This window comes from Mustela nigripes, chromosome 3 (assembly GCF_022355385.1).
Source record: "Mustela nigripes isolate SB6536 chromosome 3, MUSNIG.SB6536, whole genome shotgun sequence".
NCBI classification, from domain to species: Eukaryota; Metazoa; Chordata; class Mammalia; order Carnivora; family Mustelidae; genus Mustela; species Mustela nigripes.
Genome location: NC_081559.1, coordinates 178657148 through 178945505, shown reverse-complemented (window position 1 = coordinate 178945505; position 288358 = coordinate 178657148). Strand labels below are relative to the sequence as shown.

The 288358-nt window shown below is 43.7% G+C and overlaps 2 protein-coding genes across 3 annotated transcripts; one reads left to right on the top strand and one right to left on the bottom strand.

Moving 5' to 3' along the window:
• Nucleotides 1–48314: 48314 nt before the first annotated feature.
• On the top strand, nucleotides 48315–276334 carry SNTB1 (syntrophin beta 1). 2 transcript variants are annotated; one of them, XM_059395094.1, is made up of 7 exons: nucleotides 48315–49040; nucleotides 147794–148013; nucleotides 188997–189204; nucleotides 246627–246766; nucleotides 264004–264200; nucleotides 269809–269999; nucleotides 273104–276334. In XM_059395094.1, the coding sequence occupies exons 1-7, from the start codon at nucleotides 48488–48490 to the stop codon at nucleotides 273194–273196; spliced, it is 1602 nt and encodes a 533-aa protein (XP_059251077.1). In that variant the 5' UTR covers nucleotides 48315–48487; the 3' UTR covers nucleotides 273197–276334. The 2 variants fall into 2 exon arrangements, with proteins under 2 accessions (XP_059251077.1, XP_059251078.1); XM_059395095.1 differs by lacking the exon at nucleotides 269809–269999.
• LOC132014266 (bolA-like protein 2) lies at nucleotides 86908–87283 on the bottom strand. Its single transcript, XM_059395096.1, has one exon. The coding sequence runs from the start codon at nucleotides 87205–87207 to the stop codon at nucleotides 86947–86949; it is 261 nt and encodes an 86-aa protein (XP_059251079.1). The 5' UTR covers nucleotides 87208–87283; the 3' UTR covers nucleotides 86908–86946.
• Nucleotides 276335–288358: the final 12024 nt, after the last annotated feature.

Here is a 288358-nt window from a genome sequence, read left to right as displayed (position 1 = left end):
AATGATATGGACATGCCTTTTAAAAAATAATAAAAGGATTGAAAATGTGGGTGCACATTAAGGAATTATGAGGGTATCAAGTAAAGAATCTGGATGAATAAATGTAGGCACTGGGAATTGTCAACAGATGTAAATAAGACACCTTATAAGGTGGAAAAACAGATCAAGGGAGAAAGAAAAGAAAATTGTGCATTTGAGTAAAGAAAATTGAGTAAAGAAAAGATCAAGAGATGGACCCAGTAGTAGGTGTTAAAAGCTGAAAACACACAACCTCAGCCATCGATGTCTAGACTGAATTAACATTGGGCTTCTGAGTCCACAAACTGAGGAGGCTCCCACCCAATCTAAAGCTAAGGAGACAGCATGACCTCAACTGATCATATCCTTCAACTGGATACAATACTCCCTCTGCTCACACAGTGATGTAAAGTTAAGTTTGAACCAAATCTGATTTAAGCTGACATGAAATGCAAAGACCGGGTCCAAAGTTACCAATGAAGGTACCAGAATGGGTGGGATCAAGACCTGGCAGGTCCTTCAGGCTTTCTTCAGTAACTCAAGCTTTAGTTGATTCTTCACTCATTTATTCAGCAAACGTACACTGGTGCCTGGTATGTTCCAGGCATTGCTGGCAAAAGATGGAGATCCCTAAATACTGTCAAAGCATGATTTTCAAAAAGCTAAAATATGACTCACATGATCAGGGTATTTAGCCAATTTAATATAGATCAATTTCTTAATACATAGAATGATTAGATTATTTGACTAATTTAAGGGGAAATGAGCAAAAGCATGAACCATTATCAAAGAGCATATGAAGAGCTGAGAATTTGCAGAGATTAAAGAAAGAATATTCAAGCAAAATTGCTAGGTTAGATAAAAAATGAATAAGCTGTCCTCTGCAGTTAAATTTTCTACTAGACAGAAATATGCATCGCTATTTGACAGAAATCTTCAAGTTAAAATGTAACATCACAGAGTCAGGGCCCTGATCCCTACAAAGAAATAGAATTATCAAACTACAGGCATTTTCTCCTTATTATCGAATAGTCCCTGGGTAGGTCCAGAATGACACTGAAAGGACAGTGAAAGGACATGCAGTCCTCTTTGCCTTGTTTCTAAGTATCTAATTTTGAAAACAAAAAGCAGATTCTTAGAGCTGGTCTTACAACGATACTTCCCAACTTCAGGAAAGGAAAAAAGTGGGACAAAAAAAGAATGAAGTTCTCAGTATAAATATACATCTGGAACTTGCATAGGAAACTTCATTTCACTCAGCTGAACAAAGTGATTATTATTAAGCAAACTTTAAAAATGAAAAAATGGAGACTGAAAGCATTGAGGTCACATAATAAGAGAAGCCACTAGTCTCAAATCCATACATGTCTGTTGAAACAGCCAAGTTCTGTCCAACAGGCCACAAGGCCACTCATGAAATTCACCAGTTTGTGGAGCCAGTCACTCATTGGTTAATCAGACAGAATTTATTGACCTTCTCCCACACGCTATATTCGTTCAGTCTGTCTTACACAGCTTACATTCTAAGGGGCCCCCTATCTTCATTTTAGCCAACTGTCCCCTCAAGAATTAACCACTAACATGTTTATAAAAAACTAGGGGGACAGTAGTATAAAGTGCTTCCTTTTTCTTTTTAGAAGCATGTTCCTCTTTCTGGCCTCATAGCACATAGACGCCTGCCCTTTTTATCCACCAGCCTCTGCCTCTTGCTTCCTCCACTTCCCCTTCCCAGGCCATTTCATTCTTGAGCTCAGAGCTGCAGAGCTGTCCTTCTAAGTCAGACACCTCACACACTCGATTCAAAGGTGTCAGATGCCTAAATGACTAGCAGCTGCCCTGGGGAAACCTGAGCCAGGAGCACTTTCAAGCAGCCGCTCCACCAATGTCCCTTTCCTCCGGTGACGGGTGCACGCTGGGCCAGGGCCGAGCAGAAAGTAGGCCCACACTAGAGCTTGGCTTTCCCTTAGGACACATGTCTCGGGAAGCTGTCACAAATGTCACAGCTACGTGTCCAATGTGAGCATAACTCAGGCGGCTCTCTGGTGGTCACCCCCCTCCCCGGTACAACAGAGCCCAAAGGCCGGCTCCACAATGGTCCAGGTATGGAAGGGATCCCCTTGGCGTTTAGCGAGAGTGCAAAACAGCATGAGTGTGTACCTTTATAGCTCATGCAGACTTTCCTTACTTCTTAGAAACTAGTAAAATGCATTTCCTGCCTCTGAGCTACAGTGAGGTAATTTCTCAATGCTTAAGCAATAGGCCATGAAACTTTGGACCTGTAAGGGTGATAGATAGATGAAGAAACAAAGAAAGAAAGAAAAAGAGGGAAAGGAAGGGAAAGAAGGAAGAATGGTAACTACAGAGGCGATGGGTGTATTAATTAGCTTGATTGTATTGATTATTTCATCATGTACACCTTAAATATTTACAATTGTTGTTTGTCAGTTATACCTCCCACCTTCACCCTCAATGAGCCATTCCAAGGTTTAAGGACATCCACTGCAAAACTGCTTTTCTCCTGGGGCATAATTGAAATCTCTAAAACCACAGCTTCAGAGTTCCTCCATCCTCTTGTTCTGTGTTTGTGGAGATGGCATGAGACTGGTCAGTGTCCACCGAAGTATAACTCACCGCAAACCTTTAAGCACAGACTTCTCTTCTGTAAATATCCTCAATCCCCAAGTGTCTAGAATTACATGGCTGTTCTAAGCAAGCCATGAAGTTGGACAAGAATCTGTCTCAGTGTGTTTGTTCCCTGTGTGTCTAAACAGGAAGCTCTATCTATGGGAAAAGACCTGACAGGGCCAGGTCCACCATATATATATATATATATATACACACACACACACACATACATGTATATGTATATGTATAATATATACAGATTACAAAATGTAGAAATATATATTTTATACAAAATATGTATTTATATAAATATATGACATTTATATATGTATATTTATATAAATATATATTTATATATTTTAAGCTTTTATTCATTTTTTGACAGAGAGAGAATGAGCACAAGCAGGAAAAGTGGCAGGCAGAGGGAAAGGGAGAAACAGGCTCGCCTTGGAGCAGAGAACCCCAGTGTGGGACTCAACCCCAGGACCCTGGGATCATGACCTGAACCGAAGGCAGACACTTAACTGACTGAGCCACCCAGGCGCCACTCAACATATTTTTTTTTAATAAAAGTTTTTTTTAAAAGATTTTATTTATTTATTTGAGATCACAAGTAGGTGGAGAGGCAGGCAGAGAGAGAGATGAGGAATCAGGCTCCCTACTGAGTAGAGAGCCCGATTCGGGGCTTCATCCCAGGACCCTGAGATCATGACCTGAGCTGAAGGCAGAGGCTTTAACCCACTGAGCCACACAGGCACCCCTCAACATGTTTTAAAGTACAAAACAAGCTAACTTTGCTCTTTCTTCTTTCTTTGAAAAGTATACCTTTGTAATGCCAAAATTGAAAAATATTTTTAATGCTCTCTATTTTAAAATGACTGGAAGTCAGTATTACATCAGAAGTAAATGAATTTAATTCAGGTGGGGGTATTCTGTTGCTGAACTGCCAGTGTTAGAAGGAGTACTAAAGCAAAGCCATAGTTTGTAAATTATTATTTTTTTCCTAAAAATATTTTCTTGCCTTATTTCAGCACATCACTAATTGCATTGCTAAGGATTTTTCACATAATTTGGATTCTACTGACAGCAAAGCCACGTTAGACATACTTTCTTGAGTAGCATTGTAGTTCTTAGATTTTTTTTTTTTCATTAACTTCAGGTTACAGAAATTTTTCTCTTCTGGGGCAATAGCAATTGGAATTGTCAACGAATTCTTTCAGCAATAGCTAGATTCAGAAATTATAATTTTATATACTATGTTAAGACATTTTAATGTGGTAACATATAATAAATTATCATTACAAAAATGTAAAATACCTTAATTTTATCACATAAGGTACAATTACGTTGTAATTTTATCATCTATTTATGCAATAGTCAAATTCATAAGATCTGTGCTTCATATAGCTATTCTAGTGAATCTCATGTATTATCTAAATTTAATTTAGTTGCTTTAACAGTGTTTAGTCATTATTCTCAGCAGCCCATGTCTGAAAGTAGTTATGACATTAGTCCTGATATGTGTTTCATCAAGATGTCTCTCCTTTGACTTGATCCAGAAAACATTGCATATAATCTTGGAATTGTTCCCAGTGTCATTACTATAAGCATTGTAGAGATCATTCTCCTAGTAATAAATTCCAATTATGTACCTTACAAGGCACAAAAAATGTTTCTGTGTTTTGGCCAACATTCTACTTTGCACACTTTTTCCCTTACCCACCAAGTTTGTGCCATTATCCTACACCTTTCCTTGGTGATCTTTTAATTACTTAAATTAGCCAAATATGGTTTTTCTTTGTTAAGTTGTATTAAATATTTTTAGAAAAATAAAACTCCAGTACCAATCTAATTGCCAGTGTAAACAAGCCATATCATGATCCATGTTTGCTAAATCTAGGCCAGGGCTATCCACCAGAATTTTCTGCCATGTTGGAGATGTCTCAGCTCCAGTACCAATCTAATTGCCAATGTAAACAATCCATATCATGATCCATGTTTGCTAAATCTAGATCAGGGCTATCCACCAGAATTTTCTGCCATGTTGGAGATGTTCTTATTCGAGCTATTCAATATGAACGACTGTGCTGTACGTGTGGCTAAGGAGCGCTTGAAATATGGTGAGCGCAACCAGCAACCTACACTTTTGATTGTGTTTAATTTCAGCTTATTTGAATGTAAATAGTCACATGAGACTACCAAATTGGATAGCATAGATCTTGCCTCTTTGTCCCTACTTTGTCCTTCTTTTATTATGCGAAATCTATTGACTTCTGCTACTGGAGAGGAAGGCTTTATTAATTAATTTATCTTTCTCTTACTTAAGAGATCTGCCACTCAAATTATTCCCATGCTATGATATAGTACCCATCTCTTCTATATTGCCCAACCCAGGACAGAAATGTGGAGTATTGTTTTGCTGGGGCCTGAACTGGTTTTCTACACATGAGACCTTCTAAAATGAAGGCCTTGGTCAAGGGCTCCTCTTCCCCAAATCTAGGGTTAGGGTTGATATAAAGGAGGATCCTGAGGGGAAAAGAAGATGAGGAGAAGATGAAGGACAGGAGGGCACAGAGACTGGCTTATCTTGTCCCCACCCCTTACTTTCTCAACTGTGGATTCCCAGTCATGGAAATAAATAGTAGCTGGCAGCTTCCTGACCACAGCTTTCTTTCCATGAAAATGTTCTCTGTTCTGAAGAAGGAGGCTAGGAGTTTGCATAAGCAATACTCAATAAGGAATAATTGATTAGATGAATGAACAAAGCCTACATCCATGCCACCACCCTCCACACTAGAGGGTTTTGCAATCAGCCACTCTTTGCAGTCCAACAACTGGACACATTTAGCTGTGGTCCTGAAACTCTTGGGATTCAAAGACCATGCTCCCTCTGGAAGCACTGAGGAAAGATCTCTTCCAGGCCTCTCTCCTGGCTTTTGGAAGTTCCTTGGCTTGTGGCAACATAGCTCCAGTCTTCATGTAGCATTCTCCCTATGTATGTGTATGTCTTTGTCCAAATTTCCCCTTTTTATGGGGATACCGGTTATGCTGAGTTATGGAGCCCACTCTACTCCACTATGAATTTATCTTAACTAATTACAACTGCAGTAACTCTATTTCCAAATAAAGTCGTGCTCTGAATGTGAATATGAATCTGGGAGGGACACAATTCAACCCACAACATACACTCCAGATTCATCTATTTTTAAACATATTGCTATGTTACGTTCACCTAGTACCTTCTCCTTTTCCAAAAAATTCATATATTTTGCGGATAGATCATGTGTCATTTTCATTTTATAGATAGGAGGTAAGAAGAGTATAAAATAGGAAAGTGACACTCCTAAATTCACACAGTTGTTTCCAACACTAGTTTCCAAGTGTCCTGATTTCCAGGCCAGTGATTTAATGCTAAGATTAGATTATATTGCCTCTTCTCCATACATAATTTATTTTTTTTAAGCCACCATTATTGCTATTGCTGTAGTTCCCAACCACACTGAATGTTCAAAACACTTTCAGCCTGGCCTGTCTTCTGTCCCCATAAAAATTTCAATGTCATCTTTTGTTTCCCTGTTTGGTCTGAAGAACAAGATAAAAATTTTCAGAGATTGACTCTAGGTCCTGAGTCTTCATGGAGGCAAATCAGGTGGTTTGTGACACTAAACCATAAGGCAAGCCTTGGTTTCTCAGAGTCACTGGAGTATCCCTGGGAATCTGGCTGATGGAATCTCTGCATTTCCCTAGGGGCAGATCACATAGAAGGTAGAAAAGTCCAAAATTTGAAGTGAGGCAGGACCTGGCTAAAGTTTACCATGGCCATGTAGTAGCTCTAACTACTTACTCAGACTTATTATAATTTCAGTGATGTAATGGAACCCATCAAAATCCATATAGGAGCATTTTATAAATCATAAAGCACTATACAAATGTTAGCTTTTCATGTAATAGTAAGTATATTCCACTCTTCTTCCACTGAGCATTTGAGCTAATTGTTCTGCCCTAACACCACCTCAACCATCTAGGTGCTCAGAACACTCCCCTGTGTTTCGGAGCATCCTGCCCCTGGAAAGTGTGTTGTCTACTTGGGGTGGGTCGGGATAGGACTAAGTAAATCTGAGGCGCAGTTGGATACCATTTCTGCTGATGGCCAGCACATGATGAGGCTGTGGATGGGGACACCTGTTTAGAGTAGATGGTCTGGGAAAAGGATTGAACCACATGCTGCTTCCTGGCTCTAGTTCCAGATGTTCCATACTCGGGACTGGCTTTGGAACTCTGTCTTATCCGCAGAGTCCTTCCCTTCTCTCTTCCCTCCATACCAGGCAGTCTTCACCTAGTCTGAAGTAGGGAACGTTTCAGTATGAGCGGGGGAAGTTTGAGGGGATCAAATATCCTTCCAGTTCTTTTCGAAATTTTCAAAGCAGGAAATCAAGGGTTTGACTGCTCTCTAATTCTCTCTATTGACCTTCTTCATGCTAACAGATAATATATATTTAGATACCTGGTGATAGGAAGGGCTTCAGGCCTTAGAAGGAAAGAAAGACTATGTGAGGGCTCCTGGGTGGCTCAGTGGGTTAAAGCCGCTGCCTTCGTCTCAGGTCATGGTCTCAGAGTCCTGGGATGGAGTCCCACATCGGGCTTTCTGCTCAGCAGGGAGCCTGCTTCCCTCTCTCTCTCTGCCTGCCTCTCCATCTACTTGTGATCTCTCTCTGTCAAATAAATAAATAAAATCTTAAAAAAAAAAAAAAGAAAGACTATGTGAAACATATATATACATATCAACTCTAAACATATATTATTATTAAAAACTGGTCAATACATAATTCATAGTGGAGACTCCTCTGCCCCATTAGAAGACAGACCAACTCACAGTGAGATTCACTCCATGAAGGTCATTTAATGTAAATCTAGTCAAAGAGGCTTCCACCGGGGACAGGAACCCAGATACCATCTTTCTTTGCTAATGTTAGCTATGAGATCTGGGGCTGGTCCCTGAATGCCTGCAGGTCAACTGATAATAGTTCCTAAAGACACTGGGTCCCAATCTTGTGAACCTATAGATGTTACCTCATACGGTAAAAGGATCATTGCAAGTGTGATCAAGCTAAAGATCTCAAGATGAAGAGGTTATCCTGGATTATCTGGGTGGGCCCTAAATTGGATCACAACTGTCTTTATAAGAGATATGCAGAGGAAGATTTCAGATACACTGAAGGGAGAAAGTGACAGAACAGACAGAGATTTGAAGATGCTACACTGCTGGGCTTGGAGATGGAAGAAGGCCTCGTCATTAGCCCATGAATGGAAGGAGTGCCCACAGACACCAGAAACTGGAGAAAAGCAAGGAGAATAATTCTCCCCTAGAGCCTCCAGAGGGAGCACATTTCTGCCAGCACCTTGATTTTGACTCAGTGATACTGATTTCAGACTTCTGGCCTCTAGAACTCCAAGAGAAGAAATTCCTACTGTTTTAAACCATGAAATTTGTGGCATTTTGTTACAGCAGCCATAGGAAACTGATACAATAGATCTGAGTCCAAGTTTCTCCTGTGTTGAATGGGTTTGGCATGCAAAATAGGTCAGGGGTTCTCAACTCTGGCTAGATAGCAGATCAGCAGGAGAGCTTTTAAGTGATTCTAATGTGGCCTTAGCTCCAGAGATACTGTTTAATGGTTTGGGGTGAGACCTTGGTATCAGTACTTCTAAAAGCCCTGGGTTGGGGACACCTGTGTGGCTCAGTTGGTTAAGCATTGGACTCTTGATTTTGGTTCAGGTCATGATCTCAGGGTTATGAGATCAAGCCCCAAATCAGGCTCTGCACTGAGCATGCTTAAGATTCTGTATCTCCCTTTCCCTTTGCCCTTCCCCACCCAACTCTCTCTCTCTTAAAAAAACAAAAACAAACAAAAAAACACAGTTGTTGTAAGGTACAAGGTATGGAAGGTATGGAGCCACTATGCTAGATGGCTCTTCGCAAAATTAACATGCTTTGGTTCTGTCTTTGGACATTAACACGATGAACTACAGTATTTGCACGTGGAATAAGAAATCCCTAGGGAAGACCAGGGGAAAGAAAGCCTTCAGGAGAAACCAGGACAAGAACTGATTGGTATGAAAGAGTCAGAGGGGCATCACAGCAAATTCTAGCATGTCCCTTTAATGTTCAACAGCCTTGCTCTTTTGAGAAGGGTGAATGAAATCCCCACTAACAGTGAAGACACACTGGTGAAGTAGGTGACTTTCAGAAAAGCTACATCAAATGGGAAGCCAGTTTACTTTTGTGCTCCATCAGAATAAAAATCAAAGGACCAGCAGGAATTCAAAGGACTCCCTTTCTTAATGATTCATTCATCCGTTTATGAAATATTTATTGGAGTGCTTTCTTGTGTGCCATTCAACATTCAGTCATTCAACAAATACTACAGGGAGCATAGTGTGTATCAAGGACTGTTCTAGGAATTTGAAATCCAGATAAAATCCATAAAGATCCTATTCTTGATGAGGTACTGGGTGGGGCAGGAGGGGGAGCGGGGAGGGACATGCTGTGATGAAAAATAAATCAGGGATGAGGAACAGGAAATGGGGTGGGAAGTAGTCCTCATGTTGAACAGAGAAAGGCTCACAGAAGATGTATATGAGGAAAGCCCTGAAGTGGGTGAACTTCCCCAGCAAAGGGAGTGACAAGAACTGACAACCATTGTTTTCAATAAATCTAGAAAATTGTCTCTCCTCGGAGCTTGATTACTTGATTTAAAAATCAGTGTATTCTCTTCTGCTTTGCCGTATTTCACAATTATTTGGAAATGGAAAATATGAGACTCTATTTAACTCTAAGGAAAGCTCAAGGTTGGGGGTCCTACGTTGGTGAAGAATTGGTTCTGCCAGTAAGTCCCTTCTCTACCCTTCTTAGCAATAAAGAAGGCAAAGGGAAGCTTTTCAGGCAAATATCCCAAAAGCAAAAGTCGAGCCACTGTGGGTCTTCAGTCTCCAAAGGGCAAATTCTCTTGACAAGAAGCCCAAGGGAAGGAAGAACAGTAACCAGGGTGGCAGAAGCTTCTAAGCCCCATGCTGATTTTCGGCAGCGCTGTGATGTGATTTCCCTTTTATCATTTTTGGACCAGTCCCCCTTTCCAATTAGGGATCACAGCTGCTAAGAATAAAGTGGTGTCTGTTTAACTGGCAGAAGGCACAATGGTCCACTCAAGCCATCAATGAGAGTCATTGTTCAGGAAATATCACCACTGAGATTTTTTAAAATGCTAATGTAATTAATTTCTCTTTCAGTGCTGATTGTCACCCGTTCTTTTCTTTTTTCTTTCTTTCTTTCTTTTTTTTTTTTTAAAGCATGCAGGCTTGTGTCTTTTTTAATTGTAGTGGATCGAAAACATTTCTTCTGAAACTGCAGATTCGGAATTTTTAAACTTCCAGGAATCTTTGCTATTAAGTGTTTAACCAACTTATTTATAGAGAACGCAGCACAGAAAGGCTGAGGAACGTGGTGAAAGCAACTTTGCTACTTAATGAGTCTTGGAACTAGGACTGAGGAAGCAGCCTCTTCACTCTTTACCCCCCAAACTGCACAGACAGAAATAATTTTGTTGGAATGATCTCCAGTGCGCCATTAAATTTTCTTTGCCAGAAATAAGTGCTGAGTATCTTCTCCCAGCAGTCTTTTCTTAGGGCTCAAACGTGCAGTCCAGTCAAATTTCACATGGTCTTCTTGTTGGATCGGTGCTACCTTTTTCACTGGGGAAAGAATGTCCTTGTGCACCAGACGGCCTCAGGGAATCGAAGGAATGTGTTGCTCTTTCAGATTCAGGCATGTTTCCTAACAGCATGTTCTGTGGCTTATGTGGACTTTGGATATCAAGGGTTTGTTGCCTTTGAGAGATCGATTAGTGTTTCTTGTGGGTAAGTCATTCTTTCCAGATAGGGGAGGATGCTTCGGTCCTCCAAATGCTGAAGACTTTGCACTCAATGAGCCTCATTTGAGAAGGGAATCCCTCAGCGGGTAAGTGGCCAACTCCTGACTTTGGCTCAGGTCATGATCTCATGGTCCCGGGATTGAGCTCTGCACTCTTCATGGAGTTTGCTTGAGGCTTCTCTCTCCTTCTCCCTCTGGCCCTTCCTGCTCTCTCTCTCTTTCTCTGGAATAAATAAATCAATCTTTAAAAAAGAGGAGAGGGGAATCTCTCTAATATTCTGGGAAATGCAAGTGTAATTCGCTTTACATTAACACTAAGAAAGCTTTATGTTATCTGCTTATCCATAATTCTGCTGTCTCTGGCAAAAAAAGGCCCCTGATTTAGACATGCAGGTGTAGAACAATAAAAACAGCAATGAACTTAGAGTTCAGAGAACGTTTGCTTCAGGTACTTCATTCCATCATTTGTTCAGCGAAAATGTTATTATTAAGACCTATGGAGAGCCAAGCTCTATACTGGCTATTAAAGAAAAAAAATATTCATGACACTTGTTAAAGATGGAAGGCAGATTTCATTCAAACAGAGGCTGTGGAGACAGATCTGGGGACAACTGTAAGGAGATCTAGCAGTGGGAGAGAGAGACTGGACTCAATTCGGAATACAGCCTAGGAAAGTGGGACGTAACAGCCAAGGAGCAGTGTAGGAAGTCAGTGGATAGAAAATTACTAAATGGGGGAGACAGGCACCTGGGTGGCTCAGTCAGTTAAATATCTGACTTCAGCTCAGGTCATGATCTCAGGGGTCTGGGGTGGAGTTCCTTGTTGGGCTCCCTGCTTGGTGGGGAGCCTGCTTCTCCCTCTCCCTCTGCCTGACACCTCCCTGTTTGTGTTCTCTCTTCCTCTCTCTCTCTCTCTGTCAGATAAGTAAATAGAATCTTTAAAATAAAAAAAAAAAAAGAAAGGAAGGAAGGAAGGAAAGGACTAAGAGGAGACATCAGGAGTTGGGGAAGAGGAAGGATTCTTGCTAAACCAACCTAACATGAAGGCAGGGCAGGATGATCAGATATCATCTGATGGAAGATGAGGAACCACATTACATACCGAGGGTGATCAGGTATTGAGGATGGGAGATTCTGACTAAACGCACCTGGCAGGATACTTGCTAAAATCAGACAGTACAGAAACAGACATGGAAATCCAGAAGTTGAGGCCTAGTTGGAAAAGAATTCAGGAGTACCTGAGTAGAGTTTGCTTAAGAAGAGAATCTTTGTTAGAGGCAATGAAGGATATTGTTGATCTTAGACAGGTTTCCTGCTCTACCATGATTTGCACTGTGACCTTTGAAAACTCCATGTTATGTCTCTCAGCCTGGGTTTTCTCATCTTTAAAACAGGACATTTTAATACTTGCCTTGAGATCTTCATGAACACAGAACATCAATAACATATAAACTGTGAATCATGTTTCACATGCACTGAAGATTTTAAATAAAGCTCTTTGGGGGATGCTAGTTGATAATAGTAATATGCCAGGCACAGTATTTTTAGGGTAATTTAACCATTTCAACGTCCTGCCAGGTAGGTAACATTACTTCCTTAACAACCAGAGTAACTGAGACTCAGTGAGGTAAAGTGTTTGTCCAAGTTCCCAAGACCAGGGAAGAGAGCATCTGGGATTCAAACACTCTGATATGGAAGGCTCTGCAGTGAAGGCCATGCATATGTGACTTGTACAAAACACACCTGCCTTCAACTGAGCAAGAAAAAAAAAAACATAAATGGCTGTAAAACCCGTAGAGTAAACTAACCAAACCGGTTTGTAAAATTTCATGCACTTACGATGATGTACATCCCCTGTCCCCAGCAATAGAAATTGCCTCCTAGAGCCAAACATCTTATCTTTTGATACAAATTCCAGAACCATCAAAAACTGTAATTGAAATCATATCTCCAGGTCAATCAGTCTACAAATTTGACAGCTTAATCAAGAGATGTGTGGTCTCCACTGTCAAAAAAAGTGTGTGTGTGTGTGTGTGTGTGTGTGTGTGTGTAGCTCCAAGCAATTTCAATATGATAAACTCAGATGAATAAAGTTTACCTTGCCTCCTACAGAGATTTTCAGGAACTGGCTGGCCTTTGCAGGCTGAGACACTTTTTTTTTTTTTTTTTTTTAAATCACAAGTGAAAAGTCAAAACCAAAACAGAACAAAAAAACCCAGAAAACTGCTAACAAAAATTTCTACCTCAATAGCTCTTCTTTAGACTGTTAAACACCCAAGAAGAATGATCAGGAAACAAAGCCGTCCATGAGTTTGCCCTCATCTTTCCTTAAGGTGTCACCAGTGGTGCTACTTGTGAAAGCAGACAAATAAACCTACAGGTAGCCTTGACTAAAGTCAGGGAGACATTTACTCCCATCGTTGTGGGGCAAATTTGCAGCCAGGAGAGTAAACCAAATCCTAGCCCTTGGCAACCTTGAAGTGTTCGTTCCAGGATGTCTTAGGTAGAAGAGGTCATCAGAGAAATCATGTCATCAAATGTGATTATTGGGCAACTTCCGCTTCCTCGGGGAGCCTGAAATACATCCATCAGGGTGGGAACACACCAAATGCAAAGAAAAAACAGCCATAAAGACCAAAGTTGTGAGTCAAGGCCAAAGAGCAAGAGTTGGACTCAGTTCCAAATACCATCCAGAACCAATGTTAACATCACTATCTCTCAACTCTGAAGAGGACTTTTATTTAATTCATTAAAATAATTCAATTTTTTAAAAAATCCTATTTTTTAGCTGTTTTTTCCCCTGTGCTTTGTGTAGTCCATCAGCCAGACCACAGAGAGTGTTCACTTTGGCACAAATCCTCACTTAGTCCGTTTACATGCCACATGTGTGTTCTATTTATCATGCCAAATAGTTGGAGAGAAATGTGTTCATTGCTGTGTTCTGAAATGTCTAAAGGCATCTGTATTGCTTTTCACTCGTTGCAAACCCCATACATTTTCTCTCTTTCTGTTTAGCCTATAAAAATTTCTGTAAAGTAACTGAAAAGGCTACCATCACTCCCATTTTACAGATGAGAACACGACGACTCCAAGTGGCTAAGTGACATGCCTTGTAAGGACTAAGAGATTCAATGTCCTGCTGTAGGAAGAACATAGACTCTGGAGCTGAGAAGACCCATCACTGCCCTTACACCTGCTTTTCTTTCCTCTCTTCCTTTATCCATCCCTCCCTTCTCTCCTTTCTCCACCTAGCCCATAGCTATTGAACTCCCTAAAGAGAATTTGCTACAGGTGTTGATTGGTTGCTGGGACTCTCTCACGGCCGAGCGCCGCAACCTGCTCTCCCTGGGCCACAACAACATCGTGCGCTGCATCCTGCATTCGCCCACCAACCCCGGCTTCATGACGTGCAGCGACGACTTCCGAGCACCGTTTTGGTACCGGAGATCCACCACGGACTAACCCGCCTCCAGGATCTAGGGTTCTTGTGTCGAGGACTGTGCCCCTTCTGCCCCCGCGCCCCATCAGCAGCTCCGGTCGTAAGTCACTGCACCACCTGGCAGGTGTGCCGCCATCTCTCCATCCTTCTTGGATTTGTACAAAAGAATCTTTTTTTACCTTGATGTAGAATCATGGTGGGGAAAGTTGGAAACGCAGATCTGTGCAGTGGTTCTGCATTCACTGATTATTACAGTGTGATTTTCATCGGTTTTGTAAATACAGGACTTGCCATTTCTCTTGAGTCTCTTGATCATTTGAAGAAGGATAGAGTATTAAAGTGCTTTCTAGATCTCAAAAAAAAAAAAAAGAATGAAAAAAAATGAATCAGTAATCTGGTAATCCAAAAGCAATAATGAATCCAAAAGCAATAATGCCAAACTTGATCTGTGCCAACCTTGAAGTTTTAGCTCCATCACATCTTCCAAAAGTTGACCTCACCTTACACATCTTAGCTGTTATAGCTATTTTAACTGGCTAATATGGATAAATGTGGACACTGTTCGATGCACATAATTTCACCACAACTATTTGTGATTACAGAAGTATTCTTTTGTCTCCAAGTATCCTTGAGAACAGTGATTCAAGACTACAAAGTTTGAAGTAATAAACTGAGCAGACTTCCGTGTTGGAGAACGACTCATTGGAGACTTAAAGAATGAAATGAAGGTTTCACTCTCATCTCCAGCAACCCCCCCCCATTCTTTAAACACCCTCATGATGTATCTATGTTTTGTGTTTAGCAGTAATGCAGTCATTACCATTGTTCTTTATCACATGACCTTGGGCAAGCTTCTGACCCCTCTGTCTTTCATTCCTGCAGGAAAGATACTTATCAATGACTTCATTGTATAGTCTGAAAGAGCCTGTTGGGAGGCAATCAGCATTTTTTTGATTAATATCAATAGCAAGGAGAAGATGGAGACAGAAAGAAGAGAAGGGAAATGAGAAACATTAGCATGGGAAGCTACAAAATTCCACTTGTAAGTCCATTAATGGATTTCCACATTTAGTTCCTCCTTGGAGGGAGAAAACTTTAGTCTTTCCCAGAGTATGTGTAAAGGCATGATACTGAGCAGGCTTTACCACAAAGAAAGGGGAGGAGGGGAAGAGGGTGGGAAGTCTTAGAGTCAATAACTGGGCTAAATAACAGTTGAAGTTTTCTATATTTATAAACTTTAATATGTAAATGAGAATTGTAAGACAAATTGAGTACAGAATATGTCAGAGTTACCAAACTGATGTGATTGCGGAAACATTTTCTCACAGTCTATGTCACAGAATTTCTGTGAAACACACTTTGCTCAGTTATAACTATAAGAAAAAAGAACTAAAAAAAGAGAGATAAGAACTTCAGATAACATATAGTTGAATTACTCATATTTGCACAGTAATTTAGTTTATCAATACCTAACTGACATAATCTCAGTGTATGATATTTGATCTCACTGCCCTCTCCAATTTCTTCTAATGCTATATGACCCAATGAAATCAGCTCATGACCCCCATGAGTGATAGCAGAGTTCTTCCTCTGTCTCCCTCCAATTTCTCCCATTCTTTTTACCCCTATGTTCTCTCCTTTTTCTCCGAATACTGAGTACAGGGCCAAGGGGAAAGAGACCTCCTTCCTGGATCCCAAGTTTAGTACTTTCTTTTCTGTAAAATCCTAAAGAGATGGGGAGTTCCAGGAGTCCAGCTAGTTAATAGCCCAACTCATATTAGTTGGTGATGTTGGAGAGGCACCATGCTCCAGACACCTGGAAATATGGGGGGGGGGGGGGGGATAACCACAAAACATGACTGTCTATGCAGAAAGGTAAACTCAGATGAGATTCAAATTCCAGCTTCATTGCTGCTATTGGACAAGAAAAGGAGAGGAAGGAAGAGTTGTTCTCTGGCCCTTTACATTCTAGACATTGCTGGTCTTTGGACAGAGAAGGTAAAAATAATTATCTGGTAACCTCTGCATCATTTTTACTGGCATGGCATCTATCTATAAGAGACAGTTGGTATCTTTGTGTGTGTGTCTCTCACAACATCTCTTTCTTTTGGAGAATCGTGCCTTCTCCCTACTTGGGGCCCATACGGTGTAGAAAGGAGAATTCCTTCCCTCTGATCCAATAGAGAGAATGCCTGCCGAACAACTCCTTTCTGTGGTCAAAGGGATGGATTGAGGGATGGGCATATGATGTCAGCAGGTCAATTAGTGTTAACCCTCAGGACTTTTGCAGAAACTCTCAGGAAAGAGGAGTTCTTTGTTCTCTAGATCCCTAGCTATGAGGATGATGTAAGCCTAGAAATTCTGGTGACTTTGTTAACCACCACATTAGAGTAGTTTCATACGAATGACTCCAAAACTGAAGAAAGCAGGGTCAAAACACAGAAAGAACAAGGCAATTTACTGATGGCTTTATTTTAACCATTGGATCAGCCCTCCTGAAGCTAGAAACACTTGTGAAGTTGTAGTTTTATGAGCCAATAAATCCTTTTATCTAGAGAAGTTAGATATGAAATTGCAACTTAATGGATTTTGATTAATGCACTTTAGAATTCTAAACCTCTGTAAATTGAAGAATATATCATTTTAGCATTTTGCCAAAGATGACTGGAAGGAGAAAACAAAATGTTTGCCTTCTATAGTTTAATATATAGTGATATTTTAATGATTTTACTATATTTTATTTTATTTTAAAAATGTTAATGGGGGGCACCTGGGTGGCTCAGTGGATTAAGCCTCTGCCTTCGGCTCAGGTTATGATCTCAGGGTCCTGGGATGGAGTCCTGCATCAGACTCTCTGCTCAGCAGGGAGCCTGCTTCCCTCTCTCTGCCTTCCTCTCTGCCTGCTTGTGATCTCTCTCTCTGTCAAATAAATAAATAAAATCTTTAAAAAAAATGTTAATGAAATCACTAACATGGGAAAATAATTTCACTGTCATTATAGAAATTGTCCCCTTCCTCTAATTTTTAAGAAAGTATTGGCATAAAAATTTTCATTATAATTTATTTTTAAAAACTCTGTCATGTATACTTATTCCCAATTCCCTTGATCCCAGTTATGCATATTTATGTATTTGTGTATTCTCTCTCTCTCTCTCTCTCTCTTTTAATCAGTTGGTTCCTAGGTTTGTCTTTGTTATTATTCTTTACACTGAGTCCATTTGGGGCTTATTGATCCTCTCTATTTTTTGTTTTGTTTTCTTTTCTACTTCATTTATTTCTTCTTTTAAATTTATTATTTCTTTCCCTCTACTTGTTTGTGTTTAAATTGCTGGAATTTTTCCCCCTAATATTTCCTTGTAGTACTATTTTAGATTCTTGATATGTAAGAAGTTTATTAATTCATTTTAAATATTTTCTGAAATCCATACATATGACTGCTTTTTAATCAGTGGTAATGTGGAAATTTTTTTTTTAATTTGTTTTGCTTTCCAGTCACATCTGGTAATTTTTTTAATTTTTTAAAAATATTTTATTTACTTATTTGAGAAAGAGTAAGAAAGAAAGAGCAAGCACAGGAGCATGAGTTGGGGGAGGGACAGAGGGAGAAGGCGAATCAGGCTCCAGGCTGAGCCGAGAGCCCAGCTCAGACTCAATCTCAGGACTCTAGTTTCATAATCTGAGTGGAAGGCAGATGCTTAATGTACTGAGCCCCCCAAGCACTCCTAGTAATTTTTTAGTTTTGTTTTTGCTTTCTAATTATACTGTGGTTACAGGAAGGAATTAGTATATTACTAGTGAAACTCTGGTTTTTCACCTAGATGTGCTTTGGAGGTAAATACATGGCTGGTTTTGGCAGATAAATCAATATATTTTTGCAAAAAAATGTGTATTTGCTAATTGCTAAATACAGAGTTTGATGTAAGTTCATTAGGTTAACCTTATTAGCTGTGTGTTTTTAATTATTCCGTATTTCTCCCCACTTTTATTTTGCCTTGATTATTCATTCATGGATTCATTTACTCAACAAATGTTTATTTAATTTTACTGCTCTCTTGGGTAATGCCACGCACTACATTAGAATCTTAAGATATAGTGAAAACATCAATAAAAAATCAAAGTTCCTGACATCATGAAGTTTCATTTCCAATGGGGGGGAAGTAAGATATTTAACATCTTGATATTTTAGGGGGAAGGGAGGGTAAGAATGAAGTATATAGAATTTAGATATTGATAAGAATCATGGGAAAAAAATAAAGAACAAGGATAAGAATGGGTGGGATAAGGAAGGAGGCTGGATATTAAGTAGGATTGACAAGAAGGGGCTTACTGAAAGAAGCACACTTGAATAAAGACTTAGGAAAGTGAGGATGTGAGCTATGCAGATATCTGAAGTAAGAAAAATTAGCAAGTACAGAGGTCCTAAAATGGGAGATTCTTGGTATGATCAATGAGCACTTGGGAGCCAGTGAAGCTACAGTGGAATACGTAAGGGAGAAAATAAGGGATGATGAGTTCAGCAGGAAAGGCACACTAGGTTGGACGTGGGAGGGAGATTATGTGATGACTTTGAATTATTTTCAGGTCTTTGGCTTTTATGCTAAGTGAGATAGAAAGTGAGATAGGAAGTATTTTGTTTTATTTTTGAGATGGAAAATTATTGGAGAGATGCAGAGTGATAAATATTATCATAACCAGGTCACTTGGATGCCTTTCTTATTTTTTGGAGATAAGGAGGGCGGGTATAGAGAGAGCAAAGAACAGAACCAGGGACAATAGCTGGAAGGTAATTGAAATGTACATGCAAAAACTTACTGTTGCCATGGTCAGGAAGGTAACAGTGGAGGTCGTAAGATGAAGTATTTTGAGTATGGCTTGAAGACATAGCTAGCAAGACTTGCTAACAGATTAGACTTGGAGTATGAAAGGAAGAAAAAATGATTCTTAGGGAAGTTAATCTTTTCCCTCCCTGCGTCACACCAAAGAGACTTTGAAAATTTTCACTTTGCCATGCCTTTTCTTTTTATATGTTTATTTTCCAAGATTTTACTTCTTTCTTGCTATATACCCTCCAAGTGAATCATTATCTTTATTGTTTTGTATATAGCCACTGCCATTTAGATTTGACTACAGTATTATCTGTTGGGTTTTTGGCTCATCTACTTCTTGTATTACACTCCTTCCTTCTGTCCTTCTATGCTACTTCCTTTTATCTGAAGTTTATTGTCAGCTATCAATTTATTGCTTATCAGATCCAACTTCTCCCCTCAATATTTGCTTTGTGATAATGGAAGAAACTCCTTTAAGCATTTCTTTACAGTTGAATGTGATTTTAACCTTTTCTGTAGAAGGCAAGGAGGGATATTACAGTAGGAATGATTTCTACTGTTTCTGATGCACCATCAATCAGTGACATGACTATGAGGACATTTAGTGGTGTCCTCATAATTCTTTACCCAGAATATGTGGACCCTTGGCAATCTTGTAGCTGCAACCTGGTCTGTGATGACTTTTCATGGTCCTCTCAATAGGGACCCTGAATTCTGCCTACACTGGCATCCCAGCTCCCTCTGTATAACCTCCCCCACCCACAGGTGTGTCCCTTATGACACTGTGGCCTCTGCACCAGGCTCCACTCATTCTGGCTTCCTGAAGCCTTCTGCTTTCTCCTGCTCTGGAAGGCTCTTCTCTTGAAATCTTCTCAATATTAACGGCCCTCTCTACAAGAATGCTTCAGACCTCTTGTCTACACCAGCATCACTGTCTGCCCTGCAAATCTGCATGCCTGACCACCCCCTGGAGCATGCAGTGGTTTGTCTCTGCACTCTGGAGTGTTTAGAGGGTACTTGGTCATTTTCACTCTAGCTACTTCTAAGAGAATCTCTTTGTCTATGGTGTTCTTCAGTTTAACAGAGATGTCTCTAACACCTTTCCACCCTATCAGGTTCTTGAACTTCCAGAAACAAGAATCAATTAATCTAATCTAGAATATTTTCACCCATTTTCTCTTTAAACATTACTTCTTCCTAATTATCCCTACCTTTTTCTACTGTACTCTTATTAAACATATGTTAGGTCTCTTCATTCTAACTTGCATCTCTTTAACTTCTCTTTCCTAGTACCTATTTACTCCTCCATGTTGGTAATTTCCTTAGATATACTTTCTACTTTCCCTAATTCTCTCTTCCAATGTATCTAATCTGGAATTTAATCCACCCATTGAGTTCCTAAATACATAACTGTAGTTTACATTTCCAGAACTTCTATTTGATTCATTTTCAATTTTTCCTGTTCTTTTTTCATAGTTTCTTATTCTTTTATCTTTTATTAAAGTCCTTTCATAGTTCTGTGATCATTTTAAATGCACATATGTTGCAGTTTCTATACATCAATTCTATCACTTAAATTTCCCGCTATTTGTTGTGTCTGCTAATTCTCATGGTGAATTTTTTCCTCAATTGCTTTATAATTTTTCATTGTCTATTTTTCTTCAAAAAGGATTTCTCTGTAAAAATCCTGTGTCATAGTTGAGAGTACATTCTTCAGAAGAAAAATTTGACTTTCTGAAAAATGTCAGAATCATTTTTATGTTAATTTTTCAGCACGGAATTTTCAAGCCATGCAGACAGTAACAAGTACAATCTCTTATCCAAGTGAGAAAATGTCCATGGTTAAATTTATCCAAAGAAACTGTTCCCACTCAAATTCCAAGCTGACCAACAAGGTTCCTTGTTATCTCATTGTGCCAATGGGTCATTTTTGTCTAGTCTACCCTTTCTCTAGAATGATAGCCCTTGAAGAGTTAGGCCTAATATAGCAGCCTCACTTACAATCCTTTGTCTCATGAGGGCTCACTTTCTTTTGTCCTAGTGTACACACCTAATACCCTAGGTTACTAAAACTGACAACCTCTCACTTAGGATGTCCACAGTCCAAAGTTATCAACTCACTTTCTAATAGTTCTCTTGGTATCCTGTGTCTTCTCTTACTTTAATCTAAGCCATTTATACCTTCAAAAGAATGTTGTCTGTATCTAAACTGGTATTTTGAGGTGTTTTTATTAGAAGAGTTTCAGGTTATCAATTCTACCATGCTTCCTGATATAAAGGTACAACTGTTATTTTAAAATATGTTTCCCATAGTAAAATGTAGGTTGTCCTCATTCTGACACAAGCAGTTGTAAAAAAAAAAAAAAAAAAGCTCTAATACAGCCAGAATTACAACTGGCAAAAGAGAAATGTAATTTTCCTATTGATCATTCTTTGTTTCCCAAAGTGCTAAAAGTTTAAGGATAGAGAACATGTTTTTGTTGGAGTCTTCTGAGTCATATTAATTAGTCAATGTTTTCAAAGTGCTTTTTGAGATGAAACCATTATTCATGAGCAAACCCAAGATTTTTGTTATCATAATGATGGCTCCTTTTAAAGATGCTAATTGGCCCACCTGCCATGAAAGAACAATTTCACCTTTGCATTAATGACTGAACACAACATACCTAGGTATCCTACTTATGAATTCATAAGTGAAGACTTCATAGGCAAAATATGTATGATTATACTGTTACCAGAGCAATGAAAATTCACTGCAATGAAAATGAACATTTTGGCAATGCTGTACACCTCCTGAAAATAGAATGTTGCTTGTATGAGAGCCGCAAGAGAAAACCATTATTCCCATTGTTTCCATATCATTGTTTATATATATATATATATATATATATTTCCATATTTGTAAGCAGACTATACCTTATTGAAGTAGTCCATTCTCAACACCTGTTTTATGAATATTGTTTAATGCTATTTCTATTCTATTTCAATAGAGGAGCTAGAACTATTAAATAGTATTTTCAGCATTTAAATAAAAATAACAGTAACGAATTACTAAATAGTAACATGAAGAAGCTTTCTCTCAAATTCTTTTCTAACATGCAAAGAGAGAATGTTATGCTCTATATAATGTTATCCAAATATTCTTTAGCATTTTTTTTCAAAATTATATTTTTAGCCACACTGTGTTTCATTGGCTGTCAAATGTTTGATATGGCATTTGAACTGACTTAATTTTTTCCCAAGGGCTAAAATGATTTTTTTAAACCTTCTCTACAGAAACAAAACTATTTGGAAGGCAACATTAATAGCCCTCTCATCTGAGAAAAGTGAGAGGGCTATAAAAATCTAGCATACAGAGCCAAGTACACTGCAGCTCTTGTAAACCTTAAATCTAAAAATAAACTTTTTCATGACACTTGTTTGAAAAAAGAGTTGTTCTAAGAGAATATTCTAGAAATAAATTTAATCCAAATGTCTCATTTAAAAAAATTAGTTTTGAAGCCTTTGTTCCATAATAAAAAATAAACAGCCTGGTATATGAGCAATTCACCAGTTGTCAAGTAGGCATTTGGGGATCGTAAGTTAACTCTTTCTTGGACCCAGGTGCCCTGGAATGGAATGATGTACTCATTTACTAAAATGGCACCCCAAGTTCAGAAGAGTTAAGGGAACACCTAAATCACTGCCAACAACCAGATTCCATCTCGAGATAATATATCTAGTTCATATATAAAGTAAATCCAACTGAAATTTTTGAAAATCTGATGATATATAATGTTGAGAATCTAGCTCTTAAACAGAAATCTTTTTTCTTAATTTCAAAAATTGATCAGACTGGCTTATGAGTTTCCATCCTACAGAAGCTACACTGGTTAAATAAGGAGTTTTAAATAGCTGGGCAAAGAAATTCTCAACCATCAAAGAAGTTAATTAGATACATTTTGGGGAGCTGCAAATATGTCTGTAATTGAAGATTTGGATGTGTTTCGTGTTGGGTGTTGGGTACATAGGGGGTGAATATACATAGCTTCTGCAGTCAATAATCCCAAGCCAAGAGAGAAAGCAGATATCCACTTCTGCCCGTTATAAATAATGTAGAATGACAAAACATGCTCCAAAGTGCCTTCATGGCAGAAAGGGGTGATCACTGCTACTTGGGAAGCTCAGAGAGGTCTTCCACAGGAGGCATTTGTACTAAGACTGAAAGCTAAGGAGGAATTTTGCAGGTAGGCAAGGGGGACAAGAGGCATCCCAGCAGAATTTTGAAATACGATGGTTGATTTGGAGAATTATTAATTTCAGTATGATTGGCACATTAAATAAACCCAGGAAAACAGTAGGAATTAAGGTTCCAAAGACACACACCTACGTATATTTATACTTTAGTATTTCAGCCATTTTTAAGAAAGTGCCCAAGGATCAGATTATGTTAAGGAGGATATACTGGCAATAAATTACTACAAATTTAGTGGCTAAAACAACACCCATTTATTATCTCATAGTTTGCCTGGGTCAGGAGTCTAGGCATGGCTTAGCGGGGTCTTCTGCTCAAGGTCTACAAGGATACAGTCAAGATGTCTATTAGCTATATTCTCACCTGGGGCTTATGTGAGGAAAAATTCACTTCCAAGCTCTTTCAGAGTGTTGGAAGAAATCATTTCCCTGTGGTTGTAAGAGAGCCTTCTCTTTGCTGGCATAGCTAGAAGTCACCCTCACATCCTAGAGACTGCCCACAGTATGCAGCTTTCTCCTTCGGTGGTGTATAATATGGTAGTGTGCTTTTTTCAAGGTCAGTAAGAGAGTGTCTCTCTCCAGCCTGCTGAAACAAAGTCTTGCATAATGTAGTCTAATCAAGGGAGTGATAACCCATCACCACTCCCATGTTCTTGGTTGCATGGAACCCATTAGCTCTTCCTGCAATCAAGGGGAGGGGATGAATTCTAGAAGAGTGACTAATTGAGGGGTGTATCTGACTCAGGGGGCTTGAAAGAATCTTTCAGTGGAATCGAATAGAAACTGGGTATGCAATTATTATTGATTATTATTTTCAATTCCTAATTTTGCAATGACTTATATTATAAAATTGGAGGTAAATTCCTTTGGGAAATTACTGGCCCTAAAATATAACATGACACATAGAAACATAGCAGATATTCTCAAATCAAAATAAAGATTTGATGAACTAACAGTGCTCAAAATAGTTCAGAAAAATTCACACACTAGAAATAGTATCAATTCTGTGTTTGACATAAGAAATGTCTAAAGGAAATATTTAAAGTAAAGCAAAAAGGGGATAATGTCACATTAGATTCTATTATCACAACCCCTCCCATGGTCCGCAGTAGAAAATCCAGCAGTTTGTAGAAATTATTTGGCTTCTGGAAATGATCAGGAGTAGTTGAGGTATGAAATAAAGCAAGAGAGGTAGCAATTCCAAAAGCAACAAGTGATTATGTAAGGTGACTTTACTGAAACTAGAGAGAAGAAAAACGTAAAAATTCCATTTATTCACTCAGCAAATATTGACACTTCTAACATGCCAGGCACTGTGGAAGGCACTGAGGACATGATGCCAATCAGGGCAGACTTAGTCCATGTCTTCAAGAAGTTCATGACCTTGTAAAGTTACAAGTATAAAGTGAGCCCTTCTAGCCTTGCTCTGTTCTTATGGTAGCCACTGGCCACATGTGGTTATCGAGTACTTAAAATGTGGCTAGTCAGAATTGAGAGATAGTATAAGATATTCACTAGAATTCACAAATTTGCTACCAAAAATATATAGACTATTGTGTCAGTAATTCGTATGTTGAATAGATTAGAATAATATTTTTTTAAAGATTTTATTTATTCACCTGACACACAGAGAGAGATCACAAGTAGGCAGAGAGGCAAGCAGAGAGAGAGAGGGAGAATTAGGCTCCCTGCTGAGCAGAGACCCCAATGGGGGACTCTATCCCAGGATTCTGAGATCACAACCTGAGCCAAAGGCAGAGGCTCAACCCACTGAGCCACCCAGGCACCCCTAGAATAATATTTTTTGATGCGTTGAGTTAAATAAATATATAGATATAGAATATATTCAAATTAATTTTATCTGTTTCTTTTCATGTGGCTCACATTTGTGACTTGCATTATATTTTTTATGTCTTTTTATTGGACAGTCCTCTAGACTATGTGCTTCTTATTTCTATACCCTTTTATTCATACCCCTCAAGAAGGAAGCAGAAAGGAAACAGACCACTTGGAACTCTATAGGAACTCTATAATACAGTAAAGGATAGTTGTCAAACTATTTCTCTCTAAACGCTGGCTTTCTTAGAACTAGACAGTGGTAACCCACCAGATAAAATACAATAATGGCTTCTTCTCAGTTTTTGGGATTGGAGGAAGTCAAATGAAATAATTTTCTTTTTTGCTCATCCATTTTTCCAAAACCTTTGTTACTAGTTATTGCTTTTGTGCTGTAAAATAAATAAATAAGAAGTTAGTATGATCAATGGAAAAACTGGAAACAGCCCCCATCTACCAAATACTGAGAGCTTCCCTAGAAAACAGTTTTCCTGGTCCCTCTGTGACTTACTTCCAGACTTTTTTCCATTTCAGTCCAGTTTGTGCTTTGTTTCTGACCTTTAATCTCGTGTCTTGTTTTGGATCCTCTTCTGCCCTTCGGACAGAAGTCAATATTTGGTTTTGCTAGCTTTAATGTTTGATGCTATAGATGTTGGTTCTGTTTTCCTCTTCTGGCCTTGGGCAGCGGGAATCATATCCCAGTTTTGGCCTCTTAGCCTTCCCAGATAATTCTAAATTATACTCACAGAAACATAAGGTGTTGGAATAAGGAGACATTATTGCTTTTAGCTCTTTGCCTTAGGCAGTATGAATCATTCCTAAGCATCTAAGAAAAGAGCGTCTTCTCCCATAATTCACTTGATACCACAGATGACATTGTCATACTCCCTACAAGGAGAGAGAAAATTTTCTCCCCAGAAATCCTTGGTGGTTAAGAGCTTTGGGAAGTTACTGAGAATCTAACAAGTTACCTTTTCTTCAGATTACTTGTCAGGAGAGTGGGATGCTGAGAGATAACATTTACGTGATACAGAATGCATAAATTGAGACCTATAAGAAATAGAACTTCTCTTGTTTTCTTTAATTCAACTTAATTCTGATTCTCCTCCTCATCCTACCAGGCTGGCAGAATATCTCATCTCAGGCATTATTGGGGTCCCCTCTCTGTCCCAGGTTTGCACCAGAATATGGGATATATAAGTAATATCTAAAATACACACACACGTAGAGGGAGAGACAGAGACAGAGGGAGAAGTGGAGGGAGAGAGAGAGAGAGAGAAGAGGTATTTTAATCTCCACTCTATATGAGGACCACTGATATCTCAGAGTCCAAGCCCATAGTAGCTCCCTGGCCTCTGATGGCTGTTGACTTCTGTGTCCCTAATGGGGTCTGAAAACTCATAAAGCTGAAAACTTTCCCAATATAGGTCCCACCCTCCTTAGGCATTCATCATAGTTTTAACTTCTAAATTCGTGTCTCCTTTTCAGGGGCCGTCACAGAGCAGTATACAGTATACAGATCCTATTGGTCTGGGGACACAAAAATCCCTCCCCCTTTCCCCCTTCAGGAGAATCTCCATTTCCTTGACTTCAAAAGCCTTCACCCTCTCATCTCTTCCTCTGGGATATGATCTTTTTAAAATACCTACAGGATTTATATAAGAGACAGAGAGTTACTGACTTCAAATTGCTTTTACCAAGGCGCTCTGGCTCCTACCTGACATTGTGAAACCACAGTTTTAGACAATGGCTTCTTTGTTTTTTCATATGTCTCTAGTAACTGGTGTAGTACTTGGTTCAATAAGCATGGATTATATAAGAGAATGAATGAAAGAATGCATGAAGAGTATTCAGTAAGATTTTTTTTGAAAGATTTCATTTATTTGACAGAGAGAGAAAGAAAGCATAAGCAGGGGAAGCAGCAGGGAAAGGAAGAGGGAGAAGCAGACTCCCCGATGAGCAAGGAGCCCAATGTGGGACTTGATCCCAGGACGCTGGGATCATGACCTGAGCTGAAGGTAGCCACTTAACCAACTGAGCCACCCAGGTGTCCCTGTGGACCTATTTTCATTTCACTTCTTACAAGGAGCTTTGATGGCAAGATTGCCAAGTCCCCATATAGGAAGAGCCTACACATTACTTCTAGATCAACAGTCCTTGCAACGTCAGCTTTGACTTAAAGACCAATAAGTACAAGGATGGAACAAAGCATAGGGGAGACTCTAGGACTCTATTATCTTCAGGTTCCCAGAGTTGTTTTTTTTTTTTTGCACTTCACCCACTAAAAGATGAACTTTATCCATTATCATCCTTTTCTCCTTTGATCTTCCTCAGTATGAGAAATGTTTCCTCTCTTTTTGAAAACAAGTGCCTCCAACTAGGCTTGGGATGGGTAGCATGTGACTGCCTAATAGGCACCATTGGTTTACACATGGCAAGGATGACAGAGTTCTAGAGCAATTGAAGACAGTGAGATAGCATAGAGCACCATCACATGTGAGACATCCATTTGGCTCTTACATCAGAGTAGCCACTTGAGAAGGGGCAACATTATTTATACTACTCCCTGTTTCCACAGATAGGAAGCTGCACTAGAGTCATGCTCCTGGCTTCCTTCCCCACCCTCTTACTCCTCTCCATGTGAGAAGTGAGGTCTCTAACTGAGGAGTCTGGGGGAAGAGAGGAGACAACCCCATTCCATCACAGCTATCGGGACAGCTCTGCTTTTGTGAGGGGTAAGAGGGTGTCTTGCACCCACTGACCCTGTGAATGAGTAGGAGGTAGATCTGCCTTATCTTTGCACTCAATGTTAGGAAGTAACATCCACCAACCCAACTGTGGGGTCCCACAAAACTCCCAACACTGCTATGTTCTGTTTACTGTGATAGCCATTATGAATATACCAATAAGTCATGGTCCCTTTACTCAAAAAACTCATGGATCATAGTGGGCAGAGGCACATACAAAGTGTCAGTTAGCTGAAAGTAAGGAAGCTTGTGCAGGTGCCTGTTGGAAACCATTATAGTCTGTCTGCCCTGCTCTGGCTCTGAGGTATTTGGCAGAACTTTGCTTCTTATTCTTTCAGCCCATTTTGGTTTTTCCTCACTATTCTCTGGTACATTCCTCTGAGTTGAGAAGTTCATTTCTTTTTTTTTTTAATTTTATTTTATTTATTTATTGGATGGACAGAGATCACAAGTAGGCGGAGAGGCAGGCAGGGGGTAGGGGGAAGCAGGCTCCCTGCTGAGTGGAGAGTCCGATGCGGGGCTCCATCCCAGGACCCTGGGATCATGACCTGAGCTGAAGGCAGAGGCTTTAACCCACTGAGCCGCCCAGGCACCCCGAGAACTTCATTTCTTTATAAGTCCAGATGGGGAGGCAGATAATAAGCAGAGTGGCAACTTCAAAAAAATGACCTGTCAGTTTTTACTACAAGGAGATGTTGGGAGAACATCCCTTCTGTTTTCCAAAGATGGGGGATTAAAGGCTCTCATACACCACAATATGGAAGCCTTCTTGTAGGAAAGGTCCAAGTGATGTAAAATTGTCAAAGTTGAAGTCTGATTCTTAAAAATTAGGAAGAGATAGAACTTACTTTCTGAACACTTCCATCCTTTCTTAGAGTTGTTTTGCCCGCTCAGTATTTGCTTACCTACCTGCACCCTGAGGTGCCCAGGACCCTCAGAATGTCCCTTGGTCAGCTACTCAGATCAGTCATAAGTAGAATGGCTTTTAGTGTTTTGAAACTGTTGGATGAGAACTCTTCCAGACACCCAAGAATGGATCATTTTGGCACAACTGCTACTTGCCTCCCTAATATCCATTGTCCTTTTCTTCCTTAGTAATGGAACCCCGGATCGTTACCCAGATAAATGACTGTCAAGAAATAAAGATTAATTTTCATAGCTTCTTTATAGCCAGCTATGAGCAAATGGCTGTATTCTGAACAACAGTATTTACAGGAAATTGACCTTCAGCAGCTTTCATGAAGCACACATAGGTCTCTGGTATGAACCACTGCTGTCTCTTTTTTTAATCCCTTTGTCCTTGAAATAAGGATGCTATGGCTGAAGCTCCAATAGCCACTTTGAGCAGGGGCTTGAAGGCCACATATAAGGAAGGGTGGGTGAAGAGCTGAAAGAAGGGTTCCTGGCCCCCAGTTTCCTACAGCCCCCAAAGCAGTCCTGGATGACCACTGGATTTTTGTATATGGGGGGGAAATAAATTTATTTTATTTAAATAATCACTTTATTGGATTCCTATCATTCGTAGGAACTGTAACTCTTCTGATAACTGAGGAGTTTGGGGGAAGAGAGGAGACAACCCCATTCCATCACAGCTATTGACAGCTCTGCTTTTGTGAGGGGTAACTCTAACTCTAACTGATACAATAATCAAGCTAGCCAAACTCCTGTGGGTAGCAGTATTGTCTCTCTGGCTTTTTGAGGCAGTCCAACTCATCTATCGACATGAACCAAGTGGCTGGGAAAGGTGATCGGGGGCACCTCCACCACTGTTATGGCAATTTCCTGGCTCCTACTTGTCCGTTTCAGATCAGCCCTCAGCTCAGCTTTGAACTTGGATGTCTTCCATTTTACCTAGAGACACAGGGTAGGAGAGAGGCCAAGAGCAGAAACTCAAGACTTCTCTTGCCCATACCTGCCCAACCACTTATCCCCTGCTTGTCCTGGAGTAAGTTAACCTCTTTATGCCTCAGTTCCTCATCACTAAAATGGTGGCATGAGTAGAAACTACTTCATAGGATTATCATACTGCTGAAGTGAGATAGTGGATGTGATGTGCTGAAGACAGTGTCTGGCACGAAGGAGTGCTAAGTCTGCGTTTGTTTCTATTATTATTATCACTAGGGTGTTTGATGCTTTTTGGACTTTGAAGACACTTTGTCTTCCTGGTATAGAGTTATTGCTTTTCATTTTATTTATAACTTCATTTAAAAATGGGTCCAAATTTGCCCATCTCATCCCTTCTCCCATCTACTTAGAATAAGGGCATTTGGAGCCAAGACACTGAGGCCCAGATGCCAACTGAATGGCTGGTGTCAGAAATCACAGGTGTCCCTGCGTGAAGTGGCTCAGGCACAGAAAGCCAGAGTCCTTGAAGAAAAGGCAAGATTCAAATACTAAAAGAACATAAACAAAAGATATCCTATTTTTATTTTTTTAAAGATTTTATTTTTATTTATTTGACAGACAGAGATCACAAGTAGGCAGAGAGGCAGGCAGAGAGAGAGGAGGAAGCAGGCTCCCCGCTGAGCAGAGAGCCCGATGCAGGGCTCCATCCCAGGACCCTGAGATTATGACCTGAGCCAAAGGCAGAGGCTTTAACCCACTGAGCCACCCAGGCGCCCCAAGATATCCTATTTTTAAAAGAAAACAAATAAAACATATGATAAATTTCTAAAAAGCTTCTCAGCCTCACTTGCAATATAAATTAAGATAATAAAGAATTATTTCTCATCTGTCAGGTTGATAAAGATTTAAGAAGTTTGATAATGCCCAATCTTAATGACGGTGTAGGAACATTGTGAATTCAGGTTCTGTCTCCCCATGTGATCTTTAAGCACACAGAGACATGCGTAGGGAGAAGGAGAGATGTATACAGATACACAGATCCTTTCGTTGTTTTATTTGAAAAATTAAAAAAAAGCTCATCCTGTATCTCCTATTTTATTATTTGTTGTTTTTAAATATGATTAAGTTATGATATCCTTGACATACATTTTATTAGTTTTAGGTGTATAGCATAATGACTTGATATTTGTATATATTGTGAAAGGGTCACCACACTAAGTTTAGTTAACATCTGTTACCTCACCCGGATGCAGTTTTTCTTCATGTGTTGAGAACTTTCAAGATCTACTCTCTCAGCAACTTTCAAATATCCAATGCAATATTAACTGTAATGTCCCTGTGGTGTACGTTACATCCCCAGGTCTTATTTATCTTATAGCTGGAAGTCTGTACCTTTTGATTAGATATTATTTTGACCTCTTTACAAATATTTGTCTAGCATTCCCAATTCACGGACACCTCAAATGTTTCCGGTTTTGTCCAACTGTAAAAAATGCTGCCCAGGGGCACCTGGGTGGCTCAGTAGTTTAAAGCCTCTGACTTCGGCTCAGGTCATGATCTCAGGGTCCTGGGATGGAGCCCCGCATCGGGCTCTCTGCTTGGCGGGGAGCCTGCTTCCCCCTTTCTCTCTCTCTGCCTGCCCCCCTGCCTACTTATGATCTCTGTCAAATAAATAAATAAAATCTTTAAAAGTGCTGCCGTGAACGTCCTTGCATGGTAACTTTGTGCACTGGTGTGAGGATAGATGTCAGAAAAATTCCCAGAAACAGAACTGTTGAGTCAAAGTGTACGTGCATCATAGTGCCGGGAAGCTCCCCAAAGTGTATTTTATTGCCATTTCTTCAAGGACTCTGGCTTTCTGTGCTTGAGCCACCTCACATAGGGACCCCTGCTGTAATTCAGTCTTCTTCTGAGTTCTGACACCAGCCACTCAGTTGGCCTTCAGGCATGAGTGTACTGGCTTCAAATGCTCTTGTTCTAAGTGAATGGGGAGGGGGTCCAATGCGTAGATTGGGACACTCATTCAGGAGAGTTAGGCGACAGAATGAAAAACTGTAGCTCTACTTTTTCTAAGTCGTGACTCCTCCATGAGGAAGAGGGAACAGGTTATATAAGTCCTAGGCATCTCCAACCTGGTGTGAGTCTCCACCCAGCTCCAAAGTCCCCAACAGCACAGTGTGGCCTCATGAGAAACCATTACTCTGTAGTGAGGACTATTCAGAAAGACGGACAAGTTCTCCCATCCTGCTATCATCCTATGCCAGAATTTCCAGAATTGAATCCCTACGGGAATGCTGAGAGGAACAGGGTTCTCCAGGCAGTAAGGATTCCCCAGCCTGGGGCCATTTAGAGCCCATGAAGTTAACCCTGGCCAATACATTTCCCAGAGCTCTTGGCATTCCCTCACAGCAGAGGAAATATTAGAGAAAGTAGAGTTCAGAAAACTGTGTTCCAACTTTTCAAATAATGCCTATCAAGTAAAATACATTTGTGGTACAAACTTTGAAGCCCTTTTTCAAGAACTTGTGCAGAGCCCTGTGTTGGGAAATAGGTGTATGTATGTAACAGCCTTCAGAGGCCTCTTAAACTCCTTCACCATCCCCTGAGAAAAGGCATGGTTCAATCCATCCTTTCTTACTTAAGGGAGCCTCTCTTCTCCCACGGATGTTGCAAAATCTTGCTTTTGATCCACTCCAGGGAGTACCTGAACTCAGGAAGCGAGGGCACTTGGCAAAAGCAGCAAATTCCCCTTCAGAACAAAGAGGCGCAGTGATAAACGCGGCTCTAAGAACACACTGTGCTAACCTACAGCTCTCTCGCCAGGTAAGCCACCTGAGCTCTGAGAGGGACTGCATCACACGGCTTAACCAGTCACCCAGCCATGATTCCTGCTTCTCCAATCAACCTGTGCCCTCCGCACCACCACCGGGTCTGCGCCCGCCCATACCCACCTTGTCTTTTAAGTTCTAACTCAACGCTCACTTCTCTGGCCCTGCCCTTCTCTGAGGATGCCCACCTTCCACATTCTCCTGGGCACTGATGTGTTTAATCCCCACCACAGTGGGTTCCTGTGTGTCTTCAGAGAGTCAGAATGACCCAGTGGAACTTTCCAGGACTTTGACATCTGGCAGACGTGTGCTTGAATTCCAGCTCTGGCAGTAGCCAGCTATGACCTTGGGCAAGTTGCTTAATAGTTTCCTTCACTGTCAGATGGATAATCACAGTTGCCTTGGAGAGTTGTTTCAAGGATTAAATCAGATAATACATGTAAAGTACTTAGCTCTGTTCTTGACTCACGCTGTCAGACCTATTATTCTTCGTGTTACCTCTACTCCCATTTCTAATGTCACATAATGACTTTTTAAAAATTCAGATTGTCCATCCCTTGAAACAGAAACCCAAGTCCTGTGCTTTTTAATCCAATAAAAGCATCTAACACAGGCTATTTATGGATTCATCGATAATTGTTTCTGAAATTATTGGAGTATTTAGATAATTTTGAGGTCAAAGGTGAGAGGGGCATATGACTCAGGTTTAAAAGTTGATGGCCTCAAAAAAATAAATTAAAAATTTAAAAAGGGAGATGATGGCCTCCACAGAGTTATCACAGTATTGTATAGAGACTGAAGAAAAATGGTCAAGCTTAATTGAGAAAACCTGAGTTGTAGTAACCTTTGTCAGGTCTCACAACAGCGCTCAGCTTTTCTGTCCTTGGCAGAAACAATGCTTAACAGTAGGTGACCCATGGGGCACCTGGGTGGCTCAGTGGGTTAAGCCTCTCCCCTCGGCTCAGGTCATGATCTCAGTGTCCCAGAATCAAACCCCACATCAGGCTCTCTGCTTAGCAGGGGGTCTGCTCCCCCCTCCCTCTCTGCCTGCCTCTCTGCCTACTTGTGATCTCTCTCTCTGTCAAATAAATAAGTAAAAATATTAAAAATAAAAAACGCAATATGTGACCTGTTCACCTCTCCAGGCATTTTGAGGATCTGTTGCCATGATGTTTATGAAAACATTGTCAAACAGTAATGTAATATAAAAATGAAAGACCTGAGAATGGTTAAGTAAATTAGACTTATTACGATTACCTAGGAAAGGAAGAAAGAGGGAGACTGTTTCTCCTGGAAACTGCCAGACCACTGAGCATTGTTACAGTCTGTAGCCTTGAAATGTGTGTCTCCCCGGATGACGAGAGGTCAGGCTGTGCTTCCCAAGGCTGCTGAGGACCGGATCAGCTTGCTCCTTCCTTAAACTCTGCCCCTGCACCTGCATTAAGCCTCTGACATGGCTAAAGCTAATTTCTAAAATATTAGGGGCATTTAATGGGATTAAAGTCCAGAAATGTTCTCTGGGTTGACTACATTTACCAAGAATAGAAATTGCACAGAATTCTGGAACTTGTACAGGTTCAAATAAACCCAAACTTCACCTCTACACAAGTCCCATTTTAATACCCCTTGGTTCATGTTGTTTGGGTTTCCCTTCATTTGCTTTGACTGCAAGTGTTTTCAAGTGTTTGCTTCTTGACAACTGAGAGTTTGAAAAGAGGTGAAAGATTACTATCAGACAGCTCTTCAGTGCCTTTTGTTGTTGTTGTTGTTGTTGTAAGAACCTAATATAAAATCAGCTGGTCTGGTATTGAACCACAGAGTAGAAAAAACATCTGCCACCTTATTTCTGCCAATAGTTTGGGCAAGGGTATAGGTCGAAGGAGCAGAACATGAAGCAGAAGGAATATAAGAATAATACCAACACTAAGAATAATAGGCAGCTTGCTCGCTGCCAAAAAACCTACCTTGGGAGCTTTACATATAGTGTATGAGTGGGGATTGGTAGACCTTGGAGTGCAGAGATTTGATTCTGTGAGAATGGGAGATTGTATCAGAGTACTGAGGATAGAATTGTCGTATGCAAACTTCCCAGAGACAGATAGAGGAGTCCAGACCCTCATTTCAGTTCCTTTCATAGGGAGATACAAAGGCATGATCTAAAGATCAAACCTGGACTGTGTATGTCTTTGGTTTGCTTGTCTTTTTCTCATTTGTGGGGCCAAATTACATGCAACACAATTGTAGCCAAATTTTTTCCAGCTTAATGGAGATAAAATTGTCATACAACATTGTGTACATTGTTGTACACAATGTAAAACATTGTGTTGTATATTGTGTATATATACACAATATACACAATATATATGTATACTGTGAAATGATTAAGTGACTTTAAGGTTACTTAACATACCCATCACTTACATAGTTACCTTTTTTTACTTTGTGGTGAGAAATTTTAAGACCTACTGCCTTAGCAACTTTCAGGTACATGGTAGCAGATTGGTAACTGTAGTTGCCATGCTGTACAGTACATCACCAGAACTTGTAACTGGAAGTTTGTACCCTTTCAAAGGCTGTACCCTTTTACATTTTTTTTGACCACTTTCACCCATTTTCCTCACTGCCCCCCTACACCAGGGTACTCTCTGTTCCTATGAGTTCATTCTTTAGATCTCACATATAGGAGAGATCATATGGTACATGTCTCTCTCTGTCTGGCATATTTTACTTATCATAATGCTGTCAGGTTTCATCTGTGTTGTCACAAATGACATGACTTCCTTTTTGATGGCCGAATAATATTCCACTGCATTTACCTATACCCCCACATTCTTTATCCTTTCATCCCCTGGCATTTAGGTCGTTTACATTTGGCTATTGGAAATAATCCTACAATGAACATGGGAGCACAGTTTCTCTTTTCATGATAGTGATCTTATTTTCCTCCAGATACACACCCAGAGGCGGGATTGCTGGGTCCCATGTTATTCTATTGTTAATTTTTTGAAGAGCCTCCAGGCTGTATTCCATACTGGCTGTACCAACTTACATTCCCACCAACAGGGCACAGGGGTTTCCTTTTCTCCATATCCTCACCAGCCTTTGTTAGCTCCTGTCTTCTCAATAGCAGCCATTCTAATTGGTTGAGCCAAATTTTAAGAAACAATTAAAAGTAGATTTCTTGATTGTCTTGGGAACTCAGAAGACCTGGAGCCTCTGCTTTCCTGGATGGCAGCAATCCCCAGCTTTTGCTGAGTAGTGGTGCCCTTTCCAAGAAGTGGGGGCCCTCTAGGTTTGTCCATCTCTTATCCCTGATTATTACCCAACAGTGGGACCATTTATCACAGCACTTGCATGGTTTTTCTTGCAGTACAGAAATATCTCTTCTATACTTCTGTCTCTATCAAAATTTGGAAAACGGTATAGAAATTTAGAAGGCGGAGTATTTCAAAACAATTGAAAGGGGCCATACTTCCTTTTGCAGGTGAAGAAGAACATAAACAAGAATAAACAATAATGTAACATAGTTATGTAATATATATAATATGTGTAAAATAATGCGTGTATTATTTATACTGTCACAAACCTCTCCATCCCTAACGTAAAATTGCAATGCCTGGTGGTGGGTATTAAGGAAGGCACGTATTGCATGGAGCACTGGGTGTGGTGCATAAATAGTGAGTGCTGGAGCAGTGAAAAAATAAATAAAATCAAATAAAGTAAAAAGAAAAAAAAATGCAATAACTTTGGCCTTGAAAGAATTTTAGATCTCATTGGTTACACTGGAGTTTTTGTGATAGAATCTAAGCTCACTCTAAGTAGATTCTATTGGGAAAAACAAGAGGACACCCTTGATCTAATTGTAATCCAAAGCTGCTTTCATTTTTCACTTGGGGCAGTGATGTTGTTGACACCAAAAGGAACAACCAGTTTTTTAACCTTTCGGAAAGCCTGTGGGACAGAGTTGAAAATATAGCAATATTAAGGATGCCAAAAGACACTCTCTGGAAGAGAGTTTGATCCTCTCGAGGGCTTCCCTTTAGAAAGATTTAAAGGCCTTCACTCAGAGGACCACAGGTATAAAATCAGAGCTTCAGTCAACAGAAGCCCAAAACGTGGCGAAGAGGGCATGGTAACCCAGCAGAAAGGGGACACGATGCGGAGTTTGTCGAACTTTAGTCTGAATTCCTATCCTTCCACCCCAAACCAATAGAACCTTGCGTGGGTTTCTACAGAGTTGATGTGAATAGTACATAAGAAAACATCAACTGCCTTTTGTAAGCGCGTTCAAATGCTGGTTCTGATTCTCTTCTGTGTCTCCTAGATATAGGATAATGGCAGCTCTCCCGGACTGTTTCCCAGACCAGTGTCCCTTCATCGGAGTTCCAGCTTTCCTTGCTGTTAACGTGGCTTCAGAACTTTTCTCAGCATTTTAATGCACTAGAGCAGGGGGCATTCCCTTTCTGTAAAGGGCCAGCTTAGAAATATCTTTATATTTGTGACTATCTCTACTGTCAAAGGGCTCAAGGGTCAGAGGGCTCTACATTTTCTGTCACTATTACTCAACTCTGCCTGCCTCTGAGGGTGAAAGCAGCCAGAGACAGTATGTGCACAGACGGGCATGGCTGTGTTCCAGCGAAACTTAACTTACAAAAACAAGCAGCTGGACCAGACGCCATAGTTTGCCAACCCTTGTCCTTGACTGTGCATCTTTGCATCCCTACACAATTCTTGCTGTCCGAATGCATAGTTTGAAATTTTCAGTGTGTTTTAGGAATGAGGGAGGGAGGCAAAGTGGAAGGGACAGAAGAAATAGCAAGAGACCTCAAAGTGAATTTCTATATACCTAAAAAATGGGTTATCCATCTATATCTGTTGGGTTCTTGGGAAGACTACAACAGTGGAAGTATGTGAAAGTGCCTGGGTCAGAATCAGGGAGCATTAAACCAGCTCCTTTTTCTTTACCTAGCATTCAAGATTATCCGTGATTACTAAATATTTATTGAGTACCCGCTATTTATTCAAGTTTGACTGCTCTAGAACCACCGAATCCTAGAAGGGAGATTTGGTTTTGGCTTTGCCTCCAAGGATGTGTGTGACCTTATGGAGTCTTTGGCTTTAGATTTCCACATCTGTAAAATGACATATATCTCCTCAGCCTTTCTAAGAATGCTACCATATTTGCATGAGAAATCCTTTGGGAAAAAATGTGTATTTCCAGACCCTACATAAGATATCAGAATCCTTTGGGATGAGGCTTAGGTTTCTGCATTGTTATCCCCAACTCTATTTTGGAAAGGAAAAAAAAAGGCAAAACAAAACAGTATTAAAACCTACAAAAAAGTTGAAAGAATCATACAATGAACCCCCACTTACCTCTTACTAGATACTTATTGTTGTTTTTGCCATATTTGCTTCATAGATCTTTCCTTTGCTCTTGTTCCCTTTTTCTGTCTCTGTATTTGGAAGTCAGTTGATAGTTTGCCACATTTTCTTGGTAATTCCTCTCTTTTCCCATTTGAAAGTGTGTTACAGACATCACTTGACACCTAAACACATCAATGCATATCTTCTAAGAATGAAAACTTTCTGTAACGATAATGGATAATGCCCTTATCACATTCAAGGAATTTAATTAACATTGATGCAATTATATTATCAAATAGTCTATATTTAAATGTCTTTGATTGCCACCAAAAAAAAAATAAGTCTCTATATTTTTTCTTTGATGATATAGTCCAAGGTCCTTCATTTTATTTTGTTTTCATGTCTCTTTAGCTTCCTTTCATTTAGAAAATTCCCTCGTGTTTTTGTTTTCCATAACTTGACATTTTAAGAAATCCAGGCCACTCATTTTGTACAATGCAGCCCCCACCCACCTTTCTGGTTCTGCCTGTTTTCCCCTATCTAGATATTTACATGATAAATTGGATCAAGCCTCTATGTGGTACTTTGTATAACTTTAGCGGAATATATTCTAAACACAAAATGAATTGCAAAGAAATTTTGAACTTACTAGGTAGGTTTGTTGTTGGTATTGGAATAGTGATAGTAACTCTGAAAATTTCTTTCTGTATTGCAGGACACAGCAAGATGAATGAGTACATTGACAGTGCTGGAAACCAGATTCTCATGTATCAGAAGACAAAAATATGGAATAAGAATAAGTAAGGAAGTACTTTATGGTCTTGGATTCGAACTGGGGATAAGTACAAACTCAATCTACCTGCCACCATAGTAGAGATAGGCACCTCTAGTCTCCAGATCTTGGTTTTTAAATTATATTTCATACTGAAGGGAACCAGAGCTCCTTAAGGAATGGCTGATCCCAGGGCTAGGCAGATAAAATACAAGTTGATAGTTTGTTATGCCAGAAAACAAAAAGGAAAAAAAAAATGTATGCCTAAAGACAATGGGACAATATCAAAAGTTCATAGGAGGCAGCTTGACGAGGCTTGTGCTGGCCAAATTTGGCATATCTAAGCAGAAAACAGAATAATAACAGTAATGGAATATAGCACATTAGATAAGAATCCATCAGAGTGAAATTAAAAAGCAATAGCAATAAAAAAGACTGTATATAGGGCGCCTGGGTGGCTCCGTGGGTTAAGCCGCTGCCTTCGGCTCAGGTCATGATCTCAGGGTCCTGGGATCGAGTCCCGCATCGGGCTCTCTGCTCAGCGGGGAGCCTGCTTCCTCTATCTCTCTTTCTCTCTGCCTGCCTCTCTGCCTACTTGTGATCTCTCTCTGTCAAATAAATAAATAAAATCTTAAAAAAAAAAAAAAAGACTGTATATAGAAGAAAGATCCTCATTTCAGACCAATGTCTGCTAGTAAATGAAGAAGGAATTATTGTATTCAATATCTGCTTTTTTAACATGCTCCCCAGGTGGTTCTTATTCCCTCCCAAGTTTGGGAACAACTGCTAGATGTTTCCTTGAAGCTCTTTAATTCTACAACAGCTTTAAAATTTTAAGCATAGCTCCTGCCTTGGAAAAACTAGTATTTAAGAGAAATGTAGGAAAAATAGAAATTCTAGTCAGCCTGTCGACAGTTTGTTTCCTGTAAAATACTCCTGAAAGTATTTTTCCCCACTCTTTTTTTTTTTTTTGGATTTTATTTATTTATTTGACAGACAGAGATCACAAGTAGGCAGAGAGGCAGGTGGAGAGAGAGAGGAAGGGAAGCAGGCTCCCTGCTGAGCAGAGAGCCCGATGCAGGGCTCGATCCCAGGACCCGGAGACCATGACCTGAGCCGAAGGCAGAGGCTTAACCCACTGAGCCACCCAGGCACCCCTTTCCCCACTCTTTAATATGCCAATCGTCCAGGCTACTCCTGACTCCTGCCATTCTATTCTAACATGGTCCCCTGCAGTACAAAATACTGACCCCATGGAAACGGGAAAGGAGGCATCTGCCTGGGATTGTCTCCAGACTCTGCCTTTTGCTTGTTCTAGTTTTCTTTGTCCCTTCACCAGTGAGACAAGAGCTTGCAGGCATCAAGGCATCCTTGGACTTTAGTCCAATGGACCCTCAATGTAAATTCAGTATCTTGTGATGCCTCAGAGGGCTTTAATTTCCATTCCAGAAGTAGGGCACTAACCCTTTGATTTTGAATGTGTCTTCTGCATCTGGGCTTCCAAATTTTGTAATTAATTGGAGCGATTTATTTTATAGTTCTAGTATAATCAGGCAGAGAAGCAATTCAAAAGTGAGCATATAGTTATGAATTTCTCTGCCCATAATCAATCTTTTCCTTGGCTCCCCACATCCAAATCAATGGCCAGACCCTAGTAATGCTGCTTTCAACATTTTTTAAGCATCATCCTTTGACCTTCCTTTTCTTGCTTTCATTACCAAAGAGCCACTGTTGTTTTCTCCTTAAAGTTTCTCCTTTGATCACATTAGACTCTAGCCTAAGCAAATGACACCAAAATACACTTATCCAGGCCTTTGACTTGAGCGCCTTTAGGACGCTACGTGTTGCTTGCTCTACCTTTCCCCCAAACTCAACACATCTGACAGGAATCCATACCACCTCTTTTTTTTTTTTTTTTTTAAGATTTTATTTATTTGTCAGAGAGAGCGAGAGAGAGCGAGCACAGGCAGACAGAGTGGAAGGCAGAGTCAGACGGAGAAGCAGGCTCCCTGCAGAGCAAGGAGCCCGATATGGGACTCGATCCCAGGACGCCGGGATCATGACCTGAGCCGAAGGCAGCTGCTTAACCAACTGAGCCACCCAGGCGACCCCTCCATACCACCTCTTGACCTGCTCTGCCACCCCCTTCCTGGCTACCTAAGCTAATACTTAGTATATTATAACAATTCAAGTGTGAGTTTGGAATCAGAACAATTAGAACGAGGCTTAAATCCCAACTTGTAAGCAGGGTGACCTTTTTGAGCTCAACATTCTCTTCTGTAATATGGGGATAACATGACATATGTCCAGCGGTTTGTGTCTACAATCAATGACATGTTTTGTGTGTACAGGGCCTGACATGGTGTAAAGATTTAACAAAAAGTAATTATTTCATTGGCTTCTCCTCCTCTTTCTAGTTCTCTATATGGTAATTTATCACAGTCTGTTCAGTATTTCTTTAAACTATCTCTTTCACTTCCACACAAATCCAGCTCGTTATCTCTGCTTAGGTTACTGAACAATCTTCCCAGGTTGTTCTCCTGTCTTCAGTAGCCACGGAGACTTGTGTTCCTTATGTGCACAAGGAATCTTGTTAAGGCACTTCAGTCTCTCCAACTAACCCATTCCTCACTCTGTCAACAGATTAATCTTCCCCAGGATCTATTTTTATTGCAACTCTCCCTTGATTAGGAAGAATCAGTGGCTTCCCAGGACCTTTGATAAATTCCACATGTGGGGTAAACAGGCTCCAACTTCTCTGTAGTAGAAAATTATAATTTGGTCTGGCCCGGTCCTCTTTCTTGCCTTATTCTAGTAAATATATGCCTTTATTTTGGTGAATTGCTTATCATCCCCATTCCAGCCATGGGGCTACCTTGGGAGCCATCAATCATGGTACCTATCTTCAGCTACCAGACTAGATATGTGATCCGAGCTGAACCCATCTTTGTCCCTTTGGATACTTTTCTATTTGAGATGAGGGGAAGAGACCTTTCCTACTTGGAAGCTGAGCTGGGTACGCTAAACCTTGGCACTCCCATTGGCCATGGTTTGGCCTTGTGCAATCTGAAAGAATGAAGTACGTTGGTATCAGTTCCAGCTGTACTCAAGGCTAGCCTTTCTCTTGCCCTTAGCAAATTGGCTATGTGAGCTCATGCATTTCCCATTTGGTGTTTAGTGTCGGTTGAGATTCTATCACTTGGAGCCAAGCATTCTGACTAATAATACTATCTTTTCACCAGATCTCTGTTTCCCCTCTTTCTCAAACCCATTCTAAGCTGATCAGCCCACTGCTCAGTGAAGATAATCTTGTTCATGCTTTTCTTCCTGCCTTTCATCAAGCTGTTCCCCCCTGTTAGGAATACTTGTTTGCTCTTATCTCATTCTCCAAGGTCTATGCTTCTCTAAGATTCAACTCAAAACCTTTGCCTTTCCTGGAGCTCAGCTTGTCATTCTTGAGCGCTAGGGAGTGTTTCCTTAGCTTAACATCTAAGCTTCAGATTCCAAACCCTAGAAGTCATCTGGTATTTAGTTACCAATTGGGTCATTCATCCTTGTTATTTCCTACCTTTCTACCAAATTAGAATAAAAATTCCAACTTCAACTGAGGTCTAGAAGTGAAGGAACTTGTTCCAAATCACAAACCCTATTTGAGGCAGAATATATTGAAGTTTCCTTAAAAATACTCATGTCTGGGGGCACCTGGGTGGTTCAGTGGGTTAAGCCTCTGCCTTCTGCTCAGGTCATGATCCCAGGGTCCTGGGATGGAGCCCACATCAGGCTCTCTCCTCCACAGGGAGCCTGCTTCCTCCCCTCTCTCTCTGCCTGCCTCTCTGCCTACTTGTGATCTCTGTCTGTCAAATAAATAAGTAAAATCTTAAAAAAAAAAAAAAAAGTACTCATGACTGACTGATGATATTGGAGGAATGAATTCTAAAAGGAAAAACAGGAACCAGGAGCTTAAGTTATCAAAAAATGTCTAGATTGCTAGGGGATTGAGGGGAAAGACAACATAACATAAAGAAAGTGCTAGAGTTTATTAAAGGATGGGAAACGGAAGCCCATAAACATTCTGTGATCTGGAGGTATTACTAGGTATCAAAAATGTCGGTGTAAAGTTTGCGAGCCTTCCAGAGCAGTCAGTGAAGGTGAGGGTCTTGATAGAGAAGACAGTGGGTGGGAGATACAGTATTGGGGAAGTAGCCCAAGTTTCAGTTATGGCTGCAGCTAGAACAGAAGGAATGGGTGAGAAATCAGTCCGGGATCAAGGAGGATCTGTGCATAGCCATGCTGACGACTCCGAGTTCAGAGCAATGAGTTAGGGAGACGATCGAGGAGAACACTGCTGTAGAAGCAGGGAATGAATTGGGTGATGAGCAAAAAAGGGCTGTCAGCTTGTGAGGTAGAGCATGAGAGAAGTTTCTCATGAGGTCAAGGGCAAATACAGAAGGATGACTCCATAAAGGGAGTGGAGACATCATGGGGAAAAGTGAGTTTCCCTCATTGATAGACTTCTGATTCCAACAGTTCTGAAAGTAATTTAATAACCAGCCTCTTTTGGAGTCTAAGGAGCAGTTTAGCAAGATCTGAAATAGTTATTTGAACTTTCCGGTCTATTTCATTTCCTACTATTTGAAAAATGTGTATGGAAGAAACTTTGATTTCTTATTCCTCTTGACCCTTGGAACAGGACATGATTTATGCCTACTTGGGCCAACTTGTGGCCTAATTAGGATGTGGAGGGTTCTCTTGCCTACCGGGATTTCAGAGAGCCATTTTGTTCAACGTGTCTTTAATATAAGATCTGACTTACTGCTCACAGTTTTAAAAAGGATCAAATGTATGACCCCTTAGGAAAAATAGCTTAAATTTATATCCTAGGTCTTGAAAGACTGGGGTAAGGTCTGTTTCCCCGGTGGGTTGTTTCGGAAGGGCAGCGAAGGGAGTGGAACTCAGGAGGAGAAGCTGGAAGATAAACATCGAAGTACTTTGAGCGCTGCCCGGGGCTAGCCCTGCTCCTCCTTGAAATGTCCCAGGTGCAGCACTGACCTCCGTGTGAGCAATCCCAGGACTCTCGCCCGATCCCCGGCCAGCTGACATCCTGGGTGGCGGTCTATCTAGTTTACCGGGGACCCACCCAGAAAAGCCGGGCACACACAGTAGAGGGTATTCACCAACCTTCTTCAAGTTGATGATAGACCTGTTGGCCAACTGGGGCGTACCAGAGAAGAAGGAACCTGCTCGGTCTTCTTTCTGTTCGGTGCCATCCCCGAGCCTCTGGGCTTCACCTCGGAAGTGAGGCTCTCTAAGCCAGCGTTTTGATACAGCTGCTTCCACTGATTTCACCCCCAGCTCTGCGGCCGGCTCCTTCTCCCCGTGTACTCCGTGTTCATGACTGTCTTCCTGTCTGAATTGTCTCTGCATCCCCGAGTGGGCCTCTGGCTGCCTCCTTGTACTCCACAAGCCTTTCGCCAATAGTACTGGCATCTCTAGGCCTTCCCTTAGGAGTTTCTGCGTTTCAAGCATCCCTCTTGCAAACTCACCCCGTCTCTCTTTTTCACTCTTTCTCTCTCACTCTAGTTCCCCTCTCTTATCTCCCCCCTCCCCTGCCAGATATGAAGAAGCCCTCTGTCTCCTCTTCTTTACTGTTCACCTTGGGTACACTGTCCATCCTGCATATTGGACAAATCTCCCTAAAGATGTGCTACCTGCTTCTTAGGAAACATGGCCAAAAACACAGTGATGATATTTTCCAAACCCAAATGTTGGGTCATGTGTTCAACCCCATAGAAGTTTACTCAGGAGGTAACAGTAAGCAACATTTGAAATCAAGACTGACACTGACAATCCAAAGTGTTTCGCGGCTGAAGCTCAAAGAGGACAAGGAGGAAAGTCGGTTTTGCAATACTCCAAGGCCCTACCTTGTGATCTGGTCCACCTCCCTCTCTGAACTTGCCCCTACCTCTCTCTTCCTCCCACAGACTGCCCCAGCCACCCTGAGCTCCTTCCCGTCCCATGAACCAGACAAGCTGGGTTCTGTCTCAGGTGCATTGTACTGGCACAGCCTTCTTCCTGGGATCTTTTCCCCCGGATCTTTGCAAGACTGCCCTCTTCTTGCCATCCACGTCTCTCTCCAAAGTCACCCCCTCCCAAAGGCTTTCCATAACAGCGCCACTCCAAGTCTCCCCATGGTCTCTTGCCGTGATTACTCTTGACTCTTAACACACTGCTCTATTTTCTCTCCAGCGTTTACTTCTGCAAGAAAAATATCTTAAAAGTTTGTAGTCTTTCTCTACGTCCACTCTACCACCCACTACGATGTAAGCTCCATAGGGCGCACCTTTGCCAGTTTCCCTGCTCCCAGATGACAACATGTAGAGCACAGCCTGGGATTTGGTAGGTTCACAGCCAAACTCTGTGGGACGAATGGATGCACATACACTGTTCCTTGTCCCTAGGCCCTTGGTGCTGGGGGGCTGAGGATCCCGTGATGTGCCCTGCAAATCTACGTTCACACACACCCTGGAGCAAAATGCACATCCCACTGGGAAAGGGGCCCACAGAGGAGCCTCCCAGTTCTGGCTGGTGGGAAATGAAAATCAAAAGTTTAGGCCAGAAGGCGGAAACAGAGCAGGAGACAGAGCTAAGCAAAAGAAATCTGGTTTAAGGAAAAGGGGGTCAGGGAGCTTTAGGTATAATTTCGGGAATACGGAGTTGGACTAGCAGTCACGAGAGCCCAGTGGCTGCCTTGCCCCAAACCCACTCTGTGGCCTTGATTCTGTCTTTGCTACACTCTGAGGTTCAGATGCCTTATAAAAGGAGGAAGGTGGAAACCTTTTCAGTACTTTCCAGTGATTGTTCTTAAAAAAAAAAAAAAAAAAAGGAGTTGTAGGAAGGTATCATCTGTCTCACAGCAAATATTAAGGAGATTTTCTGGGCCCTAGTCTCAAGTTCTGCGAAGAACTAAGAAGTTGAGGAAAAGGTTTAACCCAGAGAATCCGAGTTGCCTATCAGAGGCCAGAGATGCAAAGGTATTTGAGGAATGAGATAGGACTTCTAGGCCTGTAAGACCACAACAGTTACCAGCTTCAATTTATGAACATGTCTATGGTAAAATTTTTAAGAAAGGATCAATGAGGGAAAGGCAGAGTGGTGGCTAACCTTGGAAAGAGGGAGAGGCTGGAGGCAGGGGCAGGTGCTACCTTTCTACAGTCAGGACAGCTAGGTGCTCCCTCCCAGAGAGGCAAGCCCAGCCTCCTTGCAGGATACACCCGCAACTAACACGCCTGGAGTTTTCAGGAGATGGTAGGACCATGGTTCAGGGGCCAGACGCTTCATATCTGGCTTCAGATCCTGATTGCCACTGACCAGCGATAGGCCCCGGCCAGTTATTAAACCTGTATCTCTACTTGTTCACCCATAAAATGGGAATGATGATAGGGATAAGGACCCCCCAAGAATCCCTGGGAGGAATAAATTCGTATGTGCAAAGTATGCAGAATAGGTGCTGTTTGGATAATTCCACTGACAAAGCCACTTCCAGGTACCATGTGCACCTCAGGCCTAATGATATTCAAGGTTTGTCTCTCCTTTTGATACCACTTTCAACAAGCTGCCTCCTCCTTCCCATGCAGGTTAGCTTACACAGGAAAAAATGTGTTGATCACAGAGATTCTGAGAAAGTACCATTCCAGAGCCTGTGGTATCTTACGGCAAATCAGTAAGTCACTTCGAGTTGTGTCTGGGCTTCCCACATTGCTTGAGCAGAGGTAAGACCATGATGGAAATGGAGGGTATCAGTTTGGGTTTCTCAATCATCACAGTGGGGTTCTGGTGCCTGGCTCCTCCTTAATGTTTTGGGTTATTGCATAGACACTCAGGCTCTGATTTCCCTAAAGAGTGATAGGAGTGAATCCTCGGCCTCTAAAGCAGAGGGCAATCCCAACGGGTTTTCCCACCCCACAGTGGTATACCCTATAGGCTCCCTGTCTGATCCTATGGTTGCTGGCCCTGCAGCTGTGGGTACTTTTACAGGAAAGAACACAGATCTTGTAGAAGACTGGTGGATTAAAACTGTAGGAAAGGAGGGGGCTGCAAACAGAAGCATTAGTCCAACGGTCTCCACTCATCTGCCTTCAGTGACTTCTTAAGAGAAGTTCAAATGTTTTCATGTCATCTGGGGACCCTGCCTGGGACTCCAGCTACCTTTTAGGGATTCTTCTGACTTTTAAAGAATTGTCAGTTACAAGTGTGGGTTGGGGGCGCCTGGGCAGCTCAGTGGGTTAAAGCCTCTGCTTTTGGCTTAGGTCATGATCCCAAGGTCCTGGGATCAAGCCCGGATCAGGCTCTCTGCTCAGCAGGGAGCCTGCTTCCTCCTCTCTCTCTGCCTGTCCCTCTGCCTTCTTATGATCTCTGTCTGTCAAATAAATAAAATCTTTAAAAAAATGTTTGGGTCATTCTGGAAGGGTTAGAGAATGCTGGGTAATGTCGGTGGTGATACATGTCAGTGGGAATGTGTTGGGGAAGATTTCTTTCCTCTGGACACCTTGCTGGGTGGGGTTTGCTTTAGAAATGAGCAGATTTGAGAGTTTTGTTTTGATTTTGGACAGAAGAGAGAAAGGTGTAAAGAAATGGGGGATTCAAGAGAGACTTAAAACTCTTGTTTTTAGGGAGTGGGTAAGGCCATGACACCTAACTATGGTGGGGGAGAACCTAAGACTTTGAAGAACCAGGAGGACTCTGGGAGGTTCAGCTGTGCCACGGGTTATGTTGGCATTTCCGGATTGGCTTAGTCAGGTAACCAACAATTATCATCTTGTTCTTCTGGGAAAAAAAATGCAGCCTGAGCTCCAAATAAGTAGCCAGTGAAGGAACTTTTCGGTTATAATCCACTGGCACTGAGTTCTTAAATGGTGAACTTCCTATATTGGATCTTGGGGAAAAAAAAGAGAAAGTCCCAGGAAACGTTTGGTATGGCACTGGTGGGGGAAAAGATAGGACAGAACCACTGAGCATATTCGGTGTTAAAGCTGGGAAGGCAGTTCCTGGGGCCTGGGACAGACAGTGACCTGCTGAAAAGCCCGACCAGCACGGACCTGTCCAGAGATGCGGCAGAAAGATGTCCTGCGTTTAAAGAGAGGAAGTTTCCGGTGGGCACTCGGGTTATGCTGACGTTAAACGCTGGGTTCTCAGGACAACCCGGGGCCTCGGTCTGAGTCTACCTGGCAGTTCTCCCGCGAGGGACAGACAGGTAAGAACTCAGCAGGAGAAGCCAAGCCTCGGGTGGGGGAAGTCAGCGTGAGGAGAGGGATACAGACAGAGCTGGGGGGTTAGGTCTGAGGGACAATCCAGCGGGGTTGGGGGAGAGTGAAAGGGAAGGGGTAGGGGCGTCGAGGGAGGGGACCCAGGCAGGAGGAGCGGTCCCAGCAAGGGAGCGGTGTGGGCGCCGGCGGAGAAGGAAGGCTCGAGAGGAGAGGGCCGTGCTGGGGAGGGCAGCGGGCGCGAGGAAGCCGTCTCTGCCGCGCCGTGGGCTCCCGGGAGCGCGGCGGCGGGGGTCTGAGCCGGCGAGCGGCGAGGCAGCGGGAGCGCCGGGGCTGCGGCGGCTGGAACAGGTGAGCGGCCGCCGGGCCGCGGGCCCCGCCCCGCCCCGCCCCGCCCCGCCCCGCGGGCGCGCCTCCTCCTCCCCGCCCTCCCCGCGCCGAGCTGCGGCGCGGCTCCCCTCGGTTTGGGCTTTTGCAACTGGCGCCGGGCTTGCTTTTTTTTTTTTTTTTTTCCCTCTCCCCTCCCCTGAGTCTGTCTGTCCTTCTTTTAGGTCGCTCCACCCCTCAGGCGAGGGGGAACGGGCCGGGCTGCGTCGGCCAACTCGCGCCGAGCGCGCGTGCGAACTCCCGGAGCTGCGTCCCGCGCCCGGCCTCCTCCCTGCGGGGCGCGCGCTCCCCGCTCCCCGGGCCCGCGGCCTCCCCCGCAGCCCTTCCCCACTTTTCCCCCCTTTGGCAATCACATGGCATTTTAAGAATGCCGGAAAGATGGCGGTAGCGGCGGCGGCGGCGGCGGCGGCGGGGCCGAGCGGCGGGGGAGGCGGCCGGGCGCAGCGGAGCGGGCTGCTGGAAGTTTTGGTGCGGGATCGCTGGCACAAAGTTCTGGTGAACTTGAGCGAGGACGCCCTGGTTCTGAGCTGCGAGGAGGGCGCCGCGGCGTACAACGGCATCGGCACCGCCACCAATGGCTCGTTCTGCAGGGGCGCCGGCGGCGCGCAGCCCCCGGACTCGCCCGCCGGGGTCCGCACCGCCTTCACCGACCTGCCGGAGCAGGTGCCCGAGTCCATCTCCAACCAGAAGCGCGGCGTGAAGGTGCTGAAGCAGGAGCTGGGCGGGCTGGGCATCAGCATCAAGGGAGGCAAGGAGAACAAGATGCCCATCCTCATCAGCAAGATCTTCAAGGGGCTGGCGGCGGACCAGACCCAAGCCCTGTACGTGGGCGACGCCATCCTGTCCGTGAACGGGGCCGACCTGCGGGACGCCACCCACGACGAGGCGGTGCAGGCGCTCAAGCGCGCGGGCAAGGAGGTGCTGCTGGAAGGTAAGGGGTTAACGCCGCGCGGGCCGCGCACACACCCCCTCACCCTCCCACCGCACCCTCACGCTTACCCAGGTGCCGGCACCACCCCGGGGCCCTGCGTGGGGGGCGGTGGCGGGGAGTTGGGACAACTTTAACCCACCTGGGGGGCCACTTGTCCCTACCCTAGAGTCGCTGCGGGCTTGGACCCAGCACGGGTGTGTGCAGAGGCTCGGCGAGCTGGGTTTCTTGAGCTACGTGGCAGGCGCAGGGTCAGATGCTTAGGGCACCGTGCGTCATTTTTACCCGCGGATAATCCGAGGGTAGCGTACGGACCGGAACGTGGCACTGGTGAGGAACGGCAGCCGTCCGCGCTGCGGTGAAGGCTCCCTGAAAAACCGCAACTCTCTTAGTTTTCCGCTTGGGCACCATGTTCTCAGAAGCCTGGGCAATCCATTTAAGAAGGTTCAGTCCTAAAGAAGTCAGAAGTGGCCCTGTTTGAACGCTAAAAGCCCATTATCCTTCTGGACTTTCCTCCTCTCGGATTGGAACCCGGGGTTATGCTGGCGAGTTGTGCCCTGAGCTGGGAAGTATTTTGCAGCTTTACGCAGAAGTTCCCTTTCGGTGCCAGGTGTTTGGCCGGTCAGTCTGGATTCCAGGCTGCTCTGGGTGGAGGGTTGCTGAGGCAGTTTTTCTGCCTGCCTTTTCCCGGGATTTTTCCCTAGTGGGGTGGAAACAGTTTCGCATTTGTAAACAGTTTACCCTGAGTGTGAGGCTTCTAAGAATGGACTTTGAGATCCTGTGTGCATACCCTCCTAATTTTTCAAGTGGAGAGAACAAGTAACCCTGGTTTTGTATCCTTTTGCGGTTATGTGCAGAAAGGCAGTAAGGTATTAAGTGGATAATCACTCTTCGTTTCCCACCTCATCTGTATTTCTTACTTGATATCTGCCTCCCTGGCCCATAACTTAATTTGTACAAACCTCAGTCAGTACAAATATCATGTAATTATTTTTGTCTATTTATTCAGCTTCCCCTCACTGTAGGTGGAGATGTCTGGGGTCTTTTATTTAGTTAGAGTTCATTTCCCCTGAGTTGATTTGCGTCCTGAGTGAACAAATCAATGAACCCATAGCCATGGAAACAAGAGTGTTTCAACTCAGATCTTGTAAACTGGTAGTTGATTTAAATCCTAAATTAAGGACTTAGGTCAATTTCCTGCTTACCAGATGTGGTGCTGGTGTGTGAAACTGAGAAAGTTCAAAGTTGGGAAACCAGCTTTGTTACATGTGACAGCTGATGCAACACATGGTGTCTGCCTCCTGCTGAGAATACAGAGGGCACCCCCCCCCAACACACACACACCTTTATTTACCTAGAGGATTTGTGATGTCTTCATATTTAATTGCTACCCTGGATCCAGAAACTGGAAGGCCATTTGCTTTGGCTTGATGATTAACATAAGTAAACAGAAAAAAAGTTTTCATGACTTAAGTGTGTGTTGGTTTGTGTGACAGGGGCAGGTGGGATCTGGGGCAAGTGTAGTTTGGAGTGTAAACCGCTGGGCCACCTGCTTAGCTTGCAGTGTTTACTATAAACTATCAGGGGACCAGGAGACAAAAAACAGGTCAGTTCTGTTTCAAGGCACTGCCCTTCATTATGTCTTTTCTTTTCCTTGGTTTCAATTTAATGAATAATGACTTAGCAAAGAGATAAAAAATACCTCTCAAAAAGAGGAAGGTAAGGTGATTCCCTGCAGTTGAAAATAAAGAAAAAGAATCAGTTATGTGACTTTAGAGATGCAGCAACTGAAGAGTGAGTGTTGTAAAAGCCTCTAATGTGACATTCTTGCAACAGGTCGTGCTGTGTTGCAGACAGGACCTCTGGGGGAAGCCCTTTGAGTCTCCTAGACGTGAACCACCTGGGCTTGGGGCAGCAGTCTTAGCCCTTACCCCAGCCTGTGTTTTCAGAGATCAACTGCAATCTAGAGAAGCAAACAGAGGCCCTCCTTGAAACAGTGTCTCTTGTTCTGAGTTCCAGTGTTGGTTCTAAATGCAGTAGGAGAGATCATAGACCATGAAAGCCAGTATCACACATCTCTTTTGTAGCTTAATACATGGATTCCCAACTGAAGGGGCATATCAGAACCACCGGAAGGGCTTTTTAAAATCACATACCTTCTTGCCTGTATTCTGAAGTGCAATCTCAATGGCTGAATTTCTACATAGGAGTGGCTTTGCAGATGTAATCAGCTGGGACAGGAGGCTTAGGGAGATGTTTTAAAGATATGTTTATATGGAAAATGCAGTTTTTTAACTTAGACTGGTCTTGTTTTGTTTTTTGTTTTGTTGTTGTTGTTTTTGTTCTGGAGCGGATTTGGTGGGTTTTTTGGTTTTGTTTTTTTTGTTGTTGTTTTTTTTTTTTTTTGGGCCAGCGGGCAGCCAACACACCCCATTCCATGACATGCGCCCTCTAGTGGAGAATCAGCACCACTGCTCATGGAACACCCTGAAATGAAAAGCTGAAGAGCAAGTTTCAAAGCCTGCCTTCTAGTTCCAGTCTCTCACAGAGTTATCTGAACCGCGTTGAGCCTTAGTGTCTCCTGAAAAATGGCAGTAAGAAAACTCGGCTGGACATTCCTGCTTTTCAGGGCCGCTCTATGGAAGAGAATCTGAGAGTAAAAGAAAAAAAAACATGCATCAAATGGCTGCTATGATTAGTTATAATTACATGAAACGAAGCTGAAATTGTCCCTCCCAAGGGATAGTCCATTCCTCATACTGTGCTAGGGTTTATAGTTCTTATTTTTAGTATACTTTTTATTATTATTATTATTATTATTACGTAACTGTAATGTTAGGAGACCATTCCTCTGTGGGAAGGGAATCATGGCAACAGCTAACATTTCTTGAGCGTTTCTATGTGCCGGGCTTTACTTGCATTTGTTCCTTACACTTTTTGTAACATCCTTTTACGGATGAGGAAACAAGATTATAGACAGTGGGTTATTTGCTTAAAGTAACACAGGGAGGAGGCTTCCAGGTCTATCAGACTTCAAAGCTCATCCTTGTAACTTCTGGGTGAAACTGACACTCGGAGCTTCTCCTTCAACTATGTACTTAACGCAGTTGAAGATTCTTCAGCTCTTGCGCTCAGGATGTTCTTCCCCATTTCTCAAATATGCTGAAATGCTCGAGACAGCCTTGAGCAGGAGAAGCAATTGTGTGGGCTGCGCAAAAGGGAGGAACAGGGAAGAGGATTGAGTCTAAAAACCTTAAGGCACCGAGTGCCTGGCTCCCTAAAAAAGGGAGCTGCTGCCACCTTGGGGGCTGTTTTGCAAAGAGGCAGGGTCTCTGTCATTTGAACACCTGGCCTGCAAGGAGATTACATTGTAATTCAAGCTGAAAATAAAGTGTGAATATACTGTGCTAGTGAAGTCAGTGTTTCACCAGATAGTCATCAGAGTTAAGACCAGATGTCTTCACGTTATGAACTCACTTCCCGTTTGCGGGAGTAGGGCCAGGGATCCTGCATTCAGCCATGGAGATATGGAAGCCCATACCAGCAGGGGACACGGTGTACACAGACACGGAGTGAATGGCCCCCTGTGAAGTGGAGCTGGGCACAGCTGCAGAAATGTCCTGGTAGTTCTGAGTTAGGGGTGGGATGCGGGTTTTTTTGCCCTTAGATTGATAGCGAAATAGTAATTTGGAATCTTTCAACATTTTAGTAACTGAAACTACAATAAGGTTAGTTTCTCCATAACTTTGTCCAGATTGGAAAGTGCAGAATGTTCTGGAAGACTCATAGTGGGATAGGGAAGGTGGGAGTGGGTGGTGAAAAGAATCTTATCTGGGTCCAGAAGGTATCCTAGGGAGCTGGACCAGAAGAAGTAGAAATTCAATGGAGAAGGTCAGAGACTCTTGTTGACAGGAACCCTGTCCATCAAAGCTCCTCCCCCAGCACTGCTCCCAGGAATGCCTGGCTGCTGAGATCATCTAAAATGTCACTTGCACAGTCAGTTCCTTAGTAGTAGAAGTAGGGACGGCAGGGCAGGGAGATGTGGCGCACGGCAGAGGCAGTGGTTTGGTTGGCATGAAATCTCAGGACTGGACAAGAACTTGCATTTTAGAGAATCTTAGTTTACTTAAGATACAGGATCTTTTTTTAAAAGATTTACTTATTTTTTGAGAGAGAGAGCATGAGCTGGAGCCACCCTGGCGCCCCTGGGATGTACGGATTATTAAAGAATATCCAAGAACTGTGGAATTTAGAGTCTTGAAACTCGGGTGCTTACATTTTAACTAGCGGTTACTCTTTTCACAAGATGCTTTTTCTTGTTGGGCCTTGATTTTCTTCATTGGGAAGCTAGGAAGCTAAGTTAAGCCATTGCTAAACCTTATTTCACTTTATATCCTATAAATTCAGACCCAACACCCTTTTGTTTTCCCCCCAAAGATTTTATTTATTTGGCAGTGAGAAAGAGAGGGAGAGAGAGAGCACAAGCAGAGGGAGTGGCAGGCAGAGGGAGAAGGAGAAGCAGGCTCCCCCCTCAGACGTGGGGCTTGATCCCAGGACTCTGGGATCATGACCTGAGCCGAAGGCAGAGGCTTTGACCCATGGAGGCACCCAGGCGCCCCGACCCTCCACTCTCCTGATGAGCCAGTATTCTATAAGAACGCTGATTCTGGGGGCACCTGGGTGGTACAGTCAGTTAAGCCTTCACCTCTTGGTTTTCAGCTCGGTTGTGATCTCAGGGTCATGACCTTGAGCCCTGTGTCAGGCTTTGTGCTCCGCAAGGAGCCTGCTTCAGATTCTCTCTCCCTCTCCCTCTGCCCTACCCGCTCTTGCACGCATGCGTGCTCTCTTTCTCTCTCTCAAATAAATAAATAGATCTTTAAGAAAAGGAACGCTGATTTGGCTTTGCCCCTCTATATAGTAGTCCTCGTTATATGGGGTTTTGCTCTTCCACAGTTTCAGTTTCCCGAGGTTCACCACAGCCTGGAAAGCAGACAATCCCCACTCTGAGAAATTCTCAGAAGGTCACCGTAGCCTAATGCTCTGTCACAGTGCCTGCGTCACTCCCCCGGCTTCACCTCCTCACCTAGGCCTCTTAGCATCTGCCCTCATCATGGGAAGGGCCAGTACAGGACAGTAAGATATTTTGAGAGACAGGCCACAGTCACAGAACTTTTATGACAATATATTGTTGTAATTGTGCTATTTTATTGGTTATTGTCGGTGCTAACTAACTTATTATTACTGCCTGTTTCATAAATTAAACCTTACCATAGTTATGTTTGCATAGGAAAAAACCGTAGTATATATAGGGGTCAGTAGTACTGTCTGTGGTTTTAGGCAGGCATCCCCTGGGGGTATCGGACCATATCCTCTGCAGGACCCTGTGGTGCCTACCGTTTTCCAGACTCTTTACATATGTAATAAAAGCTAACATTTATATATTCCTTGCATCACAGGAGATGCTTTTCTAAATGCTTTACGTGGACTAAATCATTGGATTCTCACAGTCACCAAAACTATTTCCAGATGAGAAGACTGAGGCACAGATCACCAAAGTCACTTGCCAAAAAAACACAGAGAATAAGTTCCAATGCTGAAATTCAAACACAGATTTATCGCTTTGAAGCCTCACGAACAGCCTTATGTGAGAAGCAGGTTAGGGACGCATATCCCTGGTTTGTTGATTAGAGTGAAGCTCCAAGAGGTCCCATGATTTGTCCAATTCAGGTCTTCTTGCTTTCTTGTCTACTGTATTTGTTTTCTATTGCTGCTCTAACAAATTACCCAAAACCTTAGTAAATTAAAACACAAATTTATTATTTTACAGTTTTTTAGAGTCAAAAGTGTGATGCAGATCTCACTGAGCTAACTTCGAGGTGTTTATAGTGCTGTATTCCTTTCTGGAGCCCCTAAGAGAGAATCTGTCACCTTGCTTTTTCCACAAGCTTCTAGAGACCACTCAGGTGCTTTGGCTCCTGACTTCCTTACATTTTTAGCCTGTGGTGGCAGCTTGAGTCTTTCCCACATCAAAATACTCTAGCCAGCATGCCTGGGTGGCTCAGTTGGTTAAACATCTGCCTTCAGCTCAGGTCACAATCTCCAGGTCCTGGGATCGAGTCCCACATTGGGGCTTCCTGCCCAGCAAGGAGTCTGCTTCTCTCTCTCTCTCTCCACCCCCTGCCCCTCCCCACCACTCGTTCTCTCTCTCTCTCTCTCTCAAATATATAAATAAAATCTTAAAAAAAGATACCACTTCAAACTTTATTCTGCCTCCTTGCATTGTTAAGGACTTGTTTGTGATGACTTCAGTCATACATAGATAGTCCAGGATAATTTCCCTTCTTAAAATCTATTTTAGGGTGTCTGGGTGGCTCAGTGGGTTAAGCCTCTGCCTTCAGCTCAGGTCATGATCTCAGGGTCCTGGGATCGAGCCCCGCATCGGGCTCTCTGCTCAACGGGGAACCTGCTTCTTCCTCTCTCTCTGCCTGCCTCTCTGCCTACTTGTGATTGCTCTCTGTCAAATAAATAAATAAAATCTTAAAAAATATATATATTTTAAACTATAACTTACCTGATTAGCAACCTGAATTCACTTTGCAGCCCTCCTTCCTCTTTGCCAGGCAAGGTAACCTATGGTTGGGATCTGGAGACTAGGAGGTGTGCATGTTGGGGGTGGCGGAAGGGGGCATGTTTCTGCATATTGCATCTGGTTTGCTGAAATGGTAATGGTACAGAGTTCCCAGGTAGCTCTTCAGGAATGTCCTCCACCATGGTAAACAGTCCTGTCCTGTCACGTGGCAGAGGAGTTCCTCATTCATTCATTCATTCATTCATTTGCCTAACAGGTAACTTACTGAGTGTCCTCTGTGTGCCATATACCACTAGAGCTTGTGCATGACGGACAATATCACAGTGACCAACGCAGATAAGTCCCATACAGGCAGCTGCAGGATGCAGGGGAAAGTGCTACATCACAGGCGTTATGGGATGCAGTGGGAGCCTCGGAAGGGCATCCGGCCCATTCTTGGACAGGACTGTGGAAGGCAAAGGTCTCAGGGCAGCCCGACAGAGAGCTTGGCTCTCAGCTGTAGCTCCGTGTGGGTAGAGGTGGGGGGAGTGTGGCCTTCTGGCCTTGCTAAAGGGTGAGAATGGAAAAAAAAGACCGGAGAACTGAGCAGGAACTGCGGCTTCTAGGCCTTGCTTGTTACAGAGTTAGATTTCCTTCTCTGGGTGAAGTGTGCGAGGCAGGGAAATGTCATGCTGAGTTTCACATTTCAAGAAGTGCAAGGTAGGCGAGGCTCTCTTGAGGTGACCCAGCCTCACGGGCCCACAGCAGCCCGGGGTTCAGACGCTCGACCCTGACTTGTGCTTAGGAAGGAGCCCCCTCCGCCACGGGGCTTAGGTTTGTAAAAGTGGCTTCCAGCACATTGTGATTTTGTCACCAGGTCAACCCTCTGTGGGTGATTGGGCTGGGGGAATGAGCCCCCCTTTTTGTAGAGGAGGAAAATGGAAGTCAGAGATGAGGGGACTGGTCCAAGGTTACCTTGTGAATGGGGGAGCTGGACATCGGATTCTCTCCCACCCGCCAGGCTCTAACTACTGCACGAGACATCGTGTCAAGACGTTGTACAGTGGACGAAAGGAAGTCTGACAGGTGTAAGGCATGGCCTCTTGATTTTGGGGAGTTGACAGTTACTGAGGAGGTGGGGCATTTGAGGCTGACGGTGAATTTCTTGAGATTCATCATAGAAAGGGTGTGATTTTTTTTTTTTTTACCCCAGCCTGTGTGGCATAGTACGCGGCAATGTATTAGGCTGATGGGAAAATGTCTTGGGAAGGAAAAGAATAGAAGGACAGAAGGGAGGAAGAAGGGGAAGAGAGTGAGTGGGGGCTAAGGGAGGGAGAAGAGGAAGGAATGACAGCAAGCTCCTGTTCTTGGGCCGGCTCTTGGTTCTTTTCCTGGCAGTTTCCTTCTCACGGCAGTATAATGCTGTGGCTTAGAGGATGGGCCTTGGATTTGCTCAAAGAGGGAAGAGGGAAAGTACTTTGGGGACCTGCTGACCTTTTCTGATGACGCCCATCCTCCAGCCCTCGAGCCGTTGGACTGTGGTAAGGATCCACTTTTAGCGTCGATAATGAAAACTCGATCCGGGGCTGTAGCGAAGAATACAGAAGCCACTTTATAGCCAGGGACGCGCTTACTTAACATAGACCGGTCTTGAAAGGCAAAAGAGGAGCCAGACATGATTTTTAAAAGTTATTGGAAAATGTAATTATCCTTTTAATGTTGTATTTATAACCACCTTTCCTCTGCCCCCCTGTGGCTCAGGGACCTACAAGTCTGAATATGTAAGAACACTTTCCACCTAGGGAGATAAAAACTGTCTGCTTAGATATTTTAATTCTTTCTTTCTTTCTTTTTTTTTTTAAAGCTGATGTATCAGCCTGAAAATTCAGACCATATTCCTTATGTGAAGTGGATCAGGACTGGTCCTTCAGTTTCATGTTTCTGCTGTGGAGGGAAATGCTTTTCACGTTCCGTGGTGCGTTGTAGCACTCACCCCTTGGAGTGTGTTTTAAAAATAACTCACTGAAAAAAAAAAAGAATAATAAAAAAAAAAAAAAATAAAAATAACTCACTGCACACAGCTCCACATTTGTGAAAGACATCTAGCCGAAGCTACCAGTGGTCTGTTTGGTGAAGGGAAATTATTCTCCGGCAGCTAGTGGCCTACTAGGAATTCTATTGCAAATGATGCATTTCAAAGCAGTCCATGTTAAAGAAAGGCCAGAATTTCCCCTGCATTTATACCAAATGTTTTATATACCAGACCTCATTACCCACTTCACTGGCTTTGATCTATAATAATCGCTTGCCTTCAGCTCCGGCCTGCAGAGTGCGACTCCAGAGAAAATATGTAACACCACGAAGTAGTGTCCTAACAGACCCATGCAGATGAGGCCCGCTCCCAAAGTGGGACAGACAAGATGGGAAAGTTCACGCTCAGTAGAGATTATGACGGAAATTAAGATGATGACCCATCCCGTGGCTCAGTGCTTTTTAAAACTACTTCCCCTGCCTGTGATTGGAAGCGTCGTTTGTAGCTCATTGATAAATGTGGGAAGCTCCATCTCAGATTTGAGGACCGGTTGCTGAGTGTTACCATAGTTGGTAGATCCTGTTCTTGGACCGGCTCTTGGTTCTTTTCCTTGCAGTTTCCTTCTCACGGCAGTATAATGCTGTGGTTTAGAGGATGGGCCTTGGATTTGCTCAAACTGGGCTTACGTTCTCGTCCTGCTTCTTGCCTAGCTGTGTGAGCTGGAGCGAGTGACCTACTTACAAGCCTCAATTTCTTAATCAGTAGGTTCATTGTTAGGAGGAGAACAATTGTGGATGGAAAGTGGTTAGCTCATTGCCTGGAACATAGTAAGCACTAAATATTTACTAATTAAAATATGTCATGTCGCACGCTTAGCTAAGTACAGTTTGCAGATAGAGGATCCAAGCATAGACGGGAAATGAGGGGGTCAAGCATATGTGATAGAACGTCTTTTAGGGGACACAAAGGAGAGTTTGGGATTTGCCATGTTTGGGAACCAAAGGATGCAACTGATGGCCCCGGGAGAGTTAGTTTGCCTTGTAAAGGTGAATTAGGATCCCGCAAGGGTCTGTTTCATTGATGACGTTTAGCAGCATCAGATGTTTTCCATCAGCCAAATCACAGTGTAGGCTGCTGTGGTTTCTGGTGGGCAAATGCGAACTTTGTCTTAAAATGCTGATCTGCAGGAACGTGCAGAAAAGTGTTTTGTAAAGGGAAAGTGGGCAAGTACAGATTTAACCTACACAGCAAAATTCAGAATTCTTTGAAAAATTGTCTAGGACTTATAGGAATGTGGAGATCTTATTAGCCCAAAAAAAACCCAATATTTCCTTTGTTAAAATGTGAAAAGTGAAATATTTTTTCGCATTTTTTATATTTTGTTAAAATGTGAAATATTTACATAACTGTTACTAAGCCAGCATTATACTTTGGTTTTTTATTTTTTTATTTAATACTGTATTTCATGGAATCCAAGAGACAACCCAGTGGAAGACAGATCATTGTTCATGTGCCCTTGAAAAAGAAAAGATAATGTTTAAGATGGGCGTGTCTTAATAGGATATCTGCTTAGAATTAACGGTGTCGGGGCTATCCCTTCAATACAGGGATAAGTGAAAAGTAAATCCATCCCCCAGAAAGGGACAACAAAGGAACTCGCACATCTCAGATTGGGTTTTGGTAGAAGGAAGGAAAAATATTGTCTACTGAGGTTTTGAATTGCAAGTTGGTTCTAATAAATATTGAGGTCTGAATGTACAGTGTCAGTGTAAGTTAAAAAAAAAAGACGTAGGCAGATGATGTAAAGTGGTTTCAGACGCGGAGGGCCCCTAATGAATGATTGGAGTAGTTGTAAATTCTGTCTACAAGAACTCAGCTTCCATCTGGGCCTCCAGCAGTGTTAAGGCACATTCCTCAAATCAGAAATGATAAAATCTGAAAAAAAGAAAGGACAGTTGGATTGATGACATATGGTGTATAATAATTACACAACTAGTTATTAAAATAATTTTTCTTGTAGTGTTTGAAAGGTGGCACCTTGTCAGTAGATTGAAGTAAAAATCTGCAGGGGGATGAGATGAAATTCCTCTTCTGAAATCGAACGTTCCAGAGGGAGACAGGTGTGGAGTAATAAATCAACATTTATATAAATTACAACTATTTCTATAATTATAAGTTATAGAATACTTATATACTTAAATACTGTAGCGGAATTTAGGGAGTATCAGAAGCTACTAAGGATACCTGGTGTGCAAAGGAATGGCTTACAGAAGAGGTGACTTGTACAGTGGGGTTACATAAGCAAAGTGAAGCTTAAAATATAGGTAATTACTTGGCTATTTGGGACCCTGCATTTCAGATGCTTTCATCTGAAAGCTTTTTATCTGCAGTAAAAATCAAGCTTAATGATTTTTCTTTTTTGCTTGCAGTATCCACAAACTATCCTCTGTTCTTTACTTCATGTTTAGAATTTGTCTAAATCAAGATAATGTAATGCTATATAATATATAATATAAATATAATATAGCATTCCTTTGCCCACCCTTGCCCAATACCTTTTTCATTGTCCCCCAGAATGTTAGAATACAGGTTTTACTTAATAATTTAGTAATTATTATTAGAATATATTAGCACGGTAGGCACATAATATTTGGAATATTTGAATATATTTCTAATTCTAATATACATATATAAAGTATATTCTAATATTCCAAATATAATATGCCTATGTTCTGCTTCTTCATTTCTCAGGGTCAGCCATTATTGACTAAATCATTCTGTTTTTATAAAATTGTCATCATGTCAACATTGTTTCATTTTCCGGCCACAGGATAGTTTTGATCAAGTTTCTTGCAGTTTCTAACAGTTTCTCTTTTTTTTCCCGTTTGCTTCATTTTCATATACCTAATTTTTTTTTCCCCAAAAGAAGTACTAGACTTATCAAATTTCTAAGAATAACTTCAGACTTTATCAAACTTTATCAAATTTCTAAGAATAACTTCAGACACTCTTACATGGCAAATCACACCCCCATTCTGTTGATTTTCCTGCTCTGTCAACGGACGACTTCTCCCTTGGTCTGGTGCGTGGCCATCTTCCTCAGGCTGTCCTGAGCTTTCTCCTCTGTTTCCATGGAGCCTCTGTCCCCTTCACTTGTGGTTTACTCCCTAGTTTTGGCTGGAGCACATTCACCAGTCGCTTCCTGAGAAAGAATGTGTGGGAGGTAAATAGGTGAAAATATCTTTAATCGGTTCTCTCACTGGACTTACACTCTGGGTGTGAAAAGTCTGAATGAACATTTTCCCTCAGCAGTTTTCAGAGTTTCTGTGAGAAGTCTTTCTGCAGTGAAATGTCTCATTCTCTTTCTTTTACGTGTGGCCTCCTTTTTCTTGCTGGAAATTTTAAATTCTTCTTATCACTGATATTCTGAGTTGCATCTAGTGATTGGCCTTGGTGTGGGGTTTTCATTCATCAATTTTCTAAGCCCTGGATGGACACAGATGAGCTAAAACTATGGCTCCCAAACCGTGTGCCAATATGCCATAGGGTGCCCCAGTGAACTCACCAGGGGGCCATGGAATATTTTGAAATTTGGGGGAAAACAGCAACATCTTTTGGACACTGGGAAAATCATTAACTGGCGACTCAATAGGAGATTGCTACATTCCTTTTATGATGTCAGTATCTTTGCAAAACTGGTTTTTTGCTGTTGCCGTGATTTCAAAACAAACAAAAGCAAGTGCCACACAAAATAAAAAGTAGTGTGGAATAGGAAATGAGGGTGGCAGCATCCGGTAGGAGTCCAGCTTTTGGGGAGTTGTATAATGTCCAGCAGGTGCTACATTTTTAGGACACAAAGATGTAGTACATTGTTTGGATTTAACTACTTAAAAACACTGAGTTGGAAAGTATCTCCTCGGGCCCCAGGGTGTCATCAAAAAGGTAACTGTGACATTAAAGGTGCCATTTAATGAGTCGACTGGGACCTGTGGTCTGAACACTCTTGCACTTCATTTCTGGAACATTTTCTTGTTTTATTTCTTTGACGGTTCTCCTCCTCCCTCTTCTTTGCTCTCTGTGCATGGAAATTCTTTTGGTTGGTGTCGGACCCTCTGTATTGATACTGTGCAGAAAAATAAACTGATTTTTGTTGCTGTCTTCTTGCTGTTTCTCCAATTGTCCCTTTCTGTTTATTTTTGTTCTTTTTCGTGGAGAATCACTAGATTTTTATCTGCAACTCTTAAATTGATCTTTTTTTTTTTTCAACATTTCATCTGTCATATCACTGAGTTCCAGGAACATTTTCTTATTCTCATTGCTCATTTTTTTAACAGCACCCTCTTGTTTTGTGGATGCCACGTCTTTGCTGATCTCTCTGAACGTATTAATAGTTTTTTGAAGATTTTTTTCCCACTAGTATTGACTCGGATGTCTCCAAGTTCCTTTCCCTCTGCTTTGCTTTTCAGTGTGTTACGTCTGCATAATCTAATAGTTTCATCTATTTCAAACTATTTTAATAGTTTCAATCTATTCTGAGATTTGCTCCATTTTTGTATTCCCCTCGAGGCAGGAACTGACTTGAGGATCTCAGGGTAAGATGTTTACTTGGGATATGATCCCAGGAAGTGCTGGTGGTAGAGTGGGGACAGGAGATAGTAAAGGGAATGAGCCCATCAAGGCCATCATGGCCCCACAGTGGGCCACTTGGTCACTCTGGAGCTTAGCATATTTCCCCCTGAGGTGGGACGAAACAGGTAAAACTTACCCACTCTCCACTCATCCTTTTGTTAAGGGCTATTGCTGGGGGCATACCTCTCCGGTGCTTCTGTTGGGCATCCCCCTGAGGTCACGAGTACTCCCCTGCCCAAAAGATGCCCCCAGGCCGAGAACTGCAGGCACTCCCTGCCAGCAGCCTCCCTGGTGTGGACCAGACTGCAGAGGAGATACATGCCAGCGGGCTCCAGCGGGACCATGTGGCCTAATTTAAAAGTGTTCAGAGGAAACCTGGTGGAAGATGGACTGCACTCAGATCCGGACAGACTTCCATCCCAAATCTCTCATAAAGGCTGGTCTGGGCACGATCAAGATGCCATATACTGCCCTGGGAAACTTTACGAAGCAGAGCTCTGGCTACCTGTGCCTATCTTTTAATTTCTTTTAATGTGAGGTCAATAGGGAGTTTTGCCTTCCCTGTTAGTTGATCGCAGTTCCTGTAAGTTGATGATGCACAAGTTAGATTAATTGAGTCGAAGGGGAGTGTAGTGTTTCTCAGCTTCTGTCCTGTTGACCTTTTTAGATAAGGACTGGCCGTGAGCAAAGTGGACCAACTAGCTGTGTGACCTTGGCAATAGCCTTACCTGCCTAGAACTCCATTTTCTCATGGAGGACAATAGTACTTTCTTTATAGGACTGATGTGGGAACACAGAACTCAGTACATAAAGAGTTCAAAGTGTGTTGACTGTCTTTGAAGTATGTTTGTTTGTCTTTCCCCACTAGACGGTGTTTCTAAGAGAAGGGATCAATCAGGTCTTTTCTGTCTTAGAACCTCGGAGAACCGAAGAGAATTGGCCCACTTATGGCGATTATGTTGGTCATTAGTGGTGGCCCTAACATGGCAGGATTTGGGGAAAAGCAAGAAACAGCTTTGGCTGGTGAAACTTGCTGACTATAAAATAACATACATGGTATTGGGTCCACAGCTGCTCAAGAGGGTCTTCAGGCCATAGGCCTTTATTATTTTAATTCTCAGTTGAAAGAGGGCCTAAGGTAACAAAGGTGATCCTTCCCCTTAAAACTTGGAAAATAGAATTTTGTAATGGATTTACTAATTTTCAAATATTTTAAAAACTTAAAAATTTTTTATTTTATATGGGCACATTTTATTTTGAGCTATAACTCATATCAGAATCATTATTTCTTATTTTGCCAGAAAATGTACTCTCTACCTCAGTAATAATGAAGTAACAGGAGACCTTGTGTTCCTGGTATGGTATGTGTATCAATCTATATCTATCAGGGAAAAATAATCAATATAATTTTATAACTGCTCCAAGAACTCACTTAAGTTGTGTATTCTTTGAAAAGACCCCGGGGTGCCTGGGTTGCTCAGTGGGTTAAAGCCTCTGCCTTTGGCTCTGGTCATGATCTCAGGGTCCTGGGATCGAGCCCCGCATCGGGCTCTCTGCTCAGCGGGGAATCTGCTTCCCCCTCTCTCTCTGCCTGTCTCTCTGCCTACTTGTGATCTCTGCCTGTCAAATTAATAAATAAAATCTTTTAAAAAAATTAAAAAAAAAAAAAAAAGAAAAAGCCCATAAAGCCTGGAAGAATGATCTGAAAAAAGAAACCTTTTTTTTTTTTTTTTTTAAAGATGTTATTTATTTATGAAGGAGCAAGCAAGCTCATGAGCCTGGGAGCGGCAGGCAGAAGGGGAGGGAGAAGCAGACTTCTCTGCAGAGCAGGGAGCCTGACACTTGATCCCAAGACCTGGAGATCATGACCTGGACGAAGGCATATGCTTCACCCACTGAGCTACCAAGGCACCCCAAGAAGAAACTATTTAAAGAAGGAATATCAGACACTGATTTGTAAAATTCCATTCTCAGCTAGTTTATTTTTTTAGATGTGTTCATATATGTCTATTTGTGTGCATCTAATGTCAAACATGCACGCAAAATACACTTTGGGACAATCAGAAGGTTCCCTGATACAGTTGTAGTGACAGAATGTCCAGCAGGAAACACATAGAACAGTTTTGCCAGGGGTGTGTTACAGACAGTCAGTGTCACCGTAGAGTGAGGGAGGGGTCCTGAAAGTGGGGACGGTGGGGAATGATTGTGCAGAACCAGGGCAGGGCCTGATCTGGACCCGGAAGAAGTCATTCTTGTCTAGCACTGCCTGCTTCCAGGCTGTGTGGAGACAGGATCCTTGCCATGCCAGCAGCTTTCCTCTGTCCACTTACCAGCCCCTTCCCGCCGGCGTGTGATGGACAGATTCTTGTGGCAGGACTCGGGCTCTGGGAGCCTCCCACTTCCCACACCCTGCCTGTTCGTTTTCGTGTACAGATGTGTTTGGTTGGGTTTTGGCTTCCCTCTCCAGTCTTTCTGACACTTTTGCAGATTTACCCCCTTCATAGGTTGCCTGTGTTCCTTCCAGATTCATACACTAAAGTGCATCCCCCTCATACCTCAGAATGTGGCATCTGGAAATGGGGTCAGTGCAGATATGGTTGGTCAAGATGGAGTCACCCTGGAACAGGGTGAGCCCCCAGAAGACTCCTGCCCTTAGAAAGAGGGAAGCTTGGACACAGACATCACACACAGATAATACCATAGGAACCTGAAGGCAGAGACTGAAGTCAGACATCTAAAGCCAAGAAACTCTAAAGATTGCCAGAAAACCATCAGAAGTTGGAGGCTGCCTGGAACAGACTCGCCGCCACAGGAGGAACCAACCCTGCCAACACTTTGACTTCAGAGCTGGGAGAGATTGCTTCTGTGCTATAGGCCGCCCAGTTGGTGGCACTTCGTTAAAGGGGGAAAAAAATTGCACCTCCCATAGGAGGCTTTGGAATACAGTTCATAAAAATTCGGCAGGGAGTTTAGGGAGTGAGCAAATAGTAATTGAGACCTAGCACAGTTTTTTCTCTTTGTCAAATGTCTAATGAGACCATCTGTCGTTTACTAAGTGTTCAGAGATTTCTCTGTGAGTCAGTGCTGAGAGGGCTAGGTACTGGCAAAGGTTGTTCGAGGTTGCTGCAAGACATACATATGGCACCACTGAATTTTGCTCTCATGCATGTTAGCTTTGCCATGTTACTGTTACTTTGGAGCAGTTTCTCTATTTTTTGTGTGAGCCAGAACTCGAGATCCATGCTTCTGAGATCATTAATCTAGTTCCCAAAGTCTTCATATGCAGGGTTCCTGGGTGAAACACAGTTATTGGATACAGAGCATTTTTCCAAATATAAATATGTCCCGAATATCGCACGGGACATACATAGGCTCAAAAACATTTGTTGCTTACCTGCAGGTCCCATTTAACCGGGCATCCTATGTTTCTACATGCTAGAACTGGCTCCTTATTTACATGGCTTTCAAAATCGTGGACTTGCTGCCAGCCAGTGACAAAACCGGGAGTCAGCAGAGAGAGACTGATCGGCGGGTGGATCATTGAAAATGGTTTTGTAAAGATGAAAGTAAACCAAGGAGCTGCTCAGAAGGTGTGGCTGTGGCCTTTCTCAGGCCCTTCTCAGAAGAAAAGAGCAGCAGAATGAGGGTGTGGTTCCTTCTCCAAAGACTGTGCCTCATCCCCAATTTTAGAAGGACCAGAGTTAGAAGCAGCCCCTAAGAAATGAGGCCAAAGGGCAAGCAATAAGATGGCCATAAATCCAGAATCAGCATGGACTGAATTACTCATAAAAACTAATATTATTACTAACATGATGTGAAGTAGAAGAATTCTGAGAATTGAAGAGTAGGTATCTTGATGTTGTAGCTACAAAACTAACTGTTAAAAAAAAACTGCTAATAAAAACTAATTCTTATTAACAACCACCCCTTTTATTTTTACCCCGCTTTCTTTCTGGCACCTCGAAGTACATGTTTATATACGTATCTATATGTGTGTGTGTGTGTGTATGTATATATATATATGCACACACATATGCTATACTCTATATTGCTTATTGGTTTCTTATTTGTCTCCCCTGTTCACAGCTATATTCCCAGTGCTCAGAGCATTGCATGGAACTCACTGCCACACTCAGTAAATACCAGTTGAATGGATGAACCAACCAATAGCTTTCTTTAACCCACGGCTTTGCAGAGGACCTCCAGTTGGTTTAAAAAGGGGGCTTTACCCTTTGAGCTTTGCCTGAGAAGTTTCTTCCACTGTGAATTAACTTGGGCTGCGGGGGGGTCTGAGAGCCATGGGGAGAGTTTAGACAGAGCAAGATCCCCTTGTCCAAAATTTCCAGCATTCCATTGGAAGTCAGTGAGTTGTATCCGGCTTTGGGACATTGTATGGTCTAAGGGACTTCTGCAGTCTCTCCAGCTTCTTACTGATTGGTGGAGAAGTTGCCCTTCTCGAATACTAAATCCACCAGCTGTTTGCACTTTTCTTCTAGTTTGATCCACGAAGGGGAAAGGAGACACATGGGAAGAAGATTTCATTTCCTGGATCTTATTGTCACAACTCAACCCAGCTGCAGGATTTTTTTCTTTCTACATCTTAAAAAGTTGTTTGTTTGTTTTTTAATCGTGCTTGACCTGTATTAAAAATAAGTTGAGGGATGTATTTATCACCGAGAAAGACACTGTAAACTAGTCACAGTTACAAAGTTCTTTGAGGGGCGCCTTGGTGGTTCATTCGGTTAAGGGTCTGCCTTCAGGTCAGGTCTTCATCTCAGGGTCCTGGGATCGAGTCCCCCCTCCTTCCCTGCTCAGCGGGGAGCCTGCTTCTCCTTCACCTTCTGCCCCTCCCCCTACTCCTGCTCTTTCCCTCCCTTTCTCTCAAATACATGAAATCTTTTTTAAAACAAAAAAGTCCTTTCATGTGCTTCCGATCCCATGTATGTATGAAGATGGCAAAACAACTCCAGTTTTTTTCGTTGTTCTTCTTTGGCAGTAGCATTACAATTCAGATTAAATCTTTGATTGTTAAGGTGTTCTAGAATCTTGTAAACAGGATTTTTTTAAATCACCTTAGAAAAATCGGTATTTTGGGGCACCTGGGTGGTTCAGTGGTTTAAAGCCTCTGCCTTTGGCTCAGGTCATGATCCCAGGTTCCTGGGATCAAGCCCCATTCTGGGCTCTCTGCTCAGCGGGGAGCCTGCTTCCTCCTCTCTCTCTCTCTGCCTGCTTCTCTGCCTACTTGTGATCTCTGTCTGTCAAATAAATAAATAAAATCTTTAAAAAAAAAAAAAAGAAAAATCAGTATTTTGTTACCTAAACCAGTGTAGAGTTTGAAGTTAAATAGCTGGTTTACACAAAAACTTGGACCCTGATTGCCCAAATCTTTGTAACTCTAGTTGTCAGAGACCTAGGACTGGTGGGGGGCAAAAATTTTTAAAAAGGAAGTTTGTGACTCGGATAGATTGTGTGCTGATAGATGACATTTGGGGACAGCGTTTCTTCACGGACAGCCTGTGTCCTCCCTTTCAGACCTCAGCCTGCCTTATCTTTTTAGCAGCATGATTAGAAGTGGTTGCTGCAATTGCTGTGGAAAAATCCACCAGGAGGTTATCATATTTAATGTTTCAGAAAACTTCCTTTGGAAGGCGATAACAGTATTTCTTAATCACGGTGCCGCTGGGCAAGCACAGGTGTGTTGCATACCGTTAAATCACTCTGTCCTTAGGACAGACATAGTGTTGTTCTTTGAAAGTATTTGGCTCTCCTTCCCCCTTTTTCCTCCAACCCCCTCTTTATGCCAAAGAAAGCGCATTTCCCAGACTTACTCTCCACACCCAGCAAGGTATTCATTCAGAAACCCTGAGTGATTTTTTTTTTTAACACATCCCCCCCCCCCCCCCCCCGCCCCGTTGCATCTCCAAGCTCAAATGATGCATGTTTCTTACTGGGTTTGGGTCCGCACATGTTGACTGAGAATCTCCAGTGTTCCAAGCATTAGAGCAGATTACAGAGAGAGAAGCTTATTAACAAAGCACCCCCCTGCCCCCCAGGTGCTTCCGATCCCTGGGCCAGGAGCGCCCTAGAGAGGCCATGTTCTTCTCTCTGCTTCCATTGGAGTTTGCCTTGCACTGAATCGGGAGAACCACGGTATGAGAGATAGTTCAGATCTAGTAATGAAAAAGGTGGGTTGGAATTGTATTTCAGTCCATTTTGGTTCCGTTCAAGGTATGAGTCATAAAAGGCAAGTGATGGGAAAGCAGAGGGCTTCTCTTTACGAACCAGTTCAGAAACATTTTGTAATACCAGCTTCTATTTCATTGTAACTGCAACATAAAACCCAAGTCTTTGGTCTGCCATCTGAACCAATTACAGGTTTAGCCTCAGCCTACTTTTCTAACTTTCCAGGTAAAGGCAATGCTTTAACTAAATTCTTCTGCCTCCTACCTCTTGAAAACCCTGTGCCATATAGGACCTTCGTACTTGGCTAGCCATGGGCAATTAGTAAGTGCTCGGAGGATGAATGAATGAATACGGATGTAGGTGTCTCCTGGGCCATGCGGTTTTTTCCACATCATTTCACATTTTGAGCGGAGAGTATTGCAATTCCAAATTCCTCACAGAGAGGGACTCTGTTTGGTGTGACCTGGGTCAGGGAGCTCTCCTTTGCCCAGAGAGCCGTGTCCAGGAAAGGGCACGTGGCCAGGAGCTCACTTAGTGGGGGTTCTAAGCACATTCCCCGGAAAGGGTATCATGAGTATGACTGGCCACGCCTCCGAAGAGCTCACTGGGGCAGAGTTCACTGAGAGATCTTAGGGGTTCGAGTATTGAGAAGGGACAATAGGGAACGAGGAGTTTGCTGGTTTTTCTTCTTTGCCTTTGAAGGTGGACAGAAGTCAAAGAAATGGTACAGAACTGGAAAGAGTTACAAAGGAAGTGGTATTTTCAAGGGAACGCCAGGCTTCTGTCAGGGCAAGTAGAAGGAGGAGGAGGAAGTATCTGAAAAAAGATTTAAGATAAGGAGAAAAAAAATTTTTTTTTAAGATTTTATTTATTTATTTGACAGAGAGATCACAAGGAGGCAGAGAGGCAGGCAGAGAAAGAGTGGGAATCAGGCTCCCCACTGAGCACAGAGCCCGATGTGGGGCTTGATCCCAGGACCCTGAGATCATGACCTGAACCAAAGGCAGAGGCTTAACCCACTGAGCCACCCCAGGTGCCCAAGGAGAAAGAATTTTTTATGACAAAACATAATTCATTTTATTTTATGCTTTCATTACACGTATTGACATATTTTTTGCTCATTATCTCATTTTTGATTACATAGGTGTTTAGTGAGTATTCAGGGCCAAGTCTAATATATAATATTGCTTTTAATTTAAACAGTGCCTTCCAATTTTAAACAATAATATTACAAATTTGAGGAAAGTGACCCACTTTTGGCTAAGATTTGTCAATAATTGTTGAGTGACTCAGTGAAAAGTGAGTGAATGAATGAATGAGTTAGCAAAAACAAACGAAGAGTGAAGAGTAGGTGTATTTGGAAAATTATCAGTTTTATAATTTACTTTAATGAGAAATATTTCCTACTCTCTCTGAGTTTTCTGCCAGCATTTGTTTTCAAAATTAACCTGAAGAGTTCTCCCAAGTTAGATAGGTTTGCAAATGCCCTTTAAGCTAATAAACAGTTGCTTATTTTAGGAGAACTATTGATTAGACATACTGAATAAAAGGAAAATTTTCCCCTTTTAAGTTTTCTGTGATGTGCCCTTGCTGCAAAGACCTGTAGTTAGAAGATTTGACTAGGAATCAAAAGGAAACCTGTTGTCTTTGTTTTTCTTTCTGGGTGAAAAGCAAAAGGTAAATATCATGGTCAAATGAAAAAGTAAATTGGATTTTAAATTTTTATGTGTGTCTCCCCAGGTTAAGGCTCTCTGACTTCATTCCGCTCTATGGTTATAATTGACAAGACCCCCTAAAATGTGACATATCCACCTGAGGGTTGACAGAACTAAGGTAGTTATAGGATGAATGCTTTTACATTGTTGGGCAATGACTTCACTGGATAACAGCTGTTACATTTATAACATTCCATGTGTGTGGATAAACATATGCATATTTATTCATAATTTAAATTATTATTACTTCCTTTGATCCCAAAGCATCCTAGAGTATACAGTCACTTAGAGGCCATAATATTATGGTTAGCATTCTCTCTTTTATTTAGTGGAGGTTCAAACCTAGATAATGTAAAATGAATTTCTAACCAGTAAATTTTGTTATCCACTTGGGTTTAACTTTTAATGGGCTATATTCCTAGAAGAAAAAAATCTTTAGAAAACTCTGTAAATGTTTGGGGAAAAGCTTCAAGGATTTGGTTTTCTCCTAGTGTTATGGGTTGAGTTATGTCCCCTCCTCCCCACCAATCATATCTTGAAGTCCTAACCCTCCCCCTTCCCTGTGCTCAAAAGAGGAACTTATTTGAAAACTGAAATTGTTGCAGATGTAATTAGTTAAGAGGTCATACTGGAGTAGGGTGAGCCCATAATAATTACAAAATTCTTTTTTTTTTTTCTTTTAAAGATTTTATTTATTAATTTGACAGAGAGAAATCACAAGTAGACAGAGAGTCAGCCAGAGAGAGAGAGAGGGAAGCAGGCTCTCTGCCGAGCAGAGAGCCCGATGCGGGACTCGATCCCAGGACTCTGAGATCATGACCTGAGCCGAAGGCAGCGGCTTAACCCACTGAGCCACCCAGGCGCCCCTACAAAATTCTTATAAGAAGGGAAATTTGGACAGGCAGCCAGCCACAGAAAGAAGACCCTGTGAAGGGTCACAGGGAGAAGTTAGGTGGCTCCCAGCCATTGGGAGAGCCTTAGAACACAGCCCTCAAAGGGAGCCACTTCCGACACCTTGATTTTGGACTTCTGGCCTCAAGGACTGGAAGATGATAAATTTCTGTTGCTTCAGCCACCCAGTTTGTGATACTTCAATAGAACAGCTGTAGCAGGGGCGCCTGGGTGGCTCAGTGGGTTAAGCTGCTGCCTTCGGCTCAGGTCATGATCTCGGGGTCCTGGGATCCGGCCCTACATCGGGCTCTCTGCTCAGTGGGGAGCCTGCTTCCCTCTCTCTCTCTCTCTGCCTGCCTCTCTGCCTACTTGTGATCTCTACCTGTCAAATAAATAAATAAATAAAATCTTAAAAAAAAAAAACAGCTGTAGCAGATTGGTAGACTTTGGCTGCTTAGAGGCGATCATACTGGGTGTCAGTGCTCCTCCTTCCCCCATATGCTGACTTCTTGGAAATCAATTCCATATTCCTGCCTCTGGTACTTTCCTTCTTCTCAATATTATTTTATTTATTTATTTAAGAGTTTATTTATTTATTTGAGCAAGAGAGAGCATGAGTAGGGGGAGAGAGATGGGAGAGGGAGAAGCTGACTCCCCACTGAGCAGAATGCAGGGCTCAATTCCAGGACATTGAGATCATGACCTGAGCCAAAGGCAGATGCTTAACCACCTGAGCCACCCAGGCGCCCCTTCTCTGTAACATTTATGATGTCTAATAAGGCTGAACTGTGATAGAATAATTGTCCAGGAGGACCTGTAGTGTAGCCTAAAAACTTCCCGAATAAGAATAAATCTATTTCCTGTTTCGGGAAATTCATCCAAAGGGGGCAGCTTGGAAATCTGTGGATAAAATACAGACCTACTAGAGTGGCTGGATTCTTGCTTTGGCTGTACTGTTTGTGGCCTTAGGTAGTGTATTTAACTTACCTGGATCTCAGTCTTTCTATTAAAGACTGTTTATTAAAATAAAAGAAAATCTCTATCTTTCCGCTTTGTGGTTACAAGTCCAAAAATCTATATCACGCAGGATGAAGTAAGCGTACATGCAGTAGTAACATTTCAGTGCTTTTTCTCGCTTTCGTACTATCCAAATAAAAATGTCACTGGTTAAAAAAATTGCAAAGTACAAAATGTCTTATAATGAAAAGCACAGCCTCCTGCCCCAACTTCCCCCCCACCACCAACAAGCCCACTTCCCAGAGGAAACCACTTTTAACAGTTTCCATATTTAGCTCTTTTACTGGTTACCACCCTAACTTTAATGATATGCTTATGCTACATTTCCTTGATGATCAGCTCTAGACATTATCTCTTCACTCCCCCAGCACTTACTAGTTTTAAAAGTGAAGAATCACTGATTCAGCAGACATTCCTGATAGCCTGCAGGTCATCGGGCCTCTTTAGGGCTCTTATTCTCTATGGATCTAATTTGAGAAAAGAGCTTTAGCGTCAGTCAAAGGAAACCCAGGGATGAGATGATCTCCACCGGGCATAACACAAGATGACAAGAGTTTGGTTTAATTACTCAAGCTCAAACTGGGCCTGACTTGTTATGTTTTTGCTCTTTTATATTTTTCTGTCTGCATATATTTATTTTAAATAAAATAAGGCACAAACTGAACTTGGAACATCCTATATTACTTTTATAAAAGGAAAAATATCTATCCTAAAGCTTGGAACAATAGATATTTAACAGAGATAAGATGCTCTTTTTTCAGACTTAAGAGCTGACCAGACTGCTGTGAAATTGTCAGCTGATGTTTTTGGGGGCACTAGCCTGATTTGGTTTGTACCTTACCCCTTCCAGAAAACTGCAGTCGGCTATCCAAAGACAGGGAGCCGAAGAAACCATGACAGTTTCTTGGAAACACAGCATTTCTGTAGTTCAGATTTTTCTGGAAATGCTGTTAAGCAAATGACTTTGACTTATAATTTAGAAAATGCCTTGGTCATCCATGAGGACAAGTCAGATACACTTTAACAGGGTTTTCTCCTGTTCACCACTTGGGGTTCCTTTGAGCCCAGTCAGATTTCTAGCCCTTGATCACATTGGGTGTCTCACCAGCACTGGTGTTCATGGGGTCTTGGTCTCAACTATTACAATCACTGTAGCCACAGATCAGTATTCAGGCATGGCTGGAAAAGATGTTAAAGGATGTGTCTGAAAAAGGGACAAACAAATTTTGTGGGGACTTTTCGTGGGGACTATTTTTTCAGGACTGCCTCTGTCCTGAACTTCACGAAGGCCCACTGGACATTCTTGGGGTGGTTAAAGGAGTAGACAGGCGTGTGTTTCGGTGCTGATTGCTACTTACAGCCCTCTTTCTGGAATCTCTCTCTTGCCTTGTTAACTTCACACTAGCAGCCTTTCCCAGTTCTCCTGTTCTGCCGCTTATCTCTTTTCCCAAGGTCGTCATCCTCCGTAGGTCTCTAATGGGCTTTGGTAAGATTCTGTCTGTTTCTGCTTCTTTTCTACTCAGTGTTTCACCTGTCCTTCTCTGCACACAACATTCAAATCCCTTTTTCTAGCAACTGCCTCTGTCCTGAGCTTCACGAAGGCCCACTGGACATTCTAGCGTGAGTGACCCAGAAGTTTCTCAAACATGGTATGCCCCCAGCTCGTCTTTCACTTTCCTGCTCAAACTTACCTCCTCCAAGGCCCGTCAAGTGAGTAACAGACTCACACTTTTCCCACTGATCCAAATCAGGAAACTGAGGCTCGGGCGCTCTCTACCTGCCCATCTCTCGGAGCTCTGTTCATTGCCCCCAGGCAGTGTGCAGATCCTTACCCTTGCCTCTGTGCCCACGGCTCTTGCCCTGGTCGGGTCCTACCATCCTGTTTCTCCACTGTGGCAGTCAGTGTCTTCATGTCTGGGCTATCACTCACCGGCCTTTCTAATCCTTCATTTTCATATTTTGGTTTTGGCCAGAACTATTTTACTCGACAGAAGTTGTGATCATGTCATTGGCAGCTCAGAAATCCTTGGCTGGATCCCTAGTGACATCAGGATATAAATGAAACTGTATAGCCTGACATCCGCCACGTTTTCATCTGTCCCCACTGGGCTTCATTCAGTATAACATGTCCAGGGCTCCATGTGGAGCCTGGGACACAGTAGAGGCCTAGGGAACGCATGAATAATGCATGAAGGCATGATTGGATGAATATATGAATGAATGACTCAGCAGGTGATAGGTATTGAGCTTGGCAAACGTGCGTGGCTCATGCTGCCAGGAAAGCTACTTCCCTCCTTTTCAGATGAGTGAGATTCTGTTCAGTGTGTCATTTTTGTGAAGTTCTTCCTTACTGTCTAGTCTCAGCGTCCTCCCAGTGTGCAATTTGGGGACATTTTACTTACGCCACAGTCATAGCAGTTAAGAGATGTCATGGTGATTTATTATTTTTTAATTTATTTTTTAAATATTTTATTTATTTTATTTATTTATTTGTCAGGGAGAGAGAGCGAGCACGAGCAGGGGGAGCAGCAGGCAGAGGGAGAAGCAGGCTCCCTGCTGAGCAAGGCAGCGATGCGGGACTCGATCCCAGGACCCTGGGATCATAACTGAGGGCAAAGACAGACGTTTAACCAGCTGAGCCACCCTGGTGTCCCTGTCCTGGTGATGTATGTGTGTCCTGGCTGCTCATAGAGCCTGGACCCTTCTATGGCAACAAAGACTCAGCCCCTAGCACAAAACCCGACACACACCGGAAATCGTCCACCTTTGAATTCCCACCATGACCACTTTCTTTCAGAGTCTCACTGCATTTCTTCCGAGGTTCTGTAATAGCTTCTTGAGAGTTTTCCCCACCTCCATTCTCTCATCCTGAAATCTACTCTTCACGGCCCTGCTAGGTTCTTTTTTTTTTTTTTTTTTTTTGTCCAGAAAATGGAAAGGTTTGCAGAAATGCTAGAAAAGCTACTTCCCTCCTTTTCAGATGAGTGAGATTCTGTTCAGTGTGTCATTTTGTGAAGTTTTTCCTGATGATAATAGGAGTTGGGACTCTTGATTTGGAGGTTGTTGCCTTCCCAAAAGCAACTGGCATTTTCCCTTTTTCGGGTGACTCTGATCATTCTAGAGTTTCAGGCATGCTCTGTAGCAAGATAAATAGAGTATCATTTTGCAGGGTACAGAAGATCCTTCAGTAAATTTTAGCTGCTTAACCATTTCACAGGATTTGTGCTTGGAGAGTAAATAGAGTTAGTTAGGAGGCAATGTTCCAGGAAGGAGACATATTTAAGCCTAAAATGAACTTAATAACTCTGTATTTTCCCTGCTAATGGGAGTCTTGGAAACCACCTGAGTTATATCAAATAAGTACAGTTATTGCAGTCTGACTAGATTATGTCCGTGTGCGCATAAAGTCTGGATGTGGCCAAAGCAAACGAGTGCACCGTGTTCACAGAGCTGTAGTTTGCACAACAGCTAAATAAGTTTCCGACTTGAGAAGGGACAGAGTTCAGGGAAACATCAGTCTCACCAAAGTGTTTCTGCTGCTGCTGCAAAATGCCACTGTTAATTGGAATTGCTTATTACTTCGGTTACTTTCAATAGTGCTTTGGGGAATACTGTTGCCTTCATATTGGGTAAATCTGTCCCTGCCACCAGTGACTGGGCAACCTATGGCATTTTTACAGGCGGCCTGTTACCCAAGACCAGACATCCAGTTTCCCGTATCTGAAGGACACATTTCTCTTGGGATTTTTACCTTCTGATCAAAGCCTGAACCATTTGGGGAGGAAAAAATGTGGTCCTAATAATATTTGCCAGTCACCTGTGGCTTGCGGAGTACTAAATGCTTATTAACTCATTAATCCTCTCCATGAACCCTGGGAGGAAGGTACATGTCAAGTCATGTTTGCTTCCTTCAAGGCCTATGAATTTGAAGCACAGATTTGCATGGGCAGTTTGGGCCACCCATGGGCAATCCCAAGAACTGACCCTCCCATTTTGAGGTGTCCGAAATCAACATTGGGCAGCTGATTCTCACCTTTTTTTTTTTTTTTTTTTAAACCTATCTCTCCAAGATGGCTCTCCACTCCATAGCCACCAACTGGGAAAATCTAGCAGGAGACATTGGCTGAAAAATAAAACTTTGAGAGCAATTGCAACTGTTTGTCTGGGTGGGGACTAGATACTTATAACATCAAAACAATAAGCATGGTCTTGGAGTTCTTCTGAATCCAACATTTTTGTCGGTCTTTGGCTGTCCTATTTATCCATGGGGTAAAGTTTTGCTTCAACATAGGTTTCTTCCTAATCCCCTCAAAAACATTTATGAACAAAACTCTGGCATGTGCTTTCTTGGGGACCTAGTCTCTGGCTTCTGGAGAGTTCTGTCCTTCCTCATTGTATAAATGGTAGAAATATATCCCAGTTGAAGATTGGTATTGGAGGCTTACAGTGAAGACGGGGATATTGTTTCTACTTCATAGTTAAGAGTCTTAATATATGCCCCCTTAGATCTATAGATTAAAGGGGATTTCTGAGGATCTACCCAGTTACAGGGCCGGACTATAATCAGCATGCTTTTCAGAGAACCATATTGTCACCTTACCATTTTCCTAATGAAGTATGCAGACCCCTAGGACATGCAGACTATTGATTCATCCATGTGTGCATTTTTCATTTAGCAAGTACTTCTTTATTATCCACGTAATTTTAAGTACTTCTTTATGAACCACATGATAGCGATGTGCTCAGCTCCTGGCGGTACGGAAATGACCCGATTTATGAAAGAAGAGCAGGTGGCCCATTTTGCCTTAGGCCTCAGATTCATAAAAGGACTCAAATTGGGACTTCTGATACTGTTCCCAAATGAAGTTTTATTTTGGTTGTAAATAAGAGTCATTTGTGAAATACAAGCATTTGCGGATATGCGAGAATTTTGTTGGTCCCGTTTTGGCTTTTTTTTTTTTTTTTAAGATTTTATTTATTTATCAGAGAGAGAGAGAGGGAGAGCGAACGAGCACAGGCAGACAGAGAGGCAGGCAGAGGCAGAGGGAGAAGCAGGCTCCCCGCCGAGCAAGGAGCCCAATGCGGGACTCGATCCCAGGACGCTGGGATCATGACCTGAGCCGAAGGCAGCTGCTTAACCAACTGAGCCACCCAGGCGTCCCCGTTTTGGCGTTTCTTAATTTCATAGCATATTGGGAGTTTCAGAAGTGGAAGTGAGCTGGGCCCCTGACAGCCTCTGAGAGTTTTCCGAACCTGTGTCTCATTACCCCTAGGAGAGATCAGGCATCCTTCCCTGCCAGAGAGAAAGAAGGTGGCACGCCAGGAGAAAGAGCATCTCCTGGGAGCATCGTGAAACAGGGATGTGGGATGGCTGGAAAGGACTGGAAACAGTTTCTATAGCCTGCAAAGGTGCAGGGCGTCCTAACGCCCCACGGGCAGTTTATGGCAAAATGAGGCTAGAAGGAAGGTTTCCTGATCCAATGTGCTCTGCTCTTTCCGCCACAGAAGTGGATCTCAACAGAAGATACTTCTTGCTTCTGCATCACTCCCTGGGAATGACATTAGTTCCTTTATTTCTTCTCTTTCCTTCCTTCCTTCCTTCTCTTCTCCCTTTCTGTCTCTGTCTCTTTTATCGAGTACACTCTATTTTATACTTATAGCTAGGGTCCTCTTGCTACACTACTGCATTGTTCCTACCAACAATAGAGGCTAGCTTACATCAAAAGCAGAAAGTTTGGTTTTAATCAGCACAATATTTATGTTGTGAGCTTTGATCTTGGCTCTCCTGCCCGAGGCCAGAGCAGGACTTCACCACAACAGTGAACTTGGGGCCACGTGTTCTCTCCGGAGCTGGGATCATCAGGGTGCGGTTAGCCTGTTGCGGAATGAATATCCCTTGGACCAAAAGCCTGCAACTGGTTTTTCTCAGTAGATCCCAACTATATGAGGAAGAGCCGGAGGAAAGAACACACCCTCCCCAACCCCCCACCCCCCGCCCCCGCACACAAGCCACCCCATCCTCCCAGCAAAACACGCAGGAAACTAACCAGGCGCAAGGGACCATTTACCTGCCCCGTCCTGTTTGTATTAACTCCTTTTCTTTGGGTCTTAGACACATGCAGTATGACAAAAGTTTAACTCCATGACTTTTATCAAGTCTTCCCTGGAATTTTGTAATTATCTTTGGGCTGCCTCATGGGAGCCCCACTTGATGTGCCAAAGGCTTTTCAAACTCAGCACGCCAGGACGGCGCGTACCACTTTCCCCTAGAAACCTCTGCCTCCCGAGTTTTTGTAATCTGCCACCAGGCTCTCGAGCTAGAAACTTCGGATTCATCCTACACTCCTTTCTCTCACGCACTGCGTTCTGTCAATTTAACCCCCAAATGTCTGCAAATCCAATTACTGCATTCTAGCCACTCTGAACCCCACATGGCTGCCAGGGAGATGTGTCTAAAATGCAAATCTGATTGTGCTTTTCGTCCTCTGTAAAAAGGTCTGAGAATCCCCCAGGCTCCGAGAATCACGTCCATCATCCATACCCTTGAAAATGGGCTAACTGGGTGGTCCTCCACACCCGGGCTCAGCTACTAAGGCTACTGTGTTGTAAACCCCTCTGCAGCTACCCTGAATGTCTCCCTGTGCCCTCATCAGGTGTGCTTATGAGTCCTGTGTCTTTGCTCCCATCAGTCGCACCACCTGGAATATTCTTCTAAAACCAGTCGCATCGGGCACCTGGGTGGCTCAGTGGGTTAAGCCTCTGCCTTCCGCTCAGGTCATGATCTCAGGGTCCTGGGATCGAGTCCCACATTGGGCTGTCTGCTAGGCAGGGAGCCTGCTTCCTCCTCTCTCTCTCTCTCTCTCTATGCCTGCCTCTCTGCCTACTTGTGATCTCTCTTTCTCTCTCTGTCAAATAAATAAATAAACTCTTAAAAAAAGAGAGAGAGAAAATGCGGCCTCAAATTCAGAACATGTGGCTTTAACCCCTCCCCACTGATATCGGTGACCTTGAACAATTACATTTGCTTGAGCAAATAACTCACCTTTGAGTGCCTTCATCTGGATGGTCACAGTACCTGTGATGTAGGGTATTTGGAAATATTAAATGGGATCCGTGTAAAGTCACCATGTTTGTCAGGCAGCAATCATATAGTGGATGTTGGATGCAATCATTTTTTCCTGTGTTTGCCATACTGGATTGTGATTATTTCTTTACGTGGTTCTTTCCCTGTTAACTTGAGGATTCCGGAGGGGACCAGACCGTATCTTATTTATGCTTGTATCCTCAACTACTACCAGGAAGATTTTGGAATAAGCATTCAGAAGTTGTTTCTTCGAGTGGATAAAGCCAGGAGCATCTCATCTGAAGTTTTTCCCATCCCTTTCTTTTCTTCTCTGTCCATTCCCTCCAGGGACCCCTCCAGCCCTGAATGAATGCTAGAGCACTTCCATTCTTGCTCTGGACCCCAGAATCCACCAGTTTAGGGCCTCTTCTCTCCTCTTTCCTTTCTGTGGCAGGTGCACAGCAATTTGGGTGTCCCCCAGCCTTCTCATTTCAGTTTAGTTGACTCTAGTGGTATTGGATGCAGGGAGATGTTTATCTGCCTCCTTGGTTATAATACATATTTTAAGAAAGTGTGTCCCTCACCTCATATCTACGCAGTCTAGAGAGTTCTTGACAGCACAAATAGAGGAAAGAGATAAAACGTGTAAATTGTTACCCAGCAGAATTCCCGAGAGTAGCATATTTTGGGAGACCTCTGTTAGTAGGGCAAAATTCTGATATAAAGATGCTTAGAGAACTTGATTACAGCTCTATTTGGTGTTAAGTGTCAAAGAAAAGGGCACAGTTTTGTTTTAAGCATGTTTTCCATTGTTTTCAAGTCAGACCCTTGAGCTGAAAATGAGTCTTGACTGGGAAGAAGGCTGAAAACAATAAAAGTCTTCTCCTGTCCAAACCGATTGACTAAGAAAAAACATGTAAGCATTTACATAATCTTAGTTGTATTCACTTCTTACCAAAGAAATGTAATCACTTGTGGTCTAAGGGAACAGAAATTACTTATACATTTTCCCCTAAATCCTTTTCTTTATAATTGTATGGCAACAAATTTTCCACGTGCTTTTTCCTGAAAAACAATTGTTTCTCTCCTCTTCAGAAAACAGAAATAATAGAGGCTAGAAGAGAATACCTCCCAGGGTTTCTATAAATTTTAATTCCATAAATTCTGATCTTCTTTTCTCTCACTCTCTGGATTCTGAGATTCTAATTTTTGACCGGGTCTCGACCTTTCTCTTTTCCCAAAACTTTGTTCACGTCCCTCTGGGACAGAGCAATTTCCTTTCCTGGGGATATGGGGCTGCTGGCTCCATTCTCTTCCAGCCACAAATCCGGGGTCACTGTCGCTGTTAGATCTGCCCAGCCTCCCCCCAGGATAACTTCTTTCAGCCTTCCATTGAGGGAGCAGTCTGGAGAGAGATAGTGTACCGTGCCTCTTCCTGCTAGAATTCCACCGTGCCTCCATACTTCTCTCTTTCCCATTCCCCAGCCCAATGAAAACAGAGGCAAAGATTGGTACCAGAAATACACTGCTTGAGAAAATTAAGCATGGTCCATTTAGACTAAATGATTCCATTGTTAAGAGACTGTATTTTAAGAGGAACTTCATACACGCAAATTTTATATGTTCCTATTTAATATTGAAGGCTGAGTTGTTTTAAGGTCTAATGTTTTTCGGTAAGCACTTGACATCAGGCAAAGAATGCCCAGTTCTTAGGCATAGCTCATATCATGAAGGCAGAGATGGGTATAGGGAATGAGGTGAGGAAAGTTTAAGGAAAAGATCCACACAGACCTGCCTTTTTGGCAGAATGAACGGCCCTTGTTTTTCTTCTCTTTGTGTCTGTCCCTCTATGAGGATCAGTGTTTGCTGGGAAGAGAAAACCACCTGGCCGTGTGGGACTAACAGGAGAGAGCCTCGCAAGAGTGGTTATTGTCATGGCAGCAACTGCTCACGGATTAGCGAGAACAGCCACTTGGAGGAGAGAGTGAGCCTTGGGCCAGGGGTGCGTGACTGTTGATGTTCTAGGCCCTGCGCAACAGCAAATTCGCTTTGTGAGTTTGGGTAGGTCACACAATACTAAGAACATCACATGTTAGGACCACCTTGAACGTTTGGTAGGTGTTTTTATGTGTGCTGGTGGTTTGTTGTTTTATTATTGGTTGAGCTCACAGTGTGGTGGGCTCAGGCAGACAGACTCCTGAGGCAGCTGCTGGGATCCCCTAGAGCGAGCGTTCCAAGGGACAGGAGGGGGTGGCTGCCAGTCTCTTCAGTCTGGACCCAGAAACTGGCACAGCGGGTCATTTCAGCCGTGCACCGAGTAAGTGAAAGCAGCCCCAGTGTCCATCCACATGAAGGAGGAAGAGAAGTCAACCCCACCTCTCCACAGGAGAGTCCAAGAAGGCTGCGGGCTGTGTCAGCCGCTCCTGGCTCTAGGGTACCGACACATGGCCAGGGGCCTCACGACTGGTGGGGTGTGAACGTGTGCCAGAGGGGTAGCCTCCATCCCAGGTGAGCCGTTGCTGGCTTTGCTGCTCTTTTCTTCGGTGAGTTTCATACACAGGAACCACTGGCTGTCTTCCCAGCAGAGGCCCCGAATCATCAGAATGATTGTGTGGCTCTTGGGAAGCTCAGCAAACCCACTGAGTGCGGCTGCCGTGAAATGATCCAGGCCCCAGCAAGATCCCGCTGCTGGGCTGGGCTGTGACCCCCTTCGCTCTGAGGGATTGCAGCGGGACTCTTGCAGGGGGACAGAGGGTAGCGTTTCTCCTTCCGTTCCTCAAGTCCTCATTGCCAAGGTCCCAGGAGTGAGACAGGTGAGTGTCAGAAAGGACAGAAAGGTAAACTGCAGTTACGCGTGGTAAGAATCAGGCCATGGTGCTCAAGAAGCAACAGAGCTTGCTGAACGTCGGGGAACAGACAAGACTTTTAGGGAGGTGTCTTGGAAGGACTCTCTGTGTTTTATCCCACTGAAGGCCCAGAACGACCCTCTGAGGAGCTATGATCCCCGTTTCAGGCTGAGGTACAGAGATGCTAGTGAATTCCCCAAGGTCACACAGTAATAAGCATCAGAGCCCAGGTCTAAACCAAAATAGTCTAGCTCTAGGGCCTGTTAACAGCTGCACTGCTAGAACCTTCTAGTGCCTTTTTTGTTTGTGACTGTTAGCATTTGCAAGGTCTAAAGAGTATATAAGCAAGCCAGGTGCTCCACTGCAACAGGAAGCTGATTGTATTGTTGAGCTACATAAGCCTGGGGTGCGTCTGAACACTTAATACACATCGCGGACAGCTATGAAGTACCTTGGGGCAGGAGGGGATTTTAGAAGCAGTTGATTCCAGCTTCCCACCCACTGCAGGGGTCCCCAGAGGATCCTTGTTCAGCTTTGTTTGAACTTTAAGGTCAGGCGAATAAAAATACTGATGGTCAGCATAAGAACTGATGCTAATAATTGCTGTAACTATGGAAACAAGCTAGATACAAAGGACGAAAAAGGTTTTTGAAAGCGAGTGAACACCATGTGTGCATGTGCATACACACACACGCACACACACACACACACACACACACACGAGTGCACACGCACAAGGTAATGACTAGTTTTGGGAACCCAGATTAACTAATTACGGCTGGATAATGGAGGGGAGTGCACTTCTGGTATCCTGTAAAACACGGCCTAACACTTTCTTGTTACTTGTTTTGATTAGATAAATATGATTTTTTTGGTGTGTATTTGTGGAAAAAATCTCTGTGATAACCATTCTTATAACTGAAAATAGGATACTTGTCTTTAAGTGGATTTAGGATAAAAAAACATAGGTTATACAGGAAAAAAATAGCAGAAAAGAAAAAAGCCAGGAAACAAACGAACACTAACAATAAACCCCAAAGTGTATACATTATGGTAAATACATAGGTTTACATTTTTCTCTTAAAACATAGAATATTGCAGAGTGGATTAAAAAGACAGTAATCTGCATTCATTGCCAATTGAATAAAATTTGTCTAGTCCGTTACTCCACTGTACAGTGTTCTATCAGTTAATACCGTCTTCAGTTACCTTGAAGATGGACTTTATTCACTTTGGTATTGCCAGTAGATAGCTGGTATATGGTTGGTACTCAAATATGTGTGAAATGATTTAATAATAAAATAGACGGTAAGTGGATAACAATGAGAAAAATAGCATTGAATCAAAAAGTACTCTGTACAATGATTTCACATTGATAAATGGCACAATCAATAGTGAAGATATAATAGATTCAAAACTTTATGTGCCAAGGAGCATTGCTGTAAAATATATGGAGCAAAAACTGTTAGGAACACAGAGATGAATGGGCGGGAAGAGGCTAGGCTTTGTAATCAGTCACATCTGGGTTTGAATCCCTGCTCCGCTGCCTATGCTTGAGTCAATGATCTCTCTTTTCTGAACCTCATTTTCATCAGTTACAAAAATAGAAGTAACCTCATTGTTGTGAAGATTAAGTAAGGGAAAGTGGATAAAATACTGGCCCAGAGTAGTCAGCCTTTCTTCCCCATCAGGGCCTTTACTTTTTTTTTTTTTTACTTTTTTTTTTTTTTTTTGACAGAGATCACAAGTAGGCAGAGAGGCAGGCAGAGAGAGAGAGAGAGAGAGAGAGAGGGAGGGAGAAGCAGGCTCCCCGCCGAGCAGACCCTGAGATTATGACCTGAGCCGAAGGCAGCGCCTAAGGCAGTGCCTTAATCCACTGAGCCACCCAGGTGCCCCAGGTCCTTTACTTTTTGAAAGAGGAAGGAAGGGAGGGAGGGGGGAGGGAGGGAGAGAAGGAGAAGGACCGACATCCTGGACATCGTCACATCTTTGCATTTTGATATCAGCCCATTACGTTACATTATCAAACTTTTTGATCTTTGCTGGTCTGATCAGTGAAAAAGGAACAGCATGGTAGGTGTGATCTGCATTTCACTTTGAGTGAGGTTGAGTATCACGTTGTAGATTTAAGAGACTTAAATATATTTTCCTGTTTATATTCTTTGCCCATTTTTTTTTTCCTTTTTGTTTTTGTTGTTAGGCTGATTAACTCTTGTAGGGGTTCTTTATCGTTTAAGGAAATCAGCCTCTCCTTATTTGCAAGTAAGTTTCCCATTTGTTTTGGGACTTTGTTTTTAGTGTTTTTTTTTCATTCAGTAATTAAAAAATTTTTATATAGTCAAGCCACTAATCTTTTTAAATGGCATTCTGGTTTTATGTCATATGTGCAAAGGGCTACCTCAGCTTAAGATAATTTTAGAAGGTCATTTTTCTCCTAGTATCTGTATGGTTCCTATATTTAAGTTTATATCTTGATCCGTCTGTGATTTATTTTGTTAGAGGTATGTTATTTTAAAATGCCCTATAAATTGTATGTGCTAAAAATAAGTTGTGCTCTTTATTAATATCATGCCATTTGGTATCTTAAAAAGGGTGGGACTTTGTAGAAAAATGTTAAGTAGAGACACCTGGGTGGCTCAGTCGATTAAGTGTCTGCCTTCCATTCAGGTCATGATCTCAGGGTCCTGGGATCCAGTCCTGTGTAAGGCTGCCTGCTCAGTGGGGCATCTGCTTATCCCTCTTCCTCTGCACGCCCCCTTTCTCTCTCCTTCTCTGTCTCTCTAGCTCAAATAAATAAATAAAATCTTTTAAAAAATAATGAAATAAAATAAATGTAGGGAGACCAGGCAATAAGCTACAGATGGCCACCAGGTTGGTTGTGGAAAGGGGGTATGTCAGTTCCCTTAAGACAAAGGCCCTTGAGGGGCACCTGGGTGGCTCAGTGGGTTAAAGCCTCTAACTTCGGCTCAGGTCATGATCCCAGGATCCTGGGATCGAGCCCCACGCCGTCGGGCTCTCTGCTCTGCAGGGAACCTGCTTTCTCCCCTCTCTCTCTCTGCCTGCCTCTCTGCCTACTTGTGATTTCTCTTTCTCTGTCAAATAAATAAAATCTTTAAAAAAAAAAAAAAAAAAGACAAAGGCCCTTTAAACTGTGAGCTAGCTACAGGGAGGCAGAGTTCAGCTCCTCCAGGAAGAAAGAATATTTTAACAATTACAGAGCCCAACAATAGAATCGGCTTCTTTCATCGATGGTGGAGTAAGTGAAACGGTTTTCTGAGTATTCCGGGAAGCCTGCATTTCTTACTACTATAGTCCTCTCTCTGATTTTTCATAAAGAGCTTTGCATTTTACAATGGGCGTCATTAGCAAGCAGTTCTTGGGAAATAAGTGTGTGTAGGAATGAGAGGTGTAGGGCTTCTCATGTCTAAATATCAAAAGTAATTTCATGGGAATCATGTACGTGCTGGAGGTAGAAGTTTCTAAAATCATTCAGTGTTGTGCTGACAGACCGGTCTTCACTCCCAGCTCTGTGCCTGGCTCTGTCCCTCCATTTCTCAGTAGGCCCATCTGAAAAATAGGGATGTTAATCCTACTTGCTAGCAGGGATTGTAGTCACGCACTCTTGGAAGGTTAAATGCTCAATACCTATTAGCTATTTTTATGTTTATCCTATTTAGGCAAAATTCCATTGCCTGGTTTTTCTGTTTTTGTTTTTCTTTTTCTTCCAGCAAGCATTTATTGAGTACCCACTGTGTACTAAACAATGTGGAGGGGCATATCTGGTTGGCTCAGTGGGTCAAGCAGCTGCCTTCAGCTCAGGTCATGATCTCAGGGTCCTGGGATTGAGCCCCACGTTGGGGCTCCCTGCTCAGCAGGAGACTGCTTCTCCCTCTGCCCCTCCCCCCTACTCATGCTCACTCTCTATCTCAAATAAATAAATAAAATCTTTAAAAACAACAAATAAACCCAACACTGTATTGGATTCCGGGGCATGAACGAATAAGATTAAACAAGGAAACTGTCCCCAAAGACCACAGCCTTAGCTTGTACAGAGGTAGGGACAAAATGTTAATAAAATCCACTCTTAGATCAACAAGGCCAAAAGTGCTGTACAGTCCAATCTAAACCGAGAAGGAATGGTGCCTATGGTAGAGTCACTTACGTTGGCAGCGAGCCCAGGGCTGACTAGCAACTGGATTGGAAATTCACCCCACCCTCCAAACCCAAACAATCCCCCTTCTTTCATGCAGGTAACACGAGATGACAGCACAGGGATCAGACCCTAATGCACAGCCTTTCATGAACCCCGTCCCTCTTTTCATCCTGATCAGGGGATAAAGGAAGTGGGTTTCCTGGCTGGTCTCATCCTGGTCAGCATTTTGCCTGCTTTGCAGAACCACTATCCTAGTTAAGTGCAATCTGTTGGACCTGCATTGGGTTGAAAACAGCAGGGTCTTTGTCAGTGAAAATAGCTGTGGCGACAGGGAGGACATTTGTAAAAATGCTGGCCTGGCTCACGTTCCCTGCCAGCTGGTGCCACGCTCTTTGATGTGACTCTTGAAATTCCCGAGACTCAGCCCTTAAGGTTTAGCCAGGACCTAATGAGTATTGAGATTCAGTTCTCTGGGATCATGGTACCGGTGGCTTCTAAACATGGGTATTGTCCCACTGAAGCTGGCCAAGACTTCTGAGAAGTTGAGAAAAATAGGTTGTTCTTGAAGAGGTATCGAGATATTTTTGTAAAGAATTTTTTGGGTTCTTTTCCAGTGGTTTTATTTTTATTGGGTACCAGCGGTCCAGGAGTTGAAGGTCATGTGTCTTAGTCCATTCCAGCTACTGTAACAAAATACCATAGACTAGGTTTCTTATAAAGAACAAAAATTTATTTATTTATTTATTTATTTATTTATTTATTTATTTTTTGGCCCTGATTCATTATTTAATGGCTGTGCAGACCTTGGTCTCTTATTTCTGCTGCTTGCGGGCCCACTGCTCTGGGGTCAGGGTTTTCTGCTCAAAGGCATGAATGTGCAGAAGCTCTTCTGCTAGGCACGTGTTCACCAGCCGGTGTCTCTGAAGCAGTGGCTTCCCCTCGAACTTGGCCGACACCACCAGGACTCGGAAGCTGGACGCGCAACGGTGGGGAGTCGTGTCCTCGACTTCCACATGCTCCGCCTCCAGGTCCCGCTGCAGCTTCTCCCGGAGGTATTCGGCGCTGAGTTCCATCGCGGCGGCCCAGAAGGGGCGACAGCCAGGCCGGGAGGGAACCCCAGCTCCGAACCCCCAGAAATTTATTTCTTACAGCTCTGGAGGTTGGAACTCTTAAGATCAGGGTGCCAGCCGATCAGATGAGGGCCCTCTTTTGGGATGCAAACTTCTCATTGGATTCTTAACACAGTGGAGGGAAGGGTGAATGTTCCTTCTGGGGTCTCTTGTTAAGGCCCCCTCATGACCTTAGCACCTCCCAAAGGCCTCTCTCCTGGGGCCATCACCTGTGACATTAAGATCTCAATATGTGAAGTTTCGGGGGTGGGGGGTGGCCACAGTCAGACTATGGCAACATGGATAGCTGGAACCCAGCCTTCATGTGAGACCTGTGTCACAGTCCAGGTTATGCTTTTGATAAAAAGAAACCCTCCCACTAAAAGTGTCTGGTCGCTCCACAGAATGTCCTCTACCTATTCCAAATTACAAGTATAAAGATTGTACAGCAGTATGGAAAACGTCTGTGAAGTGATGCTTTGAAAAGCCTATTCCAGCTGCCTCTACCTTATGATCACTACTATCTGTATGGAGAAGGTCTAGGAGAGATCTCTTCAGTTAAAAATGTACGGTATGTCTAGGTAATGGAACGTGTTCAGAGATTTCTCTTTGCCTTTTAAAATTTTATGTGCTGTAAAAAATAAGGAAAAAATGACTTAAAACAGAAGGACTGTGTTTGGGTAAGTCTGTAGGCCCCTCTTCATTCTCCCTTATGAGCATGGACTAGGCCAGTGTTTGCATGTGGGCCTGAGCGTCCTATTTGCTTCTATAGAGAGTGGCAGGGAATGCCTGGCTTTCCCAGTCCATTGCATAGGGGTGGGAGAACTGTGGCCAATTCTGGCCTACCACCTGGGTTTTTTGTTCACCTGCCTGGGAGCTGAGCCGGGTTTACTGATTGCCATAGGAGCTCTCCATGTCAGAAGCTAACTTTCCTCCGATGTCCTTGTTTTGATCTTCCCTGTTGTCTTGGGCTTCCCTAGAGACTCCTTCGTAAGTAGGATCTGAGCCTTGCATTTCTTTTCAGTTATCCCGTTATTACACAGGAGCCCTGTTGACGGATGGGGCGGGGGAAGCACTCTGTTATCTCGTGATAACAGATAACTCTCAGTGAGTTTTTTGTCATTGCAGATTCAAGAGCCTTTTCATTTCTTTTCCTGTTTAGATGTTTTGCTCATTTTTTCCTGTTGTGTTGATTACCTTTTGTAGGCGTTCTTTATAGTTTCAGGAAATTAGCCTCCCCTTAGTTGCAAATATGTTTCCCATTTGTCTTTTGGTTTTGTTTATGAACTTTTTATTTTCCATGCGGAGAGTTAAAAAAAATTAATAAATTTGACTGCATAAAATTCTTCACAAGTGCTTCTCATGAGTTTTTTTTTCACACCATGGGCGAGACAGGAAGCCAAAAGGGGCTCAAGTTGGGTATTTCCCTTCTCTCACGTCAGTTAGGCTCTGATAAAACCCCTGTTAGTGGTTTAGGCTCTGGTAAAATAGTTTCCATTGAGGGCAGGTCTTGTTAAGGAGAACAGAACAGTCTGGGTGTATTTCAGAATGGCATCTTCCCCTTCCCTCTGCTTGAAGCCTGAGGAGAATTTCTACCAGTTACAGTGAGAAACTTTATGAGGTTCCTTGAGACAAAACCCAGGCAGTTGTGGGAGCCCCTCAAGGCTTGGCTTCAGAAGTTTTTAATCTCTCAGTATCCATTAATTAATAATTAAAGGATAGTCAGCCAGTTACCTATTAAATGTTCTTACCCAGTGCTGGTTCCAGCAAAGTCCTTGTTCAGGTAAGATGTGATTCTCTGTAACTACCCATCTCTCTAGGTTTGAGGGTATTGATTTGCTCTATGATCTCAGTTCTCTAAGGGACTTGAGAAGAGTTGTTGATTTCCAGTTTTTCAGCTTTGTTCTTGCCATGAGTATGGGAGTGATGACATCTGAGCTCTTCCCATGTCAAATCAGAAACTGAAATTCACCATCTTTTTTTTTTTTTGTACAGCTGTACTGTGAATGGTTTCTATATCATTAAATGGCTTATAAAAGGAAAAAATATTTTATGACATGTAAAAATTATATCACATTCGGTTTGGTAAATTTCAATTCAAATTTCAATTATATCAAATTCACATTTCGTATCCAGAGGTAAAATTCTACTGAGGCATAGGCACTCTCGTTCATCTGTGCATTGTCTGTGGTAGAATTGAGTAGTTGTGACTGAGACTCTACGGCCAGCAAAGCCCAAAGTATTTACTATCTGACCCTTTCCAGGAAAAGTTTGCTGAGCCCTAGGTTACCCCAGTCTGGTCACAAGTCCTGGGTAAGTTCAAATTCTTTGGTGCTGCGCTTGAGTTGAAAATGAACAGTTACTGAGCCCCTGTGAAGTGCTGGAGAGGATTGTTACATTCAGAGATGAATGAAGACTTAGGCCTGCCCCCAAGGAGCTTACAGGCTTGTGGGGTATACTGGAGAGCCAACCAAAGCAGCATTTAGTGGCCTGGTTCAGAACGAAAACCACTGGCGTTAGTCTCGGACAAGAGAGAGTCAGTAGAGCCCAGCCGATCTGATAAAATGGGAAGTACCAGAGGATGGGCTAAGGGCTGCCTCTTGTAGGAGAAGGTCTCTGTTGCCGTTTCTGACAAGCAGTGACTGTTAACAGTTATGCACACCCAGTGTTGGCTGTGGGCCCCTCAGTATTGTAAGGCCACTTCTGAATATGCACAACTATGTTCAGTGTGATTTTTAATTCTTAAAGTTAACCAGGAAGTAACTCCCATTTGGGAAGGAATTGGGCTCATTTCTGAAAAAAAAAGAGTTCAAAGTGGACCGCCAGTCGAATCTCAGATAATCGCCAATGATCAGGGAGAATCTCCTAAGCATTTATAAGGAGGTAGACATGCGTGAATATTTTTAGGTTGGTCTTGACTCTTGTCGGTAGTGTTTCCACTCGCTCTGTCCTCTGAAGGGGTCATGTAGGAGAGAAGCTCGGCCTCAAACTGTTGAGCACGGGTATGTCCTCTAACACAGGGTGGCTCTGTTGTGATCTCCATAGAGAACAGGAACCTAGTTTCTCTAGAACCAAGCTCTAGCATCTGGAGATGCTAGAACTTTCAAACTCTTGGCCACAACCTGCTGTAAACTCCTTATTGTAAACAGCCCTTATTGTTATGAGCAACAGCTGTAAGACATCAGAAACACTTTCTCCTCTTGAGTGGGTTGTCGCTGACGAGGAGGGTCTGTGTGGGCCCAGAAGAGTAAGATAGATGTAGGCAGCAAGCAGATACACAATCTCAATGGCCTTATTCGCTAAAGACAACTTCCCTGAGGAGAGTAAGATGGCCGCACTAGCGTCTTGAGCTCTCTTTGGAGACCATAGCATTAAGGTTCATGATCAGTTAGTAGCTTTAAGTCTTTCTGGCTATGTCCTGAGACTGAAACCCTGGCACCCTGGGCCCTGGTTTGGCAAGGAAACAAAGGTAAATTCTCTCTCTCTCTTTTTTAATCACAGTGATTGTGAAATCTCCCCAGGAGGTCTTATAAGGAGGCCATCGCCAGATGCTATCAGACATTAATGGGGCTGGAGATAATGAAGCCAGTGACCCATGCAGAAGGGACAGAGGCACAAATGAAGAGCATGTTCTTGACCATCTCGCAGCTCTCCTTGAATTTAGACTTAAGAGGACCTCCAAATTAGTATGCTAAGATCTCCTTAATGAGAGTCGTGTCTTACGCCTTCCTTAATTATGTCCAGAGGTGGGGAGCTCGTGCCCTTACCTCAACCCGCACTGGGGTTCGCTAATGACTGGGCTAGGGTTCTTATGGTTGCAAGTGACAGAATCCAACTCACACTGGTTTGAAAGAAAAAAAAAATCAGCATTTTTCTTTTTTTTTTTTTTTTAAATCTCTTGACAAAACGTGGAAGGGTAGGTTTCAGGGGTGAGTAGAATCTGGGCTTGACTACTACGAATCAGTCAATTTCAATTTCTCCGTCCCTCTCCCTGCCTCCCTAACACTCCTCCTTTCCTCTTTCAGTCTGGAATTTTCTCTGCTCATCTTCATTCTGTGAGATTGGTGTTCTCCACTTCGCAGAACACACAAGTAACTTCCCAAGCTCACATACACATCCAGCTCCCAATAAAGGCTTAGGTATTTGTTCTTTCTGTTTCCCTTGTTCCCTGGGCGGGGGGTGGGGGGTGGGGAGATCTGGCTAACTTCACCTCCCTCTAGTGTCTATGTCTTTGCGGTCCCAGTGGCCAGGAAGGAAGGACACCCCCAGGTGATGGTCGGCATACAGGAAAGTTTTTCACAGACGAAGGGAAAGAGTGCTAGGCCAAGGAGACTAGAAATGGACATTAGAAACATCTTGGGTGATTGGGATTGCTTTCACCAATGCTGTACTTCCTCATTTGGCCTTCTCTTGAAACACAGAATGAATGAGTTCTTTCTTCGGCGTGACCTTTCCATTGCTTGAACACGGCTGCCACATCTGGCCACTTGGCCTTTTATGGCAAGCTCCTGGCCCAGGTGTCCTGTGTCTGCATTCCTGTGCACTCTTCCTTTCCGCTCCAGCAGGACCCTCGTGGGCTCCTCCCTCTCCTTCAGCCTCCTCGATCACCCTGCCCTTGCTCCTCACCCTGCTCCTGTCCCCAGAATTCCCCTTAATCATTGCTCACTCGCCTTTGACAGCTGAGGACCCATTACCCAGTATCATGTAGGAATGCAGTCCTTTCAGTAGAAAACAGGTTTGGGAAACCTGATAGATCTGTCTGGATTCCATCTTCCCCACTGAGTAAAAGTGGGACCTTGAGAAATTGAAAGTTAGCATTTTGCAATGTTGTAATAGGATTGTGGAGCAATTAAGATCTACCACCTTGTCCCCAGCCCAAAGCCGGACGTATGAGCAAGCACCAATAAACTGTGGCCCTGGTTACTGTCAATTCTGACATCTCCTAGGAAAGGGACATGTAGTTAGAGACCTTATATTCCATCCTGTGCCTTGGAGAAAAAGATGGGATTCCTCCTAGCCTGGGAAGGACAGCTTTGAAGATGAGACCTGACTATATAGGCAGGCAAAAATTGGACCTTTGGACTTAAATTTCTTTCTCCTGGAGGCCTTAGACACCTGGTCCACAGGGAGTGTAGCTGTTGATTGAGTTTCTCTTCTTTTCTATCTCGGATCCTGAGCTAATTGTCTTGATGAAAGTTAAAGCCCCATTAGCCCAAGCTAGGGAATCGGACAGAACATGATGCCATCTAGGTCAGCTACTACGGACCCTAAAGGTATAGATGGTTCCTTCCCAGGCCTTGCTGCAAGGGCTCACTCAGCCTGTTCAGTTCAACAGAAGAAAGATGGTTGTCATGTTCCTGCTTCTGCCAAGTATCTTGGCATTTGAGGCTCTCCATATGTTGTCTCTAGCCTACTTCTCCAACTTTAACTCCCTATACCCCCTTATACTCGCCTTCTACCCATTCAGATCATGTTCCCAGACCCTGCCTTTTGAATACAAGCCCCCCTCTGAAATTTTCCCACATCATTACCCACGTGGGTTTCCTGCCACAAAATAAATTCTTGCACCGTATGCCCCCATCCCTCCATGAACAGCCATCCACTGAATGAACCCATGTTTGTTCTGTCGTATTACTCTTGTTCTGTTCCAGTATTAGAGATGTGGGTATGAATGACCTCGAGTTCCCGACCTCATGGCGTTTACATTCTAGTGAAAGAAACAGAACACACACACAAATAGATACTTTATGCCAGGTGTGTTAAGTATTGTGTTGAAAACGAAAGCAAAGTAAGAAAATAGAAGATGCCGTTGGGGTTGGGGAGAGGGGAGGGAATGACAATTTCAGATAGTCTCATCATGGATTTTAGAGTCTTAAGGATTTGGAGGATTGGGAAGTGGAAGGGCATCTAGTCCAGAATACCTCCTAATTTCAGGATCTCTTTGACAGCATCTCTGAAATACTATGAACCATAGAGGTAATACACTGTTGCTATTAAGAGCACAGGTCTGGGAGTTAGATTAACCTGAGTCTGAATTCTAGCTCAATTGCTTGTTACAACTTCCATCTCAGAGATGCGACTTTTAAATAATATATGTATCATTTTATATATATATATATATATATCACTTATATAAACATATAGATAATATATAAATCAACATAAACATTGAAATTTAAAATACTTAAAATCATTTAAAATGATGTATTTAAAATATGTAAAATTATATGCATATATGATATTAATTATATATTTAATATTTATTTAAACTTACTTATAATGCATGTATACATATGTGTTTGTTTTGCTTATTGCTAACCCTAGTGTTTCTGGGAGGTTTAACTTAACCAGGTGGTCTGGCCTAAGATCAAATTGGATTTTTCATTACCTTTTTGGCTAATGAACCAAGTAAACCTGCCTTCTGCTAGGCTTGGTTTTTGTTAATTATCTCTTCAAACTTGATGTTCTTTTTTTTTTTTTTCTTTTCTTATTTTGCATGTTGTTTTTAATGAGACAGTGTTTTGGGGAGGTTTTATAGGCAAGAGAAAAAGGAGCCTGTCACCAACAACAGGTAGCGGGCTATAATGCTGACCTTCCCTAAAACATTTTAGGGGACATGGCGAGCCGTGTGCTGAGTTGCACCGTTTGTGGCTAACTGCTCTCAGCTAGAACAAGATGAATAAATGCGAATAAGTGGGCAAAGCTACGTGAACATGATGGCTGACGTTTCTTGGGCGCCCATAGTGGGCAGACACTGTACTCAACTAACTCTCATACTCTTAGTATCCACATGTTACAGAAAAAGGGATGGAACAGAACCAAGTTAGTAGCTCAGGATGATCTAACTAAGAGCTGAAAGAACTGCTGGGATGAGAACTTGTTTTTATTTGTAATAAAATATCCCATTGGCATACAAGGGAATAAAGCTGTAATCATGAGCCAAATGCATGAGGGAGAAGGAAAAATGGGGCCAGCTGTGAGACCAGACATTTTCTTCCAGGGCCAATAGTAACAGTGCCAGCTCTGCGGGTAGAGACACAGTCGTGGGGACAGACCTCTTGCATGCAAAACCTAGCTTTTTTTTCTTTTTTTTTTATAAATTTATTTATTTTCAGAAAAACAGTATTCATTATTTTTTCACCACACCCAGTGCTCCATGCAATCCGTGCCCTCCATAATACCCACCACCCAGTACCCCAACCTCCCCACCCCCCCGCCACTTCAAACCCCTCAGATTGTTTTTCGGAGTCCATAGTCTTTCATGGTTCACCTCCCCTTCCAATTTACCCCAACTCCCTTCTCCTCTCTATCTCCCCATGTCCTCCATGCTATTTGTTATGCTCCACAAATAAGTGAAACCATATGATAACTGACTCTCTCTGCTTGACTTATTTCACTCAGCATAATCTCTTCCAGTCCTGTCCATGTTGCTACAAAAGTTGGGTATTCGTCCTTTCTGATGGAGGCATAATACTCCATAGTGTCAGAAAGGATGAATACCCAAAACCTAGCTTTTAAGACATACGTTGTATGGCTATCTGAAAAGGTTGAATGAAAAAGAAGCAGAAATAAACATATATTTGGAGTCATTTGAGGGGCTTCATCCAACCCTCCTGTCCCAAATTACCTCCTCTGCCAGGGTGTCATGTCTGAAATGCTTTTAGTTAGAGATAATATCCTCGCATAGTTTTTCCAGGTGTCCTGTTCCTGAGGGCCGTACATTTCGTCTTTTCACATCGACTCCCCACTGTTCCCTACCCTGAGATAACTTCAGGTCCTTCCTTGACCTTTTGCTCACACGCTCTCACTGCTTTGTCCTCTCCAGGAGAACATCTCCATTCCTGACTCTCTGTCCCTCCCTCTTTTGTTCCGTGAAGCTGCAGTGGGCCCTCATGGGTTTGTCGTTAGATGGAACCCCTTAGCCGTCGGTTATGATTCCTCTCCTTAGAAAATAGCATTGTAATGTTGAGGGAGCTGGCTGATTCTGTGTGCTTGCAGTTTGAACTGTAGTTTACTGGGTTGGAGGGATGGATGAAGGGCGGCGGGCAAGGTTCTTATAAATTCACCAGACGCCTTTCCCAGTCTTCAATCCCGGCTCCCTCTGCTTATGCATCAAGCTGGTTCTGCTTGTAAAATAGAAACCAGCCCTTCGTTTTCCACCTGACACCTCATGACAGATGGCAATGTCCCTTCTGCTTCTCATCCTTATCTCTCAGCATCCTTCTTCTGTGAACAAATGAGCATCCGTGACCCTTCGTGAGTCCATTCCGTTGAAACAGAAGGCCAGATACACCCTGGTGTATTCAATTATTTTATAATCAATTCTCTCCTCTGCAGCATCTTTCTTCTGAGGGTCAGAGAGCGCTTTACAAACTGTATTGACAACAGAATGGGCTCAGAAGGCAGAGCCCAGTGACTGGCATCTGAGGACCATGATTTAGGAGAGAGGGAACATGAAAAGATGGATTTGACTTTGGTCAAGGAACGATAAGCCCTCTGTGCGTTACCTGCAGAAAGTGACACCAGGAGAAACCAGATCAGCAAATAAATCACGAACGAAAGCATTTCCGGCAAGCCAGTTGGTGTTGGGGGCAGTTGAGAGCCCAGCAAGTGATCTCTTGCTGGGGACACTTAGCAGATCTCTATGGCTTGATTAACGTTTTGAATGCATTAATTCTCACTATTTGTTCAGTGCCTGCGATGAGCCAGACACAGGGTCTGTGCAGCCCTTAGCATAGGGAGGCTTAGGCTGCTGCTGGCGATAGAGTTGTGAACGGATATCCCACACTGCTTGCCTTCAGGAGGCTTATGAGAAGACCCAGGAAAACGTGATAAAGAGGATTAGCAGAGATGAACAGAGGAAGCCGAGTGAAGACTGAATGTCAAGAGCAGAGGTTATAAACTGGTATATGCATAATGGCCCACGCGGTCTAAAAAGGAAATGTCCTTTTAAGTCAAAGTTGAAAAATAATGGAGTGATTGCACAACTGCACCCTGCCACGTGCATGCCTCCACATGCTGCCACACGCACTAACACATACGTGCTGTCACACACACAAACACATACGTGCCCTCTGATCTCGAGCTGGTTTGGAAGAGCTCAGATCTGCTAACTTTAGCCCCGGTTCCCATGGTAAAGACTAGTTAAAGCAGAGTAACGTTTTAGACGGGGCTGCAGCTTCCCCACCCCCACCCAGTGCATAATTCGAACACATTCATTGCTGCGCAAAGTGACCGTCTTTTGCAAATATGCCTCCTGGGCAGTCTAGCATTTAAGCCCAAAGTCGGCGGCCCGGAGGGGCAGGAGGGAATGAGGGAAGAAGGTGTCAGTCCTATTCTGAGAGGTGTCGGAGAGGAAGTGACTGTCTGTCGGATGTTGTTAAAAGCTGAAATGTTAATTAGGTGGAGAAGGTGGACGGACTTCCCCAAACGGGATTCGGAAAGGAAAGGCGAGCAAGTGCGTGGGAGCTGTGAGCTTTTGCCTGAAGCGTAGTGTTGGGGAAAGGATGCCAGAGAGAAAGAAAGGTCAGACCACTGGGGGCTTTGCTGGACAAGCTAAGGAATTGGGGCCCATTTGCAGCGTTTCTCTCTCTGCAACCCTCCCTCCCCAAAGACACTAATGCAGTGAACTAAAATTCTAAAAATGAGTTCAAGATAAAGCCACTTAGTTACTAAGGCCAGAATCGTGAGGCTTTACTTGATTCTTCTGTTCCTGCCCCTTCATGAATGTATTTCTCGAGCTCTGCCATTTCCACCTTCTGAATATCCCTCAGTGTCCGCCCCTTGCCATCTCATTCTGCCCCGTCGGCCGCGTTCCTGCCAAGGCTCTGTGCATTCTCAGATGTGCTACTTCTCACCTCAGGGCTTCCTGCTTGCTGTGTCCCTGCCTCCGTCTTAATTTCACTTTGACAAGCTCGTACCCACCCTTTCGCTTCCAGCTTAATTGTCACTAAGTCAGGGTACCTTGCTCTGACCCGTGCCCATTCTCTACTTTTTTCTTCACAAGACTGGGTCTCCCTCTGTATGTTCTCAAAACATCCTTACGCTTCTCCACCCAGGAACATATAACAATGAAATGGTACTGCTTGCATAATTATCTGCTCAGTGGTTCTCACCATCTTTCAAGTGTTAGCTCCGAGGGAACAAGGGTTAAGTTGTATCCGGCCTGCCCATTGCATCACCTGCCCCAACCCCAAGCAGGGGTCAGTGGCATTGTCCCTGGGAAGTTATAGTTACAAAATAATTATCAAAAACAATGCTATATAGTATACTATACCAAATACTGTGGTATAGTAATGCTTACTGCATTACAGAGGAGTAATGGCAGTGTGGCTATATGAGCAAAGGGACCTTCCTCCTTTCTCTCTCTCTCTCTCTCTTTTTAAGATTTTATTTATTTATTTGACAGAGATCACAAGTAGGCAGAGAGGCAGGCAGAGAGGGGGGAGGAAGCAGGCTCCCTGCTGAGCAGAGAGCCCAATGCGGGGCTCCATCCCAGGACCCTGGGATCACGACCTGAGCCGAAGGCAGAGGCTCTAACCCACTGAGCCACCCAGGCGTCCCTCTTATTTATTTCTTCATTCAAACAGTATATAATGAGGCTCATTATGTGCCTGGATTTGTTTTAGGAGATAGGGATAGAGGACTCTGTGACTCTGTAGGGTGCATTTTGATGAATACGTGAATGAAAGAGGCAGAAAAGGATGGATGGTTGGATGGATGGAAGGGGGAACGGAGAAGGGGAGGGAGAGAAGGAAGGAAGGCGGGCGTATTCCCCTCAGTAATGGAATAATTTGTCTCTGGTAGAGAAGGTTGGCCTTGAAAATTCACATGAGATTTCTTAATACTTATTAACAATGAAAATCATCATGTATATGATGACTTATTTGAAAAACCAGAAGTAGAAATTTCTGTTCACATCCTGTGTTTGCTAGAGATTTATAAAGTAAAAACTTAAAAACTTGGAAAGGACCATTTAAGGGCTTTGGTACAAAGACTTGGACAATCTGTTCATCCAAGGAGGAAACAGAACCTAGACAAATGAGGAGTTAGGTGAGTCACAAGTAAACACTCAGCAGACAGGGATCTAAAGGCCAGTGCAGACCTTGCCCTACTGTTTCAGTCTGACATGAGGGTTGCTGCTGCTGCTTTCAGTGGAAATAGAAAGACAGGAAGTTACTCGGTTCCTAACTTCCCCTAAGTCTGTTTCAGTTTTCTTCTTTGCAAACGTTTATCAACATATTTTCATAAGACTTTCAGAATAACCAAACACTCTGCCATCAGCCCCAAGAGAGAGCCTCTTCACAGCACACAGACAACCACAAGATACCACCAGAGAAGGAGAATGAAATGTACTTGGCAGAAACATAGAGGGACTGTATAGTAGTTTTTGTAGAGTATATTGATCCAACTCTTGACATGGAAAGATCAATACATTTTAAGTAGTCTTAAAAAAAAAAAAGATTTGGCTTTTCAGTTAGTAGTCTGGTCAACTAATAGCGTACGACGAAAGGAATAATTTAAGACTTGGCCTCCGTTGCAGCTAGACTCTGCAACCCTGCATAAAAGAAGGAGCATGCTTATCCTTTCTCTTTTACTTCCTCCCTCTATCATGGGGCTGTTGAAGGTTTGCCATAGCAGTTAATTTATAAAGTTGGGGAAAACAGGTCATTGAAAGAACGAGCTAGAAATAGGCTTTGACCGAGACCTTCTTGACTAATTCCTGGAAGGCTGTTCTCTGAATTTTTTTCAGGCATTTCCCTGATTCAGAGTTTAAAAAAACAGGCAAGCTAGAAGATGATATTATATAACCGGCGTTAGAAATAGCTGTATTTTTTGGGTGCCTGGGTGGCTCAGTTGGTTGGACAACTGCTTTCGGCTTGGGTCATGATCCTGGAGTCCCAGATCGAATCCCACATCAGGCTCCAAGCTCCATGGGGAGTCTGCTTCTCCCTCTGACCTTCTCCCCTCTCATGCTCTCTCTTACTCTCTCTGTCTCAAATAAGTAAATAAAATCTTAAAAACACACACACACACACACACCATATTTTTATCACTTATATTTCTTTTATTAGTAAAGTAGCTAAACTTTACTGTTTTCCTTTTGGGTGTCAGATAGGATGCTGCCCACTACGTATATAATTACTGACAATTACAAAATCCATACAAGCGTGGGAGCAGTATGTCTGTTATTTTCAGGAAAAGAAACTGAGGCCCAGAGAGATGGATGCCAATACCTCACTCAGCGTCCTGCAGCTGCAAAGTGACATGGCCGGGGACCTAAGTGCCCGAGACTGCGTGGCTCTCAACCTGGACTGTGGTCACCACAGCAGGCTCACTGAAACCAGAACGCTTGCCTTACGCAGTGACACAAACATAGGTCATCAGTGCCATTCTAGTCTGTAGTTGGGCCCAGAAGTAGTAACCATGTGGCCCTTAGAAGAAATTCTTGTAGTTTAGTTTTCTGTGGAATTCTCTGCCTCAAAGTGACGTAGCAAATTCAGGAAACTTCCCATGTCTCCCCTTCTCTGGGCAGTTCCAGAGCAGTCCTGTAGCCTCCTGTTGCAGAAATTGGGCTTTTCCCAGACAGCAGATCATTTCACCAATCCCCCTCCCCCTCTCGTCTCCAAGCTCCCCGCATGTGCCAGATGCTTCAGAAAACAAATCCTTTGTGTTGGATTTCCAGACCACAATTCCCAGACCACGGAAGGATGAGGACCAAGTTTTTTTTGTTGTTGTTTTTTTGGTTTTTTTTTATTCCGTCATCTTTATTTTTGTGCATATATTTTTAGAACAAGTTAAAAAAGGAGGGGGGAGAAAAACCCACTCCCAAACAAACAACTCCCTGCTGCAAATACAGAGAATTACAGGAGTCCTTACGTTCAGGAGAGTGGAGCAGGATGTCAGCTGTTGCTACAACAGAGCTTATTTGAGTGGACTCAGGGTAACCTACCTAAGAGAATGCCCAGTTGCCCAGGACAAAGGGGAGTGCAAGGTTTGGGTGACTTAGAGAAGCCAACAGACATTCTTTCCCAAGAGTTGAATAGTTAAAACTGACAGACAAGTCACTTCAGCATCTCATTCAACAGAAAATGCCTAGTAATGTGTGAAATGTATTTCTTTTTTTTTTTTTTAAGATTTTATTTATTTATTTGACAGAGAGAAATCACAAGTAGACGGAGAGGCAGGCAGAGAGAGAGGAAGGGAAGCAGGCTCCCTGCTGAGCAGAGAGCCCGACGCGGGACTCGATTCCAGGACCCCGAGATCATGACCTGAGCCGAAGGCAGCGGCTTAACCCACTGAGCCACCCAGGCGCCTGTGAAATGTATTTCTTGTGGGGAAAAAAAAAAATAGAAGAAAAAGGAAAAAATAATCATTTTTTATCTCTCCACCCAGTGGCAACTATGTTTTCAAAATTGGTGTGTTCTAGATCATTTTGTTTGTATAGGTACATAGGGAGCATGGATATGCTTATATATTTTTAAAACAAAAATAGGGCTGTACTATATATTCTGTATTTTCACCTGCTTATTTTTAGTTTAAAATACACCATGGACATCTTTATTGGGTTAAAAAAAAGGGGGGAAGAAGAAGTCGGGGGTGGGGAGCAGGGCAGTGGAGAGGGAGAGAAAAGAAAAGAAAAAAGGAAAAAAGTACTTAATTATTCTTCATTGCTTTAGAGTATTACTGGAATGAATATCCAGTAGTTGTTGGCTATAGACATTGCTTTCTGCTTACCTATTACTAAGTATCCACATTGATATACTAAATCTTTATGCAGTACTTACTAATTTTCTTAGGGCAAATTAATAAAAGTGACATTAATGGGCTAAAAGCTCTGCACATATTCAAGGTTAAACTGCCCTTAGTCCCTTGTTTTGGTTTCCGGAGACTGAAATATGTCCCAGATTAATCTATGTGTAGCATCCATTCAGAGTTTCTTTTTTCCAGGAAAAACTCTACCAACGTCTAAAAAATAAGTAGTAAGATATTGAAATAAAAGGAAAAAGTTATGCCTATTGAGTCCTCTGCAATTACAGTGATGCATTCTATTTGCTGGTAAACCATGGAATTAATGCCATATCAAACATACGAAGAGTTACTGGAAAGTTTTGTTTTGTATCTGAGTGAATGAGATGATCCTTCTTCTCCAGACGAGTCAGCCTGAAGGCTGGGTAAAAGGATGAAGACAAGTGATAATTCATAATCATCATCTTGTGTAGCCCCAGGAACCCATATGTCTTCCTAGTTCAGGGAATTGCATTAACATTGATCTTGGCTTAAATGGATCTGTCTGCTTTTAGAGGAAATGAGAAGTACTAGTTAATTCTTCGTGTGAGAGAAGTAAAATGCCCTTCTTCCAAGGCTGATTGAATCCGCTTCTCTTCCTAATAATACTAGAAATAAATGCAGGCAAAGACATGAATTTCCTTAGCACATTAGCTTTTTGTGGGAGGGATTTCCTGATCCAGAATAAAGAAAAAGCCCTATGTTTCTTTCATCGGACACTATGGTATAACAGTATAACAGTACTTTCAAGCCCGGGGCTCCGTGCTCTAGTATGAGACACACACGTTAAGGAGAAGATTTTAGCTATTTCTTTGCCACCTGCCAACATAGTAATGATGACACCCACGAAACCCAGGAAATCCTGCCCCCCCTCAGTGTGCCTCAGTCCCTAACTGCTTGCTGTTCCTTTAATGTTGCATTCAGAGACTACAGGAGGGTCTTGGTCTATCAGGAGATGGAGAATCACTCCTTCTACCCCTGCTGCAAATCAGGCTCCGTTAGATTTTGACTTCCTTCACTGATGCTCAGGCCCGTCACCATAGAACCGTGTATGACCCTTCACCCAGGATTTCGTTCCTGTGGTCTGGTCACTCTGCCTGCATTTACAGCCATCCGTTAACTAGAGTGATGCTGGCCAGGTAGCAGGAACATTGATCAAGAAGCCAAGGAAAGGGTGTCAAATGTGCTTCCGTAATTACCTCTGTGTTATTTGCAATCTCCAGACTCTGAGTGATAATGAAACACAGTCAGGGGCTCGGTGTCGTTTTAAGATCTGTGTCCTTTGAAGATGAAGCTTCATTGGGATTGCCCTCACATACTCTGTTCCTACAAATCAGAGGTTTCCTTATGCAACTGAATGGAAAGGTCCAGAAAGAAGAATTTCTGATTCCATAGTGCAAGTCACTGTTCCAGAACCCAAAGGTGCCAGGCAAAGCTGCCAACTCCACACCTTCCCTAACACTCATGAGAGAAAAGCAAGTCTGTGAATTGGCATTTTGGGTTATGCTAATGGAATGACCAGAAACCCAGCAGGCAAGTAAGATCACTTTAGACTGTACCTGTCTTCCCCGCACAGCTTGAGTTTTGATAGTTGTCTTAAAGGAAGAATCTTGGCTCTATTGTCTGGACACCTGCTTGTAGAACTTTTTGACCTTTTCTTTAGGAGTTCTGTTGTTCTAAGGACTTGAGTGTGCACAAGAATGATGTTAGATTTGCACGCAGAGTGCCACGGAGAGAACACTGAGAAATTTCTCCTCCTTCAGGTCTTTGTCTTGAATTTGGGAACCAGATGCCAGCCCCCACCATTGGCATGTGGTGAGCTTTCATTCTCATTCAACACAGAGATTCTGTCCTGGGTTATGCCTGCTCCTAAAGGTCCCCAGTATCCTAATCAGTAACTATGGATTGTTCCCTCGGTCTGTTCAGGCTGCTGTAATAAAAACCTATAAATGGGGTGGCTTGTAAACAATAAATATTTACTTACCACAGTACCTGGGGAACCTGAGATCGAAATGCTGGCTCATTCTAATGTCTGGTGAGAGCCCACATCCGGTTTCATACACAGCGGTGTTTTCACTGTGTCCTCACACGGAAGAAGGGACAAAGGAGGTTTTCTGGGCCTTTTAAAATTTTACTGTTTATTTTTTATTTTCTATTTTGTTAATCCTAAAACATTTTCATTCCAGTATAGTTAACACACAGTGTTATATTAATTTCAGGTGTACGATATAGTGATTTTAACAATCCTATATCTCGGGCCCCTTTTACTAGAGCACTGATGTCACTGACGAAGAAGGGGCACCCCCCAGGGGCCCCGCCTCCTACCATCATCACCCCGCGGATGAAGAGTTCGACATCGGCATTGAGGGGGACACCAACAGTCCGTCCGCAGCGACTGTAAAAGCAGATAGACAAAAGGCTTTTTAGTCCTTTGGTTTTAAACAACTTTAGTTATGGTATTTTTCCGATCATAACACAGAATAGGTATAATGTCGATGGGGGCAGAAAGAACAAAACAGACTATTTGTGATGCAGAATTTTTTGCCGACCTTAGATGCTGTCTTTAGGATACAGTGTCCTTGCTTCCTCCATGTTTTTCTCCGACTACAAGGGTGGTTTGGCATCCTTTTTCTGTAGGTATCCTCTTTCCCTAAACGCACTGTTCTGTTCACCTTCAGGGAAGGGGCAGCCTCTCCAGTGACCCTCTGGGGCCCCAGAGAGCTTCCTGAAGATTACATCACCTCACTTTATATTTCTCTGGAATGTCTTATTTTTGCACACTTGGAAATCTTTATACTTTCTCTCCTTCCAGTCATTATTAAAAATCTGAATTGAGGGGTGCCTGGGTGGCTCTGTCGGTGAAGCATCTGCCTTCTGCTCAGGTCATGATCCCAGGGTTCTAGGATCGAGCCCCACATCGGGCTCTCTGCTCAGTGTGGAGCCTGCTTCTCCCCCTACTGCTCCTTCTGCTTGCACTCTCACTCTCTCTCTGTCAAATGAATAAATAAATAAGTTCTTTTAAAGAAGTCTTAATTGAGACTTGGCGTAGGTCTGATCTCTGGGGTCACTATTGGTTTTACTTGTCCCCATACCCCCTACCAGACTTGAGTTGACCTGTCTTCCTCCCTCTCTTTTGCAAGAGCCACAGGAGAGCCCTTGCTTCATTTTGAGACATTCGTGCTGTGTTTGGGGCCTTCAGTCTATATATTATAGACCTATCAGTCTAATAATTTCCAGAAAGAGGAAGGAAAACCCATGATTCTAGTCTGTCTGTGATCATTTAAAGCTCATGAATGGAACAGCCTATTGAAATGCCACCCATATGGTTGAAAGAGTTAACAAATGTCCAAAAAGGGGAGAACGTCTACCCTAACTATAGGCAGAAGCTCCTACAGCTGGAGCAGGTACTTAGGGGCTGTCTCACCAGTGAATCCCTCTGCCTTCCATAGGAAAATAAATGGCCTCTGACAAATGTGATCCTTTCAGTTGAAAAACATCCTCTGGGACAGGTGAGCCTGTTAACCTCTTTCAGTAATTCTTCTCTTACTCAATAATCCTGCATCGGTGCACTTTTCCTTATAGCTCATGAAAATCCTTTTTATTGCTTTTTTCTTTTCTTTAAGATTTTATTTATTTCTTGGCGAGAGAGACAGAAATAGCAAGAGACAGCATAAGCAGGGAGGAGAGGGGGAAGCAGGCTCCCCGCTGAGCAGGGAGCCCCAGGTGGGGCTCGATCCCAGGACCCTGAGATGATGACCTCCGCGGAAGGCAGCCCCTTAACTGACTGAGCCATCCAGGTGCCCCCTAGAAAATGTTTTTAAAGGCACAGTTTTCTATCTCAAAATGTTTTCCTGAAGCCATTGGCCATAAATTGTCAGGCAGTGTTTCGCTTGAGTGGCAAAGGGCTTGCTTTTCTTCTTTTTTCCTTTCGTTTTTAAAAATTTGAACTTAGATTTTATCCTCTTGTTTGCACAGACTTGTCATTTCCTTTTGTTGTTTTTTTTCCACTTTTATTTTATTTCTTTTCAGTGTTCCAGCATACCTTGTTTATGCACCACACCCAGTAGTCTGTGCCTTCATAATAGCCACCACCAGGCTCACCCAACCTTCCACCGCCCTCCCCTCCAAAACCCTCAGTTTGTTTCTCAGAGCCCACAGTCTCTCATGGTCTGTCTCCCCCGATCCAGGCCATTCATTTGCATAATCTACCCTCCCAGCCCTTGTGGATATTTGGGTTTGTGATTCTTGATTTAAACTCCTACTTTTTCAACAACTTTTTTTTTTTTTTTTTTTTTTTTTTTTTAAGTAAAAGGCAGTCTTTGTATGTATCTCCTATACATACCCAACTTTAATCCTGACCCTGGGATGGTTTTGGAGAATGAGGAGTTACTATGATGTATTTTTCTCCCATATGGTTAGGTAAAATGTGCCAGTGTTTGCCGATTCCCATGCCGTAAATACTCCCACCGTGGCTGATGCCAGGTACCAGGACAAAGGCATCGAGTGCTGACTTGGGCAGACGTGCATGTGATCCATTATGCTCCACTATCCCACTAAATACTGCCACATCAGACCTACCATCTCTCTTTGATTGATTTACTCAGATAGGGGCTCATCAGATAAAGAAGATATTTGTTTATGGCAGTGGCCAGAACAACAAAATGCCTAGGGACAAAGGAACATACCTTTCTCCAGCAAACTCTAGAAATTATATAAAATATGAGATTGGCAGTTTTCTTCTATACAGGGCCAAAGAGTAAATATCACAGGCTTTGGAGGTCACATACGCTCTTTAATACACACTCTTCTTTCTTCCTCCTCCCCTTTTTTCTTCCTTTCCCTCCTCCTTCTATTTTACAACTTCAAAAACATTAAAAACAAAACAAAACAAAAATACTTTTCTCATATTCTCAGCAAGCAGACCTTACAAATGCAAGCCAAGAGCCAAACTGGCCCATGGGCTTTGGCTTGCAGCCCCCTTGATATAGAAAAGTAAAAATGGGCAAGATGCTCAGATTCATATTTTTAAAAACCATGATAGGGTAAAATACCATATTATATGGTTACAGTTTTAACCATGTGTATCTGAGTATGAGTGTAGAGGACGTGAATCAAAGTTACCTAGAAATTTTTAATTCAAAGAAATAAAATCACTGAACGGTTGCTATTAAGACTTAGGAAACTTGGACACACCTTGGGAATAGCATCATGTAAAGATAATGTCTCATTTAAAAGGAAAAGAGCTATAAGAAGTGGACGTGGGTGCACAGAACACCAAGAAATACGTCCTTGTGTGCAGACTTATGGCCTCACCTAAGGGTGGGGGCAGAAGGCTGAGAGACTATAACTGGGCCTAACGGATTGAGAGCTTGAGCTGTGGATCGAAGTCCTTGCTCTGCCGCTGGAACCAGTCTTACAGATCACCTGGGCTTGGGTAGGGCTTCCTAATTCTGAAATTTTTGCCTTCCACACAGAGAGGGGAATATTGCTATTCCTCCTCTACTTTATTGGCGAGGAAGTGAGGGAGAGGGTCATAAATGCCAAGCAACTTATTCAAAATGGCAAAGTTAATGGAAGAGCTGGCGTGAGTGAAAATGGCGCAGGGCCTCCATTTCCACATCTGTACAATGGGAGTAATCATTGTAACCGTCTCGTCATGTTGTGGTGAAGATGGAGTCAACAGATTTAATGTGCTGAGAATGTGTCTAGCACGTATAAATGCTCTTGTAACTCTTAGTTATTATTATCGTTTGACGGCAAAATCCAGTAAAGGAAATGGATGATGCCTCCTTGAGGGGATCACTCTATAGAAGAAAGAGGTGCAGGTGATGGAGAACTTGGATGAACTTGGATGCTTTATTGTGCAAAGTACAGAAGCTAGCACGTGTCCCATTCTCACATGACGGTTTCATGGCTTGGCACATAGTGAGCATGATCACGGCCATGTTCGCTGTGGACTCCGCCTTGTCTTCGGCCATATCTGTAGGTGGTACATCACTCCCCTTCCCTTCCAGCTCTTCTCATGTCACTAAAATTAAAGAATTTTTTAAAATAGGTGGTGTGTGTTGGGGGGAGGGGTGGGGTAAGAATCCAGTATCTCGCCTGTGGCAAACACAGATCATAGAAATTTTTTTTCTTTATAGAAAGGAAGCAGGCAACTGCTTTCCTGTTGAATTTCTTTTAGGCCCATTAGCACATTTCTCCTGGTTCTGGATTGGTTCCTCTGGGAAGATGGGTTCATGCCTGACTGCATCATTTTCCCTCACACCAGCCCCAACTTCCATTAACTGCCATTTTGAATAAGTCACTTGGCATTTATGACCCCCTTCCCCCATTTCTTCACCAACAACAGAGGAGTAATAGCAACACTTCCCTCTCTGTGAGGAAGGCAAAAATTTGAAGAAGAATTGGTTAGCGCTATCCAAGCCCAAGTGATTTGTAAATATTTAATACCTAGTAGCTGAGGTAAATGTCAGGAGAGTGTGGAACTCAGCATTAATCTTTTTGTTCCAGAAGCCCTTGAGGTGTGTTTAATTCCCCAATCCAAACACTGGGGACCCCAAACTCCTCTGACCATTTCTTCTTTTCCTTTTTCCACGACGCCCAAATAATTTCCTATCCAACATCAAATTAACAGTTCATTCTAATTCCTCTGCAAAAGGTAATTTTAGTTCATTAGGAGCCCCGGTGTCCTGTTCTCTAAATGCTTGCACAGATACACTAAGGCTTCCTTGGGAAATTCCCTTTTTTGACAGGAGCTCGCCTTTGTGTTTGAACCCAGACTGAATGCCGTTGCCCCAGAACCACAGCCACTGTTGGAATTCCTCCGTTCTTAGCTAGCTTACTTCCTTGGATCGGCTGGGACAGTTTCCCCTCAACTTCACAACCCCGCTGGGTCCTGATACCGAATGAGACCCTCCATCTGCTCCCGCCAGCAAGGTTCCCTGATTGAGGCTACAAAGGGTGTAGGTAAATTGGGGAGGGAAAGGGATCATTTTAACAATAATTTCAATAATGCCTGGAGCTCTCTCCAGATTAACTCTGTTCTTTCTCTTGAAATTACAAGAGCTTTTCAATAAACACGGCTCTGTTCACAGTTTCATGGGGAAGACTTGCCCCAGTCTGAGGATGGCTTTTGCTTCTGTTGTTCTCTGCTGTGCCCATATCACACCCACCTCAGCTGCCCGACAGAGGAACAATTCTTATGAACAATGATTTGCTTTGCAATTTTAGCTTATTCCTAAATTGCAGAAATGGTTGACAAGTGAAGTCTTCTGATTACTTTTGATTGGAACAGAATGGAGCCCAGATGTAGGAATTCTTGGAGCTGCCCTGTTTGGTGAAGGAGAACAACCCCCAAGCAACAATAAAAACGTTGTCATTTTTGTTGAAAAAAAAAACAAAAATGAAAAACTGATGCTGAGGTATGCATTCTGTGAAGCTAGATAGCTTATGTTTGCATAGCATTTTGCAATTTACATAGGGCTTTTAGGTACCTGATGTGTTTTTGAGGCTTTTGGTTGATGATTCAGTGACAGCTTTTGAGGACAGAGCTAGGATGAATGGGGAATTGTAGGGGGGAAAGTTTCTGTTACATTTCAGAAGGAAGGAAGAGGTGTATTAAGGGAGGGCAGGAAGGATGAAATCACTTAGCCTCTCCAAGACTTGCTTTCCTTATTAGAAAAACAAAATATTTTTTAAAATTTTATTTATTTTTTTAATTTTTTTAATGAGATAGAGAGAGACAGCTTGAATAGGCAGGGAGGGACAGAGGAAGAGGGAGAGAGAGAATCCCAAGCAGGCTCCATGCCCACTGCAGAGCCTGATGCAGGGCTTGATCTCCAGACCCTGATCATGGCCTGAGCCAAAGTCAGGAGTCAGACGTTTAACCAACTGGGCCACCTAGGCACCCTGAAAATTATAATTTTTATCCTATTTTTTGCATAAGATTTTGGATCATCTGCCATAGACTCTGTATGAAAGTGCTACTTCATCCAAAACATCCTTTGCAAGTTTGGGTGAATGTTACAGCCTATATCGGGATGATTCATGACAAGTAGGCCTACCTAAAATTCTTCATTCACTGGCCTACCACACGGTCAGGTTCCCACTTTGGGGGGCAACACAGTAACTGCTTAGCACTCATCAACACTTCAACCAGATTGGTTTAGCCACTTATGTGTTGTCTTCTAGGGGGAGCTACTAGAGATGAAAAATGGGATTATACTTATTACAGATGACAGAGGTTTGAGAAAATGTCTGAACTGGAGAATCACAAGGAACCAGTGAGGACTGCATTACAAGAGTAGGTGGAGAGCTTGCTGAAGCCACATTCATGAAGATAGACCTTGGCATGGTTGGCCCTGGATTTGCCCGCAGCCATAAAAGTATCAGCAACTCCCTGTTCTCCTAATCGACATCAGAACTCCAGTGTCCTCCAGTCTCTCCGGAGACTGTGCTAGCAGTTAGGTTTTTCTGAGCTTGTTTTCGTTTTGGCTTTCATTTCTTTATCAAAAACTGCTAGTTTAAAAAAAAACTGGTAATTTATAGGAGATGATGTTAGGTTTGGATATAAATTGCTTTTCCTCCTCCCCTTAGAAAGCACCAGTAGGAACATCCACTATACAAATCATGAGATTTGTTTAAACTGAGAACAAATTGATAGCTAACTAACATTTCTTTAGTGCCCCGTAGTCGACAAAGTATTTTTCTCATGTTGTATAATTTATTTAGAGCATTAACTCTGTGCAATAGGTACCCTGAATATTTTTGGAAAAATGAAGGTCATAATACACACTTGTCTCATGAAATTGAGAAGATTAAATGAAACAACATTTGGAAAGAACTTTCCATAGCCCCGTGGTATATGGAAAACACTTACTACTAATGCTTCTATTTTATGGGTGAAGAAACAAATTCAGGGAGATCATGTGATATGTTCAAGGTCACAGAACAAGTTGAAGGTGGACCCATCACTTAGGTGGCCACTCTTCCATGCTAGTGTGTCAGTGGACAAGCAAACCATTTGACATTTAAGTTTGGATTCCATGTTACAAACTGTTGAGAGAGAGAGAGGAGAAAGCAGAAAGAGAGAGAGATGTGGACAGATCGATAGAAGAAGCAGAGAGAGGATGCTGTGGTCTGAATGTTTGTGTGCCCCCAGATTCTTATGTTGAAGTCCTGATGCCTGACAGGAGAGTTTTAGGAGGTGGGGCCTTCGGGAAGTGCTTAGCTCTTGAGGATGGATTCCTCACCGATGGGGTTAGCACTTACGACAGAGACGTCCCACGGCTCCCTAAGCCCCTTCCACCATCTGAGCTGCAGTGAAAACCCTGGGGCCCGGAAGGGAGGCCTCACGGGACCCTGCTGGGGCCCTCACCTCAGACTTCCGCTTCCAGAGCCGGGGGAAATGATTTCCTGTTGCTTACAAGCCACCCAGGTCTGTGGATTTTGTTATAGCAGCCCAAACAGACTAAGACAGAGAGAATTGAAAATGTTAACGCGTCACGACACAGGTGAGAGCTAATGAGTACTTCACCCAGGTGTGATTGAGGAGAAACGCCCAGGCGCACCTGCGCCTTCCGTATGGTAATGCAATCAGAGGGCTTATGGGAATGAAGTGGGTTTAATTTTCCTGCAGCTTCTGGCTTGCAAGACTTCCATGCCTTCGCCCAGCCACGTCAGCCCTTGCAGGTTAATCGGTGGTTGGTTGGCATGGCAAGCCCTGGGGGGCGCAGGCTGAGGGAGAAGCGCCCTCTTCAAATCCAGCCTGGTTCACGTGAAGGTGTTCATGAGGCCTTTTGGCATATACTTGGCTTCTTGACCTCCCCACGCACATCATGGAAATGTAATTTCCCGCCACAGAAGTTTTGGTCTCAAATGAAAGTCGCCCTTGATAGACTTCTGAGGTAAGCAGATTCATGTTCCTTGGCTGTCAGCTTTCCTTTTCTTTTTTCTTTCCTCTTCTCTTCTCTCCTTTCCTCCCCTCCCTTCTGTCCTCTCCTTTTCTTTCCTTTTTAAGATTCACTTATTTACTTGAGAGAGAGCGCTCTCGAGCAGGAGGGCCAGAGGGAGAGGGGGAAGGAGAGAAGCAGGCTCCGTGCCGAGTGTGGAGCCCTACGTGGGTCTGGACCTCACAACCCCGAAACCATGATCTGAGCCAAAACTCGAGGCAGAAGCTTAACCGAATGAACCACTCAACGCGCCCCTCACAGTTTTTCTTTCTGTCTCCCCTGGACCACCACCATGCTTTGAGCTGACGTCTGCCTGCTGCAAAGCCTTATACTTGCCAAAGGTCTCTTCAGAATATCCTGAGTCTTAGCTATTCTGTCTCTCACTCCCCACGATCCATTAGTCTAAGGGGTACCTTCCAAAGGGCAAGGTTCACAACAAAAATGCTTGGGAGAATCGTTGAGAACTGACTTTGACTCTGCTTCTCCTTCCTCCTCCCGGGCTCTTCTTCCTTCCTGCGAGAATCCCTGCCTGACGCATGTCTCCCCCGTGTGTGGAGGTGCTAGGGGCTGCCCTAACAATTTGCCACAGACTGGTAAAGCCTCCCGGGAACCCGAGAGTTGCCATCTGCTCGTTTGGTAACTAAAGGAGTATTATGTCCCAAAGATCGCAACATCTTCATCTATAAAGTGGTCTTAACATTGCTGTCAAGCATAGATAGAGGAGGTAGCGGAGAGCCCGGCCCGTGGTAAGCCCTCAGTAAATATTAGCTTTCAGGACTGCTGTGCAAATAAAATTGAGCGCTGGTCTTGAACTTCTCAAGTTATAATCTGCCTGCTTCCTCTCTGTGTGTCTCTGTTATTTTTATTCAACAAAGTATTTATCGAGTATCTGATATGTTCTAAACACTGTGCTAAGGTCTTTACATCCATCGCTGGTATTTAATTCGTGATGAGCCTCCAGGTTGATATTATTACTAACAGAACTTTATAATCCCGGGGTGATAGCCTTGAACTAGACAGATACTATACCCTCCTGCAGTACAGTGGGCAAGTCTGGCGTTAACTAGTTTAAACTAGCAATTGCAACAAAGTGATCATGGCAGCTACTCCTCCTTGAAGCATTGCCTACTTCTCCAGAGTGATTACTGGATCCTGAAGTTTGAATAGAGTTTGCCGGACTATTGCTAAGTGCTGGGAGTTGTGAAATTTATCACCAGTTGTGTCCCTTAGGGAGCTTATCAATGAAAGCGTAGAGATGGCAGGGGATCGAAAAGATGGGGTCGTTTGTACGTGGAGCTTAGAGGTAATTATTCCTCATTACCTAGTAAGCAAGAGACACAGATCCACACTCCGTTCCTTCTTCCCACAGGGCCCAAAGAGCTTGGAATTCTGAGCCAGCATCCCTAGGGAAGGCAGGTGAAGACAGAGAAAGGTTACTTGGTTGGCTAAGTGGGAGTTTAAGACAGACTCAGTGTCACTGAGACTGGGCCCTGCAACTCCACGAGCAATGTATTGACCATAGATTTTTTAAGAAAAAAATGAAACCAACACCTATGCCTATACCACCAGTGGCCGGCCCTGGGTTTTCTTCCTACCCCTCAATTTAAAGCCACAACCAGATTTTTAACACGGATAGAGTCTGACTTATGCAGAGCAGTCCTTAGGTATGATGATTCATTTCAGGAAAAGGAAGGGAACAGGCCACCAAATGATTCTGGAATCAGTTATCATGTGTGTGTTTTTAACCACTTTGTAAGTACCTCTTAGAGACGATATTTGGCCAACTCATACTTTGCGTACATATAATTTTACTCCCAATCAGGGTCTATTAGGTAAAATTAGTTTTTTCTGTCACTTCCCTCTGATTGATGTCCGTCCCCTGGACCAGCATTCCTGATAATTGCTAACAGCTATGGTTTGAATTGCCCCTTGAAAGCAATGTGTTTTATCCCAATGTACAAACTCCCCAAGTGAAAGCAGATACAGTTGACTTAATGCCCATTATGGAAGCAGTCATGCCCTTTCAATCTGACGGCCTGCAGGTGTCTCAAAGCAGCGTTGTATGCCTTCCCTATTCATAGATTATTTCTTTGTTTCAAAAAGAAAATGATCAGCTCTGAACTGAAGTAAATGATTTGAAATGATTTGGTATAATGATTTGAAAGCAAAAGAAAAACTGGCACGTTCAAGACCCCAGAACCCCCATCCTCAGAGTCTCTAGAAAAGTCTCCTTTAAATGTGAGCTCTGCTGGAGATGGCAAACATCATTTTGGATGTTTTTGCCTTTTTTTTTTTTTAATCATAAACTGTAATGTTGTCTTTCCCTCAGTGGCTCAAGGTTGCAGAAATGAGTAAACACACAAATTGTTGGAAGCTATTTGATAACCAGAGGGGACTTCAAAAAGTAATCAATTTACCCACAAGTCATATGAGCCCTTGGAAGAAGAGAACACAGCCGCCATATCCTACTGAAAGTGTCAGTAGTAAAGCTCTTTACAGAGGTTTTTGAGCTTTCCAACTTTTAATTTTCATCCCCTCGTGGAGAGATAAGCATCTTGAAAAGAGCCAAATTGCTTCATGCGGCTGTGGGAGGAAACTCCAGTTTTGAATCACTGCTTGCTACTTCTACACCCCCCCCCCCCATTTTCATGAAATAAAATCATCGTACTAGTTGCCTTTGCAGAGATAATACGACATTTGGGAATGCTGAGTGTTTTCAGTTGAAGTTCGTTTCAGGGGGAAGTTAAAAATTTAACAAGTCATGATAATTTCGCAGAATTAAACCCATGGTATCTTGTAACAGCTGAGGTGCGGAACGACAGAGGGAAAGGTTCTGCTGCAGGCATCTTGCAGTTTTGGCTTCTGTTTCTGGGTTTGGCACTTGCTCTCTGAGTGACTTAGGGCAAGTGTCCCCCTCTGTGGGCCCCAGGTTCCTCCCTGGTGACCGGAGCCTGATGTCTGAGTGCTCACTCGGGTCCTTTTCTGCAGTGACACCCTGTGACTCCTGGAAAGGCCAAGTTGCCAGGCTTTTCTGATGCAACACTAAATAGTCAAGAAGTGTCAGAAGTCAGCTCTCGCAAACCTGGCCCATGAGGGTTTCCAAAACCAGCCAACCGAGTCGATGTTTGCTCTGTTGATCCATTCCCGTTCTCCTGCCGTTGACCATTTTTCATTCTTTCTGGATCTGGAAGAAAGCAGCTGCTGCCTCATTTTATGGAACTGTGTGGTTCTTCTTCTTCTTTTAAGATTTTATTTACTTTTTTGGCAGAGAAACACAGCAAGAGAGGGAACACGAGCAGGGGGAGTAGGAGAGAGAGAAGCAGGCTTCCTGCAGAGCAGGGAACCCGATGCAGGGCTTGATCCCAGGATCCTGGGATCATGACCTGAGCCGAAGGCAGATGCTTAACAACTGAGCCACCCAGCACCCCTGGAATTGTGTGGTTCTTAATAATCATGGTCATGTATTTTCTTTACTTTAACTGGTAGGAAAAAAAAAAAAAAGTTGAGAGAATGAAGCATCCTTTCTCCCACTCTTAAGCAAACTAAAATATACAAGGTATAATTTGACTTAGATTTATAAAACTGCAATTTATTCATTTAAATGAAAGTACCTATACTTTTTCTTCATAGCTAGATTTATTAAGCCACCCTGTGGCAGGCTAAGCTAAGCCAAGCTCTCTTCAGATATACACTATTTAAAATCTTTAAGTCGCCATGAAAGATAGATGCCACTATACCCACTTTATAGAAGACGAAACTGAAGGGGAAAGATATTAAGTAACTTGCTCCATTTGTAGTGGAACTGAGATTCCAACTCAACCCAGTGACCTTAACTGCAGGACACTGTACCCAATGATTATGCGTGTGTACATAAAACATACTGAAGAGGCGTGAGTGACGGTAACACTACTGTTCGCAAAACAGTTTGTGGCAGAATGAAACTCATTTTGAGGTTCAGTTTGAGGTGAAGGTCTAGAATTCATTAGAACAGCCCCTGGTGTCTATGGCAGGTTCTCAGCTCAATTGAGCAGATACTGGGATTTACAACAATGGAATTTGTGGTTGGGTCGTCACACTGGGGTTGGTGATAGACTTGCCAGTGCATCCTTGTATGTTGAGATGATCGTTTTTACAATTTCTGTGTTTGCAACTTGACTTGATGCAACAGTCATTGGCACAGTGGCCATGGGACAGTAGCCATTGTATTCAGGGTTCTGGGACATTACTCCTCACTCTCTGCTTAAAAATATGTGGGTGGAGGGGCATCTGGGTGGCTCAGTGATTAAGCATCTGCCTTCATCTTGGGTCATGATCTCAGGGTCCTGGGATTGAGCCCCGCATCGGGCTCCATGTTCAGTGAGGCATCTGTTCCTCCCTCTCCCTACAGCCCTTCCCCCTGCACATGCTCTCTCTCTCTCTCTCTCTCAAATAAAAAAGAAGTATGTGGGTAGAAATACTGGATCCAACAAATGGAATGTCACATCAGGCATGATTTCCAGTGGCACTGTCATTTTGTGAGGTTAATGCTAAGTTAGGTAGGGCTCCTGCCCTCCTTCAGCTGGCTCCAAAAGTGACAGGACTCTCATTGTGGGCATCTTTGATAAGCATAAGAACATATGGGTAGAATATGGAGTTATTAACAATAACCTAATAATAATTATAGCTCCATAGGGGAACATTTAAAAAATAATCTAACAATTTAATACTAATTAATAATTAAATAATTAAATTAATAATAATAAATAATAATCTAATAATAATTATAGCTCCATAGGGAAACACTTAAAAAATAATTCTAAGTATTGAACGCATGCTCGAGTACATAATTCAACAAGAATCAAAAGTTTCACCTCCCATTCTCTCTCTCATTTACCCCTCCCAGAAGCAACCACAATTACCAGTCTCTTCCAGAATATTCCAGAACTATTTAAGACATATTCAGAACATTCTGTATGTATGTATTCTTTTTCCACAAAGTAAAACACATTTTACACAGTTCTGTACCTTGGTTAGGAAATAGGATTTTCTTTAAAAAAAAAAAAAAGAAAAGAAAAGAAAGAAAAAAGCTTCCAGCATATAGGGGTTCATTAATAAATATTTTGTTCAACTAATTAATTCACAAAGGTTACAGGCAAGAGAGAGGGAATGGAGAAATGATATTTGCATGGTAACACCATCCCACAGTAAGGCTCAAGAAAGATTTGCCCAGGAAGCTGGCTTCTAAGCTATGAGATATAAGGTAGGAGGTGTAGCTAGAAGACCAGAGGGCTTGGAATCACACTCACACAGAATTCGTTAGGCGTTATTCACTCAGTGATCTGAGAATTCTCATAGGAAACCACCCAGCCCAGTGTTAGGCACATGGTGGGTTTTACACAGGAATGATAGAAACTTCCGTTGTGTCATGAATCTTCTCTACAGCATTTTGTCTGTACTTCAGCGTGAGTCTTGTCATAATATTCTACATATTGTGAGAAGAAAATCTGGCCTTAGATTTCCTTGTCTCTGAAAGCAGCGGCCATGAGTATTACTCACAGGTGGCATGGGAAGCACTTTGCCTACTGATCGTGTTGAAGGCTCACAGCAACTCTACGAGGTCGTTACGGTTATTACCATTATTTTTCAGACCAGAAACTGAGCAGAAAAATATTTTTCTCCCAGTGACCCCTCAAGTAAACAGCAGCTAAGGAACTCGGACCCTGATCTGCACGCTTCTAATGCCACTTGCCTGCCCCTTCTCTGGATTAGATGGTTACACTCCCTGTATACAGCCCTTGGACACCAAAGAGGAGAAGTGAACTTTCTACCTCAGCCTAGGTCCCAGCAGACATCCCTGAAGTTCCAGGAAGATTTCTGGAGCTTTTAAGTTATTGCAAATGCAAATAACAAGATGAGACTCACTTTGCCCCCATGTGTCAGAGATCCCGTACTGTTTCTTCCCATGTTGGTCAGCAGGGGAGGGCATGTACTGAGATGCATTTTCTGATCTCTCCTACTCCCACCTTTCAGCCCCCCTGTTCAGGAGAACCCCGGTGCCTCTTCATCTCTTGATCACAGCAGGATCCATACAATTCCCGAGGCTCAACACAAGAAGAGAGAAAGACAGTGTTGACTGAGAATCCTGGCAAACATTATTTAAGCTGAAGAGGGGCACTGCAGATGGACTGCTAGACTATTAGTGCTAGTAATGCCAGGCTGCTTTCTTGTCAGCGTTCCAGTTTCAGATGTTTATGACTGTTTAATTGCCTCCACCATTGCACAGTGCCAGGATGTGCCTCTTGGAAACACCACTGGAAGTTCATTGTCAATTACAGCCCGCTACCCGCACTCTTTGCATTTTGGGTTTGAATAGCTTTTTTCATTCCGAGGACTGTCACCAATAGTCCAGATAACGGCTCTAATTTTCCCTTTTAGAACTCAGATTTTTTTTTCCCCAATTTGTACCATGAGAAGGAAAAAAAAAAAAATCTGGTGGAACTGTTTTCTTTCTGCTGAAGGTGGGATTTTTCCCTTTAATGATATTTAAATAGGAGTCTTTTTCAAAATGTCTACCCTCATTCTTATATGCTATCTGAAATTTACTCGTAAATTTGTTTAGCCATTTGAATATTTCTGGGAATTGCGTATTTGACATCAAGGTTGAAAGAGAAATTTAATCCACAGAGGGTGATTTTATCAAGAAAATAGCTTTGCTATGAAAATATATGGTTCTTTTCTTTTACAGAGCAACAAAATGAATTCATATCCAATAAAATTTATAATTTTTATCAATGTCTCTGAGAACATCCAAGAAGCTGGAGAAGAGAGAGCCTAAGAGCTAAAATAATATTCAGGTTGTTAAGGGATACCTAATAATTTTTTTTCATGCAAGTGTTAAAAAATAGATTTTCGAAACTCAATGAGCACAGAGCTTTTAAATCATTTTGCTTATACAGCACCAGTGAGCAGGGAAAAACTTTAGCTTTGGTCCAATACATGACAAAAGCAGACGCCCTTACTGAGGTGGGAAAGGAGGTTGTAATTCAGGATAATGAGCCCTGAACTCACACCCTGACCTTCCACGTGGCCATCAGTCAGCTTGATTGGATTGGTTTATAGCAAGCTACGAACAGTATCTTTTTTTAGGCTTTTGGTACTCGTGGTCTAATTCATTTCAGTGATCATGATAACCCTTAACTTCATAGAGTTTATGAATGATGTTGAGGAATTTTCCCACAGCAACTTTTAAGAAAGGCTCTGCCGTCTAGCATGATGAAGTAGCTGCCTTAAGGTAAGAAGACAGACATAGGTAGTGTCTTCAGATCGCTTTCAGCCCAATGTCACCGTGATGAATACTGGGTGTTGTAGGACCTACGTGGACATAATATGTGCTCTTTCTCTCTCGTGGCTGCTGCCACCAACAGCTTCCTTCCTTCCATCCTCTTTTAGTTTGGGGTCCCCTGAAAGAGAGTCTGAGATGAGGACTGAGGGGCAGCTCGTTTCCGTGGGAGGCGACCTCCAGAAACTGGAGTAAGGGCAGAGAGATGGATGGGGGCAAGAATGGGAAGTCCTTGGCGAGTGCAATATTGAGATACTGAGCTGGTTACCGCTTTGGGCAGGGAGGGCTCAGTCTCACTGGCGACCCTGTGAGGAAGTGCTCCGAGTGCACCTAGAGTGGCTCCCCCCACCCCGCCCCCACCACCATGGGTTGGAAGGCTGGAGCGTGACCCACCAACTCCTCCCCCTACCCTTGTTCTGTCCCCCGCCTCCCGCTTCCCTGCCTCACGTTAAATCCTCCACACTTGGCTGAGTGGGTTCTGCAGCTTTGGAGAAAGTTCGGAAGCTTCAAGATGGGAGGCTCTCAGGAAACTGATGGCAGCCAGAGGGGAGAGGGGTGGGGAGTGGGCAGAATGGGTGAAGGGGAGTGGTTTCCAGTTAATGAATAAGTCGCAGGAATGAGAGCCGTGGCATAAGGAATATAATATAGTCAATGGTACTGTGATGACGTCCTGTGGTGACAGATGGTGGCTGCACCCCTGACGAGCATAGCGTAACGTGTAAACTTGTGTAGTCGCTGTTATACACTCGAAACTAATGTAACATCGTGTGTCAAGGATCCTTAATAAAAGGACGGGGTCGGGGTGGGGGGCAGGGGGATGTTCTCAGGGTCTGAGGGAATGGCCCGCCACAGCCCGACCTGAAACCCGATGTGGCTCACGTCAGAAGTGGCTGGAGGGCTATCGCATGAAACCCCAGCAGCAGCTGCCGTGATATGCTGACTCCTGTCCCTCGCCGCCTGCTCCCCCCGCCGCCCCGCCTGCTTCCCCCCTAGTCAGGCTCCACCTGGTACATTTCCTCCCACCACCCTCGGTGCTCCCAGCCCACCTCTCCCTGCTTCGCCCCGCTGTGCTTTTCTGCCACCCCTGCCTCTCTCCCTGTCTAGCTGATGTCATCCCTGTTTGGGGGCCCCTTTTCTCTTATCTGCTTTCTATTTCGTCAAAACAATGAAAGACCGCACCCCCCCCCCCAAAAGTGGTTTTCAAAGCTCCAATCTCACATTGGGTTAGAGATCGTACGAGATACCGTGAGCTAGTTTGCAGCCCTGTGTTTAAAATCCAGTGCTTCCTTGCCATCAAATTATTCAAAACTCTCCTGTATTCCATGTTCCTTAGAAGGGACTCACTCCTGAAAATAGCTGTCAGAGTCAGAAAGCTGGAATAGGGTGTGGGTTGAGGAGTTCAGCTTGTTGGGGAGAGAACTTTATTCTGAGAGTTGCAGGAGACACACACCCCTGCGTAGCAGGTGACACACGACGATGGGACTCTGTGTTCCATAGCAGCAGCAAAGAACGTACGCCAACTAGAACTAGTGAAAGTAGGCAGGGCTGGGCCCGCAGCTGTCATTCCGCACCCACAGCTTGCCAGGGCGTCCAAGAGCTTTGACAGTCGTATTACCCAGGCACGTGTTGTTCACTGTCCCCTGAAACAGGGCACCTTTGCTGGGAACCTAAGCTGAAGGACTGACAGACAGCCGAGGGCCTTCTGCTCTTTGCTGTTTCTCCTGGCGTTCTAGCTTCGGGGGGCCTAAAAGAGTTGGCAGAGCCAGAAGTAATCTCTTTCCTTCATGGTGAATGAGCGAGAAGTTCAGCTGCCTCTCCCATTGGACTGAAAGCACCTTGCAGCAGGAGACACATCCTAGGACCTTCACTATGAGCTAGGCATAGTACTCAGGCTATAAATGTATCTCGTCTTTTTTTTTTTTTTAATATACAGTGTCCTCCTAGGTAGGTATTCCTATCTTCATTTTGTAGTTGAGGAAATTTGAGTGTGAGAATGGTCAAGCGTGAATGGGAATATACAGCTTTTCAGGACAGAATTAGAACTTGGACCCAGTTGTCTCTACGTCTAAGCCAGCACACAGGCCACTGCTCTGTATGTCCTCACTGCGTCTGTCCATGTGTCTCTTCGCCAAGCAGCCAACTGGGAGAGAACGAAGGAATAGAGAGAGTACTTAGCAAACCCCGGGCTGATCTCACACATCTATTTGCTTGCTGCATTTGGAAGTACGTGCCAATCACACCTATCTTTCTACATTGAGAAATGTCATGTTTCTTTGCTTTGCTTTATTCTAAAAATAATTCTAATTGGCTTTTTGTATAACATATAACATTGACATACACCCTTTAAGACTTTTCTGAGTATATATAATATGTAGCGTACATGCGTGTATCTATGTGCATATATTTATATATAAAATATGCTGTATAGGACTCATTGGAGCCCTCTTTGCTCATTTAACAACACCACATCACCATGAATATACTTCCATATTAAAATTTCATGTCTCTGTTACGGTTGGAACAAATGGTGAGATAACAAAATCAGACCAGAAAGGACTATTTGAAGTTATTACCCACCTTTATCTAAACCAATGGTCTCAAACTAATTTTTAACCATGACTTATTTCTTTTCCAACTAAGTAGCAGGAATAAAAATTCCCCCAAAGACAGAGCATTAATAAAAATGGTGGTAGGGTTGTGTTTGTAGGAATTTATTCTGTAAGTGCAGCTTATGAAGCCAATTAGAGTAATAAGGCTGTTCCAATTAGCCACTCTTTGTAATTGGAAGTTGGGGATGCCAGCTGCAGTTTTCTGTGTGTCTCAGCACCTTATGTTGATTGTGTACTGATGGGAAGACCACAGCCACGCAGGTAAGTATTAGGAAGTGGTCCTCATTATGTAACAGAGTCCACAGCAATTAGCCAAAGATGTGCTGCAGAAGAAGCTCGATGTCAGAGCTTCTGCAGAAGTGAATTAGCCGCGTTAAGAGCAGTCTTGACCTTGTGTGCTCCGATGTGTCAGAGTTCCGGGTAAGAAACATTAGAATACACGAGCACTCCTTTTTACTACCGCTTTGCAAATAGTCAAAAGTAAATTCTTATTAAAAAGTGAAATCTTAACCAAATATCCTTGTAACCCCTTAAAGCACGTTTTGTAGAAATGAGGGATTCCATGACACCTTAGAGGTTTCTGGAACTTAGCTAAGAAACCACTGATTTAGCTACCCCCGGAAGTCCCAACAAAGGTATCAAAGCGGGGAAAACAGGGAGACTAGCCAAGAGCGCCCCAGGAACACACCCAAGTATTTAAATCCTGTCATTAGGCTCAGAAAATCGTTCCTCATGCCTGACTCGAGTCTTTTCACCTCCTGCCCAAGCTTACTGTACAGAAGCTCTTAGAAGATACTTGACGTCCAGTAGACTGAGGTGTCTTGGAGGAGTTTGGTCATGGATCACCCTCCTTCACATCAGGTAACTCTGAGATGTTCTCCTGCTTCCGCCGGGCACTGATTACCCGAGATTAGGCAGCCGTATTTTCTGATCAGCCCAACGTCCTGCCCGAGCAGTAACGACATCCGTAAGTCACCTCTATATGGACGACACTTGATTCACTCAGTGTCTTTTCAGAGGTTGGGTTTGTCAAAGATCCTGGCTGAAGCCCTCACAGCACTCGCGTGTGTCCCTCTGACTCGCCTTGTTGTAACTCACGCTGGGCTAGCGGTCCTCACCGTGGGTCAGGTGGAGAGGGGAAAGCCAGTAATGTGATCCGGCCACTTGAGTCAACTAGTTGCTTGGGAGGTTGGATGCACTCAGCAGGGCAGGGCAGGAGGCCCTAGGCAGATCTGATGAATAAAGAAAGACCCCCCAGTTGTCAGAACGGGGTCACAGGGTCAGAGAGTCCAAGGGACTTGACATCTGACTGTGTGTTGTCAGGAGGGTAGGGAATCTGTCCTTTCTGGCTCATGTTGGGCCTGTGTGCTGGAGCCTCAGGCGGGGGCAGAGTGGGGAGGAGGGGGAGAGGAGACTTGAGAGCGTGGGTGGAGGCAAGGTCTAATATGGCTCAGCCTTGGGCGTATGGAGGTTTCCCCCCGCAGCGTATGGTACAGCTCGGGCTGTTGTGGACATGGCACGCCAGGAGGTGATCTAAATTATGTCGTGAGCTCTTGCTTCTCTTGCTGCCAGTCCCTTTACCCTCGCCCGTGCGGTTACTGTAGGACCCATCACCAGAAGGTGTGGTGGTAGCCCAGACGTCAAAGAGACTTTGCAGCTGTGGTCTAGTCTTGGCAGTGAGTATACAATTTTTATTAAGATATGGATAATTCGAAATCGTTTTCCACACATGAGGATGAGAGCTTTTAGCTCTCTGAGCATTTGCCATGACTCACATAATTGGATTCCTGCATAAAAGAGGAGGGAAAAAAAGGTCAGGCACCTCCCAGCATAGCAAAGGTGAAAGCTCAGAGTAGCCCCTGGCCTGCCATATTGCCTTGTCTCCCTTCCCTGTCTCTCTCTCTCCACATCCTCACTTGAGTTTCTTGATATCACCTCCTAAATACGCCACCTGCCCCCAAGTCCTTGTTTCAGGCTCTGCTTTTGGGGGCAGAACTCCAGACTCCGGTGAGTTCGGCACTGAGACCATCTTCTCACACCAGAACATTGCATAGAGCAAAGGCGAGGCAGTGACATCAGCCCATGGGCCCTCTCAGCCCGAGCGAGCCAGAGAGGGGCCTGGCCCACCAGTCATCTGTGTGTCCACAAAGTAGGGGTGTGCCTGGGGTGCGAATTTGTGCGGGGTGCCGTGAGCGAGAGGCACTTGGGGGATGGTCCCTTGGAACCAGCTATGGAAAACTCGGATTATTGTATGGGGGATGGTCACTTGGAACCAGCTGTGGAAAACTCGGATTATTGTATGTTGCTTTTCTGTTGACTCTCTCCAGTGTGACACAGGGCTTTTTGTCACCCCGCTACTTGTCGAGGCAGAAGAGCATATTCTTCCTTATACAGAATCGACACCTTTCTGCCTGAACGCTCGTAACATCTGGAGTTAGAAATGCAGGGGGCGAAGGTGCTCTATTTTGATTTCTTCTGGCAATTTTCATTTTCCTTAACTTCCCCGTGGGTTCGAGGCGCTCTGTAGTACCTCCCACCTGCCCTCTAACCCTCACGCCCCAACTTCCGAATAACGCTTACTCTTTCTTTCCCTCCCAGAAGTGGGCAGGTGGGGGTGGGGCAGGACGAGCATTAGGACCAGACCCTAGTATCTTCAAAGCTCTGGGCGTGAGTACAAACGGAGGTTCACGTACTATTTCAGCACTATCAGTCAAACTCCTAAACATGAGAGGAAATCTGTCTGGCCAACCTGCAGGGCTGGCTATCTTGAAACCTCAGATCCCTTGGAGTTCTACTCGTGGAAGTAGTGGAGGGGAAAGCTGGTGGGGGCCTAGGGGAGCAGTGGGCCCGGCCTGAAGCTTGCCACAGAGCTCTTGGGCCACATGTATGGACCCCCCCCCCCCCCCGTCCACACAGACTCTGTCCACACCTTGCCCCTGCAAGCTAGTGTCCCTTTTGCTCCTCTTGAGCCTGGACGGTGGCATAGGATGGTTCAGTGGGCCTCCAGACAGACGGGGAGGAGAGATGCCTACCTGCCCTCAGCCAGCTTGGAAGCATTTGGACAGGAAATTTCAGGGTCCTGAAGGAGGGACACAGGCTCCAAGTGTGTGCATCCCCTTGGCCTGGAGGACTCCTTAGCCCTTGGGGAGGAGTGTGGCCAGAGAAGGACCAGAGCAGAGCCCTCTGGGAGTAGAGCTCAGGGGCGTGGCCTCTCTTGCCTGGTTCAGAGGGCGAGACTGCACCAGGCTGGTGGATAGACACATCAGAACCTCTTGCCTTCTACCTGGAGCCTGTCCTCAGGCACCACGGATGTTCTTCTTTGAAGCACTTGAAGACAGAAGGTTCTGTTTCCCATTTCATTTTTGTTTTCTCTAGAATGCACTGAGGAGCTCTCTAAAAGCGTGGGGATTGAATAAGGAGTTTCTGACCTTGGCCCCGTTTCTGTTTTGAGCAAAACAGTGGACCGTCTGCCTTGACCCTCCTCAGCTTTCTTCCACCCTGCACGTCATCCTTGGTCCTGGACCTTCTGGGTCAGAGGAAGGACCCGTCTGAGGCTGAACCCAACCGTGGAGACCCCTGTCCAGCCTCTACAGCAAAGCTGGGAACTTCCTCGTGTTGGAGAAGGCAAACCTGAGTGCGCTGGAGGCTTAGCGTTATCGGCTAGCCGAGAATCTCCGTTAGTAAAACCGAAATCAGAGGGAACTTGTGCTGGCAAAGCTGGAACCAGAAAAAAAAAAAAATGTAGCTGATGAGCAGGGAGTTTTAGTCACATACCCTGGGCCGTTGGAGTCGTCCAAGCAATTCTTTGACTTGGGCTGCCTTTCTGCGAGGGCCCAGTGTCTCAGCTCCCCACTCGCGTGGTTGGGAGAGCAGCCCTAATGGAGAGCGGGCCCATTTGAGTGGGGTTCAGTGGGTGGCATCTCAGGCTCCAAGATACCAGGTGATATTTCCTATCGTCTAGGCAGAACTGAGAGGAACATTAAACTGCATCTCCATTATCAGTGAGGTCCTTAGTGGCCTGAGGACCAGAATCAGAACATTCTAATCAGTCTGCCTCCTACTGGCCCAAGATTAGTTTGCAAGGAAGGCGGAACCCCCTTCCCCAGGGGAAACAGTGCTGGACAGGAAAGTGTAGAGTGTTGACCCAGGGAAAGATTCAATGACATCTTGGAGGGCCTTGTACTGTGAACCAAAGGGTCCCTTCTGGGGCTACCGGAGGATTTCTGCGGGGAGGACTGGCTCCCTTGGCTAGAACAGGGAAGTTCACGAAGGTTCCCGAGAGGAGATCAGGAAGATGTTGCTGTTCAGAGAAGCCCAGCCTGGAGTCCTCTTTGTCTTTCCCTTTATCCCGTCCCCGAAACTACTTCACAGTACTAGCAAAAACTTCATTTGCAGTGCCAAATGGTGAAATGTTAGGATTTCGGGTTGAAGAGAAGGTCAAGGGCATCTCAACTGAAATGGGATCTTGGGTTCCTCTCCACGGTGCTGCCCGCCCACCTCCAGCCTCATCCAGAAACCTCCAGCGAGAGGGAGCTCTCTCTGCGTGTAGCTGTGGGCATTTCTCCTGGTTAAATCTCTTCTTATCACGTGTTAAGATCCTGAACATCACCTGTCCAGAACCGGGGATCTGTATCTTAACGTTTAGCATCCTCCGCAAGGGAGGAGGGACATCTGTAATTTGCAAAGCATTGACTCTCACAGGATAGGATAGTTTGCCTAGAATGTTGGCTAAGACATCATTTCTTTCTTGTATGAATGTGTGAAGAAAACAACAGTATTGTTAGGTGAACAGCTTAAACAGGGATGCAAATTTAAAGTTACTAGTATCTGCAAACACTTTGAAGTGTATTTTGAGTGAAAATAATCAATAATAAGAGAATTCTGCACAGAGTGTATTCTCTATCCCCAGGCAGTCAGTCTATGGCAGACGTGCCTGGGGTGGAAAAATTCATTCCCTGTATTCTCTCGTTCATTTATTCACACATTCATCAAACATTTATTGGGCACCGACGATGAGGTCAGCCCTAAAACAACAGGGATGGAAGACCTGAGTTTTCTCCCCTGCAAAGGAGCCCAGAATCCAGCGGGAGGGATGATTTAAACCATCCCTTGTAACTCCCCAAGAAGAAGATTCCCGGGGTTCTAAGAGGACCAAGGGATTGTGTCTAGATTAAATCAGAAGGAATCTCCCAACATAAAATAGGACCAGCACAGGCTGTTATTAGCTGGTTCTCTTCATCACTTTCTCTAGAAAGCCTAGTTCCTTGATGAGTTTGAGACTAGGCTTTTTGATTAGTCCAGACTCTTGATTAGTTTCTTAAAATATTTCCTGCCACTGCTGTGCTAGCAGGACCCAGGGGTGCTTCCAAGATAGGAGATGGTTGAAGAGGAGAAGACAATGGAGAAGCAGTGCCCCCTCCCTTCCTTGTCATTTCAGCCTCCAGTAATGGGACCCTTGGGTCCTGCCAAGTAACTTTCTCAGTGCTTGACATCACATGAAATCTTGCATAGAAATGTAATCAAGTTCCTACCCACATTCTTTGTTTTTCTATATGTTCTAGGCATCTTTTGTTTATTACTCTTTTAAAGGGGACATCCTTAAATCATAAAACCCAAGTCTGTTGTTTTTTTCTTTCTTTCTTAACCACTTTTCTTCCCCAGATCCACAACTCCTATGATACAAACTCATTTGCTGATGTTTTCTGGCTCTGTTGAGTAACTGCCAGCCACACATTTTGATGAGAATTGAGACACTGGAGCAGTGGATAAAAATAAAATGTAAACCCCCACTTAACTATAAGCAATTTATCCTTCATTAACAGGATAATGAACCAAACTCTCTGTTTCTCCCAGAGGGACATTGTGAGCTTAATGGGAACCAAACACATGCTTCTACTTTTCCTGCATTTAATCTAAACCTGTTTTGGAGAAGTGAATGGGTTAAGTCATGACTGAATGACCTTGGAGGTAACTTATTAAAGGGGACGGAGCTATGCGTGTATAGGAAAATGAAGAGAACATTCTAAGATAAAGGCTGGATGTCTTCTACAACTTCAGTAGAGTAGTGTATTGAAAGAATTCAGTGGTGATGAGGATTTATGTCTTTGGGGTACATGGAATTTCTCCATTTTGTGCTATTATGTAGCTCATCTTTTCACTGCTGACAGATCAAGAGGTTTAACATTTCAGTTGCTTTCAGCATTCAGCCAATGCAATAAATATCAGGGGTGGTTTGTGCTGAGTGTAAGAACAGATGTTCCTGCAAGAAGCAGGGTAGAAACTTACACCCACAGGCTTACACCTTCTCTCTTGCGGGAGATCTCTCCTACACCTTGCTCTAATTGTGACTTGATATTTTGATAAACTTTGTATACTTTCATGTTTCCCTGCAGGGGGTCCTTCTTGCCTGAGTTACCACCTGAACAAGGGGTCGTATCCAAAACTTATCTGGCTTCTGAACTTTTTGCTTGAGAGTTTGTGATTGGACTTGGAATATTTCTACCTCACCTTCTGCTAAGGGTAGTTTGGGGGAAAATTCCGTTTGGGAATGATACCTGCTTCTCCTTTACAGCATGCTTTTAGTGAAGAATGCCTCTGCCAGAAAGGACTTAAGATATGCATCTCAGTGATTCTGTTTCCTTCTAGAGCGTGGATTTATTTATTGTGGCCAAATCGCCTTCTGTGAAATGCAGTATTGGTTTCATGCTTGTGAGGGCAGGTTCCTGCTCCCTTGTGAACACTGAATGATATAGCTGGGCAGAAGTGACAGCATAAACTTCGCTTCCTGCTGCAGGCTAGTGTTAATGCGTGGCTTTGCTTATGCTGGTCTCTCAAATGTAATCTTCTGACGTAGGTGGACCTCCATCTCTGAGGTGGGCAGAACTGGGAAAGTATGTTATCAGAGTTGTCTCTGCTTGGCAGAAAATTAATTTCTGGTCTGGTAGGCTAAATTCAATCCGCTTTCACCCAAAACGTCAAATATAAGTGTTTCGGCCATCGGTGCCCTTAAATATATAAAGAGTGTGACATGAGAGCCACTAATAATGAACGCCTTTCTCCAAATGTGTTTCAGCCTGTGACAGAGTTAGATATTCCTCCCCTTCTGTTCCTGGGTTTCCTCTTTTGAATAATAACTATTTTGGGGGGAAAGCCTTTAATTGGTAATAATATACATTATCTCTTATAATGCTTATATCCTGGTGTTATTATTGGGAATGGACAGTTAATAACACACTACAGCGTGGGTGAATGTCAAAGACATTATGCGCAGTGGAAGAAGCCAGAGAGCTGCAAACAATTACATACAGTACAATTCCGTTATAGAAAATTCTAGAGTAAGCAAATCAGGTTGCCTTTCTGTGGGATGGCTTGAGGGACAGTTGACTGAAGATGAACATGAGGGAAATTTCTAGACCGACAGAAATGTTCTGTATCTTAATATGCTTTCATCTGAACTCACTGAATGATACACTTAAGACCTGAGCACTTTGCCGTATATAAAGTATGCCTAAATTTTAAAAATTACCATTTCTATTGGTATATATAGACGAAGAGGCTGAGCTTTAGGAAGATGGAATGTGTTGTCCATCGTCATGCGGTTGAAGGAGAGAGCTGTGCCTCCAGCCAGGGATCCTAACTCTCAAGTCCAAGGTTTTCCAGTCTAGCTCAGTGTCCAAGAGTAATGATACTTATATTACTCCAGTCTTCGGTCAGTGCATTTTCAGATGCTTTTCATCCTGGGAGTAGAGATAGGTTTCTGAAAGCACATGCTGGATGCTAGAAAGAGCCAAGAGAAGACTGGCATCTAAGGTGTGCAGCACATGTAATGATTAATGGCTAGACCTACATTGATAAAGTGGGTTCAGATTCCCACTCTGCAGCTTACCTGTGTGTGTAATGATTCACCAGCAAGCCTGTCTGGGCGTCAGCCTCTCCCTGTGTGCCGTACTTTGTCGTGAAGGCATAAGTGTGGTTATTCATAGATAGTTCATAAGTGTCTGTGAATTACCAATGAATGTTTCCTATTATTCAGTTTTGGTTAAAGGAGAAATAAATGATCCTGTGGCATTAATGGGTTTATCATTATTCTGTGTCTTAACAGTGTGAAACCTTTGTGCTGTACCTTTCCAAGTAGCCACATAATTAATTTTTCATCATATTAGAGAAATGCGTATATAGCTAAGATTTAGTAATTCCAGTGCTTCTCTCCCTACATCTTTGTTTTGGCAGTGGACATTACTGAATAATTTAGAATTGGATGTACTTCATTCACTGTATAAATAATACCATGTATTTCTAAATTCTGGTAGAAAATTCATTCCAAGTATAATGCATTTATAAACCTACGATTCCATGAACTCTGGGTATGATTCACTGAAATATGTCTTAATGTTTGTAAATGATTGTTGAACTAGAAAGAACTATTTCTGGGAAGTAATTAGTATAGTATATAGTTTAAGGTGGGTGGGCTTTCTTAAAGCAGAATATCCATTTAAGAAGTATTTGGGGTGGGGGGGTGCCTGGGTGGCTCAGAGGGTTAAGCCTCTGCCTTTGGCTCAGGTCCTGATCTCAGGATCCTGGGATCAAGCCCTGCCCTGCTGAGCAGAGAGCCTGCTTCTCCCTCTCTCTCTGCCTGCCTCTCTGCCTACTTGTGTTCTCTATCAAATAAATAAATAAATAAAATCTAAAAAAAAAAAAAAGTATTTGAGGGCATTACTCAAGAATAGAAGACAAAGGAAGTCTTTTTTTGAACATATATATTTGACCAACAGAATATACTGCTGTAATAGCGTAAGTTCTGCATCTGTCATTTTAAGCATGTAGGACTAGAAGTATTTGATTATTTTATATCAGAACCCTCTTGGACCTTCTCTGGTCACAAATCCTGTATGACTTGTCAGCTTATCCTAAAAGGTAATATATTTTAGATAAGCATTATCTGTTGAACAGAAAAGAAGGAGTGAAAAGTTTAGAGCCTAATAGACAGTAAAGGGCTTATATTTTTCCAGCAGAAATACTTTGGACTCTCTGGTTCAGGCTCTTTGGATCTATCTGCAGCTCTCTCCACGGCAAGTTTGCATGGAGGGAAACCCGGATGGCCAGGTCAATGAACAGTGAGAGCGTTCAGTCTGTAATTCATAGCCAGGATTTCCCATTTCACAATACTAATCTCCTGGGGTTACTGTGTGTATTAAACCAGGTAATATATTTATAGCTTCTTACAAAAAAAAAAAAATTGTACCATAAATGGTATCTCCCTTTCTCATTTCCAACCAAGGCAGACCTTCCAACAACAGACAGAGAGCAAGGACAAAGGGAACTGGCAGGTACCGAACACCCTAGGATCACTGTAGAGATGGCAGCCTTAGTGATATTTTCCTGTTTGAATTAATCTGTATCTCCACCATCTTTCCCTTCTCCCACCTTCTTTGCAGACAGCCAAGGGCCAAGCAAAGGGCAGAGTGAGGCTCAGAGCTCAAAAGGGAAGTAGCCGTTGAACTGGACAGATGACTTAAAAGCCTTCCTCCTGTTCTAAAACACTGTCTCTGCTCTGAGATCTAATCTAGGAGCAGAAAAGATGAGGGAGGAGGTTGTGGGTGTTGTGAACAGAAAGCTCAAACTGAACAGGAAGCTTATTGGGTTATTCAAGAACCAGTATCGTTTAGCTACAGGATTACAGGCTTCCAATCAGACCAGTATGGCTCATGTTCTGACGCCTCCGCAAATGGCTACATGGAACATTTCCTGACCTCCCCAAGCCTCAGTATCTGCATCTGTTAAATGGGGCTAGTGACCCATAACTCGTATATTTGCTATAAATATTCAACTGGATAGTATTTAGCACACATTCAGAAATGTTCCAAAAGGCAGCTTTACCTGAGTACCAATATGAACCTCAAAATAATCACCAGAAAATGTTTTAAGGCATATCTGTCAGCCCTTAGAAAAGGATCTAAACCAGAAATCTTATTGTCTTGTGCAACAGACAAACCATCGTTTGTGGTAGAATACTGGAAACCATAGATATTCATTGATAGAGGCCAACACCAGAGTTTTAACAAGTCTGGGGCCGGCAACCTGAAAAATATCTCAGATCAATTTTTTTGATTCATGATTTGGCTTTTATAGACAAGTACTGATATGGTGGTAAGGTTTGCTTATTCTAGGTATTAAATTCAATGGTATATTATAGGCCGAAAGAGTACTTGAAATATATAAAAGTATATAACACCTTTAATATTGCATAATTTGAAAAAATAATGAAAAATGTATATTTACTTTAAATTTCATTGCACTAAGGCAAAGTCTGTCAAAAATGCCTCCGAGGCAAGGTCTCCCAGATCCCCCAGGCCAAAGCTGTGCTGTCTTCTGGATATATTGATGGATTTGGTTTGCTAATATTTTGTTTAGAATTTTGGACTTCTATTTATGAATGAAGTGAGTTCCTTTCTGGAAAGGAAAGCAAGTGTCCTTTCTGAAATTTTCTTTGTCTAGTTATTAACATTATACTAGTTTCACAGTTTGAAATAGTTTGAGTAAGATTTGAATGATTTGTGTTTGAAAATTTAGTAGAATTCTCTGATAACATCTTGTTCTGGTGTTTTATTTGTGGGAAAAATATTAACCAGGGTTTCCATTCCAAGTGTTACAGGACTAGCCACACTTCTTATTTCTACTTAGGTCAGTTTTAGTAAGTTTTCAAATTTATTAACATAAATCTGTCAAAAGTGTTATCTTGTTATTTTTTTATTTTAATTACTTTAATTTGTTTTATTTTTTCAGTGTTCCATTGTAATTACTTTTTTTTAAATTTATTTTTTATTTTCAGCATAACAGTATTCATTATTTTTTGCACCACACCCAGTGCTCCATGCAATCCGTGCCCTCCTTAATACCCACCACCTGGTACCCCAACCTCCCACCCCCCCGCCCCTTCAAATCCCTCAGATTGTTTTCCAGAGTCCATAGTCTCTCATGGTTCACCTCCCCTTCCAATTTCCCCCAACTCCCTTCTCCTCTCCTGTTATCTTTTTAATCTCTTTTGTATCTGTTATTTTTCCCATAAGAATACTGGTTTTTCTGGGGCATCTGGGGGGCTCATTCAGTTAAGCATCTGAATCTTGATTTCAACTCAGGTTATGAACTCAGGGATGTGAGATCACGTCCTGTGTAGGGCTCAATGTTGGGTGTGGGGCCTGCTTTATTTATTTATTTATTTTTAAAGATTTTATTTATTTATTTGACAGAGGGAGAGAGATCACAAGTAGGCAGAGAGGCAGGCAGAGAGAGAGGAGGAAGCAGGCTCCCTGCCAGGCAGAGAGCCCGATGTGGGGCTCGATCCCAGGACCCTGGGATCATGACCTGAGCTGAAGGTAGAGGCTTAGCCCACTGAGCCACCCAGGCGCCCCTGGGGCCTGCTTTAGATTCTCCTCCCTGTCTCTCTGCTCCTCCCCCCCAAAAAAGAATACTGATTTTCTGTTACCTTTTTTATTTCATCAAATACTGCAGGGGGTTGTCTGTTTTTTTATTTGTTTGTTTTTCCTACACTACCTCTAGATTCTTCCCTTATTACAGATCTAGAATATTTTGATAATTTGAATTCTGATATGACCATTAGAGAATGTTTATTAGTTTAACCCCTGCCTATCCATAGACTTTGCCAGCTTTCCTAGCAACTCATTACTCCTTAGCTATAGTCATTTAGCCTGTATCTCCATGGCACTGGATCTCTTATATTGTTACAGCTGTGGTTATTAGATTTATTAGATGAAATACTAGATTTAGAACATGAGGGACCCAATTCCAGGGCTTCTGCTTCCCGGAAGTAAGATATTTAAACTCTCTGAAGCTCAGTTTTCCCCCACCTCTTCTATTGTTAAATTTTCCTAGGGGTCTAGTTATTATAAAAAGTCTTATTACCTCTTCTCTGGTGCTCACCAGCATCCCTTCCAGACTTCTTTAAAAACCAAAACAAACAAAAACAAGTCCTTCTATCTTGACTGGTCAGAGTCCATTGAAGTTTCTGGAAGTTCAGAGGAGAAACATGTAAGGTTTTATTCCCCTGGCTCTGACAGGCAGATCCAAGAAGCTTGCTCGTAGGTCTCTCCTCGGCCATCTTGACTGACTTCTTATAGTTCTTGGCAATTCCTCGTGCCAAAGAGTTACAAACAAGGCCAAGCTACATTTGGCCTTTAGGAGAAAATCTAGTACATCAGGTGGGTTCTGTAGGCATCGTTCTGTTGAGCAAGATGTGTTTGGGTGTGCATAATACACATGCTTGACCGAGTGTAGAATTTGGTGGGGAAGGTTGCTAGGCTCTTAGCTCCTGGTGTATAGAGGTCTCAAGCAGATATGTGCATAGGCAGCCTCTTGAAGGACTTTTTGTTCACGCGTGGCTCTGTGGAGGCTCGTAAGCAGGCAGTGAGATTGTGCACAGTAAGTGTTTTAAACTGTAACACACTTACAGTGTGTTAGTGGGTGTTCGTTCATAACATCGTCTAGTTGGGGAGACCCTGATGTTTCAAAATCCCTTCCTGCAGTCTCCCTTTCTTCCCTACTCCTGTATAATTGCTTTGGGTCCATAGCATAGCTTAGGGTAAAAAACAAACAAACAAACAAACAAAAAAACAAGAACAAAAAATTCTCAGACCTGGCCTGAGTCTGCTCTTGGTAATGACATTTTATTTACTTAATGTGGTTTCCTTTGGAAAAGCTTTATGACTCTGGGCCTCTGCCACCGAAAAGTAGCTGCAAATTTACTGAGGCTGAGTTTGAGTTGCAGGATGTTTTCACCAAGCTACACCTGGAATAATAGAGGGTTATTTTCCAGAGATGCCTGTAAAGAGGGAGTGAGAGCAGCGCTTCCTGCCTTTTGACGTAAAGTCCTATTCACATAGGATCCTCTGTATAAGAAAGAGTAAAAACAATATTAGGGCTTGAGTATCAGACATCCTTTCTACCCGTTACTCACTTCCTGTCTTCAGATGTCAGGGGATAGCTGTTAAAATAGTTACTGTATTTTCCCAAGGAGGAGAAATTACGATTATTTGCAGCGGTGAAGAGCCTGCAGCAAACTGTTGAGAGGTCAAGTCTGCAGACATAAGAATCCATGTCTTCTCAGTGCTTGCCACTCTGACGAATACACGTGAGGCTGTTTGTGTGTGTGTGCTGACTTACATTCAATAGCAATCCCCAGGTTTTTGGTTGGTGTCTTCTCTGATTGGCACGATCATAAAATTCTCAGAAGCAGTAACTTGTAAGTCTAACCAGTTATCCATCTTGCTAAGTCTAGTCCCACTGAGCACAGAGTAGGGGCTTAATTTATCTGCAGCGAATAAATAATGAAATGATACTTTCAAGCATTGATGATTTTGATAGCTTTGATAGAAAAGATATCGGTGTTCCCGCTATGCATTTTCTCATTTAAATCTCAGAAGAGCAACAACGACACAATAGTAATAGTAGTTAAATGTGAGTGTCAGGTATATCCTAAGTATGTCAAGTATGCCAGGCGCTGTCCTAAGAGCTTTGCATACCTTTTATTTATTTATTTATTTGAGAGAGAGAGAGAGAAAGTGAGAGTGTGAGTGGTGAGAGGGACAGAAGGAGTGGAAGAGGGGAAGCAGACTCCAGGCTGAGCAGGGAGCCAGATGCTGGGCTCTATCTCTTGACCAGGAGATGATGACCTGAGCTGAAAACAAGAGTCAGACGCCCAACCAGCTGAGCCACCCAGGCAGCCCTGTATACATTTAAAAAAAATTATTTAATCTTCATTAACAATTCTTTGAGATAGGTCCTGTTATTATCAGGTGAAGAAACTGAGAGACAAGGAGATTGCATACCCTGCTCAAAGAAGCCCGGCTTGGAAATAGAAGAGTTGGGGTTTAAACCGAAATCCTTTGACTCTGGAGCTCATTTATTGAAGTAATGCATTGTATGGCCTCCCTAAGGAAGGCACTGTGTTCTCTTTGTACAGGTGAGGATTCTAAGGCTCAATGAACTGTCCTCATGTCATATAACTAATATGTAGCTAATAAGCACGTAAGAGTAAAGAAATGGAGGCATGATTTTATTGGTATACAACCATGACCTGTCTCACTGTATTGGAGTCTTTTTGTAGTAGACATCTTAATCACCCACATTCCAGAAGGAACATAGAATGTGAGAACTTGAGGGGGGTTTAGAAACAATCTGTCCTTCCAAGGAGGAGACATCCTTTCTGAAACATGGAACATATCACCCTCTGGTTTCTGTTTGAATGTCACAAGCAATAGGGAACTCCCTACATCATAGTCTTTCTTACATTGAGCCCAGATTTTACCCTGATAATCTGTATTCACAAACTGTGACTCTACCCTACAGAGAAGCACAGAGTGAGCTTAGCCCAACCCACCACTTATTAGGTCCCATCATCTCTTTCTGAGGCTAACTCCTGACAATGGTATCTGACTCTTATGGTGTTTACTATGTCAAGTACCCTGTACATTTTTTAGTTTGAATTAAGTCACTCTGTCCTCACAACAATCCTCTGAGATAGGTGAAAGAATTAACATATGGGGAAACTAAGTAATTTGCTCAAGGCCACAGAGCTCAGCGATAGGAGAGCCAGGAATGGGACCCCAGCAATCAGACTCCAGACCCTTCCCTTCTGCGCTCTAGGGCCTCTCATTTAATTTATGTTCTCTTTGCTTCTTGAACCTTTCCACAACCTGGTGATTCTTCTTACCCTCATGTAAACATTATTCATCCTGGGGCACCTAGGTGATGCAGTTGGTTGGGTATCTTACTCTTCGTTTCAGCTCAGGCCTGATCCTGAAGTTGTGAGATTGAGCCCCATGTCCGACCCTGTGCTCAGTGTGGAGTCTGCTTAGGTTTCTCTCTCCCTCTACCTCTGCCCCTCCCCACCGAGCCCTCCTCCCTCCCCACGGTGTGCACTCTCTCTCTCTCTCACAAATAAAAATAAATAAATCTTAAACATTGTCCAACCTATTAGGATTTCAGCTATGGACAAATGAGGGTGATAAAGAGGGGAACCATCCTCTCCTTTTGTGATCACCATATTTCGATCATTGGAGCCTAATGTCCTATTTATTATGGGGGCCATCGTTATGGAAATCCCTGGAACTCTCCTTCACAGTAACTATAATGTAGGTTTTCCTATCCTGCATGCTACAGTGATGCTTATTTTGAATCCACAGTGACAGAATGTTCCATCTTATCCCTATTTTATATATATATATATATATATATATATATATATATATATATATATTTTTGTGGGGGGGGGGGGGCACGTGTGTGAAACTCTTAAAATCTTAGTTTTATCTTCTAAGGCTTTGGGTGCCTCTTCCAGCTTTATCTAGGAACCTGAAGTATAAAAGCAACATCTGGCTTATCTTTTTATTTATCAAGTAATCTGGCTTATCTTTTACTTTAAAGAAGGCCAAACACTTATGTATTAATAGTTTATACGACACTCAGGATGCTTTGTGTATTTCTGCAGAGTCGAGCCATGATCAGTGAACCCTCAGTATAGGAGTGAGATTTGGGTTCAATATGAGAAAAGGAATCTATGGAAGACATTTCAGACAAAATGGTGTTTGAAGAGCTTGATTCCTAAAATGTTCATGGTTGGACAAACAGGACTCAGGCAGCAGCATTTGGCTGCATGGGGAGGCAGTGTAGAGAGGGCAAGGGAAGAGCTCGTTCCCTTTCTAGTGATCAGGACTGGACGCTTTGGAGCTGGGATGCATCGGTCCAGGTCCTAGCTTGTCAGTCACTGCTCTGAGACCTTGGGCAAGTCTCTCTAGCCTCCACACCACTCGCCTTTCTTGTAAGGTAGGCATAATAATAAACCTACTTCATAGAATTTTTTTTTTAAGATTTTATTTATTTATTTGACAGACAGAGATCACAAGTAGGCAGAGAGAGAGGAGGAAGCAGGCTCCCTCCAGAGCAGAGAGCCTGATGTGGGGCTTGATCCCAGGACCCTGGGATCAGGACCTGAGCCGAAGGCAGAGGCTTTAACCCACTGAGCCACCCAGGTGCCCCCATAGAATTGTTTTTAAATAAGCTAATAGACCTCAGACATTTTAAGTGAGGCCCCATGCATAGTAAGTAGCCAATAATTGCTAGTTATTGCTACTTTTCTAAAGTTCCCAGGGTTGAATCAGGCCCACTGCCTATTTTAGTAAAGAAAATGTCATTGCCAGGCTGATTTGTTTGCATATAGTCCGTGGCTCTTTGATGCTAGAATGGGATCGTTGTGACAGAGACTCGAAGGTCCACAGGCTCCACCAAATTTTCTTTCTTGATTTTTTCCAGAAAAAGCTTGCCAACCCCCATTCTACAGGATAGAGGATATAGACTTCTGACCTTCATCTGTTGCTTCTTTGTCTTAAAACTTTGGACATGTGACAAATATCCTCTGGCCTCTTCTGCTTAGTTATAAGACTCCTCCCTAAGAACAAATCTGTGAAAAAGATCCTATTAACATTGCCATTCATTTGCTCAACAATTCCACGTTTGACAGCCGGACATTGTGTTCATTGCTTGGATATAGATGTGAATGCCACGTTTTCTTTTTCTCTAGTGAGCACTTACCATGTGCTCGACACAGTTCGGAGCCCTCTGTCATTTGATCCACCAGCAGCTCTCTGAGGCTGGCACCTCTATTTATCCCCATTTTACAGATGGACAAATGGAGGAAGGAAATGCAACCTCGCAGGTCATTGCCTGCCATAGGTGCAGAGGCACCTATGATTTGAAACTATGTACTGTGACTCCAGACTTTAGAGTTTTAACTTCTCCTGTAGAGTAGTCACTCAGCTGGGAGGGCCTCCTGCTTGCACCAGAGAGACTTGTGTATAAATAAAGAACTGTGATGTGTAAGTGCTCAAGTGTGTGTAAGATCATGACCACGGTGTGTTGCGTGGCATAAGCCCTCCCATAACATTTCTGTCCCGACGCTGCTGCTACCAGGAGAGGTCACAAGGAGCTTCAGGTTGGCGTATCTGGAGGTCTTGAGGAGGTTTTACCTGAACTGAGGCTTACAGGATGCAAGTTTTCCAGAAAGATGTTTCCCTGCAGAAGAAACCACATGTGCAAAGAGCAGAGGCAGGAGAGAGCCAGCGTGCCATGTTCAGAGAATGAAAGGTAATTTCTTCATGGCTGGTGTGTGAACTGTGGAGACCAAGAGGGAGTCAGTCAGCTGAGATGACAAGACGTGGGCAGGAGCCGGCTTGTGAGGGGCTCTGTGTGAACTGGGGACAGACCCCAGTCCTCCGGGGTGTGTGTCCTTCAGAGCAGTGCCCTATATTTATCCCCCACATGCATGGACACCTCACCATAGGCAGCTCAAGGGTGGGCACCCAGTCTGTCTTGCTGACTGTGATAATTCCAATACTCAGGGCCCTGTACGTAGCTGGAGCTCATTAAATGTTGTATTAATGGATAACCAAACCAGTCAGTGTGTTTCTGAGCCGTGTGAGGACTCATGGGATAGGATAACCCCCTGGGTCTCTGGAGGCATCTCTGGGGGCAATAATTTTGCTTCGTTGAAAAATTAGGGCAGAATACATCGAATCACTGTACTATCTAAAATAGGGTAATTTTGAGATAGATTTTTAATAGGAGGCCAACAATTACTAAGCAAATTCATAACCAGTTTATTTTACTCCTGATGCCACACATTATAACTCAGTACCATGTTGTACATAAACAATGAATCTTGGAACACTGCGTCAAAAACTAATGATGTATTTTATAGTGACTAACATAACACAATAAAAATAAATAAAAAATAAAACTCGAGGGGCACCTGGGTGGCTCAGTGGGTTAAGCCTCTGCCTTCGGCTCAGGTCATGATCTCAGGGTTCTGGGATCGAGCCCCACATTGGGCTCTCTGCTCAGCAGGGAGCCTGCTTCCTCCTCTCTCTCTGCCTGCCTGTCTGCCTACTTGTGATCTCTATCTGTCAAATAAATAAATAAAATCTTAAAAAAAATAAAATAAAATAAAACTCGATACCCTCACCCAGAATGTCCTTATGACTTCATCAGTGACTTGGGGTCATCCTTCAAATGTCCCTTAGAATCCTGCCTTGAAGGACCCCCTTCCCCAGTGGAAGGCAAGAGAAATAAATACTGGTAAGTGAGAATGAGAATAATGATCCTTCTAGACAACTCTGCAAACCAAAGGAAAAGTGACTTGAGTACATAATCTCCACATAGACTTCCTGTCACATGTGTCAGATGCCCATAGAGTTTGGTTAAAAAGTCACAGGATACATCCAACCTAAAATCCAAGAATGGGGCCCACATTTTAACAGAGCTATTTATTGGTGAAGACACAAAGAGCAAGGTGAGGTAAGAAAAAACTTAAAAATATATATATATTGTCAGAAGAGGCAGCTTCCCAAAGAATTGTAGACCGTTGGAAGGGTAGGGACTTCATTTCCCTCTCTTGACGGGTACGGAAAATGAGATCCGGGAGGGCAGTGACTGGCCCGGGGCTGGAGAGCTAGTTAGTGGCAGAGCTGAAGCTGTAACTCTGGTCCTCAACTCCCAAGGCCAAATTCTCTTGCCAGCTCAAGACTGCCTCCCCTGAGGTTCGCAATCCTGAAGATTTATTCCTTCCTTCACCATTTCTTGGCCTTTTTGGAAATATTGATGATCTCCCTTCCACTCCTTTCTTCTCTGAGATGACCTAGGCTAATGCCTTGAAGGGAACATCTTAACATTTCTGTTAGCAGATCCCCTTGTTACCAACCTGTCCCCAACCTGCAACCTTCACCCACAGTCCCAGTGCCCAGATTTCTTGCCTCCGGCTGGTCCCCTCTCAGCTTCCTTCACATTAGAAAATGCCCATTTTGTGTTCACCTCCCCCAGAGTAATGAAATATTTCTTTCCCTTCCTGTAATCTGGAAATCTGTTTTTTTGGGTTTTTTTTGTTTTTGGTTTTTGGTTTTTGGTTTTTTTTGTCTGTTGTTGTTTCTGTTGTTATTTTTAAGAAGAAGATTTGCACGTGTCGGAGGGACTCGCTGGCTGGCTCCGGAGCAACCAGCCTGGTTGGCAAGCTGATTGGATTTGCCGCAAGCATTTCCTCATTAGTAGCCTGTGTGTTGCCTCTCCTTCCAAATGTCATCTGGCCGCTTCAACAAAGATTTAATTGTGGCAACTTGGGGCCTTCGCAAACGTGGGCTCTGCGGAAGGCTCTTTGGAAAGCCTCACTGCTGCTCGTCCTTGAGATGACAAACCAGAAACATATTGAAAGTGACTTGGTGCATTATTGGTTTGAAGACCACTCCTTCTGGGCTCCGGTCCCCCTCCCGCTTTATTTTTTTGCAAGTGAAGACTGGAATGTTAATTGCTCCACCACAGTTTTTTAATTCATGATGCCCAGAAAGGGCATGGTTTATTAATTAGTTCTGATTATGAGCACCCTGAACTGGGGCCTGGCTGCTTCTTGATCGGTTTCAACAACTCTTTGCCTGAAATTACGGTCTGTAAGCACATGGAGGTGTAATTATGCAAACACTAGCTGTTAAACCCTCTATTATGCATACGTATTACAATATCTTAAAAGGCATTTATTGAAATGCCATAGTTTAATAGTTTAGGCTTACAGAATCAAGCTCTCTTATGTGACAGGCAATAGCCACTTAATTGGATGTTTTCTCCCAGTGCATAAAAATGTTGGCTTAAATACACACACATACACACACATTCAATTAATTAAAAAAAAAAAAGTGTGAGAAACAGTAGTACCTCGTCGTTAAAAGCATGAACTGTGGAGCCAGGCCGACTGGCTTTGACTCATGCTTCTGCCTTTTCTCGCCCTGTAATCTGGGGATATGACTTAACCCTTTCCTGACACTGCATCCTTGGTAAAATGAGGACTCCCATCACGGAATTGTTGTGAAGTTCTAATGAGTTAGTACACAAAAAACACTTAGTAGAGTTTCTGAAATCTAGTCATTGTGCCTTTTAATGGATCTCTCCAATGCATTTATTTGTACGGATGCGGTATAATGTCTAGTTGTGATGGGCTAACAGAATTAGGGGCATCTTTGTGTGGTAGAAACTGAGAGTCCTCCCCCTAATATCTGTTCTCTTCTTCTTCTGCAACAATAGCCTCCCTTCCCCACCAGTGCTTAGCTGGTTTGGCACCAGAGTTAAGAGTAAAATTTCTTTTCCTTCTAGACATGGCCGTGTGGCTAAATTCTGGTCTATCTAGAGTGTGTCAGCTTCTTAAGGGAGGAAGCGTCGTGTGTCCTACACTTCTTCCTCCTTCCTGCTGATGGGAATTTGGTCAAAATTCCCATTTTGGCTGGAACTCAAGCAGCCATCTTGGGTTATCAGATGCAGAGCAGGAAGGGGGCAGAGGGCTGAGCTCCTGACAGCTTTAGGGAGCAAAGCTATCCTGGCAGCTCTTTTCTTTTGCTCTAGACTTTTAGTCAAAGAAAAACAAACCTCTCTATCATTTAATACACTGTAATTTGGGATACCTGTTGCAGTCAAATCTACTCTTTGGGTAACATTTTACCCTCCCTGAATTAGACTGTCCTCTCCTTACTTTAATTGCAATGTGAGGAATTATCTCAAGAGTCTGAAGCACAAAGAAAAGAAAAGGTTTCACACATGCTTTGTTTTCTGTTAGAGGCACCGCTTTACCACACCCAGGAGTGACCGCACTGTTCTTACTCTCTGCTTGAGGGGAGAAGGGACTTAGCCTCAGGCCTCCCTTGGTGATTAGAGAGGGACAGCTCAACAGTAGAATTTTCCTCATAACTGATGACCAAGTTTGTAGCAAGAAGGGATATTCTCACAATTTTATCATCAAAAACCCACCAGAAGCTGTGGGCCCTTGGAGAAATCCAGTGGCAATGTTCTGTTGCTTTCTTTGTTGTACACAAAACCAAGTTCTCTTTTCTATACATGTCAACAAGAAGCAAGATTCCTGAACAAAGGGGCTTTATGCAGGGATGAGTTGATGTTACCTGTTCTTCCTCAAGACTGATGTGAAAATATTTTGGTGATTTCAGCCTATCTTGTTCAGGAATGGTAATGATAATCTCTTTGTTTCCTTGTTGGTTTCCCCCTCCTCTTGAAATTGAAAACTTGTTTTCTGGTGGTACCAGAGACCTCTGGACTCATTTAGGGATTTGGCTGAATCTTCCTCACAAAACTTGTGAGAGGGAAAGGTGATCGATAAAGTTCTCTGAAGAAGCATGGTTTCTAAGGAGAGGATTAGCCTACTTGAGGTTGAAAGCAGGATGACCCCTTACTTCACTTTGTCTTGACTGGGAAGAACACGGGTATTGTTTATCGAAGTTCAGTCAGGTTTCTTGAAGTCCCTCAGGAAAATCCTTAGCCTCTGGCATATTCTCTTAACTTCTGGGGCTCCAGTTAGACATATCGTAGACCTTCTCACTTAATCCTCTACATTTCTATTCAGTGTTATCCATGTTTTTATATTTTCATGCTACCTTCTATAAAATGTCTTCTGATCTACAATTCACTAATTTTTTCATTGATATGTCTACTATTGAAGTTTTAATTCTGGTTTATTTATTATAATTATATAGCAATACTTCTTATTTTGGCTACTACTACTAGATATTCTGTTTGGTTATTTTACCAATCTGTTAGGTCACTTTTTAAAAAATAGTCTCTGAAAGGGACACCTGGGTGGCTCAGTCGGTTGAGCATCTGACTCTTGATTTGGGCTCAGGCCATGATCTTGGGGTCTTGAAATCAAGCCCCATGTCCAGCTCCATGCTCAGCAGGGAGTCTGCTTGAGATTCTTACTTTCCTTCTCCCTTTCTCCCTCCTCCCTACTCTCTCTCTCTCTCGCAGATAAATAAATTAGATCTTGTAAAAAAATAGTCTCCAGAAGTTTCTCTCAAACTTTCCTTACATGGTAAACTGATTTGTTGCTTTGTAGTTTCTGTTGGGACTGTCACTGCTCTCCGTTATTTTTACTAGTTCTTGCTCATACTACCTCGTTTCTATGTGAACAACATTTTCTTAGAATTTATGCTGCTTATTGCCCTTGAAAGTGATTCACAGGGACTCTTTGAAGCCTAGGATGAAACTGTCTTCCTCTAGAAGGGATTTGCATTTGATTTTGCCAGTGTCCTAGACTTGTCTAGCTTGGGACCTCCTTAAACCAGGTATAAGATTAACTTAAGATCTCATGTCACCTACTCACTTCCCTTACCCCTTTTCTAGGCTTATATATATATATTTTTAAACAGGGACATATATTTTTGATCATCACACATGGGCAGTGTAGTCCTCAGCATATGATGAATGACTGGTGGATTTTAGATGAATGCATAAACCTTTAAATTATCATCCCTACTTTGTTAATGTATTCTGTCCTTATTTTCAGTTGGTCAGTTGAAAGGATTACTATTTTGAATATCCAAAATTACTATTTTGAATTTCCAGTCCTTTCTTCAAGGTATTGCTGCATCTTCTCTCTCTCCTTCATAAATTCCCCAAGTTCTATGCCATATAGGAAGTGGTTACCTGGTCAGTATTTGCTTCTAGGCTAGGACTTGCCATACTTCCCATGCTTCTGCCCATAGGTGGGTCAAACCATATATTTCTGGGATTCATCATGCTTTCCATGGCTATTTTGAGTATAGCTCCAGGTACCTCTGACAGTAACTCCCCATGGCTCTGTAATTAATGGGTCTACTTCTGCTGTCTTTTCTCTTTAGTACACCTGATCTTACTTTGCCAGAGTTCTCTCTATAGCGAACCTCTGATTCTGTCATCGCCTCACTCATAGACCAAGACCACTATGGATATCACCACTGCCTATGGAATAAAGTCCACACCTGTTAGCTTGTCATTTTTGCCTCCATTATCGAGGTGTGGTAGCCAGATTTCATTAAAGAATGTGACCTCTGGGGGGCACCTGGGTGGCTCAGTGGATTAAGGCCTCTGCTTTCGGCTCAGGTCATTGATTCCGGGTTCCTGGGATCGAGCCCCGCATCGGGCTCTCTGCTCAGTGGGGAGCCTGCTTCCTCCTCTCTCTCTCTGCCTGCCTCTGCCTACTTGTGATCTCTGTCTTTCAAATAAATAACTTAAAAAAATAAAAAAAAAAGAATGTGACCTCTGGGAAGTCAGACCAGCTCCACCACTTACCAGCCACATAAGTTAAACTTCTGTGCATGATTGTGCTGTGCGTAAAATAATGCTAGCCTTGGAAAGGATAATATATGTAAAGTTCCTGGTGTCCATCAGAATAAGAATAGCCTTCCATGACATTTCTTTTTAGCAGAGTCTGAAAGGAATAGCAACTTACTCTTTCATTGCTTGCGGGTATGTGGTTATTCAGAAAGTGAAAGATCCCTTACCCATTTTTTCTCTGGATCTTTGTTGTCTTATAAATATGGTGGTGCTTTGAATAGTCATTTTGAAGCTTAAATGTGGAAAGACATGTTAAGTCGCTGGTTCCATAGATTGTTAGGTATATAAGAAATGTTGGTTCTTTATTCCCCTTCAAACCGAGGCCCAACTTTCCTTTCCTTTTTTTTTTTTTTTTTTAAGATTTTATTTATTTATTTGACAGGCAGAGATCACAAGTAGTCAGAGAGGCAGGCAGAGAGAGAGAGGAGGAAGCAGGCTCCCCACTGAGCAGGGAGCTCGACATGGGGCTCGATCCCAGAACCCTGGGATCATGACCGGAGCTGAAGGCAGTGGCTTTAACCCACTGAGCCACCCAGGCGCCCCCAACTTTCCTTTTTTATGGAATGCAATATGATCTGTAAATCAGAGTACATTATATAAAAGAGGGACTGTTATTCCTATCTCTACTTTTTAAAGTCTTTTCTACCCTTTAAGGCCAAGTTCAAATGACACCTGCTTCATGAAGCATCTCTGCGTTCCCACTTAACCACACTCACGCCTCTTCCATCTGGAAGAATAATAATACAACCAAAGGAGAGCCTTCAAACTGTCTCAGCTGATACTTGAATTTCCTGTATGTAATAAGTTTCAGTCTATAATGTACAAAGCTAAGCAGTGTTCTAGCTTCTACTAAAATGTTTTTAGAGAGAAAAAAAAATTCAGTGTCTTCAAAACAGGTCTATTTACTCCAGCTTTGGACAGCTTACATCTGTCCTCTAAATTTTCTGCATTTGTTCCTAGGTATGTTTGTGTTCCTCTTTAAGCATATTGCCCAGGAATAAACAATATTCTTTAAAAATACACCTGTCCTTTGGGCGCCTGGGTGGCTCAGTGGGTTAAGCCGCTGCCTTCGGCTCAGGTCATGATCTCAGGGTCCTGGGATCGAGTCCCACATTGGGCTCTCTGCTCAGCAGGGAGCCTGCTTCCCTTCCTCTCTCTCTGCCTGCCTCTCCGTCTACTTGTGATTTCTCTCTGTCAAATAAATAAATAAAATCTTAAAAAAAAAAATAAAATAAAATAAATAAAAATAAAATAAAAATACACCTGTCCTTTCTTCTTCTCTAACAGCACCTTGTGCTAACAGGTTTGTGGTGACCTTGGAGCTGTTTTCTCCTAATTGCACTTATATTCACTTATATTAAGTGAATTATATTCACTTATATTAAGACCCTGAAATCTTCTTTTCTTTTTTAAAGATTTTTTTAATTTATTTATCAGAGAGAGTGGGAGAAAGCGAGCACAGGCAGACAGAATGGCAGGCAGAGGCAGAGGGAGAAGCAGGCTCCCTGCTGAGCAAGGAGCCCGATGTGGGACTCGATCCCAGGACGCTGGGATCATGACCTGAGCTGAAGGCAGCTGCTTAACCAACTGAGCCACCCAGGCATCCCTGAAATCTTCTTTTCAAATGTTTTGGTACTAAATGACATCTCTGTCTTGAATTAGTATGGCTATTTTTGATACCTGTGGTCGAGTTCCCTAATACTTGTCCATATAGTTTGCATCTTGGTGTGTTTGGCTTTATTAAATCACTGTGAACCTAACTGGTCACTCATATGCCTGGATTCAGTTTCTTGTGAGTTCTTCCGGCATACTTTATTCTTGTTATAACACTCAGCTCATTCTGCTTTGGGCTGTCGTTTATGGATTTGTATGAAGTCCCTGTCTTAGGTGGGGTTCCTGAGAAGCAGATCCTCTGTCTGGGGGATCAAGCAGTGACTCTGTAGCTTCCCAAACTTGATGGCTTCTGTTGGGTCAACACCTGTTTTCTGGAACAGGTGGGCAGCTAAGAGTTGTTCTCAGCCAACACAGAGCATCTAAGAAAAACGTGCTCAGGCTGGTGGAAGGGATCAGAGGGGACCCAGCAGCATCCACTAGAGTCACCCATGATTTTGGATTCTTGAGGATGGAAACTACCTATTGCTTATTTTGGTAGGCTCTATAAGCCTGGCCCCATGTCTTGCCCCATAAAGGTGTTAGTTTGTGGACTTGAATCATCAAAGATCTGGAGTAAATATCCTCCAGTGTGTACCCATTCCAGTCCACTGCCATTTGTACTAACAGATAGCAGTAAGGAACTTAGCCACACTCCCCTCTACAGAGCAGCACAGAACTGAACTGTGTGAGCGACAGGGAGAAGGGTATGGAAGTTCATGTTGCACATTCTAAGAATCTAGTTGGCCTCTCAGTACAAAAGCTATCTAAGGACCAAAGGCTTAAATTCAGAAGAGGCAAATAACTTCTTAAGCCCGAGGAAACATATCAAAGAGCAGACTTTCGGTCTGCTCCACTCAGCTCTGGAAATTTTTTTTTTTAAATTTTATTGAAGTAATAGGCGCATATTGGCCAAACATAAAAACGATATAAATGGGTTAATAAGTGAATAGTAAAGTCTATCTTTCCATCAGCTTGGCTTTTATTTCCACTCCCAAGAGCTAACTGCTGTTAACATATTCTTATGTTCCTATCCGGAAATGGTTGTATATATGCTAGCCTATGAATTTATGATTTAGGTACAAAAGATTACAGTATGTGCACTTCTCTCTACCATTTTTAAACTAATAATAGATCTTGTAGGTCTTTCTTCATCAACACATCTAAATCTATCTCATTTGTAAAAATGACTATAGATGTCTTACAATTTATTATTTTTATGATGGACATGTAGGTTGGCCCTAGTTTTCAGCTCTTACAGAAGGTATTTTTGCTCTTTCAAGTTCTTTCCATGCAAAATAAGTATCCTTTTATGTGAGGGGTTTTTTGGTTGTTGTTCATTTGTATGTTTCTTTGCATATATGTTTTCTCAGCACCCTTAACTTGAAAAGCCTGTTCTTAATTCTGAATAGGGGCGTGGTTAGAGAACATGGTGACCAGAACCCCTGCTTGTTTATGGAACAATTACGTGTCTTTAAGCCCTATGCTTTCTCCTCCACTTGTCTTTCAGCCTCTTCACCAGAATGTATCTTAAAGTCAGAAAAGATAAAAGTTGCCATCATTGAAAAAAGCTGAAATTAATTCTCAAGTTCAGGTCATTGTAATAGCAAGTTCTAAATACCACTTTGCGGGGAGCTGGGTGGCTCAGTGGGTTAAGCCTCAGCCTTCGGCTCAGGTCATGATCTCAGGGTCCTGGAATCGAGTCTCGAGTCGGGCTCTCTGCTCGGCAGGGGAGTCTGCTTCCCCCACCTCTCTCTCTCTCTCTCTCTCTCTCTGCCTACTTGTGATCCCTCTCTGTTAAATAAATGAATAAAATCTTTTAAAAATAAATAAATAAATACCACTTTGGTATAGAATTTAAATAACAGAAAAATTGTTCTGAGAGGAAAAGAACTTGTGAGTCTTGTTCAGAAATTAAGAGGTTGGGGATCAGGAGCTCGTCTAATGCAAGTTTCAGAAACACAATCAGACTTTCCAGAAATTCCCCCTGACGCGCTTTAAAAGCACCGTTGTTGTCCGTTTCCTTGCAGTGAAATACATGCGAGAAGCCACCCCCTATGTGAAGAAGGGCTCCCCGGTGTCGGAGATCGGCTGGGAAACGCCTCCGCCCGAATCCCCTCGCCTCGGGGCCGGGCCCTCCGACGCCCTGTCGGCCGCCCAGCCCTGCTCCTTCCACAGAGATCGGAAGAACATCCCCCTCAAGATGTGCTTTGTCACCCGGAGTCTGGCCTCTGCTGACCCTGAGAACAGGTAAAGAAGGCCAGGGGTCTCTGGGTCTCAGCCACGGGGCGGCCGCTGAGGGTGTGAGGGCCGTGCTCGTGTTCGCCAAACACTCAGCAGGTCCCAGAGAAAAGCCTGGAAGGGCCCCGCCGAGATCCCGTGTGTGTTGAAGCGGCGGCCGGCCTCGCTCTCTTCCTCCGTCCTCCGTCCTTCCTGTGATCCTCATGACTCACCTTGTGCTGAGCTTTGCTTCTGGGAAGAGTTAAGAATTGGAGTCAGGATCCTAAGTTGGTCTTCCCTGGTTGCTAGTGTAGGTGACTTTGGGCCAGTTCGGCAAACCAGTAACCCTGTTTTGTCATCTGTAAAATGGGAATCGTTGAAATAGATACCTCACTGAGCCAGGAATCCATGTGAAGTGCTTAGTGCAGGAAAACCTTCACGAATATAAGGTAATAATATTGATTATTAATATCGGGTAGTAGTAAGCACGTCAGCCCCCCCGGACCTCGGTGCCCTCAGCTGCGTGCTCAGAAGTTTCCATGAGAGGATCCTTAATGCCGTTTTCCGCTCTAAACCTCTCTTTTGCTCAAGAGAGAAAAAGGAGTGGCTTTGATCCAACCCTGGAGTGATGTTTCTCCAAGTCCGCACATGATTTCTCACACCAGGGGAGAGATACATCACCTAGTTTGTGGTGATTATAAAAAGTTTAGCGAGACAAGCAAATATTTGGGGGCCCTCTAGATATCTTACTTTAGCTCCTTGGAACAAGAAAACATCTATCTGAGAGGAAAAATAAGAGCTGTGTGGAGGAGAGGGAGCGGCATTGAGCCAGCAAATGGGGAATCTTGGAGCTCTTGGCATCCGCATTCAAGTGCTAAAAATAGGGACAGCTCCACTGGCCCTTATTTGTAACATGTGTGGGACAGCTGCAACCCACCCGAGCAGGATGTAGTTGGCTCTGTTCTGAGTCGCTGATGGGGAAAAGCCAAAGGGAATAGGGAGAGGAAGTTACCTCCTTGGCTCAGAGCTCAGAGCTTTTTTTTTTTGCTCTCTTCCTAATAAGCTCGTTCTAAGGAATCCGCTAGCCTTTCTGACTCCAGCGGCTGCAGGATCTAGCCTGCTCCTCTCCCATACCAGTTAGGTCTGCCCGGGGATCAGAGCTGCGGTTGCAGGAGAGAGAGGGGAGTGTCAGCCCAAGAGGAGTCAGAGCAGGCCGACTGGAAAGGATTCAGCTGAATTCTGCCATAAGCTACTCCAACCTGCTCTCTGTTTTGTCCTGCCTGGTTTCTGCTGATGTCCTGGGCCTGCAGATGGATGTTCTGTTCACTCGGGGCCTGATCTTTCCTGGTCTCCAGCCTACCCAATCAGACAAGTCCTTTCTTCCAAGAGTCTGATGTCTAAGGTGTCTAAGATCTGGTGCATTCATAATTTACCAAGTACCTATCTCGTGCTGGGCATTACGCTAATTACTTCAGCCTAGAGGCTGCCAAGTGGCCGCTGACAGGTGTACCCAGCCCACAGATATGGCCTGTCCAGTGTTTTAAAGAAATTGGAATTACTTACCACATCGAATCATTGGGAAATTCCACATGAGAAAGCCAGATTTCTGCTTTTCTAGAACCATGGAAAGATCTGGTGAGATGATTTGGCCCATTTTGCTGCAGGCGGGAGCCCAGTAGAGGTTTCTCCTTGTATAGCGGGGCAGACTCTCCTGGTCGCTCCTATTGCTGTACCCTTGGTTAGGGGGCGGGGGCGAATTCTGTTAGCTACCTGCCTGCTTCTTCACATCTCCTGTCCAGTCCTTAAATCTGTGACCCCCTTGGCCCTCTTAATGGCCCTCTGAGTTTCGCTTTGTCCCTATTCTGTAGATAAAAAAACAGAGGCTCAGCTCTTATATAAGTTCCAAACATCCTAGACCTAATATGTGGTTTTCCTGGGTTTCAAATGCAGGCCTGTGTGGGTGAGAGCGTCAGCTTGCCAATACCAGAAAAATGCAGAGACTAGAAAGTGTGGAATATTGTAGAAAAGATTCATGCCTAGGGAGAGAGTTTAAGTCAATGATTTCTAGGCTGTGGACTGTATGCTATAACGAAGGCATTGAATTGTGTTTGAGAGAATATTCTGTTTGAAAGAATATTCTGGGAGACATCAGGTCTTGGCTCAAACATTGGAGACTTCCATCTTTAAGCCAGAAGAAGGAATGTATTTTTAAAGTGGTATATCCGTGGTCTTCAAGGCCACCATTGATGGGAGGTATGGAAGGCCCTCTCCTGCCAGGGTGTGAGAACCACAGGGCAGGACTGAAAATGGGAATCCAGCTAAACCAGAGCATCCGAAGGGGACTTGTGTCCGGACAGACCCAGAACTGTAGATAATGAGACTGACCTCTGACAGTGTACATGTGTATCAAATCACCATGCTGTCCGCTTTAAAGATCTTAACATTTTGTTACTTATACCTCAGTTAAGCCGGGGGCCGGGTGAGAAAAGAGCATGGTTTTAGGTGAGTCTTGACCCTGGTTGAGGAAGAGAAGAAAGGAAAAAGGAAACAAATATTTTATGGAACTCTGGTTACATGCTGAGCCAAGTACAATGTACCAGTCAGGAAGGCAGACTCTGCAAACCCTGACTCGGGGCTGAGCCCAGGATAAACCTAGCACAAAGTGGTTTTAAAAGGCAAAAACCAAAGAGATGGGCAAAGCGTACAAGGTAAATGCAAACTAACAGCGCTGACCAATGGTACCGGTTTTGATCTGGAAACATGATAAGGTAAAATGCAGACTGAAAGCATGAAACAGGACAAAGGACAGGTTGCTGCTAAAGGCCAGGGTGCACGAGGAACGTTGACCACTTGTGAATGCGCACCAAATAACCCAGCAGTGGCCTTTGCAGCGGAAACTGTAGAAGACGCGAGACGAAATAGAAATGTACTAATAGCAGGTAATTCAACACACTCTCCGTCCAAGTGGACAGAAGGTCAGTGAGGATACAAAAGACCCAGACAACATAATTAATAAGGGAGATAGGGATACATCACACACTCTGTGCACTGATAACAAAGAATACATTTTCCTTTCAGATCCGAGATAAAACATTGATGAAATTAACTATAGATTAGCTCACCAAAAAATGCAATAAATCTCCTGAGTTGGAATACCGTACCCAGCATTCTCTGAGGATAGTGGAATCAAAGGAGAAAATTATTTGCAAAACCAAGGCACAGAAAGCCTTTCTTCTTGGATTTTTAAAAGCTCTTTGTGAAATATCTCTTGGGTCAAAGGGGAGATAGAAACTGAAATTGTAACATTTCTTAAAAGCTGAAAATAATGCATATGTTAACCATGAAAGAGAAAGAAGGAGAAAGGGAGAGTTGACTCCGCATCAGCTAGATCCACGAAGGAATCGGGGTTCTACCACTATGTGTGAATTTAAGCAACTATCTCATTCAGTCTAAGTAATGACCCTGGGTTGTAGGTACTTTAATCTCTATTTTATAGACAGCGAAATTTAGTTCAGAAATGAGAGCTGAAACAGACGGTAGGTCTAGGGTTCCAACAGGAAGCCTGGGTTCTTAGTCATGATACCCTAGTTCCCTGTGACTTCAGCACCTGGCAGAATGGCTCTCCTGAACCATAGGGACAATGGCCAGGGCTTAATGGGCTCCTGGATGCTAAAACCTGAGCGCTGATGACAAATGCCACAGCATCTTGGGGCTAATTCCCTTGGCTGGTGACACACAGCTACTTAGAGTTTGCATTAAAAACTCCAATGTTCAATTTCCCAAATAGAAACAGCCATAGAACAGCAGGCAGGATTGCTGCTCTTTCTATGGAAAAGGTTACCCAGCAGGCACCGAATCCACAAAAATATGCCACTGCTAGTGGTTGTCAATGATTACAACACTTTTTAAACAATTCTGCTTCATAAATACCTCGTTGTTCATATTGAGCTCTTTGCTCGCCTAGTCCAGGGCTATATCCCCCGTTCTGTAGACTCTTTGGACCTATTCCCTACAAGGCGCTTCCTTTCTAACTTGCCTCTTCCCCATCCTCTACCATGTCCTCTTCACTAATCTCAAAACTCCACAGTATTACATAAAAACCTTATAAGGATCTAGATCTTCCCTAAGTGTCCAGTTCTACCCATGTCATCATTTATGGCCCAGTCACCCTTAAATAATTCACTTCCCTGACATTTCCTAGGCACCTTTTAAAATTCAGCATAGGTAAGGCACTGGTCCCACTCTACCTTGTGTGTAGATCTATCGTGGCACCCTTTATAATGACTTGAGATTTTTTCTTATGTACCTACCTAGATCTTAAAGTCATTAAGACCCTTGAGGTCTGGAACACCCTTGTTACCATTTTAAAATCTCAGCTTTCTAGAGCATTGCTTGATACAAAGCAGGCTTTCAAAAATATATGTTAACGATAAATGGCAGATTCACCCGTCCATTTTCAGTATTCTTATCTTCTCAAACTTTAAAAGAAAAAAAAAAACTTCCATTAAATAACCTTGAGAATAAAAGAACAAATAAAAATGCATTTCTAGGGGTGCCTGGTTGGCTCAGTGGGCTAAAGCCTCTGCCTTTGGCTCAGGTCATGATCCCAGTGTCCTGGGATCAAGCCCCACGTCAAGCCCCTCATCGGGCTCTCTGCTCAGCAGGGAGCCTGCTTCCTCCTCTCTCTCTGCCTGCCTCTCTGCCTACTTGGGATCTCTGTCTGTCAAATAAATAAATAAAATCTTTAAAAGAAAAAAATGCATTTCTATTCTGCCAGGCTCAGCAAACTTAAATAAATCAGAAAAACCCATTAGTGAATTTTGTTCAAGTAATAAAACCAGTCTGGACTTTCAAGGCAGCCTAAGCAATGCATTCTCTCCATTCAAGAAATTAAATTGTCACCAAGGCTATCAATACAAGAGATGCTAACAGACCTTAAAAAGTGTTTTTTTAGGGCACCTGGGTGGCTCAGTTGATTAAGCGACTGCCTTCAGCTCAGGTCATGATCCTGGAGTCCCAGGATCAAGCCCCGCATCCGGTTCCTTGCTCAGCAGGGAGTCTGCTTCTCCCCCTGGCCCTCTCCCCTCTCATGCTCTCTCTCTCTCACTCTCTCAAGTAAATAAAGAAAATCTTTTTAAAAAAGCGTATTTTAGACAAGGAAGCTGGAAGCCACTCCTCCTGGGATCAGGAGAGCCTTGCCAAGGTGGCCATTATGGAAATTACTATCTTAACGAGACCCCCCCCCCCAATCTCCTTTGGGCTGTTCCTAAGGGCACTGGACTCCCTAGGTAGATGCCCCCCCTCCCCTTGTGGTCACCCGGTTTGATTCCTGATGGGGATCAGAATTTTGGATTTCATTTTTGCTCATCAAATTAAATTGCTTTCTACTCTTGACTCCCCAGCATTGCTCCCATATCACTTTATTCTGAATCTTAGATAATCCTGAGTGCTTTAGTTCACATTTGTAAAGACATGGTCTTTTGGCGACCACCAGAAAAGAGTAATCATTTTACCATTTTAGCCTTATTTCCTCCTTTTCCCAGTGTTTAGGAGTGCTGTATTGTCTCCCTCACCCAAAGCTTATGTCAAGTTTTCAACCATACTCTTTAAACTTGGAATACTATTGAAAAGGCCCCTCTGTTAGTCCATCTGGGAATGAGGAAGATTCACACAATTCTCCTCTCCATCTCCTCTCCACAGTAAATCCTTGGATGTGAAAAGGGCTTCTCTTAAGAGGCTCATGCAGTGTGTACTTTCTTGGTTCTGTTTTCTCAGATGGACAGACCATGGTGGACTCATAATGGAAAGTATTGCCAGTGTACCATGATGGCATTGCATTTTGCAAAGGGAAAATATAAAATCGATTTACAGTGGAGCTATGGTCAGTGGACACAGTTTTAGTGTCTAAAACAAAGGCCCAAATTAACCACCTGCTAATATCAGTGAATAAAATTCTGGAGTTGAGGTTAGAAGAGAGGAGTTTGAATCCCAGCTCTGTCACTTGGTCCTTTCACTTTAGATAAATTACCAAATCTTTCTGATTTCTGGCTTCCTTATGTATACAGTATGCTTGCTAAGCTGACCATGTTTAACTGTTGTGATGATTTGGTGCCAGTGTAGACATCCCCCTAATTCCAGGCAGCATAACTGTGCCATGAATGCAACTTTCTTTTTTCTTTCTTTCTTTTTTTCTTTCTTTTTTTTTTTTTTTAAAGATTTTATTCATTTAACAGAGAGAGATCACAAGTAAGCAGAGAGGCAGGCAGAGAGAGAAAGAGAGAGGAGGAAGCAGGCTCCCCGCCTCGCAGAGAGCCCCATGCAGGACTCGATCCCAGGACCCCGAGATCATGACCTGAGCTGAAGGCAGAGGCTTAACCCAATGAGCCACCCAGGCGCCCCATGAATGCAACTTTAAATCAGAATACCTCCGTCCTGGATACAAGGGGAGGAAGAAGGTTTTGTTTTGTTTTCCCCCAGAAGAAAGGAGTTTCCAGGTCACCTCCCCAAACTGTTGAGCAGAGATTATTTTGTAAGACATTCTTTCACAGAGATTTTTATCCTTTGGGGATTTCTGGTTCTGTGCAGGAAACTCGTTCCAGTTTCCCAAGTCATGGGCTCACAGACCCTTAACTGTCATGTATGTATTGAACTCCAAGTCCTCAGCACCTCCCACTACTGACCCACTACCTGCCATGACCCCACTCCACTCTACTTTCTAAGAATGCCTTACGATCAACTTGAATAATACCCACCACTGTTGTTTTGAGTGCCTTCCCATCCACCTACCCACCTACCCCCTTTTTGATTGACATCTGAGGGTTTCCTTTTCTTTTTTCGCAAGCTCGGTAGTACATTAAAGCCCAAACAAGCAAACTTTTCTTATTACATCTTACCTAGTATATCCAGGTGTTCACAGCAAAAGGATTTCTGAATTTGTGTAGGCCACCATGGACCTGGAAGCTTCCTCACATGTCTAGGTTAAACTTCTACAATCATGTATAAAACTAAAATCAAACAAACAAAAAAACCCATGAATATTATCTTTTGAATGATCTACCACTTTTATTAGATAGTGCTGACTTCTCTCCACCACCAAGAGCACAGTTTTGGTCATGCTTATTCATCTGTCTGTCTCTGTCTCTTACCTCTGTCCCTCTCTCTGTCTGACTGTCTGTCACCTCTATCTACTACAGCCTTTATTACATATCTATCATCTATCTCTTCTTGCTTCTTACCTAGACAACCACTGAAATAAAATGAAATCTTTTTATTCCTCTAGAAGGGTACACATAAAAAGAGAGATGATCTTTGTGTTTGATGCAACCATGCTCACATTCTGCTTTTGAGAAATTCATGAAGTGAAATACATAGTAATAAGTTCAACAGTTTGCTTAAAGGTGGTTGGGAAGGGGAAGTTCAGAGAGGTAGGGGTGAATTAGTAAAACATCTGAAAAAGGAAATGTCCTAAATAGTTGTGTTCTCTTTTAAGTATCCATAGTTAGGCAAAGTAAGGGGACATGGCTTTAGCATTCACAATAGTCCTAAGAAAATAGAAAAGATACTCCTTTTCAAAAGTTACTTTATTTTATTTTTAAAGATTTTATTTGTTTATTTGTCAGAGAGAGAGAGAAAGCACAAGTAGGGGGAGCAGCAGGCAGAGGGAGAAGCAGGGTCCCCAATGAGCAAGGAGCCCGATGCAGGACTGGATCCCAAGACCCTGAGATCATGCCCTGAGACAAAGGCAGACACTTAACTGACTGAGTCACCCAGGCGCCCTCAAAAGTTATTTTAAATTACAGTTGAAATGTTATTAAAACAATAAAGACAGTTTAAAAAATCAAATCGGTCTAAAAGATTTATTATTAAAAAATAACGGGTGTTTATCATTCTTTTTGAAACCTGTTTGTAAACTAATCACGAGACACATATCTGAGGTCTCAGAGATTTTTTTCATATTATGTATTTGCTCGGTTTTCTTTTTCCTGCGTCCCCTGTTGCAAAGATGACCTCCTGGATTGATTTTCTAAGTCTGTTTCTTTCTCTCTTACCTCTGTCACTTTTTTTTTTTTTTTTTAAACTATATTTTTGGGACCTTTCTCATGAACACAGTGTGTTTAAATTTCAGCTATTATGTTTTAGCTTATTATTCTCTGGGTGTTCCTTTTTAAAGGAATTTTGTTCTTAGGGATACTGTATTTTCCTCTTACGTGTTGAAGACGGTTCGTTAGCTTTGTTTTCTTTGTGCTCGTTGTCTCTCCTGTTGTTAGTATTTTTTTTTTTTTTTTTGTCTCTGTTTGGATCTTCATCGGACCTGCTGGAGTTTTCCTCAGGTGTTTGGTGATCCTTTGCTATCTGCTCTTTTTTTACACTGAGGGATGAAGAAACCTATTGGAACCTTTGTGGGGCGGAGGGGGAGGAATCATCTGTTGGTGGAAATTCTTATACAGTTACTGTTTGGGAAGTCAGCTTTACCAAGAGACCTCTTCCAATTCTGCAGATGTTGGTGTTTGGAACTTTGGTCTGGGTCCATTGAATTACTTTCGAGAATTATCCAGTCTTTGGGTGGGTACAACCAGGAGAACACCTGGTTGAAAGCTTTCTGAGAGCCCCATCACTCAGCTTGCAGACCTCACATGGGACCTTGTTTCTAGACCTGCATCACCCTTAACTCTCTCTTTCTCTCAGAAGGTTCCAAACCTCTGCAGGTGTCCAGAGCCAGGAACTCACACTTCTCTAGAATTCTACAGAGAATACAAGCCCTTTAGATTGTAATGTTCTTGGCTCCTTTTTCACTCTGCAATTGATCACTGGGCTGTCTGTCCTCAGACACTGTCTGATCCATTGCTATCTGCCCTCTAGACACGTGGTGAGCACTCATTCTCTTGGGCTTAGATATATTTTACTGGGGTCTTTTAAGGGAGTGGCGATGAACACGAATGGCCAAGTCACTGTGTTTCCCTCCCAAAAGAACCCTTGCATGATTTGCATCTTTGTATACAACAGAGTGCACAAAAGGTTCATTTTAATGAGCTTGAAAAACATTTTCCTAGCCTTGTTATTTTTAAGAAAATCTGTTCCCTCCATAGATAAACTTGAGTATTCATCCTAATTATCATATATTTTTAATCAGTGGGAGATAAATTAGTAAGGTTTCCCTGGCAATGGTAAGCTAGTAAAAAGGGGCATTTAACTATTTTTGGGTAGCCTTGAGAAAAGGAGTTGAGGAGAATGCTTACCAACCATGGTTCCGTGATTTCATCAATACCCAATAAGATGAGTTCATTTTAGTTCTTTCCCGTGCCTCAAAGTACCATTCCAGGAAAATCTCAGTTTCCCCTCTTCTAAGAGCATTTCAGGAGGTTGAAGTTGACCATCTGGGAGCTGAGAGACTTTTGCTAATGTTGACTCTCAATATTTAGGTCTTGATCCTTTGCTCTGGATACATTAATTGAACTCCATTTGGTTTACAAAAAGCTGCCCCAGGATTTTCCAGCTGAGATAATGAAGCCTCTGAAAATAGCCCAGTGCTCTAATGCAGGCATCTTCCATTCATCAGGTATCACCTGCCATGGGATGGGTACAAGAGGGTGAGAGGGGGATCCACAGAGCAAGCCCTCCCCTCCTTCCTCAGCTCGCACATGTAATTTTACTTGCCTCAGCATGGATGGTTTGGGGGCACAGAGAAGCATAGATACAATTAGACAATACCTACTTAGGCATACATTTCCTGTGTCTGTTGACAGGTGCCTTCTTTGCTCCTAAACAATACTAGGATAGGAATTTTCACATTGCTGCAACATCCAGCCTGGTTGAGATTTCTTTCATTTTCTTAAATTTCAACATTTTGATGGACAGTCTTGACCCTTCGGGGTTTTGGCTAGGTCCTGAGCTGCCGCAGTGGCAGAGTGCTTGCCCTGACTCACCTTACTGTTGGGGGAGGGGGTGGAATGTGTGCAGACAAGCGGACAGTTACAGAACAGACCCTAAAAGGCGAGGCAGAAGGAAGGAGGTTCTGGAAGCTCCTTCACGGGCACACTACCTAATCCAAAGTTCTGTTTCTGGAGGGGGGTGGCGGGTGCGATTGTCAGAGGAAGTGATGTCTGGTGCTGAGAGTAAATAATAAAATAGAAGTTAGCCAGATCCAAGGTTGGGGATGGCAGACAGAGAGGGTATTCTTGGCAACAGAGATAGTAATAAGTCTAGGCACCGAGGCAAGAAAATGCATAGCGCTGTTTAAGAACTGGAAGTTCCATCTCTTTGGAGCATTCCATGGGAAGAATGTGTCTAGTGTCTGTGGACATGATCAGAGACATGTCTGTGGACATGATCAGAGCTAAGCCATTCTATGTTAGACGGGAGACTGAGGCTGGGGGAGCAGTCAGAGGGCTACTGCAGAAATGGAGGTGAGACATCATCCTGCCCGGTACTAGAGCAGAGCAGGAGCACTACAGAGAAGTTGGATGAATTAGAGAGATTTTAAGGACCAAAATCTGCAGGAGTTCCTGATAAAATGGAATGCAAGTTGGTGCAGCCTCTTTGGAGAACAGTGTGGAGATCCCTCAAAAAATTAAAAATAGAACTTCCCTATGACCCTGCCATTGCATTACTGGGTATTTACCCCAAAGATACAGATGTAGTGAAAAGAAGGGCCATCTGTACCCCAATGTTTATGGCAGCAATGGCCATGGTGGCCAAACTGTGGAAAGAACCAAGATGCCTTTCAACGGACGAATGGAAAAGGAAGATGTGGTCCATATACACTATGGAGTATTATGCCTCCATCAGAAAGGACGAATACCCAACTTTTGTAGCAACATGTACGGGACTGGAAGAGATTATGCTGAGTGAAATAAGTCAAGCAGAGTGAGTCAATTATCCTATGGTTTCACTTATTTGTGGAGCATAACAAATAGCATGGAGGACATGGGGAGATAGAGAGGAGAAGGGAGTTGGGGGAAATTGGAAGGGGAGGTGAACCATGAGAGACTATGGACTCTGAAAAACAATCTGAGGTGTTTGAAGGGGCAGGGGTGGGGTGGGAGGTCAGGGTACCAGGTGGTGGGTATTAGAGAGGGCACGGATTGCATGGAGCACTGGGTGTGGTGCAAAAATAATGAATACTGTTACGCTGAAAATAAAAAATAAATTAAAAAAAAATGGGCTTCAAGGCATGAGGCAAAAGAAGTCCAGAAGTAGTTTTGCTCTGTCACCTGTAGACATAGAGCTATGGTCAGTCATCCCTGAGTCCTACTGCTAGGTGCTTACACTGGCGTTCAGTGGAGGGACCAAGGACAGGTGTGTTGTGGTGGAGGGTGGGAGTCGCTAGAAGCACAGGACAAGTTTCAGCCTTTGGAGATACTGCCTTGATTCAGAGTCAGAGTCTGACTGTCTTTTGATAGTCTTATGTCCCTGCCTGGATTCTCCAGCAAGGTGAGAGGAGCAGCGTGTCCTGCATTTCTTCTGTACTTGCCCCCGTTCTTAGAACAGTATGGAGGAGTCCCTCAGTAAATACAGAATGGCAATTGCAGTGATGCTAGGCAGGGTGGCTGGTGTCACTCCTGAAAGGTTAACTGAAGAGTGTTTGGTGAAGGGACCATTTCCAGAAGGGCAGGTTGCTATTAGCGGAACCAGGGACACATGGAGACACACCCAGGGCTCAGCCACCACGGGACTCTGCTTCTGCCCTGGGGCCAGAGCAGAGAGAGAAATTCCTGCCACCTGGTGAGGCCTGGAACCCTGAGAGGTACACCGAGGCCCAGGGAGGGTTCGGGGCATGGCCATATCCCTAACCTAACCCCCTCCTGCCCTAGCATCTCCTCTTGGTGCTTCTGATTGGCTACGTACAACTGGACACCAGAGTAGACATGTGTAGACATGTGTCTGCCCAGACACATGCTGGGTGGAGCTGTACTTACAGCACTGAGCAAGGCAAAGAAGAGCAGAGAACAAATCTGGAGGAGGCAAAAAACAGAAAAACTAAAATCACAAGAAGCATTTTTACTCGGCGAATGGGTCTAATGTATATGCAACAAATGATACCTAGTTCTGAGAAAAAGGTAGTTTAATCAAACACTTCACTTCCTAACCTTGTTGGATAAAAACATCTCGGACAGCCTCAAATCCATATTTACAAGGTGCTGCTACATAAAAGGTGCTATGCTTCTTCTAAGTTTTGATTAAGATTTTCTTTTTTAAGATTTTATTTATTTGAGAGAGAGAGAGAAAGAGAAAGAGCACAGCAGCAAGGGGGCAGTGGGAGAGGGAGAAGCAGGCTCTCTGCTGAGCAGGGAGCCCAACCAGGAGATTCCATCCCTGGATCTTAGGATCATGACCTGAGCCAAAGGCAGACGCTTAACCGACTGAGCCACCCACCGCCCGGATCGAGATTTCTTTTAGGCCAGTGATGCTCAGGAAAAAAGCCTGTTAACTTCATTCCAGGCGGGAGCTGAGGATGGGCCCGGCGGCAAGACGTGGTCAGGGCGCCTTAGCCGAGAAATGAATGGCTTTCCTGATGCATTGTCGTCCTCTCCTCGGAAAGCAGACGTGCAGCGGGAGTGTCCTCTTCCTTTAGGACAAAGCTGGGGAATGGGGGTAGGAGTGCTGCAGTCCCTGCACCAAGCCGGCTTTAACAGTGACACTGCCATAGACACACGGAGATGTGAGGAACTGTTGTTTGTGCCGTAACTGTTGATCAGTGGCGTGAAGACTGCAAAATCCTTTTCATGTTAATTTTCTCTCATCTAAAATGCCAGATCATTTACCCTGAAGAGACACACTTGCGGTTGGAATGTGGTGCCTTTCTTCCCCTTAGAATAAAACCCTCTCCTCCACCTCTGTTATGAAACACACAGGAAAGGCCAAATAGTGCAATTTGTTTTTGTTTCCTGTACTGTTAAATATTCAGGCAATCAGAAGATGTTTCCTCATGTTACCTGGAAACAAAACACTAGATCCGGCCGTTAGAATTCTGAGAGCTGGTTTTCTCTGGCAATATTTTTTGTGGGATGTGTTATGCAATCTGGAGATGATTGACATTCAGGCCAGGCCAGTCTGAGTTTCCTTGCTAGCTCTTCTATAAATTATCTGCATGACTTTGGTCAATTTACGTACCTTCTTTGAATTTTTTAAATATATAAAATTAGGGAGATAGTGTTTCTATGTATGTACCGTTTTAAGGATTAAATAAGGTACGTACCTAATGTCTTAGTCTGAAGTAGGCACTTAGCAAATGGCAGCCTCTTTCCGTTTACCTCTTTTATTCTAGAAATCTCCATTTCTCAAAAGATCACCAAAGGATTCTTTCAGTGGCAGGAAGATGCGTTAAGCATTTTTTTTTTTAGATAGTTTTATTAAGTGCCGGGAAAACCCTGGGTAGAATACTGAGTTGAAAAGTATACGACAGCTGTTGGGACAGATGAACACCACACTGTGACTTTATACGTTTCTCTGTCTGATGCCGCAGCCGTAGGAGCTGGCAGCTTGAAGAAGTGGGTCAGTTTGCAAATAGTATCTTTAATTTCTCCAGGAAAGACGGAGACAGGGTTTGAATCACTAAGCAGGGGTGGAATTTTACCACGGCCACACAGTTTTTTAGAAATACTCCAGTAAGCCTTGATGGCAGAATTCACCAGCCTGCAGCCAGATACACAGAGAAGGAGAGGGACAGATAGAACAGCGTGCGTGTGCACGAGCCAGCGAAGGAATTGGAAGCAACATTTCTCTTGATGCCGTAGTCCTCTCAGAATCCTGTTGACTTCAGTTGCTACGAGGCTTCCAGGCTTCACGAGTCTATTACCATGAGGTATAGTGCCCAGAGTTAGAATAATACTGTCCGTGGGTGACCAGCAATGGAGAACATGGGTTTCAGTCATTTTTTTTGTTCCAGTTCTACGATCTTTTCTGCTGTGTTCCATCCATGTTTTCTTTTTAATCCTTCTTAAAATGGGAAGTACACCATTTTGAGACAGATGCTTATAGCTTTTGAGGTCTTGGAAAAGAGAGAAGAGCTAACTAGTAATACCAGTCCTGAGCTAAGTGAACTAACCAAACCATTTATAAACCAGTGTTTGGAGTGGCTGAAAACTAATGAACTGTAGCTCTCTTAGAAGTCTGCGTGTTGCAGTGGAAAGAGCTCATGGCTTTGAAAACTGAAAGACACTAGGTTTAAATCCTGGCTGTTTGTGATCTTGGACACCTAATTTTAACCCTATAAGCCCCAGTGAATCCATCTGTAAATAATAAAATAATGAAAGCATAGTAAGGGCCACTTTTTAGGATTTTTACACAGATTAGATGTGCTCAAGATGAGGGGTAGGGGTGCCTGAGTGGCTCAGTCATTAAGCGTCTGCCTTCAGCTCAGGTCATGATCCCAGGGTCCTGGGATCGAGCCCCACATCTGGCTCCCTGCTCAGCAGGAAGCCTGCTTTTCCCTCTCCCATTCCCTTAGCTTGTGTTCCCTCTCTCACTGTCTCTGTCAAATAAATAAATACAAAGTATTTTTTAAAAAGATGAGGGGTGTATACCGTCTTGGATAAGGTTGGTTAAATCAGGGAATATATAAAGCCACTGAATGGAAAGGTGTACTTCCTGGAACATGAATTACCCTGTGAATTTTGGGAGAACAGAATTTATTACAGAGTTCATTCCCATGCATTGTAAAGCTATAATGTGAGATTTAAAACAAATTTATGCCTGCAGTTATTTGCGCTCAAACCTAGATTCCCTAAAAGTACAGGTTTACTCGTTTCAACATTTAAGAGTTCTCAGAAAGTTGCTGGAGGAGCTCGCAATTTTTATTATATATATAATAATATGTGGTAAATGGGGTCGCCTGGGTGGCTAAGTGAGTTAGGCCTCTGCCTTTGGCTCAGGTCATGATCTCAGGGTCCTGGGATTGAGTCCCATATCAGGCTCTCTGCTCACCAGGGAGCCTGCTCCCCACCCCCGCCCGCCTCTTTGCCTACTTGTGATCTCTCTCTCTGTGTCAAGTAAATAAAATCTTTAAAAAAAAAAAAAAAATGTGGTAAATGTCATCCGTCAGGTTGCCATGAAAGAAACAAGAGACTGTTCTAGGTGACTTAAGCAGAAATGTATTTAAGGAATTAGTTGCTTGCAAAAAATGGGAAGACCTTAGACTAGGTCTCCATTAATGACCCTCAAGAGTCTCTAAAACTGATACAATCAGGAAAATAGAGAACTAGGAGGTTGCCATTGGAACCCTCAAAATGATGCAGGACCAGGGGAGTGATCCAGGAATCAGGGAACTGGGATGAGGGAATTGGCATTTTGGGATTATCTCGTGACACCCAGGCTGCTGAGTGAATGGATGCTGGCAGTTCCGGCTAGCTGCCCTTGCTCCTTGCCTTTGACCCTGACATCCTTGCTCACCACCAGTGGCAGTCTGAACTTCCACCTTCCCAGTCTCCTGCGAGTACATAAAAGATATATTGGGCAGAACCTATTATATTTACAAAACCTTCCCTATAAGGGAATGTGGGAACATGGGTTATTTATTTATTTGTTTACTTACTTTAGAATTCTACATTCTAGAGAGGGTGCGATGAGGTTGAGTTAGCCAACTCACAGTACCCGTTACACAGCCTCGGTTACATGGTAGGAGCTCAAGAAAGGCTAATTCTCTTCCTTTCCCCGCCAAGACTCAAAATAAGAGCTTAAAGGAGACTTGGCACCTTGATATGGTTGGAGGAATTGTGGCAAAGATAGTACCTCTCCTACTGCATCGGTTTTGTTGAGTTTGGGAAATAGGTCGCTGTGGCAGAGAATAGTCCTTTTGTTCCCACAGAGTTTCCCAGTCTTCCTGTAGCTGTGTTGGGCCTTGTGACGAATTCTGGCTAATGAAACATGAGCAGAAATGATGTGTGTGCTTTTGAGGTGAGGCCCTGATGGGCACATGTGCTCTTGGAGCTGCAGCTTTGAAATGGCGGCGTTTCTTTACGCCGGGCGTCCTGAGTGACCTGCTGGAGCAGATCCCCACCCCACTCACGTCAGGGGATGAACATGTTATTTTCATAAACGTTGGTTATGTTAGATGACTGAGATTTCAGCCAGTCTGACACCACAGTGTAAACCTCTTGTGACCAATATGGTCATCATGGAAATGTCCAGACAACTCAGTCAAGCTGATATTTACTGGGAGATAACAGTAATTCTCATGCAGCTGGGTGTCGTTAGTAAATGAAAAATTTCCCCCTCTCTTTCTCACTTTGTATCGTTTTTTCCCCCACATTAAATAGTTTTTAATGTAGAGTCTTAAAGCAATCCATATGGCTTCTTTGTTAGTTGACATTATCCAGGTGAGTGAGCATGACCTAGAGGTACCTGATAAAGGACAACTCGGCCTTTTCACACTAAGAACATGTGAAAAGCATGCTGTGTTCTGCGGTTAGAGGTGTTGCTTTGGGAACTGTTATTATCTGTGGATAATGCTCTTTCCCTGTGAGTTTAGAGAATACCTTTGTCCAAAAGGAAGTCTCGCCTCTGTTGGTTTCAGCAAAAGTAGATGCCACTAGAGTATAGCCAGATTCTGTCCCAGCTGAAATGCTAGGATTTGTGTGTTTGTTTCTGGCCTTTCTTCTGCCTTTCTAGATTATAACGGCTTACATTTGAAGTATTGGCCAAGACCACCGATTTTTGATAAATGAAGAAAAGACTTGAAAATGCTCTCTTCTCTTATTTACCCTCACCTCTACCAGTCTCTTATTTTCAGGCAGATGAGCTTCCCCTGCAATAATTCTCAACCTTTTTTATTTTTTTAAACTCTTTTTTTTTTTTTTTAAGATTTTATTTATTTGAGAGAGAGAGAGAAAGAGAGCACAAGTTGGGGGAGGGCAGGCTGAAGGAGAAGGAAGCCACTGAGCAGGGAGCTCGGTGCAGGACTGGATCCCAGAACCCTGGCATCCTGACCTGAGCTGACGGCAGACGCTTAACTGACTGAGCCACCCAGGCACCCGCAACCTTCTTTTTAAATTCTTGTCATTGCAGCATGGGTATGAAAATAAAATGGTATATGTTGAATTATTTCATAAGGTATGAAGCTGAAGAGTGTAAGAGAAAAATATGCCTCACTAAAGAAGGCTGTACTTCATCACCCCTTCACTGGGACCCAGGAGAAACCCAGGGCTTCCTCAACTTGAGTCCCCCTGTGTCACCCTTTATACCTCTTGCCATGTGGTGGTTTTGACATTTATTTGTATCTTGATTTGACTGACCTCTTACTGTCACTAACTCCATGAGTACAGTGATCTGGTTTGCCCCTGCTTGACATGCTTTCCCAGCCCAGTCAGTGACTGGTTCAGGACAGGCACTGAATGCATAGTCCCTGGACAGAGGTGTGTGCCAAGGAACGGACCGATGAGCGGGTGAGGGAAGGAGAACTCAAGGAAGACCCAGGAGATAGGGCAGAGCTTCTCAGCTTCCCCACTCTGCATTCCTACGGTCTGCCTGTTACCACTGATGGGGCCAAACAGATGTTTAGAATTTCTTCCGCTGTGATCTCTGTGGGGCCTTGGAAGTTCCTCAAGATACTCTTGGTCCCCAGATGGAAAAATCCTTTACCATGATTGCCTCAGTCACTATATTGGGTTGCAAAAGCCCTAGCACACCATTTCTGAGAGAAAAACGACCCTACGTAGAGCGGCATGGGCCTTGACCTCTGTGAGCTTATTTGTAAGAGTTGGGTGGCATTCCTACTGTGATGAGCTCCAGAGAGCTTCCCGACTTCTGTGTGACCAGTGTTCTGATTGCAGGGGCAGACCTGAAGCCTAGAAATGCTTGTGGAGGGGTGCTTGGGTGGCTCAGTCGGTAAAGCGACTGCCTTTGGCTCAGGTCATGGTCCCAGGGTCCAGGGATCGAGCCCCACATCGGGCTCCCTGCTCAGCTGGGAGCCTGCTTCTTCCTCTCCCTCTGTCTGCTGCTCCCCCTGCTTGTGCTCACTCTCTCTCTCTCTCTCTGTCAAATAAATAAATAAAATCTTAAAGAAAGAAAGAAAACAAATAAAGGGAAATGCTTGTGAACTCAAGCCCAGAGGGGCTGGTGGGGAGAAGGGGGTGGCCTTGGGGGCGGCTTGGGGAAGGTCAGCGTCTGTCCCCTGGGTTTCAGGTGCAGGCCCTGGAGCCAAGCACTCTTAGTGGGTCTAGAGGGCCCCAGCTGCAGGCACTTCTGGGACTCTGGCAGATCTGTGCTGTTCCAGACTGTCCAGCTGTCCCCGTGTTGACCTGTGTAGCCCAAGCAGAGAGGATGGCTCACAGCCAGAGGAAATCCACATCCAGCCGGCAGAAGCATTTCCGTCGGCATCCAACCAGGAAAACAGAGTACTCTGGGCATTTTATTTTATTTTTATTTTTATTTGGCTTTTTTTTTGGGGGGGAGGGGGTGCATTTTAAACAGCAAATGGAATGTAGTGAATTGGTTTTAATGGTCAAAGATGAGCTGAGAAGCCAGCTTGAGTTTTCCCTCCCTCTTGCCCTCTGGTCTCCCCCTTTGCTGCAGGCAGAAGCCATGTGACACAGAAGCCTCAAGTATGGATCCCCTCGTGATACTAAGCAAAGTCAGGGAAAGTGCAAGGAATGGATTTGAGGGCCGATAGGCCCAGGACAGGCCCAGGAAGGCACCTGATGCATCTCGATATTTCTAGTGGTTAGCACACAGGAAGTGCCCAAGAAATATTACACTGACCAGAATGAATGATCCCGTGGCTCTCATACTCATGAGGTTACATGTGTGTTACCTGACTTAGGTCAGTTTATCTCTTGGAGTGTGTTCTTGTACATAAAAGAGTGGCAGTTGGGTCCCCCATTTTCATCCTAACAAATACATGATTCTGATCTTCCGTGTCTTGCCAGAATTCTGTGTCACCTTCAAGAGCTTCTGTTCTCATTGTACAAGCGTTGTCACCCTGACCCCCAAGACAGACTCTGGAAGTCACTCTTGAGTAAGCCCTTCATGTCAAATGGCTTTAAAAGGATTTCTTCCTTTGATGGAGAGCCACTTCATGGCTCTGGTCCCAAGTGTGTTGCTTGAGGGCATCACTTTAAAATTGTTAATAATTTATTTATTTGTTCTTTTATTTTTTCAATAGTTAATACATACATCCAGTTTACTATGCACAAAAGGACATTCAGAGAAAAATAACCTTTAATTCCTCTGTCCGTGCCACTTGGTTCTCCTCCCAAGAAGCAACCACTGTTACCAGAATTTCATGTCAGAATGTTAATTTAATACAATTACCCCGAGGCAAATATATTTGTTTCCTAGGCCTGTAATAAGAAATTACTAAAAACGGAAAGTCTTAAAACAACAGAAGTTTACTGTCTCAGAGTTCTGGAGAGATTTAATCTGCTCTTCCCAAAGGATCTAGGAGCTGGTGGGGAGGAGGGGGTGGCCTTGGGGGCGGCTTGCTTCTCACATTTCTAGTGGCTCCCAGCAATCCTTGGCATTCCTCGACTTATAGCTGGTCACAACACTCCAAACTCTGTATGTCTTTTCTAACCTTGCCTTTGTGTGTGTGTATCTCTGTATCGTCTTTTTTTTTCTTTTATTTTTAGAGAGAGAGAGAGAGAGAGAACATGCAGGCATGAATGGGGAGGGAGGGGCAGAGGGGGAGAGAGAATCTTAAGCAGGCTCCGCACCCAGCGTGGAGCCTGACACGGGGCTCGATCTCATAACCCCTGAGATCATGACATGAGCCAAAATCAATAGTCAGATGCTTAACTGACTGAGCCATCCAGGCACCCTGTATCCTTTTCATATAAGAATACTAGTCATTGGGTTTAGGGCTACCCTAATCCTTGATGACCTCGTTTTAACTAATTACATCTGTAAGGACCCAATTTCAAGTAAGGGGTCGCCTTGAGGTTCTAGTAGATAAGAATTTTGGGGGGGGGGGGCATTTTTCAACGAGGTCTCAGTATCTTCCAGCTCCTTGTGACTCAAGCATGCGACAGAGACAACCAGCAGCAAAGCATCACATAAGGACTTGTGAGAAACACTGACTCTCAGGCCCCACTCCAGGCCTGTTGAACCACGATCTGCATTTTAATGATAATCCATCTCATTACCGTTGGAGAGGCACTTTCATTTTGACTCGATCACTGGGCTCTCCCAAAACTAATCTCTCCTCCTTTGGTCAAATGTCCTTTTTTCTGGTTTGTTTTCCAGAGCTGAAATTTAATTTCCTAGTGAATCCACAGGTGTGAGGAATTTATTAAGGAGGGGACGGTGATGGGAAAATTAAATGCACTCAGTGCCTTGGAAATAAAGCTTTAACAAATGATCAGGAAAAGTTCCTTCAGTGCAGATGGGATAACTGATTTCTGGTTTAGAATAGCACCCACCCTGGCTGAGATCCAGGCAAAATGTCAGTTGCTCCAACTCCTGAAAGGTCAACATATTGCTTCGAATGACTTTTATGAAATGCTCATCTCAAAATTGGAAGCACCGTGGAGATGGCTCTATGTAATCCAGCTCCTCGATGTCCTCAACCTTGTACCTTACCCCAGCCTGTTTTGTTCCCTCAGATCCTCGGGGGTGGGGGGAGCATTTACTGCTTTATCTCCTCCTGTCTGAAGTAGAGCCAGCTTTCTGTCCTGGTTACGGGAGCAGAACAGTAGCGTGAACTAGAGAAGTCGACAGCTCATCAGCATAAAGCCTTTCCCTCTAGAGTTTCAACTGCTGCCCCTAAGTTTAAGCCTAAGGGCTGCTTAAAATTAGCAAAATCCTGTGACTCGAGTTTCTTATTCCCTCCAGCTGTCTTTTATGCATAATTAGCGATGGTGTTAGCAGGTGCCATTCAGAAAGAGGGACTGCTAAAAGCATGGATAATATACAAGCCCTATAATTGGTTCCTTCCAAAGTTGTCTGCTGTATCTAGAAACTGGGGCCAGGAAGGCAGAGCCCGTTTTGGGTGGGTTCATCTTTATAAACACAGTAACTACCTAATAAATGCCTTTGAACTGACATGAAGTGAGGACAGTCTAATCTGTTCCTTTATACATCAGTGATGGTGAATGCCATAATGCCTTCATTATGAAGACTATCATGCTGAAAAGACTTTATCGTAAAGGCTTATATTGTTGGGCAAGGTACAAGACTTCCACTCTGAGCAAGACAGAGTAACAGAAAGTTGATTTATCCTCCCTCCTACCTGAAACATCCAAACACAGCCGAAATGTGTGCTCGAGACCTTGGATTTCAGGCAGCAGTTTCTGTGAGATGGGAAACAAGACAGTCCCTGAGATTGCCCTAGCTTTCTGCCTTGAGAGTTTTCAGGCAATGGCACAGCGGCAGAGCACCCCAGTGGAGCTTAAAAGGCCCCCTAAGTTGGGAAGACAAGGAGGAGAGAGTCCAGAAAGATCAACACAGCGAGCCCCCACAAGACAGGTGGTGGAGAGGAGAGAGCTGCACAGAGAGGAATCTGGAGATTTAAACAATCTGGAGATTTTAAAGAGATTTAAAGAGGATCCCCTCAAGGTGAGCGGAGTACTGATCAGCAGGCATGTAAGCAAACTTCAAGAGACCAAGGGGAAAACTACCCCCAAAGGATTAGAGGTAACATTGCTCAGCACTCACGTAAGGCCAGGAATAATGCCTTTCCTGAGGCAGGACTGGAAGATGTCAGGATTCACAGGAGTAGAGAGGGACAGAATTCATTCTAGGTGGAACACCACCCCAGTTCTGCCTAACAAGTCTTGCAAACAACACCTGAAAAGATCAAATGGTTTCCAAGTAACTTAACTGTGTCCTGGGAAAAACAAACAAACAAACAAACACAAAACTCTCAAGAATATTTTTAGGAGTATAAACATAACCAGTGCTCAACAAGGTAAGATTCATAATGTCTGGCATCTACTAAAACATGAACAGACATGCAATGAAGTAGGAAAAATATGTTTCCTGATGAAGACGAGAACCAGTCCATTGAAATTGATCAAGAAGTGACCCGGATATTAGGATTAGCCAACAAGGACATTAAAACAGTTCACGTAACTGTACTCCATGCCTTCAAAAAGCTAACCAAAGACTTGAAAGATACAAAAAAGATCCAAATCAAACTCCTGGAGATGAAAACTACATTGTATGAAATGAAAAACACATTGGATGACATTAATAACAGAAGAGACCCAGTAACAGAAACTGTCCATAGTGAAACAAAGAAGATAATTTTTTAAAGACATGCACAGAGGGACATCTGGATAGCTTATTCCTTAAGCATCTGCCTACAGCTCAGGTCATGATCTCAGGGTCCCGGGATCAAGTCCCATGTCAAGTTCCCTGTTCAACAGGAAACGTGCTTCTCCCTCTCCCACTCCCCCTGCTTGTGTTCCTGCTCTCTGTCTCTCTCTCTGTCAAATAAATAAATAATCTTACAAAAAAATACATAAAGACATGAACAGAGAATCAGTGAGCTATGGTACAAATTCAAGCAGCCTAATATACCTATGGTTGGCTCCTCAAAGTGGGCAGAGGAATAAAAACTTCCAAAGAAAAGCTGATAACTGGCTGGTAATTGTCCCAATATGATAAAAACTACAAACCCACAAATCCATCGAAGCTTGATAAACTCTATACACAAGATACATGGAGAAAGTGACACCATGGCACGTTATTATCAAATTGCTCAACACCAGTGATGAAAAGCTTAAAAGCTGCCAAAAAAAAAAAAAAAAAAAAAAAAAAAAGACACAGTACATAAAAAGCAGCAAAGAAAGGGCAACTTCTCCAGATGAATGTTTGGGTCCCCATCCCTAATTCCCTGTTGGAACCTAATCCTTAGTGTGATGGTGTTAGGTGGTGGGAACTCAGGGAGGTGTTCAGGTGTGAGGTTGGAGCCCTCATGATGGGGTTACTGCCCTTTTAAAGAGATCCTAGAAACTCCTGCTCCCTTCCACTATGTCTTCTCACCAGACATGGAATCTGCAGGATCCTTGACCTTGGACCTCCCAGTATGCAGAACTGTGAGCAGTAAATTCGTGTTTATAAGCCACCCAGTCCATGGTACCCCGTGATAGCAGCATGAGTCAACCAGGACAGCAGCTTATTTCTCTTTAGAAGCAATGCAAATGAGAAAGTCAAGCAAGATCTTCCCATGTACTGAAAGAAAAAAAAAACTGTCAAGTTAGAATTCTATATCTAGTGAAAATACCTTTCCGAAATTAAGGTGAAATAAAGATTTCTCCTGACATACAAAAAAAAAAAAAAAAAAAAAAAACCTAAAAGAACTGGTTACCTGCAGGTGTATGCAACAGTAGCTAAAGAAAGTCCTTCAGGCAGAAAGAAAATGATGGCAAATAGAAATATGGGCCTACAGAAAAGAACGACTGTCTCTTTAAGAAGACCGCTCTCCCCTAATTGATCTGTGGGGGCATCGCCACAGTCATCAAAATCACTATGAGTTTTTCTACAGAAATTGGAAAATTGATTAAAAAATTCATATGGAAATGCAAATAGAATATGCATACAGAAATAGCCAAAGAGCTTTGAAGAAAACCAAGTTGGGTGACTCGCACCATATCATTCAAGAGTTTTTATAAAGCTTACAGTTATCAAAAAAGTGGGATAATGATGTTGAATAGATAATTGGTTGATGAAATGTAATACAAAGTCTGGGAAAAGACTCCTGCATAGGTGCACAACTGATTTTTCAAGAGAACCACAGAGGCAATTCAGTAGAGGAAGAGTAGTCTTCTTTGTGAGTGGTGTAGCAAAAATGGCGTATTCAGATGCCCCCCCCAAAAATGAACTTCCAATCCCCGCCTTATACCCTAAACAAAAACAAGTTTAAATGTGTCATCAATTTAAATGTAAAACCTAAAACTATAAAACTTCTGGAAGAAGACGTAAGAGAAAACTTATGTGGATTTAGATCAGTCAGAGTTCTATATGTCACCTAAATCACAATCCATAAAGAAATGTTGATAAATTAGATTGTATGTAAATTAAAACTTACTCTTCTTTTTTAAAAGATTTTATTTATTATTTATTTGACAGAGCGAGATCACAAGTAGGTAGAGAGGCAGGCAGAGAGAGAGAGGAGGAAACAGGCTCCCTGCTGAGCAGAGAGCCCAATGTGGGACTCGATCCCAGGACCCTGAGATCATGACCTGAGCCGAAGGCAGCGGCTTAACCCACCGAGCCACCCAGGCGCCCTTAAAACTTAAGAGAATGAAAACACAAGCCACAACCTGGGAGAAAATATTGTTCACCACAGAAGATAGCTGAATAGGAAATAAGCACAAGAAAAGATACACATCATCAGTCATTACAGACATGTAAGGTAAAACCGCAGTGTGATACCGCAACACAGTTTAATTTAGCTAGAATTAAAACCCTGATCATATCAAGTGTTGACAAGGATGTGGAAGAATTAGAACATCCATCCACTACTAAATGGGAATGAAAAATTGTACAACCACTTAAAAAAAAAAAAAAAGATTTTACTAGTCATTTGAGAGAGAAAAAGTAAAAGCATGAGGGGGGAGGTGCAGAGGAAGAGGGAAAGAGTGACTCTCAAGCAGCCTCTGACTGAGCCTGGAGCCCACCATGAGACTGGATCCCACGACCCCAAGACCATGACCTTGGCTGAAATCAAGGGCCAGCCACCTAACTGACTGAGCCTTCCAGACATTTTGCTATAACCACTTTGATACACAGTCGTGTAATTCCTTAAAATGTTAAACACAAACCTACCTACAGTATGAATCAGTGATTCTACTCCTAGCTGTTTACCCAAGAGAAATGAAAGCATGTGTCCATAAAAAAAACACATGTTCCCAGCACCATTATTTGTAATAACCTAAAACTAGGAGGAACCCACATGCCTATCCAGAAGTGCACGGAGAAATCAACAGGGGTGTATCGTACATTGGTTACTACTTGGTCACAAAAGGGAATGAACTCCTGATACATGCTACAATATTTATGAATCTCAAAATAATTATACTGTGTATGAAAAAGGAATATATACTAAATGATTCTGTTTATTGAAATTCGAGATCATGCAAACTGAGCTGTAAGAGAAACGGAGGGAAGCAGAGTCATCACGGTGGATGTGCATATGTCTAAACCTATTGCTACTGAAAGTACATTTCACTGTATGTCAGTTAGATCTCAGCAACACTGTTAAAAAAAATACAGTGCAGTTACAGAAATAGTTTTCCAGAAAAACTGGGCTATTTGCTATTCTTAAATACCCTTAGCATCTCTGTCGCTGGTCATGGGTGGTCCCCACAAACCGGAATGCCCCCGCTTCCTTCCCCATCTGTCAAAATCCTCTTATACGAGAGCCCCATCTCAAATGCCTTTCTCTTCCTGAGCTATTTCCTGATCCTTACTCTCCAACATGCCTCCCTTGGATACTGTGTGTTTCTTTAATGGCACACCTGTTGTGCCCTGTATTATAATTATTTTGGTACCATCCCCCTCACTAGGCTATAAATGGCTTGGGTTCCATCCAACTTATCTTTGTATCCCACGGCCTCCTCCCATGCCTCCCAGACTCCTGCATCCATGCCTGGGTATTTTTGAATTCAATATTTGGAGGAAACATTGTCCCAAAGATACAAAGATAAGATTCAGTATTAATTAATTCAATCTTTGTATTAAGTATATCAAAGTATTCATAAATCAGATGATCATAATAGAATAGAATAGAATGCTCTTCTTACTCTGCTATAGTTTAACCTTTAATATCTAAAGTGGTCTTTCCTTTGCATTTCTACTGCTGCCACCCCTTTCCCTTCAAAGATGTCCAAGCAAGTCTCCACGCCTCCAGTCTCTGTCCCCTCCAATCCCATCTTCCCAGCGTGATCTCACTAAAATACAGCTTGATCACGTCCCTTGCTTAAATGAAATTCTGTCGGTGTGTCCTCTCTGGACTCACCCATTTCTGTTCCCACTTCCTTGCCTACCTCTCCCCTAAATTTTGTCTGAGCCTTTCAAGTACTGTACACACTTTCCATAATGTACAATGCAGTTTTCCCCTTCTGCCCTTTGCTCAGGCTGCCCCTCTCCCTGGGATACTCCCCTTGGCTACTCCTCCTTTTTGATTTAGCCAACTTATCCCCTTCCTTGAAAAGGAAGGAAAAATAGAACAAGATAAAAACAGAGAAGGAGGCAAACCATAAGAAACTCCTAACTCTAGAAGACAAACTGAAATTTGTTGGAGGGGAGGTGGGTGGGGGATGGAGTAGCTGGGTGGTGGGCGTTAAGGCGGGTACTTGATGTAACGAGCACTGGGTGTTGTATGCAACTGATGAATCACTCATTTCTGCCCCAAAACTAATAATACACTATATGATAGCTAGATTGAATTTAAATAAAAAATGTTCAAAGTAATTAAGCTTTAGGATTGTCACTGTTCCAGGGGTTGTATTTGTTTAGAACTCAGCCAACTCCTGTTTGTAGATGAAGAAACTAGGATGCAGAGAGGTTGAGGTCTTCACTCAAGGATGCTCAGCTCATAGGCAGTGCACAGACCAAGGTCAACTGACTCCATTAATGACGTTCTAACCACTGTCCCATGTGGCCGCTCCTGAAGGGTGATCACTGGGTTCTTGTCTGCTAGCACATCCCTTCCACCCCATGGACAATAAGCTCCTTGAAGGCCATGGCTATGTTGTTGGACTCAGTGTCCTTGGCACCTAGCAGACTGCCCGGCCGAGAGTAAGTGTTCAATAAATGTTTTTGAATGAGTGATTCAGATGTGATTAAGGTTACCGGAACTTGCCCCACATAAGTATCTGGTTTGTTTTAGGTTTTGTGTGGTTTTTTTTTTTTTTTTGGGGGGGGGGGGGGGGATATACTGAAATCTTGAAATAAATAAATACATAATTAGATCAGTCCAGGCTAATTGATAAGCAGCCCTCGTGCAGATTGCCCAGGGGTACAAAGCCAAAAATAGAAAGTTCAATCAGTTGACTTGCACATCTGGAGGGAACACATACTTGGAATGCTATAGGCAGAGGCAGGCATCTGAGCAGCCCAGAAGCTCATCTGTTCCAGGTACCAACCGCAGAATCAGGGAACTCTCCTCTCCCCTCCATGGCGTGCCCCCTCCCTTTCTTCCTCCCCATGCACCTTCATGTCAAGAAGTAGAAGCTTTAAGTAAATTTCCTTCATGGGTAACAACTTTTCTGTTCTACTGTCTTAACACATATTTTCTTTAAGGGGAAAAAAAAACTAATAAAATAAAAAATAAATTAAACAAACCTAACCCATAGCTTTGCTCCTTCACAGAGAGATTGACTCTCTTCCCAACTTGTTTGGCACCGTGGCATTTACTGTAAGAATGAAGAAGATTGAATTTCATGTAGCGTGACCTTTTGAAACTTGGGATGATCATTAGCAATATTCTGATTTTCACCCTCTCTTGCAACCAGTACAGAATTGCATGACAATTTAAAACTTGTCTAGATAGTTCAGATACAGATTTTTTTTTTAACATAGCAATTTTGTGGGTAGCTGATTTGTTTGTGCTTGTTTAAATCCTTCAAGTAATGAAATGATTATTGCTATCTACAGAAGAGGTGAACATGTCTTTGAGCAAAGACCTCACAGAGAAAATAATTATAAAGCTGTCATTTCTATAAATACTTTGACAGTGAAATATCTACAAAGTATTACAGTGACTGTTTCAAATGCAGAAAGAGGTATTGGCCCCCAATTCAGGACCACCCCTCTGGAAGACTGTAAAGAAATGTAAGGTGGTCTCCAGCGTGTGAGCTCTCTGTGCCCATCCTCTGACCTTGAATAAACATCGTTGTTAGGAATTCTGGATTCCAGGTTCAGTAATTCTACTACCTGCAGGTGTAACCACAGATAAATAAATTACTTCTCCTCCTGGAGATTTTTCACCTTTGAAATTAGTGGTTGGGTTAAATGACCTTTGAATTCTTTCTGGATTGCTAATTCGGTTTTTGATCATTCGTTCGTTCATCCATTTAACTGGCTCATTTTGGTTTCTGCTTCTCTTCCTCTAGTGCTCCCTTGCTAACTAAAATTGCCCGTGGCCCTTTCCACTTTTCCGAACCCCAGTTCCGTGGCTATTCTAGTTCCTTTGGGTGGCGTAGATCCTTTTCAGATCCTTCTCATCTCATCCAGCTTTTCCCTCGTCTTTTCCCTTCTCCTGGGGCCCTCTTCTTTGCTGAGTGGTGGCTACCAAGAATCCTTGTGGGAAGACAGTAACAGCTTCATGGCCTTCCACCAGTGACATCTTTCTCTGTATCGGGGCACTGGAGAGACAGTGCTTTTGTCCTTCTCCCCTTTTCCTCTCCTCCCCACTTAAATAGAAAGACTTAGTAGAAATTAAAACAGAACGGATGAGTGATATTTTGGCTTTGGTGAAGTACTATTACTATGTCTAAGAAGCTGTGGACATCACGGTGGTGAATTACTGCTTAGTTTATTAAGAACTGAATGAAAGATTGTTCCTAAAACAGATACAAATTATTCTCTCATGGTAGGAATTTTGCATGTTATTTGAAAACTTAAAGTGTGTGCTTGTCCAAGATTGCTAGCCTAGAATCTCAGGAACCACAGAAACCATATCTGTGTTCACTTCCCTTCCCCTCGTGTGCCTCGTTCCACGGCTAGGTGCCAGGCACTCAAAATAATTGATTAACGAATGACAATCCGTCTTGTAATTTTGTCCAAACATCCCACAGAAATGACTTAAAGGGCATCCACTCCTGTTCTTACCTCTGAGATAGAAGTATTCCTTGTTGCATTAATTTTGTGTCATCTTTTGACCCTGATTTACACAGTTGCAAGTCTGTCTGCTTTTACATCCAACATGGCAAGGCTGGCAAGATCACAAATCGATTATTATAGCCCAAGAAAATTACGTATGACAAATTGTCTGATAAACAAGGTAATGTGAAATTAACCAAATGCTTCAGAATTGACTGTTGCACATCATCTGTGGAAACTACCCTCCTGGGACATTAAAACATGTTTGACTTTACTTACTTAACTATAGCAAATAAATCTTGTGATTTAAAACTGAAGCACTTTGTACCATAGAATTAAATTTCATTATTCAAGACCGAAAGAGTTCACATGTAGTAAGGCGAAAACACAATATAAAGGGAGGTGGTTGTAGAACCTTAACAAGGAGTTAGAAGTGGGGTGGGGGACGCCTGGGTGGCTCAGTGGGTTAAAGCCTCTGCCTTCAGCTCAGGTCTTGATCTCAGAGTCCCGGGATCGAGCCCCACATCGGACTCTCTGCTCAGTGGGGAGCCTGTTTCCCTTTCTCTCTGCCTGCTGCTCTGCCTACTTGTGATCTCCGTCTGTCAAATAAATAAATAAATGAATAAATGAATAAATAAATCTTTAAAAAAAGAAGAAGAAGAAGTTAGAAAGGGAGCCACCATCGAGTCTGGCAAACTTTTAGTAATAGAGCCGTCCGTTCACTTAGCCCAGGAGAAACTTATGGATTAAAAAATAAATAAATAAAAATAGAGAAAGGAAGAGAAAGAAAGAAAGAAACTTATGGATTATGCCCCTCGTGTGTGTCAGGCAACAGGAGGAGATTAACAGAATTCATATCACACCTTCAGAGAATTTACGGTTTGGAGGGAGAGATACAATCTAAAAGGATAAGCCTTGAAAGAGAAACTGTTGGATGATGGAAAGCCACGACTCTCTCCAAGCTTGGGGTAGTGGGGAACTACATGTGAGAGCTACATTTCAAAACACTTTCTGGAAATATCAACTAGACAGCATGAGTGCTGCCAGTCCCCACTCCCATGTCCATGGCAGATGTCAGTATATGACGATGCTCCTTTTTCTTGTTGAGTCTAGAATGAGTCCTCAGGCTCTCTGATATCATCTCAGGCAGCTGAAAGCTGGCCTACAAAGTAAACCTTACATCCCATCCTAGACAAGCGCTTACCCTTGTTTCGCTGCGAAAACTTGCTAATTTACAGTGTAGCCATCTCTTTTGAAAGGGAGATACCACCACTATAATATTGATAAAACTTGGAGACGGGATGGATCGTGGGAGAAGAGGACTGGAGACATCAAGAATGATTGGGTCATCTAACCTGAGTTATTGGGAAGATGTTGATCCCGTGGAAATAAAATAAACATAGAAGAGACAGACCCTTGGGGGATAGGTGGTCTATGTTTACATTACAAGTTTGAGGTTATTACAAGATACCTAAGTGAAGATGGAGAAATTTACCCAAACTCGTGTTTTTTGCCCAATCTGGACCATTTTCAGTTTTTAATCTTAGTAACAGACAGACACTGTCCTTCATTCAGCTCAGCTGGAAAACTCCGTGACCAACCTCCGTCTTCCCCATCCCTCAGAGCTGATCCATCATGAAGATTATCAGTTTTATTTTCTATGCACTTTCTAATCCCTGTTCTTTATACCACGTCTACCACGCCATATGGCACAAGACGTACCTAACCCTAAAAACCTTTCGTTATTTACTTGCAATTCAAATTTAACTGAGCATTGTATATTTTTATTTACTAACTCCGGCCCCAAATAATCTAATGCGAAGGAAGCAAACATAGATGTTCAGACTGCAAATGCTTTGCTCTGGACCAGGCTCTGGGATGGACTGTTTATGCTGTCAGTGTAGGATATTAAGAATCTAGAGACAAATATAAATTTATTTGACCTGCATAGCACATTGTATATTTAAATGGCTTTAAAAAAAAAACCAGTTGAGCAAGGTCAAATCACAGAATATTCTGAGGTACAGATGAAGTCAGTAGTGGAAAAACAAAATGTTTCTGTAGTTTGACATTAGCTGACTCGTCTCCTAAAACTTTGATAATGATATCATTCCCCTAGGAAAGTCGAAGTGCTGAAATTCTTCACATATTTTGTAAATTTATGTGTTACCGAAAAACTGAAAGCTACCCAACATGAAAGATACCGTCAGGTTCCCTCCGAGCCTAGCAGAATACTACATCATGCATGACCTGTTTTTGAAATGGAATTTTGTGAAAAATAGCAAAACACCTTTTCTGGCTCCTTTTCTCTTTACTGCTCACACTTGACATATTCCTTAGGTGATCTCAGTAGCCCCCATCATGGCAATGAGATTCTGAAATCTGCATTCTTAGCAGGGGATTGTAGTGTCAGGCAATAGAATCAACTCTGGCTGAGGATATGAGAGTGGTCACCTATTTCTCAAAGAGTTCAGAGAGGCAGGCTAAGCTCAATGCCCATTTGCATTGTGAATTCCGTTCTAGAAGAAATCCCACTGCTGTTGCCATCTAACAACCATGCCACAGTTGGGCAACTGCCTCAGCTTGCACCAGTAACAGCTCGCGACTGGCCAAGATCTGCCGCAGCTGCCAGTTAGAGCTGGATGCCGGCGCCGCCATACTTGCCAAAGATGTCTTCCCTCCACAACCACTTTCTCACGGTGCCTCCTTGCCGTTTTGGGTGAGGGGCTCTGAGCCCCACCGGTAGGAAAGATGGGGAACCCGAATTCTGGCTTCTAGCATGGGGAAGCACAACTCATAATTTTGAAAACTTTCCAAATACACAGGAAGGGTGTCTGAAAGATACTGAGTAGCAACGAAGAGGAGAAATGTTCTCTACTCTTGTAAGCAACAAACCACATTTTGCAAACACCCTGCTCAATGGAGCTGATGATTAAGACTCAGGCTGTGTAGTCACATGCTAGGGATTCAGTTCCAGCTTTTCCTCTTACTTACAGGAAGATTGAACAAGTTAGCCCTGCTGTGGGACCATCTTCTCATCTGTAAAGTAGACACACTAATACCATTCATCTCACAGGCTGGTGGAAGAGACAAAATGAGGAAAGGGAATATCCTTTCACTTGGCGGTGATGGAGTTCTCATCCCCACAGGACAGCTTCTCCTCCTCATTATGAATATTGTAAATATAGATCTCTTATCTCTTTCTTTTGAAGTCTTTTTAGTTAACAACCAATTTGAGGATTTAAGAAAAGATTCTAAATTTTTTCTAACTTTTTCTGTCGTGTTTTCTTATTCACCTAAAGATACTTTTCCTAGTGAAAAAGGGATGCCAACATTCCTTTTCTTAAACTTTTTTCCTCTTATCTGTCTGATTATATTGCAAAAAATTTAGAAATGCAGGAAAAGCAGAAAGATGGAGATAAAAAATATCTCAAAATTCAACTATCTAGAGATAGCCAGTATTCATGGCATGCCATATATTTGTCTGTGAGGAAATCTTTTGTATCAGCCTTGGGAATCACAGATTCATGGAGCTGGGAGCAACCATAATGACCAGGAACCACGTGGTTTGAATTCCCCTCCATTCCCAATGGTGGCAGCAAGCCCTCAGGCCTTCTCTTCAGAACTACCTTCATCTGTGTTTTCTCCAGCCTCCCATTGGAGGGGAAAGGTCACGTGAAGCCTTTGTTGCCAGGCTGCAGGTTCTACTCATCAATTTTGTGTTGGGAGGCTTCAAATTTTATGTGGCAGCCTCATGTTTCTGAACAGGGGAGCAGAGAATTCTGGGAAATGTTATTTGTCTCAGCGGGAGCCTTTAAAAGAGTAAGAGGGTAAGAAAATTACTCTTTTATTGCGAGGTTTGCCAAATGATCTCTGAGAAGCTGTGATATCATTCACAGGCTGTGCCAAGCTGGATCGAAACTGCTCATCTTGGCAGACATCTCGAGTGAGCGTGTAATTCCTCGGGGTTGGTATGGGCCTTTATCAGAAATAGTTCCATAGGCAGTATTTACATAACTGTGGTGGAGTGTGAGAATAAACACAGCTGTGGCATTGCCCTAAATATTTCTATTCAGCGGAGAATTAAAAGAACTTTATCGCTGAACTACAGATAAATACAATTCATCAAGCAGTGGTCAGTTCAACTGGGGAACAAAACAGGAGTCGTAAAAGACTGTCCTGCTGAAAATAGCTCCAATCAACTGTCCTAACTTTATTGCTCCTTGAGGTGCTTCCTCCCTCCTCTTTCCCGGCTCCAGAAATGTAGGACTCATCAGCTTGCAAGGAGGTTATCTAGATTTTTTTTTTCTTTTTTCTTCTTTTTTTTTAATGCCAGGAGGGAAGTAGAAGGCACCCTCATTTACTGAGCAGGGGTTACTATGTCCCTCATTTCAGGAGGGTTTCCTTTGTCATTCTGGTTGTAGAATTGAATGTTGGTGGGGGTAAGAGTATTTTTTGGTGTTTTTTGTTTGTTTTGTTTTTGCCAAGGAAAAAACTGTGTAACTCCCACATGCCATTGAAATGGAAGTATGATTGCCGTAGTCCTAAGTGATCTGCATCTTACGAGTTACTTTCAACACCTCCATATTTCACACATTAACGCAGTTCCCATTCAACTATGCGCAAAAAGATGGTTATACCGTGTATGAGTTTTCTAAGACCACCGCGACAAAGTGGGCACTGACCGGGAAGCTTAAAGCAACAGAAATGTACTCTCTCTCCGTTTTGGAGGCCGGACATGTGAAATCAAGGAGTTGGCGGGGCTGTTCCCTCCAGAAGCTTTGAGGGAGAAACCACCCCATGCCTCTGTCCTAGCTTCCGGTACTTGCCGATCTTTGGCAGTTGTTGACTGTGGACGCATCACTCCAGGCTCTATGGCCATCTTCACATTGCCTTTCTTCTCTGTGTCTCCATGTCTTTTCTGTCTCTTACAATGACAGGTCCTTGGATTTAGGACTCACTCTAATTCAGTGGGTAGCTGAGTGAGATAAGAATCTCCTCACCATCCTTGCTCTAATTACTTCACCAAGACTCTGTTTCCGAACCAGTCACATTCTGAGGTTCTGGGCAGTCATGAATTTGGAATGATGCTATTCATCCTGCTATATACATGGTGAGCTTCGTGGGCATAGGGACGCCCAACACATGCTATAAACACCGCGAGTTCTCTTGAAAACTCACGTATAGACACAGCATATCTTTGTGTACATGTATTAAGAAATCACCGCATGTTTCCAGCTCCATTTTGTAACTCAAGAGATTTACTTGGATTTTGTTTCAATGTGCATGCCTTGTCTCTTTATTAATGGTGTAGCTAGGAAAGGACGAACTTGCTCATATGGGCTGACAGTTCAAAAGCATTGTCTTCACTAATATAGTGCCTTTTCCCAGCTACTGAGCCTACAGAAGAGTCTTAAAATGCCAGAAGCATACATGGCACCTGCTAATGTCAGGATTTACAAGTCGCAAAGCACTTTCACAATTATTATCTCATTTGATGCTCTAGTAACCCCGTGAAGGTTTTATTATTATCACTTCCGTTATTATCGTCATTATCACTTCATCATCATTATCATCATCACCATCCCGCCCCTGTTGTCCAGGGGATAAAGAAACTCAAGCCTCATAGAAATTATGTGACCTATTTGTGGTCAGTGAGTCAGCACTCGTAGTTGTATTTGACAATCCAATTCAAATAGGTTTGTGCAAAAAGGGGACCATAGGAGAAAAGTACAAGGATATGCTGTGTGTCAGGTATGGCTGGATCCAGGCCCCTCAGCTTTGTTTTCCTTTGTGTTGGCTTCATTGTAGGCAGACCCTCTCCTTTTGATGGCAAGATGGCCTTCAGTAGATCCATGATTTTCTCTGACCCCACAGTAGATGTGATAAGGAAAAAACATCTCCTTGGCAGTTACTCCTACAGAAATCCTGGGCCAGATCTCCACGAAGCTAATTAGATCACACCTACAACACTCAAACCATTGAGCCCCCAAACCACTGAGGCTGAGAATGGGGGTAAAGCCTTTTGCCAGAAAGGGGAATGGAAACTGGGTAGACAGAATCACAGATGTGATTGTGTCACTCACAAGTGACAGAGCTTGGATTTGAGACAAGGTTGTTGGAACCTACAGCCCGGTCCTCCTGCTCTTCCTCCTCCTCCTCCTTCTCCTCCTCCTCCATCACCATCCCAATACAGTGAATACACAATGGATACCTGGGACAAAATTCAGAAGACAGAATATGAGAGAGCAAAGTCTCCTTTCTAATCTTGTCTTCTTTTCACCCCATTTCCCTCCTCGTCGAACCCTCCTGGATACATTTCCCAGCCTAGTGTCCACATTCACAAGCATTTATAAAAACCAGCTTGACATCAGTGATAGGACACTACTCTCACTGTTCTGTCCCGTGCTTTTTCTTTTTCTAAAAGATTTTATTTTATTTATTATTATTATTTTTTAAGAGAGGCGGGCTGGAGGGAAGGGGGTAGAGAACATCTTAAGCAAACTCCGCCCTCAACACACAGCCCCGTGTGGAGCTCTTGAACTCACAATTCAGAGATCATGGCTTGAGCTAAAACCAAGAGTTGGTCTGCCTGTCTCACTGAGCCCCCCAGACACCCCTGCCCTGTGCTTTCTTTGCTTCCATTGTCTCATGCATTTGGGGTCCCCCGACTTTAATGACTTCAGCTCCCCAGCCACAGTAGCGTTTCCACCCTAGGCCTTTTCTTATTTCCCTTTGTTTCCTGTCCGCACGCCTCACCTCCTCTATTTCTACTTCATTTCTTCATCTCTACCTCCTTCCGTACATTTACAGATGGACGAAGTACTTACTGGAGTTGAAATTGCTTTTGAAAAATGGGCTATGTGAAATATATGAAAATGGTTCTTTTATATATGTTATCAGCAAAATATTTCCAGAAGGTAAAACAACTCCCCATCTCCTTTCACCCTCACCGTTGCCAGTTAGTTCAGCCATTGAGAAAACAAAGGGGCCTTGGCAGATGCTTGTAGCTCCAGTGTTGGCCCAAATTCCTATCAGCATCCTGAACGTGGGTCTCATGGGGCTCTTTTAGATAGAACAGAGGTAAAGGGGATAACAGGGGTTGGATTCTCAAGTTTACCCCAAATCATCCAAGCTCTTGCAGAAGACACTCATGCCTCTCCCCAAAGTTACCCTTCCTTTTCCATCCCAGGATGTTAGGAATAGTCCTTGTTTACTTTTTTTGTTTTTCCTGCATCTGGATTTTCCTTCAAGTCCACACTGGACTTGGGGAAAGAGTTGAACCAAAGCCAATCCTGGAGGACTCTCCCCGCCATGGGGGGGGAGGGTGGTGCTCTCCTTGTGTTGCACGCCTTTGGGAAGACTATCCATTGCAAACCAGAATCGATCAAGACCGGTTGGCATTGTGACAGCTCGTGTACACGTTATCTCATTTGGTCTCTCCAAAAATCTTAAGAGGCAAGGTTACTGAGCCATTTTACAGATAAGGAAATTGAGGCTTCGGGAGGTTAGTGACTTGCGTGATGCCTCACAAGCCAACAAACTTTAGAGCCAGCCTGACCCCAAACCCCACATGCTTCACAGCTTCCATCTGGCACGTGTGCTTTAAATTGGTGAGAAAGTAGGCTGGTGAAGAAGGAAGGATGACACTGCCTGCCTGGGAATGGAATTTTGGACTTTCTTTCTCTAGCTCTTCATACTCTAAAACGTACACTGACAGGATCACATTTTGGTAAAGGGAGCTTCAATGACAAATTAGGCCAAAGTGTGTGTATTTGAGACCAGGTCATAAAAAGAAGAGCAACTCCTTCTTGCTTTCCGGGGGAAACCAGCTACTATGCCATGAAGAAATTCAGTGACCTCTGGGAGAGCTCACATTGCGGGGAACTGAGGCCTCCCCACCAACAGCCAAATGAGTGCACCATCTAAGAAGTGGAGCCCCAAGTAAGCCTTCAGATGCCTGAAGCTGCAGCTGACACCCTGCCCGAAAACTCACAAGAGTCCTTGAACTAGAACCACCCAACTGAGCCACTCTCTAATTCACATGCCACAGAAACTGTGAAATAATAAATGTTTTGCAGCCATTGGCCACTAAATTCAGGGGGAGGCTGTTACTCAGCAGTGGATAGCTGATACATTGCCTGCCCAGAAGCCTTCTGGTAACAGTCAGCTATAGGCGCAGCTTTACAGGGTACTTGAACTTGGGCTCAGAGAGGCCTGCCATGGTCCTTAATCAATATAATTTATGGAACATTTATTTTTTTTATTTTAAAGATTTTATTTATTTATTTGAGAGAGAGAGAGAGAAAGAACAAACAGAGGGTATGGGCAGAAGGAAAGGGAGAAGCAGACTCCCTGCTGAGCAGGGAGCCCCATGCAGAAGCTCGATCCCAGGGGCCTACGATCATGACCTGAACCGAAAACAGACGCTTAATCAACTGAGCCACCCAGGCGCCCCTAATTTATGGAACACTTAAAGTGAATACCCAGGCCTCAACCTCTGGAAATTCCTACTCAGTAGATCTGGAATGGGGTCCAAAGCATCTGTGTTTAGTCAAGTGATTCAAAACAAAAGCAAAAACCTATTCAGGGTTTTCTGAAGAACACTTTTGATTGAGAACTTCTGTCATCTTTTTTCATTTTCCTTTTTTAACTATAAAAAGCCACAGGTCGCTCTATTGTGTCCTCTGAGTTCTTTCTTTGGGGTTGCAAGACTGATTGGAGGAGCTCAGTGCACCTTTCGGCTACGGGAACCCTGGCAACCAACCAAGCTCAGGGCTTCTTATGAACTCCTAGAGCAACCTCCCTCAAACTTGAGTTGCATCAAACTTACCTGGAGGGTGATTCCTGGGTCCCACTCCCAGAATTCCTAATTCCGTGCCTTCAGAGTTAGATCCGAGGATTTGCTTTTCTAGTTAAGTTCCCTAGTTGGTGCTGCTGCCGGTGGGCATCACTTTGAGAACCACCACTAAAAGCACAGGACCTGTTTGCCCTGGAAATAGTCCAAGATCCTCCCTGTATTTCAGGCAACAGCAGCCAGGGAAGACTAAAACAAACAGATTTTGGCTGAGATAAAAGTAATCTCTTGTAATAGAAATCCAAATAGGGGCGATTTGGTTGGGGGTGGGGAGGTAATAACTGGGAAGGGGGCATGAAGGGGACTTCTGGGACCCCGCGTGTCATGTCCCGTTCCTTGATCTGAGTGGTGGTTCCACAAATGTATTCCCTTTGCAAAAGTACATTTGTGCACTGCGATTTGTACACTTTTCTGTCTGCAGGTTATACTTGAAAAGTTTACTTAAAAATTAGTGATGATAAATGCTGTGAGGGCCTGGGAGAAACAGGTCTCTGTATCATTAGCCTGTACCTTTGTTTACAAGTCAGCTTTCCTCTGAGGACAGGCTGGCAACCCAACAAAGATGTTCTTTGTTTCCTTTCTTCCTTGATGGAATATCATTTGTGTCTGTGTATGTGATATCTGGGGAGTGGTGGCTTCCCAAACCATCATTTGTTTAAAAACAAATCCGGATCTTCAAAAGAAAATAGCGTAAATGAAATAGTTGCAGGATTTCAATTTCTAGAATAACGGATCATGTTAGAATAAATTGAAAAACACACTGAGGGGCACCTGGCTGGTTCAGTCAGTGGAGTCCTGCAACTCTCAATCTTGGAGGTTGTGGGTCTGAGCCCCATGTGGGGGTAGGGAGGACTTACAAATAAAATACTGGGGTGCCTGGGTCAGTGAGGTGTCCAACTCTTGATGTCAGCTCAAGTCTTGATCTCAGTGTCGTGAGTTCGAGCCCCACGTTGGGCTCTATGCTGGCCAGGGTGCCTACTTGAAAAAAAAAAATCATTAAAATAAGGAAAAAAGAGAAAAAGAAAAGCGCATGAATGCTTTTTGAGAACCCTGGTTGCTATTTGACTATGTAACTTTACTGAAGAGTGAGATCTGCAAGCAAGAATTACCTCTTGTTTCTTTGAAAAGTGCCCAAAAGGCACGAGATTTTTTTTCTTCTGAGGACAGATGTCACCTGAAGAAGTCCCCGTTTTATCACACACACACACACACACACACACACACACACACACAAGCCAAAAGCCTTTGGAGTCTTTGTGAGGAGCCTCGTTTTGCAAATTTTTGACCCAAAAAAGCGCTAATTTTTGCTAAAACTCCCCCAGAGACATTCTACTTTCTAATTCATTCCTTTTCTACAATTTTAGTTTGTGAGTAAAAAGGTTTACTTGCTCTAAAAGTTTGGTTTCGAATGTTAACGAGGCCAGGTTGTGTTGGGACTTCCGATTTTCAGGGGATCTGCAAATTGTTATTTTGAAACTCGGGACACTACTGAGCATGAGAATGAGACTTCAGACAGCTGTGCAAGAAAACGAGTGCCCCCCTATGGGATGTTGTCCCTTTTAAAGGAGAGACACTGTAATACAGTAGCTAAATTCCTGGGATTTGGAGCCTAACCAACCTAGATTTGAATCCTAACATCGCTGTGTGGCCTTGGGTAACTTCTCTCTCCCTCCAAACTGTAGTTTTTTCCTTCTATTAAATTGGACTAATAATAATCAGTCCTAGAAAAATGAGGAGATCCATAAGTAAATAGTAAACATTCAACGCTTGGTAGCATAATAATTAAGGGACGAAGTAACAAATGGATCATTTTTCTTCAGTTTTGAATTTTCCCAATTCCTCTCTTTCTGGTGCAAACGTCAATGTAAAAATATTTACTTGGATGTATACATGAATGAATAAATGTGGGTTTTTTTTCTCTCCCTGCAATACAAATGAGCTGTGTAAAAAGTACAGGCGTGAAGGACAGGTTAATGGTTGCTGGGGATTTGGGGGTGACAGTGGCGAGGCGAGCATTGTAACTATCAGGAGTGGCTGGAGGGAGGGTTTGTGGGATTGGAATAGTCGTGTGTTCCGAGTGTTGTGATTCACAGGAGACAAAGTGGCACAAAAACACCACACCTACGTTGTACCAATGTCAGTTTCCATATTGTATTCCATAACCTGAGGGAAAAACTGGGAGAAGGTTATAATGGGCAGAGGGTTCCATTATACAGTCCATATATACTGTTTTTGCAATATCTTGTTAATCTAGGAGTACTTAAAAAAAAAATCTATCTAGAACTTCCTTTTACCACAATCACAGTATGCAAATCTCATTTATATCTCAGGTGGTCCCTGTGAACCTCCAGGGTAGGCTTGGTGTTTGACTTTTGCCTGCTTGCTTGCTTGCTTTCCTTCTTTCTTTCTTTCTTTTTTTTTTTTTTTTAAAGATTTTATTTATTTATTTGACAGACAGAGATCACAAGTAGGCAGAGAGGCAGGCAGAGAGAGAGAGAGAGGAGGAAGCAGGCTTCCCGCTGAGCAGAGAGCCTGATGTGGGACTCGATCCCAGGACCCTGAGATCATGACCTGAGCCGAAGGCAGTGGCTTAACCCACTGAGCCACCCAGGCGTCCCTCTTTCTTTCTTTCTTTCTAAAGATTTTCTTTATTTATTTGACAGAGAGAGAGATCACAAGCAGGCAGAGAGGCAGACAGAGAGAGAGAAGGAAGCAGGCTCGCTGCTGAGCAGAGAGCCCGATGTGGGACTCGATCCCGGGACCCCGAGATCATGACCTGAGCTGGCTTAACCCACTGAGCCACCCAGGCGCCCTCTTTCTTTCTCCTTCTGCCTTAAAGAGAGCCCTTAGTGTACCTCTCTCCTCCACTATTACCCCTTCCTAGGCCGATTCATTTCTTCATTACACATGCCCAAGGATTAAATGGTAGGAAGTGTGCCACAGACAGGATTCCGAAGGAATGCAAAGTGTGGTCATCTTTCGTTCTTAAATATTGACAGTTGCCTCTGAACAGTAGGATGAAGCATGTGCTAGCTATTTCCAGTCGCCTTCCTGTGTTAGCAGCAAGCATGTAAGTATATTCTTAAAATCTTGAGGATTGAGAGGGAAAGCAAATTAGTATCAGCTCAAAGTTTGGAAGTCCTGAAATGATACTGTGGATAAGCCAGTCAGCTGAATAACAGGAAAACCAGACATCCTTAATTCAGGTGATCTGGGGGTTGAATAACTGTGTCCCCAGTATCTAGACCAATGCCTTAGCTCTCGGTGGATGTTTGTGGATAAACAAATAAGTGAAGGAATGAATGAATGAATGAGGGGAGCATTAAGATAAACCAGGCAAAGCTGGCAAAGTCCGAAAGCAAGAGCAGAGAATTTAATTCACCTTTGTGTCCCAGGACTTGGCAAAGCATGACCTACTAGGGAGCATTCTAACCCTTCTCTCTCTGTGTCTCTAGGCAGCTTGAAATCCACTCTCCAGATGCAAAGCACACGGTGATCCTAAGGAGCAAGGACTCCGCCACCGCCCAGGCCTGGTTCAGTGCCATCCATTCCAACGTTAGTGACCTGCTGACCCAAGTGATCGCGGAGGTCAGAGAGCAGCTGGGGAAAACGGGCATTGCTGGGAGCCGAGAGATCAGGCATCTCGGCTGGCTTGCAGATAAGGTAAGGAAAAGGCTCCCTCGGGAGTAGATATTCCCGCCCCCTTGCCCCTACCCCTGGGTACGCCCAGCACTTGTGGCAACCATGCTTTCAGTTGCCTTGTTCCATAGGCTGGATCTCTCATTTGCGTACTGTTTGGACTTTCTGTCCAGCTCCAGCAGGCTTGTGTCGTACATGGCGGTGGGTGGGGCGCTGTGTCCTAATCAGCTTTGATTCCCCCACGTAGAGTCCAGTATGTTGCAGATTGCAGGTGTTAGCAAATTGGTGAATGGGTGAGTGAGGGAGTAGATGCGTAGCTTGACTGTCACACACGTGAAGGTGAGGGAAAATAACTCAAACGTGCAATGGACCTTTTGCCTTGTGAGGTGAGGAAGTGGAAAGGTTGCTTAAAAAGGGGGTTCCTGTGAGCTTTCATGAACCTGCTTATTAATAATGTAGATATGAGAGGGCGCCTGGGTGGCTCAGTGGGTTAAAGCCTCTGCCTTCCGCTCAGGTCATGATCTCAGGGTCCTGGGATTGAGCCCCGCATCGGGCTCTCTGCTCAGCGTGGAGCCTGCTTCCCCCTCTCTGTCTCTGCCTGCCTCTCTGTCTGTTTGTGATCTCTGTCTGTCATATAAATAAATAAAATCTTTTAAAAAAATAATGTAGATACGTTCATTTAAAGTAATAGCAATAATAACAAAGAGCCTTAGCAACTACCAGGTGTGGACTCTTTTGATATGTTATCTTATATTTTATCTGTATTCTAAAGCCAGCAGGCCCTGAAGGTCGTCATTTGTGAGCTCCTGTTTTGTGCAGGGCCAGGTACTAGGCAGGAGTAAAGTATTTAAGGATGAATGAAGATTTAATCTTTGTTCTCACGGAGGACAGTAACTGTGGAAAAGGACCTGGGGACATGTTAACACTGTCCCTCTGATTTCTTTTCCCAAGCTACATGATACCTTAAAGACAGTAAAACTCACTTTGCAGCCGTCTGCTGGGAGTTAACCCTTCTCTTCATGTCAAAGCATTCAGCCTTTGCCATTATCTATACCTGACTGCTGTCCCTTGAACTTGACCTGGAGTGCTCAGGAACACTGGGCTTGTGGACCAGTCTGACCTCCCAGTGACTCACATTGTAATAGGCAGTAAATGGGAATGATGATTGTCGCAATAAACAGCTTTCCTGCCGGGGAACCATGTCATCTGAGAAGGCCCAGTCAAACAGCACTTGAAAATAATACTTGAACACAGCATTAGGCTGTTTTTCCACCATTGTTCTTTGTTTGTACCAGTTCATGCCTGGGTCTCAGCCACAAAGTTCAACACAGAGTGGGTTGTTTGATTTGGTGTTGTCCCATCTCAAACAGAGTTCAAAGGATGAAAGGAACAGTGCAGGTGGTGGTAGCACTGAAAGTGTAATAAACAACCCAGGTAGCCTCTCATGACCTGTGTGCTGGGGTTCTCGATGAAAACAATACAGCAGTTGGGGATGGCATCATTTTATAAGTCAACAGTCTCCAATACTCTCTGCTTTTTACTTCCTCCAAATATGTGGGGGGGTCTTTCCATTGAAAATGACAGAAAGCTCAACTCAGCTTGAGCAAAAAAGGGATGTATCACTTTTGAGAACACATAGAGAACAGTACCCAAGGATCAGCTTCAGGCATGGTGGGATCCAGTGATCCAAATAATGTTATTAGGCCTGCTTCTCCATCTTTTTGCACCCTGCCCACTTCATTGGTGTACATGTAGGCAAGCCCTCATCCTTGGCCCGACAGTTCCAGGCCTATGTTTTCCATTACGGCTACTTGTCTACCCGAATAAAAGCCTCTTTGCCCTCATGGTTCCAACAGAAGTCCTGAGATTGAGCCTAATGGAACTGACTTAGATCAGATGTTCACCCTGGGTTGTGCTGAGATCAGTCTCATCCAAACCTTGTGCCCTGAGAAATGAGGAGAGGTGGTTCTCTAATGGAAAGTTTGGCTGTTGTACAAGCAACAGACTGAATGGATTCTGGGGAAGCCAAAGCAACACAGACATTATCTGCTAGAGGAGGAAAAAGGATTGGGATGAAAACATGTCCTCGTCTGCTTAGGGGCCTGAGTAGATGGGCAGATGTTCTGGAGATCTCAGGGTCCTGGCAGGAAGTGGATGGCAAACTCAAAAGTGATTGGAATGGATTTAATGAAGGGATAACTTGTAAACTGTGGCCAAGGTAAGGAAAACCAGGAAGAGATGGAGAAGCACTCCAGCGCTAACAACAGCAAGAGGCCACAGCCACCCCTTAATCTGAAATGGCAAGAAAAGGAGCAGTTACCTGAAACTAGCTAGACTTGTAGCTATAGAAAAGGGCCACCCCTGAGAGCTATGGTCTTTGGGAGGGAAGTACAACCCCTGTGACCCCGCCCACTGATCTCCTGCTGGTGTCTCCCATTGGCTGAGGCTGACCACAGGCCAGAGGCAAGGGAGCCCCTCTGATGCATCTGGATAAGCGGTCTCCAAAGGCATAAGCAGGGGGAAAATGGGTAGAGACTAGACCTGGGGGGGCAAAGGGCGCTGTCGAGCCCACACATCTCTCTACTTCAAAGAGACTGAGATGCTCTCAACTCCTGGAGGTTCTTTTTTTTTTTTCCTTTTTTCCCTCCATCTCTTTTAACACAAACTTCATTACTATTTGTGTAGCTGGAAAATAAAATTGTGTCATTAATAATGTTGAAATTTTCCCCAAAGTTTCCATTTTCTCGCTTATAAGTTGTCTGCTTATACCATATTATCAGTAGAGTCATTATTAGGCATTCCCATGGAGCAGGAATAAAGGCTCATAAAAACTCTTTCTGGTTTTAGAATAGTATTGTTTTTCCAATTTCAGGTAATCATTACAGATGTTTCTTCAAATTGTATTATGTGTTGTATTCCTAAGAGCGATAATGACTTACCATGGACAATTACCAGAAGCAAGAATGTCTTTTATTGCCTTCAGAGCTTCAGAACTTCTGAAAAGATTACCACAGATCAAGTCCTAGGGAAAAAATCCAAGCTGGAATCTTTTTTGATTAAATATTTAATACTGAATCCTAGTGTGGAGGCATACAAATGGTTTTCAGCAAAATGTTACAACGAAAGGCAAATCCCTAATACTGTGGCCTTCTTATATTATCACAAATATCAGAGAATTTGCTTGGTATTTGTAAAGCTATAAAGTGTGATCCTATATATATTCAGCTGTAATTTACCTTAAATTGATGTCCTTTGTCTTTTCTTATGCTGTTAATCTTTGATTTTTGTGATTAATAGCAGCAGCTCTGGGCCATGATTTATACATATTAAATTTAATTTCAGATTTTTAGAACTGGCATTTACATGAGCTAAAACAATACGAAACAACAACAACAACTTCCCTTTTAAAATCCTGTCTGTGGGGCACCTGGGTGGCTCAGATGGTTAAGCATCTGCCTTTGGCTCAGGTCATGATCTCAGGGTCCTAGGATTGAGCTCCACATTGGGGTTCCAGGCCAACAGGGAGTGTGTTTCTCCTTACCCCTCTGCGTCTCCCCCTGTTTGTGTGCTCTGTCTCTGTCTCTCTCTCTCTCTCTTGAATGAATAAATAAAATCTTAAAAATAAATAAATAAGATCCTGCCTATGCCAATCCTAAAATTTCCTCTATAGTACACAGAAGGAAAACTTTGTATTAATGTTATTCTTTCCTCTGAGATGGTCTGAGGACTGGAAGAATGGCTCCCACAAAATGGCTAGTCCTTGAGGCAATGGGGAGAGTTCAGTGGTCTCCAAGAGAGGAGAATGAACATGGAAAAAAGTAGAAGCAATGGATTAATATAGCTTGTAGTGAAGGCATGCTAGAGATTGATTTTAAGGCAGGTGAAGGTTCATCAGACACATGTGATACCTTGGGTGGTATCCAATTATGGAAGACTTTAAAAGCTGGATAGATGATTTGAATTTGATTTGGTGGACAAGAGGGAACCTTTATCTACAGTATCAGAGAGAAGGGACTCAGAGGTAATTGCTAGGGACTGAACATTCCTGTCCTCCCCAAATCCGTATATTGAAGCAGTCATCCTCAATGTGATGGTATTTGAAGGTCAGACCTTTGAGATGTCATGAGGCTTGGATGAGGTCATGAGTGTAGAGTCCCCACGAAGGGACTGGTGCCTTTCTTGGGGATGAAGAGACCAGACCACTCTCTCTCTACCATGTGGGATAGAGCAAGATGGTAGCATTCCAAAGGCCAGGGAGAGGACCCTCACCAGCACCCTGTTCTTACACTTCCCGTCTCCAGAACTATGAGAAACAAGTGCTTGTTGTTTGAGTCACCCAGTCTGTGGTAGTCTGTGATAGCAGCCTGAACTGCGACAGTGACCTGAACTGACCTCTTCTTTGTACAGATGAGAAATCTGGGACCCAGAGAATGGAAAGTGTTTGATCTGAAGTCACACTCTAAATCAAGATACAGGAATAATTAAAGAGTGGAAAATGTGATGATATCCTTATTTCTCTAATTTTTAAAAGAATCCACTGCAGCTTATCCATTGCAGTTGATTTTAGTCTTTCCTTGAACTCTCGTAGCCATTCTCTGGACTTCCTACAGTGTCAAGGTCAGCACTGGGCCAACTGCCCTTGGGCTGGGGCCATTTTTTTTTTCTTTCTCCTTCACTTCCTGGCCTTCTGAACTGTGACAGTAACAGTCCAGGCCCTGTGCTGCTTTCCCTGTGTGCACACTCAGCTGTAGATGGGATAAGTGTACCAGTGTGGTTGCTCCCTTGTTTGTCTTGGTCTTAAACCTCTTACCTCCTTCCAAGCCCTATATCCAAAGGGCCTATCTATACCCAAAGGGCTTATCAATGCTGATCTCTACCTGGAATTGTAAAATATAATATGCCCCAAACACAGTCTTTCAGTCATTGTTCTTTCATGTTTTTGCAGTCATTATTACTGAGGTGTTTCAATGGTCCAGTTTCAAACAAGAGAGAAAGAAGCTAGGTTCTGATTCTTGCTACTTAGATAAACGCTAATCAACAGGGACATGGCAGAATTGTTGGATTTCCTTTTGTGCTCAGTTCTTCATGTGTTGCCTTTGCTTTACTCTGTTTTCTTAGTTTGCAAACTATTTCTTATCGGATTAAAAACACAGAAACAGCACAGGGAAACAACAACAAAAAATCCAGTTGGGAGCTCTGAGATGCAAATTCAGTTCTCAGCTTTCCTCATTTCCACTTCAGATTTTTAAAAATGGGAACATTTATATAGCTGTGCCTCCCCAGGGTGTTATTGGAGGAAGGGAAGTTGGTAATTAGTATTTATTGTGTGCCTAGTCTGTCGCCTGCGATGTGTTTAAATAATTCCTATCCTATGAGGCTAGCCTGCAGTAAATTCACTCCTCCAGCAAGTGGCAGGGACAATGTGAACCCTTCTTTCCACTCAAGTCCAGAATTTTCCACTAAGCTGAGCTCCTACAGGGACCCAGGGAACATGTGTCCGTCTACATGAAACCACCGGAATCCAAAGTTAGAGCATTATCACATACCAAAAGCATTGTTTCCTCATAAAGAGACATATCAAAAGAACTCAAATATTTTATGTGTGTTTATGAAAATAAAGGGGGTCTTCATCCATTCAGGCTGCTGAAACAGAGTACAGTAGATCAGGTAGCTTATACACAGAAGTTTGTTTCCCGCAGTTCCAGAGTCTGGGAGTCTGGGATCAGGACACCCACAGAACTGAATACTGGTAGAGCCCTCTTTCTGATTTATAGACAGCCCTCTCACTGTTGCCTCACTGGGCAGAGAGAAAGGAATGGTAGCTCCCTTCTTCTTTTAAGGACGCTAATCCTATCATGGATTCCACCCTTCTAATCACCTCCCTTGAAGGCCCCACTGCAAATACCATCACATTAGGGCTTCAACCTGTGAATTTGGAAGGGAAGCTATTCAGTCCATAGCAGGGGACATGCTCATATGAGCACAGTGCAACCCTTACTAAAATCTTTTTTTGCTCCTATCCACTTTCATCCTAATCTTGAACTACTTTCATTCCTTTCGCGGTCCTAAAAAAGGAAATCCAAGAGAAAGAGATTATTCTCTGTTCTTCCTGTCACACCTAGCTGGCAGGTCTCAGTCTTTATTGTCCACACAGTGATCCTCTGCCTTTCTCCACTTTCTTCCTGTTTTGTGCTGTAGAAGTCCAATGAACAGGACCGACAAAGACTGAAATGGTCTTTGTTAGGACAGGTTAGGGGAAGACTAAAACACACACACACACACACACACACACACACACACAGAGTTGGCCTTGTTTTGAGTGTTTCCAATATCTATGAATTCAGTTATGTTCCAATTTCAGTATATGTGCTGCTGAAGCGAGCACTATGAATTTGGTTATCATGATTCAAATCAATGCCCACAGTCTCTCAACAACACAGTTCATAGTTCAGTTACTATGGTCTAATAACTGCGAGTAATTTTATAAAGTACAGACCTTGCTGCCAGCTCCTCATTCAGAAAATCATTACGTGAACAGCCAATGTGTGTTGCCTGGTGACCAATCCCGTGATGCTCTCGCAGTCGGTCAGTGACCGGCCACAAACGTGTGTTCATTCACACAGACTGCAAAGCGGGTCTTGGTGTTTCCTCCTTGTTTCCTGGTGATGAATCTATGACGTTTGCTAAGCATGGATAATAGAAAGGGGGAGCTGTCCAAAAAAGATGAAAGTACGGTCAAGTAGAAAGTGATCCTTGTGGAAGTGAGCTTCTGATCAAACGGGAATAGAATTATGGAAGAACTGGTTGACCCTGGGAGCTTGGGGGCCAGTGCTGTTCCAGAGAATCTTGCTTTGCGTGCAGAAGGCAGTGAAGAAAGGATGAAGATGCCCCAGAAGAAGTGAGAAGCTTCCCAGTGTGGGAGCGCTCCGAGACATTTCGCCTCGCTGAAAGTAGAAAGGATAAAATGTTGCCAGCTGATCCAGACTTAGAAAGGAGTAGGATGGCTTGTCAAGGCCTGGAAAAGACGCTCACTGAGAACCTCACTTACGTGATGAGGAGAAGGCAACAAGCACTGTTCACACTGCACTCAAGTTTTCGACAAAGGAATAAAATACATGAATTCTCAATCTTCCTAATGTCTTAAAGGGATAGGTTACTAAGTAAATAGGTTTGACTACTTTTTTCATTTCCCTGTATATCTACAGTTGACAGAAAGACCATTTTTAATGTTTCAATAAAAAATTTTAAGTGTCCAGAGAACAATACTAATTTTTCCACGTGATGGAGAGCACTCAGTATGGTTTCAGCTCGCACAGTCATTTTTATTGGCCAGCACTGCTGTGCCAAGGCAGAACTGTCTCTCTCTCTCTCTCCACCTATCCATCTGGCCCTATACCTGTTCATCCATCCGTGTCGTCCTCCGTCTCTCTCTCATCCCTCTCTCATCCCTCTCTCCATCCATCCGGCTCTCTGTCTGTCCCTATCCATCCGCCTCTATCTACCCGTCTCCCATCTGTCAACATATGTTCCCTATAGCTCACATCATTCCCTAGACCATCATTAATTTTCAGCTCCAACAATAACAATTTATTCATCCACCCAAATGCCACATGAATATCACCAGTTTCATCCTGTGGCTGCACGGCCCAGCTCCCTTAGAGGAATCTCAAATGCAAATGTGCAATAGCCTTGGTCAGAGTGAAACAAGCTGCCGGTAATCAAGATCTTGACAGTGTAATTAAGGGAACGATATTTCTGGAGCCTCTAAATATATCAGCTTCACCATCTGCCTAAAAATCACCTACGTAGGAATTTCCCACCACTTCCCAGAGTGAAAATAGTCTCTGACCTGAGGGAACTCCCATCAGATAAGTAGAAATAGAACTATGGTCCAGGCTACCCCTGATTTGCCTCATCCCTAAGTCAAGTCTGTTTGTTATGCTAGGAAACAGACTGTTAATGCAATTAAGTGCTAATGGGCCTGTTGTGCTGCTTTTAAAAGGCAAGTCATCCAGTTCCGGAGTGATTCACCTCTGAGATGGATCAAGACTGGGGAAAACCGGCAACAGCCTGGTTATCTTCCTGTTAGTCTTCAAAGCTACCGCACACATGTGAATGCAGATTGCGCCCATCTGCCATTCTCTGAGAAATGGGGGCTCTAAAATGGGGGTGGCTAGGTGGGCGGAGAGGCAGCTCTAATGGAAAGATGGAAATATGCCCACTTTGCTGCGTGACTTCACAGCACAATTTGGTAATGGGAGGCCTTGTGGGGCTGATTCCCACCAATTCATATGAGCCCTTCTTGATCTCTTGGGAGACATGTGTAGACCTCAAGATGGAAAGCTCTGTGCCTGGCTGTATGGCCAGCACACTCTGCTCAACTCTATCTTATTGGTCATCACCGATCACCGTGCCTTTATGAAATAGATCTCTTCCAGAAAACCTTCCTCTCTTCAGTAAAGAAAAAAAGGCTTTCCTCTTGATTTCCATTACTTGATTATTCTGATCACCTTCTATTCACCCCCTTGGTGAGGGAGAGAGCCTCACCTTGAACAGCAGGAGACAGCAGATCCCATGACCGCAAACACTGGACAGAGGAGCCTGGCGGCAGCTCATTACTGACATTTACTGAGAGCCTGGGGACAATGCTGCAAGCCTCGCAGGACCCCGTAGGGTTCCTAGGGGGCAGGGGAAACAGCAGGGACTGTGAGACAGGCTTTGTAGTAACTAGAGGGCGAGATGCTCTCTGGATCCAGTGGGAGTATGGAATTGGCTTGTTTGAATCATTTTGCGGGCTGTCAGAGAAGTAAAATCCATTAGGGTTAGGACTAGGGTGAGTGCAGGGAACGGAGGTTGGGAGGCATATCCAATGAGAGCAGGAGCCCTGGGAGGCTCCAAGAGATCAAGACAGCACGTACGGCATGTCCAGTGTCTTAGGATTCTTTAGAAGCCAAGTTGGAGATGGAGATTAGGGACTTACAGAGAGGGCACTCAGGAGAAATCTGTAAGGCAATGGTTAAATCGAGAGAGGTTGAGGAGGAAGCTAATAAAATGTGCTATCAGCTAGAGTCTAGCCTCATCCCAGTCCCACAGGGGGCTCTGGAACAGGATGAGCAGCCCAGACTACCCACCCCCACCTTACACAGAAGAGTTCGGATTTTATGTCCCCATATGAGTCAGCCACTGGCTGTAGGCTACTTTGCAGGTAAAGAGAGGCCACTCCTGTGGGCCAGGGGCAGGTCTGGAGAGGAAGAGAAGGCTTATACTGTGGGCAGTCATTATTCACATACCATGAAGTCTGAGGGCTCTAACCTAGAGAAGGGAATTTTGGCAGAGGACCAAGCGATACCTGCTGTAATCCCTGGTGTGTTCACGCAGGGAAAAAACATTCCAGCCCACATACATAAGATCTTCAGGGGGCAAAGGGATACTGATAGCCAGTTCTGAGACACGCAGGGGGCTCTAGCCACCACCTAGAAGTTTCCTTTTCTTTACAACTATAGTCAAATCCTAGTAACTCACCCTGGCATTTACTCATGACTTTATCCCCCACACCCTGGAAGAATTACTTTCTAATGCTTTGAAATTCCCAGTGTCATTTTCAGAGTCCCTCCACAGCCTTACGTTTTTGGCGTGGGCTTTTTATTAGTTCTGATAGGACTAGGTTGCAATATTACAAATGCAATGCAAATAACCACGTTTCATTTTTCAGCCTGAAACTCCTTCAAGTTGGTATTTTCAGGTTTTGTAAGCTGAATCAGAGTGATTAAATTTGAAGTCCTTTATTGATTTTAGGTAGAATTAGGAACAGGCATGCAGATGTATCTAGAGTTGTAGAATCTGATTTAAGAACACCCATAATATCATAGGGCCTGAGTCAAAATGAAAATGAGGGTCTTTACGGAGCTTCAGAAGGCAAGAGGGATTCTCAGAATTACTCTTACCCATTGCCCTTTCATAAGGATTCAGGGAGAGACCCTAAACTACTTCTTGATCTGTCTTGGTCATGCAAGTACAATCTGGCAGAGAGAAGAGGCAATTTCTTATTGAGGCTTGTTGCTCCAGAGCCTAGACAGTGTCTGTAGCGTCAGATGCGTGATGTGAGTCAGTGGACTAGTGGCAGTAGCCAGAAACGTATTCTCCGTTGCCAGCAGACCCTGCAATAGAGTCCTCTGAGAAGAAATACAGTCTCACTTTGCCTGTTCAACACGGCTTTGTTGGCAGAGGAGAGGAGCAACCCCAGGCACCTGACCCTCATTTCTGTGTTTTAAAAAATCATCTTTCCACATGAGGATTCTTGGACCATAAACTCGGTATGACTTAGGGCTTCCTTTATTTGAAAATGTCAAGCTTCTCAATTTTGAGTGAGATGCAGGAGTGATGAGTGGTGGTCTTTGAGTGCCTTTAATGTTTTATGAATTTATCATCCTTCCTAATGAGAGCAATAGATTTAAAATCAGAAAAGGGGGCGCCTGGGTGGCTCCGTCATTCAGTGTCTGCCTTCGGCTCAGGTCGTGATCCCTGGGGTCCTGGGATCAAGCCCTGCATCAGGCTCCCTGCTCAGTGGGGAGTCTGTTTCTGCCTCTCCCACTTGCCCTGCTTGTGTTCTGTCTCTCTATCAAATAGAAAAATAAAATATTTTTAAAAAATAAAAATAAAAACGGAAAGGAGGTCTCTGGACTCAGGCGGCTCTGGGCTCTCTTGCCCCCAGTAAGTAGCACAATTCAGGTACATGATTTACTTATTCCATGGGTTCTAAGAATCAGAACTTTAGAGCTATAGGAGGGACAGAAAAAAAAAAACAAAAAAAAACAGAATATGAATTGGCAGTGTCATGTCACTTGACCGTAATCATGTAGCTAGTTTACTCGAAATGTGAGACTAAAATTCGTGTATCTCTGACTCTTAGCCCAGGGCGTGATTGGCTCTACCCAGGACACCCCACCATCCACGTGAAGTGTCCTAGGAACGGTTCAGCATTATGCAAATATAAAATCCTTTGATTGCTGTTTTGCCTTTGGGGATCTAGAGGGCCTGCTGGTCTGGAACTTTGGTGAGATGAGAGGTCGGGATAGAGATTGGGAGTACCTTGTAGAGAAGATCAAAGGGTTGAAGAGATCTCTGGGGAAATAGAGAAGGAAAGAGTAAAACGTTGGGGAGTACCAGGAAGAGGAGATAGAGGAATGTAGGTTTCTGGTCATGATGGCTCCTGGGCCAAGGCCCCTCTCTCCCTAATTAATATGGACACCTTCCTCTTGTCCTGAAAGACTTCTAGAGTAGCACCAGCAATGCCTCTTACTGCACTTGTCTAGGAGACTTTGTTTTGGCTTACGAAACATGTCTGTGTAGCTCATCTACCTCTCCAGTCTCCCTCTCCTACCCCCAGCTTCCCCACTCGTCACTTCTTCTTTGCTCCACGTACAGAGAGACTAAGTCTTGTGGGAACCCTACCCTGGTTTCCTCTCAGATGCAGCATCCCTAGAATTTCTTTTCCCTGGTTAGCCGTCTACCTTAGGGCTGCTTTCTGCTCCTTAGAAGTAATGGGTTTGAAAGGGAGAAATGCAAATGAACCCGATCTTTATCAGAGGCAGTGGGGAAAAAAATGTTTCCGGGGACTCTGTCCGTGAAGACGGAGCATGAAGGCCTGTCTGTGTTTCACAAAAACTTCAGATGAACATTCTGTTTTGTGCACGCAGATCTCCCAACACAGACACACAGCACAAAGACAGCCCGAAGTCAGTAGTGTCAGCACTCAGAACACATAAAGTGTCCTTGGTGTGTGTGTGTGTGTGTGTGTGTGTGTGTGTGAGAGAGAGAGAGAGAGAGCACAGTGGGCACTGTTATTGTCTCTGGCTTAGCAGTTGAATTCAGGAACCAAGCATTTTGGCTAAGGTGAATTTAGGGCCTTGAAATGAGGTTGGAGTCAAATGAATCGAGTAAGAACTGACTGAGTGAATGTGTAGGAGGGGTTGTGATGAAGCAGGATCTCGAAGAGGAGCACAGGGCTTTGGACCGGGACCTAACTGCATTTTAATCCCTGCTTTGTTACTTACTGGTTGAATGACTTCAGACAAGTTTTGTTTGTTTTGTTAAGTCTCTGATCCTTTGTGTCTATAAAAAAGACATTAATACTGGGGCACCTGGGTGGCTCAGTGGGTTAAGCTGCTGCCTTCCGCTCAGGTCATGATCCCAGGGTCCTGGGATCGAGCCCCGCATTGGGCTCTCTGCTCCATGGGGAGCCTGCTTCCTCCTCTCTCTCTGCCTGCCTCTGCCTACTTGTGATTTCTGTCTGTCAAATGAATAAATAAGATCTTTAAAAAAAAAAAAAGACATTAATACTTACCTCAAAAGAGAATTTATAGGGTTTAAATGAAATATTTTATGTCGCTGTCTGGCACAGGGCCTGACACACAGCAGGCTGTAGATCGAAAGCAGTCTAAGAAAGCAGTCTACGAAGGCCGACCCGCGTATTTTACTGGAAAGGTAGCTCTCTTTCCAAAGCAGCTGTTTTGAAATGGGATGTCTATAGAGGCCTTTAGAAATCCCCAAATCTGTGAATGCTAATAAAATATATGTATATATATTTTCTTTTATTAAATGTGGTAAAAAGGATTTGCTCTGGTTCTTTCACAAAGTACTGACTTCACGGTGAACTCAGAACTACCAAATCAGTGTTCTAGTGTTTCGTTTGTCTTTAACTTCTGTTCTCTGGCAGGAAACCATCACTTTCATAATCAGTACTATCATTTGCCTTTTTAGGATGTTTTCCAAAAAGAACAGAGTAGAGTGTACACCCATGGTGTGTGTGTGCATTTTTTGTGTGTGTGTGAGGTTTTTGTTTTGTTTTTTTTAAGATTTTATTTATTTGGGGCACCTGGGTGGCTCAGTGGGTTAAAGCCTCTGCCTTCAGCTCAGGTCATGATCCCAGGGTCCTGGGATGGAGCCCCGCATTGGGCTCTCTGCTCAGTGGGGAGCCTGCTTCCTCCTCTCTCTCTGCCTGCCTCTCTGTCTACTTCTGAGCTCTGTCAAATAAATAAATAAATTTAAAAAAAAAAAAGATTTTATTTATTTATTTGAGAGAGAGTCAGTGAGAGAGAGCATGAGAAGAGAGAAGGTTAGAGGGAGAAGTAGACTCTCTGTGGACTGGGAGCCTGATGGAGGACTCGATCCCAGGATTTTGGGATCATGACCTGAGCGGAAGACACTTGCTTCACCAACTGAGCTACCCAGGCACCCAGTGTGTGTGTGTGTGTGTCTTTAATGATGTCACGTATGAAGAGAACAGCAGAGCCAGACAGGTGTGTGGCGGGAAGTCAGCCTGCACCTTTAGAACTGGTCCCTAGCAAAATTACAAATGACTGCAAGCCAGCGGCATTTGGGGTCACGCATGGTAACAACTGTATTAAATCCGTGAAGGCCAAAGATCTGCTGTCTGTGGTGGACTGAAACCTGAATAAAAATATATACCCAACATTAATGCTGCCAAAGTTAGGAAAGGAGAAAGAACAGTATAAATTGTGTTTTCTAGGAGAAGCTTCGTGGCAAAAACCAGACTTGAGTTGGTCCTCAAAAAGTGAAAAGATTTGTACTTCGCCTACTTTTTAATTTCACAGAGAAAGTCCGTAAATAAAGGAGCTTATTACATGATGCCTGGGAAAGAGGTCATAAGTCATAAGTACAATTGATTGATTGTGAATCTGTCTCAATTTCCCTGTAAACACAATATGAAATTCATATATATGTGTAATTTTAACTAAGACCCTATTTATTAAGCTTATAGAGGTAATTCCATATTTAACCAAATATAAATTATAAAAACACCTTTCTAAAGTTTATATAAACTCAATTAAATAAAGCAATAAATAATAAGTATTATAAAGTTTAAATAACTAAACGTGTAAAAATGAATTTCAAGCAAAAGCATACAAAAAGGTATTCATAATCCCTGTTTTTTCTTTTCCCTAGAAGAGATCAGAAGTTGAACAAGTATTTGTTCAAAGTTTAGGTTCTAATACATAAAGTTGTATTTTGTTGTTTTCTCCATTTTATATTTAAGGTTTCTTTTTTTTTTTTGAGAGAGAGAGAGAGAGAGTGCGTGTGGTGAGGGGGTGGGGAAAGGGCAGAGGGAGAGGGAGAGAATCTTAAGCAGACTCTGCGCCCAGCTCAGAGCCTGATGTGGGGCTCCATCTGCCGACCCTGAGATCACAACCTGAGCTAAAAATCAAGAGTCAGACGCTTAACCGACTGAACCACCCAGATGCCCCTGTATTTAAACTTTCTTGGTAGCAAAAGAGAGCCTTAAAAATAATTGCTAGTTATTCAGGTTTCTAAGAACCTCACCCCGTACCCTTATATTATTTTGAGAAAGCAGACCTTAGAATTATAGAAGCCCAACTTTTTATTTTTTTTAAAGGTTTTACTTACTTGAGAGAGGGTGTACAAGCGGAGGGGGGGGGGGGGGTTGGAGGAGGGTGTAGGAGCAGAGGGAGAGGGAGAAGCAGAAGTTGTGGGAATAGAACAGAGAACAAGTGGGCCAAGTTCTCACTGCAGTGGAGCGTGCATTTCGGCAGACGAGATAGAGGACACACAAAAAACAATCCAGATACAAGTGCTAGGAGGGGAATGAGGAATGTGAAGTTAAGGGCCTAGGTGAGTTATTCTAGATAACTGTTTAGAAAGGGCAAGATACCAAGATGTTCTCTGACTCACAGACAAATGAGAACAATAGATGTGGAAACTAAGAATTTTAAATATATCTGCTCTAAATTTCTGTGTTGTAATGGTGCCTAGGAGTGTAAGAACAGTATTAAGTGGAATCTTAACGATGGGGAAAAGAAAGACTTTCTTGGTAGCAGGAATTGCGTGTGCAAAAGGCGCATAATGCATGGCCTCATTTCAGAATGGCCATTAATCTTGGGTGGCTGGAACGCGGAATATATATATTCAGGTGATGCTGCCTTTCTTAGCAACACCCTTAGGCAGTTGTACCTTCACTCCCATGGTGCTGTATTGCATTTTTAGAATTCTTCTTTGGAATTGCCTTTCAAGACCATTTCTTAGTAATGTAAGAAAATCTACTCTACGGTCACGTGGGCATCCCTCCTGGTCGGAACGTGTTCTGTTTTTCACTTTCCCCCTGCTTGGCTCAGCTCAGCACCCTCCATTCCTGTAGACAGTGGTTCCCGCCTCTCAGACCCAGGTGCCTGAAAATTAGTCTTGCCAAGAGCCTTGGAATATAGTTGGGCAATGGTGTGGTGCCAACTGAGGCCGACCATGAGGGACATCACACCCAAAATGCATGATGAAACCGAATGGCATAAATTCTTAAGGAAAATAATTCAACAACATTTATGAGTGCCTACCACTGGGCCGGGTACTCTGTTCTGCTTTGCTCCTAGTTCTAGTGAGCTTTACTTACTAATTTCATCTTCACCCCATAACACAAATCTGCAAGCTCATGACTCTCCTTCTTTTAAAAAGTTAGAAAGCTGTAGAATATTGCTTCTTATGAGATACAGCCTAGGGCCTTGTGTATTGGTCCCAAATCCATTTAGAAGTGAGCACTTCAGTGTCTCTCCCACACCAGTGTTCTTCCTTGGTAACTCAGAACTGCAGAAGTTATAATAAACAATTGTGTTGATCTGTTTGGGCTGCTCTCTATAATAAAATACCATACCATAGACTCGGAAGCTTATAAATAACAGAAATGTATGTCTCACAGTTCTGGAGGCCAGAAGCCCAAGTTCAGGGTGTCAGCAGGGGCAGATAAGGACTGTCTTCTAGACTGTCAACTTTTTGTTGTGTCCTAACAGGGGGAGGAGCCCCAGGGTAAAGGACCTCTGTGGAGTCTCTTGAGCACTAATTCCATTCACGTGGGTTCCACCTTCCTGACTTTATCACCTCCCAGAGCCCACCCCTGCCTCCTAATACTGTCACCTTGGACATTAGCTTTTCAACATATGAATTTGGGGGAGACATAAACATTGAGACCATAGCAACAATGAGATATTTACCTTAGGGCTTTATGAAGTGATTTCATGTCTATTTCCCTTAGCGCTCCTGAGAACGCCCTGTTTCTATGACCCACGACTCCCAGAGAACGCGTGAGCCCATGCCTGTGTGCAGGTGTACCCAGGTTAGAGACGTGAACCTCATTCCTCCTGTGCTCTCGTGCAGAAGCCACATTCCCTTTCAGGAGGGACACAGACACCATCCGAGATGTTATGCCTGCCTCGCGGTTGTCATGGTGCAAAGTGCTTATTGGGATTCTGCCAAGATAGGTGTGATCATGGAGAACAGAAGCTCCTCTTTGAATCGTGCTGACAAGAAGGCTGATTCTCAGTGTTGGAGTGATTAGTTTGACCTTTCATTTTTAAGTGGTTTTATGAAAATGTGAGCCCTGCGTGCTCTGTAATTTTAAACATGGAGGTTTTTTTTTTTTCGTTTGTTTGTTTCTTCTTTTTCAAACCAGGCCTACGAAACTCAAGCTACTCTTAAACACCCATGTGGGTCGGGTAATCATCTCCCCAAATCACCAGCTTCTGGTGATGTCTACTCGTTTTGCCAGCCTTAACAAAAAGGGAAACTGTTAGTAAAAGCATGAGAGTCCTACCCAAAATGACCTAGCAAATCATTGCTTAGAAACATGACAGGCATGGAGATCTGAGGAAGCCCTTCTTTCCTAATAGAATTTTCCGGCTCCTACTAAAATTTTTTGTCCTCCAGAAGGGGTGATAAGAAGCGTTGAGAGCAGGATTTATGTGCCAAATGAGGCATGGCAGGGGGTGATTTGGGAGGCCTCGCTCTGGGGAGAACAGTTAGTTTTTCCTTTAAGATTTATTTGTTTAAGAGAGAGAGTGCATGTGTTTTCGTGTGCAAGTTTGCTGGGGGAGGGTCATAGGGAGAGAGAGAGAATCCTGAAGCAGACTTCCTACTGAGCAGGGATTGAGGAGCTGGATGCAGGGCTCAGTCCCAGGACCCCAAGATCATGACCTGAGCCGAAAGTAAGAGTCCACTGCTTCACTGAGCCACCCAGGCGCCCCAGAATGGTTAGTTTTTTATTTGACAGAGATCACAAGGAGGCAGAGAGGCAGGCAGAGAGAGAGGAGGAAGCAGGCTCCCTGCTCATGCGGGGCTCAGTCCCAGGACCCTGAGATCATGACCTGAGCCAAAGACAGAGGCTTTAACCCACTGAGCCACCCAGGCAGCCCAAGTTTTTTAAAGAGCTATTTATTACTGTCTCGTTAGTAAGAGCTTAAGGAAGAAATTGGTAGGAAGCAAAAAAGAACAGACAAAAGAAAAGAAAGGAAGGGGGAAATAAACAGGAAAAACACATGCCATTATCATTTTACCTCCATTGGATTTAAACCAGTTTACATCAGTTAAAGGATAGAAATAACATTTGGATGTAAGAGACGTGCTATAAATCTTTTCACCCTGACCTTGAGGCTGCTTACTTGGATCCCTGATGAATGGTGTTTGATTCCTGGAAATATGATAATGCCACTTGTTTTCTTATTTTGGGTGATAAACCCAGCACATTCCTCATGTGAGCAGAAAGGCACATCGATAACCACGAAGGCCCATGGGTCCTGCGGAGGGATTTTCCCTCCCCTCAGTATGTAATGCCCCACACTTGCCTTTTCCCCCATGGCTGCTCTGAGCCCAGAATACTCAGAGTGTGCTCTAGAACCAGTGCCAACCCGCTGACTTCTGCGTCTGATGAGGCCTCAGTTGAGGCCTGACCCAAGTTCCAACATATTGTTGGAGCGGTCGGTTTGATTCTTGGCTCCGATGCTAACGGGCAGCTCCTGAGTTGCACGGCGTCCAGAGGAACCCGGGCTCTGGCAACGCTTACACCAGACGCGCGATGAGATGCGCTTGGGAGGAGGGCAGCGAGACGCCCTGTGCAGGGGCATCGTAAGAGACGTGAGCAGTGAGAACAGTGACATTGCCCAATCACCATTTCGTAGCTTAGGGGAGGCCATAAGCAATCAGGAGGTGGAAAAAAACATGCTGTCTTCTAGCTCCTCTTAAATTTAAAAAAAAAAAAAAAAAAAAAAAAATCCCCCCACATCAGAGAGGTGCTTTATGAGCTGTGAAATGGGGAGGAAAGTTGAAATGTTTAAAGAGTCAGGTAATAGCTTTTATCATCAAAGGGAAGCTGACTTCCAGCCCTGCTGGTGAGTCACGGTAGATTTCAAAGCCTCGGGCATGGCCATGTGGCACTAACCACAAGGACACCGGTGATATTTCATTGCAATGCTCTGCTGTCCCTGCTGTCCAGCCCCTCTCCCCCCGGAGGTGGCAGGCCAGAGTCAGGTCACAAGAGGGCATGGTACTCTGGCCTGGGAAGCAATTTTTCAAAAGGCAGCTGCACACAAACATTTCTACCGGCACATTCCGTGAGACCTAATCCTGTGTCAGAAAGGAGCTGTGCCTCTCTCATTGCCGGCAGAGTTCCCGGCATGGTGAGTGCCTCCTAGTTCAAGACAGATCTCTTGGACTCACTAAGGAGCTATGAAAACGGACTGTAAGAGCCTTGCTACTAAAGATAGCTATTTGACTTCGGGTGAGGTACTACTGCTCTTAAGTTTGTTCCAGATGACTCATTGCACAGATGAGAAAACTGAGGCAAGGAAAAGGTAAAGAGCTTTGCACTTTTACTGCTCAGCTTCCCTTAGCGCTAAGGTTATATGGGAAGGAAGCGTGTCTGCATGTGCCCTGGGGAAGCAGTGGACCCCGAGCCCAGGGGCCCAGGTCTGATGCTCGCACTGCATTTGTGAGCTCTTTCTTCTTAAATGAACTCTTGCTAGTCTCTCTGAGCTTCTGCTTCCACCCCTAGAAATGGCGATGGTAGTAATCCATGCGAAGGCACTTTGTAAACTGCAGAGCCCCATGTAAATGTAAGTGATGATTGATTTTCCAAGGCACCGTTCCCCAAACTCTGTCATTACAGTTGTTTTTCTTTTGGCTTTTGTTTTGGTCTTTGTTTGAAGGGGTCACGTAAGAGTAACGGAAGGAGTGGAATCCATGACCAAATGACTGTAAAGTGAGGGTGCTTGGGTGGCTCAGTCAGTGGAGCTTCTGACCCTTGGTTTCGGCTCCCGTCATGACGTTGCGGTTGCAGATTCTCTCTCCCTTCCCCTCTGCTCCCCCCAACCCATGCACATTCTCTCTCTCTCAAATAAATAAATAAATAAATCTTTTAAAAAATTACCTTGAAGCAAATGCTGCATTTTTCCATTAACATTTTGCTTATATTAAAGGCTCTGAGAAGTCCTGATATAAAGAAACCCATTTGAATGTGTTTTTATTTTGTTTTAAGGATTTAGCTATTTATATATTTGAGAGAGAGAGAGAGGGAGCCTGTGAGCCAGGCCGTGGGGCCGGGAGGGTGGGTAGGACGCAGGGCAGGGGGAGGGACAGAGAGACTTTAGCAGACTCTGTGCTGAGCACGGAACCTGACATGGGGCTCGATCTCATGACCTGAGATCATGACCTGAGCTGAAACCAAGAGTCGGCCACTTAACCAGCTGAGCCACCTGGGTGCGTCCATTTGAATATGTTGAATACCATGACTTAAATCAATCTCAACCATTATAGTTTTCCATCTTTACCCACGGAGAGACAGATGTGAAGAATGTCACGTACCTATTTTGTGTGACTGTTGATAACTGTTAAATTCATTCATTCACCATCGCTGATTGAGTGTCTGGTGGGCAAGCAGCAGACTGTAGTGTTTCTCTGTGGGCACTGCCCAGAGAGGGAGTTGTGCTAGTTAAATTGCATCTGGGTCCTGCCCCAGACCTCCTGAATCAGAATAACTCCAGGGTCGGAGCCTGGGAATATGCATTTTCCACCAGTCCCTGGCGACCCTGACCTGCGCTGAGGTTTGATAACCACTCCTGTGTGCTGTGCTAAAGAAGAACTTGGTTTCTTGGGGTTTAGGAGTTACTAGCTGTGTGACCCCGGGCAAGCTACTTCCATGTTTCTGAACTCCTTTGTAAGAAAAGTGAAAAGGGGTATCACCACTTCATGAAGCTTTTGTGAAGATTCAATGCTATAATGTATGCAAAGTGCTAATTACATCTGTATTCGTCTTTCTGGGCAGCTGTTACCCAAATTAACACAGATTGGGTGGCTTATAAACCGCAGAAATGCATTTCTTACAGTTCTGGAGGCTGGGCGTCCAAGACCACAGTGCCAGGTGGGTAGGGCGAAGGCCCTCTTCTGGGCTCTGGATGTCTCCTTGGATCCCCACATGGGGGAAGGGGGTTTCTGGGATCTCTTTCATAAGAGGGCTAATTCCATTCATGAGGCCTCTGCCCTCATGACCTAATCACCTCCCAAAGGCCCCATCTCCAGTACCATCTCTTTGGGGATTAGGACTTCAGCATATGAATTTTGGAGGGACAAAACATTCAGACCATAGCAACATCTGCTGTAGTGAAATCTCATTAATGGTGATAACAGCTGTTGTTGTTGTTGTTGTTGTTGTTGTTAATGTTATTCCTGGGACCACTATACAGGTGGAGACATAAAATAAACATGATCACTGTCCTCCAGTGTTCTGTCCAGCCCTGGAGTGAAATTTTAGCAGTCAACCACAGACACCATGATCTATGTGCTATAGGAGTGAAATCTAATGGAAAGCCAGACATTCACTGTGTAGAGGGGCTCATGGAAGGCTGTACACAGAAGATATTTGAGCTAACCTAGAAGAAGGGGTCATTAGTTAAGAACCAGTCAACCCTGCTAATACATAGAAGAAAAAACCATGAAGAGTCCTTCGAGCCAGGACTCTTGCTAGAAGAGACATCAGAAGGAATGTCACCATGAACTTGGCCTTGCCTTTTTGGTAACTCTGGCAGTTGCCTTCCCACTCATCACTTTGTGTCTCAGAGGTCTTCTTTCTCTGATTTAATTTTCTTCACAGATTGTCATAGGGAATACTTTTTCCTTTAAAAAAAAAAAAAAAACAACTCTGCAAATATTCAGAAATAATTTAAAATAATAATTCTAGTTTCTTTGTTGACTCTTCCCCCGACCCTGAGCTTCTGGTGGTGATTTGATAACTTTTGATTTTGTGGCTTCTCTCTTTTTTGCACTCTTGGTTCTCTTGCCAATAGGTGGCTAAAAATGACCATGAAGAAAGATCTAATTAATTCCAGGCTGAGTGGTGGATAGGACTAATAACAACTGGCATTAATTTCATAAGTGTTCTATTTAGCATTAATAAGAAAATTCAGCCAATTTTAGTTGATTGCCTGCTATAGGATCAGTCTTGCTCAAGGGTGTTAGTAGGCTCTAAATGCATAGTCCCTGTCCTTAGGTAGCTGATTAAAGAAGGAAATGACAAAGTGAGAAGTTTCAGAGTCAAGTAGTGATCCACAGAGAAACTGCAAGGCAAAACATAATCCTATTCAATTCAATAACTGTCAGAGTCTTTCCATGATTAATTATGAAATCAGGTGGGCTAAGTACATTGGTCCAGCCCTGTGCAGTATTCCAAAAGAAAAGATTTGTGTGGAAAATACAAATTTAGTAAATTTCCCTTCTGCCCCTCTGAGGGATGCGTATTTTCTCGTGGGGCAGCTGGTCTGTGCCATGTTTCCAGAGCAGATGGAGCCAATTTTTCAAGTATTTTATGCAAAGATTGGAAAACATCAGGCAAAGCAGTGACCCAGTGTTGCTGCAATGTCCATGCACACAGACAAGTAATAGGAGATAAATTGAGACACATCTCTCTTCCCTCCCCCCAAGCAGAAAAGGAGGAAGAATAAATGAGAGGATTGATTTGGTTTGGCTTTAAGCCATTTTGGTGATTTTTTTAAAACTGATTTTTAAAAATTAATGTGTGCCCATTGTGAACACTATTTTCCATTCATTTTTCAGTGTGATTTTGATATTGCAAGAGTGGCTCCCTTGGGGATGGGAGGTAGGATGGGTTAGAACTGCTCACCTTGCAGAACCAGAGTCTTCTGATGGCTCAGGGAATCCTGCCTGGTGGCGGGACTCTGGCTGGTGGTCATTGATCCCCCGCGTAGGTCTTTGGTGAGAGAAATACCCTAGCACAGAGCTGTATACATGGTCTACCCCGTCATTTCCCTCAGTTTGGAACACGGAACATGAACCACAGAGGAAGGAAGCAGGCAATTTGACACTGAGTTCTTCCTATGTTACGATCTTTGCTTTTTCTGTTGTTTTCTTTCTTTTCTTGCCCATGTCTTATTTTTATTTTGTTCTTCCTCTTATTTTTCCTTTCTGCTCATTTTGGTAATCGTATAGTCTTCACCTGTTGTTTTGATAGTTACCCTTTAATTTTTGGTATGTGTATATGATTTAAAATCGAAACAAAATTATTATCTCTAACCCCTTCTCCTCAAATACAAGGATCTTAGGAAGCTTTCACGCCACTCCTGTCTTCCACGTTATTTTGTTCAGGATCTTACTCACCACCTCCTTTACATTCCCCAGACTGGTCGTCACTCTTGTTACCCAGCAGTGATATTGGCTTGGATTTCATCATAAGTTGACTGGTTTCTTTGTTCCCTGTTGTTCTCCACTCCCACTCCTTCTGTGGGATTCAGTTTCTTTTTCTCCTGAAGCCCTTCTTTAGTGCTTGTTTGGCTTTTCAGCAAGAGTACTTGTCTTATTTTATGAGTATGGCTTCTAATGCTTTAAACAGACTTCTGCTACGTGTCTGTCCTTTCTTGTGTTATAGTGCATCGTATTTGTTTCCCCGGGGCCGCTATAACAAAGTAGGACAGCCTGAGTGGCTTAAACAATGGAAACATACTTTCTCACACTTTCAGAGGTTTGAAGTTTGACAATAGGTGTCCGCTGTGTTAGTTTCTTCTGAGACCTCTCTTTGGCTTGTGGGTGGTCATCTTCTCCCTCTGTCCTCACATGTTCCTCTACCCATGTGTGTCTACCTCCTAACCGCTCTACTTACAAGAACAAACACAAATAGTAGAGTAAGCCCCACTCTAATGACCTCATTTTACCTTAACTGCCTCTTTAAACAACTCTTGTCTCCAAATACAATCACATTCTTAGATACTAGGGGTTAGAACTTCAACATATGGATGTAGGGGCCAACAGAGACACAGTTTAGCCCATACCATAAGGTTGTAGTGGTCTAAGAACCCTCATGTGATGTGTCTGTTGACTCATTCTCATGGAGGATTTTCATCCCATGTGCTTTGAAATTTTGGACTGTGAGCTCATCTCTGCTGGGTGTTTAACCGTGGGAATGTCATATGTGTGGGTGAAAGGTGTGTCCCTATGGAGCAGCTGTATCCAGAAAGATCTAACAGGTGCTGCCAGAGTTTCAGTGGCTCAGGCCAATGTTTATGATAATTACCCTGCTTGGGGTTTCCCCGATCATGTAGGCTATAGAAGTATCAACCCCAGACCCTCTTGAATCCTCTAAGCCTGTGGTTCTAAAGCATCAGAGGAGAACTTTTATCCTATTCAAATTATAAGATGCTATGAAGACAGGTTTTTTTCTCTCTACTCTTTCACTAGCTGTGAAGCCCTTAAAAGGTTCAGATTTATGCAGAGACGTTAATTACAGCCTCTCACCTTGTAAGCGTGGCCACCCACAGAGTTGCCCAGTAAATAATCATACGTGATGCTGAAACCTGTTTGGGGTTATAGAGACTAATTACCTCTCTTTCGTTCTATCCCTGCTTGGTCATAGCATCAACTCAATGCTTCACATCACTTCCCTCTTTTTCTCTTGCACCCAAGGCTTTCACATACTCATTCAAATCCGGTTTTATCTAGCATGTTCAAGTGTTTGGAACATAAGGATTTTCAAGACATCTGGTCTTCCATTACCAGAGCGAAAAGTTAGGTGGTGGGGTTTATTGAGATTGGTTTAAACGTATAGATTAATTTAAGGAGGGGGTGACATCTCTATGATAATGAGTAGTCCCTTCCAAGAAGTGGAGATTTGTTTAGATTTTCTTGGTGTCCCTCCACTAGGTTTTTAAAATTTTCTTTGTGTAGTTTTGTACTTCTGTTTCTTAGTTATCTTTAGCTATTACACATAGGATCTTCTTTCATTTTGATTCTTACTTACTTTGCATATGTGAGGCTATGATCTCCATATGTTAATCTTGTTCCTAGCTAACTTGTTGAATTCTTCTATTGTTTCTCTCAGTTTTCTAATTGCCTCTCTTGGGTTTTTCAGGTATGCAATTATCTCAGCCCTAAAATATGACACTCTTACCACTTGTCCTCCCCATTTTTTATGCCTCTATTTTATTTCTTTTGCTATATTGATAGTACTTTTGTAACAATGTTATGTAATAGTAAGACTAGAGAGCATTTTTTTTTTTTTAAGATTTTATTTATTTTAGGGAGAGGTGCATGCAAGGGAGGGAGAGAGGGAGAGAGAGAATCTCAAGCAGACTTCCCACAGAGCAGGGAGCCTGACTCGGGCCTCAATCTCACTCTACCTTGAGATCCTGACCTGAGCCAAAACCAAGAGTTGGATGCCACCCTAGTGCCCCAAGAGTAGAAAGCATTCTTATATTTTTCCTAATTTAAACAGGAATGCTGCTGTTGGTGTCTTGTTAAGCTTGGCTTTGGCTAACTCACAAATTAAAGTGACTGCCATTTATGTAAGTCTCCAGAATTTAAAAGCACTTTCGTGCACATTGTCATGTTGAATTCTTGCCCCCACCTGGTTTTATAGGACACGGAAAATACTCAGTTTGATCAATTTTTTTTAAAGACAGCTTATTGAAAATTTTCCCTGAGTGGCCAGTGATCTTCAGTTGTCCTGGCAGGTGGGTTTTATCTACTTTTGGTTACCAGGTAGAGTGATAAGACCTACGTAGTCACAAACATCCTATTTTATGTTTTCATATTGAAAACCAAAATCTGGTTTTCTTTTCTTCAACTAAAAAGCACCTAGGAAAAATTTCAAAAAAGCAGTGTAATGTTTTGGACTGAAATATATATGTCTCAATATAAACTTTTAGAGTAGTCTCTCTTGCTTTAAAGGGTATTAAAACCCCGGTCTGGTCTGTTTGTCTTTATGCAGTTGGCATTCACGGAGCTGCTTTGTAAGCCTCCTTGAGCTCCTTGGAGGTGCCCAGCAGTGGGGGCTAGTTGGGGAAAAATCCAGAAAAATCCACTGACATTCTACTTGCTAAGCTTCCTGTTGTAGATGGTGGCTGGAGCCTGACCCCCAGGAGAGGAAAGGGCTCTGTTTTTCAACATAAAGGCTCATTGGTCAGCCCTGCAGGGCTGCGTCCAGAAGAGGGTGCCTTTCCCAATTCTCTTAGAGAGTTCATAAGGCTGATAATTACAACCCATGGATTGAACTGACCCCCCCAAAGCCTAATTCCGTGCAGTCTCTCCTTAGAGCTGTAGCAGGTTTTTTCTCATCCCAACTTTAAGAAATATGGGAGAATCTTCATAGAAGTTTTTGTAACTCTTTTATAACCCTCTCTGCTTTGCAACACAATGCCGTCTCCCTAGCCATCAACTTAGCATCTGTGAAGCAAGGATCCCTAATGAGCACAGGGTAGGAAAGGAGCTGACCACACAGCTTCGCATGGCTACGTAACAAGCACTAGCCAAGGCTGTATGTCATGGGTGGTCTTGTGAATGTACATTACTCCTGGCCAAAGTGAAATTTCTGAAGAAGCACAACCAGACGCAGTAAGGGGCCCTGGGAATTACATAGTCCATTAGCTGTGTAGCTGTTTCCTGGGAGTTTGGCAAGCCTTGTGGAAGAATGAGTAAGTAAACTCTCCTTCCAGAGCCAGTCATGAAGAATGAGGAGCACACTGACTCCTGATAGAGGTCCTGTGCCTCTGTCCATTGTGGAGGACTCAGCCCATCTCTTGCTGTTCCTCCACAGTTTGGAGAAAGGGGGCTGCAGAGTCAGCACTGATGAGTCTGATAAATAGAGAGGTGGAAGGAAGGAATCATATACATTGTCTGTGCTGTACTCCTCAGATATGAGGAATGTGGGTTCGGGAATGTTCTGTACCATCCCAGGAGCATAAGCTTGTCAGTGGGAAAGTAGAGACAAAAATGCAGTGTGGGTGTGCCTGGGTGGCTCAGTGGGTTAAGCATCTGACTATTGATTTCAGCTCAGGTCATGATCTCAGGGTCATAAGATCGAGCCCCGCATCTGGCTCCACACCGGGCATGGAGCCTGCTTAGGATTCTCTCTCTCTGCCCCTCTCCCCCCACACCCTCTCTCTTCTCTGAAAAAAAAAAAAAAAAAAAAAAAATTGCAGTATGGACCTCATCTTTGAGATTCAAGATGTCACTCCTTGTGAGGTTTCAAGCACTTTCACTCCTTCAGTAGAAACTTATGACATACATACTGTGTGCATTCATTGTCTCTGGAATCGCGATAGCTTGAATAAAGAAGCACGTCTTACTAGACACAAGTGCCTGGTTCTGAATCCTGATTTCTAACTTTCTTACCCAGAAATCATTACTGTTGTTCAGTCTTTAGATCTGATGCTTCTATTTGTGGAATCGTTGGATGTATGAATATACGACACAAAAGTTGTAAGCCTTCATAGGCTAATCAGTGGCCTATGACAAGACCACATGAGAAAAGAAGAGTTGATATTTGGGGAGACAGAAGAATGGGACACTTAGCAGTGGAAGCCTAATGGACAGGTGATGGAGACTCAGGTAGGAGAGCTCCTCCATGACCCCTGAGAAAGCTGTGCCCTACGCCATATGCACAGACCGGCGAAGGGAGAGATGGAGAAGTACTCTGCTGGCTTTCCCCTTTTCAGAAGGCCTGGCTCAGCTTCCCCCATGGTCTTTGGGTTCCATGAAGCCTCTGCATCCTCACCTCCTACTCTCTTTATTGGCCCATATGAGTAATTTTTCCTCTTTCACACAGCGTCTCTACCAAAGCAACCTGCCCCTTGCACACTTGGACATGGGCCCTCCAGGGGGGAGCAGGATTCCTTTCCCCAAAGCCCTAGCCTGACCACGCTCTTAGTCCCTCTGGAGAAGGGCAGCAGCCCCTCTTTTTCGTCATTCACACTCAAAACCCACCAGTGGGGAGGTAGGAACTTCACACAAACACGTTCTAATCCTGTTAGAATGAGCTGTTCCTGCAAGTGATTAGTGAATTTTAGGTCTGAACCTGTTGAGATGATTTCTGCATGAAACTTGAATCCCACAGAACCTCTGGGCACTGGGGCACTCAGCGGATGCCCCTTCTCATCCTTGAGCAGAGAACACTCGAGCACATGGGCAAGGGCCCCCCTCCTTTCAGGTCATGTTCCACAGGGCAGGGCTTCTCAGACTTTCCCTTGCAACAGAATCACCTGGAAAGTTTCTTGAATCACCACCTACATGGCTGGGCCCTACCCCAGCAGTTTCTGGTTCAGGAGGTCTGGGTTGAGGGTCCAAGAATTTACATTTTTAACAAGCTCACAGCCAATGCTAATGATGCCAGTTCTGAATCACACTTTGAGAAACACCACTTTAGACAGTGCTTTTCAGAAGACAAGTGATAACTGGAGAATGACCAAGAAAGCATCCAGGGGCTCCTCTGAGGATAACAGAAATATTCTAAAATCAGAATACAGTGGTGGCCATACAATGCTATACATACAGTGAGACTCATTGATCTTTACATTTTAAAACATCGAATGCTAGGGGCACCTGGGTGGCTCGGTGGGTTAAAGCCTCTGCCTTCGGCTCAGGTCATGATCCCAGGTCCTGGGATCGAGCCCCGCATTGGGCTCTCTGCTCAGCGGGGAGCCTACTTCCCCCTCTCTCTCTCTACTTGTCTTTCGGCCCACTTGTGATCTCTGTCAAATAAATAAACAAAATCTTTAAAAAAACAAAAAAAGGGCGAAGTCTGTGGTACATCAATCATGATAATAAAGCTGGTTTTTGAAAGTCATTACTTCCTAGAGTGAATGGCAAACAACATTTTTTTTTCAATGAATTAGAATGAAAGAGAAAATACCCTGTGTTTTACATAATGTATGAGGAACAGAACTGATAGGATACTCACACACACACACACACACACACACACACACACAGAATGAGAGAGACCCAAATCCGCAGGGCAGGCTGGCCGTTCTGGCTTGACTTATATCTGCATTCTTGAGCCCAAAGGCAGCCGAGACCAAATCTTTCCTCTTCGGGGGATCTCAGAGCCCTTCCCACCTATGGAGGGTAATCTGCTGTACTCAGAATGCACTGATTTAAACAATCACATCTAAAAAAAATGCTTTCACAGCAACACCTAGACTGTTGGATCAAACAGCTGTGCACCAGAGCCTCGCCGGCCTGACGTAGAATATTCACCATCAGACACAATAAAAATACTGTTGGGCAAAATGGTCATTTCCATTTTCACACACACACACATACACACACACACACACACACACACACATACACAGAGGCACACATCTGGGTGAACTGGCCAGTGGTTTAAAATGTCTTCATCACCGTGAGTCGCTGCTGAAAAAATACCGAGGCCTCTGCTTTAGAACACTTCTTCAGAAAATAGACAAGATGAGCCGGGAACCAAAAGATCGGCTTTTATACTCTTGGTAGAAGCACACTAAATGGAACTCAATGGAATCTTTTTACGCCTTGAGCTTAAAGACTCTGTTGAAAGAAAGTAGTCCCCAGACTCCAGGAGCCCTATCTGGCTATCACCTTTATTACTCTAGACAGCCATATGCTTGTGACTGTCTGAGGGCTCGTAGTGCCAAGTCTGGGTTGATTGAACCAAGTGGAAAACGCGTGTAGGCTGGCAGGCACATCTTGTAGACAGATCCAGATGATTAAGCAGAGCTTCCCTGTGCCATTAACACGTGACCAAAGCAGTTCCTTTGGAGGAGGCTGTTGTGCTCTGCATTCTTAACCAGTTCTGTGCCTGGCTGGTGATCCTGAGTTCCCACTGCATCCCCACACAGGGCTTGCTATACGAGTGGTGGATGGGTTGAGACACAGGAAGTGGATGGTGGATGATGTGAGGAACAGGAAGTGGACAATGGGTGGGGTGAGACGCAGGAAGTGGACGACATGGTTCATGATATACATTACTTTTATTTTTTGTTTTGGAGAGGGCTTCACAATGAGGGTCTTTGCTTTTTAGCTTGAGGGAAATGATGAGGTTAGAGATGGGGTCAGGCTCAGCATGACACTAAGGATGTCTGTGAGATATTTTGGGGAACACCCTTCCAATTTACATTTTTTATGGTAATTTCAGATCGTCTCATCCAAGTAAGATGTCTTCAGATATCAGATATTTTCATCCTCATGTGACTTGAGAAATCTAAATCTAACATCCAAGTTCCCCACGCACCCCGCATGCTGCCTCCCCCTTCCCACCTTGAGACCATCCTAATGATAAGTAGCAGGAGCTGGCCCCATTCTTCGCTGAGATTCAGGATTATTCCCCAGAGTGGGGTGGAAGGACTGGGAGACAGCACCCAGCCTAAATGCTATGACCCTCGTCCTTTGTCTGAGACTCTTGGGCACCAAGCTCTCTCACCTGCTTGAGTGTGGAGAAGTGTTAGCATGTTTTCCCACCCACCTGAACTGTGTGCTTTTTCTTCCAGTTTCAGTCTAACCAAGTCCCTTTTCTCAGTCTGAACCGGACTGGGCCTAGCTATGCTGGGTTCTCATTCTGTCTTCCTCTCTAGTCAGATTTTCCAAGATGGCCCTGCTCTGCGGTGTCTGTTTCTGCCTCCTTCACTCCACAGGCTTGCAGCTGTGGTCCATCCCACTTCCCGAGGACCAACCCCAGTTTTCCCTCCTCTCCTGGCCAGCCCACAACCATAGTGACACAACACTGTGCTGACCAAGACAGTTTGTAGGTGAATTCAATGATGAATTTGTAGATAGAAGAGACAAGTGGAGAATTTCAGCTATCTATTCCTCAGGAATATCTCTACCTATTGATTGCAGTTTGCAGTGGCTTAAAACAATCATTTCTTACCTCTCACAGTTCTGTGAGCTGAGTGGACTTAGCTGAAAAGTACTTCTCCATTTACTATCAGCTGGGGCAGCAGTGTGTGGAGGCTTGACTGAGTCATCCCATCCAAGATGGCGCTCACACATGTCAGGCAGTTGTCAGCTGGGACCTCGGCTGGGATTGTCGACTGGATCACATGGGTTCTCCATGTACCTTCTCCGTATGATCTGGACTCCTTGCAGCATGGCGGCTGGATGCCATGGGGGAAGCAGTCCAAGTGTACAAAAGCAGAAGTTTCCCCCCTCTAGGACCCAGCCTCCAAAGTTAACATAGCATCAAGTCTGCTGCACCCGATAGGCAAAACTAGTCCCAGGACTAGCCTGCCGAAGGGAACTAGATCCCACGTCTAGATGGGTTTGTCTTTAATCTGTCACGTTTTTAATCTATCATCACATCAATACACGTAGATAGATAAAGAATAGCTGAATTGAAACATTCCAACTACAGTTTTCAGGAAATAATGGTGGTGGTTATGTACTTCTTGTTGTTGTACTGCATTTTCTGATTGTTCTGGCAATAAATGAATTGCGGCTTTTTAACTTTGATAAGTATCATACATACATAAATGTGCATATGTTATCAGTATGGTGAGGCGAATGTTAACAAATTGTGCACGCCCTTGTAACTTGCATCTAGATCAGTAGAGAGAACATTATCTGCATTCCAGAGATCTTCTTCAATAGCTGTTACTTTTTGCTAAGACAAGAAGCATTTAATATTTAAAGAGAAGCGTCTATTATAAGAAAAACAGCAGTCCTTACCAATCTTCTATTCTTTACAAGTAAAACACATCTTTGACATTTGCAAAATAACCACAAGCCCTTAATGATTCTTTAAATTATAGATTTCAAGGCTCAATTGGCTAATATCCAATAATTTGCAACAAATGAATAGAAGTGGATTTTCCCAACAGTTGAATGGCTAGTCTGAACATTTAGTGAATTGACCGATGGCCTATATCCTTATCAAAGCTTTTATCATTGTCAACGGTTATTTAATTCTTCAAACTTGTTTTGAAGTGAGGCATAAATAAAGACAAAATCAGGGTTTTTAGCAAAAGCCTCTAACCAGCAATTAGCTTCAGGAACATAGAAAAAACAAATCCTCATATGCACTAGTGTCATTTCTGTCCATCTTACCATTTCAAGAGGCAGTAAGCTTGATTTTCATGAGATAGAAATGACACATTTCTACAGCTCACCATTATGCAGATGATTTGCATAGAATTTTGATTAACTTTTAATGCACATTTATATTTCGAGATGGGCCCTGATGAAGAATCAAGGTCCAAGATTTGTTCTCATTCTTTAATTCTTGACCTAAATGTCCCTCGGGGCATTCACCTTCCCTGGCCATGTCATTCAGAGGCAGTGTCCCTTCTTCCTATCCTGATGGTTTTCCGCAGAGCCCATGTGATCATCTCAGCAACGGCCTCCAGGTGTATTCAGGTCCTAATCCCTGAAACCTGTGAATGTTATCGTCTTTGGAAAAAGGGTCTTTGAATATGTAATTTAAATTAAGGATTTTGTGATGAGTAATCCTGGATTATTTTGGTGGGCCCATGTGCAATCACAATCCCTCTTGTCTTTCTGAGAGGTGGTCAGAGAGAAACTCACAAAAAAGCCGAGGAAAGCATTCAGGGCGAGAAGACACTGTACTCTCTTGACATGGAAGGTGGAGGAAGGAGCCCTTGAGCCAAGGCCTGCAAAAATGCAGCTGTAGGTACTAGAAAGACAAAGAAAAAATTATTCTCTAGGGCCTCAGATGGGCTCGGGTCTGTAGGCACCTAGACTTTAGCTCAATGTCAGTACTTTCAGACTTGAACTTGAACTTCAGACCAGAACTGTAAGAGAATGGATTTTTTAAAAAGGATTTTATTTATTTATTTGAAAGGAAGTGACAGAGAGAGCATGAGCCTGGGGTGGGGGATGGACAGAGGGAGAGAGAGAAGCAGGCTCCCCACTGAGGAGGGAGCCTGATGTGGGGCTCCATCCCAGGACCCCAGGATCATGACCTGAGTCAAAGGCAGATGCTTAACTGACTGAGCCACCCAAGTGTCCCCGGATCTCTGTTGTTTTAAGACACCAAGGTGTGGTAACCATAGGAAACCTATACAGTACCTGTCACAATTTGAATTATTTATTGACTTACCGTTTTTAATTTTTATCTCCCTTGCTGGACACTAAGCTCCTGGAGGTAAAGACCTGGTTTGTCTTCCCTGCTATAGACCCAGTACCGAGTTAGGAGCTTGGCATAGAGTAAGTGTATGCCAAGTGCTTTTGCAGCTAAGGACAAGTTGGAGAGGGTGCATGGACATTAAGGGATGGGGATGGTAAGAAGGGGGGGGAGAGCATTCCAGATGGTTCTGTTGTGAACAAACATGAAAATGTGAGGATGGAGAATTAATGTGGGGTTTGAGGAATCCCAGGAGAAAAAAAGACCAGATAAGCCTGGAAAATCAGAGAGACCCCCGGAAGGAAAACAGGAGGCCAGATTAAGGACTTCGAGGACCATGAGGAGCCGGGAGTAGCAGCAAAGGATGTGGTAAAAGCCGATGGCTTTGGTCCATGTGCAGCTGGCTTACCCGGTGGTCATTTCTAAGCACCAGCAAAGTGGTGCTCTCCAAAAAAGAGAGAGGTTGAGCCCTGGGGAATGAATGAGGAATTTTACAGCTGGAAGGAATCTACCAGGAGACTCTTCCTCCTTCAGCATACAATATATGTTCTATTTTGAAGTGAAGTCTTGATGTTAGTTTGAACTATGTGTAAGTAAGCAGAACCACAACACAACCTTTCTTAGGATTTCAGGCCTCTGCAGATCTCAGGCCTTCAAGACCACAGAATGGGATCGTCCCTGGTAGGAGGCCGGGTCCCGTCGCTGTGCGTGTGGCACGGGGTACCGCACGGTTCCCAGTCAGCCCAGTCAGCAGAGATCAGCAAATGAGCTCGCTCTGCTTCCTTCTTGGAGGTGCTCCGGCACCCTCGCTTTGCATAATTAGCTGCTGACTTAGTCTTCATTAAGGGCTTACCAGTGAAAGTGGTGATCAGTTAGCGAACTCATTCATTAGGATCTTTCTTTGTGGCTCTGTTGTGAAGGATACTCTTTTTTCTTTTCTTTTCTTTTTTAAACTGGTACTCCTGAAAACTGTCATTCTGTTAAAAAAAAAAAAAAAAAAAGCCAGTGTAGCAAGAGCACTGGCTATTCAGCAGATGTGTGCAAATCACACACACTTATAAAAATCCTTCACACTACTTGTGGGAGGCAAATTAATGCCCCATCCCACATGGGGTACTACTTTCTGATGGCTGCTGTAACAAATTACCGCAAACGTTAAGGTTTGAAATTCTACACAAATATCACAATCATTTGAGGTTCCTACATCAAGACATGAGCTCTTTAGAAGAGACCCCCCTCCCACACACACACATGTACTTTGTGAGTGACAGAAATCATAAAGACTCATTAAAAACTCAAACAATACAGAATTGGGTAAAATAAACAGTGAAAGGCCCTCCTCCCTTCCTGCGTGATCCTAAGAAGAAACGCCTTGAACAGTTCCATATTTATCCCCTTCTAGACAAGGACTTTTTTTTGTATCTGTGAATTCGGGCAAGCTTTAAAAATAGGCTCCCCGGATGGTTTCCTAGATGAGGTGATTTATGGGATTAGGAAAAACCCCTGTCTGATGTGCCGTCTGTCTCTCCAAATAACTTTCTCATTATGCCATTTTATGGCTGAAATCCCATCATTAACGATTCATTTCTTTGGCTTAGTGGTTTGTCCCTTCTGAAGATGCAAATACTTCGTACAAGACTAACCCTGTAAGCCCTAACAATCCTTGTAAGAAGGAGCGTGTTTAAATGGAGCCGTTCCCTCTCTCTGACCCCTCATCTTGTCTTTGGTCACGATCACAGTTCGCAACTTTGGGGGTCCCCTTGCCTTTTTCTTCTTCGTCTTCTTCTTCTTATTATTATTATTTTTAAGATTTTATTTATTTATTTGACAGACGGAGATCACAAGCAGGTAGAGAGGCAGGCAGAGAGAGAGAGGGAAGCAGGTGCCCTGCTGAGCAGATCCTGATGCGGGGCTCAATCCCAGGACCCTGGGATCATGACCTGAGCTGAAGGCAAGGGCTTTAACCTACTGAGCCACCCAGGCGCCCCATTGCCTTTTCCTTCTGTCACCACCACTGACTCGAGTCCCGTGAGGACAGGGAGTGCTTGTGCCTTCTTCCCAACCACTTACCGGGCAACAGTGACATAGGCTGTGATCTGTCAGCATTTGATTGGATGAAAAACCTTGGACTACAGGACTCAGGCATGGGTGCTGGAACTCAATGGAAGGCCAGAAAAGTGCCATGTGAGCTGGTGAGGCTGCCTCCCAGGTGGCCCCGAGGCTGGTGCCTCCCGCTTGGGACCCAGGGTTTGCTTCCATGCTCCCCGCCCCTCTTCGATTGGTGGCTGTGCTCTTGTTAAATAGTTAGACTGTCACTCCTGGTGTCAGAGCGAAATGTTACTGACCTCACAGTGCTTGCCATTCTCCACCCTACAAATCAAAACCCTCTGGAACTGATTGTTTAAAGTCTGAGAAGGTGGAAAAATCAAAGCAGGAGAGGAGTATCTATTTTGGTTGGATATTGTGTGTTGTTTTATTGAGTGAGTCCCAAAAGCTGATTCTTCCCCCCTTTTTCTTTTTAACAGCTGTATAAACATTCGCCCAAAAAAAAAAAAAAAAAAAAAGAAAGAAAGAAAGAAAAAGAAAAAGCCATGGGAACAGGGTGTGGGTGAAGGATCTGTTATTTGCAAAAATACATCCAGAAAGCTGGCAACACCCGTGTCCCCTGTATTCCAAGTGGCATATCGGATTCACTGACCTGGCTAACACTTGCCATTAATGGCGATCAATGCAGGGGGAACGGCAGAATGAAGAATAGCAAAGCTTTGTACATGAGAAACGAGCATAACCTGGCATCATCTGTTCTTCAATAAAAATTAAAACAAAATAGGGGCGCCTGGGTGGCTCAGCCAGTTAAGCTTCTGCCTTCTGCTCAGGTCATGGTCTCAAGATCCTGGGACCGAGCCCCGCATCGGGCTCTCTGCTCAGCAGGGAGCCTGCTTCCTCCTCTCTCTCTGCCTGTCTCTCTGCCTACTTGTGATCCCTCTCTGTCAAATAAATGAATAAAATCTTAAAAAAAAAAAAAAAAAAAAGAACAAAGCAAGAGAATAGCAAAGCATCCAGAGTAGGAGAAAGTGGGCTTGACTCAGTTGCACTCCTACTGTGTAAGCCTCGTAAGTGGCAGCAGTTAGTACCGCGTGTAATTGTATATTTATTGTTTGTTTGATGCTTTATGGAGCATCTGTCCCCCCTTCCAGCCTAGAAGCTCCATTTGGGGAGCTCTGTCTGGTTCTGCTCGTCACGACTTGCCCAGTTGCTCGCACAGCACTTGGCATACAGCGTGTGCTCGGGAATCTCTGTCCCGTGACTGAATACGTATCACCTCATTTAGCTGGGATGGCTTGTTCCACTGTGAATGGATTTGTAAAAATTGCTCCACATCTTAGTTTGACATAGGACTCTTCATATTTTTTTTGTCTAGGTAGCTTTCTAGCAAGGCTTTCAGCCTTTTTTTTTTCACACTTAAAAAAAAAATCTATGTTTATAGATAACTTCGTTGTTCTCATGCATGGGGTCAACTGTAGATAATTAGTGACTGTTATAATAGAAGTAGTAAGAAGAGATTGTTCCCTAATATCCTCTTAATGAGAAAGTAGTGAAGCTAAACTCAAGTGGTCTGTTGTTTGTGGGTTGTTTTTTTTCTTGTATCGTGTCTTGTCAACTGGATGATCCCTTCTTCAATTTAATTTAATGAGAATGGATCTTTGCAGCCACTGAAACCAAAATGCTTGCTGATCAAGTAAAGCACTTCTTTAACCTAAGTTACACCTCTTTGCACAAAATGCAAATGACAGAGAACTGAGCTCTTATGGGGGCGGGAGAGAAAGAGCGGATAGAACTGTGTGGGACACTCAGGAGGACAGGGAGGAAAGGACTCCAGAATTCGTTGGAGGTGAGGCTTGTCTCAGGCCAAAAAGGTCCAAAGGAGTGTATTGACAGACTCATAAAACTGAGAGCGGTAGGTAAGCAGCTGCCGTACATCAGGGAGCCATGATGCTGTCATTTGGTTAATGTGTTTTCCACCCAAAACCTACTCCCCACATTGTGAATCTAAAGCCAGAGTTGTTCTGAGATACTCCTTCCTGGGAGAGAGTGAGGAGGTCCCAGAGTTGCTGTGCATCTCTGGCCAATCTATCAAGAATGGCATGAATGCCTTTTGAGCCTTTTGATCCTCAGGTCTTAAGATGGCTCGAGGGAAAAAGTGAGTATAATGGAAAAGGTCACCAATTCTCTAAGGCAGAGATGAAGTAGACTAAATCCAACAGCGTGGTAAATGAGAAGCACATCAGAAGACGCTGTAGGAAGAAATAAACGGTTGGAAGCGAAAGATGAAAAGACGGAAAGTGTGTTCTTGAGTTTGAAATGGCTAATTTTCAGGACTTACTGATGATCCAAGAACCCAGGACGGAAGTGTGTTTGCGACTCCATGATGCTGAGTGCCAGGCGGCTTAGGGTCTAGGTTTTGTGCGTTACCCTCCCCTACAGAGGCTTCCTTCAGGGAAGTAGGATGCCTTGCAGACAACCCATTCCAGGCAATCAGAAGGCCTGTCGTTAAAACACGTGATTAGCACTGGGTAGCGGGGATCAGACTTGGTTAGGGGTGTGCCGATAGGACAGTGATGTCATTTCCTATCTGATGAGTCCTGCAAGGCCAGCAGAGGAACCATGGTTGATAACGTTTGACCTCATGTACTCCTCCTGTTAACACTCCATGTAATACTTAATCGTGCTTGCTCCTTTTCGTATGATACTTCATTTGATTTTCAGTTATCCTGTGAAGTAGATACTGTTACCTACTTAACTTAGGCCAGTGTGAGGCACAGGTAGAAATTGGAGGGCAGGAGCATGGAGGAGCAGAGGTATTTCTTCCCTCTCTCTGCTTGGAGGACCATCTCCTAGAGCAGCTATGCCTCGTCTCATTCTAGCTTCTTCCTGACAGTCCCTTCTTCCATGGGCCAGCTCCCTGTCATCCCACCATGGTTCTGTTTCCTTTTCTGGTCCTCAAAAGCTCCCCCTCCTGAGCTATTCTCTTGTTACTACCCTTTCTCCGTCCTGTTCGCTGTACCATGGGAAGAGCTTCAAGCCTTGGCTGGCCTAGGGTTGATCCTTCATTCCAGGATCTTGACTTTGACTTTTTGACTTTTCAGCTGTTCCAAAGACTTTGTAACCAGCTCCATAGAATCTGTCCTCTGGACTACCAGACAGTGCTCTGTTTTCTTGACTGGACCCCGAGTAATACATCGTAGACTGATTTTTATTACATTCAAGGTAAATACTACTTTCCAGATGACTTTTGAGTGTCAGGGAGCACAGGTGTTTACCTACGTTTCTGAAGCCAGAGAAAGAGACAGAAAGAGAAATTGATTTAGTTCAAGGAATTGGCTTGTGTGATTGTGGGCGTTGGCAGATCTGAAATCAATAGGGTAGACTGTTGAGAAGGACAGGCTGGACACTGAGAGACTTAGAGGACTTATGGGTGGACCCGAAGCTGTCTTCCACAGGTGAACCCTCTTTTTCCTCAAAGAAATTTCAGTTTTGCTGATAAGACTTTCGGACTGATTAGATGGGGTCCTCAGATTATCTAGGATAATCTCCTTTTTAAAAAAAAAAATCTATCATGGGAAATGCTCATGGCCCAGGGCATAGTCCAAGTGGGTGTAGTGTAGGATTTCCCAGGAAGGGAAGCAGGACATGCTGGAGGCCTCAGGTGTGATTCTAGGTGGTTCTGGGTGTGTTGGGGAGAATAAGTTTGGGTCCAGATGGAGGGGCAGGCAGAGTATGCCCCGCGATATTCTGAGCATCAGAGGGACTTCAGAGGACCGACCGTGGAGTATAATATAAACAACTGATTATAGATATAAGCCACATCTACACATACGTTCCCAGCAATACCTTGATTAGTGTTTAATCGAGTAAGTGGATAGCATAACCCAGCCACATTGACACATGAAACTAACCATCTCACTGGAGGAGAGCAAGAAATGGAACAGAGAGCAAACAGACAAACGAGTGATTCACTGTCTGGTTGAAGACACACACACTATTACAAAAACACAATAGAGCACAGGTATGCTTACAGCAGTGATGGCAGTCTCAACCATTTGGTAGAGTCCTAACCCTGTTTGTGAAGTCTACAAGTATCTACCTCCTTAGGTCACTCCCTTTGAGACCAGTGCCCCCTTGTCTAGTAGTCTTGGTAATAGCCAAGGGCTCTTTTGTGGTTTCCTGAACATTCTAGACTCTCCTGCCTTCAATCTAATTTGAGCTTCTTGCCAAAAATTTAGAGTCTCTTGAGTAAGTCATTGGCTTCTTCTTCAAGTTAATCTTTCATTAAGCCAACAATACACACACACACACACACACACACACACACACATAAATATACATTGTAGCTCCTCCCATCATCCATGGGATGTGATCCCCCTCCCCTCACTAGATGTCTAAAACTACAGATAGTACCAAACGCTATATAAACTTTGTTTTTTCCTATAAATATCTATATGGTAACATTTAATTTAAAAATTAGGCACGGTAAGAGATTAATAACAACTAAGAACAAAGTAGAACAATTACAACACTGTACTATAACAAAAGTTCCGTGAATGTGGTTTCTTTCTCTCAAAATATCTTATTGCCCTGTACCCCTATCATATGATACTATATCCCTCTTCTTCTGATAAAACACCCATGTGATGAGGTGAAGTGGGCGGAATGATGGGGACTGGGTGGCTCAGTGGGTTAAGCCTCTGCCTTCATTCAGCTCAGGTCATGATCTCAGGGTCCTGGGATCGAGCCCTGTATTGGGCTCTCTGCTCAGCGGAGAGCCTGCTTCCTCCTCTCTCTCTCTCTCTCTCTGCATGCCTCTCTGCCTGCCTCTCTGCCTACTTGTGATCTCTGTCTGTCAAATAAATAAATAAAATCTTTAAAAAAAGGTATTAAGAATTCCAGGACAGCAATAGAAGGCATTAAACCAAGTGTGAGACCCTTCTAAACACAGGGCGTTTGCCTCTGAAGCTAGCGTAGATTCCAGTGATCTGGCCTTGACCAGTTACCCAACAGAAGTAGGTATTTCTGGTCCTCTTCTTCCAGTGGGAGTAAAACGTAGAGGAAAACTATTCTGTAACTGTGGTCCTCTTCCTCAGGGAGGGATTTCCCTGTTGGCCTTCTATAGACAATAGCGAGCGTCTCTTATATGCTAGGCACTGTTAAGTGTTGGGGTCAGGCATCCTTTGTGTGTCCATCAATAATAAACCACAGAATATTGTGTCACAATAAACAATAAAGTAGAGTTGTATAAACTGGGTATGGGATTCGAGATCTCTGAGCAACAGCTTGCCTAATTTTATAACGAGGATGGTAATTGTATACCTCACAGGATTGTTTTAAGGTTAAATGAGATATGCTTATAAAGTAATGCCTGGTGTTTGGTAAATACTAAAAAAAGTATTATTATTATTATTATTATTATTATTATTATTATACCAACTTAACTAGACTAAAGTGGTAAGAAACTGCAGAGTCTGTTGCCTAAATACATACTCAGGAACTACCGTGGAGATAGTTTACCGTATGTTTAAATTAAAACTCAAATAAATTCTCACAAAGGAAACTCCTTCTGCCGCAGTGTTGGAATGCTCATTCAGTAAAACAGGGGTGGTACCACAGAAGGAAGTTGGGGCTGAAGGAGAAGAGCTAAATGAAAACATGTAGCTCATTCTAGTAGGAATAAGGCTGAGTCAGGCAGTAGGGCTTCATTTGAGGGGTAGCGCTAGGTCCAGTCTATAAAAATTATTTACGATACCAAGAAAAGCGAAGTGGAATGAGCTACGCAGTTGGGGTACATGCAGAAGTCCAGGGTGTTGCCTGAGTGGGAAGCACCGGCTAAGCTCTGCAAGCGTCCCCTGAAAGTAGCTCAAGAGATAGAGAGCCAGCTCCCTGACTCTGCCTCGGCAAGATGTCCTAAGGGATTCCTGCTGCCAGTTGAGCAAGGCATACAGAGGGAGTGAGGGGTGCAGGAGGAGAGGGGAGAGGAGTCAAAATGATGTAGATTAGATCTTGCTACAGGGCTGGCCTCTCAGCCAGCATCACCAATCAGGTGGCTAGCCAGATGCCTTCCCCGCCTTTCTTCTGCCCATCTTCTGCTTCCGCCACCCCACGTGGCCAAAAAAACCAAGGGCTCAGATAGTTTCATGGCGCCCAACCCTGTATGAAGCACGAATTCATGGCTGTGTTATGAGAAAGGTTTAGGGTGGTTCCTAGTCACGTGTCCGGTATAACCAGGGCACAGAATCTCAACCTGTTGAGGTAATGGAGCTGCCAAAAGGGTTCTGATGAGGGGGTTCCACACTGCAGGGGAGCAGGCGTTATTGATGGTGCCTGGTTCCACCATTGGTGCGGTCTTTGTGCTCCAGGTTCAAGAGAGACAACTCTCACCAAAACTATCCCAAGGACCTACTCACTCACCGCAACACTGCCTAGCTTAAAAGGCGAGACCCTGCACCAAGAGTATGTTGTAAGCACAGAACATGTGGGTTTGGGGAAGTTAAGTCATGTTTTGTAAAAAAAAAACCTTAGTGGTTTTGTAACCCCTCAGATTTGCTGCTGTCTTTCCTGTGTCATCTCTTCTCCTCTTCAACAAACATGCCTGCCCCGTAGAACTGGCGACCATTCTCTGGATACATTATTTCTCTTCCTAAGCTTCCCCTACACCACTAACTGTACTCTTGGACCTTCCTCCTCCTCTTCTGTGTCTAGAAGAGTCCCAGCTGTCGCTTCAGAATAGATGACTTCTCTTCCATTCTAACCCTCATCTTATGAGGCAGGACCAGTGTCTTCCTACTTGGAACACACTGAACGTTTCCTCTTCCAGCCCTTCGGGTCTCCTCCTGCTTGTGTTCCTGAGATGATGATCCCCTTAGATGTAAGGGTGAAGTCGTACTCATTGTTTAGTCCCTGAAGCCTGGCCCAGGGCTTGGCTTGTAGTAGAAATTTGGTAAGGACTCCTTACGTAATTGAATGAATGGATGGATAACCATCTATTATTATAAGAGTTACCATAATATTTTGTAGATTTCATATCTTAAAAATACTTGGTCGACTTCAGACTTGCTGTGTAAATACCCTCAAAGACTATAGATTATTAAATCAAAGTAAAGATAGTCCTTTTAAAAGTGTTTATCCCTATTTTGGAAACATGAAAAAAATCCTTAGTACTTTTGCAAGTGACACTAATGGATGATTAATATCACGGAAGCCAAAATTTAGATTTAGAAAAATTCTCCACAGAGCTAGAGCATTGAACTGTCAGAGGACAGCAACTGAACTGTTCCTAAGAGAAAATTTCTGTTACACTTTATAGCGTATTCAAATCATATTAGCCTGTTTGTTTCTTTGTAACACTTGCCTCAGTTACTTTTTTATATTTCTGCTTATTTACTCTTTCCTGGCTTGTCTGCCTTATACCTCCTTTCGGTGGCAGTGAGGCATTGAGCAGAGGACCCAGCACACCTATATGCTATAGAAATGTTCACTGAGGGACATCTGGGTTGAGCATCTGCCTTCTGTTCAGGTCGTGATCCCAGGGTCCTGGAATAGAGTCCCACATTGGGTTCCTTGCTCAGTGGGGAGCCTGCTTCTCCTTCTGCCTGCTGCTCCCCCTGCTTGCTCTGTCTCTCAATAAACAAAGTCTTTTTTAAAAAATGTTTATTGAATCAATGAATGTGTTTGGAAAGCCGGACAGGGAAAAAAAAAATGACAAAGTGTTCTTTATTCAGAAAACCACGTTTTCTAGTTTAGTTTAGTTTTTTTTTTTTTAATTAAGATTTTATTTATTTATTTGACAGAGAGAGAGGGAAAACAAGTAGGGGGAGTGGGAGACGGAGAAGCAGGCTTCCCACTGAGCAGGGAGCCCCATGCGGGTCTTGATCTCAGGACTCTGGGATCATGACCTGAGCCAAAGGCAGGTGCTTAATGATTGAGCCACCCAGGCACCCCATTTTTTAGGTTCTTAATAGTGTACTGCATTTACAGTTTGAGCAGGGAGTCTGATGCAGGCTGATCCCAGGATTATGACCTGAGCTGAAGGCAGATACTTAACGACTGAGCCATCCAGCACCCTGTTTTTTAGATTCTTAACAGTGTACTTCATTTACAGTTTTATAAATCTGAAGTTGGATCTACTATTTAAATAGTATAAAGGTAATTTTGTATGAAACTTGTAATTATAAGTCTTTGGAGAGGTCCAAGATCATCCAGAAAAATGTTTATGCCTGGAACGATCTCCATACTGACATGGTACTACATTCACTGCCTTCTTATGTCTCGTTTGCTGCTGTTGGGCTTCCATAGAATGTTCGAATGCCCTTGGAATTTTCCTTGTGGTTCTTTTACTCCAGAAGGGGACATGTCGGCCACAAATAGGTTGTGTGTTGCAGAAAGGCAATCTGAGGAAGAGAATGCAAGGCTGGAAAAGGAGGGAGAACACGTCACCCTGTTTTCACAGTTACTTTACTGCTCAGAAATAACATTTATATCGTCTCTCGTTGGACGGCTACAAAGAGCATGCCAATGGACTTGAAAGAGGCGTGAGGGATGTGTCTGTGCATATGGTCCAACCCAATGAGTGTCAGGTTGGATATAGAAACAAGCCTACTGGGTGAAGACAGAAGACGTCAGTGTTGGGATTGTTGGATAGGGGGACAGGAAGTATAATTGGGATCTGGGAAATAGAATTTTGTAACTGGACATATTGTCACTTCTAATAATCTTGGAGTCCTTTTACTTAAAAGAAGAAGAAAATAGATACTGGGTGAGCAGCTAGTGGTGAATCCCATTAATGGTATAAGTGAAGTGAACAAAAATCATGAAAATGGTACCTAAATGACTAGGGTTTGGAAAAACTATGCAGGAATCAAATGTTCATGGATGTCACATTAGGAAGAAATAGGGAGGGGTTCCTCTTCTAAGAGCCCATGGTCGCTCAGAGGTATACTCGGGCAGATACACCTCTATTCAGATCACCTCGCACGGACGCCTGACAGATTTTTTAAAAAAGATTTTATTGACTTATTTGAGAGAGAGAGAGAGCACATGAGAGGAGAGAGGTCAGCTGGAGATGCAGACTCCCCGCTGAGCAGGGAGTCTGACGTAGGACTCGATCCTGGGACTCCAGTATCATGACCTAAGCCAAAGGCAGTTGCTTAACCAACTGAGCCCCCCAGGCGCCCCACAGGTCAGCTGATTTTAACAATAGGCATTTTCATAGCATCATGGACACTGGCTAAATGGTTTAAAAAATGAAGGACTAAGAGCCGGTATCACAATGAGTTATATGAGCCAGGGAATCCCAAAGCAGGCTGTGTATCACAGTCTCCAGAGGAGTCGCAGAAACAGAGATGTGTAGTTTCAATCCTTGATACCAGCATTCAGCGGATTTGGGGTTCAAGAATTGGTCTTTCCATCAAGTGCCTCAATGATATAGAGGCAGGGAATCCGAGGGGACTGGTCTTTGGAAAATGAGTTCTATATACATTATAATCATGGTGACCATAATTAACATTCATTGTAGGTGTTCTCGAAGAGTCGCACACACCAGACTTATCCAGGGCCTTTGCTGTAAGTGCAAGTTCCTGATACTACCTCTAGCACTTCCCCCCCGCCCCTTCTGCCTTTTCTTTTTTCAACCCCTAGCACTTTTGAATAATTGGGTCTTGGAAGGTGCAGACATCAGAATGTGTAACTCGCAGCCTCGCTGATTCCATGCAAGTTATCTGTAGACCAGATTTCGAGAAACACTCGTTTTTGAAAACTTGATCTTTGCTGGGCACTGTACTATAAGCCATTTATACACATTATGTGATTCCATCTTCCTAATGGTCTTACGGGAGAGGGACTTTTATTACCCCCATTTTACAGATGAGGAAATTGAAGCGTGGAGGAGATAAGTAACTCATTCAAGATCACACTGCAGATAGCTGAGCTGACTTGCAGACCAGAACTGTCTGACAGCAAGATTTATGGTCTTAATACTACATTGCATCTTTGCTTCCAGGAGGTCAGAGGGGGGGTGGGGGAAAAGAATCTTCCTAGTTGGGGCAGGTTTTATGAAGGCATTTAAACTAAAAGTAGGATAAGTGGACTTTGGAAGTTGTCACTGGGATCTTGGTCATGCGAATGTTGAGCTATCTCTAAGAAATGAATTATTTTTTGCTTCTGTTTGTTTAGTTTTAAAAATCTGCCAACTGGAAGCGAACATGTTGGTATTTCTTTCATACAGTAAATAGTGTTATGGTGGCTGACATTACTGGAGAGCCGTAAGACCACAGCATGACTTCAGAAAATGCTGACATGGTGTTGAGAAGCTAGATACTCCCTACATTTTAATAGTTTTCCTCCTTCAAAGCACCCTTCCTTTCTCCTTTGAAGGAGAAATAAAATTCTCCACAGACACACCCATTGAGAACAAAACAAGATGCTGAAAGAGAGACTTTTTTTTTTAAGAACTCGCTCCTTTCGGATTTAATGATAATGTCAACTGCCTTTCAAAAGATAACTTTTTACCAAATTATGAATTTCTGCTGCACATCAGCATCCCTGTAAAGGGCATGTTTCCTGGGTGTTAGAGAAGGAAAGGCTGTTAGTCAAAGATAACTTGTTTACCAAACAGGGTCTGTAATTGAAAAGGCCCTTTGGAGTTAATGAAAATATAAAATAGCTTTCCCCAGACTGAGAAGAGTCTAATTTAATTATCTGTGAGGGTCACAGATTAGAAGCAGCTTTTCATCCATTTCTGGAAGCTGAGTCTGGACAGCTCACTCCTTGTGAAAGAAACAGGGAATTGGAGCCCTGGCTGGTTGAAGAAAGCCCATGAGAGACACAGAGGTCACGGACGCCTGGGCTCTTTAAACAGGACTGGATGGTGACGGTTTCCTATTATCTGGGTATGACTTCCGTCCTTCAGAGTTCAGCTGGAGTCTGTTGAACACCCCCTAGATCCCAGGCATTAGGCACGTACCATGGACACCTCGCAAAAATACAGAACCAAGAGCCCATAGGGACAGTCATCCCACCCAAGATGAGAATTTCCGGAGGCAGTGTTTTCAAAAGTTAGAAGGAATGAGTAAGGGGCAGAAATCGGTAGCATGTTAGGGCCAGAGGATTATTTTGGAGAATCCCCAGATCTTGAAGCCGCTGTATAGGAATTTCTCCAATAAACTTCAGTTTTGCAAGATTGCTAACTTACATCTTTCCCTGACCCTTCCCTTGATCCCCTGCACTAGATGGCGACTTTTTTTGGTATCCATTTTCATGTAGAGACAGAGGAGGTACTTCTACAAGGGAGCCACGAGCTCGGCCACGATGAATAAACACACGCGTGCGCATGCGTACACACACACACACACACAGATTTTGAGGATGGAGGCTGCTCTTAGCCAATCTGTCTCAACAGCTTATACACCTGTTATACCTCAGCCTTCAGATAATTCAGATCACACTTGTACTTCAGTGGACTGCTGCGGGCCCTTGAGGAACACAAGGCACTCAGGGGAACCCTGCCTGTGAGTTCTGCAAATCTGTTTGCCAGGATTGTGCACCTGTGCATTGTGTATTTCTCAAGTAGGTGTCTTTACTTAACAGCAGGTTGGCAGTCCGTGGGCCATGCCTGGCTGCCTTGCAGGGGTATTTTCTCAGTCCCCATATTATTTAGTTATTTTAATTTTTATTAAAGGAACTTTTTTTCATTTAAAAAGAAAAAAAACAATAATGAACCTCCAGGTGCACATTACCCAATTTTTTTAATTTTATTTTTATTTATTTATTTGACGGAGATTACAAGTAGGCAGAGAGGCAGGCGGGGAGTGGGGGGAAGCTGGCTCCCCACTGAGCAGGGAGCCCGATGCGGGGCTCGATCCCAGGACCCTGAGATCATGACCTGAGCCGAAGGCAGAGGCTTAATCCTCTGAGCCACTCAGGTGCCTCACACATAACCCAATTTTTACGGCTGCCTAGAGTCTGTTTATCTTGTTTTCTCCATTTACCCATTTTGGCGGTGGAATGGAGGGAATAGGACATGCTGGAGATTCTTAAAGAAGTGCCGGGCTTCCTACGACTTCACTTCATATTACTGTTCTTCTAATTTGAATTAGTTGCCAACTGATAAGCAGAATAATGCTTCCCCAGAGATGTTCGCATCCTAATCCTCAAAACCTATAGATACATTGTCTCACATAGGAAGAAGGACTTTGCAGATGTAATTAAGGATCTCAAGATGGTGAAACTATCTCGGGTTGTCCCAGAGGGAGGGGCAGTTTGGTCACATGGGTCCTTCAATGAGGAAGGTGGGAAGGTCAGAGTCAAGGGTAGGTGATGGAAGCAAAGGATGAAAAGGCAGATTGATGGGGAGTCATGCACCAAAGGAATTAGGGAAGCTTCTAGAGGTTGGAAATGACAAGGAAATGGATTGTTCCTTAGAGCCTCCAGAAGTAGCAGACCTGCCGACACCTTGATTTTAGGACTTAAAATTTCCACAACTATAAGAGAATTAATACCACTGTTTTTATGGTGATTTCTTAGAGCAGCAATAGGAAACTCATATATGAACTTCTAAAACTAGGGAGAATTCACATTAAAAAATACAAACTCTCTTGAAATGCTTCTTTTGGCAATACTGTGTCTACTGCCTTCCCTGGTAATGAATGATTGGCCAATGCTAAAAAGAATCTCCCCCATAAATGGGGTGTGGGTTGTCTTTTTTCTTTCCTTTTATTTTCTTTTTTCATTTTTACATCTGGTTCTCTGTAGTCTCTAAATTTGTGACTCCTTGTCTAGAATATTCTATGGTTAATACAGCCACTATAACATTGCTGAAAGCATGTACTTTGAATCTGGAGTTTTCTCAGCCAGGAGCTAGAAGGGCCAGGAACCGCTTCACTTCCTAGTGATTCAAATATCTAGGAATGTATGGTAGCTACAAATATCCAAATTTCATAGCCTACTGTGCTCTGTTCTGTGTTGCTGAACATAGGATACATGGTTGATTGAGAACTGCACAGCTCATTAATTTGGACTTAAAACTGGCAGACGTTTGTACCAGAGTGAACACCACCAGCAAAGAATAAGGTGTGCTAAAATAACAAAAACATGCAAATTAAATTTATAGTATAATAGAATATTTCACTGCCTTTAGAAAACAGACATGGTTCATTGACTAGCCGTTCAATTGTGCAATGAAGAATAAACACGGGAGACTAATTTTGTCCCAGCTACTCATTATAAATAGAAATATCCCTCAGTGGAAAGACGTATTAAGGGTTATGAGTCATTTACAACTTAGTCTTGAATTACTTTAATCAGATGTGAGACTTGGGGAATAAAGAGCTTTGATTACTCAGAGGAACTTGTGCTGAGCCGACGTCTGGCCGGAGTGGAGCCCCGTGTGCCAGGAGGTGGGAAAGAAGGAAGGAGGAGTGTGTTGCCGAGTTGCACAGAGCTGGACCCCGTGCACCCCAGTCCGTGGGAGACACTACAGCCGAGTTCCCAGCTGGTCTTCTTCCCTCCTGCCTTTTCCTCCCGTCCCCACATCACCCCCCTTTTCCTTTCTTCTGAGAGGCAGCTTTGTGATCTGAAAATATCACAGTTTTGAAGTCAGGAAGGCACGTAAGTGGCTTTGTAACTATCATTGCGGAACTTCGGCTAGTGTGGGACCTCTCTGAGCCACAGTTTCTCCTTCTGTAAAACACAGATAATAATGCACGCCTCAAGGTGTCGAAGGGACTGAGGGAGGGGAAGCTGAGCGCGGCGCTTGTATTGTTTCCTAAGGCCGCCATAAGGAGCTACAGCAATCGGACGACACCAATGGATTGTCTCGAGGTTCCGGATGCCAGCAACTCACCAGTCGGGCACTGGCAGGCTTCCTTGCTCCTGAGGGCTGTGAGGGAGTATCCGCTCCATGCCTGTCTCCTCCCTGCTGGCCAGCTTTGGCATCCTGGGGCTTGATCACTACTGTCTTCATGTTCACATGTCCCCAAGTCCACATTTCCCCTCTTATCAGCACATCAGCCATATTGGTTTAGGGTCTGTTGTCTTCCAGTATGACTTCGTCTTAATGAACTACATCTGCAATGGCCATCTTTCCCAAAATGGTCACATTCGGTGGTTTTGGGGGTTCGGGCTTCGACATCTGAATTTGGAGGCGAGAGGGACACCATGTAACCCACAGCACACGGCCGGTTCTTAATACACATTTACCCCTTTAGTCTAGCCCCCCTTAATAAAAGAATTATCTTCCTGGGATGTAGATTTTGAAACCATCAGATTGAAAGGCTCAGAATCCAACATGTCACGTTCTCTCTAAACCTTTCTCTCCTAAGTGCCCCTTCTAACTTACTTCTACTCTTGAGGTCCGAAGATAGAGCAAATCTCAAACAATTCCGACACTGCTCAATTACAGTATTGTATAATTCAGGCAGGGCACAGCGTTGAAATTTACTTTTGGACTTCCCTCAGAAAAGGTTGAGCTGAGCACACAAGTAAACAAGATGAAAGGGAATGTTTACAAGTTTCAAAGAACAAACCCATACGAAGCCGTGTAAGGAATTCATTTTCGTAGCAGCAGCGGTCTCCACTTCGAACAGCTGGTGTTTGGACGTGTCCAAAGGAAGTTGCCAGGTCCTGGGGGGAAACTCGGGTTGTTCCCAGTTGAGCCAAGACACCGAGTGGAGAGGCAAATATATTCTGACTCTAAATGGAATGGTTGGTGAGATAGGCTCCCAGGAGTTGGGGCTCCCTAATGAGAGAAGGAATTGACAGGTCGGGCAAGTCAAGATTCAAGAAGCTGGGAGAGGGAGGTGAAAACAGGTAATGGCCACGGAGCCAGAGCATCTCTGGAAGGAAGGAGAGAATCAACTGTCTAGTGATAAAAACTAATGTGGGCAGGGGAGAAAAAAAAAAAAAGACAGGCAGAATTATTCAAAATGGGCATGACAAGGGAACACACAGCAGAATCCAGTTTGGAGTGTCCAAGTTCATGGCCAGATTTTCTTCCAGAATGCGGAGTGTTAGGTGGTTCAGAGTAGAATTTAGGTAGTGTGACCACACACCCGTTCTCCTTTCTGGGATTCCCAGCTGAGAGTGAGAGGGAATGATGTACTAATGAGAAACAAGAAAAGAAAACCCCACATTTATTAGTAGCTAAGCAAGTGCCCAATAAACCCTAATTAATACCAAGCTCAGGTAAACGCTGCATCCTGTAGAACATGGCTGAAGTGATGTGTCTTTCCTCCTGTGGCCTCTTTTGAATCTAGGATGCTTGGGTATTGAAGTGAGTGAACGGTGTGGACCAAAAAGAACAGTCTGCCCTAGGACCAGTCCAGCATGTGTTCCCGTCATGCAAATATGATGATGTGCAGTGAGTGGGTAGTGACCACAGTCACTCACTTGTGATGAAGATGACAATGCCCGCTGTTAAAAAAAAAAAAAAAAAAAGACCCCATGACAGGTCTAGATCCAAACAATTAGAGTCACAGCCCCTCTTTCCTTAGAGGGGAAGTTAGTTAGACTAAGAGAGACGATGGGCAAAAGGAGGGTGGCAGAGAGCTCCTCTCCCCCTTCCTGTGGTTGGATTCTCCGGTAAGGTTGTCTTTCTGCTTTTCAAAAGGCAGAGAAGAGTGTAGGGTAGAAAATCAGACCCAACTTAACAAGACAGCGGCTTGGGTGGCTGGTCTGGTTCTTCCAACTTGTTAGTCCGAAATGATTGTGCGTAGCCTGAGCTGGGAGTGACAGAGATACAGAGTCACCCGAGTAGAGTCCAGCAGTCTTTAGGAAGCAAGAAGAGACCTCGGAATCACTTCCTGGAACATATCTTAGAATACATCCGTCTCATTAGCAGTAAGCAAAATGAGACAGAACAGTGGAAAGGCCAGATTCACGTGGTTGAAGTGCTCTGTGCCTTCTGTCTCCTCTTTCCATGATGCTGTATGACGAAAGAAGATATAAAACCCAGGCTCTGCACTCATCTCCTTGGATATGTGCCATCTGCCCTTAGATTGGCTTCATTGTGAAATCCCGGGGACCAAAGCATTACTTTTAACAGAGCCATCAAAGGCTCCTGTTAGAGTACATTAGCATCTGACCTTCTGCGTACTCAGTAGACAAGATAACTTTCAAAAAACATACTCCATGTTGCCAGATGTTCCAAGAGAGAACTGGAAAACTAACAAAATGTTGTGGGTTCTTGCTGTTGTCTTAGGATTAATGTCTTGGCTTTACCCGCCCCTTCCCAATTCATGTCCACTCGGGACCTCAGCATGTGACCTGACTTGGAAATAGGGTCTTTGCTGATCTAATTAGTTGAGTTCATGCTGGAATTGGGGGGGAGGAGGTTCTGAATCCAGTGGCAGGTGTCTTGATGAGAAGCTCACGAGAAGACACAGAAGGTCTATGTGACAATGGAAACAGAGATGGGGCTGACACAGCTTCGAGGAACACCAGTGGCGACCAGAAGCTGGGAGAGGCAGGGGAGAATTCTTCCTTCTAGAGCCTTGAGAGGGAGCCCAGAAGCTGGGAGAGGCAGGGGAGAATTCTTTCTTCTAGAGCCTTGAGAGGGAGCGTGGTCCTGTCCCCGCCCCCCGGGAGTGACTTATCTACGATCCTACTGTGCTAATTCGTTCGTTGACTCTAGTGCAAGTCCTACTTACGAACCCTGAATCTGGGGCTTTACTGCAGACAGCTTACAGAATTGCAGAGCCAGTTTCAGAATTTGGCAGGAGGAAGCATGTTGGAAATTGGGGAGTGCTGCTGTTGGGAACGCTGACATGCAAAAATGATACCCTCCTGAAACGTCCCGCAGCCAAACCATGTTTTCTTTTCCTTATTTTCATTCTGCTTGCTCTAACATTTTTCAGCATTGTCTTGACATCTAGTGAACTGGACACATTCATCCCATGTGCCCCCCAATGTCATCCGTCTGTGGATTCAGCCTGTGGTCCAGGTGCCAACAGTTTGGGAGCTGGGCGAGAAGAGAGAAGCAAACCCAGTAGTGAGGCCAGTGGAGCTGAGGCGCCCACAGAGCCCCGTTTCCGAGCCTGCTGGCTGCTCCCGCTCCCGCTCCCGTTCTCTGCCCTCTCTTCCTTCCCACTCGGCTCCGCATCCCGGTGTGGAGGTCCCCCCTGGCTCCCAACCGCTGGGTCCCAGGGATGTTGGGGACCAGCTAGAAGAGGGCTGCAGACCGCGGCCTGTTCGCGTGTTGCCCTGTTCCCATGGCCACTCTGAGACGTATTCCTCTCCCTTCGGTAAAGGGGAGGGGGTCTCCATCGGCCTCTTGGAGAGCTGGTGCAAGATTAATTATCTCCTGTTTGTAAAGCATTTGGAACTTGATAACCGCTCATTATTATTACCCTGCTATCTCATCCTTTGTTCTACATTCCTCCGCCATCGGAGGTGAAAAGATTTAAATTAAAAAGTTGCCGAGATAGCCGTGAGTTCCCAAACCCAAGCTGCGATTGACCTTCTTTCTCCATGAACTTTTCTTGATTCTGCCATTAGCCACTCGCCTCGCATCCAGACCTTCCTCCCGGAGCCGGGGAGCTGGAAGCAAGCGTGCACGGGAGCCGTGTGATGGGGATAGTTGAGCACCTCCAGTGTCTGCCATATGGGAGACTTTGTATACGCGGTCTCATTTAATCCTCATAATACATGCACAAGAGGCCGTTTCGGGTGTGTTACCCATCGGTGAACAAGTGCTTACAGCAGTTAAGAAATCTCTTCAGATCCCTTAGCTGAGCAGTTACAAAGCCAGATTTCCCAGACGTTGTGGTTTGGCTCCAAAGCCTCGGAGCTGTACCTCCACCCTGTGCTCAAGTAGAAGGCAGAAAATCGCAGTGTTAGGAAGAGTGGGTTGGCCTGGGTGGGGGGAAAAGAATCCATACATTGGGGTTTTTGCCCTGTAAACAGAGTCCACAGAACAAAGAAGAGATAATAAAGCAAGAGTCCTATAAAGCAGTCCAAGCCTGGGAGCGGGGCGTTTTAAACTGAAAAAGACGGTCTGACTTTTAAGTTGGAAGGCTGTCCGCAATAACTTTGTCTTACCCTTTTTTTTTTTAAGATTTATTTATTTATTTTGGTGGGGGGGTGGGAGGCACAGAGAGAGAGGTAGAGAGAGTCTTAAACAGACTCCGCGCTGAGCTTGGTCTGACTCGGGGCTCGATCTCAGGACCCTGAAATCACTCCCTGAGCCAAAACCCAGAGTTGGACACTTAACTGACAGCCCCCTCCCCCAGGCGCCCCTGTCTTACCACATTCTTTGGCCAAGGAGGACATTAGACCCAGAAAGGCAAGGATTCATGCCCACGTTTATTCAGATCCTTTGTTTGATCACTTACTCCTACTTTGATGTGGTAGTAGAATATCTAGCATTTTCTTCTAAATTAATGTATAGTCGACAACATACAATTCTGTATTAGTTACAGATATGTAGCATAGTGATTGGACAGTTACATATATTACAAAATTATCACCACGGTAAGTGCCATTACTGTCAGTCACCATAGAAAGTTACTACATTATTGACTATCTTCCCAGTGCTGTGCTTTTCATCCCTATGACTTATTTATAACCAAAGTTTTTATCTTTTACTCCCCTTTACCTATTTCCTCATTCTCCCATCCCCCCTCACCTGACAACCACAGGTTTATTGTCTATATTTAAGTCTGCTTCTGTATTTTTTAACATTGTTTTGTATTTTAGATTCCACATATAAGTGAAATCTTACATTATTTGTCTTTCTCCGTCTGACTTATTTCATTTTACATAATACTCTTTAGGTCCAACCAAGTTGTCACAAATGACAAGATCTCATTCTTCTATATGGCTGAGTAATATTCCATCTTATATATGTGTGTATACACACGCATGTATCTTCTTGACCCATTCATCTGGCAATGGACGCTTAGATTGCTTCCATATCTTTGCTTTTGTAAATAATGCTGCTATAAATATAGGGGTGTCTATCTTTTAGAATTTGGAATAACTACTATTTTAAAAGGTTTGCTTGCTTACTGTATGCGAGACACTTTTCTAAGCTTTCCATATGTATTATTGATTGTATCATTACAACTTTGTCTAGGCAACTGCAGTAGTATTCTTTTTTTGGAAATAACCACAGAAAAGGTAGGGAGAGGTTTTGGCGCAACAGTCTCTTTAAAAGTGATCTGCAGATTCTAGATATTTTAGGGAAAACGAGGTCAGAAATTTTCCAGCTGTATCCCAGTGGTTGCTAGGAAGCTCGCTCAGAGGTGTGGCTGGCGTGTGGCTGGCGGTAGGACAAAGAAAGACATGAAGTCTCAGATCTCCGCCAGGCTGTAACCTCATATAGAGCCTCTTTCAAATGTCCTATATTTTGCTCTTTGACCAGTGATTGAATCTGATCAGAGCGATCAAAGACTTTTAAATGTTTGAAAGCTGCTGATGTAGATGATGTATGAGACCTGTCTCAAATAGGGGATTTAATGATTCTACTTCCCTTCATTTTTTTTAATTGAAATAGAATTGACATGTAACATTTTGTAAGTTTGAGAGATAAAATGTGCTGATTTCCTACCTTTATTTCTACTTCCCTCAGTTGTTACCAGTGACTTCTTCCCACTCTCTCAAATTATTCTTATCATTTTTTTAAAGATTTTATTTATTTATTTGACAGAGAAAGATCACAAGCAGGCAGAGATGGGGGGGGGACGCAGGCTCCTCGCTGAGCAGAGAGCCCGATGCGGTGCTCGATCTCAGGACCATGAGATCATGACCGGAGCTGAAAACAGAGGCTTTAACCCACTGAGCCACCCAGGCGCCCCACCTTCTTCTTGTCGTTTTGTAAACAGGCTCTGCCAAAGGGACTGAGGGGACAGCATTCAGCTCACCCCGGTTGTGCTTCAGGGTCATTTCAGAACAGTGTGTCTGTTTCCGTGTCTTCTCCTTCGCCTTCTTCATGAGAAGCACGATCGATTCGTAAGATACTGCCGCGGCAGGTGGCTGGGATCGAGATGGGAGTTGTCACATCTGTTTCAGGAGTCACGTTTTAATAAAATGTAGGCACATCCCAGAATGGTTGCATTCATGCTGGAGAATCTTTGGGTGCCTGGAAATTGGGATTTGTCATGGAAGTTGTCAACGAACAATAGCACAAATGCTCCAGCCTGAAAAAGAAAGTGTTCTTGGAAGGCTTTGCAGTGTAAGCTCACAGAGCACAAAAAATGGTATTAAAACCCCATTTTCAGCATAACATTTTTCTCCTTGCAAAGTCGGTTGTCCTCATGGGCAGATTTCGAGCATTCACATAGTATTAAAATGAAAGCTCTGCACACAGAAGCTGTGGAAAATGCTCACTGAGTATTCTCACAGCACAGGTAACAAATCCATGAAGCTCTCTTGAACGACAAAAAATGTTATAGGGCTTTAGAATTACTCATACCTATATATACTATTTGACATGTGGTTGAGCTGGTGATTTCACCATTAGAAAGGTCTGCATTTTACTCTTGGCATTCACTGTTAGGGTTTGTTTTGCAAACTTAAAATTGTTTCTGAAGAATGATACTTAGTTGTGTTCACATTTAAATGATCCCAAAGTTAATGGATCAGATCTGACTAGGTAAGAAAGGTACTTTGGGAGGATCATTTGTATCTTTTTCAGTCCAATTTAATGAACTGGAAAAGAAATTTACTAAGTGTAACAAAGTGACTGGAAAAATTTTATTCCAAACCCCCCAGATACTATGCCTTGAGAACATAGCTTGGTTACCTTGTGAGGTCTAGTACATTGTCTGCTGTAACAATTCATTTTGATCTCTTTAAAGATGCTGTTGTTCTGTTGGAAAAAGCACTAGGCTAAAACTACATTTTTAAAATTATGTATCAAATGCTTAATGGGAGAAATGAATCAGGTTAGTCATTCACATTCTAGTATAAATAACTTTACAGTGGTTTCTTCTTTCTAGAAAGGGAGGCCTTTTTTTTTTAAGATTTTATTTATTTGAGAGAGGTAATGAAAGAAAGCATAAGCAGGGGAGAGGAGCAGAGAGAGAGAGAGAGAGAGAGAGAGAGAGAGGCAGACTTGCCCCTGAACAGGGAGCCCAATGTGGGGCTTGATCCCAGGACCCCGGGATCATGACCTGAGCTAAAGGCAGGCACTTAACTGACTGAACCACTCAGGTGCCCCTGAAGGGGAGTTTTATTGAAATTGTTGGAAGGGATGCATGGTCATTGTGTTATGGATTCTTCCTGGAAGAAACTTTGGGATGGATGGGAAAAGCATGAGTAGAAATTATATAGCACCAAAGATATTCTTGGTTTTCCTTATATGTTTTTTTCCAAGGAAAGTCTGTACTTTGACATATTGTTGCCATATCCAAAGAATTCCTTTTGACAAGTTTAGAAACCAGTGAGTCAGTTTCCCACCCTCTGGTTCACTGAGGGCCTTACCATCTGCCAGATGTTATGCTAAGCACACTATAGACTTACTTTTTTTTCTTTCTTTCTTTCTTTCTTTCTTTCTTTCTTTCTTTCTTTCTAATTAGGCTTCTCACCCAACTGGGGGCTTGCATTTGCCACCTTGAGACTGAGTCACATGCTCTACTGACTGAGCTAGCCCGGCACCCCCGTGTACCGTCTCATTTAATCTCCCCTCTAGCATTATGAGGTAGACGCTACTAAGAGGTAGGCATTTTCTGCATGTGAGAAGCATTTTAGACATTTTAACTCAACCTTCGCCACAATCTTCTCATATGCATACTGTTATTTCCCCGTTTTACAGGTGTAGAAACTGAGGTACAAAGAGATGAGCTGACTTGGCCGAGATCCCCCAGCTAGTAAATTGGAGAGAGCTATGATTTATGTTCAGGCATTCGGCTCCAGAAGCAACATTCTAAACCACTGTTGTGTATGATACTATCGTTATCGGTGAAGAAATAGAAGGACAGAGAATAATAAGTCTCCCAGAGTTACCCGGGCAATAAATAATGGAGCAGGGACCCAGATTCAGGCAGCCCATAAAAACCACGGATCCTTCCACAACCCCCCTCTGCCATCCTGCCCATCTTCTCTGCTTTGATCGTTCTGTCTTAAAGCCACTTCAATACAGATGTCACTGTGGCACTTAAGAAAAGTAACGATAAGAATACAAAGAGAAGAAATTAGCTTTATCACTTAGGCAACTTGCTGCCTAGCTTAATTTTGAATAGATTTTGGACTGTGGTTTGTCATGAAAGGGTGGAATCTTCACTGAATCGCCAGCGTCAAAGACAACCTTGATCTCATCTGGAGCAGTGATTCTTAATCTTTAATGAGCCACCCCGAGGTCTTGCTAAAATGCAGATTTGATTCAATATGTCTGCAATGGGCCTGAGACTCTGCATTTCTAGCAGGCTCCCAAGTGAGTCTCCTGCTTCTGCCGTAGGATCTGAGCTTCGAGTCACAAGGTTAACACACTGAGTGTGTTCAGACGGAGCATAAAGACTTATCACAGGGCTCAGAGTTCACATTGGAAAGAGGGAATTTTCATAGATGAAAAACATGTACAGAGTTTGGGATGATCAATACCGGGGTGGGGTGGGGGTTGACTCATAAGACCGAGCTACCTGACTCCCAGAATGGGAAGGGGCCTTAAAGGTCACCTGCTCCAAACACCCAACTAGACGTTTGAATCCTCTCCTATCCCCACCGGCTCATTTCACCCCCAGAGTTAAGGAGTTTTCTGTGCCAAGTGGAACTAAAAGAATTTTAAGATGCTGCCTGAGTTGCAGAAACAGTGTCAATGAAAGGCTGTGATGTCTCCTACCTCTCCAGACAGACAGACATTTGCCTCCATAATACATTTTTGGAGCCTTTGGATAGTTCTTCAAAAGCTTTCAAACCTCACCGTTTCCTAATAAAAACAATGCACTCTACCAGAGAACCATCTGGGCCTGCTTATTCCCCCAAGCATCTGCATCCCACTCTGAAATAATGATTTCAGTGCTGACTGGCAGGTGAGAAACAGTGACAGATGTTCGGCAGCTGGGCTCCTTCTTGCTGTACTGAGGATCCATGCCAGGGCCCTGGAGAAAACATCTTTTCCGGAATCAAGCATGGTTTCTTTTTTTATTTCATGACCTGAACACAAGGCTCCTGTGGTCGGGTCTTCTGACTGGTGTTGGGGGAGTGGGGGCAGGCAGCTTCTCCTCTCCAGTCCCCCCTCCTTTCAGGCTGTGACTCAGCAGCACCCTGCTTTCTGTTCCAGGTGCCCGGGGAGAGCGAGAAGCAGTGGAAGCCAGCCCTGGTGGTGCTGACCGAGAAGGACCTTCTAATCTATGACAGCATGCCGCGGAGGAAGGAAGCCTGGTTCAGCCCAGTTCACACGTACCCTCTTCTTGCCACCAGGTAGCCTTGTCCTTGTGTGTGAGTCTGATGTCTTTTCCGTTTGAAACCCTTCTAGTCAATTACGAGTATATCAGCATGTTACCTTCCCGCTTCCTGTTGCGTTGGGAACGGAGAACTCGTCCAGAATATAACCGCACATTTCTACCCAGATAGGTGAATTACCCTTTATGGCCCAGCGTGGGGTCACACGGGGCCACAGAACAAAATGCTTGTCCATCGTGAAGGAGCGGTGACATCTGGGAGATGGCCTGCGCCTTGTCACCTTCCCCGGTTCCTTTGAGACGAACTATGCCCCTGTGTTCGCAGTCTTGAGATTCAGGTAGCATGGTCAAGCAAGGGTCTTCAAACGTGGGGCGCAGAGGTTGTCACGCGGGAGTGTGCCGGGACTGGGCTTTCTACGGTTTACTCGGCACAAGATCCCACAGCTTCTGGTTGGTGGTGCTGCTGCGTCTGTCTGTTTCATAAGACCTTCAGTGCCTATTTATTGTTCATGAGACATACTGTCTTAATGCACCATGGGCTCACCCTCTTTTTGAAGGTCTGTATTCTGAGCACAAAGCACATCAGATCTGAGTCTTGGTCCAAGCAGTTGACCGCTCCTGGCTCCTGTTGCCGGCTCTTTCCGTATGTGCTTTAGGATAATGGGCATAGCTTTCATTACCCCTCTATCTCTCCTTCTTGACCTAGAAGGCAGGCATGCTAACGTGACGCTTATGGCCTCCCCGGTATTGGGCTTGGCGATATAGGGCCCTAAAATGTCTGTGGAATGAATTACTGTGTGGGACAGATTCTAGAAGGAGTTTGGTCCGACAGACAGAGAACATAGCAGATGGAGGTTTGGGGGCATCAGTCCCAAGCAAGAGAGAGAGATAGAAGCAAGGTGGGTTCTCCAGTTCTGAAGGGACTGAGTTGTGCCACACGGGATATAGCCAAGGCTTGGGCGCAGGGAGCAGAATGAGACCCAGGGGCAGAACATGAGGGGACAGGAGAGTAAAATGGCAATGATGTGTGGAGCCGAAACGCCTTTCACAGCCCTCTTACTTCCACTTACGGTGATTATGGAGAACAGCTAGGGTGACCCGAAGAAGGCGATTATTGGCCCCAGAGGTGAGTAGAGGAGGAGGCCTTCAAGGGGGCAGGGGTCGGGGCCACACCTAGATCATTCAGATATTAATGAAATGAAATGAAATGAAGTGAAACAGTAATTAAATTTTGAGTATCCTAAGCCTGAAAATCTTTGTCGGGATAGCTACGAAAACACTCTGGATGCTTACAATAAAATCACAACAGTCAGAGTCCAGACATCGTAAAATGTTCCTCTGGAGCTTTGGGCTGTGTCTTGGGGTCCGTTAAAATTCAGCCCAACCACCAGCACTTTCCATAGCCCTCACCTACGGGCACTGATGTGCAGATTCTGAGACATTCTCCCAACTGGAACCAAAGAAAGATCAGACCTTAGTCACTGTCTTCCAGGTACTAAGAAGAGAAACTGGCCTCATGCCTCCTAGACTGATTTTCAGGAACAGAAGTCTGAGAAAGGTAAAGTTTCTCTGTAACTCTCAGGCAACTTGAAGATAAAACTTACCCTCAGGCATAGCTTTCTCCTCGAAGTTTCTAGGCATTCTGACACGGAGGCTGCCTTTTTTATTCAGGCAGGTTTGCATTCGGGATTTTAAAAATCCAATGCCTCAGTCCACACTAGCCACATTCCAGGCACTCAGTAGTTGTGGCTGGTGGCTACTCTGTTGGACAACACTGATCTTAGAACATATCCATCCCCACAGAAAGTTCTGATGGACAGCACCACCCTGCAGCCTCTGTTGACTACCTCTGAATTTGTCCTGATTCAGGCGAGTGACTGGACTGACTCACTCCAGCGACCGTATGTCTAGAGCTCAGGCTGCCTGACGGGAGGTCGTCTTGCAGGGTCTTCTGGCCATCCACAGAGCAGACCATCAGTGTCTCCAGGGGGAGGGGTGCACAGGTACAGCCAATGGCATCTGAGGAGGTCCGGCTGGGGGCACCGAAAGTAGCTATGACAGGCTCAGGAGCCACGAGCATGCCAGGTATGTCTGGGCTGTGAGCAAAGCACAGGAGTAGCCTGAAACCAGGAGCCTGCATCCACCGTGGAGATAAAAATGGAAACCCTTTCAGTGCCACCTGGGCTTGTCTAGAACAAGAGGCATCATAAGAAATCGGCGCCTACCGTCTAAATGCAAAGGAGATGCAGCGAGGGTAACTGACCTCTCAGTGTACTGTCTCTTTCCCTCATCACCCTGCCTCGCCGCTGAACTGCAGAATAAGACTGTGTTGTTGGCACGTATGAGCCCTGTGGGCAATGGGGAGCTTAGGCTTATCGACATGCCCCTGACCTCCAGCTGTAGCCCGGGAGGCAGAGGACATCCAAGTTGCTATGGCGGCCCTGGTGGTTCCCTCTTATTTCGTCCCTTCGAGTTAGTGGCGGACTTGCAGCCTGCAGGAGCTGGAGTTTCCATCTTTGTTTTCCTCCGGCCAGGAGAGTGCTTCCCCCTGGGCTGTTGGAGATGGGAGGCTGGGCTGAAGCTGTTCGCTTCCGGCAGAGAACTCACTGCCAGAGGAAGTAGAAGTCAAAGGGAAATTCTGGATCCTTCCATTACCACGTTACCCCAGTACTTCCACTGGCTGCTTCCCAAAACCACATATTTAAGTCCATCGAGTGACTCATTTACTTGCCGTGTTCCATGCGGTCGCACGGGGCAGTGTGTCCTGCACAGATGAGCATTCAGACACGTCGCCTGTCTAGTAGCGTGATTTGTCTTTGCGTGCATTTTTCTTCTTTTTTTAAAGGTTTTATTTATTCATTTGACAGAGAGAGTGAGAGAGATTGGCAGAGGGAGAAGCAGGCTCCCTGCTGAGCAAGGAGCCTAATGTGGGCTCAGTCCCAGGACCCCTGGGGTCATGATCCGAGCCGAACAGACGCTTAACTGATTGAGCCACCCAGGCACCCCGAGTGCATTTTTCAAATGACTTTTTAAAATTTCCTTTTAAAACCTTTTGTTAATGTATGACTTATAGGGACACCTGGGTGGCTCAGAGGGTTAAGTATCCAGCTTTAGTTTCTGCTCAGGTCATGATCTCAGGGTCGTGGGAACAAGCCCTGCGTCCCGCCCCACATGGAGCCCCCATTGAGCCCCTTATCAGGCTCCCAGCTCAGTGCAGCATCTGCTAGAGATTATCTCCCTCTCCTTCTCCCTACAGGTGAACTCTCTTTCTCTAAAATAAAATCTTTTTAAAAAAAATATGATTTGTAGGGGCGCCTGAGTGGTTCAGTGTTAAGTGTCTGCCTTTGCTCAGGTTCTGATCCCAGGGTCCCGGGTTCGAGCCCCACATCGGGCTTCCTGCTCAGCGGGGAGCCTGCTTCTCCCTCTCCCACTCCCTCTGCTTGGGTTCCTGCTCTCCCTGTGTCTCTGTCTAGTAAAATCTTTTAAAAGGAAATATGATTTGTAAATAGTAATGTACACAAATCTAAAATGTATACTTCAAGTAATTTTTATTTATGGAAATAGAGCTATGTTTTCTAAAATTTTATTACAGAGTATCTACTAATTAATCATGCTGAGTGACATTATCAAGAAGGCCGTGGTGAGACTACTTGCAAACAGGCCCAGGTGCTAATCAGCCAGTGGCTGACCTTCATAGAAGGAGGCTACGTACAGGCGTGGTGCTTTACATGGATTCAATTCAATTTTGCAAAACATGACCAATTTAAGACCCTTCCCTGGAGATGTGGCTCAGTAGGCGAGGTTCAGGAGCAAGTGTTCTCCGAAAGCATCAGGCAAATAGCCGCATTTAACCGACCCTCCACCCCTTGCCCTCTCAGGTGTAGGTTTTATTCCTGTTTCACAGATAAGTAAACTGACGAGCTAAGAGGCTAAGTCATAAGCTAGTAAGAGATAGACGTAAGATTCGGAACGCACCTTTTTTTTTTTTTTTAAAGATGTTATTTATTGGACACAGAGAAAGCGAGTGAGAGAAAGAGAGCAGGAGGGACAGAGGGAGAAGCACGTTCCCCGCTGAGCGCGTTCACGATCCCCTAGGGCCCTGGGATCAGGAGCTGAGGGCAGATGCTTAACCCACTGAGCCACCGAGGCGCCCCAAACTGAGCAAACTTTTTTTAACCACTGTTCCCTGCAGCCTCCCAAAAGAGCACGTTCTTATTCCCTGGAGTTTTAGTGGCTCTTTGAAGTAGCTGAGGAGAGCTATGTAGATCTTTCCTCCACCCTCCTGACAACTGTGTCATGCACAAGGTAGCCACCCAGATCACACGACAGAGTGAGGACAGGGCTGTAGATGCCATCGGAGACCTGGGCTGTGACCAGTTCTCAGCATGGGCACGAGCACCACCTGGGAGCTCGTTAGGGGTGCAGATGTCCCCCCACCCCAGCCGGGGCTCTAGACCAGTGGATTCAGGCACTGGAGGCGGGGCCCAGCCTCGCTGCGAGTCGAGGCCCCCCCAGGTGTTTCCGGCCCAGGCTCCATTTCGAGAGCCTCCGGTCGGAAGACCCTGAGCAGGGACGTGGATCTTCCTTCCCTGCGGTCCTGCAGAAGCACCGTCTCGCCCCTCGTAGTGTCGACCGCCGATGCATGCGTTCAGAGGCTGTCCTGGATCCAGTGCTCGCCGAGTCATCGGAAGCTCCTCAAATGTGCCGTTTGCTCGCCCTGCTTTTTCACTTGACATAATCCTGTAGGAATTTTCCACTGATATTTTGTACTCTGCCGTAGCTTTCTTTGACACCCTGCCTCGCGTTCCATTGCACGGATGCTCCCGGGTACAGATTCTGGAAACTTCGAGCATGGCTCCAAATCCCAGCTACGTACCAGCTGCGGAAACTTGGGCAAATTTTGTAATCTCTTACTGCCCCATGTCCCTCATCTGTGACGGGCATAATATCTGTACCTACCTTGGTAGGGTGTTAGAAGGTTACATTAGATAACGTAAAGGCATAAGGTAATGCTTGTTGCGTGCTAAGTGCTAAATAAATTTAGTTATTATTACTCTTGCTTTTAAACCCTTTCTCTATTTTGGGGAGTTAACAGTACAATGGCCACATTTGAAAAACAACTTCATCACACTAAAAACTTGGGAGCAACTGAAATGCACAGATTATCATTGGAGCACTTTGGAAGAAACCTTTTAAAGCCCATCCTAGCAATCAATCAGTCAGTCAGTCAGCAAGCAAGCAAACAGAAAGCCTGGAAAAACAGCTCCTTAAAAAGTAAAAACGGCAACTTAACTTGCTGGTGGGGAGGAGAGGTCACAGTATTGGGTTTGACAGCCCGGGCTTCACGTTCCAGGCTCGCCCGGTCAAGCCCCAGAGTTTACAGGCTGTGTGACCGTGAGCAAATCCTGTCGCCCCTCGGATCCTGCTTCCTCCCCTGAAAACTAGGATCAGAACCCCTACTGCAGTGATCAGGAAAATGACGGAATTGATGACTGCGTCTGAAGCAACTGGTAATTCTTTTCTCACAGTCCCGGAGGCGAAGGAGGCTAAGACCACAGCGCCGGCATGGTTGGTTTCCGGAGCGAGCCCTCTCCTCGGGACATAGGTGGCTGCCCCCTTGCTGTGTGCCTCTGTGACTTCTTTGCCCTGGAGCTGGGCCACACCCTTACGACCTCATTTAACCTTCATGATCACCTTGTCGGCCCTGTCTTGAAACATAGACGCACCGAGGGTTAGGGCCTCAACCTACGAGCCGACGGGGTGACAGCGGGAAAGGATTCAGTCCACAGCCATGACAGGAGAACCGCCTTATTTAGCATCACGGGGCCCAGCAGTGATGGGCAACCTCCAGTCCCCTTCCCTCCCCCTTAGCAGGGCTGGGCAGCCTCGTTCAGAAGGTCAGACATGGTCTTTCCTCTTGTACAAGAACCGGCAGGGCCAGAGCCAGAAGGAAACAGGGTTCTTCGAAAATCGAGTTATTCCCTCAGACAGTTCATAGTTGATTTGTTTAGTTTGTTTGGGTTTTTTTGTTTGTTTGTTTTGTTTTTTTTTTGGTAGTCCCAGGCACATCTAATTTATATTTTTCTGGAAGAGAGAAAATTTGATTGTGTTTCATAAGAGGGGCACTAGCCTTGCTCGTGATGTGTTCTTGGTGTCCACACCTATGTGGAGAAGTTTCCAAGCCGTCACCTCTCCTGCCGGAAAACAGGGATGGCACCTGTGTGCCTCAGTAGCTCAATTATTGGTAACAATGCGCTTGGGAAGTCTTCAAACACTAATTTTAGCTGTTCTCATCCCTCAGTTTTTATGAGTCCTTGGGAAAACATTTTTTTGCTTAGCCAAAGCTGCTTTGATGTTGCTGAACATTTAAAAAAAAAAAGGTACTCTTGCCCATATGGAGGAAGCTTATTGTTTTTGTCACCGTCAGAATTGGCGAGTGAGCTAGGCCTACAGAGAATAAGGATTAAGGTCGCAGTGCTTCTGAAATGCTAGAGGAGATGCAACCAGAAATTCTGCCACACCCGGTCCCGGTGGCCCACAGAGAACTTGCGGGGGTGGGGGGCGGTGGTGGGGATGCTGCTCTGTGCCTGGTTCTCCCACCTGGGGGCCCCAGAGAAGGCTGGGGTCGCTGGGGACCAGAGTGGATGAATGTGCCCTTCTCTGCTCTGACTCCACGGGGAGCCAAAGACGCTGGCCTTTCCTTTCGCTTAACCAGGCTGGGTTATCTTCGGTGCCTCAGGAACTAACCCTTTTCTGAGTGCTAAAAGTAGTTTCTGCCTCAGGCCAGCCTAGAAATTTCAGGAATGCTTTCTTTACACCAGGGGAAGTTGGGCCAGTTGTGTGGGTCAGACATTAAATTACAATCAGCTTGTGGTTTTCACGCTAAACCTGGGAGGCCTCTTCTGTTAGGGAGGGAAGGTGGACAAGCGTACACCATGGGCACTCCCTAGGGTAGCATGCCCGTGGGTCCACACTCTGTCACACTGAGAAGTGCAGAGGCCGCCTTTACATCTGCCCATCCCGTTGGCCCCGGGATCCTGGGGTTCACACTAGCTGCCGGCCTCCTGTCTTGCCTCCTATTAATCCAGCAGCTTCTTCGAGTTGGGTGAGTGAGGAGTGGGGGAGATAAGTAGAGAGGTGAGTAGGGAGACTGGAACTCCTCACCCCCGCTGCTCCGGAAAGCCAGCTCTGAATGATGCTTGTAACAACACGGCCGGCCTGTTGATGGCTTCTTCCTTGGAGCAGGGATGTCCGGTTCAATTTAAGAAATGTTTAAGAGTCTCCTGTGAGGGGCCAGCATTGTACCAAGTGCCGATGGTAAGGGGATTTAAAAGAGTGCTGAATATGAGAGCTAAAAGCCAAGAGTTATAAAAGTTCATTGTTCAGGTTATCCGCTCGTGGTTTCATTTTCCCAGTAAAAGAGAACAGATTTTAATTGTCATTCTCTTCCATGGAGTTCTTGAAGGGCTTTCTATAATACATATTCAGTACTCATGGTGATATTCGTTGAGGTAATTAAAACATGGATGGGATAAGGGAATATGGAAGAGATAACCAGAAAACTCAAAGAATATATTTAAAAATTAAAGTTCTAAGATCGCAGGATACCTGGGTGGCTCCGTTGGTTAAGCATCTGCTTTTCAGCTCAGGTCATGGTCCCAGGGTCCTGGGATCAAGTCCCGCATCAGGCTCCTTGCTCAGCAGGAAGTCTGCTTCTCCCTCTCCCTCTGTCTGCTGCTCCCCCTGCTTCTTCCTCTCCTTCCACCTGCTGCTCCCCCCCCCAAAAAAGGTTCTAAGATTGCTAAATGATAAAAAAAAAAGCTATTAACTTAAAATGATAAAAAGACCATGGACGGTCACGATGTGAGATGACCCATCAGATGGTAACCCTTGTTCATTTCTAGACATAGCACGTGTGTGGGTGTGGAGGTGAATTAAATCTGTGGGTGACCTGAAGAGCTCATTATTGTCTCTCACTGTAATTTCCTTTCTGCATATAGTTGACAAGCTGGAGTGTGGCCCCTCTTCCTGGTATCGTGGGCTTTTTAGTGACTCTCCCCTCACCTGCCTAGACACCCTCTTGATTGCTGGGTCCCACTGGGGTGGCCAACGGATAGAAGTATTCAAGAGTACCTGAACCATTTACGAGATCGGACCAGTTGTTTTCCTTTCTTTCTTTCTTTCTTTTTGTGTGTGTGTGTGTGTGTGGCTTGCATTGTGACATCTGCCGGGAGATGCTAATTACAGCAATTAAGTAAAATGAGAATGTAATATTGCTTAGCAACCCAGTTACCTAATATGTAATTTCACTAATTTGGCGGAATCTGTGTGCTGCAACTGTTTTTGTTTTAATTAAGGATATTAATAATAATGTTTTTGTATGGAACATTTTATGCAACACTCTCTAACACCCATCCAGAATTAGATTAGTGCATGAGCATCCTTTGTGAGACAGGTTTTTTTTGTTTCTGTTTTTCTCAAAACCAGTCAGGCAGAGGGATATATCTGAAGAGGCAGAAACCGTGTGCAGTCTAGTACCTCAGTTATTGGTAGAGATGCATTTTGCCTGGCCTTCTGTGGGAATGAGAGGATTTCCTACTGCCAAGTTCCCACAAGTCTCAGACAAAGAATTTGACCAGTGAATGGGTTTATCCCACAGCCACACTGAGCCATGTAGAATCCTCCTTGGGAGCCACTTTGGGCCATTGCAGTAATTTAGAAACATTTCACCCCTTTTTTTTTTTTTAATGTGGGTGAGGGACCCATTTATATTTAAATGTAGGTGGCTTGGATCCAGTTAACCATGAATGTGAAATCTTAAGGACTTGTTTGTTTTTGTTTTTGTTTTTGACAAAATGGTCACCTTCTACTCCGAGACCAAAAAAGAAGAAAAGAAGATAACTCTGACTCCCTAAACAACCAAGTCACTGCTGAAAACACTAGTTGCTAAAGGTAGATTGGAAGGAAGGAATAGGAAATGAATGTTAGGCTAATCCCATAAAACATCACATCCCAGTTACCTTTCTAGATCCCTTTCGCCAGGATTGAATTAATCTGGAAACGAGCATATCGTGGATCAAAATCCAAGTCTTTGGATCCAGCATCAGCTACTGTTTCACGTGGATGGAAGACCCAGGGTGGGAGAGAAGTCAGGGTATCTCATGGCAGCCCTTAATCACAGACTTCTTGGAAAAGAGTCCACCTTGTATTCTGGCTACTCATTTCGCAAATATTTACTGAGTGTTTGCCACGGACCTGGAATTGTTTTGGGTTGTACACGTACAGCACGGAACAACCCAATAAAAATCGCTTCCCTGATCAAGCTAATGGTAACAGTTGCTTCACCTGTGTATTCTGTTCCAGGTGCTGTTCCATGCAGTGTTCACATAACTCATTTCATCCTTAGCAACAACACAATGAGGTAGGCATACAGCTATCCCCAGTTTGCATTCGAGGAATCCAAGGCATGGAGGGTGTAGGTAACTTGCCAAGGTCCCCCCGGTTGGCAGAGAGCCGGGTTGGGCTCTCTGACTCTGCTCTGTCCCCTCACATCCAAGTCTTCATTCTCCTGCCCCACTCATGTTATATGGGCCTTTCAGTGGTTCAGTAACTCATATACCCAGATAATAGGAAATGTAGAGTCTTGCTGGAGTCTGTGGCTTTGGTTTCAACCATGGGAACGTGTGTTTGAATTCGATAACCAGGGAACAAAGCATGTCCTTGGGCTTCTCACGCAGGTTCCGATAAAACTTAGAAACTGGGTGTGAATTGCGACTTGAAAGCCTGTCCCGGGCTGCCTGCCCGTGTCTTCTTCCAACTGAGTAAGAAAGTTATCTTCTCTGGGGAGAGAGCATTTTCTTGGTTGCTGTTGCTTTGTCCCTGCCACAGATAAGAGACACATGGTCGTATTTTTAAACTACACAAATAGCTTAAAATGTAAAATAATTGAAACATAAATAATAGCTATTTCAGAGTCTCCCTTGAGACTGCAGATCAGAAAAAAATCTTTGGGAAGAATCTTGAGAGGAACGTCAAAAGGCTGTTCCCGGCAGAATGGAACAAATTCTGGCAGACGCCCTGCCTTTCTAAATGGGCACCTGATGACTTTAAAAAATCTTAATGTCCGCCTGACCTTCACCTGCTATTTAGTGTCCAGAATCCAGCTACAGTGATGTGTTCCCCAGTATGGCCTGCAAACGAAGACCCCATGAGGGGGGCATTTTCGCTGCCCCGTGTTTCATAGCATTTCAGAATAGGTCGGTGTGTGTGTGTGTGTGTGTTTTCCTTTCCAAAATTGAACTCACATTTTTATTTTGTATTTTTAAGATTTTATTTATTTGAGAGAGAACACCCATGAGCAGAGGCAGAGGCAGACTTCCCTCCCTCCTGAGCAGGGAGCCCGAGGCGGGCCTCGAGTCCAGGATCCTGGGATCATGACCTGGGCTGGAGGAAGAGGCTTAACGGGCTGAGCCACCCAGGTGCCCCTGAACTCATCACATATTTAGAACGTTTTTGAAAACTTGTATTCGTGGAGTTACTCAGCCAACAGAATCAGGGAGAGATGCCGTAAGTCTACTTACTAAAGGCTACTTTAGAGGAATCCATTACTGAATTTGGCCTGGGAATGAGGTCTAAGAATCTACTTTATTCCATGCTCTGAAAATCAGGATATCGTTTTCACTTTTCCAGTCTTGGAACCTCTGACTTGTTCTCCCTGAGTTCCTAATGATCACTGCCCTGCCCCGGCCCGAGTTTCCCGTCTGCAGCGTGTGAGCCCTTACAGTTAGTTCCTTGGTGTATATAAGCCTCCCCGCAAGGACTCGAGTTCATTGGAAGCAGCAGGCAGCTCTTTTCCAAGTGCCGCTCCATTCTCCGCTTCTGTGTCACTTCACTCAGGCTCCCATCTCAAAAGCATTCTTTTCATTAAAGCAGCAAAGCAAGGATCTTCAAGTCCTATATTCCCTCAGGCATCTGTCAATGTCACTGTTAGCCTGGAGAGGCCAGCTGCGTCTCCCTTATCGTCGCACACCACCGACATCTAAACGGAGCGACTCGAGTCATCCTTGCCAACGTCAGGAAACCCTCCCTTGCGTGGAGCCTCCATCTCCCCTCTGCATGACTGTTTCTTTTGAATAGCGGTTTGACTCCCAGTGAAAACAACCTGTCCTTCGCAGTGGACGTGGTGCTTGTGGGTCCTGGTGTTTCTTCATTTGGAACCCAGGTATTGGGTTCTTAAGATCTCAAGGAACTTGGGCAATGTGGCTTCAGCCTCTGTTGATTGGAGGTGCCTGCAAGCCCTGAGTGGTGATGCTCAGGGAACAGTTGGACAATACAGTATCCACTGTTGTACAGCTGGTTATTATTTAATTGGTTGGATTCGGATGCCAATACAAATTCATCTAGCGAAAGATTTCACGGAACATTTATAAATGTCATCAGGCCACTGTTTTCCTCTATATCTTCCTTGTAGCTGCCACTTCTACTCCCATGGCAGCCCACATGACTAAATAGAGGGAAGAGAAAGGATCTTGGTCTTACCTTGTCAGGTGGCCTTGTCTCGTTTCTGCACTGCCATGATTTATAAAACCTCTCTGTTTGGACTTCTCAAGATAGCGTAGCAGTACACGTCCACATCTCTGTGGCTTGTCTCCGGCTTACTACTCTTGACAGAAGCAATTAGTTGGGAGTGATATAAAGAGCAAAGAAATCTATACTTCCAACACCTTGATAGGAATGAAATGACAAATATGTTGACAAATGTAGGGTTCTTCTCTGTCCTTGTGCCAGAATCCACTGCTCTTCATTGTTGGGATGGGACGGCTCTTACTCCAGGTTCAGGTTCACCCTCTGGAGAAAGACCTTCATAGTAATCAGGTTGCCCCACTGAAGAGGAATAATTCTCCACCCGGCCACCTGACCCTGGTTCGTTTCTTCCACTTGACATCTGCCAGAGGCTGTTTCCGACTTTCTTCCATGTTCTAGGAGTGAGACTCCCAAGAACGGGGACAGAACCTGGAGTGACGCGTCTATGAGAATCAGGGGGAAGAGGGCACTTCTCCTCTTGAACTCCGACTCATCTTTTCTACTCACACCATGGCTAGCCTTGGGTTTGCATAGAGTAGGTGCTTTTACTGTTGGCTAGGACGCCATAACAAAATACTACAAAGCAGGTGGCACACACAACAGAAATTTATTTTCTCACAATTCTGGAGACTAGAAGTCCAAGATCAAGGTGCTATCAGGGTTGGTTTCTGGCGAGCGTTTCCTTGCTGTCTTATAGACAGCTGCCTTCTTGCTCTGTCCTCACCTGCCCTTTCCACTGTGTGTGTATGGAGGGAGAAAGATCTCTGGCATCTCTTTCTTTTCTCATAAAAAGCCTCCCTCCTACTGGTTGAGGCCCTGCCCCATCCCTGTGCCTTCACTTAACCTTTATTAGCTCATTATAGGCCCTATTTCCAAATATAGTCAACACTCGGGGTCAGGGCTTCAACCTATGAGTTTTAGGGGGACACAATTCAGTCCATAGCAGTGTCCCATAAATGCAGGTAGGATATATCAGTGGGCGAATGGCAAAATCTTTATTGATTGAATGAATGAATGACTTTGGGACTTTTTTAGTGGTCATTTGAACAGAAAAGTCTTGAACAGAGCAGGAAGCTCTTCTAAGGCCCCCCAAATCCAAAAGTGCCCTGTAACTTCAACTGGCAGGTCTCAGCATCTCTTCTGTCTCATTTGCTGGAGGCCCGTTGGTTTGTGTAAGGGATTAATGAGGTGTAGGTTTCATCCCACGTGGCTCAGTTAGCTTCACGTTGAGATAGGCATTTCCACTGCATGTGTTAAGTCTGAAGAGCTAGACGGGGATCATTTAGATCCACCCTGACATAAGCACATGCAGGAGAACATAGAAGAGCTCATCTGGTATTCCAACCCCGACTTGACACCAGTGTTAAACAAATGACAGACAAAACACGTATGATGCTCGGTGTTGGAACGTATGTATTTTTCAGCGGAGTGGAAATTTTCAGTGGAATGGAAAACTTTATAGAAGAAATGAACTCACCTAGTAAATCGCTCAACGTTTTCATGGATTTATTTCCAAGTTTTTCTTGTACATATTTGAATTGCATACCCAGAGATTTTCCATCGATCTATATACATTTCCCCACACTGGTCATATGTGTTTATAAAATAATTTTCAAGGTCTGTGTAATACTCCACACAGAGGAGTGTACCCATACGCATTGTGTGAATATTGGGTGTAGTTCACCTGATATTTTTTAAAGATTTAGTTATTTATTTGAGGGGGGAATAGGGAGGAGCAGAGGGAGAAGGAGAGAGAAGCCCAGGCTGACTCCGTGCTGAGTGTAGAGCCCGATGCAAGGCTTGATCCCAGGACCTTGATATCCAGACCTGAGTTGAAATCGAGAGTCTGATGCTTAGCCAAATGCGCCACCCAGGTGTGCCTGTAGATCACTCGATTTTAATCTAGAAAAGTATCTTTTTGTTACCAATATGCACGTTAGGTAGCGGAAAAGGAAATTTGCTTTCTCCGATTGTTTACAGACAGCGCTGCACGCTTCATTAACTGGTGCTGGTGTATTCAAAGGAACGCGTTATTCAGATACCAAATCAACTTGTTCTTTGACCGAGAGACTATATAATCCATGCTTGATTAGTGGAAAAATCCATTTCTCCTCTTCTCTTTCATTTTCACTGAGTGAAATTTGGTGATGAGACGAATACTACGGCAGCAGTCTTCCTTCCGACGGCTCTTTCCTCATCATTGCTGCCTGTAACACCCCGAGTTTCCCTGTCAAGGACTCCCTGTGCCCTGTACCCAACAGCTGGATACAGGCCTTTCTCATACCTTGTTTCACTGGGTTAATAATTTCATTCCCTATACCCAGATCTGCCAACAGCAAGTTTTCCAATAAATCGCATTTTTCCAGTTATTGGCTTCAATTTTATAGTCTGCCTGGAGGAAAATTAATATTGGTAGGAAATTCACAAACAAGTGACATTCTCCACGAGGACAGTGTATCTTCTTCTCCCTTCACTTGTGCCTCTGTGTTACATTTCTGCTGGCCCTGGGTTGTGGCAGAGCTGACGTCCCCTCGGTGGAAATTTAGGGGTGGAAAGCGAGAACATGCCAGGCTAGAGAAGGCATAAGGGAACTATTGTTTACGGAATGCTTCTTATGATCACTAAACACTGGATGAAGGGCTTAATGTATTTTATGTTATTGAATCCCAAGCGTGGGGGCAGGAATTGCATTTTTAAAAATAAGGATTCTGAAGGTGGAGGCACGAAGGGTAGGGAAAGGGTTATGGGAGTGATACTTAGTACAAACCGTACGCTAGGTCTGTGCCAAACGTGGACAGTTTACAGTATTATTAATACTGTTATTTCATAGAGTTCGCAAATTATTTCAGTTATTTAAGTAATCTGTACACCCCACGTGGGGCTCGATCTCACCACCCTGAGGTCAAGAGCTGCGTGTTCTTCGGACTGAGCCAGCCAGGCGCCCCCAACTGATACAGATTTTAAGATTTTAAAAAAGGAAGAACTAGGTGTATTTCCTGAAGCAACTAAAACGTAAACACCATTGAGTATAAAAGCACTTCTGAGCAACTCAGAAAACACTGTAAACTCTCAGTTTTTTATACCTGTTCTTAATGATTTTTTACCCGGCCCTCAGTCCCTTTAAAACCTATGGCAGGTTTTTGAGAAATGCTTTACTTCTCCTTTAGTCTCTCCTAGATTTTGGAAACCACGTCAGCACACCATCCCAGATTTTTCTCTCCATGAGATTCGTGGACCTTCTCTTTTATTATTATTTTGTGTTGAGGTGTAATCGATAAAATTTAAAATACATAAAATAATCATTTCATATACATATATAGTGAAATGATTACTGCAGTCAAGTTAATTAATACACCTAGCACCTTACCTAGTTACTTTTGGGGCATGTATGTGTGGGGAGAGGCTTAAGATCTACTCTCTTAGCAAATTTCAAGTATGTAATACAGTATTATCATTAAGTACAGTCATCATGCTGTACATTAGATCCTCAGGACTTACTTCTCTTATAACTAAAAGTTTATAGCCTTTGACCAACATCTCCCTCATTTCTCCCACCTTCCAGCGGCTGGCAGCCACCATTCTGCTCTGTTTCTATGAGCCGGACCTTTTTCAGATTCCACATTTGAATGGTCACACCCAACATTGTCTTTCTCTGTCTGCCTTATTTTGCTTAGCCATAATGCCCTCGAGGCTCATCCATCCTGTTGCAAATGGCAGGATTTCCTTTCTTTTTAAGGCTGACTAGTACATGTCGTGTGTGTGCGCGGGTGAGCATGCTTGGGCACACGTGCCCCTTTTACCCATTTACCCATCAGTGGTCATGTAGGTTGTTTCCGTAACTTTTCTGTATCTTGGATCTTGTGAATAGTGCTGCGGAGAACATGGTGTTGTAGATATGTCTTTCAGATACTGATTTTGCCTCCTTCAGACATAGTCCCAGAGGTGGCATTGGGGGATCTGGTAGTGCTAATTCTAATTTTGTTTTTGCAGAACCTCCATACTGTTTTCCAATCTGGTTGCACCGATTTCCATGCCCACCGGCAGTGTGCAGGGGGTCCCTTTTCTCCCTATTCTTGCCCACATTCGTTGTCTCTTGGATACTTCTCTATCCTCAATGAATTTTGCAACCAAAAAGCTTTTCAGCGAACCTTTTTCTTCAGGTCAGCATTGCCAAACAACCCTCCCACCAATTTGTGGACAAAAGAAAGCTCCTCGGAGTTATACCACAAGCTCGTTGCTAGAAACTCAACAGCACGCAATGTTTTATTTCACCAGTACATTTGCTTTACAATATTTAAGCTTACGAGAGAAAATAAGCTTTTGGGTTTCCTTTGTGCAGTTCTTAATCTGGAGAGAATAAGCCCTTTGCCTAAGAAAGTACCTCTCCCGTGCACCAAGTGAATAGACACCTGGAATTCCTCTAACAAATCATTGTGTTTCTTTCTGTATTAAAAGATAAGGCTGGAAATGCAAATATCCTGGGGAGAGGTAACATTTACTAAATTATACTCGTGCCAGCCTGCAAATTATTGATAGCGGCATTTCTCTCCAAAGGAGGTTGAGATACCAAGGAGCAGGAGAGAGCAGGAGAGACCCAGGGGGCTCAAGGGGACACGTGAGAAGTAGGAGCCGGTGGCTGCTCAGAAGGGTAGCACTTGGAATCTGAGAGTCCTCTTTTCTTCCGTCTGGCCTCTCGGAAAATATCTACTGCGCGAGTCACATTTTATGCTGGGCGTGTTTTAAAGCCAGCGTGAACATCACGCGGTAAAGATCACCCTCGGAATCCCCTGAAATCTCCTATAAAGCACAGTTCTCTTGCTTCTCTTTCTTTTTCTTTTTTTTTTTTTTTAATAAAGGTTTACTTATTTATTTGACAGACAGAGATTACAAGTAGGCAGAGAGGCAGAGAGAGAGGGGGAAGCAGGCTCCCTGCCGAGCAGAGAGCCCGATGCGGGGCTCGATCCCAGGACTCTGGGATCATGACCTGAGCCGAAGGCAGAGGCTTTAACCCACTGAGCCACCCAGGTGCCCCACTTCTCTCCTTTTCTCAGGAAGCCCAGTATCACCAGCTCTTCTTGGACACAGGATCGCTTCGCACAAGGGCACAGATCGCTGCTTCCTCCGAGTCTCCTGCTGGTTTGCTTGTATTTGGACGCTGTGCGCCCATTGGACATGTCCCCAGAAGGACAATGGGCGCAGCCAGATGCTCTAACCACAAGGAACACAGGGGAAGGCCGTCTGATGCAGGAAACAGTGTCACGCTCGCCCTGGGACATACACATGCCCAGGAATGGAACAGAGGAAGGAACTAACACGTTCTTCCAATTGTTCTCTTTTGCGCTTTCTTAATTCTCTTTTTGACAGAGCAAGCATAGTTGAATTTGTCTCGTTAAAAGCATGTCATTCAACAACTCTGCATGTGTCACCAGAAGCAGGCCCCCTGGGCACCTTTAAGTCCCATTCTAGTCCTGGGGACAAGCTGGCTCCGCAGAAGGCAGAAAAACCACGAGGAACACTAGCACGAGACCAGACCCTCTGGGTTTAGGGCGGAAAACCGAGAGCCAATCACCAATCTGGGAGCTTTTTACCAGGTGACAAGTCAGGGGAACACAGTGGTTTTCGGTTTGATGATTTTCTCTCTCTCTCTCTCTTTATCTGTTTCTGTCTCAACAGGCTGGTCCATTCAGGTCCGGGCAAAGGCTCGCCCCAGGCTGGTGTGGATCTGTCCTTCGCGACGCGAACGGGCACCAGGCAGGGGATTGAAACGCACCTGTTCAGGGCCGAGACCAGCAGGGACCTCTCCCACTGGACGAGGACCATCGTGCAGGGCTGCCACAACTCGGCGGAACTGGTCACCGAAGTCACCACAGGTGAGTCCCACCGGCTCTCAGGGCACCAGCGCGCCCCGTTCTCCACCCCTCCTCAGTGTAGTTCCAGGCTTGGCCTTCTGGGCTGTTTGGAATTCTAGAAGTGACCTTAAATGCTTTCAGATTAGGGCACCGTGTGCCCTATTCAAATGCCAGTCTTTTCCCATCTCCATTCAAAAAAGAGTTGGTCACCTAGAGAGTCAGAGGTCATTTTCCTACCTATAACCCCCCGGGGGGCTTCCTGCAGGCACCAGCTTTGAGGCACTCAGACCGACAAGCAGGGTTCTTGTTTTTAACAGCGGAGACTGACTCTGAGTCATTTATCACAGAGTAAAATTCTTGGAAATAATAATTCTGCTAGCTCACGGAGTTGATGGGGGAAACTGGGGCACCAGTGTCTGAAAAAGAGCAGAAAGCAGAGGCGTGGGTTGGGGTGGGGGTTGGGTTTCAACAGCAAAGAGCAGAGCCTTGAGAAGAGACACCGGTGCCCCTGGTCTGAGTGTTGACGCCGGGGCGGGACAGAAGGAGCGCACAGCAGCCCCGTGCATGCCGAGCTCTGAGAAAGGACTATTTACATGGATTACATGTTTGTAGAAGGAAGACATATATATATATACATATATATACGCATATATATATGTATACACACACACATTTTTTTTTTAAAGATTTTGGTTTTTTATTTGACAGAGAGCGACATAGTGAGAAAGGCAACACAAGCAGAGGGAGTGGGAGAGGGAGAAGCAGCTTCCCGCTGAGCAGGGAGCCTGATGTGGGGCTCTGTCCCACAACGTTGGAATCATGACCCAAGCCAAAGGCAGGCTCTTCAGGACTGAGCCACGCAGGCGCCCCAGGAAGACTCCTTCTATACCATCCTATTTATTGAGTGTTCTCAGGACATGCCAGGCATTTCATATAATGTCTCTTGGTGTTTTCCACACTATGAGAAACAACCCTATTATGGGTCCAGAACTCAATGAGTCGAAGCAAGACCAACATTTAAAAAATTAAATTAAATGGAATGCACATATCAGTGTAAATACTGCTTAGATTTGTGGAACTTTGGGTTCAGGGTTGCGTGTGTCCCGCGACACAAATCATTGCCTTCTCTCATCGAATCCTCCCAATTCCCTTGCCAATCTGACTTTACCGAATCTGGAAGCAAATCCTTAAGAAAGGTTAAGTAACTTGTCCAGGATCTCACAACTAATAAATGTCAGGACCAACTTGAACACTACGTTGTGTCCTTCTAAAGCCCATTCTTCATTGACTCCAGGGCCTACTGAGGCCTGGATGCACTGCTGTAGCACTGGTTAAAACCCAGCAGTTCTGTTCAGGCATGAACAGAATGATTTTCATGCCACTCTCCAGATCAGATGATTGATAGGTGATTGATAGGTGACAGACAGATAGATTGAAATGCATCTGTATGTAAATATATAGATAATTTAATTTTTTACTGGCCAAAGATAAAATTAGAGACTAGAAACTAATACGAATTTCAGCTAAAGTGAGTAAGCTAAGTATATACTGTAAAATATTGGACATTGGGGCACCCAGGTGGTGGCTCAGTTCGTTAAACATCCAACTCTTGGTTTTGGCTCAGGTCGTGATCTTGGGGCCATGAGATCAAGCCCCACATCGGGCTCCACAGTCAGCACAGGGTCTGCTTGAGATTCTCTCTCCCTCTCTCTCGGGTCCTCCCCACCTCTCTAAAATAAATAAATAAATTTTTTTTTTTTAAGAAATGGTGTATATTTGCTAAGGTGGAGTCCACGTGAACCCGGTGATTTTCAGTAGCCCCCACCATGTACAGTTAACAGTGTCGTTGATGCTGTTGCTCCTGGTCCTGAGATCTAGGATTGTTTCTGGTTCTGAGATTGAAGGCCAACCTCTCTTCCACGTCTCCTGCCGTCACTCATAACAAGGGCGTATGTGACAGAGTAGCTGCTCTCCTCAGCAGCAGTCTTCCAGAAAATCCACCTTTCAGTCTCACCAGCTGCTTCTTACAATACTGTCCCCTTTCCCTCTTCTGTCATGTTTTCTCCTGTGCTTTCACTTCTCTTTGTCTCTGGGGAATCAGTACAAGGAAACAGCCATGGTGTGGGATGTAAGCCAGAAAGCCCTGGATTCAAATTCCAGTCCTATCTCTTTCTTTCTTTCTTTCTTTCTTTCTTTCTTTCTTTCTTTCTTTCTTTCTTTCTTTTTTTTAAGATTTTATTTACTTATTCATGACAAACAGAGAGAAAGGCAGAGGGAGAAGTAGGCTCCCCACTGATCGGGGATCCCAATGTGGGGCTCGATCCCAGGACCCTGGGATCATAACCTGAGCCAAAGGCAGACACATACAACCCGAGCCACCCAGGGATGCCTCCTATTTCTTTCTTAATCTCTTACTTACTCTTACTCGAATATCTTGTTTTCTTCATCTGTAAAAAGAAGGAAATAATAGTACCCACCTCACAGAGTTGTTGTCGAGAACGAAGAGAAATAACCCACATGAATCTCCTGGTCCAGTGCTTGACACATAAGCTCTCTCTATGTATTATTATTAACAATTAGTTGTTACCCTGTCATTATGTCCCCAAACCTGTGCTGTCCAGTATGCTAGCTTTTGGTCCTGTGTGTCTATTTCAATGTAATTAATTAAAACTAAATGAATTGAAACTAAATGAATTCCTTAATCATTTGAGCCCCATTTCCAGGGCTCAGTCACCCCCTGTGCCTACCTAACGGCTCCCATGAAAGGTGGTGCCGATCTAGAACATTTCCATCATGGCCCAGAGTGCTACTGTACTGCTGTGCTCTAGAGGAACAGATTTCCCGTAAGACATCTTAGGTGCAGCAATTCCAAACAACAGAAGTAAAGTTCTTTTTGGTTTACTCCTAAAACTCAGATTGCTGTGATTCAGCCGTTTGGGGTTGGGGCCTGAGAATTTGTACCTGGTAACATCCCAGGTGGTACGGCTGCTCCTGGGCCATGGGGCCCTCTGGGAGCAGCACCACCCCAGGGAGCAGCCTCCCCCAGGAGCAACTCCCACTCAGGAGTAGTCGAAAAGACGGGACACGCGTCAGTGTGTGGCGGGGTTTCTCCACATTCCCTCTACGCTTGCAAACATGAAAAACCAGATGTTTTGTAGACTGTCTGCTGCAGAAACTCCAACAAAATGGCTGTCTTTTTGTAATTACCCTGAAACTGATTGGTGCCCCCCGCCATTTCCCGTCATTGCTGGAAACCTTTTGAGAGTGTCCCCAAAGCTCTTACTCTTATGCTGCATCTGTACAGCAAGAAAAATTAGAGCTTTGGACCTGAGAGTTGGAAACCCAGAAAACTAGACCTAATGAACTGATACGTGAAAATGCTGGAGAAGTTCCACGCCCCTTGCCACAAATTCAGGAGTGTTCTAGGAAAGCATGGAAAAGGCCAAGTGGATTTGGTTTAGTTTCCATTCCGCAGATTTTGCAAAATCTTTCTTTCTCAGTATGCTGAACTCTACTTAGACAGGAAAGCCACGGAGCGGTTGGTGGACTAGCCAAAGGAAACAACAAAGCACTGTGTGCACTGAGCTAGCCCGGTGGTGGGAGAGAAGAAATTTTCCGCCGTGACCGCAGGTGCATCCCTGTTACAGATAGAAAGATGCCTTGTGGGAGTGGAGGAATGGGCCTTGTGTTTTAATCAGAGCGTCAATTAACTTGCTAATGTGTTCGATTCGTCCTGTGCGGATTGAGAACATCTTCAGATAATCAGGTCCATTACAGGAAGGCCGTGAACACCAGCTGAGGTCAACTAGAATTGAAAGTAACCACAATCAGTTGATTCTGAATGTCTGAGGGCATAGCTTTAAAGTTCAAATACAGAGGCAGAAAAAAGAAAAACCTGTTGAAAGCTCATTCGCGCACTTATTCTATAGGTAGTAGAAGTAAAGAGGGTTGGAAATAAGGATTCAAGATGGGAAACCATACCTAGACCCATGCCACTGTCTCTGGCCATCCCGGGACGGCAGGGATGGCAGAGGTCTGGGGACTTCTGAGATGAGATTTGTGGAGGGGCTCTGCTCAGAAGGACTCAGAACTCTAGTAGAGAATGTAGTGGACCTTTGGGAAATAGTAACCCTTAGTTACAAATTGAAAGATGCCTGTGGGAAGTCGGAGGAGGGGGTACACTTTTAACCAGAGCTCCAATTAAAGGCCACCTTATTCTGTGAGCAGATAGAGTCCCCTGTCCCTTTCCCCCAAACCTGGAAGGTCCCCCAGCCGTTACAGTTGTCCCCAAAGGTCAACTCTCAAGGTCCCTCTCCACCCCGACTGCCAGAGTCTGAGAAAGATACATGACACAGAGTGGAAAGAACTTGAATTTCGAATTCTAAGCCACCTCAATTGGGCCACATTTCACCTATAATATATTAGCTAAGGTCCTGCTTTAGAAGTTTGTGGTAAGGTGGTAAGGTGAGGTTTAAAAAGCTGAGTTGAGCTAAGGATGGGACAGAGCAGTCTTACTGCTCCACTACTGCTCCCATCCTCCCCCCGCCCCCCCCCCCCCCCCCCCCCCTCCCTGACTCGGTTCCCCTCCCAGAAAAACGTCTGGTTGCCCTAAAGAGCTTTCAGATGTATATGAAGGTCTCAGCCAATTTACTTGCCTGCTGGGGTCTGTTAAATGCGTTGTTCTGTGAGAGGAAAAAATCCAACCTGATATTTAATAACCTTTTCCAGAACTCTTTGATCAAAGGTTTAAACCTTTGCAAGTCTTCCTAAATAGGAACTAGGATTCTGGGGCAGTCCCCCGTCAGCTCAGACACTTCGAGCACTGATATCTTTTCCTAAACGCAGTGAGGACCACACATAAAAGCGGACGGCTGTTCTGATCAAGAGGTGTTAGTTTTGTTCCTCGGGATCAGAGGGTCCCCTGTGACCACCCCCTGAGCAGAGACGGGAAGCAGCCTCCTCCGTGGAAGGGGCCCCGTCTGAGAATCGCTCTGCAGTCCAGCTTCCCCAGGACCCACGATCCTCAGATCGCCAGGGGACCTTCTGAAACACTCATTTCTATTTATAAGATGAGATTTGTTGGACTTTTTTATAAAAAATAAAAATGGGATGATTTTTAAGCTGCTCACTCCCGACTTCTTCGGTGGGTCGCATTAGTCACAGGATGGAGGAATGCGCATTCCTTTCACCAGGTGGGGGCGTGGCAATGGGAGGTGCGTGCGTGCGTGCGTGCGTGCGTGCCTGCGTGCGTGCCTGCGTGTGTGTGTGGGTGATGACGCTGAGGACTCAGAGCTGGCTCGCCCTCTATCAGATGTCAGGTCTTCCCTGACAAGGCCAGCAGAAGGTAAGTACCCTCGTACGGTCAGAGAAAGGCAAGAGCCCAGGTAAAATTCAGTAAATCCCAGCAAAAGGCATTCTTTCAGCTTATTTCCCTTGGTTTCATGGTTCAAGTTAAATGACAGTATCCAAATCAGTCCAAGGAGAATATTTTCGTGAGCAACGATTCATTTTCAACTTGGGGAGAAAAGTGTGGCCGGTCCCGGGACCGAGGAGACGGGCCGGGGTAAGTGCGTAGGAAACTGGACGGACCTGGCTGTGGCTACTGCACTCTCTCCTCTCTCCCCTGCAGCTTGCACCTACAAAAACCAGGAGTGCCGCCTGACCGTACATTATGAGAACGGATTTTCCATTACCACTGAGCCACAGGAGGGTTCCTTTCCCAAGACAATCATCCAGTCTCCCTATGAAAAGCTGAAAATGTCTTCAGACGATGGAATCAGGATGCTTTATCTAGATTTTGGAGGCAAGGATGGAGAGATTGTAAGTGTGTTTCTACAGGCAGCCTGAGTTCCTATGTTACTCATTGGGCAGCACATCCGTGAGGGCTTGTGAATGCACCATGGCCTTATTATTTATGTGGCCATTGACTGTTTATGAAGTACTTGCAAGTTCATGTCTTCTTTGATCCTTGAAAAACTATGATGAGATCCAATTATTCCAAAGTTCCTTACTGCGGTCTTGTTTTCCACTAGCATACCACCTAAATATTTGAACCAAGGAATCTTTTAGAAAGTTAGAATTAAATTCTGATCAGATGGGGTCCCACCGGCTTCAAAATGCACCATTCTTTTTTTTTTTTTCTTTTAAAGATTGATTTATTTTTTTTTTTTGAGAGACAGAGCACACAGAAGGCAGAGGGAGAAGCAGACTCCCCACCGAGCAGGGGCCCCGACGTGGGGCTCGATCCCATGACTCCCGGATCATGACCTGAGCTGAAGCCAGATGCTTATCTGACTGAGCCACCCAGGCGCCCCTGCACCATTCATTTTTAAAAAGTATCAAGTCTCTAATCTAGCTGTGGCGTTGTGCTCATGTCGGGAATATAAGGATGGAAGCTGAGCAGGGCCAGCCCCGGGGCAGGTCTCCGAGGAGCACAGCACATGGAGAACAGAGGTGGACGGCTGGAAACAGGGGCGGAGCAGAAGGAGCAGCGGGGAACAAAGAGAAACTTGGTCAGTGATACCCGCGTGCTGAGAAGGCCAGACGAGGGCCCAGAAGTTTCGGGCTAATGGCAAATAATGCCTAACAAAATTAGCAAATTTGTCAGTTAAGGTAGCTTTTAGAGTTCTATCAATAATATGCACATAGCCAGGATATTTAAATTCATGATTTCCTGCGATCGATCGTCACTGCCTATTACAATAAAAAAAGTGTATTTCTTCAGTTCCGTGAAGGGTGAGAATTACCTGTTCTTTCCAGCCAGCGCAGCTGTTGACATTCTCAGGAAGACCTAGCATCTCATTTAAGCTGTCAAATGCTGGACTTTTAAGAGGACCTTGATTCTGTAATAACTAGGTTCTCTTTAAGTCCTTCCTAAGTCACTAGGTTAGTCAACAAATATTCATTGACTCCTGTTGATTACAGAGATGGGGAATATATAAAATGCAGGTAAACCTCAATTTCAAAGTAATTTCAGTGAAACTTGTGGCCTTCCACAATCCCTCCCTCCGCCTCCAGCCCCTTCAGTGGTTTCTCCAGTGGGACTGGACTGGGACTTCTCTGGAAAGAATTCAGGGGCTGATGGAAGCGTGGAACCGAGACCACACTCGAGAGCATGAGGCCTTCATTTCAAAGTCTGAGCAGGGCTGTTGTGGAAGGGGCGCCTCACAGCAACCCCCCCATCAGAACTTGCTTTCGGAAAACACTTCCCAGCCCATCATCTTCCTTTTAAAATGGATCTGTGGGGGACCTGGGTGGCTCAGTGAGTTAAACCTCTGCCTTCAGGTCAGGTCATGATCTCAGTGAGGGCCCTGGGATGGAGCCCCGCATCGGGCTCTCTGTGCATCAGGGAGGCAGCTTCCTCCTCTCTCTGCCTGCTTCTCTCCCTTTATCTGTCAAATAAATAAAAAAATATATTTTAAAAAATAGATCTGCAGGGCTTTACAGGATTTTTGCCTTATTGTTTGTATTTCAGTAAGTTCAGCCTGAAGCAGCAGTTTGGAAAGACACAAGTGATCTGAAAGTCCATTTTACTCGAAATACTTTTAATTCAGTTGCTGCTCTATCCATTGTTCGACCCAGTGCTCTTTCCTGAAGGTGACGGCTCCCTAGCAAAACAAAAACAAGAACAAAACAACCAAAAAAACAAAAGGCTCTTGGCCTTAGCCTTGGCTTGAAAAACCAAGGTTCTTTTTGCCAGTGAAGAAAATCACTTATGTCTAAATTTCTGCCTTTCTGAAGCCTGTAATTACAACCTGACTTGGAAGATGTAGGCAGGACTGCGTGTTTGCCACCAGTCCATCCCGCTGAGAAGGGCAAGTTCACACACAGCTTCCCCAGGCCTGGTTCTCCAGCCCCAGGAGGCAGGCCCCGCCAGGCCTTCCCTCTCCCTTTCTGGAGAAGGGAGCAGACATGGGCTGCAGGAAATGGAATAAATTGTTCTCTTTCTGTCTCTGTAACTAATTCACCAAATGTCTTGGGCACGTCCTTTTATGTCTTTGGAGCTGGGTCTCAGTCCATAAAATTAGATTCCTTCCAAAAGTTGGGTTCCGTGTTAGTGAAACAGAACACTGTGGTTCTCCCCAACTTTGGCATCACAGAAAGTCTTAGAACTTCTTCAGATCTCAGTTTCCCCTATAAAATGTGCAGATAATGGCCATTAGCTCATAATGGTTTTGTGAGAATTAAATAAGATGATGTAGAGGAAATACTCAGCCTGATTCATAATTAATACAACCCTAACTTTGCTAGGTGTTATTACACACTCAGGTGGCTGTCCCCCAACAGTGTCGTCAGCAGAAGAGGACTGGGGACAACTCCTCTCTCTCATTCTCTCTGATCACAGGTTGGGCCACATGTAGGAACTGCTAAGAAAGGAAAGACTTTAGTGGGGTTTTAATGGACAGGCGACACACATGTTACAACAGTCCAAGGGCACAGGACACTGGGGACACAGCCGCTGAGCGGTGTGGCTTCCCCATTCTGAGGGTTCACACGCTATCTCATTGAATACTCTAATTACGCTGTGAATTAGATAGGACTAGGAAAAATTTTAAGTGACTTGTTCAAGATTACATATCTCAAAAGCTTTTTTATTTTTTTTTTTCCCTAAAATGTTAAAACCGGGACTCGAACTGAATCCTCTGATGTGACATTGAGTCCTGCTTCAAGCTTACCTCTCACTATTGGGATACCAAAAACAAACAGTTTCGATAGTCAAGAAAGGCAACATCAACATTTATGCTATTGGTATATGTAAATTTCACAGAACCTATTTCGGGAACAAAGATGGATATAAAAAAATAAGTTCACAGAGTTATTTTTTTAAACCTCACTGGGGGGCGAGGCAAGGATTTAAAAACCATAATTCTGCATCAAGCATTGATTTAGAATAGCTCACATGCTCTCTTCTTTTGGGATTTCAGCAACTGGACCTTCATTCCTGCCCCAAGCCAATTGTTTTCATCATTCACTCCTTCCTGTCGGCGAAGATCACAAGATTGGGCTTGGTGGCCTGAACCAAGGGGGGATTTGCCTTCGAGAAAAGGAGGGCGGCTGCGCCCCCGGCGGGTGCCATCAGACACCATGAACGGCGCACCAGGTGTGGCATGCCATGGTCGGCTTTGGATCCCCGAGTCCTCTCCAATGCCCCAGACTTCTCTATCCGCTTCGCCAACAATAGGGGTGTGGGAGGGGAGGGCGAGAAAACACCACAAGGAATATCAGAAGAAAAGTGGCTTTCTAGAACAGTAGAAGGGTAACAAGGTGAGGGCGAATGGGAATAAATACACAACCTGGTTTTGAACTAATGACAGTCAAGGCTATCATGACCATGAGAACTCGTCTACCAGTCCTAGGCAACTGGTTCACCCAGCTAAGCAAGAACTCCGTGGATGAAGAATGGACATTTCACCTCTCTGTCCCCAGTGACAGTGATCTTTTGTTTTATTGTGATTTACTGCCTCCTTCCAATTGAGTTGACTTTCGCTTGTAATGAAAGAGCAGTGCTTCAAAGGGAAACCCACCTTTTCAATTTTAAGTATGAAGCGGCTATAATTCTCTTCCTAATGACTTACCTTTCAGTGACGTGGAATGACCCTGCGGTATTCTCATTAGCGTATGCTGAGTGGGAATTAAATAAAGCCTCAGCTACTGATCTGAGCTGGAAGCTGGTGGAATCTGAGCCGAAGTAGACTGTTTATGTCGCAAAGCTTTGCGGTGCAGAAAGGTGGTGTGCCTGAGAAGTGGTTCAGCGGGGGACTGCACTCAGACCAACACGTGCTGTCTCCGAGCCAAGATGGATAGCTTTACTTAGAGAAAGGAAATTACGGATATTTTTTTAAAAGATTGTCACTTGAGATATATGTGGCATATATATCTCATATATATAACATATTATATATATACATATATATATAAACAATTCACATGAGGTTAACTAATTATCCCCATTTTGTGGTTTTCAGCAGAAGTACTGAGCAGTTGATTGACCCTTGTTTCTGCCTGTGCTCGCTTGCATGTGTTTTCAGACCAGTCCTAGAGTAGCCTCATAGAATTCTGACAGCTTCCACAGCTCTTGGGAATTGCAGGGAAATAATATAATGACCTGGTATTTTTCTACAAGAATATTTTCAGACAACATAGAGTGTATTGCTGATTTAATGCTTTTATTTTTACCTTTCAATTCAAATTCACTCAAAAGACACCTGTATTATTTGATTTTGGAGTCGCCTTCCTCGAACTTAAAAATTAGCTCTAGAGTTTCTGTAAGCATTTGTAACTCTCCTTTTCCCTTGTACTTTACGTAAACGAATGCTCTGGATTCGATCTGTGTGTTTTTTCAGAATTGTCTTTCAGCAACTACCTATGCAAAGAGCTTTTAAAGTCAAAACTGTTTTAAAGGAATGTAATTTTGCCCACGGAGACCCATACGTTTATTGAGTTACAAAGCAGCATCCAAAGTGTGTATCAAGTAATACTAGTTCCAAAGGGCATTAACTGAGTGGTGTTTTGTTGTGTTTTGTTGGGGAAGGGGGGCAGTGAGAATAAGAGGTTTGATGATCAAAAATGTGTTGAATAATAGAGGTAAGAAAGTGAAACAGATATCATGACTGTGGGCCTCCTCAAAAACGTCAGTGTATACATTGTGATTCTTCAAGGGGGGACCCCCTGTACCATTCCTACACTTTAAAGCTTACAGAGCTCCTTTCTGACAGCATTTTGGGAAGCAAGTGTTTTAAAACAAACAAACAAACGAACCAGGGGTGCCTGGCTGGCTCAGTCAGTAGAACATATGACTCTTGATCTCGGGGTCTTCCGTTCAAGCCCCATGTTGGGTGTAGAGATTACTTAAATAAAATAAAATACAAAAAACACTTTGGGAAACACAGCTTTAGGTCACTGATTATTTTTTTTTCCGTTTCCCATTTTAAAATGCTCAAGAGTGAAGTCCCACCTGAATATTATAGGGAAGCTTTGATTCGTTTGTGAATTAGACTGCACTCTTTCATTACGTATTTTCGAAGTCACTGGAATGTTGTCATACGAGAATTATGCATTGTAAATAACATTAAAATACATATATTAATTAAGGCCAATAGTTCAACAATATGTAATCTGAGGTGCTCAGTACTATAGGAAGTATGAGTTAATTACTCATAATTAAATTGCAAAGATCCTATTCTATATTTATAGATGAATTAAAATGATCATAATTACAAATATTTCTTCATCACTTGAGTTTTAGACTGATTAATATCTAGGTGGGGGTCAACAAATTACATTCTCTGCATTTATAAAAACTTAATTTAAATATTTATATTTTAAAAAAATACATTTGAATAAATAAATGCATTTTCTGAATTAAAATGTACTAGCAAGAAGTAGACGATTTTACTAAGAGAATTATGTATATGAATCCTTGTTTTTTCCTTCAAAGTTAAGTGTGTCATATCAGAGTGGCTATGGTGAATTGATTTCAAATACTCATTTTTCCTTGTTTCTGAATTGAAGAAAGTACATAATGATTTTACACTGTAAATTTTAATCTTGTCTTGATGTGTGTTTGAATGTTGTGAATGACACACAGTCAGACGTCTGGATCATGCTTGGGTAGAGTTGGAGAATTTGTTTTTGTCCAATCTGCTCTGTGTTTAATCCATTTCTTATTGGTATCAATGAATTATTAAATTCACATTTGTCCCTTTAAGGGCCAACCAATACTAATGACTGATGTTTCAGCTGTCCTTGTGGGAAGCCACCCATTTGCTCTTGGTGAGGTTCAGGGAGCTATGAGCATCCCAGGGATTTAAAGAAGGCCAATAGAAATATAGTTACCAATCTCCTTCCTGACTTGAACTAAGTAGAAGAAAAAAACCATAAACCTCTTAAAAACACCCAGGTAGGGCGTTTAATTAATTCTTTCAATTGATATAATTAAAATGCTAAAAAATGCATTCACCTGAAATTAATGAGAAGCCTTTCTGGCCTGCCTTTTACAAATACGAGGTATTCCATCTTGAGGGGATTGGAGTGGACAGGGGTGAGGGAGTAATTTTTGAATGTACATGGAGTTAAAAAAAAATGTGCCTATGTTTATAGCACCATGGATGTCATGTAAAATTTATATATGAATTAAATAAATATTCACCTCTGAATATGGTGGACCGGCTGGCTGGTGGTTTCATCAAAGCCATAGAGGGAGTGTGAAGACACAACCTGCTCTTCTCTTCCTCCAGGACTGGCTCCAGAAGGTGCTAATGGGTACAGGAGGATGCCACTGGAAAATCTGGTTTTTTTGGGGGGGAGGGTTGTGTATAATTTCAGGATGCGTCTGCATCTGGGACTTGGGGATCTTGGCTCTCATTTTAACTAAAAAGTTTCATGAAATTTAAGCTGTACGCCAAGCTCCAAATACTTAAGTTCTCTGTCCTACTACAACTTGGTTTGTGTTTCAGTTGCTTATTATTAATCTTAGTCTATGGCTGAGAAGTCTTTCTACTATTTGAAAATCGAGTAGTAGTGAGATTACATTTAGAACTGTAGAATCTCACTTTTGAAGAGACTTCAGAGGTCATCAAGCCCATTAGTGCCCAAAGTTTATTTATAATTTTAGCAATACTACCCTAGGATCTTAGGGTATATGATTTGCTAGTAACAGTGCAACATAATATATACATATAAAAATGAATGTGCGCCAATTAAATTTTTTTAAGAAGTCTGTATCACCCAGAGTCATCCCACATACACTCCTGGTCTAAGTAGTACATTTGGGGGAATGCTGACCTTGTATGTATATCCCTTACGGTTAATTCTGCCTGACATGGGAAGTTCCCAGCTATGGGATGAGAGCTCCTTCTTTCCCAAGGCAGTTCCTTCCACTGCTGGATAGTGAGAGTTGTTGCAAAGTTCTTATTCTTAGAGCCAAAATTTAGGTCTGCCTTTCAGTCATGACCCTGTTCTACCCTAGAAAACACTGGAAGTCTGATCTCTTTTCCACATGAATGTCTTAGAGGATAAAAAGACATATCAGGGCTGGGGGAAACCAGGGAATAGAAAATGATCTGAAAATGGCTTTAAGTTGGACACCTCAAATTCCTTCTTTTTATCTTTAAAGAACCGATTGGCCAAGATTAAAACTCTCCATACTACTTAGTGGTGGAGAGTAATAGGAAAGCAGGCATTTATAAGGCCGTTAGTAGGTCTACATTTGGCAACTATCTGCAAGGTTATCTGGCAATATCTAGAAAAATTCTAATATACATGTACCTTTTCACTGTAAGAATTTATTCTAGAGGGGTGCCAGGGTGGCTCAGTGGGTTAAGGCCTCTACCTTCAGCTCAGGTCATGATCCCAGGGTCCTGGGACCGAGCCCCGCATCAGGCTCTCTGCTCAGCAGGGCGTCTGCTTCCTCCTCTCTCTCTCTCTCTCCTGCCTCTCTGCCTACTTGTGATCTCTGTCTGTCAAATAAATAAACAAAATCTTTAAAAAAAAATTATTCTAGAGATAAAGTGCACAAAGACTAACATGGAAGAATCATCCTGGTGGCATTCGTTGTAAAATAAAGCTAAAAAGGTCAGGAAGATCATTAAAAGCCAAACAAATCCCAGCGCTTAGATGCACTAGATTCTGCAGCGTGACAAGGACCCATCTCTTAAGTGCTACTGTGACAACGTTCCTAAGGGCAACTTCTGCAAAATACAGATAAAAACACAGACGTATGGATACGGATATGGAGTCCATGTGTTGTTTAAAAGGTGATTCTCCAGAAGAACGGCACCTGCCGGGACGTTTTGGGAATCTGTGCTCGTGCTGTCTTCACAATGATGGGGGGCGGGGGAGACACTTGGCCTTCACTGAACAGGAGCCACTGCCAGTAGATGTCCTGCAACAGGAGGACAGTCCCCGCATCCTGGGGGACCGTTTCCCACAAACTGTTTTGTCCTGTGAGTTGTTCGGGTAGGTGAAACCCATGATTTATCTGAGCCTAGACCCTGACTACACCTTACACAGGAAAACGTGTTTTGACCGACACAATACATTCTGAATTTTCTAGGTATGGACCTAGCACGTATATGGAAGGAAGACTGTGATTTTGGTTCGTTCAGGGCGTTTTATCAAACATTTTATCAGAACGAGTCACCTAGGTCCAGTGTGTACGCGGTGCTCGAGTCATCGACACGGAACACCGGACTCCGTGTACACGCACCTCAGAGACACGGCGTCTGAGTTATTTTACCTTTCAGTGTGGTTGTGCCCCAGCATCTCCATATTGAAGTGCATCGTATTTTATGATTATGACTTTCCTTTCCTAAACTTCTTTACCTTACAGTTAGGGAATATCGATTTTAAACAATCCCGAGCGCACGGAGGCTTACTGCTGGGCATAGCAGATTCCCTCCAGGCCACTGTCTGGCGTCCGAGACGCTCCGCTGCTGGCCCAGCCTGAGGCCCCACCACAGCCGGCTTTGCTTGCCCCGAGGGCTTGTGCCGCTGAGACCCGACCGGCCGCTTGCTCGGAAATGCTGCCCCTCCGAGCCCCGTGTCCGCTGGCTACCGCCACCAGGCAGCCAGCGGAGGAGATGCATCCTCGCATCTCTGGGTTTTGCCATCAATTCCAGACTTGGGTGAAAAGCCACACACCCTAGGCCCTAAGAACTGTGTCCTGGGCGGCCACGAATGACCTGAGCAGTCTGGCACTGTACAGGATTTCAAGCTTTGGGGGGCCCAACAGGAGCTCAAAACAGGAAGGAGCCAAGTGGGAAAAGAATGCTCTTTGTCCTTCTGTGTACTGCCCCCAAGATATGGTTTCTGCATACACTGTGTGCCCTTAGACACTCCCTGTGACTGAGAACACGCCCGCCAGGGCTCGACGGGCTGTGTTCTTTGAGCCGGTTACAGGGCAAGCCGTGGCCCAGGAGTCATGTGTCACCTGCTCTGCTGGCCGCCTTCCCCACCTCTTCTCCCTTTTCCCCTTCACTTCTTGGGGACCTGGAATTGGACATTCCACAACCAGCGTGAGCACCTAATCGTACCTTACACGAAGATCCACTCAAAATGGATCACAGCTAAATATATGAGAGAAAAACTATAAGGTGTAAAGATAACCCACAGAATGGGAGAAAAATGTCTATACGTCATATATCTGAGAAGAGCCTTGAATCCAGAATATGTAAAGACCTCTGACATTTGAACAACAAAAAGACAAATAATCCAACTAAAAATGGTCAAAGGAATTGCGTGGACAGTTCTCCAAAGAAGATACGTAAACGGACCAACCCGCACGTGAAGAGATGCTCAGCGTTAGTAGTTATCTGAAAATGTAAATCGAAACCACAGTGAGATCCCTCCTCCCACTTCATGTCATGTCAGAAAGACAAATAATTACAAGTACTAGAAGGGATGCTGGGAATTTGGAACCCTAACACGTTCATGGCCGGTGGAAGGCCAGATGGTACCATAGCTGCTTTGAAAAAACCATGAAAACAAAAAGGTTAAACGTGGAGTTATGGTACAGTTGAGCAGTTCTACTCGGCACCTACCCAAGATAATGCAAAATGTATGTCCTTGCAAAACACTTGTTCACAGAGTCCATAGCTGCCTTATTTGTAATCGCCGAAAAGTGCAAGCGGCCCAGATGTCTGCGAGTTGGTGATCAGCAAAACGTGGCTGATTCACACCTTGAACGATTCAGCTCTGAAACAGGACGGGGCCTGCCACAGGCTACAACACGGAGGAACCTTGAAAACCTCACGCTGAGAGAAAGAAACCAGACACACAAGGCCATAATTTGTAGGAGTCAGTGCACATGACATGTCCGGGAGAGGCAAATCTGGAGATATATAAAGTAGATCAGTGTCTGCTGGGGTCTGGGAGGAGAGAGAATAGGGAATGACGGCCAGTAGATATGGCCTGTTTGGGGGATGAAAATGTTCTGGAAATAGCCGTAATGGCCACACGACTTTGTGAGTGTACCAAACCCACCAAGTTATCCACTCTACAGGGTGAGTTTCATGATGGCTGTGGGCTTTTTTTTTTTTTTTTTTTAAGATTTTATTTATTTGACAGAGATCACAAGTTGGCAGGGAGGCAGGCAGAGAGAGAGGAGGAAGCAGGCTCCCTGCTAGGCACAGAGCCCGATGTGAGGCTCAATCCCAGGACCCTGAGATCATGACCTGAGCCGAAGGTAGAGGCTTAACCCACGGAGCCACCCAGGTGCCCCCCACCGAGATTCTTAAAAGCCCTTCTGCTTTTAAGAAGGGTCTGCTTTGAAATTACTAGCTATAAATATTTCTAAGGTCTTAATCAAGGATTATATAAGCACACCTTAAATTCGATCTTTTTCCTTTGAGAGACTTTCGCTATCAAAGATGCTGGACGTGGAAAACCATTTTATTTTCAGATCCGTAATGCCCTCATCCCTCAGGATTTCCTCTAAATGCTGGAAAGCTGCACAGTTCCTTCTCCGGCTCATCTCTCTTTTCCTGCATCATACCACATTCAGCTGAATGAACAAAGGGTCCACTGACACTTTTTTTTTTTTTTTTAACATTCTGTCTAGAAATAACCAGAAGAATCCAGGAGTTCATTAGATGCAACATATTTTCCAGCTCCAGCAGGCAACAGTGTTGCCAAACGTACCATCTCTGCAGAATGCAGCTCAGCCGGAAGGGCCCAGTGGCTCCTCCTTTCCCTCCTTCTGAACTTCTCATCTTAAGGAGTGAGAGCTTTCAGCATCGTTCCCAGCCCCAGGAAATAATGCCCCAGCACAGCTGCTGTCGAAGCCCCGTCTCTGCCCTCTTTTGCGTTTCCCTTGGAAGGTCCCTGTGATGCTCGCCCTGTGTAAAGGCAGAGCAACTGCCTGGCAGGCGGGGCTCCTCGTGGGAAGCAGAGCCCCCAAGTTTGCGCAGCTGCCCCCCAGGCCAGCCCGCTCTGCTGGGAGCTCAGCTTGCACGAAGTGCGATCTGCCCAAAGCTCCCCGGCTAAAAAATCTTGCACGGTCAAAAGCTGACCTACATCTCTGGACCTGTTAGGTCTCTCCTTTGTGCTTATCTTCACGTTTATTTGAAGTCTCTTGAACCACTTTTTACTTGGGAATTCAGGCCCTGAGGTAGGCAATGTGGAGATCATGCCGGGAAGGCAACTCAAAGTTTAGGAACCGATTTCTCCGATCAGTTGACAAGACCAACAGAGTTTTCCAAGTCAAAACAACCAGTTCGCTTTGGGGATGTAACTTGAGCTCAACAAAATCTCCAAAACACGGATGGAGTTACTGTGTTTTCTTGGCGAGGATCTATCTGGTCTCCCTTGTCTCTCTCCACAGCCTTCACCTCCCGCCCTTCACCACCCAGTCATCTCCTCAGGCTCACAGGCCTCACACAGCCAACAGAGCTGTAGTGAGTGCGCAGTGCTTTGGAAACTGCATTTGATGACTCTTTCGAGAGCAAAATTGGTTGGGGATCAGCAGTTTCATACAGTTCAACCTGACAGAGAATACGCAAGTTTCATCAAGTAGATTGGATCTACTACTAATCATCTGGGACTATGACTTTGATACGACAATGGTATTTTATTTTATTTTATTTTTTTATTTTTTATTTTTTTTAAAGATTTTATTTATTTGTCAGAGAGAGGGAAAGAGAGCGAGCACAGGCAGACAGAATGGCAGGTAGAGGCAGAGGGAGAGGCAGGCTCCCTGCCAAGCAAGGAGCCCGATGTGGGACTCGATCCCAGGACGCTGGGATCATGACCTGAGCCGAAGGCAGCTGCTTAACCAACTGAGCCACCCAGGCGTCCCGAGGACAATGGTATTTTAAAAGGAAATAAGGCAGGGTGATTTTACTAAGTATCAGAGAACGCTCTAGTAGCCGTGTTACACAGCATGCACCAATTGCAAGTATGCGGTTTGGTGAGTTTTGATAAATGCATATGTAGTCAAATTAAAAAAGAATTTAAAAATGCAGCACAATAATAAAAGTACTCAATATTTAAAAAAGAAAAATTGTGTGTAGGCAGTGTAGCCACCATCCCACGCATGTTATAGAACATCTACACCACCACCAAGTTTCCTGGTGCCAGTTTCCAGTCACCCCAACCTCTGGCCCCAGGAAACTATTTGGACCCTGTATTTCTCTTTTCTAGAATTTCACATATCTGTCATTTTCTTCTCAGTGTATTGTGAGTCATCCATGTGGCTGATGATTTTAGTTTGTCTTATTGTACTGGTAAGTGGTATTTCATTATATACACATTTTATGATTTGTTTATCCGTTCCCTTATTGACATGCCTTTGGGCTGTTTGGCCAACCCATGCCCGGTTTGCCCAAGTGATGATGTACTGTGTGTTGGCTAACTGAACTTAATAAGAATTAAAAAGAAACAATGAATTAAGCCAGGGAGGAGAAGCCAACATGGTGGGGGAGGAGAAAAGCTCAAGTCCGTCTGGGGCCTCCGATATAGCCGGGTAGTTCTCGAATCATCCAGAACACGTGCGGAATCCATGGGAGATCTGAGAAAAGAAATGCTGCGATGCTCCCAGGAGAAAAGGAACTACCTTTTGGAGGGTAGGAGGTGTGGGGACTGGAATCTGATGTGACAGAGCCGAGGATACGGTGGAGGGGAGGCAACCTGCTCAAGGAGGCCACGGGAAGTATTACAAGCAGCAGAGCACGAAGTCGGACCTTCTGGAAGCCTGCTGCAGGGGGATGTCCCGGCCTTAAAGGTGCTCGGATGACGAAGCGGGACGGAAGCCCAGGTGGGCGGCGTTGTCTGAGGACGAGAAGAGTGGGGGTGCCTGAGTGTGGCCGTTTCCACGCACAGGAGCAGGGAGGCCGGCTGAGAAGAGTGAATCGAGGTGCCGGCATTCTGCTCTGTGCAGAATGAGGGGCTCCACAGTCCGGCGCCCGCTGTCCTGGCGGGCGCCCAGCAGGAGGCAGAAGCGCAGCGGACCGTCACCCCCATCCTCAGAGGAGGAACAGCACAGGTGCGCGCCAGAGGAGTCCACAAACTCTGCGGTTTTGAAACTCAGTGGCAAAACTGTTACAGGCTGGGTGGACACAGAGTCCTGACAGAAACTGGGGAGACAAGAGTGATTGCTTTTCTGTCAGGGCTCACTGAAGAGTGGGGAGCATGAACTTTCAGTCCTGGGGTTAAATGAGTGGGGTGGGGGTGCCATATTCATCCCGCCCATCAGTGCGGAAAGGCTTCGGGGAACAAAACAGCGCCACCTAGTGGAAACGGGAGCCTATTACACTGATCCCCGCTTCCCTACACACCGGCTTTGGGTGCATTTGCAATTGGGCAAGTCCACCAACAGCCCCTCCTTCAGAAAACCAGCCAGGACAGCTGGCTCTCAGCAAGTTTATGATCATAGAGGGCTGCAAAGCTTCGGCTCCTGGGGAAAACACTAGATAGCATTTTTTGTGCTTTTATTCTTTAGTCTTTCAGTATTGTTTTTTCAGTACTTTTTTTCAATTCATTTTTATTACTTTTTAATTTTAAATTTTATGTTGTATACAGATATTTTTATTTTTGTCCCCCTTCATTGTATTACTTTTATGTTATTTTTATTTTATTATATATAAATTATTGTTATTATAGAACTATATACTATAGTATTAATACTTTTTATTAATTTATTAAATATATACTATACATATGTTTCTCTTCCTTTATTAATTTAAGATCTAGTTTCTTTTCACAAGCAGATAAAAATACACCCAGGGTGTAGTTTTTGTTTTGTTTCTTCTGTTTTATTTCATTTTTTTCTGCTGTCATTGTTGTTATTTGTGCCTTTTCTCTTTCTTTTTTTTCTTTTCTGGATGTGATGACAAGACACAGAAACTCACCCCAAAAGAAAGAACAGAAGGTAGGACTCACTGCCAGGGATTTAATCAACATGGATATAAGTTAGATGTCAGAACTAGAATTTAAAACAATGATTATGAAGATACTAGCTGGGCTTAAAAAAGCAGAGGAGACACTAGACAACCCTTTATTATAGAAATAAAAGAACTAAATTCTAGTCAGACCTGAATTAAAAATGCTATTATTGACATGCAATCCCAAGTAAAGGTTATAATAAAATGAGGATGAATGAAGCAGAAGAGCAAAGCAGTGATACAGAAGATAAAATGATGGAAAATAAGGAACTTCAAGAGAGAAAGAAAACTATTAGATCATTAAGGGAGACTGAAAGAACACAGCAATTCCAGAAAGTGATATAATATCCATATAGTAGGGGTCCCAAAAGACAAGGAGCAAGAGAAAGGGGCAGAAGGTTTACTTGAACAAATTATAACTCAGAACTTCCCTAATTTGAGGAAGGAAACAGGTATTCAAGTCAGGAGGCACAGAGAACCCCTCCTTAAAATCAATCAAGATAGGTAAACATCTTGACATATAATAGAGAATCTTGCAAATTTCAAATATAAAAACAAAATCCTGAAAACAGCTTGGGAAAAGAGGTCCTTAACCTACAAGGGTAGACACATAAGGCTGGCAGCAGACCTGTCCACAGAGACCTGGCAGGCTGGAAAGGACTGGCACGATATATTCAGTGTGCTCAGGGTAAACCAAGAATACTTTATCCAGGAAGGCTGTCATTCAGAACAGAAGGAGAGTGAAGAGTTTTTAGGACAAAGAAAAACTAAAGGAATTTGTGAACACTAAACCAGCCCTGCAAGAAATATTAAAATCCTTTGAGTGGAGAGTGAGTCCCAAAGTAACAAAGATAAGAAAGGAACAAGGACATTCTAAAGGAACAGTGACTTTATAGGTAATTCAATGGCACTAAATTTGTACCTATCAATACTTACTCTGAGTGTAAATGGACTAAATGCTGCAAACAAAAGGCACAGTGTATCAGACTGGATAAAATAACAAAACCCATCAATATGCTGCTGGACTAATTTTAGACTTACATCTACAGATTAAAAGTGAGGGGGTGGAGAACAAGTTACCATGCTAATGGACATCAAAAGAAAGCTGGAATAGCCATCCTTATATGTGACAAACTAGATTTTAAACCAAAGACTATAATAAGAGATAAAAGACAAAAATGCAATCTACACATTCAATGCAATACCTATCAAAATAACACCAACATTTTTCACAGAGCTGGAACAAACAATTATAAAATTTGTACGGAACCAGAAGAGAATAGGCAAAGTACGGTTGAAAAAGAAAACTAAAGTTGGAAGCATCGCAGTTCTGAACTTTGAGCTCTATTACAAAGCTGTAATCATCAAGACAGTATGGTACTGGCACAAAAACAGAAACACAGATCGGTGGAACAGACAAGAAAACCCAGAAACTGATCTCAACTCTATGGTCAACTAATCTTCAACAAAGCAAGAAAGAATATCCAATGGAAAAAAGACAGTGTCTTCCACAAATGGTGTTGGAAAAATTGGACAGCCACATTCAGAAGAATGAAACTGGATGATTTTCTTACATCATACAGAAAAGTAAACTCAAAATGGATGAAAGTCCTAAATCTTAGACAGGAATCCATCAAAATCCTAGAGAAGAATGCAGGCAGCAACGTGTTTAACCCCAGCTGCAACAACTTCTTGCTAGACACATCTCCAAAGGCAAGCAGAACAAAAACAAAAATGACTATCGGGACTTCATCAGGATAAAAAGCTTTTGCACAGCAAAGGAAACAGTTGACAATACTAAAAGGGAATCTATAGAATGAGAGAAGATATTTGCAAATGACTTATCAGATAGAGGGCTAGTGTCCAAAATCTGTAAAGAACTTACCAAACTCAGCACCCAAAAAACAAACAATCCAATCCAGAAATGGGCAAAAAACATGAACAGACATTTCTCCAAAGAAAACATACAAATGGCCAATAGAAACATGAAAACATGCTCAACATCACTTGACATCAGGGAAATACAAATCAAAACCACAGTGAGATACCACCTCACACTGGTCAGAATGGCTTAAATTAAGATGTCAGAAAACAAGTCTTGGCGAGGATGCAGAGAAAGTGGAATCTTCTTACACTGTTGGTGGGAATGCAAACTGGTGCAGCCACTGTGGAAAACAATATGGAGGTCCCTCAAAAAGCTAAAAATAGAGCTACCCTATGATCCAGCAGTTGCACTAAATATATATCCAAAGGATACAGACATAGTGATTTAAAGTGGTACACGCACCCCAAAGTTTATAGCAGTAATGTCCACAATAGCCAAAATATGGGAAGAGCCTAGATGTCCATTGACAGATGAATGGATAAAAAAAGATGTATTACCTCTACAATGGAGTATTAATCAGCCATCAAAAAGAATGAAATCTTGCCATTTGCAAGGACTTGGATAGAACTAGAGGGTACTATGCTAAGGGAAATAAGTCAGTCAGAGGAAAAAAAATGGCATCATTTCATTCATATGTGGAAGAAACAAAACAGATGAACAAAGCGAAAGGGAAGGAAAAATAAAATGAGATAAAAATCAAAGGGAGGCAAACCATAAGAGACTCTTAACTATAAGTGTTTGTTTTACTGAGGGTTGCTAGAGGGGAGGAGAGGAGGGATGGGGTAACTGGGTGATGGGCATTAAGGAGGGCACTTGATGTAATGAGCACTGGTGTTAGTTATATGCAACTCATGAATTACTAAATTCTACCCCTGAAACTAATAATACAGGGTATTTTTTTTTAGATCTTATTTATTTATTTGACAGAGAGAGATTGCAAGTAGGCAGAGGGGCAGGCCAGGGGCGGGGGAGGAAGCAGGCTCCCTGGTGAGCAGAGAGCCCGATGTGGGGCTCAATCCCAGGACCTTGGGATCATGACCTGAGGCGAAGGCAGAGGCTCAACCCACTGAGCCACCCAGGTGCCCCAATACAGGGTATGTTAACTAAATTGAATTTAAATAACAAATTTAAAAATTAAATAACAAAATTTTTAAAAAATTAAGCTGGTGTGAGTATTTAGTAATGATTTGCCTTGGGTAAATAGGGGATGGCTGAGTGTTAAGTTGAATTTTATAAGAAAGTCAAATATTTTCAAAATGATTATAGCATTTTCCTTTCCCACCAGCAATACATGAGATTTCCAAATGTTCCACATAGTCACCAAGACATGGTATCATCAGTTTTAAAATTGGATCCATTCTAGTGGGTGTTTAGTGACATCTCATTATGGTTTTAATTTGCCTTCCCCTGATGGCTGATGATACTGCACATCATTTCATGTGTTTATTGCCATTCCTATATCTTCTTTTGTGAAATGTTTTTTCTACTCCTTGCCTATTTAAAAAAAACAAAAACAAAAACTTAGATAATGTAAAACAGTAAAGGTTCTTTATATATTTTAAATAAAATGCTCATCAGCACTATTTTCCGTCCTCAGAAAAAGGAAACAGGGACTCTGCTGGTCGGTGTCCAAACTAATTTCTCAGACAGGCAATTTGGAAATATTACCATCAATCTAAGAGCCACAGATTCCACTCCTAAAAAGTTATACTAAGGAATAATTGGTGATATATTAGAAAATTCATTAGAGTTTTATTTATAATACGGAAAAAGTGAGCCTGTATGTCCAATAAAGGGGACTGGTTAAACAAATTGTGGTTCCCTGGTATTATGCAGTAATTAAAATGATACATGATATAAAATTCATGGTTCATTTTTAAGTGAAAAGCAACCTATAAATTAATACACATATGTGTATGAGCACACATACACACATATGGATGACCCCCATTTTAAAAATATTTAAAAAATAATTATATATATATATTTAAAATAGCAACAGTGGTGGGGTGCCTGGGTGGCTCAGGTCATGATCTCAGGGTCCTGGGGTCCAGGACCCTGGCTCCCTGCTTAGCAGGGGGTCAGCTTCTCCCTCTGACCCTCCCCCCCCCAGTTCATGCTTGCTCTCTCTCTCTCTCTCAAATAAAGGAATAAAATCTTTAAAAAATATATTAACAGTGGTTACATAAGACAGTGAGGCAATGTTGGAATTTGTTTTTTACTCTGTTTTGTATTTTCTGCATTTCCCTGATTTTGTACCATGGGAAAAGGTCTTATTTTCTGGTAATCTCTACTTAGTCATTCTCACTATATCTTATTTTCACAATTTCTTCCCTTTCTTTGTTTTTAATCCCAAATAAACATTGATAGCTCCAAGAGCAGTGGCTCTGGGGCGGGGGTAAGGGAAGATGGCTACC

What these genes read in the sequence shown, in the direction of transcription:
- SNTB1 (XM_059395094.1), top strand. Translation starts at nt 48,488, where the DNA reads ATGGCGGTAGCGGCGGCGGCGGCGGCGGCGGCGGGGCCGAGCGGCGGG. An exon ending in TCGGCTGGCTTGCAGATAAG is followed by an intron (nt 189,205 to 246,626) that starts GTAAGGAAAAGG and finishes TTTCTGTTCCAG; the next exon opens with GTGCCCGGGGAGAGCGAGAA. An exon ending in GAGGCAAGGATGGAGAGATT is followed by an intron (nt 270,000 to 273,103) that starts GTAAGTGTGTTT and finishes TTGGGATTTCAG; the next exon opens with CAACTGGACCTTCATTCCTG.
- LOC132014266 (XM_059395096.1), bottom strand. Translation starts at nt 87,207, where the DNA reads ATGGAACTCAGCGCCGAATACCTCCGGGAGAAGCTGCAGCGGGACCTG.